At 52.0% G+C, this 262,540-nt stretch overlaps 12 protein-coding genes and 1 long non-coding RNA gene across 35 annotated transcripts; 8 read left to right on the top strand and 5 right to left on the bottom strand.

Moving 5' to 3' along the window:
* The first annotated feature begins 30,251 nt into the window (after positions 1 to 30,251).
* On the top strand, positions 30,252 to 43,516 carry SLC2A1 (solute carrier family 2 member 1). 2 transcript variants are annotated; one of them, XM_055705775.1, is made up of 10 exons: positions 30,252 to 30,396; positions 35,208 to 35,300; positions 39,214 to 39,374; positions 39,569 to 39,809; positions 40,158 to 40,320; positions 40,401 to 40,588; positions 40,695 to 40,799; positions 40,901 to 41,002; positions 41,272 to 41,475; positions 41,738 to 43,516. In XM_055705775.1, the coding sequence occupies exons 1-10, from the start codon at positions 30,379 to 30,381 to the stop codon at positions 41,933 to 41,935; spliced, it is 1,473 nt and encodes a 490-aa protein (XP_055561750.1). In that variant the 5' UTR covers positions 30,252 to 30,378; the 3' UTR covers positions 41,936 to 43,516. The 2 variants fall into 2 exon arrangements, with proteins under 2 accessions (XP_055561750.1, XP_055561752.1); XM_055705777.1 differs by lacking the exon at positions 30,252 to 30,396 and adding an exon at positions 34,466 to 35,029.
* A 2,379-nt stretch (positions 43,517 to 45,895) lies between these two features.
* On the bottom strand, positions 45,896 to 58,943 carry ZMYND12 (zinc finger MYND-type containing 12; the record flags this gene model as incomplete). The annotated part of the gene is made up of 8 exons (XM_055705254.1): positions 45,896 to 46,033; positions 47,708 to 47,853; positions 48,824 to 48,944; positions 49,814 to 49,936; positions 51,292 to 51,461; positions 52,447 to 52,618; positions 57,181 to 57,322; positions 58,852 to 58,943. Coding segments are annotated over 8 exons (1,086 nt in total), but the record flags the coding sequence as incomplete, so codon positions are not given.
* A 50-nt stretch (positions 58,944 to 58,993) lies between these two features.
* PPCS (phosphopantothenoylcysteine synthetase) lies at positions 58,994 to 62,554 on the top strand. Of its 2 annotated transcripts, none has more exons than XM_055705252.1 (3): positions 58,994 to 59,518; positions 60,481 to 60,584; positions 61,900 to 62,554. In XM_055705252.1, exons 1-3 carry the CDS (start codon positions 59,020 to 59,022, stop codon positions 62,221 to 62,223), a joined length of 927 nt encoding a protein of 308 aa, XP_055561227.1. In that variant the 5' UTR covers positions 58,994 to 59,019; the 3' UTR covers positions 62,224 to 62,554. The 2 variants fall into 2 exon arrangements, with proteins under 2 accessions (XP_055561227.1, XP_055561228.1); XM_055705253.1 differs by having other exon boundaries at positions 59,099 to 59,232.
* A 2,088-nt stretch (positions 62,555 to 64,642) lies between these two features.
* Positions 64,643 to 102,014, top strand: CCDC30 (coiled-coil domain containing 30). Of its 9 annotated transcripts, none has more exons than XM_055705251.1 (24): positions 64,643 to 64,662; positions 65,681 to 65,801; positions 70,820 to 71,010; positions 74,551 to 74,637; positions 75,477 to 75,630; positions 77,320 to 77,379; positions 78,345 to 78,460; positions 80,882 to 80,989; positions 81,407 to 81,513; positions 82,306 to 82,498; positions 87,043 to 87,141; positions 87,752 to 87,877; positions 90,641 to 90,798; positions 91,842 to 92,088; positions 93,700 to 93,873; positions 94,187 to 94,396; positions 95,083 to 95,240; positions 95,782 to 95,929; positions 96,498 to 96,619; positions 97,745 to 97,886; positions 98,469 to 98,605; positions 98,906 to 99,020; positions 99,938 to 100,005; positions 100,679 to 101,222. In XM_055705251.1, the coding sequence occupies exons 3-24, from the start codon at positions 70,846 to 70,848 to the stop codon at positions 100,890 to 100,892; spliced, it is 3,108 nt and encodes a 1,035-aa protein (XP_055561226.1). In that variant the 5' UTR covers positions 64,643 to 64,662; positions 65,681 to 65,801; positions 70,820 to 70,845; the 3' UTR covers positions 100,893 to 101,222. The 9 variants fall into 9 exon arrangements, 8 of the variants coding, with proteins under 8 accessions (XP_055561226.1, XP_027659119.2, XP_055561225.1 ...); XR_008731414.1 differs by lacking the exon at positions 64,643 to 64,662 and adding an exon at positions 65,003 to 65,293 and having other exon boundaries at positions 99,919 to 100,005; positions 100,679 to 100,759; XM_027803318.2 differs by lacking the exon at positions 64,643 to 64,662 and adding an exon at positions 65,003 to 65,293 and having other exon boundaries at positions 81,413 to 81,513; positions 100,679 to 102,014.
* Positions 102,015 to 104,430: 2,416 nt separating this feature from the next.
* On the top strand, positions 104,431 to 116,714 carry PPIH (peptidylprolyl isomerase H). Of its 2 annotated transcripts, none has more exons than XM_055705604.1 (10): positions 104,431 to 104,582; positions 105,498 to 105,562; positions 106,163 to 106,186; positions 106,687 to 106,731; positions 107,129 to 107,171; positions 109,185 to 109,277; positions 110,804 to 110,891; positions 111,645 to 111,685; positions 112,923 to 113,011; positions 115,827 to 116,714. In XM_055705604.1, the coding sequence occupies exons 1-9, from the start codon at positions 104,517 to 104,519 to the stop codon at positions 112,989 to 112,991; spliced, it is 534 nt and encodes a 177-aa protein (XP_055561579.1). In that variant the 5' UTR covers positions 104,431 to 104,516; the 3' UTR covers positions 112,992 to 113,011; positions 115,827 to 116,714. The 2 variants fall into 2 exon arrangements, with proteins under 2 accessions (XP_055561579.1, XP_055561578.1); XM_055705603.1 differs by lacking the exon at positions 115,827 to 116,714 and adding an exon at positions 114,580 to 114,754.
* Positions 116,715 to 118,897: 2,183 nt separating this feature from the next.
* YBX1 (Y-box binding protein 1) lies at positions 118,898 to 127,308 on the top strand. Of its 2 annotated transcripts, none has more exons than XM_055704912.1 (7): positions 118,898 to 119,230; positions 119,604 to 119,667; positions 123,500 to 123,533; positions 125,830 to 125,919; positions 126,143 to 126,445; positions 126,847 to 126,929; positions 127,037 to 127,308. In XM_055704912.1, the coding sequence occupies exons 1-7, from the start codon at positions 119,074 to 119,076 to the stop codon at positions 127,269 to 127,271; spliced, it is 966 nt and encodes a 321-aa protein (XP_055560887.1). In that variant the 5' UTR covers positions 118,898 to 119,073; the 3' UTR covers positions 127,272 to 127,308. The 2 variants fall into 2 exon arrangements, with proteins under 2 accessions (XP_055560887.1, XP_055560886.1); XM_055704911.1 differs by having other exon boundaries at positions 127,025 to 127,308.
* Positions 127,309 to 131,449: 4,141 nt separating this feature from the next.
* Positions 131,450 to 138,580, top strand: LOC129735643 (uncharacterized). Its single transcript, XR_008731425.1, has 2 exons — positions 131,450 to 134,752; positions 135,152 to 138,580. It is a non-coding gene; the product is annotated as an uncharacterized LOC129735643 (long non-coding RNA).
* Positions 138,287 to 142,928, bottom strand: CLDN19 (claudin 19). 2 transcript variants are annotated; one of them, XM_055705328.1, is made up of 5 exons: positions 142,676 to 142,928; positions 140,862 to 141,026; positions 140,565 to 140,652; positions 140,015 to 140,161; positions 138,287 to 139,187 (listed from the first exon to the last, which is right to left on the bottom strand). In XM_055705328.1, exons 1-5 carry the CDS (start codon positions 142,896 to 142,898, stop codon positions 139,166 to 139,168), a joined length of 645 nt encoding a protein of 214 aa, XP_055561303.1. In that variant the 5' UTR covers positions 142,899 to 142,928; the 3' UTR covers positions 138,287 to 139,165. The 2 variants fall into 2 exon arrangements, with proteins under 2 accessions (XP_055561303.1, XP_055561302.1); XM_055705327.1 differs by having other exon boundaries at positions 138,287 to 138,679.
* Positions 142,929 to 144,646: 1,718 nt separating this feature from the next.
* P3H1 (prolyl 3-hydroxylase 1) lies at positions 144,647 to 152,187 on the bottom strand. Of its 2 annotated transcripts, XM_055705325.1 has the most exons (15): positions 151,610 to 152,186; positions 151,018 to 151,170; positions 150,623 to 150,812; positions 150,041 to 150,172; positions 148,634 to 148,773; positions 147,815 to 147,904; positions 147,642 to 147,694; positions 147,160 to 147,281; positions 146,838 to 146,965; positions 146,642 to 146,737; positions 146,382 to 146,532; positions 145,784 to 145,901; positions 145,526 to 145,601; positions 145,223 to 145,363; positions 144,647 to 145,143 (listed from the first exon to the last, which is right to left on the bottom strand). In XM_055705325.1, the coding sequence occupies exons 1-15, from the start codon at positions 152,096 to 152,098 to the stop codon at positions 145,018 to 145,020; spliced, it is 2,205 nt and encodes a 734-aa protein (XP_055561300.1). In that variant the 5' UTR covers positions 152,099 to 152,186; the 3' UTR covers positions 144,647 to 145,017. The 2 variants fall into 2 exon arrangements, 1 of the variants encoding a protein (XP_055561300.1); XR_008731424.1 differs by lacking the exon at positions 144,647 to 145,143 and having other exon boundaries at positions 145,300 to 145,363; positions 146,404 to 146,532; positions 151,610 to 152,187.
* Positions 152,188 to 152,252: 65 nt separating this feature from the next.
* On the top strand, positions 152,253 to 156,252 carry C3H1orf50 (chromosome 3 C1orf50 homolog). Its single transcript, XM_055705326.1, has 4 exons — positions 152,253 to 152,412; positions 153,321 to 153,407; positions 154,530 to 154,661; positions 155,357 to 156,252. Exons 1-4 carry the CDS (start codon positions 152,287 to 152,289, stop codon positions 155,537 to 155,539), a joined length of 528 nt encoding a protein of 175 aa, XP_055561301.1. The 5' UTR covers positions 152,253 to 152,286; the 3' UTR covers positions 155,540 to 156,252.
* A 3,706-nt stretch (positions 156,253 to 159,958) lies between these two features.
* On the top strand, positions 159,959 to 188,626 carry CDC42 (cell division cycle 42). 9 transcript variants are annotated; one of them, XM_055704239.1, is made up of 6 exons: positions 159,959 to 160,063; positions 173,351 to 173,492; positions 178,293 to 178,365; positions 180,909 to 181,018; positions 181,127 to 181,324; positions 187,204 to 188,626. In XM_055704239.1, exons 2-6 carry the CDS (start codon positions 173,388 to 173,390, stop codon positions 187,291 to 187,293), a joined length of 576 nt encoding a protein of 191 aa, XP_055560214.1. In that variant the 5' UTR covers positions 159,959 to 160,063; positions 173,351 to 173,387; the 3' UTR covers positions 187,294 to 188,626. The 9 variants fall into 9 exon arrangements, with proteins under 9 accessions (XP_055560214.1, XP_055560213.1, XP_055560215.1 ...); XM_055704238.1 differs by lacking the exon at positions 187,204 to 188,626 and adding an exon at positions 185,696 to 186,570 and having other exon boundaries at positions 160,032 to 160,063; XM_055704240.1 differs by lacking the exon at positions 159,959 to 160,063 and adding an exon at positions 160,200 to 160,222.
* Positions 188,627 to 190,052: 1,426 nt separating this feature from the next.
* On the bottom strand, positions 190,053 to 198,946 carry LOC129735548 (uncharacterized). Its single transcript, XM_055704235.1, has one exon. It carries the CDS (start codon positions 196,450 to 196,452, stop codon positions 195,547 to 195,549), a length of 906 nt encoding a protein of 301 aa, XP_055560210.1. The 5' UTR covers positions 196,453 to 198,946; the 3' UTR covers positions 190,053 to 195,546.
* An 18,840-nt stretch (positions 198,947 to 217,786) lies between these two features.
* On the bottom strand, positions 217,787 to 233,360 carry WNT4 (Wnt family member 4). Its single transcript, XM_055706367.1, has 5 exons — positions 232,947 to 233,360; positions 221,400 to 221,635; positions 219,131 to 219,262; positions 218,656 to 218,798; positions 217,787 to 218,428 (listed from the first exon to the last, which is right to left on the bottom strand). The coding sequence occupies exons 1-5, from the start codon at positions 233,021 to 233,023 to the stop codon at positions 217,961 to 217,963; spliced, it is 1,056 nt and encodes a 351-aa protein (XP_055562342.1). The 5' UTR covers positions 233,024 to 233,360; the 3' UTR covers positions 217,787 to 217,960.
* Positions 233,361 to 262,540: the final 29,180 nt, after the last annotated feature.

Genomic DNA, 262,540 nt, shown 5'->3' with positions numbered 1-262,540 from the left:
GCCGGGGCCGGTACCGGTGGGATGCTGCACACAAGGGATGGTGGCACCGGTCCCCATGGCCCCGCTGCCAGGGGACACTCGGGGTCACCCAGGACCGGTACCGGTATGATGCTGCAGTACAGGGGTGGTGGCACCGGTCCTCGTGTCCCTGCTGCCAGGGGTCACCCGGGGTCACCCGGGGCCGGTACCAGTGGGATGCTGTGGTACAGGGGTGTTGGCACCGGTCCCCATGTCCCCCCTGCCTGGGGACACCTGGAGTCACCCGGGACCGGGACCGGTGGGATGCTGCAGTACGATGGTGGTGGCACCGGGCCCCATGTCCCCACTGCCAGGGGTCACCTGGGGCTGATATCGGTGGGATGCTGCGGTACAGGGGTGGTGGCACCAGTCCCCGTGTCCCCACTGCCAGGGGTCACCCGGGGGTACTCCCAGAGGTGTCCGGCACTGGTACTGGTGGGATGCTGCACCAGAGGGATGGTGGCCCCGGTGCTGCCTGTGGTCCCTGGGGGAGCTGCTGGGGGGGCAGGGGCCGGGCAGGCGCGGGAGGCCATCACACCGGCGGGGGTCCTGCCCCTGTCCCCATGTCCCAAGCAGCCCCGAGGCCCACCCAGAACCACATGGACAGAGCTGCTGGTGGGGACGGGGTTTGCAGAAGGGAGTCTGGGTGCTGAATTTGGGCCATTAGTCACACCTCATTAGCTGCTGCCTAATTAACATCTCTTCATTTGGGGTGCCCCGGAGAAACCCGAAGGCCCCAGGCCAGCAGTTACCCCCCCATTTCTCTGCGGCTGGATGGAGCTGGGTGCTGGGTTCATCCCTGTCTTTCCGAGGCTGTGGCGGGAGCTGGACTTTGGACCCGTTCGGAGATCAATGCTGTGCAGGTGCACAGCGCCCGGCTGGAGATGCTGGCCACGCCTCGAGCCTGGCTGCACCGCCCCGCTGTGGAAAATAAAAATATCTGCTCTGTAAGGGCCAGGGGCTTTGCAACAGGGTCTGGGGGTTTGCAAAAGGGGACTCCTGCATTTGCAACGGGTCGTGGGGCTTTGCAACGAGACGTAGGGGTTTGCAACGGGACGTAGGGGTTTGCAATGGGTCGTGGGGCTTTGCAACGGAACGTAGGGGTTTGAAACGGGCCGTGGGGCTTTGCAACGGGCCGTGGGGCTTTGCAACGGGCCATAGGGCTTTGCAATGGGACGTAGGGGTTTGCAACAGGCTGTGGGGCTTTGCAACAGGACATAGGGGTTTGCAACGGGACATAGGGGTTTGCAACAGGACGTAGGGGTTTGCAACAGGACGTAGGGGTTTGCAGCGGGCCGTAGGGGTTTGCAGCAGGCCGTAGGGGTTTGCAACGGGATGTAGGGGTTTGCAATGGGATGTAGGGGTTTGCAACGGGCCATAGGGCTTTGCAATGGGGATGTAGGGGTTTGCAACGGGCTCTGGGCTTGCAACGAGATGTAGGGCTTTGCAACAGGCAGTGGGGCTTGCAACAAGCCATGGGGCTTTGCAACAGACCGTAGGACTTTGCAATGGGACATAGGGGTTTGCAACGGGACGTAGGGGTTTGCAACAGGATGTAGGGCTTTGCAAGGGGACGTAGGGCTTTGCAACGGACCATAGGGGTTTGCAGAAAGGGAGTCCTGGGTTTGCAAAGGGTGTTTGTGGGTTTGCAAAGGGGACTTGGGGGTTTCCATGTGGCGCTTGGGGGTTTGCAAAGGGGGCCAGTGGGTTTGCAAAGGGGCACCCATGGATTTGTGAAGGGGAACCCGTGGATTTGCAGGGGGCATCCGTGGGTTTGTGCGGGGGCCGTGGACTTGCAGGGGACACCCGTGGGCTGGCAAAGGGGCGCCCGTGGGGTTGCAGGGGGACCCGTGGGGCTGCATCTGGGGGGAGCATCCCCAAGCGGGGCCGAGCACCCCAGGCCTTCCCGCCCCTAGGGAGCAGCAACGGGAGCCCGGGGGGGGAGGGGGGGGCAGGGGCCAGGCCACCAACACCCCGCCCCCACCCTCGGGGGCCCATCCTGCCCCCTCCCCCCCCCCTTGGCTTTGTGAGGGCAGGTGCTGCCCTCTCCTGCCTGCACTGAGGGATGGCAGGGTTCCGGGGGGGACACACTGGGGGGCTGTGGGGGGAACTGGGGGGTACTGGGGGCTGTGAGAGCTATGGGGGGAGGAACTGGGGGAGTACAGGGAGGGCTATGGGGGATACTGAGGGGAACTGGTGGGGGTACCGGCAGGGCTATGAGGGGGTACTGGGGGGGCTGCGGGGGGACCCCAGGGAAGCTTACTGGGGAGGGGGGGGGAGGGGGGGTAAGGGGGGGGCTGTGGGGGAACGTGCCACGGGCTGGGGGCGGCTGGCCCCCCTCTTTGGGCTTCCTGGCTGCTGCCACGAGGGGGCAATGCCTCCCCTCCCACGCTGAGCTTGGAAAAGGCCTGGATGAGGCGGGATTTATCCCTTTTTTCCCCTTCCCTTCCCCCCCTTTTTTCCCTTTCTCCCCTTTTTTTCCTTCTTTTTTTACCCCCCAGCCTCTTTTGTCCCCTCCTTTTTTTTTCCCCAGGACCGCCCAGGATTCAGGATGCTCAGGGCCCACCGAGCATCCCAGCCCCCACCAAAACCACTCAGACCAGTGTGTGGCCAAAATCCTGCCCTTTTCAACCCAAAAAAGGTCACACCAGGTGATGACATCACCAACTGTGGCATCGGGCAGGTGGTCCCCTTCAGGTACCACCCTGGGGGGAAAGACGATGCCCATCAAACAGGTGATGCCCCACCAGCATCCTTTACCCTGGAGATGCAGCTTCATTTTGGGGTACCCCACCCCAGCTCCCACCCCCAGCTCCATGTGTCTGCATTGAACACCCCCCCAAAAAATCCATGCCATGCCGAGATCCAGGAGTCCCGATGCTCCTCGTGCATCCCGCCGGCACCGCACCACGATGATGCTGGTGGGATGCAATTCCTGATCGCTCCAGGGAACCGGGCAGGAAAAGCTTTTAAGCAAAAATTCGTATTGTTTCTACCCAGCAGGGTGACCATTCAACCTCCAAACATGCTCAGGGTTGGGTTTCCAGCCGGAAATTTCCCTCCGAAAGTACAAAAAGCCACATTTGGCCCCAAAAAATAAGGAGGGGGGGGGCGGGGGAGAGAAAAATTTCCTCCACCTCCCTACGTATTTCAGCTCTGCAAATATTTATGCGGTTCAAAAAGGTCCCAAGGGAACAAAGCACGGACACGGTGCGTCCCCCCCCCAAACAATGAAGCCGGATATTTTCTGATGTGAGCGGAGCCGAGGCCGGAGCTGGTTCATATCCGCCTACCTGCGGCCTCCAGCTGCTTTAAATCCCTCCAAAAAAAGGCAAAATTTTATTTTTTGGGGGAATAAAAAATAAAATTTTTGGGACCAAATAAAGGCTTCGTATGAGTGTCAGGCTCCCACCTCCCTGCCAGTACCCTTATCGTGGTGGGGGGCGGGGGTGGGGGGTGGGGGCTACACTGCCATGGTCCCCAGGTTGCTGATGCACGGTGTCACTGCATCCCTTTCTTAACGAAAGCAGGTGGTTTAATGAGGCTGGGAGCTCTTTAGCCCCCCCAGAATGCTGAGGGACCCCCATCCATCCCTGCCTCCCTTGCATGAGCATCCTGGCATGTGAAGGTCACCGTGGTGACCCAAAGCATCACCCCTCCACCCCCAGAGACACCCCCCCCCCAGCTTCCAGCATCCCCCCATTCTGGGGCAGGAAAGCTACGAAAAGGAATGACTGAGGTTACATAAATATTTCGAGTCAGCTTTGGGGGTTTATTTCATTTATTTGCGGTGGATTCGGGTATTTTTCCAAAGGAAATTGCAGGCTGACGTGGTTCCCCCCCTGCTGCCACCGCCGCCCTCCCTGGCTTCTTCTGGGTGCTCCAAATTGTCCTTTTTTTGCACAATTTTGGCTGCTTGCAGGGTGGGAATTTGGATTTTTTTTGCAATCCCCTCCATTTTTTGCCCCAAATCGTCCTTTTTCTGCTCATGGAGAAGAAATTGCAATTTCCATCCACTTGGTGTCAGCTCCAGCCCTGTTGTCCGTCTGTCCATCCATCCCAAACCACCCCAAACCCATCAGCGTTGGCTTGTTTGGAGGGGGCTGCATTCACCTCCCTGCAATTAAAGCCTTAATTTACCAGCATTAACGATTACCTGGTCATGAATATCCTATAGGATCCCTATGTGAGTGATTCAGCTCCTAGTTTTTGGCTGGAATCCCACCAGGTGCCAAATCAGCACCGGGAACCGAGCACCTTTTAGTACTTTAAATCCCCTTGTGTCTCCCATGCATCACCTCCTCTGCATTAATTAAATCACACCAATTAATTTGGAAATGGCTTAAACTCCAGGATGGAGGTGTGTGGGGTGTCTCCCAAAACGAAGCTGCTGTTCTTGCTTGCAACCTGCATTTCCCCGCACCCCCTGCCCTCCCCCCCGTCAAAGCGGGATGAGTCGGGTGCTGCCAGGGCGTTCAGCTCTGGGGTTTTAGCATCAGGGCAGTGTCGGTGCATTAAGCATCGGTGCATCCAGCAGCAGAGCATTCAGCATCAGGGCATTTAGCACCAGGGAATTAAGCACCGTGGCATCTAGCACCGGTGCAAATGTTGGGGCATAGAGCACTGGTGTGTTGAGCACCAGAGCATCAAGCATGGGTGCATTTAGCACTGGGGCATTAAGCAACAGTGAATTTAGCACTGCAGCATTAAGCATCGGTGCATTTAGCACTGCAGCATCGAGCACTGGTGCATTTAGCACTGGTGCATTAAGCAACAGTGAGTTTAGCACTGCAGCATTAAGCACCGGTGCATTTAGCACTGGGACTGTTGGTGCATTTAGTGTTCCTCCCCGGGTGCTGCACACACCCCGGCAGCAGCCCAGGTGCTGCTGAGTTCACAGGCGTGAGGGATTTTTATTTTTCGTACCCAGATCCCAAGAGAAAACTCAGCGCTGCGGTAGAGCCTGGGTTTTCCAACCCCGTGAAACTGCTGGTGGTGCTTCCAGCCCACCTGGAGAGAAGCAGCTCCAGCTGAAATTGCAGCAGGCTCTGGTTTTCTAAAGAGCAAATAAACCTTCCCCAGCAGAGTTAGAGCCGGGACACATGCAGGGCACAATTGCAGCGCTGGGGAGAGGGCTGCAAGACTGGGGGGAAGCCTGCAATGCTGGGGAGATGGTTGCAGTGTTGGGGAGAGGGTTGCAACATTGGGAAGAGGGTTGCAATGTGGGAGGGAGGGTTGCAATGCTGGGCAGAGGGTTGCAACACTGGGGAGAGGGTTGCAATGTTTGGGAGAGGGTTGCAACACTGAAGGGAGGATTGCAACACTAGGGAGAGGGTTGCAGCGCTGGGCAGAGGGTTGCAATGCTCAGGATGGTGTTGCAACACTGAAGGGATGATTGCAGCACGGGGGAGAGGGTTGCGACACTGGGCAGAGGGTTGCAATGTTCAGGAGGGGGTTGCAACACTGAAGGGAGGATTGCAACACTAGGGAGAGGGTTGCAATGCTGAGGAGAGGGTTGCAGCGCTGGGCAGAGGGTTGCAATGTTCAGGAAAGGGTTGCAATGCTCAGGATGGGGTTGCAACACTAAAGGGAGGGTTGCAGCACTGGGGAGAGGGTTGCAATGCTGGGCAGAGGGTTGCAGTGTTCGGGAGAGGGTTGCAATGCTCAGGACGGGGTTGCAACACTAAAGGGAGGATTGCAGCACTGGGGAGAAGGTTGCAATACTGGACACTTCACTGCCTGCAGGGCCATGGGAGCTCCACCACTGCCTCTTCTCTCTAGCTGGGGATGCTCAGGACAGGGTTGCCCCAGCACCATCCCTCTTCCTCTTCCTCCTCCTCCTCCCCTGCCCCAGCCCCGCGGTGTCTGGCTCTGGCTCCAGCTGTGGGAAATGCAGTGGGTCCAGCAGAGAGCAGTGGTAACACGCCAGCATCCCACTGCCTCCCCCTTGTCCATCCCAGCCTTTCCAACAAATTTTAATTTCCCTGGAAAGAGAAAAGTGGAATTTGCCAAAACTTTTGAGCTTAATTAAAAAAAACACCCAGTTTTTCCTGGTGGTGGAAGTGGAATGGGAGCGGACAGAGCTGGCAGCAAAGATTTATGGGCTGAATCGAGACGGGTAATAGCAAAGAAAATAAAAAAAGCTGGTAATAGCAAAAAAAAACCCCCAACAAACCTTGTAAAAATAAATTATAAGCTTCTCTATTAAATTATTCTGCCCTGCTGGAGCTGGACACCCGTCGCCTTTGATCCTCCCGCTCCCGTCCCGTTCCCAGCCCGCGGGATGGGGTGAAGGAGACCCGGATGGTAATGGGCGCTGACAGCTTGGAAAAGCGAGACGGACGCTTCATTAATGAGCCCTAACGAGGCCAAGGGGCCCGACGAGGCTGTCGGCGGGTTCTGCTGAGCCGGCGGGGTTGGGAGCAATGGGGTGATGCCCCGGCGAGGCACTGGGCTTCGCGCGGGGGAGGCTACGAGAAGTGATGCGATTTTTCTCTTTTCGCTTTCGTGTATATCTTATTTTTCCAACAGGAAAGATTTAATTAAACAAAATTTAACTGGAGATACGGATCGGTGCGCTGGGGGCTTGGGTGGCTTCTGCAGTAGGGTGGGATAGAGGGCTGAGAGCAGCCCTGGCTTGCTATGAGCTTACTATGAGCTTGCAATGCGCTTGCAACAGGTTTGCGATGGATTTGCACAAGGAAGTTGCAAAGGGCTTCAAATAGACTTGCAAGGATGTTGCAGAGGGCTTGCAATGGGCTTGCAAGGAGTTTGCAATGGGCTTGCACGAAGTTTGCAATGGGCTTGCAGTGTCTTCTAACCATACAGGTTAAAATACTAACACATTTCAGGAAGCCAAATCCCAGCTCCCAGTTTTTGCACCTCGTCTCCAGAAGCAGTGTGGCTGGGGCCAGCCTGGAGGTTTCCCAACACCCTGGTGATGCTTCCAGCTTTCCCAGGGTTTGCCTCTTGTTTCAGACCATCCAGGGAGAAGTTTTATTTCCAGCCACCCCCCTGCCCTTCGCTTTGCTTTCCGGCTTTAAGGAAAAGCAGCTGCTGAAGGGAGAGATGAAAGAGTCGGCTGGAGCCCGGGGAGGGTGGAAAACCCCCTGGCGCTGCGGAGAAGGACCCCGAAGGTGTGATGGCTGCATGGGGCTGTGACTGGTGACGCGCGGGAAGGCAGGACAGCGAAGATGAAGGAAGCCCTGGAGCCTCTGAGTAACTGGAACCAGAAGGGAGGGGAGCCCAGGCTGGGAAATTCAGCACAGGGAGGCTTGGAGCAGCGGGGTTCCTTTGATCCAGGATCCCAACCTCCTCCTTCCCTTGGTGGTGGGATGTGATGGGATCGTGAGGGGTTTGCAATAGGCTTACAACAAGCTTACAGCAGGCTTGCAATGAGCTTGCAAGGGCCTTACAATGGGCTTGCAAGTGGCTTGCAATAGGTTTACAGTGGGTTTGCAACAGACTTGCGACAGGCATGCAGCAGGCTTGGAATAGGCTTGCAACAAGCTTGCAAGTAGCTTGGAATAGGCTTGCAACGAGCTTGCAAGTAGCTTGCAGCAGACTTGCAACAGGCTTGCAATGGGTTTACAAGGGCCTTACAATGGGCTTGCAATAGATTTACAGTGGATTTGCAACAAGCTTGCGACAGGCATGTACCAGGCTTGAAACAGACTTGCAACGAGCTTGCAAGTAGCTTGGAATAGGCTTGCAATGAGCTTGCAAGTAACTTGCAGCAGGCTTACAATGGGTTTACAAGGGCCTTACAATGGGCTTGCAAGTGTCTTGCAATAGGTTTACAGTGAGTTTGCAACAGGCTTGCAACAGGCATGCAGCTGGCTCAGAATAGGCTTGCAACGAGCTTGCAAGTAGCTTGCAGCAGACTTGCAACAGGCTTGCAATGGGTTTACAAGGGGCTTGCAACAGTCTTACACTGGACTACTCCCCTCGTACCAGAGCACTCTTACTTGTCCCACTGTTCTCCTGCCCTCGCCTCACCCCATCTCACATTTAAGCCAAATATTTGGTGGCCGAAGGAGCAGATCCCAACATTCTCACTTGCACGCTGGACATGGGAGCGGGACAAACGAAAAAACATTGTTCCAGGCCTTTTCCCACCCCAAGGGAGACCATAAATCCCATTTGTGGTGGGAAACGCTTGGATTTCTCCTGGAAAATGCTAGCAGAGAGCCCCCGCGCTGCTGCTGAGCGAGAATGGGGCTCCAACAGGAGAGGGGAAGCCCGAAAAATGGGTTTGCAGATCAACAAGAGCCACCAGCAGGGACCCCCACGCCACCTCCACTTCTCCCACAGCATCATCTGAGGTGGGGATTTTTTGGGAAAAGCTGGAAAATATGCCATTGTCCTGCTTGGGCCACCCTGGGCTTGCTCTCGGCCACCACCAGGCATTGCTCTGCTCTGATTCCCCCTTGGTTTTAACCAGGCAAAGTTAATCATGGAATCTGTAAGAATCTATTTTATTTTTAATATTGACGGAAGACCTAAATACACCCATAAATTGAGGGAATTATTTGCATTTTTACCATTTTTTGAAGGAACTGGACGCTACTTTCCACCTCTGTTATAGATTTGTACTGCAGAGAGGGGAAACCACCCCCGCTAATTACAAAAAATGCTTCACACCCGGCATTTTCTCCAGTGCAAGAGTCAATAAAATGCCACCCCAGTCCTTGTTTGATGAGCAAACCTGCGTTAATTAAACAGATTAACATGGATTTGGGTGGGAGACCTCCAAACCAGCTCCCAGCTCTCCAGCATCCCCTCCTTGGGGCCAGCTCAGCCATTGCCCCGACCCAAACCCAAGCGCGCTTGCTGTCCCCGTGCTCTTCCTGGGGCTTTCCTTTGGGAAAAGACAATCCATTTTTCCTTCAAAAAGGATTTATTGCCTTATCCCTGACCCTAATTTATGGCTTTTCCACCTTTCAATATGGTATTGCATTGGGTACCAACAACCTGCTGGTGATACTGAACCTCCATTCCCCGTCATTTTGCCCCACATCGAGGACAAAATGCATCAAGCAATATATTTTATAGATCCTGCATTTCTCTCTCTCTCTTATATATTTCTGATATTTTTTTTCTCTTAATGGAGCTGCTCTGCTGGTGGGATTTCACTTTCCTTTCAAGCTTTTCCCTATTTCCAGCGGGATCTGAGGATGCTTTCGGTCCCCATTTTGCACCGTGAGGGATGTTCAGCATCACCTCCTGAAAAAATTCCATATATCAGGGTCTGAATTGCAATGGATAGGGGCTGGCAGTACCTTTTGTTAGAAATTTCCCCAGCCATCCTATTTACAATCCCAAGTCCTGATTGCTGGGGCAAGACGCTAAGATGAAAGCACCGAGGAGGGGTCATTTTGGGAAGGAGTTGGAGAAGACATCGCACAACTGGTCTGAGAAGTTTTCAGCCCATCCCAACCACTTGCTTTTCATCCCTGATATCCAAAATAAAGGAAGAGGAGCTCTGGTCGGAGGGTTTTCACCCAAGTTGAAATGCAATGATTCACCCAGCCCCACAACCGGTTGCATGGGTACAGTCACCCATGGGCGCGTGGGAACCTCCCGCATGGATTTTTACCCTTCGAGAAACCTCCTGGAGAACCTGCTTCTGGTATTTTGATTTTTTCCTAGGAGGAGCAAAGATGTTATCGCCAGTAAATCCCGGTGAACTCATCCAGGTTTGCTCCCCTCCAGCCAGAAACACCTGCCAAATCAAGCAAAGGAGGAGATAACACAGGAAAAATAGACCCCCCTGCAGCAAAATACTCCTCGATTTATTTATACTGCTGGGGAAAAACCTGCGCTGATGCCGAACCCATGTTGTGACAGGGATATGGAGCTAAAATCCCCCCGATTGCGTGGTGGAGCTGGGTTTTTTGGTGGAGCAAATGGAGCTGTGGGTTTTTTTCTTGCAGATAGGGGATGTTTATCCCTCCCTGTGTGCAGTGAGCAGCAATACGATGTCTTCCCTGTGCTCCTCACCATGGCTGGGGATGCACGACAATGCTCTGGTGCTGCTGGAGATGCTTCACAGCCCCTTGCCCAGCTCCTGAGCATCTCCCACGGAGATGTTTTGCTGGAGAAACCACCTACATTTGCAAAAAAAGTGCCATTTTTCTAGAGTAGGTATGAAGTGCTGTTAATAGAGGATTGGGGAACATTTTGAAGCATTCCATGACTTTGCTTGGCCATCCCACTATCGGATGGCGCTGGGGAGCTGGAAAACCCTAGTCCCCTGAGTGCCTCCATCCATCATTTGGGTGCAATCACCTCCAAAACCTTTGCATGCCAAGAGCTTGGCTCTAATAAAGATGCTCCAAGCCTGATATAGTCACTTATCCCTGGGAATTTCTCCTCGAACCATGTCCTGAATGGCCCCACCACCCATCGGAAATGATCCGCTTGGATCTTGGGAATGCCAGCAAGGTAAAACAAACAGGGTGAGCTCTTCCCGGGTTATTTAACGTGGCATCGAGCCAGGCTCAGCATCACCTGGGCTGGCAGGGAGCTGTTCCGGATTCTGGCTCTTATCTCCAATGACAGAAGGTAAACAGTGGATTTGGGACGTCAGCCGGGCTTAGGTGGGATGCGGCTGGTCATTAGGATTGATAACAGCATGCTGAGGACATAATTAACTGGAAATAGTTTTTTTGTTTTGTCTACCATATGTAAGTACTGAGTATACAAGTCTATGAGTGGGTAACCATACCCCATAGCTTCATCCAGTCTCATTTCACGTGGCTTTTGGGGCACGTCACGCAGTTTTAGGGCAAAATAAGCCCTAAAGTGACACTGGAGTGTCACCTCCAGTTGCTTTATCCAGATGCATCATCTACATCCAACCCTAAACCACCACAAGGTTTAAGCTCTCGCCTCCAAGACCTTTACGGATGATGAGTTGATGTTCTTCCCATGTCTCTTCCAGCATGGGACGGACCTGGGACACAAATGGAGCTATGTGGCTCCATCCATCCCTGCTCAGCAACTCTCTAGCCAGCTGGTTTTGAGCCACCCTGAGGTTGTTGACACAGTCTTTCACAGGCTCAAGTCATCCTCATTTCTTAACAGATTTGAGGGCCAAAAGGTGCCTTGGTAATCTCTGGGAGCAACAGGAGGGTACTTGGGCATGCAATGCTTCTTCCTCACTTTGCTTGGTGCTAACCTGTTGCTGGTTGAGTTTCTCCTCCAGCTTTGGTTGTTGGCCGATATGAAAAGCATGTGCACCACAAAGCCTTGTTGCACCACTTCAAGGTGCATGCAAATGAGAGCCGGGAGCATGCAAAGTGGTGGAGCTCCCAATGCAAAGTTTCTGTTGGCTTTGCATGCCACTTGGTCCACCCAAAGTAATTGAGATCTCCAACTTGGTCTTATTTCCAATGTTAGCTGCAGATCCTCCTTCTGATGGCTCTGGTTCTCCAGCTCAGCCTCCTTGCATCTCTTGCTTGCACCAAGACCTTAATCTGTTGTTTACACCAAGACGTTCATCTCTTGGTTGCACCAAGTCCTTAATCTGTTGTTTACACCAAGACGTTCATCTCTTGGTTGCACCAAGACCTTATTCTGTTGTTTACACCAAGACGTTCATCTCTTGCTCACACCAAGAGCACCATGGGTTGGATGCATGGTCCCAGGCAAGACTCAGTCCCATTCCCACCACTGCTTGCATGGGGTCACATCCTCCCGCTTTGCTCTCCTGGACTGTGATTATTTGTCTACCACTTGGCTTCTTCCTTTTCCTACCCTTTGAATCCGCGTTTTTGCTTCCTTTTGAGTCAGCCTGGAGTTCCTGCTCCAGGAGAATGCCCTGAATAACGTAGGACTGGTTGAGTCACGCTGCTCTGGGGAGAAGGACAAGTGAGAAGAGGTTGATGTATCAGCCAAGCTTTCTCCTCTGACCAGGAGAAGTCACAACCCCATGACGAGGGAAGGTGACAGGTCTCTTCTTGATGAGCAAGCTGGTATTTCCAACATGCTCTTGATGTTAAGAGCATTGGCCAGTCAAGACATTTGCCCCTTGGGTTGGTGCCACCTTCTCAGAACGATGTGGCCACTTTAGACCCTCCCAGGTCAAGAGGAGAAGAACCAGCATAAGGTCACCAAGATTCCCAGGTCAATGCCCATTGGGAGATACGGGGGAGCTGGGCTGGGGGATGCTGATGAAGAGGAGGGTGAGAGGAGGATGTAAGCACAACCACAGGGACATGGAGGGTGTTCCTGTAAAGGATGGTGCCAAACATGCCTGAAAATCCAAATTAACCTTAACTGGCTCCAACACACATCTCCCTAACGTGGGGCAATGCCAGCCCTGGAGATGCAGACCACCCCCTCATCCCCCCCACCCCCCGGTTCCAGCCCTCCTTCCCTCTGCTTCCCATTTCATAACTCAGTAGCCAGAAACCTGCAACGAGACTGGGGTAACCTCAAACAAAAATCCCTGCAGATTATTCCAGCTCAGCAGGTCGGAAGGAGGCCAAGATGCCAGCGGAGCTGTTGCTTTCTATTTTCCAGCCCTTTGCACCAGCGGGAGAAATTTAACGTAAATAACCAACTCCCCACCCCCCATCCATCCCTGCCAACCCCACTGAACAGCCGCAGTTACCGCACGTCCACCTGCAATATGGGTTGTAGCAAAGCTCAAGCTCCAAATCCGTCCGGCTCTGATGAAGCCCTTGGCATGAAATTTCACAGCAAACGTGTTGGCTCGAAGGGATTTCCCACCCCCCCCATCCCCCCAAATCCTTCCCGGCAGAGTTTTGCAGCGGGCAATACAGCCCGGATTAGCATCTTGGCATCCCACGTCGCAGCAGGTACACGTGGAGGAGGAAGATGCCCAATGGATCAGGTCCACTCCAATATTTAAAATAAAGAAAAAACCAGGGATTTAATTGAATTTATGATTTCTGCAGCCCTGGGGGAAGCTTTTAAATCCCCCAGTCTGAGCTATCCTAGGGGTTATAAATTTAATTTTACACCTCCTCCCCCCAAGTATATGTATTTATATCTAAAATATAAAGTTATAAATTGATAACCCCTTTTCCCTGCAAAGGAGCTGGCTTGGAAAGGGAGAACCCAGCCTCAAGCTTAGCTGCCTCCAGCTTAATCCCCCACCAGTTCCTAACGAAGAATAGACCTGTTATTCATTAAACAGTGAAATAAAACTATAGATGCTTGAAAATATTTCCTGCTGGGGCACATGCCCCTAAATCCCACAGCCAGGTTTGCTGCTTAGCCCAAGTTTTCCTTAATCTCGTCCCGTAATGCTGTCCTCAAACATCCTCCTGCAACTTTTAGGCTCAGTTTTATCATTTTAAAGGTGAAATAAGGGGGGTTGTCCTCCCTCAAATGGGAAAGCACGCCTGGGAATAGAAGTGGATGCTAGAAATTCAGAGAAATTTTAATCTTTCAAGCTAAATAAGAGCCCCTAGAGACAAGCAATGAGAATTCCCAGATTTTTTTAATTTTAAGCAACGCGTTATACTGCACTATATAACTGAACCCTGTTTTTTTGCTTTGAAGATACCCCAAAAAACTCTTTTATGGCCAGGAAGGCGAGGGAGGTGGGAACATCCCTCTCTGGGGTCAGATGTGAGCCTTGTGGGGAAGATACTTGGTGCTGAGGCTGGTGAGACATCCTGTTGAGTGTGGGGATGCGGAGCAATAAGCTTTGCAGCCCTCCTGCCTTTGACAGGAGAAGCAAAAGCGCTTTGCAGAATGATGCTACATCAAAGGGGAAAAGGTGCTGGAGCCTTGGGTAGGCAAAAAGGGGCTCCATGCTTGGAAAAAGGCACCCCAGGCTTGCAAAACAGGACCATAAATTTGCAAAATGGGGTCCCAGATTGGCAAAAAGGCATCCCAGATTTAAGAAAAGGCACCCTAGGTTCACAACATGAGGCTTAAGGTTTGCACGAAGAGGTCTCGGTTTGCAAAAAGGCATCCCAGATTTAAGAAAGAGAGACCCCAGGTTTGCAAAATGGGGGCTTAGGTTTGCAAAAAGGCACCCCAGGTTTGCAAGAAGGGGCCCCAGGTTTAAGAAAAGGGGCCCCAGATTTGCCAGGGAGGGTCCCAGGTTTGCAGAAAGGCACCCCAGATTTGCAAAAGAGGGTCCCAGGTTTGCAGAAAGGGACCCCAGATTTGCAAAAGATGGGTCCCAGGTTTGCAGAAAGGCACCCCAGATTTGCAAAAGAGGGTGCCATGTTTGCAGAAAAGCCCCCCAGTTTTGCAAAAGATGGGTCCCAGGTTTGCAGAAAGGCACCCCAGATTTGCCAAGGAGGGTGCCAGTTTTGCAGAAAAGCCCCCCAGATTTGCAAAAGAGGGTGCCATGTTTGCAGAAAAGCCCCCCAGATTTGCAAAAGATGGGTCCCAGGTTTGCAGAAAGGCACCCCAGATCTGCAAAAGAGGATGCCATGTTTGCAGAAAGGCACCCCAGATTTGCTTAAAGGGGTCCCCAGTTTGCAGAAAGGGTCCCAGCCTTGCCTGGAGCACCGGGTGTCCCGGCAGGATTTCCCACCCCATCCCACGTGGGAAATGCTCTTGAACCCCCAAATAGGTATTAAAAATCAAAAAGCCTGGTTTTGGGAAATGATTTAATCGGCAGCAACCCCTCCTTGAGTGGCTCAAGGGCTGCTTTTATCCCCGTGCGATTTTTTCCCTGGCTAATCCGCTAATTACTTGATCACCGCGCTGTTATTTCAGCAAAAATAGTGTGAAAAAAGCACCAAAAATCCCCTCTTGAGGCAGAAAAGTCTTTGCCAGACTTTTTTGTTGCACCCCAAAACCCACATGATCCCCAAAACTGGGCTGGGGGCTGGAGCATCCTCCCAGCCCCTTGTGGATGTTCTGATGGGATCCGATGGCGGGTGGGGGCACAGGGGGGATGCATGAGGGTTCGGGGCTGCCAGTGGGGACAGGGGACATACGGCATCTCCTGCCTGACACACCCCGCTTGCCCCCTGCAAGGAGTCGATCAGTTCCCTCCCCAAAGTTAAACATGGGAAATTGGGATGAGGGGATTTTGTAGGGGGATCCCCCCCCAGTAAACCTATTTTTCCAGCGTGAGGTCCACAGGAGACCCAGTTTGGTAACACAGGGTCCCCCAAGAGACCCATTTTTGCAGCGTTGGGATCCCCCCCCCCTGAAAAAAGATCCATTTTTTCAGCACATGGTCTCCCAAGAAACACGTTTTTGCAGCATGCCCCCCGCCCCCCCCCCGACTCATTTCTGCAGCACAGGGCTCCCCATAAGACCCAGCTTTGCCATGCTGGTGCCCCCCAGTAACTGCATTTTTGCAGGATGGGGTCCCCCCAGACCCATTTTTTTTTTTTTTCATCATGGACTCCACCAAGACACCTGCTTTGCAGCATTGGGACCCCCCAATAAACTTGTTTTTGAGGGATGGGATCCCCCAAGAGACCCCTTTTCACAGTGCTAGGGTCCCCCAGTATACCCATTTCTGCCCTGGTGGGCTCCGCCAACAGATCCGGTTTCCCACCACAGGGTCCCCCACGAGACCCCTTTTATTTTTGCAGCACAGGGAACCCCCAAACCCCTCATTTTTCCCTCACAGTATCCCCTAAGAAACCTGTATTTGCCATGCTGGGTCCCCCAATAAACTGATTTTTCTAGCATGGGGTCCCCCAGGACACCCATCCTGCAGCAGGGAGTCCGCAGGGAGGTGCATTGCTGCAGAACAGACACCCCCCCCAACTATTTTTTGTCTCGGGGGGCCCCTGGAGAGGGATATTTTTGCATCTAGTGCCAGCCTAAAGCTACTTGACCTAAAGATAAACCCAGCCTAGAGCACGCAGCCCTTTCACGTGACCCCCCACCCTCTTTTCTTTCCATCCCCCGTCACCCAGGACCCCTTCCCCCTCTGCAATAACAACAACAATCGTTTTAATTTTAATTATTGCATTTGGGAAATGAAATGTTTCATTGAAATGGTTTTAAATGGGTTTAGCTCCGTTTTTTTTAATAGATTTGGGAGACAAAAAATAGGAAGCTGGAGGGTGGATGCGCCTGGAGCATCCCCCCAAAGGCTGGATGCCTGGAAAAATGGTTGGAAACGGGCAAAATTTATTGTTTTATGGAAGGATAATGCAAAAAAAAAAAAACCAAAAAAAAAACGGGAAAATGAAAGAATGAGAAAGTACAATGATTCGGAAGTTAAATAGTGCAAAAACAAACTAAGACAAAATGAAAATAATAAAACAACGCAAAAATGAACGAATGAAAAGGCAAAAATGTAAATAACAAGACAACAGAACAATAAACTAATGGAAATACAAAACTAGTGAAATAAGTAACAAAAAACACATGAATGTAAAAATAAACTAATGCAAAAAGAAAGCTAACACAAGAATAAGAATAAAAAAAAGGAATAAAAAATAATGCAAAACCAAACAAATGCAAAAATAATGTGATAATGCACAAATAAAAATAGTGAAATGAATAAAACCTTAGAAGAACACAAACCTAAAAGAACAATAATAAAAACGAGCATGTAAAAATAAAAGCAATACAATAATAAAACTAAAAACAGTCATTATTTTACTGTGCCCCCCCCTGCGTGTGCTCCCGTGACATTGCTCTGCCGGGAACACCGACTCCAGGGAGGGAATGACTTTGCACTGGAGTGGATGAGGAGCGCTCATACCTCTTGTCCTCCTCCTTCTCCTCCTCCTCTGCCTCCTCCTCCTCCTCCTCCTCCTCCTCCAGCCCACCCAGCGGGGGGTTCCCGACCGCTTTGTTCCCCCCCAGCGCCCTTAGCGGGGAACCGGAGCGGGGAACTGACTGGGCACAATGCACATCCCGCCTTCAATAGCACCGGGAGGGCTTGGGTTTGGGTTTCCTGAATTAAATAAACAGGTTTTTTTCCCACCTTCCTGGAATTTTCCTGACCCCGCAAATGCCCCTGTCCGTGGTTTATTTTATTATTTTTTATTTTGTTCTTTGGCTATTCCAGGAAGAGGAAAACAAACCATGCAGGCATCAAAAAAAAAACCCCCGAAACCTCATCGGACATCAGGTGACGGCGGAGAATAATATCTGAAAAATGTTAATGCCTGAAAAAAAATCCGTTGTGGATTAAAGCTCATTAGAAAAGGCCTTTTCTAACGAGCATGGGCGGTGGGATGTGGGAGGATGCTGCAACTCCTGTATTCCTGCCTGCATCACCAGGGGTTGATGCTGGTGTGGCTTCTGGTACCCGCCACAAGCAGGATGCTGAAATGGGGGCCGTCCCAAAAAAACCTTAATCCATGGATTGAGCTCTTCTAGATTTTGGAAAATCCTCCCCCAAAAGTCACCCCCTTGTCGGATTTAAATAACACTCCAAGGGCTCATGGCTGGTGCCATGAGTTTGCATAGTTCCAGCCTTTTCCAGCCCAACTTTCCCTGCTCCGGGACAGATTTTACTCAGTGTCTCATTAGAAAAAAGGTCTAAAAAAAGTGGTTTTCCACAGGAAGGATTTGAAAATTCCTGGTTATTTATTTATTAATATGTTTATTGTAGTATATGTACTCATTCAATTGATTTTAGTCATAGTTATATAATATTGTGTATTATATATAAATATATAATTATTATATTATGTTATACTATAATATAGTATATGATATTATAGTAGTATTGTATAGTAGAGTATATTATTCTATGTTTATTATATAATGCATTGAAAAACATGATGCTATTTTAATATTATATTTATATAATATATTAAATATAATTTTTTTTTGCAGGTTCCTAGCACAAAAAAGGGCCTAACACCCCCACCCCCCATATACATTTATATATATAATTTTGTGGCTGGCATGTCCAAACATCTCTGCCCGGCTCAGCCCCTTACATCCCAGCATCCCAGCTGGGTACCAGCCCTCGACTCATCCCAAACCAGCATCCTCAGGGGTTTCCTCCACAAGGAAAACGCCACCCAAGTACTTATATCCATGACCCAGGAATCCAAGTCTTGCAGATGTTCCCTGGCATCCCAGTTCCAGATATTAAATAGGTTTTGATGGATGCAACACTACAATTTTTCCAAAATTTTGGAAAATTTGATATTTTGGGCAACCTTCTTTGGAAAGTCATTGTAGGGGTTTGGTGGGAATGTAAATGAGTATTTTGTGCCTATAAAAGATCGTAAATATTAGGTTTTTTTGGTGGGACATTGATTTTTCGGTGCGGTGATGCCGGAATTTACAGCATCGTGTCGGATTTGGAGCCTCGATGGAAAATTACCATCGGGCGAACAAAGAAATCCAGGATTTGGGAGTGGGAAAGGGAATAAACAGGCGGGCCAGGAAGCCAGGAGGAAATCTTGGGCAGGGGAAGGGAAGGGAGAGAAAAGCTTGCGCCACGGGGGGTGGGGAAAATAAACCCCCAGGAGGGGCTGGGGCCGTGGGAAAGGGGGTAAGCGGCTTCTGCACCCCGAAATCCCCCCAGAACTGGGATTACCCGGCATCACTGGGATGGCGATGGGGGAGAAGGCTAGTGGGACGCGTGATCGCTCTCTTCACTGTCGTCACCGGGGTTTTTGACACCCGCACTCCCCAGCACCCATATTGAGGGGGTGGGTGGGGGGTGATGTCTCCTTCCCGAGGTTTGTTCAACCGCACACCTCTTTGCAAGCAGCAAGTGTGCAAGGGGAGTGAGCTGGGGAGCAAGCATGCAAGGGGAGCAAGCTTGCAAACGGAGCAAGCATGGAAGTACGGATTATGTGCAAAGGGAGCAAGTATGCAAGGGGAGCAAGTGTGCAAGGGGAGTGAGTTATAAAGGAAGCAAGCTTGCAAAGGAAGCAAGCATAGAAGGGGAACAACCGTAGAAGGGGAACAACCGTAGAAGGGGAACAACCGTAGAAGGGGAACAAGTGTAGGAGGGGAGCAAGCTGCAAAGGGAGTGAGTGTGCAAGAGGAGCACATGCACAAAGGCAGCAAATGTGCAGAGGGAGCGAGTGTTTAAAGGGAGCTAGCTTGCAAAGGAAGCAAGCATAGAAGGGGAACAAGTGTAGAAGGGGAGCAAGCTGCAAAGGCAGCGAGTGTGTGAGGGGAGCGAGTGTTTAAAGGGAGCAAGCTTACAAAGGAAGCAAGCATGCAAGGGGAGCGCGCATAGAAGGGGAGCAGGCATAGAAGGGGAACAAGTGTAGAAGGGAGCAAGCTGCAAAGGGAGCACGTGCGCAAAGGCAGCAAGTGTGCAAGGGGAGCGAGTGTCTAAAGGGAGTAAGCTTGCAAAGGCAGCAAGCATGCAAGGGGAACAAGCATAGAAGGGGAACAGGCATAGAAGGGAAGAAAGCTGCAAAGGGAGTGAGTGTGCAAGGGGAGCCCCTGTGCAAAGGCAACAAATGTGCAAGGGGAGTGAGTGTTTAAAAGGAGCAAGCCTGTAAAGAAACAAGCATGCAAGGGGAACAGGCATAGAAGGGGAACAAGCGTAGGAGGGGAGCAAGCGTGCAAAGGGAGAGAGTGTGCAAGGGGAGCCCGTGTGCAAAGGCATTGAGTGTGAAAGGGGAGCGAGCTGCAAAGGGAGCAAGCATGGAAGGGGACCAAGCAGCCAAGAGAGTGAGGGTGAAAAGGGAGCAAGCCCGCAGTGGAGCGAGCACGCAAGGGGAGCAAGCGTGCAAAGGGGCAGGCGTGCAAGGGCAGCGAGTGTGCCAGGCCAGCAGCCCCTCACCGTGCTGTCGGGCTTTGCTGCGCAGCCGAGCGCGGCGGGACCCGGCTTTGCAAAGCCAACACAGCCTGATCCGCCGCCCCGACCCTGCAGACGCAGCACAAAATGCGCCAGCAGCTCCCACCCGCCTCTGCCCCGGGGGCAAAATATCACCGGGGGTGGGGGGTGGGGGTTAGATTTAAATTTTCTTTATTCTTTCTTTGCCTTTTAGCAGATAAAACTTCAAAAAAGAGGTATTAAAAAAAAAAAAGTCACTTCAAACCAAGAGAGCACCCACGCAGCCCTTGCACCCGGGGCTGAAAATGGTTGTTTTATTGCGTATTTTGGGTGGAAATTGCCTAAATTTGGCTCATCAAGAAGCAGGTGGAATGGGAGCGCGGGAGCCCACCAGCCCCATCGTTTGCTGTGGGCAAGTGCTCTCGGCTGCTGGTGGTGACCGGGAGCCTGGGAAAAAGGCTTGACCACAATATTGACCCCTCATCCCAGGGGATTCTCCATCCAGGAGGCTAAATCCAGCTCTGGACCATCCAAGAAATGGGAACTGGGAGATGCAGGGAGAAGGCAGCTGCCTGCTGCCGGGCAAGACGGTGCCCATCACCCTGGCATCAGGCCGCTACATGCCCAACCCCGCTGCCCTCCGTCCTTACGCAAGAGCTTGGTATGAGGAAGAAACTCATTGTTGTAGTCCTCCTCCTCCTCCTCTTCCTACCCCCCCTCCCCATCCTGGAAGGGGTGCTGGAGCCTGGCCAGGGCATCCCCTCCAAAATCCAGCCCCCACCCGCTAGCAACCTGTCCCTGGGTGTCCCCAGGACCGTCCCTCTCGGTGGGGGTCCCTGCTCAAGCAATGCCTGCTGGCAGTCATCCCACGGGTGTCCTTCACCCCAGGGGTGCCCTTCACCCCCCCATGGATCCCACCAGTCCCACCGGGAAATGGTGCCTATCGACATCCCAAGCATCCCAGGGCTCAGGCTCTGCTCAAATCCCGACGTGCTGGAGCAAATCTCCGCCGCCCTCCCCAGCTGCCAGCCGGCCCCAATTACCACAACAGGAGGCAACAAGCCTTGGCTTGGCCCCCCCCCCCCTAAAATTTTGGGGCTCCCATGGATGGGCAGGAGGGCAAGCCCCTGCAGCTCCGGCATGGATCATTTTTGGGTGGGTGTTGCCAGGATTTGACCTTGGCTTTGGGAAGCGAGCGATTTTTTTGCTCCCCTTGCAAAAGCTGGAGCATTATTTTCGGGGGGTGCTTGGGCAATGGGGCGGGGGTGGGGAAACCCCTAAAATCTTGACCCCCGCAATGAGCTGGGGAATGTGGAAAGGAGGTAAAAATAAATCAGAAACCCAGGGCAGGGTAGCGCAGGGTGTAATGGAAAAGCCGCAAGAATGTCGGAGGCTAAAAATTGAGGGAGGGATGAAAGCGGCTGCGTGGGAACCTCGCAAGCCCTGGCATGATCCGAAGGTGACCTTGCTTTGACATCCCAAAAAATTAGGGTCCATCCAACCAGCATCACTCACCATCCTGGTACGTTTGGCTGATGCCCTGCCCCCAAAATTGGGGCTTTAACCACCTAAAGGACCCCGATGGCGGGGGGGGCGGTATTTTTGGACACCCGGCTTTTTTGGGATGCTCTGAGCATCCTCCAAACCCACTGGTACATTTGTAGCTGGGCCGGTTTTCCAGCATGCCGGGACGTGCTGGGAAGCACTCGCTTTTACAGCATTTTCCTATCTCTCTCTTCTCTTATGCAAAGAATTTGGTGCTAAAAAACCAGTGCCGGGGGCTTTGCTCTGGCCCAATCCCACCCTCCCTGCGGGATGCGGCAGTGATACTGCCCGTGGGGTCTGGCTTTGGGGATTGCATGGGGTGATTGCATGGGATGATTGCATGGGACTGCATGGGACGATTGCATGGGATGATTGCATTGGACGATTGCATGGGACTGCATGGGACAATCACATGGGATTGCATCATCTTGCATGGGGCTGCATGGAATGATTGCACGGGATTGCATGGGAATTGCAAGGGGTGATTCCTGGTATTTAATGGGATTGTATTGGATAATTGCATGGGATTATGTGGGATGATTGCATGGGACTGCATGGGATGATTGCATGGGATTGCATTGGGATTGCATGGCATGATTGCATGGAATTGCATAGGATTGCATGGGATGATTGCAGAGGATTGCTTTGGGATTGCATGGCATGATTGCATGGAATCGCATAGGATTGCATGGGATGATTACATGGGATAGTTGCATGGGAAGCAAAGCCTGGAACGAGGAAAGAGCTGCTTCTGCAGGTGCACAAAGGGTTTGAGGGGATGCAGGCTTAAGGCGAAGGGGGGCTCTTTTGCACTGGTGCATTTCGGGAGGGGCTCAGGCCCTGCCTGCAGCCCTTTGGCAAATATCTGGGGGTTTAAACTGGTCCTGTTGCATTTACAGACCTGGGAATGGGGAAGGAAAGTCCAGTCTGGAAGATACTGGAGCTGGTTTGGCTGTCAGGGACTTTCAGGCTCTGTTGGAGCCTCAAAATTTGATTTAAAAGCCTTAAACCTTGCAAACTGCCCAGGCAAGGTACAAAAAGCCTCTTGGCCTCCCCTCTGTTCCAATCCAGCCAGGAACCCCCCCCAAATTTGAGGATTTAATGGCAAATGGCATCAATTTCCCTTCCCTGTGGCCACAGCAAGACCCTATACGTCACCCCACATTTTTGGGGGGTCTGAGCCCCCCACTCCGCCACCTCCGCTTTCTTCTAATGAGCAGAGAATTTCCCTTTCCTTCTGCTTTTGTATTTAATCAGCCGCTCATTAAAACCTTGGGCTTTAATTACTCCAGACGAGGTGCAGCGGGGGCCGCATTTCCAATTTCCTTTCTTTAATTCTTTTAATTGGGAGAACCAAGGGGACGGTGACCCAGCCCTGCAAGAAAATCAACCGAGGGGGGCTTTTGGGGGGCTGTTTTCCACCGATTTTACCCAACGGCTTTGCATCACCCCCAAAAACAGAGAGAATATTCCCAAATCCAGGAGCAAAGGGGTTGCAAGCTCTGCTTTATCTCGCCCATCTGATGCTCAGGGCATGCATCTGCTGACTCTTCACCTCTCCCAGCCTGACGCAGCTAATAATAATACAGATAATTTCTATCCAACCTTTTTATTCCTCATTATTTATAAAGCCTAAATAAAAATTTGAATAAATCCCAGAGCTGACAGAGACAGTTTTTGGGGAGGGTTTTTTTTGGAGGCGAGCCGGCGGCGTGGCTTTTCTTCTTCTCCGACTTGGAAAGGAACGGGTCAAGTCATGAGTTTTGCAATCCGCCTCCTGAATTTTTGGGAGGTGCTGAGTCATGAATTTGGGGAGCGGGGTTACCGAGAGGGCAGGTTGAGTCTTGGTGAGATGGAGGGGTGCTGGGAGCACCCCCAAAAAAATAAAATTGTGTCATCATGGGAGGATGTGGGCCCCCCAAAAATATGATTGCATCATCCCAGGAGGTGATGGCCCCCCAAAAATCAAATTGCATCATCCCAAGAGGGTGATGGCCCCACAAAAAATCAATTTGCATCATCCTGGGAGGATGCTAGCTCCCCAAAAGATCAAATTGCATCACCCTGGGAGGGTGATGTCCCCCAAAAATCAAATTACATTGGGCTGGAATGACGATAACTCCTCCCAAAAAATCCAATTGCATCACCCTGGGGTGATGGTGACCCTAAAACCCTGAGCCCAGCGCTGCCGGAGCAGGAGGGCACAGGGCAGCAGGGTGACGCTCTCCGCCCCAGGGCAAGGGTGATGAATTTTATTTTTGCTTCTGAGTTTGCAGAAACGCGTTTGATGTACGGGACCAGCTTTAAAACATGCCCCTGCAAAAGAGGTTTTATGACTGAAGAGCAAAGAAATACCTGACTAATTATTATTCAGCAAGTTAATTAGGTAATGGGGATTAATCTGTCTTCCTGCGGGGCGGTAATTGCAGATGCAAGCTTGCTCCGGCCTATTCCCAGTGCAGAAACTGGGCACTTCCCAGTCCAGTAAGGGGATGGGGGGGCAAACCCTATCTTGCCTGTAGCTGGAGGGGTTTTTAATGCAAGAGATGAGGATTTTTGAGCTTTTTCTTTTCCTTTCTGGTGTTTCACAGCTTGGGATGCCAACGCCACCTGCCCCCAGCATCCGATGTGCTCCCCGTTGGCGTGGAGGGAAAGAAGTTGCCTGGCTCCAGCCTTGTGCAGAGCGAGGAAAGTTATTAAGTTAATTAATTAAGAATGAAATGGTGTCCTATGGAGCATCCCAAAAGGTCTTCCTTTAGGTCTTCCTTCTCCATCTGAAGCGGGATGCGGGGAGCATCTCACCTTGCACCCCTCTGGTGCTCAGCAGCATCCAGCCCACCCTTGCATTTAATATTGCAACGACGACACTCCCAGCTTCTAAAACTGCATTTATCCAAGCTCCCCATCCCCCAAAGCCCTGAAATTCAGCCCAGAAATCCTCCTCCAGCCCCCTTCCAGGCTCCCCATAACCAGCCACAGAAAGCCCATTTCAGGGATGCCAAGGGGCAGAAGGATGCTCCCTCTGCACCAGCGGCTTGCAGGCTGGCAGGATGCCTAAAATTAGCAAAACCGGGGCTGGTTTGGGTGAAAAATCAACATTTTGGGTTTTGCCAAGTCTGGCAGGGAACATGGGATGGGCAGACCGAAATCTGCCTGCAAGGAAAGCCATCGCTCTGGGAGCAAATCTGCGATTTCTCTGGGTGCTGCAGGATGCTCAGGATCCAGCTGCTGCACCACTCTCCCCCTCCCCACCCCCCCAAAAAAATAAATTCCTGGAGAATTCCTAAATCCTGAGCGGGTTTGGGTGGATTCCTCCTGGGATGGTGGTGCCGGGGAGGGGAGGATGCTCATTGCAGGGTGATGGGGGTTTTGCTGGAGGCAGTTTTGGGGGCTCCCCCCCCCCCCACGTTGTGACTCTTGCTCGCACATCCCTTATCACAGTGACCTTGAGCCAAGGTTGGTGACCTTAGGAACGTGCCAGCCGCCCGGCCTTGGGGTGGCAAACAGGCAAAAATGTCCTTATTCCGCCCTTTTTCTCCCCAAGCGGAGAAAATCCCAGTAGTTGAACCCACAAAACCCTGCAACACCCCCAAATTCCCCCCTAGTATTGTCCACACCTTGGGAACGGGATAAAAAAATAACTGAATTAATAAAAAATTAAACAAAAAGGAGCATCTCTGCCAATTAAGACATGGGAGTGGCCGTTCTCTGCTTACTATCATTAATGATTAATTATTAGTGTTAACAGCTGCTCTCCTTTGGCTCCAGAAATAGCTCCTGAAGGGAAGAAAACTCCAGAAAATGGGAATTATTTCATCTCAGTGTTATGGGAAATGGGGAAAAAATTTCCCTTTTTCTGCAATTTTGGCTGTGAGGGGCGTTTGTGAGGTCCAAGGAGCTTTTACGGGCAGGGAAAGCATCATCGTATAGATCTATATGTCAATATGTGCACGTGTGTGTCCCTTTTCCTTTCTGCTTGGAGGAGGAACAGGGAGCCACTCGCGTGAGCAGGCGAAGCCGAAGGGAAAATGGATTTTTCCCTCTAAGTCTTCCCATGGATTTCAGCTCCGGCTCTATGACACGTCCCAGTGCTGCGCTGTGACTCACCTGATTATTTTTAGCTCTGGCCTCTTTATTCCCCGTGTTTCCATGAGCATCAATTCGCCCTAAAAATGCAAAATAAGGGCTGAGATGCAAAAGGCACCTTTGCAAGACCTGGAACCGGGGGGATAAATCCCCCCTTTTAATGGAAAAAACAGAAAATCCCTTTCTTTTCCAATCCTTTTTATCTTTAATGGGTGAGAAGTCACCAAACCCAGCGCAGTTTAGGATGGAAAGTCGCTGCTTAGCTGGGAAAACCAAGCAAGGGGCTCAGTGCTGATTAATTGGGATAAATTACACAGGACCAATTGCTTTGATTAGGTTTGGTGTTCCAGCTTCCTCGGATGTGGAGCATCCACCTGACCCAAAGACCACGGGGTTGATCCCAGCCTGACAAGGAGGGATTTAACTAGTCCTGGGTTACAGATAAAATGGGAAAAGCAAGAGGATGCAGCTGCCGGATCTGAGCGCGGCGGCCGTTAAAGTGCTTTGGTGTCGCCGGTGATGGGGCTGACCCAGGAGTGATGGAGCTGACCCAGGAGTGATGGAGCTGACCCAGGAGTGATGGGGATGATCCCAGGCGGTGCTGGGATGCTGCTGGATAATCTCCTGGTCCCTCAAACCTCTCCGGGAACAAAGCACAACGCTGCTGGAGAGGTTGTCCGGTGGTATTTAAGGGCTGCAATCCCCAAGGAAGCTCACGCCGGCGTTGCTCAACCCAATTTGATGACGAATCCCTGTTTCCTTATGGACTTTGTCCCCAATTTCATCACCTAAACTGGTGTTTTCTGGCTCCAGCTGCTTCCTGACCTGACCCAGTCCCAACCTGCACCTTCAAAGGGCAAAACCGCTGCGGTTTGACCCAGTTTTGCCGCGGTGCCAATGGGCTCAGCGGGGCCAGCCAGATGTTGGCAGCTGCTTCCAGCTGTTGTGCAAGAGGAATTATGAGCTTGGGTAGGGAGCTGTGTTTTTAGGGGGGTGGGGAGGAATTGGGGTGGTGGATCTCTGGAAATCCCGTTTTTGCGGATTTTTGCCTGGATTTTGAAAGGGGAAAAAAAGAAATTGTTGGCCCAGGGGCTTGTTTGAAAGGGCTTCAGGCTCCAACGCATCAAAGGACATGGGAAATATTAAAATAAATTCCCTCCTGCAGTGGATCAACTCCATCCCAAGGATGCTCAGAGGTCAAGCGCTAACACTTTCCCAAAATTTGTTAGAATAACCCAGGATTTTTGGCTGCAGAGACATCAGCGGCATCAAGTCCCAGCAGCACCAAATTCCCTCCCTTGCACCATCTGGTGATGCTGGCTTTATTAACGGGAAGCTATCCCGGCAAAGGCTGTCCCAGCCCGGACTTTGCCCAAAAAAATAGGAACCGCTGCCCACAATTCCCCACTGCACCCATGTGTGTCACTGGGACGCCCGTGTCACCCGTGTCCCCGGGGTGGGGACACGGCTGGGGATGGGAGAGGCCGCAAGATAAGGACCGATGACAGTGCGAGGCGGCATGGAGGAGGGATCTAAGTGGCCGGATTTCCTCATCCATCAGGAATTCGTGTTTTTCAGCAGAAATCCCACCGGCCAGGTGGCAAGGGGAGCATGTGCCATGCCGCTGAGTCACAGCTGGAACGCGGGGCAGGGAAGAGGGTGAGGAGGGGAAGGCTGAGCCCATCACTGTGGCCTCTGGCCTTGCCACAACTCGAATCCCATGGAGAGAGGGTGAACCCATCACCGTGGCCTCAGTCTCTGAGCCCATCACTGTGGTCACCATGGCAGTCCCCGAGCCCACTGCCGTACCTTTGGTCCCTGAGCCCATCACCGTAGCCACCACACTGGTCCCTGAGCTCTTCACTGTGGCTTCGGTCCCTGAGCCCATCACCGTGGCCACCATGCCAGTTCCTGAGCCCATTGCCATGGCTTCAGTCCCTGAGCCCATCACTGTGGCCTCGGTCCCTGAGCGCATCACCGTGACCACCATGCCAGTCCCTGAGCCCATCACCATGGCCACCATGCTGGTCCCCAAACCCATCACCATAGCTTCGGTCCCTGAGCGCATCACCGTGGCCACTACTCCAGTCCCTGAGCCCATCACCATGGCTTTAGTCCCACCACTATGCTGATCCCTGAGCCCATCACTGTGGCCACCACGCTGGTCCCTGAGCTCTACCACTGTGGCTTTGGTCCCTGAGCACATCACCATGGCCACCACTCTGGTCCCGAGCACATCACTGTGGCCACCACTCCAGTCCTTGATCCCATCACCGTGGCCACCACGCCAAACCCTGAGCACAACACCATGGCCACCACTCCAGTCCCTGAGCCCATCACTGGGGCTTCGGTCCCACCACCACGCCAATCCCTGAGTCCATCCCTGTGGCCACCACTCCAGTCCCTGAGCCCATCACTGTGGCCACCATGTCAGTCCCTGAGCCCATCACCATGGCTTCAGTCCCACCACCACGCTGGTCCCTGACCCATCACCGTGGCCTCTGGCCTCCACCGTTACCCGCCGGGATATTATTTTAACGATTTTAACCCTTTCCCCCGCCCCTTCCCATTCAAAAGGACGGGACTGACAAAATCTCCCCTAAATCCCCCTCCAGCTCAGCGGCACCGACGGGATTATCCCGCCTCCGGCCCTTTTCCCTTCCATCAGCATTCCCGCCCGACACCCTTGGCCCCCCCGCCCCCCACCAGAAAAATGCCAGCTCAGGAAAAAAAAAAAAAAAATTTTTTTCCCCATTTCCCATTTGGGATCAGCAAAAAAAGGGAGAAAAAGCAAATGGACGGGGTTGGGGTTGCTAAAATTTGTATTTATTGCAGTTTAGAGGCAGGGATTTGCCCAAACCAGCCAGATTTGGGGCAAAATTTTGCAGCTTTAGGAAAATAAAATGAATTCTTGACTTCAAGTTTTTGGAATTTGTGCCCAATTTCTGCTCTTTGCTTCTTTTTTTTTATTTTTGCCTTTTTAAAAAAATTTGTTGCTTTTTTGTGTGTTTTTTCTTTTTCGTGTATTTTTCTTTTTCATGTTTTAATTTTTTTGCCTTTGTTTTGCCTTTTTTTTTTGCATTTTTTGCAATTTTAATTTTTTTTCCCATTATTCCCCCCCTCCCATTTTTTGGATGAGAAATCATGGGGAAATTGAATTTTTGGAATTATTTTTATGGGTTTAATGATTTTTTTTTAAATGCTTTTGAGGGGAAAAGGGGAGGTTTTGGGGTCCGAGGGTGGACAAAGAGCTGCAGCGCGTCCCCGAGCGGGACCCCCGGCGTCCCCTTTGGTGGCCTGGCGGTGGGATGCCGGGATGGGAGGAGCTGGCGGACGTGCAGGACGTGCAGAAACCCCTGCCTGGCTGCTTCTCCCACTGGATTGCCTGCTGTCTGCCCCCCAAAACCCATGGCACCCCCGTGAAAAGCGGGGGGGGGGGGGGGGGGGGAATCGGCTTGCTCTCACCCAGCCCAGCGCCTTGGGGCTGGTTGTATTGGGTGCAGGGTTTTGCACCAGGGTATGGCACCAGGTGCAAGAATTTGCACCAGGGTATTGCACCGGCTGCAGGGTATTGCGTTGGGTGCAGGGTTTTGCACCAGGGTATTGCACCACGTGCGGGGGTTTGCCCTGCACATGGGATTTCACATCGTGTGCAGGGTATCGCACCACTACAGCCTACAGCATGTCTTGCACCGGGTGCAGGGTTTTGCACCAGGCGTGGGGTATTGCACCAGCTGCAGGGTGTTTTACACCAGGTGTGGGGATTTTCTGGGGATGGAGGCGGGGGGGGGGAGCTGGGACCCCAGGGGCTGCACTCAGCAAAGGGGGTTGCTGCAAGGGGGTGGCCCCTTGCAGGCGGCTGTTGCACACACATGTGTACTCACTAGGTCTTTGCAGGGAAGCTCTTGCATGCGTGTGCCCGTGGATTTGCACACGTGTGCACTCACACATGCGGAGGCACGCACACATGCAGATGGGCGAGCACGTGCGAGTGGTTGCATGCACACGTGGAGGCAAGCACATGCACAAACACGCATGCTTACGTGTGCACACTGATTTATGGCCCATTATTCAACACAGAGGCACAATGTATAGAGACACACTTGCTCACGTGTGCACACACACACAGTTGCATGCTCATGTGCATGCAGAGGCACACATGTACAGGCATGCACACACTAGCACACTCATATGTGCACACACACGCATGCACACTCACACATGCACAACCCCACATACACTCCCGCATGTGCACACACACAGCTGTGCTCACTTGCACAAGTGTAAAGGTACACAAACACTCGCATGCTCACCTGTACACACCCTTGCACATTCACATGCATGCAGCCATGTGTACACCCCTGCAAACTTGCACGCTCACCCACCCAGCTGGGCAAGCATGTGTTTGCACGCACACATACGCAAACACATGCAGGCATTCCCTTGCACACTTGCTCGTGTGCAAACATGTGTGTGCACATACTTGCACACAACTGCACATGCACTGGCACACTCGGCCGCACACACTGGCACACTCACATGTGCACACACACGCACAGACGCCCTTGCACACTCACGCGCGACGGGCCCAGCCACACACGCAGTTTACGCGTGTGCAAGCATGCGCGGGGGCGCCCTGGCACACTCGCGCGTGTGCAAACCCGGGCGCACAGGCCCACGCGCGCGCGTGCACACCCGCCCCACGCACACGCACCCTTGCACACCGGCGCACGTGCACACCTAGCCCCCCCCGCCCCCCCCCCGCGCCCTCGGGCCCACGTGCAGAGCCACACGCGCTCCGCCCTTCCCCGCACACCACCGCGCCCCCGCCCCGCCCCCGCCCCGCCCCCCTCCTCGCCCCGCCCCCTCCCGCCGCACGGCCCAATGGGCGCCGCCGCCCCGCGGCGCCGGGCGCTCCCTGCGCTCCCGCTCTCTTAAGCCGCTTCAATGCCCCCGCCGCGGCCGCGCGTCACCGCTCAGCTCCGCTGCGCGCCGCTCCGCCGCCTCCCCCGCGCTGCCCGCCCCGCCCGCCCCGCCGCCCCGCCGCCGCCGCCATGGACACCGGCAGCAAGGTGAGCGCAGCGCCCCGGGGATCCGCCGCCGTCCCGTCCCGCCCGCCGCCCCCTCCCCCGCGTTACACAACTGGCGGGACGACGAGCTGTTCCGCGGGGCCCCGGGTGAAGCAGGCGGTGGGTGGGTTTGGGGTTAACCGGCAGCTTTTGGGGTCCCCGAAGCCGTCGGGCACAGCTCACACTGTGGACACGCTTGGGTGGCCGGCGCCAGGCGAAATAAACATTTTTTTTAAAAAATTTACCTCAGAAACAAGGGGGAACCCCCCCCCCCAAACAGCCGTCGCGCAGCCTCGGTGCCTCACAGCGCGCCGGGATGAGAGTTCGGGGTGAGGCGCTCCTCTGCCCCCTGAGGTGCGGGGGAAAGCGCCAAAACAGGGCGGTTTTGGCCCCGCTTTGGGGGTAAGGAGGAGGCAGGCAGGGCCCCGGGGTGCCGGCTTGGCGACAGGGGGGTGCAGGGCTGGCGTGATACGGAGGGACCCCCCGGCAGTGCGGAGGTTCGGCCGGTTCGACCCCGGTGTCAGCCCTCTGCGCCACCGGGACGCAATCCACAGCAGTTTACCGCCCCCCCCCCCCCCCCCCCCCCCCCAATGAGTTAATTAAGTAATCTAAACTCAGTCGGCCCGTCGGCAGTAGCCGAGTCCTCCCAGCGCCGCAACCCCCCTTTACATAAGTTGATTTATAATAATAGAGGTGGGTTAAAGCGATGCGACATCGGGCCCAGAATGAGGAAGGTGAGTTAATTGCACGGGGGTCGTTAACGTTAGACTCCGGGCTCTGCTTGTCCCGGCCTTGCCTGGGGGATTCTGGCCCCCCTCACCCCCCCAATATTCCCTTCTGGGAGTGTTTTGGGAGATACTCAAGTATGTAGGGATATTTTTTTTCGTGTTTTTTTTTTTTTTTCCAGGGAAGGAAGTAAAAAATTTGCTCCGTGGCTGTACAAAGCGCCAGACAACGTGTAATTAAAAACAAAAATAATAATTTTATTCCAATTAAAGATGTTAGAGGAACAACTAGTCTTATTTTTCTCCCCAGCAAACAACTCCTTATTCCCCCCGTCCCCTGCTTTGGAGCATTGGGAATACTATTTTTTTAATTAAACTTTTATATAGAAATATTATTTTATTTAAAGCTAGTTCTACCCCAGCGCCATTTTTTTCTTTTTTTTTTTTTTTTTTGGGCGAGGTGTGGGTTTAGGGGTGGGAGCTGGGAACGTGACGGCCGGCAGCGCGTCGATGGGGGGAGGAATTGGAAGGAAATTTGCTCTCATAACGAAGAAATCCGATGCGCTGCCGGCCAGGCTTAACTCCCGGCTACCAAAATGGAGCCAGAGATGTGCTCCCTCTGCTTCTCCATCTTAACTACCCCATTCGATAAATTTGGGTTAGAAAGAATTACATTTTTTTTAAGGGTAGTTAACTGCAGGAACAGTTTGCTCCGCTCTGATGGGCGACGCTTATAATCCGGAGCGTGTTTTGCAAGGAAGAAAAGGATTTTTATTCAAGCAGCTGGCGGTAGGGATGCTGGGGGTGCTGGGAGGTGGGGGACGAGCTTACCCCTCCGCCCTTCAATTTAATATTTAATATTATTAAAGTGGGACGTGCTTTTCTGCCCACGGAGCTGGGCAGCTCTGGCCTTTTGCATGCAAAAACATCTCCTGGGCTTGTCGCAGACCTCTTGTGGTTGCAAAACTGAGAGGGATCATGTCGCCGTCCCCAGCTGACCTTTAAGGGGAGAAAAAAAAAAAAAAGAAATAATGCTGCTCTGACTCCACTTCCCCTCACCCTGAGTTTTCTCCCACACCAATAATCCCCCAACAAAATCTTGGTTGATCCCCACGGTGCTGGTGTTACCCCTTGTTTTGGCTGCAAAAAAGCCCTCCTGTCGGTAAATGCTGGTGCTGTGGCCCATACCGTGGCTTTAGGAGCAGGTTTTACCTGGCCCTCGGTGGATGCGTAAGTTTTTCCTGGGCTGGGAGCCAGCAGGCAATGACCGAATCCGGTTGTCTTCACTCCAGCGAGTGTACATAAGTGTGCAAACAAGTGTACAAGATGCTGTAAGGCTGCATCCCCTCCCCACAATTGCCCGCTGTATCCAGCCTGGCCCAGGATGGGACCTCTTGCACTGAGCCTTTGGATGCTCGTTAAGGCTGCGTGGCTAATTTTGATGAGCTCTGTTAAAATGTGGATTTTTTTCTTGAGACTCCCTCCTGGGACGCTTTTGTTAATGTTATTATTTTTAAAGGGATTATTAATTTCCTTGTTCCATGAGGTAGGCAACATCCTGTAATTCTGCAGTGGAGGAAAAAAAAACCAAAACCAAAGGGGTAAAAAAAAATATTACAAAAAATTGTAAAGACAGACACAGCCCGCTGCAGGTTTGAGGGGGCTGCTGTCACCCTGCAGGCTGAACCCTCCTCTGAGCATCCAGACCTCTGTGTTTAGAGTGATGAAGGAAGCAGCAAAAACTAAATACAAATTTATGAAAATTACAAGCGTGGCACTCAACTTCCTATAAGGTATAGGAGTTAGTAGGGGAAAAAACCCGCAAGTGTTAGATATATCCAGGCTGTAAATAAGCTTAGTGCACAAAAGCAAGAAGGGGAAGTATTTTGGTTTTCTTTTCTTTTCCCCTGAACTCTAAATAAAGCTGCTGCTTTCTGCAAGCTGGTTTAAAAAAAAAAAAAAAAAAAAGGCCCAAGACCCTGCATGTGATTTTAGCTGGAGTTTCCCGTGCAAGGCTGCCCTGAAAAATAAACTTTTTTTTTTCTTCCTCCCCCCCCCCCCCCCCCCCCCCATCTCGCCATCTTAAGCCTCTCCTTTAATGGCGAGGTTAAAGCTGAAAGGCTCCCGGATCGGGCCAGGCAGCGTGTTTGGAACTGGGAAGCCAGAAGGGAGGGAGAGGAGCTGAATCACAGTGACCCTGCCTGGGGAGAGCCTCCAGAAACGCCAGCAGCCTTCCGACTGACTCTCTCCCATCGTCTCTTCAGGCTGCTGGAGTTTAATGAAAATAAAAGTGTTTTTTTTTATTTTGCTAAAAGATAAAAATATAAAGATTTTTTGTTGCTAAAGGTTAAAAATAAGTTTGGGGTTTTTTGCTAGAGGTTAAACCCACAAGTTTTGGCTTCTTCTTGTTCTGTTGTTTTTTTTGCTAGAGGTTCAAATTGAAAAAGTAATTTTCTTACTTAATTCTTTGTGGGGCCATGGCTGGTGTTGGAGCAACGAGGTGTTACTGCCTGCCACCTTCCTGGAGTAAAGGTCATGTTGGCGTGATGCATCCCTATCCCTGTGGCATGGTGCTGCCGTGACTCACCTGCACACTTGCAGCCCCAGCTTTCCGGGGTGGGTGACCCAGCCTTTAGTGATGCGAAATAAAAATCACTACCCCAAAAAGCAAAGAACCCCTCCTAAAGCCCCACAGGAACCCTGAAATAAAAAAAAAGTTCCCCAAAACCACCCAAAGACTAAAAAACCCTAATTTTTTTAAACAACGTTTATTTAAGCACGGGTTGCTTTCAGCGTTCCTGATGTTGCCTGTTGCAGTTTTGCAGAGCAGTGAGCAGATGGATGAGGTTGGAGTTAGAATTTTTTGGGGGCTTTTTCCTTGTTTTTCTGGGATGCCAGCAACTTTCCAGCCTGTTTTTGCCCTCCCAAGTGGGACATTTTTGTCTCAGGGTGGGTTTATTCAGAATCACTGAACAAAACCAAGTGCCAAAACCTCCCTGATTAGTTGTGTTGGGGCCAAGCCTAATTAATGAGCTTCATTAACGGGGCTGGCTTTATTCCCTGTTGCTTTTTCCCTGCAAACTTTAACGCCGGGAGGAGGCAGTTTGGCCAGAGAGGGGAGGTCAGTCGCAGCACTTACTTGTATTTATTAAAAAAAAAAAAAGAAAACAGTAAGAAAATACCCCTTTCTTGTGTGTATGTACTTTGCAATCAGCCCTCCTGATTTAGGGGGAGGTGTTTAGGTGGAGCCTGACCAGCACCAGTCCCTTAGGAATATTAATCTGAGATGCCAGGAGAGCATCCCTGGGGTTGGGGTAATGCACTGGTCTCCCTGGATAACCAGGAAGAACCCACCCCCCAAATTAAGGGGCTTATAAATTTCACGTGGACCATCCCAAAGCTGATTAACCGGGAATGTCGGATCCTGGTTCTCGGAGCTGAGCACTGGGAAAATCTCCTGCCTGGGATAATTGGGCCATTAACGAAGGTGGCCCAAGCACTGGCCTGCCCTGACCCTGCTCCTAAACAAGGCTCTGATTGTCACTCTGGCTTAAGCGGGAGGAAGAGGAGGCGGGTGAAGGCTTTGCCAAATAGCCGGGATTTTGCTTAGGGACTGTTAATTAGGCTCTGATGCAAAAACTTTGTTAGTGGTGGCTGTCTGGGGCATCCTCATGCTGATGCTGGGACAACGCTCGGCTGACCGGCAGCGTCACCGTGGCGTCCCCAAAAACATCTTGTGCTGGCATGCTGCCTGGGTGTCACGTGGAGCCCTCGGAGGGGACCCTGCAAATCCAGATAAAAACTCCCGCCCCACGCCAGAGGCAAAATAATCATGGAATACCCAAACAGTATTTTTTTAACCCCAAACTAGTATTTTTTTCCCTTAGCCCATGTGGATGCTATAAAAAAAAGCAAGTTTTCTCTTTTATCTTGTGTATTTGTGCTTGCAACCTTATGAGCATCCCTCCTCCTTTTGCAGCTCTTCAGGGAGAGGCACTGGGGGACCTTTCTGCTGGGGGGGCGGGGGGGGCATAGCTGGGACCTCAAGTTTAACCCCTCTTTTTTGTTTTCTTCCCCCTTTTCCTGCAGATGACTGCTCGCCTGATGCTCGCTGTGGGAGGAGCGGTGCTGGGTTCTTTGCAGTTTGGCTACAACACTGGTGTCATCAACGCCCCACAAAAGGTGAGCGTGCGCCGAGCAGCTGTGCAAAATTCCACTCCCCTGTGCCCGAAAACAAACCTGCATATGCTGCCAACCGGGCTAAAATAGTACATCCCGCTAGGCAGCTTAATGCCTGTAATGGGATTTGCAAGGCCGTTATTTAGCTCCCGCCTTCCCGGGAGAATTAGTTTCCTCCTTACTTAGCGGTTTTGCTGGGAAAAATCCCAGGAACGCATGCAGGATGCTCTCCAAGTGGGACCAGTGTAACTTTTAACCTTGGCTTTTAGCAAAGGTCTGGGAGTTAATTAGGGTTTGAGTCATCTGGAAGCAGGGGAATGGCTGCTGGGGTGGGTGCTTTGCATCCCGGAGCGTTGGAGGCAGGATGTCCCCTTGTCCCGGGGTGGAGATGGTCAGCTGGGACAGGCTGTGTGCGAAGGAGGGTGGAGAGCAGGAGGTGTTTGCTCCTTCCCCTAGTGTAGTGCCTGGACTCTCCAGCGACTGGTAGGTACATGGAAGCCTTGAAAAACTTGACTTTTGCTGAATGATGTGGCTTTTTGAGGAGTTAAAGGTTTGGAAATGTTAGCTCAGAAATCCCGTGCAGGGCTTGTGATGTGCCCCGGGTAAAGCTCGGCTGCTGGGGTAAGGTGTCAAAGGACAAATTGGGGTCTGGCTGCTGCTGCAGGAGCTCAGAGCCTGTCCCTCAGCATCGTTGCAGCCTCTGCTCTGGTTCACCATCCCAAATAATTAAAGCCACCAAGACAGGATTCACGCTGCGAGAGCATTAATCCCATTACCAGGGAGCAGGCTGCAATATCTCACCTCAAGCGCTGAAAAAACTCCTTGTGGGACAGAAGACCCCATGCAAAAACTTCTTGGACCCCACCCATATGGAAAGAACAAAAAAGATGCAAATTGTCTTTATTTGAAGTATTGCATTAAATTGTATTTAATCCCGATGAGTGGCCCATGCAGGATTTCATGCGGGTGGAGGCTGTGACTCCTGTCCAGCACCCTTGCTGCTTGCACCCACGGCCACAGTGCATGCATCAGTCTGCTGAAAGCATCACCCTGCTAAAACAGCCTAACCCATGCTCGCCTTCCCTTGGACTGATGCGCGCTGGTAACGCTCCCACTTGGCTGGCGGTGAGCATCCTCCTCTGGAGACAGGCGATAGGAGCAGCGTTTGAAATGGTGGCGAGCTGGGAAATCCCTGGAAACGTGCTGAGGAGCTGCTTTCTGGCATCTGCCCTCGTTTTCCCCCTGAGCTCCGGCACCGCGGGAAGCAGGAGCTCTGTAATTACTGCCCTGCATCGGAGCCCGGCCCCGCATCCCAAGGATGTGTGTTGTTTCCCTGTGGCTGAAGGACTTTACTCCATCCTCTCCTGACCCAGGAGATGCTGCCCTGGGTGATGTGAGCATTGGGGACTGAGCTCCGGTTCCTGCAGAGCCCCCAGCAAAGCAGGATGCCCCTGCGATGGGTGTTGCCTCAGTTTCCTTTGTGCATTTTAGGATTAAACCCTTGGAGCTTAGGCCAGGGCTGGGCTGTGTGTTTTAGGGACGAGTCACCCAAGCGAGTGATGCTGTGTTTGGGGTGCAGAACTAATGGGGGAACGGATTTGGGGTGCTCTGTGTTGGAGGCGTGAGGGGAGGCAGGGTGAGTGTTGTCCTGGGTAGCAGGATGCTCTGGGCATGGGGGTTCCTCCCACATTTAAGGGTGGAGACACGTTGGGACGTGGGTCTGGGGGTGTGTTGGGGTGCAGGATTGGGGATGCATTGGGATGGGACTGCATCAGTGTGTAGGGATGAGATGGGGATGCATCGGGGTGCAGGATGAGGATGCATCAGGATAATCTGGGGCATAGGATTGGGGTTAGGATGCCGGATGGGGATGAATTGGGGTGCAGGATTGGGATGGGGATGCATCAGGATGCATTGGGGTGCTGAACTGGGATGCATCAGGATGTGTCAGGGTACAGGACTGGGATGGGGATACATTGGGGTGCACTGAGGTGCAGGATGGGGATGTGTCAGGGTGCGCTGGGGTGCAGGATTGGGAGTGGGACGCAGTGTGGCACAGGCGTGGGGATGCATCAGGGTGCAGGATGGGGATGGAGTGGGGTGAAGGGCTGGGATGCATCATTCCCCTGGCCTCAGCAGTGCAAGTGCAGCAGTGTTTGCTGGCAGCCGCTCCCTGCGGCCGGCGGCCTTGCAGAAAGGCTCCTTTCTCAGGTGGAGGGCTGAGCGCCGGTTTTGTGGTCCTCTTAATAGAGTCCTCCCTGCTGCTGAAACAGCGGCTTGGTGTTTGTGGGGTGTTTGCAGATGTGATGTGGGGAGGGAATGGCCCGAAACTGGGCAAGGGCTGGTAGCAAACACTCAGCTGAAGTGAAATGAAGGGGAAGAGAAGGGGAAAAAAACCCCAGCTTTTGGGAAATGGCAATTTTTTTTTTTCATGCTTCTCACTTTAAACTCATTTTTCATCTCCTCCTCTCCCAACAACTGGCTTATGGTGGATTTTTCCATCCATCCTTTTTTGCAGGAGGAACGGGTGCCAGGAGGGGGGTATTTGGGTGTTATTTTTTGATAAGCTGAGGCACAGCCCAGTGTAGCTCAGCTGGCACTGGGGTGTCCGCGGTTGCTTGAATTAATTTTTTTCTGCTTCAAGGCGAGAGAGCTGGCAATTTTGGGAAAGTAGGGAGGAATTTAGAGCGCTGCAAGGTTTGGTGGGGTGTGTGCGGAGACCTGCTTACCCCTGCCGGAGCCTGGGCCAGTCCTGGGTTCTCCAAGTAATAATATCAATAATCTATTTTGGTGATGTTAGGAAAAGGAAGGGAAAAGCCCCCAAAGCGTCAAAACCTCCAGGTGAAGCAGGAAGCGAACGAGATCACTTAAATACTGAAATTCTAATAGTTTAGGAGCTTTGTAGAAGGAACAACTTAAAAATAATAATTACATTATTGAAATGAATAGTGAAGTACAGGGTGTATTTCTTGCGCTGCCTTTGCCAGGGGCTCTTGTTTGTGCTTGAAATGACGGAAAAACTAGAAAACCAAGTGTGATTGTGCAAACACTTAAATCAAGCACGTGCAAAACCCTTGGAGGCAGTGAGGCCTTTGGGCCACTTGATGTCCAGCAGCAGCTTCCCCTGCGCACACGGAATCTCTGCTCCCTCCACCCGGGGTCAGTTGGGTGTGTTACCAAGCCCTTTGCTTTTTGGGTTTGGGGGTGGGTGACCCTTAAATAACTTTACTCGAGGCTTTTCAGCAGTGGGCTGGCTTTAAAAATACATTTTTGTAATATATATATTTTTATATAAATATATATATATAAAAAAGGGTGTTCTGTGTAAAAACGAGTGCCTGTCTTGGATGTTAGTGTTGCGGAAGTGTTGCGGAATTATAGTGTTATAAGTATTGCGTTATGGAAGTATTGCAGAAAAAACCCTAGAAATTAAATTCAGGGGAGTGTCCAAGGGGATGGGAATCGATCAGCTGCCTGGATCACCCTGCTGTCTTCCTCACCTTCCTCCAGCAGCTCCACTGTCTCCCCTTCTGTGTTGTTTCTCTGGGGATGGAGGCGTGTCCCTTCCCACCTCCTGTGCCCTGGGAGGAGCATGACCTCCCGGTGGCCGCCCGGTGAGGCGAAAGAGGTGTTTTGGCAATGCCAAGCCGCTCTCTCGGCAGGGCGAGCCCAGAACCTGTCTGGCTGCATTTCCCCCGTGCATCCCATCAGGTTTCCTCCCTTGGCCTGGAGCTGAGCCACCAGCCTGGCGGCTGGGCGGCTCCTGGCTCTGTGACGCATCGTCTTGTGAGCAGCGCTCGCCAGCCAAGGGTCCGTAGGTGGCCGGGCTGAGGCCAGGCAATTCATGACACCGGTGGCACGGATGAAATGGAGATGGTTTTAACCCACAGCTTCCTTTCTCCTCCCTCTTTTGTAGGTGATTGAGGACTTCTACAACCGTACCTGGCTGTACCGATATGATGAGCCCATCAGCCCTGCCACCCTCACTACACTCTGGTCCCTCTCCGTCGCAATCTTCTCTGTCGGAGGCATGATCGGATCCTTTTCCGTGGGGCTCTTTGTCAATCGCTTTGGACGGTGAGCACAGAGTGTGGTGGACCCATGGTGGACCTCAACGAGGGGGTTGTGCAGCCTCACCCCACCCCGGCATCCCAGGGGGGTGGCTTTGGGCACCTCCCTCCTGCCAAGAGCTGCTCTTTGGGTTCTCCTGATGCCCCTTCAGCCTCTCTGACCCCCCTGGTCCTCACCACGCTCCTCCCTTCCTTCCCCAGGCGCAACTCCATGCTGATGTCCAACATTCTCGCCTTCGTGTCAGCCGTCCTCATGGGCTTCTCCAAGATGGCTTTCTCCTTCGAGATGCTCATCCTTGGCCGCTTCATCATTGGCCTCTACTCTGGCCTCACCACCGGTTTTGTGCCCATGTACGTGGGTGAGGTGTCCCCCACTGCACTGCGCGGCGCGTTGGGAACATTCCACCAGCTTGGCATCGTCTTGGGCATCCTCATCGCACAGGTGAGTGCCGGAGAAATGGCTGCAGGGGGTTCCCCCATCTTTGGTGCTGACATTTGTCAGGGTCCACAGGGGGTGGGGTTTTGTGTGGCAGCGCAGAGTGTTGCCTGTGCTGGGCTGATGGAGCTGGGGCTAGAGGGATGGACCTGGAGCTCAGTGGGAGCAGGGATGCTGTGAGATCTTGAGGTTTGGGGTGGGCAGCAGCACGATATAGCATCTGTTGGCCACCTGGAAGCAGCATATCTGTCTGTGCCCCTCTGATGGGTTTCCAAGCCTGTAGCGAACCTGTGAGCAGCAGAGTTGGGTCTCACTTGAGCTGGGGAAGGGTGACTCAACCCCTCTTGTCCTCAGGTGTTCGGTTTGGACTTGATCATGGGAAACGACTCGCTCTGGCCACTGCTCCTGGGGTTCATCTTCGTCCCTGCCCTGCTGCAGTGCATCATCTTGCCCTTCGCCCCTGAGAGCCCCCGCTTCCTCCTCATCAACCGCAACGAGGAGAACAAAGCTAAGAGCGGTGAGTGACCCCCATCCCCAAGCTTGTCCCACCACGCAGGAGGGTCCTCAGCTGCTCCTGACTCCAGCTCTTCCCCTCAGTCCTCAAGAAGCTGAGGGGCACGACGGACGTCAGCAGCGACCTCCAGGAGATGAAGGAGGAGAGCCGGCAAATGATGAGGGAGAAGAAGGTCACCATAATGGAGCTCTTCCGTTCCCCCATGTATCGCCAGCCCATCCTCATCGCCATCGTCCTGCAGCTGTCCCAGCAGCTCTCGGGAATCAACGCGGTGAGTTCTGGGGGCAGCTAGATGCCATGGGTCAGCTGCTCACCCACAGCTCACGTCGTGCTGGCTCCAAGACCCTTTCCTCATGGCACATCCCTGCTCTTTGTAGGTCTTCTACTACTCCACCAGCATCTTTGAGAAGTCGGGTGTGGAGCAGCCCGTTTACGCCACCATTGGCTCCGGCGTGGTCAATACAGCTTTCACAGTCGTTTCGGTGAGTTGTGGCCCACCAGGCTCTCACCAGGGAAGGTGGAGCGACACGGGCTTTCCTGTGTGCCGGGGATGTGCTGACAGACGCGTGTCTCCATCCAACAGCTCTTCGTGGTGGAACGCGCTGGACGGAGGACGCTCCACCTCATCGGCCTGGCAGGGATGGCAGGGTGCGCGGTGCTCATGACCATCGCCCTGACGCTGCTGGTGAGCGGTGGGTGCTGACAGGCCGGCTGGGCCAGGAGGAGGCCCTGCCCGCTGCCCCTCGCTGGGGGCACCTGGGGGAGGAAGGACTTGTCCTAAGGGTGACGGCTGAGCGGTCCCCGCTGCCCACGTCTCTCTCGAGGTCCCAGAAATCCAGTCTCCAGCATGGAGAAGCCCCACAGCACCATGCGTGCTCGAGTCTCCTCATCTGGGATGGCCGGGTGCTGCGTCCCCCCTCACCGAACCACCCTTCTCTCTCTCCCTTGGACTAGGACCAAATGCCCTGGATGTCCTACCTCAGCATCGTGGCCATCTTCGGCTTCGTGGCCTTCTTCGAGATTGGTCCAGGCCCCATCCCGTGGTTTATCGTGGCCGAACTGTTCAGCCAGGGCCCTCGGCCCGCTGCCTTCGCTGTCGCCGGGCTCTCCAACTGGACCTCGAACTTCATCGTGGGCATGGGCTTCCAGTACATCGCGGTAAACACCCGCTGCCGCTCGCCGCGAGCCAGGGGGACACCGGGGATGGGCACCCCTCGGAGGAGGGGGGAGGGAAGGAGCAGCAGCGGGACGTGGCGATCCTTATGGGTCCCTTCCCACTCGGGGTGCTTGCTGGAAGGGTGCCCCGAGCTGCCGGGGGGGCGGGTGGTCGCTGAATGCTCCTTTAGCCATTGCCCATCGGCTCCCAGCGCCGCCTCCCCCCACGTGCTCACCCCTCCTCCTCCTCTTTCCTCCTTCCCAGCAACTCTGCGGCTCCTACGTCTTCATCATCTTCACGGTGCTGCTAGTCCTCTTCTTCATCTTCACCTACTTCAAGGTGCCGGAGACAAAGGGTCGGACCTTCGACGAAATCGCCTCGGGTTTCCGCCAGGGAGGAGCCAGCCAGAGCGACAAAACCCCGGACGAGTTTCACAGCTTGGGCGCCGACTCGCAGGTCTAACCCGCCGCGGCCTTGCAGCCGCCCACCTTCTCTCCTGAGTTTGGGGGTTATTTTTTAAAACGCTTTGTACAGAAACCGGGAAGGAGGGAGCGGGGGGTCCGGCTCTTGCGCTTACACCCCTTTTCCAGACTCCCCCACTGGTTTAACGTGGACAGACTGACCTATTTTATTTTATTTTATTTTTTTCCTGCTAGGAATGATTTTGGTGGGTTTTGGTTTTATTTTTTTAGCTGGTTTCGCGTCCAGGATTTCAAAGCCAGTCGGCGTTTTAAAAACCAACCATGCGGCCTCTGCCACGGGAGGGCGGTGCCCTTGTTTTTAATGACGCGATAGGTTATTTAACGAGAAATCACGTAGCGGAAGTTTTTAAAGCTGGAAACTTTTTTTTTTATAAGGTTCTAATCTTAGAAAAATCATGTAAATTGACTAAACCTAAACCAACGATTTTTTTTTTTAAAAAGAAAAACAAGAAACGAGTTGTTTTTTAAAGCAGTCTAATTGATTTCAAGCCCCGGTGGGTTCGGGGATGGGGATTTCCTGGACGGAGCGTGCGGACCTGAGCGGGAAGGTCACTGTCCCGCCGCAGAGCGGCTCCGCTGGTGGCTTCTCATCTCCGTCACCTGAATTTCAGCCAGGAGGGGAGAAGAGGAGCGGGACCGTGATTTTTCTTTCTGTTTCGGTTTTTTTGTTGGTTTATTATTTTTTTTTTGTGGTTTAATCTCGGCAATATTTGCCCGACGGTGAAGCGCCGGCAGAGCCAACCGGCAGCCGCACACTACAGCACCCCCCTCCCTTGCTACTGCCCCCGCCCCCGGCTCCCCCAAATCCATCAGCACGCGGATACATCCATGTCCTGCTCTGTGTATAGACTGGAAGATATTTATATTATATATATTTTTGTTCAATGGTTGTTAATAGTAGACGTTTAAGTTATAGTGTTTCTGATTTGATGAGCAAAGTACTGTAAATATTCTCGGAGTATATTCACACTGTATAATGTATACAAAAAGGTACAGATGCAAAGGTATAGTTTCTATAGCGACTAAGACAAAAAAAAAAAGCTTGTACATGGTTAGGATGACTTTTGTATAGTTCATTCCCTGCACTGTAGTTGTATCTATTGCACTGAATTTCAAGCTGGAGTATATTAAAAAAAAAAAAGAAAAAGAGAAATCCTGTCCTTTTCAAACAAAACTGAAGAAAAAGAGGAAAAAAACCCCACCCAAACAACAAAAAAAAAGCATTTCCCTGAGTGCAGCTGGTGTGGGAGCTCCTGGCACATTCCCAAAGCCCCAGGCGGTGTTTTATAGATAGTTTTGGGTTTTTTTAAGATTTTTTATTTATTTGTCTCTTTTGGAAGTGATGACATTTGACCACACTTAACATAAAAGGTAGGTGGGGAAAAAAAAATAAATTACTAAAAATTACAAAAAAAAGACCCTGGGATAAACTTGCGGCGTCTGCGCAGCATGGCACCCGCGCGTGTGTGTGTGTTTTTTAAAGCAAATACAATTTACTAAGTGCCAAGAGGACGGTGTGTGGTGTGCTAACAATAAAGGAGAATGGATGCAGCGACCCCGCCCACTGGCTCCCGTGCCTTTATTTCCCCTGCGCCACTGCGGCCGCCTCGTCCTTTCGCACCCGGGGACCCGACGCCCGGCACGTTCCTGCAACAGGGTGGGGAAGGGGGGAATCCTGTGGGAAGCCGCGATGGGAATCGGGGATGGCGGGTCCCTGGGGGGTTTGTGTCCCTGCGAGGCTTCGCCCCCACGGGCCCGACTCTCCCGGCTGCAGCGGTGGCCTGTGCCGCCCTTGAACCGCTGCCCCGCGCGCCCGGGCGAGGCAGGGCTGGAGGCTGCTGCTTCTTCCCAGATTTTGGGTTTTTTCCCTGGAATTCAGGTGCCAAGAGCTGCAAGTCTGAGCGGTCCCGGGCAGGGAAGCGCTGAGCTTGGTCACTCCGGGCTTTTGGCTGTTGATTGAAACGTCTCCTCACCCCGGAGTGTGCGCGCTGGGGCGGCGTGTCAAGGAACCGGCTCTTCCAAAACCTTCCAAAGCTGCCCAGAAATATTCCTGGTTAGCCCAAGGCTCTCTCGCCCACGCTCACATCTCCAGCCCAGCCCCTGGAGATGCTCGGCCCTACGCAAAGTTAATTTTCACGCTGTCTTCTACAGCATCGAACAGGCAGGAGCAGCGACAGCGAGCGGCCGGCTGGGCACGTCGTGCAGCGCCCCGAGGGATTACGGCACCCGCGCGCCCGCGGCTCCAAATCCCCAGCCGCGATGACCCAATTCCTCTGCGCCCGTAGCACCGTGCCAGCAGCTGCAGCGTCCCCCCAGCATCCCCCACCCTGCGGCGGTGGTCGTGCCAGCTGTGGAGAGACCCGATGAGGCTGGATGTGTCCCCCAGCATCTCCCGTGGCACTGGGAGGTCTCCCACATGTCCCCCAGCATCTCCCGTGGCACTGGGAGGTCTCCCACATGTCCCCCAGCATCTCCTGTGGTACTGAGACATCTCCTACATGTTCCCCAGCATCTCCCGTGGTACTGGGAGGTCTCCCACGCATCCCCCAGCATCTCCTGTGGTACTGGGAGGTCTCCCATGGTACTGAGTGGTCTCTCACCCGTCCCCCAGCATCTCCCGTGGTACTGGGACGTCTCCCATGTGTCCCCCAGCATCTCCCGTGGTACTGAGATGTCTCCCATCCATCCCCAAGCATCTCCCCTGGTACTGGGAGGTCTCCCACCCGTCCCCCCAACCCAGCTGCTGGTGGGGCCCCTTGTGGACCCCAACCAGCGCTACCCTGCCCCGTGTAACAAGACCGGGGCTGGCGTGGAGCCTTTCCCTTTCCCAGCAGCATCAATCCCTTCTAATTGCTCCGGTCCCAGCTTGACGAAGCGTTTAGAAGCGTACTTGACTCCATCCCAATTCAGCGAGGCAATTAAATGCGCTCATAAATCCTCCTGAAGTAAATGAGACTTAATCGTAGGCTTAAAGCTCAGCTGAATCCAGACCTTCGCAGCGGGGCAAGTTTCCCTTGACCTCTTTCCCAGCTGTGCGAGGCTGTCACATGCTTTGGTGGCTGAACCGAGCTCAGCGCACCGTGTCCCACCCCTGGGGTCCCCTCTAGCCCTTCCCCAATGTCCCTTTGCCTTCCTGCACCCCCTGCCCGGCCGGTCTCCCGGCTCTCCAGGGGAAAGCGGTGACACAAGGGACCTCCTCCTCTTGAGGGTGATGTCAGAGTTAATGGGGCACCCTGGCAAGCTCCCAGCTGTGAGGAAACCACGTCTCCTTTGGGCTGGAAGCTGGGATGGGAGCTAGCTGGCCTTTCACTCCTGCCCCTCAGGACGGCTGACAGCCCCTCATGCTGTTCTGGCCCCTCCTGGGCACAAGTTCTGCAGAACAAAGGAGTTCCCCAGTGCCAGAGCCGCCAGACCCCGCTAAAGCTCTGCAAAAAGAGAACGGGGAGATTTGGAAATGGAGGGGCCCCGCAGCGAGGTGCAGCACCTGATGGAGCCCAACCAGGTCCTGAGCCTCGCCCCGCGTTAGGGCGCGGCGAAGACCTTCCCCCCCGTCCCTCCCCGGCGGCTCCTCCCTCATCACACTGAAAGGCAAATGGAGGAAACCAGTAACAAACACACATCGGCTGGTCCCGGCTTCTGGACAGACAATGTGAGGACGTAAGAGGCTGTTTGCTTATTCATAAATCATTAGATAACGATTTACGCGTCACGTGTCGGTTGTGCTTTTGGTTTCTCACCCTCGCACTATTTTCCCGTAACAGGTGACTGAGGTTGAGCAGGGCAGGAAAATTAACTTGTACCAAAGTGTTTCATTTTCAAAGACTCATTGAGGCAGAAAGGGACACATCTGGAAAGCTGGCAGCAGCGGGAAGGACCCACACGGCTTGTCACACCTTTGGTTTTCAGCACTCCAGAGAGAGAACCCAGCCAAACACCTGCCTCTGGTGGAGAGAGCTCTTTATTTTGCGCAGGGAAGCTTGGCGTTAATCAACTTTAACAAATGACCGATAGTTTCTAGAGACTCATGTTGGGGCAGTTGTTTCACCAGGTCAAAGGCTTTCACCCCCACCTCACGAGCCTGGAAGGAAACGGAAAAGACAAAATAATCGTCAGGAATTTGCCTTTTCTCAAGCGGCAGTTGAAATGCCTGCAGAGGCTGACTGGAACCGTGGCGCTGGAGCCGATCAGGATCCGGCCTCTCAGCCACCCGTTCCAGAGGGCAAGCTGCTTTACAGGAGAGAGAAAAGCTGCCAACAGGTATCATATTTAGGATCCAGCGGTGCAGACAGAAGAGATTACGAACCCCAGCCCCCTGTGCTGGAGATCATTACCTCCCATCTAATACAGCAGCTTGTCTGAACGTTCCCAAAGCTATTTCAGGAAAAAAAAAAACCAAACAACCCAGCTGTATTGACTCAGTTTGAACTAAATCCCTCATTTCCCTCGGTAGCTTTTCCAGGGATTAGACATTGTCACAATTACAAAGCTTTGCCTTTTTTTCCTAATTTGAATTTGTTTCTTTGTGTCTTCCAAACACTGACTCACATCATTACGTCTCTCTCCAACACAATGAAGAGACCATTAATAATCTCTATTTTCACCCTCCAAAACACGGGCAGAAGAGACTCAGGATTTTAAGTCCCTTGCCCAGACAAAGAGACCTGATTTCCAGTGCTCAGCATTTCCTCAAAATCAATTATTGTTAAGGCAGAGAACTGGGCGCTCTGAAGTTAGGAGTCGCATCTGAAACTTTTAGCCATCAAAATACAGGGGTGCAAATTCAAAACCGAATTACAGGGTCCAACAGAGTGAACCTGCGTTAACACTGTGGTAATTAGAGGGAGTTTGGCTCAAGGAGAGCCACGTGCAAGGCCAGCGTCTTCTCTCACCCAACCTGATGCCTAAATGCAGCTCGTGACAGGCAGCTGCTCCGCCAGGATGTCCCAGGTAAAGGACGAACCCAGAAAACATGGATGACTATAGGATCCACTGTGGATTGTAGAGGAATTGTAGAGGAATGAAGGCAGGTTAATTAACATTGATAATATACAGCTGTGGGCTGGCTTCAGGGGCGGTGGGTTGGCTGACGTGGGTAAGGTGCCGCTGTGGCTGGTTCCTGCTAAGTAGTTAAATAGCTCTGAGGGGCATGGAGGAGGACCTCTGGATGGAGAGAGGCCTGGGAGAAGCAGCGGGAGGAGAGAGTGCCCTGGATGGAGGAGAGACAAGGCGAAGCCCTAGGAGAGGAAGAGGGTCTGGATGAGGAAAGGCTGGCTGGAAGAGGATCCCAAGGAAAGAAGAATCTGGACTTGCAGCAGAGGCAAGAAGCAGTGTGGACTGGCCTGAAGAGGATGAAGAAACAGCATGGACAGTAGATGAACTTCTGAAACCTTGGGGGAAATCGGTGGCTGTGCCAGGAAAAGGTGTGGGAACTGCTTATTGAAGTTAACCTGGGATGGAGTGGTAAAAGCCTCGCTGCAGCTGGTGAGTTTTGATAGTGCTGTGACAGTGGATGGCCTGGCAGAGACCAAAATGGACGCGGTGAGGTTTGTCAGCCTCGGCAGAGTGCAGATCGCAAACTGCCTTCACACAGAGCTGCTAAGGCAGCTTTATCTGTGGTCATCCAGTGCTGCAAGGCTGTTGTGGGCTCAGGAGAGGTGCTGGGGGAACAGAAGCAACTGGCTTCGTGAGCTGGGGTGAGCACAGAGGCAGAGTTAGGCAGCTCTCCTGGAGCCTTCTGCCAGACAAAACTTACCTTTGACAAATCCAGGGTCAGGTAATAAAGCATGGCGAGGGCATGCAGAACTCTGGCGGTTTCCCCAGGCTGTTGCTTTGGTGCCTGCTCCCTGCTAGCTAACACGGCGCTCAGCACTCGGGTTGCTTCTGCTTGCTGGGCTTCGGCTGCATCGAGAATAAAACAATCTCGTTGGATGCATGCAAGATAATATATTCAAAGCTGTCCAATTATCTCTTCTAGACATCAAAGCATTTCTACTACAAGCATCAACGCGGTATCCCAGCTCCATGCAAATTCCATACCCATTAACAGGTATCTTTTCATCCAGTCGGTAATTGTGTTGATTAGCCTTTCGTAAGGATGTGGAGTCATAACAGCTGCATGAAAAGAGCAACTTTCATACTCCTGTCATAACCGAAGATGGTATCGCGTGGCCCTGTCTTGGTGTGGTTCCTACGGCAGCAACTACCAACGGAGACAACGCTGGGTAATGGGATTTGCTGGAATGTTTCTCTTTGACAATATTTTGATTAGTATAGATGGTGGAAAGAAGACAAGGACCAGAGTCTAGTCTGACTTCAGCGGAGCACAGGGTAGTACCACGTGCAATAGCATGTTTCCTAACCCTTTATGTCCTAGTGAGAGATTCCCCAGCTTCTCCCCTGAGAGTATTCTCCTGATTAATGCATCCAATTATCAGTACGTGCTATCCCACTGTGTCCTACCACTTCAGAAGATTAAGCTGTGAACCTGCCTAAGCAAGATGACATCTCACTTTCACATAATTAAATGGAGACAAAGGAGCTGCAGAGAAATAAGTATGTCGAAGTGGAATTGAATCTTGAAAGGCCAAATCCTGCACTGTTCAAGTAGCTGCCACGGGTGCTGTGAAAAGGAGCACGGAAACAAAAAGGGCAAAGCTGTGCTTCCACTCAAACACCCTTATTCCTAAAGCAGCCTTGTTTCATCCAGCGCAAGCTGCTGAGCATCAACCCCAGGAACACCTGTGATTCCGACTAAATTTGGTCTACAAAAATGCCACGCAAAACCCAACATGGTAAACATGAACCATAGGATATACAGATTCTTTAAAATCCCATCTTCTGAGTGGCTCTGCGCAAGAGTGGTGCTTACTCATCAGGTCTTCGCTGACTTCCTTCTCCTCGGCGAACGGAGACATTTCCAGCCGTGAGCTGAGACTTTGTTCTTGCGCTTGAACTGCCTTCACAAGAAAAGCATGCCAGATGTCAGTTACCTATCAGGAAGCAAATGAATTATTTCACTTGCATGAATCCATGGTATTTAGCAACTAGTTGTTCCATGAACACTGTGTCCTGCAATGCCCGTCCCTCCTGCGATAACTGGAGTGCCTGCTGGTCACTGAGCTGGCTGCTGCTGGCCTGGATGGCTCACGGAGAGATCTGACTGCTCTTCTCCCGCTGGCAGCCTTAGCTGGAAGCTCACTTCTCCAGCCAGCTATTAATTTTTTATCAAACTTGAACAAATCTAACTAAATCGTTAAACAAAAGCAGTTTGCAAGGGGAACAGAGGCAAATTGCGCAGCAGCCAAAGCCTTGTTTCCACAGAAAATCAGGCTAAAGAAAGAAAAGCTCATTTTTTTTTTTGTTAGTTCTTAGAGTGCTTAGATAATTGTTCCTTCCCTTGCTTTATCCTTCCATTCTGACAATCTTTTATCAGTGTGACTTTTCCTTGATTCTCACTGTAAATTTTACATGGCTCGTTTGTATCCCACTGCTGTATGTACCAGCCACTCTTCCCTGGCTACGGAAAATCCTTGGTGATCCTCTCTGCTTGTGGGACTCTTTAACCCCTGGCACGGGGTGTTTGGTAACAAAGCTATTTCTTAACAAGGTTTGGCTGCCCAAATTGAAGACAGCTTGAATAATGATTTTGAACCTAGCACAGGAATAATGTCTCCTGGTTTTAACTCTGAGAAATACATAAGTATGAAAATGGTTTCCCAGATTGATCCAAAAAGGCAACGTCAACACTTTATATGGTTGCCATTATATTAAAGGCAATCAGAAACAGGAAAAACATCAGAAAGGGCACAGGAAAAATAAGTGAGAAATAGATAGGAGGGTGACCTTCGAGTTTACCAACCTTAGCATACAGTAAGTTTGCTATGTCCGTTTTGTTCTGCTGAAAGAAAACATTGGCCATGTGGAAATAACCTCCAGAGGTCTCAATAGATTTTAGTCCAAATGTAGAACTAGCAAGGTAAATCTGAAATCAGTATGAAAAATGAAAAAATGACAAGACTTTAACATTCATGTCAAACCTGGGAAACTTTTCATTATGGATTAATAATGATAACACAAGCATTCAGGTTTTTTCTGTGTAATGAAAAAGTTAGTGATACCTGTTTCTGACTGTCAAATGTGGTACTCAAAAAGCTGTATTTTTATGTGAAGGAATTTACGGGTTTATGCAAAGGAACACAGTGCCCCCAAACTCTCTGCTCCCTGGGGCAGAGGAACCTTATCACCCCACTGAAGCATGGGGCAGATTTCCCACATCTCGTCCTCACTCTGCGAACACCTCCCGCCTCCAAACGCGCAACCTGCTGCTGCTTTCCAGCTCCGCGGTGCCAGTTTCTCCCCCCGAAGCCCCGGCCGGAGCCAGGGAGTGGGAAGGCAGTGGTGCATTCCAGCTATTCTGAGCTGGCGTGTGACTCTCAGCAGATCTGACACGCAGCCAGGGTTCAGGCAGGTCTTGGGCTGCTCTGACGTAGACCAGCGACTCGCTAAGAGCAGAAAATTATTACCTGATGCCCTTTCAGGCACCTGATTGAGGACACCTAAACACACAATGGCACAGCGGGGAACCTCCCTGAAGTTTTACAGACTGAACAAAGCCAGGGTTGTATAGCCTACAACAGAAACCATTGAATTCTTCCCAACCATATGTCATCCTTTACACCCACACAAAGCTACTATCAAATTCAACAGTAGCGGGTATACATCACTCTGCACTAGATAAATTTAGTCCACACGGGACATAAATAGGATGTTGCAGAGTTCATCTGCCTTTGGAGGATCAAATGACAGGCAAAGCATCCTCAGGAAACAGCTGGCAACCACCACTTCCAATGTGACAACCTGCTCTTGGGGCTGAAAAGGCTTGAGTCGGGGAAAAGGCCATTGAACCAGGCGTTTAAATCATTAAATAAGGCATTTGTTAAATAACAGTTGACAGAGAGCTGCCGTCTAACAGAAAAGTAGTGAGGAAAATGATGGCCCAAGTATAAAGTCACTTCCCCACCTGTTGAATAAAAGGCAACTGTACCGGTTTGGGGTTGGCACATCTGTTCATCTCAGTACGAGGCTGACAGGTAAATTTATAAGCAGATGTACTAAAGACAAGGTATGTGGCACTTCATGGGAGTAAGGATCCCTGGTAAAATGCTTTGGCTAACACGTGGATACGCGGGTATCTTAGATCTAGACAGCTCAGGTGTTTGTAACGTGTCGTTCAGTACCTAAACCCAGAATGACCAATCTGCTGGGGTTTTCATATCGATGTGGAAGTGTTAGAGTGGGAAGAAAAATTGAAGCCTTTCTGTATTTGAGTTGGCTTACATCGTTTGCCAGGTGATACAAAGCCTGTTCAAAGTCTCCTTCAGCAGCGCAGAAAAGCCCCAGACTACGATGCAGTTTACACTGAAGAGCAACGCTGCAGTCTGGAGTTCTGAGGACAATCCACTGGGCTTGGGAGAGATACTTAGATGCCTGTGGAAGACGGCCAACACCTGAAATGACACGTAGGATTAAGCAAGATAAAGAGCACTTTTTGGATGGGAGAAATTTAGAGAATACTGCCTGCTAGCCCTCTGCAGTAGTTTGATATAAAGACCTAGTTTGTGGATTCCCCGCTTCTCTCCCGAGCGCTCCGTAGCCGAGCAGGTGTTCAAAATCTGATTTACGGACAGGCTGAGTGTCTACAGCTACAAGAGAAACCAGAAACTGTGTAATGCATTCAGCATCTCTGAAACACGTGCTCAAAACAGGTTAGCTACAGGCAGCCACTAATGACTCATTTATTATCACACTAGAATTACTCATGGGATTTTTCCCCCCCCCCCCCCCTTCTCTCGCCACACCATTTAAGACAATCCTTGAGAGAGCTCAATTCTGCTGGCTGAGCGTTGCATGTACTCCCGTAATGGCAACGATTTACAGTGATTTCTCAGTCCTTTACATCTCCAGCTGAAGGGAGCAGCTCTCCATGCACACCGAGCCCTAATTTGACATTCTTTATAAAGCATACAGTCAATGAGAAAAAGCTCTGCTCCAGGCACAGCGTGCTTTTGTGAATGAACTCGGGCATGCCTCTGATGCAACGGCCTCCGAAATGTTTGCTGGTTCCCTGAGATAAGAGCACAACCAACCACCCTCAGGAATTTAATGCTTTTGAGAGTCAGACGAAGCCACAGAGGTGAAGAACAGCTTTTCATATTGCTGCTCCTGTGGGAATTGGGACCGAGGGAGAAAACATTTCATTGATCTCTCATCACCCACGAGTGATTCTTTTTCCCCAGACTCACACAGTAAAGGGGTGTGTGTGTGACTTCTGAAATCTCTCTGAAATGCCCTTGAGACAGGGCAGGGTAGAGGCATGGCACAATGCTGAAATGCAGAGCTGCTCCTTCCCTGATAAATGGTAAAAGGAAACCAGAAACCTGACCCAGGGGAGGTCTTGCCCTTGCCAACGTTACTTATTTAGACAATACTTACCAGCGGAGGCCTCAGCCAAGAGGAGATAAGCAGGCACTAGTTGCACGGAATTTGAGCCGTACACTTCGGTAGCGAAGCGCAGTGCATGTAAAGCTGCAGGTATCGCTTCTTTATGCTTCCCATCCAAAACAAACTCCTGGGCTGTGCTGGATGCGACATCAATGATGTATTTCTGCAGGGAAACACAGTAATGAGACAGACTGAACAAAGCGTAAGGTGAAATAAAACGCATGGTCTCTTTTTACATTCAAGTTAGAAAACTATAAAACAGTGATTGCAATGTTGTTTGTGTCTGTAATTAACGGGTGGAAATTAGAGCTGTCATGTTAGAGCCTGGCTTTCGCTCCTACTTCTAGCAGGAACAGCTCTGGACATCCTCTTAGGTCATGTGGTGTCTTATGAGACGAAGAATCCTTTATGCCTACGAAAAAGGGCTAATAAGGCTGCAGCAATAAAAGCTGTGAAGCACAGAAAATGATCATCACAAGACCATAGAAAAGATTAGACAAAGGGGCTACGGTAGGGTTTTGCTGACGGTAATAACAGTGACTCATAGCAGGCAGCGGAGCGTATGGTTTGGCAAACTGGTGCCAGCATGGCACAGCTCCAGCTCTGGGAGACGCTGTCTGGAAGTGAGGAGAGAGCTCCTCACATGGTGCTGCAGCTTCCTCCCACCCTCTCCTGGCCAGTTTTGGGCCTCATATTTTTAGGCACGGAGTCTGGAAACCAGGTCAAAATCAGAACACCCGAACGCACGGCGTGACGCTTCTGTACAGCCAGCGCCTGCGCCGGATTCGGTGGCCAGGCAGCTTCTGCAGCATTTCTGTTTGGTGTCAGGATCCCTAATGTTTCCCATGCGAAGCGTTGCTCCCTGCCTTTTCGCTGCTCCTAGCAGGCCACACCACCTTTGGTCTTTTCACCCTTTGCAGCATCTGATTATCCACCAGCTCTGTAAATGTATCGTTTGAATGCCCGTTAGGAGCTCTGAGGCAACTGGAGATGCTGCGTGAGGTGTTGAGGGATGCCAGCGAAAAAAGAGCCAGGATGCTTATTTATCTCTTTGCTTGCAGCCTAATGGTTGCCAACTCCCAACAATTCTGCGTCGGCTTTTCACACAAGGGAAAGCTGTCTGGAAAGAAATCCCGTTGCTGGCGTGCCTAGCAGTGCTGCCATGGGAAGTCAGCGAGGCGCTCGCTCTTTTGCTAGAAGGCACGGGCAGGCCTGTGCAGTGAGCGCCGGCAGAAAATACCGTTTCACCTCTTTATTGCCTGCTGGTTTCCAGCTGTGGCTGAGGAGAGGGCAGAAAAAAACAAATTCCAGTGTTTTTGGTGGCCAGGTGTTGGCATTTTGCTGAGGTTAAGTGCTCAGAGAGAGGTAGGCCATGGGTGAAGGAACAGCTCAGGGATAGGAGCCTCAAGGACTTGCCTTGCGAGTGTTTCCTGGGGATCCTGGCAGAGATAAAGGGACATCCTTTCTGGATCAATGAGAGCTTCAGAGAACACACCTCAGAGTGATAGCTCCCTGCTAGAGCAAGGAGAACTAAGAGCTAGAAAACATAGCGCCCACCCCCCTCTCTACTCCTGAGCTACCACATCTAGAGCGAAAAAGGCATGCATCAAACCCAAACCGTGCTGGGGGAGCAGTGTCCAGGAGAAGGTCAGCACACGCTCAGGGCAAGGAGCAATAAAAGCAGTTATTTATCAGGCAGCTTTTTCTGTCCATGCTGCTCTGTCTCTGTTGCAACCGGCACCAGATTTGGTGCGTGGGTATCAAGCAGATTGTCATCTGGGGAGGTGCTGGAGATCAAGATAATTCATTTTTTACTCCTTGTCAATAGGATCATCGCTACTTCCCCCGATATAAGCTATCTCAAAACATCTGCAGTGAGGACAAGCTAAGGGTTAGGCTCTCGCACAGCTCCCAGGAGGAAAAGCAAGGGCAGGAGACAACAGAAGCCCTGCAGCACCGAATATTTAAGACTGCGCAGTTACAAGCCTCGAGGGGATTGTTAGCTTTGGCCCTGCGCTGTTTTTCATCTTGCCAGTAGCCCCACGCCCCCAGACCTGCACGCTTTGGGCTTTTTCATGTGTGTTGCAATTACAGAGGTTTCTCTGAAGATGCCCCCACGCAGTTTTCCCCCAGTTGGGGCTTGAGGCGGCTGAGGACCCCAGCTCTGCTCCAGGTGGGAGCAGGGGGTTGGGAACATGGTTGGGGTTCGATGCCACGTTCGTTTACTCAGTTGCAGGCACCAAAACTGATGGTGGCCTTGATTAAATGACGATTTAAAGAGGAAGGCAGGCTCCTCGTCAGTTTGAGTTGAAACCTGCAGTCGGACCGATGCTGGAGGACTGCTGTAGCTGGCTGAGGCATGGATCTTTTCCCATACCCAGGGGCTGCGGTAAGCTGACATCACGCAGGCAGGTGAGGCTATTCTACAAACAGAAACTTGGAGTTTTGTCAGCTTGGAGGTGCTGTCTGCAGGCAAGCCCCCGGCTACGTTGACAAAAGCAGATTTCTATCAACAAAGCTTTGGAGTGCAGACGAGGTATGAAACTCATAACCTCCTGGCTCTCAGCTTCACGCACCTTCCCTTAAGCCATGGGGCATTTTGACGTGCACAAGCTTTCCCGTGTCCTGACTGAGGCTCGAGCTGTGTGTTTTCTAAACAAACACCGTGCAGGAGTTTGTGAAGTACAGCAAAAACGTTCAAAAAATAACAAAGCTATGGGCAGACTTCGAGAAGGTGGTTTTTTTCTCAGATCGTCATGAGACTACATAGCTTTCCCCTGAGCTGCAAAGACCTTTTTTTTTACAGCATTTCTGTTGTCTCCACGACTAGAAATGTGATAAAGCCAGCAAGCCAGGGCATTAAATAATCTCAGCCTCTCCATACCGCTCTTCCAATGCTGGTCAGACAGTCCAGGCCCAGCGCTGTCCACCATGTAGCCGGCTGTACAGAAAAGCAGGCTTCATTTGTGGGCTAGCAGCTGCGGTCTCACTGTGAAAGCGAACGGGTAACCAACACGACGTGTCAACTTCTTCTCTCCTTTCTTAGGAAAGAAGGAAGACAAAGTGTCCCAGCACACATTGTTCCCAGAACCTCTATTTAAATAATCAGGAGGCAAAGGTCAAAGAACAAATGTAACAGGGTTGTTAAAGATCCTATAAAAAAATCTCTACTTGGAAAAAAAAAGAATCGGAATCTGCTCTCTGTGACTTAGCCCATGAAGTCATTCCAAGCCTTGGCTCAAGCTGCAGATCTGCAGTTGCCGTCTGCTAACCTAGGTGTGCCCTCCAATCAAGAGGAGTGACTCGCCCGTCTTCCTGCTCTCCTTCCCTGGAACCTAATGAAAGCAAATGATTAGTTTACAGCTAATCAAGGAGTACTTCCTTGGTCTAGGGGTCACGTGGACTTTTGTAATGTATATAGCACAATTTTAGCTGCTATAGATTCAAAGAGGTAATAATAGATGCTTTCACCATCGCTGTTCAATATTAGGTGAAGTTTCTTGGAAAAGCTTTAAGCAGTTAAGGATGCAAAACCCCTGCCATCACCCTCAGTAAAACCAATTTTAACTTTCTTTGGAGACTTTATAAAAGACCAACTCAAATGTAAAGTGGAGCAAAGGAGCTTTTACATTTTTCCTGATGCTTCTGGGACATACTGTTCTAACACTCCTTCTTTGGACTTTGGTCAACAATTTTGTCTGTGATTTTCAAACAGATGAGATTTTCAAAACCAGGTTGCCAGTGCCCAGTTCCTACAGTCTAAAGGAATCTGCTGCCTAAAGCCTCCCACAAGCTTTCACCAAGCAGGACTTTTGCCTACGCCAGTTCCACCCCTTTTAGATTTTCTCTTTCTGGATGCTCCCAAGAAAGACCACAGCAACAAGCCAGTCACCAAAGCACTAGCACCTGGCCCAGAAACAACCTTAAAAATAATGTGTGATGTACAATCCAGAAGATTAATGATGTTCTCAGTGGCACTGCTTGATTGTTACAAGCTCGCTTGCAGCTGTCCTGTTGTTCTATTATTCTGTGATTAGGAGTTACGCAACGTAGAACGATGATTTATTTTTATGGGCAAGATTTTAAGTAGCAGATGCATTTGGGTGGGTTATTTTATTTTATCAACATTGTGGAAAAGCAGATCCTGCCACCCCATAAACAAAAAACCAACAACAACAACAAAAAAAAGCTGAAAACCACTTGGGCTGGAAAGGAGCTGCACATCTGCACCACCCACGAGGCCAAAAAGCAGAGATAAAAAGACTACTTTGTGGGAAAGGGTGTTTAAAGTTGGCCAGGTAAACAAAGGGAGGGGACGTTATTTCTTTGCCCCCCTGCTTTCAGAAAGGGGAATCCCTCTCATCAGTGAAGGATGAGGACAGCCCATAAGAAGCAAATACTCAGATGGATCCCAGACTAACCAGGGAGGTGGACTAATTGCCTGACAAGGCGGGAGATCCAGGATTGTCGCAGCCTGAGGAAGCTCAGGACTTCAAGTAAGGACCGCAAAAAAGGCAAGAGGCTCATAGAATCAGAGAGAGGATGCTCCCACTACTCTTATCACAGAGTTTTTGTTTAAAACGAACCTTAAAGCTCTGCAACTAAATAACAATCAACCAACAAGGTGCCCTCCCAACACTGTGTACATCAAAACATGGGAGGAAGAGATTGAGTTAAATTTCACTGGCAGCACTTTGAAGTGGTCCTTGTTTTTCTTGTACGTACCTGCCTCTTCACCAGCTGTTCCATGCCATGTTTTCTTTCTTTTTCAGAAAGGAGACAAGGGAGGGATGTACGGATTGGAATCAGCAGCTGGCATATTCGCTCATGGATACTAACCCAGTCAGCTTTTTGATGGTCTACATCACTAAGGAAGTAAGGGAAGAACGATATTTTTGTTTACTTGGAAGCAATGTAAGGAAAGATTATTGCCTATTGTGTGATCTGGACTTTCACTGCAGACTAAGTCAGCAGCCTTAGTCTGCTCACAGAGTATTAATACACACACTTGATATTCCCAAGTGGGAACACAGCGCTGGTCCTGCTCGGTCACCATGATTCTGTATGTTAAAACTTTATTTAAATCGCTCAAAGAACTCTTGCTACAGTTAGCTTGGAGCAAATGCCTGGCTTTCAGTACTGCAGTGCACAAAAAAAACCCAAAACAAAGCCAAACAAACCCCACGTCACTGTGAAACCAATGAAACAGACAGCTAACATGTGACCTCAGCGAGGACCCTGTGTAAGTGAAGATATTTTTGCAGACACCTAGAAAGCTCGCTGCACTGCTCTCTCTTTGATGCAGGCACTGTTGGAAGCAAGGAGGAATGCTCCAGCTCCTGCTACCCTGCCTGCTGAGCTTTGTCCTGGGCCTTCCCCCAGGCTCCATCCTGGGCCTCACCTCTGCCTGCTGAGCTTTGCTTCAGGCCCCATCCCTGCTACTTGGGCTTCATCCCTGCATCCTAAGCCTTGTCCTGGGGCTTGTCCCTGTGTCCGGAGCCTCATCCTGGGGCTAGTCCTTGCCTCTTGCCCTGTCCCTTGTGTCCCAGGGTTTGTACCTATCTCTCAGCCCTTGCCCTGTCCCCTAGGTCTGCCACTGGCTCCTGGGTGTCACTCTGAGCCTGTTCCTGCCTCCTGAGCCTTCTCCCCATGCTCTGAACCTTATCCTGGGCCTCCTCTGTGTCCTGAGCTTTGCCATGGGGCTAGTCTGTGCCTCCTGCTCTGCCCCAAGCCTGTTCCTGCCTCCTGGGCCTCACCCTGGGCCTTCTCCCCATGCCCTGAGCCTTGTCCTGTGCCTTATCCCTCTGCCCTGAGCCTCATCCTGGGCCTTCTCTGGGCATCCATCCTGAGCTTTGCTGTGGGGCTAGTCCCTGCCTCTTGCACTGTCCCAGACCTGTTCCTGCCTCCTGGGCCTCACCCTGGGCTTTCTCCCCAAGCTCTGAGCCTGATCCAGGGCCTTCTCTGTGTGCCCTGAGCCTCATCAAGGTCCTTCTCTGTGTGCCTTGAGCCTTGTCCTGGGCTCTCCCTGCCTCTTGCTCTGCCCTGGGCCTGTTCCTGCCTTCTGGGCCTCATCCTGGGCTTTCTCCCTATGCCCTGAGCCTCATTGTGGGCATTCTCTGTGTATGCTGAGCTTTGCCGGGGGGCTAGCCTCTGCCTCTCGCCCTGTCCCAGGCCTATTCCTGTCTCCCGGGCCTTCTCCCTGTGCTCTGAGCCTTATTCTGGGCTTTCTCCCTGCCTCTTTCTCTGTCCCGGGGCTGTTCCTGCCTCCTGGGCTTCACCCTGGGCTTTCTCCCTAAGCTCTGAGCCTCATCCCGGGCCTTCTCTGTGTACCCCGGGCTTTGCCGCGGGGCTAGCCCCTGCCCCGCTCCGCGGGCCCCGCCGCCGGCGGGCTCTCACCAGTAGTGCGTGAGGCGGCAGCGGGGGCAGCGGAGCCGCGCAGCCGCCCCGCACAGCTCGCAACGCCCCGGCCCCTCCAGCGCCGCTCGGCAGCCGCGTTACCAAGGCGACGCTTCCGGCAGGGCGCGGGCCGAGCACTTCCGGCGGAAGGGGCGGGGCGGGGCGGGCATGGCGGCGGCGGCGGCGGCGGGCGCGGAGGAAGCGGCGGCAGCGGCGGCGGAGGGGCGCGTGCGGGCCTGGGCGGCGGGGCAGGCGGCGCGCGGGCGGCGCGTGGCGCTGGTGACGTCGGGCGGCACGCAGGTGCCGCTGGAGGCGCGCGCCGTCCGCTTCCTGGAGAACTTCAGCAGCGGGAGGCGCGGGGCCGCCTCGGCCGAGCGGCTGGTACGGGCCGGTTACGGCGTCTGCTTCCTGCACCGGGCCCGCTCCGCCTTCCCCTGGGCCAGGGCGCTGCCCCCGCCCGGGCCCGCCCTGCTCGACGCCCTCCGCCTCACCCCTGGGCCGCCGCCCGGCGTGGCCGCTGACCCCGCCGCCCTGCCCGCCTTGCTGCCCGCCCTCCGCGATTACCGCCGCGCTACCGAGGCGGGGGCGCTGCTCGCCATCGAGTTCACCGGGCTGGGCGAGTACCTGGCGCTGCTGCGAGCCGCCGCCCGCGCCCTGGCGCCCTTCGGTACGGGCAGGGCCCCGGCGGGAGGGGGCGAGTGGCCCCGGGGCGTGTGTGTGGCCCCGGTGTGAGGGGAGGTGGGGGGGGTGTCGCCGCTGTGAGGGGACAAGGGGCCTCGGGCGGGGATAGGTGTCCCCGGTGTGAGGAGGAACGGGGGTCCCCGGTGGAGGGGGCTGTGTCCCCCCGACGTGAGGGGACGAGGATCCCCGGGGGCGTCTGTGTCCCGTCCGCGGCGTGAGAGGAGGGGCCCGGGGGTAGGTGGGTGGGTGTCCCCAGTGTGAGGGGACGAGGAGGCCAGGCGGGTCTGTGTGTGTGTTCCCCCCGCAGTGTGAGGGGACAAGGGGGCCCGGGGGGTCTCTGTGTGTGTGTGTGTCCCCTCCCCCAGTGTGAGGGGACGAGGAGGCCCGGGGGGGTATGTGTGTGTTCCCCCCTCACACTGTGAGGGGACAAGGGGGCCCGGGGGGTCTCTGTATGTGTGTGTGTTCCCTCCCCCAGTGTGAGGGGATGAGGGGGGCTTGGGGGTCTGTGTGTGTGTGTCCCAGTGTGAGGGGACGAGGGGGCCTGGGGGTGTGTGTGTCGTACCCCACCCCCCACCCCCCCAGTGTGAGGGGATGAGGGGGCCCAAGAGGTGGGTGTCACTGGTGTGAGGGGACAGGGGGGCCCGGGGGTGGTGTCCCTGGGGCGCAGGGGGCCTGTGGGGGCTGCAGCACCCTGCCATGGCAGTCTGCATGAGGCTCAGTGGGTGACAGTGTGTCTGAGGGGACCCTGGTGTGGGGGGTCAGCGCTGCCCTGCTCAGGACAGTGCCAGTAGGCAGTGGGGGGTCTCCCCGGGGGGGGACCTGGGCTCCCCTCCTTGGTGTTGGGGCACACTGGCAGTCCCACTGACTCTGCTCCGTCGCAGGGGTGGGGGGGCCAGGCTGTCGGAAGGCGCCAGTAGCAGTGGGTGACTGTGGTTGTATTTCTCATAGGCTCCAGCGTCATGTTTTACCTGGCTGCTGCCGTGTCGGATTTCTACATCCCGGCCTCGGAGATGCCCGAGCACAAGATCCAGTCCTCCGAGGGGCCCCTGCAGGTGAGGCCTGCCCCCCCCTCCCCCTGCCTTGCCTGTCCCAGCATCCTGCCAGGGGCGCAGCTGCCAGGGGTCTGACTGTGAATAAGACCTGGGAAAGGTTGTAAAGCGATGGCTCGCTGGCCAAAAAAGCAGGAGTTTGCAGTGGGAATGGGAGGGTGAATTTTGACGGAGACAGAATCCTGTGGAAACGGTGGAATTGCATTGTTTTATTCTTCTCTTGCACCAAGGGGCAAGGATGAGAGGATGAGGCAGGATTGGTCCTGCTCTAGTTTGATTGACATTTATTTTTAGAATGGTATGAAGAGGGTAACTGGCAGACTTAAGCACCAAAAGTGAGTGGTGTAGCATCTTATCTGCAGACAGGAGAACGCAGCCGAGTTCATCGCTGCTTTATCTTTGAGAAACAGCAGTATTACAGTTTGGTTTCTGGTATGGCATGTGCTTATAGCCTGCCTGCGAGATTGCCTTCTATTTTCCTAGCCTTTTGCTTTGGAGCTGCTGTGCTTACAGCACGGAGGTGGGCACATGGCGCGTCACAGGTAGCTGAAGCGCTCTTAGGAACGGCTGCTGGAGTATTTGTGTTGCTTTCTCCCGGCTCGCGCCGATGACAGTCCAAAGCTGTAGCACGTGCCTGGTGCCCAGGTGCCTTTCACCTATGGGAGCAGGTGGATTTCTGAGCTCCGTATATAGCAAATACCAAATTTATTTAACTTAATTAGCTTCTAACAAGTCACTGGGCTTAGTTTTTTGTTGTTAGCGTAGGGAAGATAAGGCAAAACCTGATTCCCAGTGACGGACCCAGAGGTTAGGAAGCTGGAGAACAAGGGCATCTACTTTCCCCCCCTCGCCATGCTTTGGCATATTTATGCATCATGTGCCTTAATGAATTGAGAGAAAGAAGGGTTAAAATTTGGTAGGCTGCCTGGATTTTGGAGAACTGAAAACTTGGACCTCTGCAGATATAATTCTATTTTTTTTATGTCTTCCTCTGCTTATGTTTATATTCCCAGAGTGGGTTTTAGCTCTTAAATAACAAAATGTTTATGCAGTTACTGTGGGCCTGCTTCATCACTTAAGAATGCCCTGCTTACTGTTAATACCACACTGATAATTTAATTTAGTTGTGCGCTGCATGCCAGTGAGATTTTAACCTTGTTTGGTGGGATCTAACCAAATACTGCCTTGGAAACATTTCCAGTGTAAATATGACATGAAGCGAAGCTGGAATTTCCTTCCCCCTCTCCCCCCATCTCTTACTAAAACCCATTATAATGTTTTTACTGAAACTTTTCTCTACTGTCTTTCCCAATTGTAGATCACAATGAAGATGGTGCCAAAAATGCTGTCTCCTCTCGTCAAAGAATGGGCCCCAGAGGCATTTGTTATTTCCTTTAAACTGGAGACCGATCCCTTGATCTTAATTGATAAATCACGGCAGGCTCTGGAGAAATACCGTCACCAGGTGGTGGTAGCAAATATCCTGGAGTCGCGGAGAACCTCTGTTATTATTGTAACCAAAGACTCACAGACTCCGTTATCTCTTTCTGATGAGGAAATAGCACAAGGCATGGAAATAGAGGAAAAGATAGTGAGCTATCTTCAGGGCCAACATACTGCATTTATAGAGAAAAAAGTCTGAGGACCAGCTCTGAATGAAACAAGTGAAATTGTGCTAGAGAGGGAGTGGAACTGGAGCAATTCTCTATCCCAGGTAAATAAAACAATCCTCAGTGGAACACTGTGTGAAAGGCTGCCGTCCAAAACAGTGTAACTTTTCTACAACTTGGTAAAGGTTATTGTTGCTTGCTTTGAAAAAAAAATGCACACAGGTGAAAACATTTCAAAAGATGATATTTATTCTAGTGTCTAAAGGAGGAGAGGATATATTGCCTTATTTCTGTCCCGTGGGCTGGGAGAACCAGGAGGTGGAGAAATGGTATATATGTCTGTATATAAAAGATTTTATTGAATCTGCCTCTTCAAAGTTTCTTTTTGATGTGTTGGATGGATGGAATGGTGCTTTGCCGAAAATAAGACATTCTGGTTTTATGATTGGAGTGGAACAACAGAGCTGGCAATCGTCTGGTATTGAAAGTGGATGGTGAAACAAGTGTGGCTAAAGACGAAGGAGAATGAGGTGGTAACAACTTTGGAGAGCGTCCGTTGCTCAGGGAGAGATCCAGTGGACCTACGTGTCAAGAACTTTGCTCAGAAACAGTTCAAGAAATAGGTACTGTGGCAGTGTCCCTAAAGCAGCTGTTCCGCCAAAGTTTTCCTTCCATCTGGAGTGTTGGTAGATGGCTGGGGAGAGTATAAAGGCAAGCAGACATGTGGCACAGAGCACAAGTGCGTGGCTTGAGGACAAGAAGTTGGAAAAAAGGAGTAGGCAGTGGGGGTGGAGGTGAAGGTGGATGGACTAGCGGTGATCAGCCTTGGGAGAACTGTCTCTTGGCTGTTTGGGTGGAGTTAGAGCTGGGACATTCCTGGTTTTCTCTAAATCCTGCTTCTATATGATTACCAACTTCTAAGCATACATTCCTCATGCTTGCAAGAAGCGCAGCATGCAACGTGTAAATGCGTGCCATGTGCAAATGTGTGCAATGTGTAAAACCTTAACTGCAGCTCTACTGCTGTCTGTTGTGTGCCTGTTTACATGTTTTCCTTGAAATAAATTCACTGGAAGTCTGTAAAGAAAGATGGTGATGCACAAGAATGCTATTCTTGTGCTTGATGCCTCTCCAGGGGTGGGACTGTGCTCGTATTTAAAGCCACTGAGCATTCAGGAAGGCCGCAGTGCTTTTGTAATGCCACTGATCACCTGAAAATCAGGTGTGCTCATAAAACTGGGAAAAAGGAAGGCAGAAGAGCAAGAAAAGAGTGTGAGGTTGGGCTCAGTGGATTAGGAGGGAGCACTGAATGCTAAAGGACTGCCGATATGCAGGGAAGGTGCTTAGTGATGGGAGAAACGGTCCGGATTAGTCAGGAGCGCAGAGATCCAGCTAGTAACTGAGCTGGGAGAAGGAACTAACAACTTCTACGTGGCCAGGACTGATATTTGCAGAAGGTGGAGAGAGAACCGCAGCACAGACTGTCTGTAGATGTGGGAAGCACCTGTTGGAGACATGCAGATAGGGAAGGAGATGATGGAACAGCCTGCATGTGTGTTGTATGCGCTCGTGAGCTCCAAGAGCTGCCTGTCTTCATCTCCCAGTATGTGACTGGTGTGAACGTTGAGCCCTGCTGATGTAGGGGCTTCCGTAGTCTTTGGAGTCTGTGGAGTGAGCTGGAGTTTGTGGAGTGGGCTGGCAAAGACGGGAATATAAAAACTTGTGTAAATGGAACAGGAGTGTTGGGACGAGGGGAGGGAGAAGTGCAATGAAGGCTCTCTTTGGAGTATTCTGGACTTTCTCTGTAAGGTGTCTGTGCAGGAGAGAAATAATTTAAACGTTTCATGGGGAAGACTTGGGCATTGCCTGTCTTGGGCCCTGCAGGTGCCTCAAAGGGCTGCAGCGCTCCTCTCGGGAGCATGGCTCTGGGCTTCCCTGTGTAACATCTGCCCCTCCTTCTTCAGGGTGGGTGTGAAGTCCAGGTTGGAGAGACTTCCAAAGCTCAGTCTAAGCCGCAGCTATCCCGATCCGGTGTCAGTGACAGTCCTGTTCCGTGCCGGAGGTTGAACCGAGACCTTGAGAGCTCCCATCCCAACACCTCCAGCGCTGGCCGAGTCAGGGCACCAGCCCTTTTCCTTCAGGGATGCTGTTGTGGTACCATAAGTGGGAAGTAGCTCCTGCAGGCCCAGCACCATCGGTATGCCGCTTTCCAAGGATCCCAACCACCACTCAGCCGAAGGTCCTCGCTGCACACTGCCGTGTCCCTCATCTCTTCCTTTCTGGACCATCCCCTGGCACAGTGCTTTCACCTGTTCGGGCAGCTCTGCAGGACAAAGCCTCCTTTACTTTCTCCGGCTTGGTTGCTTCTGGGGAAGCCCTACATCTCCCACAGCTTCCCATGGCGTTTGGAAGGAAATTGGGAAAACCCGTCAGCCCCTTTTTGCTGGCTCTTGGCACTGGCACAGTGTTCGGTAGGGCCTGGGCTTGTGCCGTGGGCCTGAGGCACTGGCCTGAAGGTTGAGGTGTGGGTGGGGGCAGGGAAGCCCTAAATGCCACCGGTTTCGTGGCCTGGGGGGACACGCATTTATCCCTCCTGCTCCTGTCCCGGTGTGGTGTCCCGGAGGGGCGCTGGCTGCCCCGGCCCGGTGTCCACGTGTCCCGGAGAGGCGCTGGCTGCCCCCCCTCGCCTGGTATCGCTGTGTCCCGGGGGGTGATGGCTGCCCCCCCCCGGCGGTGTCCCCGAGGGGGCGCTGGGTGCTCCCGCCGCGCCGCCAGGGGGCGCGTGTGGCAGCGAGGCGGCGCGCGCCGTTGCCATGGCGCCGGCAGCGGGGCCCGGGCCCGCGCCGCATGGAGCCGTCCGCGGCCCCGCGGGGGGACGGGGGGTGCCCGGGGCCGCCGGGCCGCCGCTCCCCGCTTCTCTGGCTGCCCCCGCAGGCCGAGGGCCCGGTGCCGGCAGAGGCCGTGCGGTGCTGGCTGCGGGCCGAGGGCGCCGACCCTGCCGCCCCGGCCGAGGAGCAGCTGGGCCTGGCCTGGCGGCTGCTGTGGCGGGCCGAAGCGCGGCTGGGCGAGCTGGAGCGGCGGCGGGCCCAGGAGATGAGAGACGTAAGGGGTCACCGTTAGCCCTTGGGTCTGTAGCCCCGGGCTTTTGGGGCCTTTCCCCTCCTTTTGCAGCAGCAGGTTAACGGGTGTTCGCAGCTGCTGGCCACTTTCCTCGATGCCTGGCAGCATGCGGCCCAGCTCCGCACACTGGGGTGCTGGGAGCACCCAGCGAGCCCAGCATCTCCCACCGAGCCAGGCTCAGAGCCCCTGCATTCCTACCACCGCCCCCTCCCACCCCCCTCACCTTTCCATCACTCCTTAACATCCCCAGATGCCATGAAGACATGGTGTCCTGCAAATCCAGGGGGATGGAGAGCTATTTGCGCCAACAACTTGCTGGCGAGGCCTTGCAAACACACTCCGGGATTGTGATGTTTTCTTTATTTCTAGGTGGAAAGCTATGTGGGTCACGTCCGTCACCTGTCGGAGGAACGGGATGCCATCACCACTGAATATGAAAAAGAAAACGAACATCTCAGGCTTGAGCTGACGCGGCTGCAGCTGCAGCAGGGTAATCCTTTCCCTCCGAAACAGAGATGCCTTGACAGGTAGCGGCATCCAGGTCTTTAGCAGAGCTGCTGAAAGCTTTTTTGAAAGCAGAGCGGCGTTTCTCAGTGAGTTCTGTTAGAGCAGCGTGTGTGGTAAGGTTTGGGAGGTTGGCAGAAGCGTTAATGAAATATTACAACTGATTTGTAATTGCCTTGAAGGGTCTTGTCTGCTTTTACTGCATTTGTTCAGTGGATTGGGCGGTTTCTTGCTTCGTGTGGCTCCGTTGTTGCACTAAGCGTCTTCCAGAGGCTGGTTGAAGAACAGAATTGATGGTGCTGTTTGTTTTCCAACTCTAAATTAGAGACTCCTCAGGTAACGGAATGTTGAACTGTGTTCTGGCTGATGCCAGGGAATTTGCCGTTGGCTTTGGTTTAGTCAAAATCCACATTTTTTAAAACAATTCTGAAGGACAGTGGTATGTTTGTGACAGTGATTCAAAATTTGCCATGTGTGGTTATTTTAGTATAGTTTGGGTTTTTTTAAAACAAATTATTTCACTTACATTTCACTTCAAATAATTTGCTTTCCTCTCAAACCCTGAGGTTGCTTCCAGTAAAAGCAAATATATTTTGCTGGGGTTAGTTCTTGATTTTCTTCCTAGTCTTCTGTTGTGTTTTGAGTGCTGCTAATAGCACACTCTTATCATTAAGTCCTCCTCTCATGGTGCATATTATCCTGGGTCTAAGGTAAAACTGGGAGTGCTAGCACACCTTTAACAGTTTTTTTTCTGTTATGCATACTTTATTTGGGGCAGCAGATACAGGAGTTTTGGGTGATTGATTGCAGTTTTGAGTCTCTGCTCAGCTGTGACCAGCCCGTGGGCTTCAGGGTTTCATCTGGTGGGGTTACTTTTCAAAGATGGGTGTGCTTAAGCACTGCCTGAAAGTCTGTTTCCTCAGGGCATGTAAAGCCATCATTTAGTGTTGAAAATGCTGACATGCCAGGGTTTAAACTACTCATGAGCCTTCGGGAGCATCACTGTGGCAGAAAACTTTATTACTGGGTCTTGTATCTTCCCCACAAGGTGGCAGACGAATGACAAAAACATCCCGAAAGCTGGTTTTGCATTTATTTCCTGGCAGCGGCTCTGCTTCTTTGGACTTTTTCCATTTTTTTAGGGACTCTTGTGGCTATTGAGCAATGATTAACGCTTAAATGGCAACAGATCCATGTCCGTGGATCTCAGTGTATCCTGTCCATGGTGGGTGGCTGTATGTAATCAAGTTGTTACTAGGCTGCCACCCCCGAGGGGTTTTTGTGGTTCAGCGGTGCTTTGGTGTCGTACAGTGTTTCTGTGCAGCTTTGTGGAGGAGTTTGTTTTGGGATATTACTGTCAGACTTTGGTTTTGAAGACTTGCAGTTGCCATACCGATGGCATTAGCTGCGGTCCTGCGGTATGCATTGATAATTTAGTGATCTGGGCAGCGGGTGAAGCCCTGCCTTCCACCAGGCTGTCCTCTGCAGGGAGGGATGCCACCCCTGATGTGTTCTGGGATGCTTGTAAGATAGTTTTCTTGAGGGACTGACCTTTTGCTTCACAGGTCAGCCTGTTCACACAAAAAAACAAGCAATGCCACTGCCCATCTCTGGCACAGAGTGTATGGCTATGCTTGTACTTCAGCTGCTGCACTTTCTCAAAGACTTCTGTCGGGCCTTTGCCATCTCTGGGTCTTTAACGTGGCTCTGCTGCAGGGTTCAGTGCTGCGTTGCTGTGTCTGTTCCCTGGGCCTCTGCTTTTCATCAGAGTGTGTACACACCAGCGTAGAGATGCCTCCTGTAGGAGCAGGGCAGGCTGAAGGAGGTCTTAAACCACAAGTTGATTGTCCTCTGGGTCTTGCTGCCCCTCATTTTTGCAGGGCAGCTGGCTGTCTTTAGCAGGGCCACGTTGATACTGCAGATCATGCTGGAAACAGGACTGGAGAAGGGTTTTGTGGAAAGGCATACCCCAGTCTGCTGGGATTGCTGAACAAAAATGTGGGCAGGGCAAGAAGAGAGGATGGTGGTAGGGAGCTTTTGGGGGGCTGAGGACGATAACAAGTTCAGATGGGAAAGGGCAGTTAAAGACAGAGGCTGGTTCAAGGCTGTGGTACAAAGGAGGGGCCTGGCCTGCGGATGGTGAGGTGCGGGTGGATGGGATCTGTCCTGATCTGGCTTGTAGTGACAGTTGGGAATCCTGGCTTTGGGGAGCTGAGAGATTGGGAAGGGAAGGGGCAAAGGCTCGGGGAAATGCGGGAGATCACTCGAGTGGGCTCTCAGGATTGAGCGCACACCCTTTTTCAAAAGCAGCCAAATGGATCAGAAGCTCTGCTTGGTCTGAGGATCGCTGGGAGCAATTTGATCTGTTAAAAGCTGTTTCTGATGATAAAAAGTAAGTTTCTGTTTACATGTTTACTTCTTGCCTGGAAAGAGCTCGAAGGGTTACTGCAGAGAGCAGATGCTGCTGGTTTTATGTTGGGCTATTGATCTGAGCTTTACCTCATTTGGTACCTCTGCCCAGAGTGAAATTTTTCCTTTCCTCGAGGCAGTTCGTAATCTGTTTCCAATGATTCTTGTCAAATATGCCTCAGTGTTTTTGGAGGGCAGATCAATAACTCATGGGCTGCATTACATTTGTTTTTCAGAAAGGCTTTTGGTAATGGCAGTAAACCACAATGCTGTTGGGGGCTTGCCTGGGTTTCTTTAAAAAGTGAGACAAAAAGAACAAATAGTCATGGCCTGAGCTCGGTTATTGTAATGGCTGTACTGCTTAAACGTACCCAGCATGGATGAGAGGATGCAACTTCTGTGGTGGGTGTGAGGATACTGGTGAATTGCTTATTTCTGAGAAACTTCCTGGGGTGAGAACCTTTGCAAATGTAAAACTCGAAGCGAGTGCAGAGGAGGTGCAGGAGATAACTGCAAGCGGGAACACATCAGTGCATTGGTATAACGTTGCTTCTATGAGGTGTTTGCTTTCTCAAGTGGGACATCTTGGATGTGGTAGAGGGAAGGTGTTTGAGATATTTCTAAGGAATTAGTGGGCTTTTACAAGCAGGTAATCGGTGCTGTGTATGGCAGAATCCCTTCATCCTCACAAATATTTTTTCTTCTTCAGCCTGTGGAAAGTTTCTAGGTCCTGTTACCACAAGCTATACTGCTTAATAATGTTTTGCAGGTTGGCTGTGAGGGAAACATTTGCAAGTGAAACTGTCTGTGCAGGAGCCAGCCCTATGAGTTCAGACATGCTTGTCCTGTTTCTGGCTATAAAGCAGAGCAGCTTTCAGCCTATTTTAGATGGGATGTGGCAAAACCATGGGAGGAAACTGCAAGGCTGGTTGAAGGCAAGGGAGAGGGTTCAGTTTAATATGAGCTGTAGGCTCCTCATAATGCATATGGAGCAAGTGACCAGCTATTTTTAAAGTGCAAAATGCAATACTTTGCTCCATTTCATGCGGGAAGGATGCAAACCAGCCACGTTTGACCTCTTCATTGAACGAGCTGTAATTTATAACCACAGGGGAAGGCGAATGGGAAACCGCAGGGTGTTTTCCATCCATAGGGCTGGACAGAGCTGGCTGCAAAATGCAGAGTGGAAACATGTGATTGATTTGAGCCTTAGGATGTGATTGCACTGGGTCCTCTGTTAAATCCAGTGTATGGAAGTGAGGAACAGACTTGTTCAGAGCTGAGTATGTATCCTGTGTAAGAATATAAGGAATATTTGCACTGCTTAACTTCAGACATCTAACTGTATTCCTAAGCAGTGAAAGAGTGTGAATGTCCCTCCTGCTTCTGTACAATACCCACAGCTCCCCACAGTTCCCATGCTACAGCACTTGGAAACCTTTATAATCTGGTTTGGTCTAGAAATTGGCAGCAGGGATTGTTAGTTTTCTTTTTAATATGAATTATGTAGGGAGGTTTTGAAAAATCCTTCCTGAGCTTAATAAGCTATGGTGTCCAGTGCAGGAGTTGCTGCCCCAACCACGCAGGAGACCAAAGTTTCCTCATTTTCTCCTGGCAGATAAATTTCTAACCATGCAAATGAGGGGCTCTTTTTAATAACTGTTTGTTGCACAAACACAATGGTCCTAGCCATAAACCAACTTCTCTTGCAAATGTCATGTATTTGCCTTGGAGGTCATTGAATCTTGAAGTTCTTCCCAGTGCACAGTCTCCCTAGCTATAATTTTGGGATAAATGGTGAAGAATGGGCAGTTAAATTTAAAAGGATTTTTTTTTTTTGTTCCTTTAATCCTACAGGAGACCTTCATACAACAGGTCTGTGTTACCAGAGGCAGTCCTTAGCCTGGGCTTATGGCTGGTTTTGGAGGAATGAGGGAGTGATTTCTAAGGTTGTGTTTTAAGAAGTACTCTGAGTCCCTTTGAACCCTCTGAGTTCTGCACAACGAAAAAGTAAAGATATACAGATCTACCTCCCTACCAAACAGCCCTTAGGAAAATAGTAATGTTCTGCTTATATGAGTGCTATGATATTCTGTGTCTCTTTTTCCAAAGAAAATGTTTATGTGGTTGCACATCCATCTGTTTGGTTTCTCTCAATGCCCATTTAATTTGTTGTTTAGTTGCCACCAGGCTGTATTAAGGGTCAAAAGGATTGAGGATAACCAGGTTGGTGAGACTTAGCTGCCGGGTGGAAGAAAATGGTTGTAATAAATCCCGCGCTGAAGACAAGGCAGGAGAACTCAGTCTAGATGCAGCAGGTCCTCTCACCTGCTCGGCAGGCAGGGTGGTGGCTGTGAGCAGAAATGTTGGGACAGATCAGAAACATCAGGACGGAGGGAATAGGGCTGAGACAACAGGTAAGAACAGGGGGCAGGAGGCAACAAGGGAGATGGGAGAAGAGACTTTAGGAGCTGTTGGGCTCCGGGAGAAATGGGGGCTGTTGCAGTGGGGAGTGTTTGGAGGAGCTGGGACCTCAGATCTGCAGGAAACCATGCTTTTTTTGCTCTTTTGCTCACAGCAAGCCTTGTCTTGCAGAAGCCCAGCTGAAGGAGATCGAGGAGATGCTGGAACAGGAAGGCTTGTCCGAAATAGCTCACAGTAATGCCAGTGAACAGATTGCTTATTTACTGGTAGAAAGAACAACGCTGCTGGAGAAACTGGAGATCACAGATCAGAAGTTGAATTCACACAGCTACGCAGACAGGCTGCATGTGGCACAGCTTCAGGTACCTCCTGCTTTAGCTGCTCAGGCTGGCTGAAAGTGTGCTGGGGAAAAGGATGTCTTGGAGATTTTTAAAGTAAAAATACTTCGCCTGTCTATGAGGACACTGTGGATTCTTAATACTGATGTTGATTTCTTTGTTAGTTTTCACACTTGCATGTTTACACTTGATCTGCTCCCACATCTTGCACAGGGATAGTGAATAGGATTCATTTTAACAGACAAAATGTTGAAGAATTTGTGATATAGTTGGTCTGAGGATCTTCATTGCGTAATAATGACTTTCTACTAATCTAGATTTCCTGGTGATCCAGTATTTAATTTCAGATGACTAAGTTCCCATGAAAATCGTGAATTTAAAAAAAAAACACAACACCTTTCCCTATACTTAAAGTGAGGTTAAAACTCTTCCCTTCCAGCTGCTGAGCTTGAGGATGGAAGTTAAGCAAACCTCTGCTTACACACTGAGTTCAGTAAATAAATGTCACCACGACTTGATGATTGGCAGGTTAGAGAGGACCATCCGTGTCCTGATTTTTTGCTTTCCGAGGTGAGGAATTTTGACAAATGGTGGAGGAACAGCAGCTACTCCATGTTAGAGAGACAGTTTGTGGCCGATCGCCTCAGCTGGGGAGATCTCCCTCCCACCAAGGCCTCCAATGTCCACCTGCTACTGAGTATGGCTGTTTCACAGAATGGCAGCCCAGGAGCTGCTGGCTCTTGTAGCTGTTCACAGGAAAGCCCTCTTGGGGCCAGAGGGGACTGGCTGGGTTGGGTGGCCTCCAAGTTAGAGCTTCTTGGCCTTTTTTGAGTAAGCTTGTTGAGGATGGGACACTTGGAAGCCCTGCTGCAAAGCTCAGCTTGGTTTGGGCTGTGTTGCACCATCTGACCAGAAGCCAAATGCAAAATCTCAAAAGGCAACGTCATAAGAGGGCAAATACGTCACGACAGTGCATCACAAATGCTCTCCTTGCCTCCAGTGGTATGTGGTGTCTGAACCAGAGGTGCTATTATTGTGTCCAGTAGTCCTTGATTAATTTTTATCTTCCATGAATTTGGTTGCTTGTTAAACCTGTGCAGTTTTCTTAATATCCTCAACGATTTGTAGCGAGGACTTTCACAGTTCAGCTACTGTCACAGGAAGCTCCTTTGTTTCAATCTACCATCTCCGGGCTTCGTTCAGTGCTCTCCAGCTCTCGTATGAAAAGGCAGTGAACAATTGCCCTTTTATCTGCCTTTTCTGTGCCACTTGAGATTTTAGTGACCTCAAGAGCATCCCTTTCTGGCTGGAGAGCTACTCCTACTAACTACTCTAGGGTTGGGTGTCATTCAGGATGCATCCGTGGTATATCTTAGATGTAACTATCCATCTTAGAATGAAAGAATCTTGTTTGCAGTGAGGCCGAGGAGCTTCCCTGATGCGCTGCCTCCCACTCTTGGATAGAAAACACCTCTCTGCAAATCAAATAATCTACAGTGGATGCCCGTCACTTGATACTTTTTTTTTTTTTGCTGCAAACACACCGTTTTCCCTATGAAGCACTGTGATAGAAACCTCGCTGTAGTTAAAGAGGAAGCAGAGCTGTAACCTTCCAATGAAATGCCAGTTAACCACATCTGCTACTAAGCATTTCCCAGATGTGATTGGATTTGCTCTTCTTCCAGAGCCAAGTAAGGAAAGCAGGGCCAGGGCAAAGGAAGGTCACAGATGTCTGCAAGTCTGGTGTTGAATCCAACCTTCCTGCACAAAACTCGTCCTTCTGAGGATGCAGCTGATGGGAAGGAACCTCTGCCTCACAGGCTGTCGCTAAAGCACTTGGTCAGGAAGGTTAAAGTGCAAGTTTCTCCCATGGATCACTTCAGATGAATTTAACTTGAATTTTTGTCTCCCAGAGGGAATGACTGGCCACCCTGCGTTGGAGCTGAGCTACCAAGCAGGGAAGAAAGGCAGATTGCTGGAGCCAGGGGAGCAAGCAGGCAGGGAGCAAAACTCCAAATAAGGGTTAGGGCTTCTGCCTTCTTCTGCTCTTGTTGTTTTTTATTTCTTCATGCACCCTGTGGCTGAACGCCCTCTCCACCTGGCTGCAGACTTCATGAAGCTCCAGCGTTTGCACTGGCAGCTTCTCCTAGCAGTCTCCTCTCGGGTCCATTCTTTCTCATGATCTAATGAACATGTTTCTGTAACTGGTCTGGACTACTGGGTGAAGACAGAGAGTGTTGCTCCAGCTGGTCTCAGTGAAGGACAGAACCAAGGCAAAATCTTCTATTTGGAAACAATATAGGCTGTCTATGCATGAAGGGCAGTGTGGATTTTACTTGAATTCCTCCTGGTGCATGGTGCCAGGATCCCCTAGTAGGTAGACAGCCCTGTAAATACCTGACTTTTACCCACTTTTCATGCAGCTGTTTAGAGGAATAAGACTTATTAAAGGAAAATATATTTTTGCATGATCTAAACACATTATAAGTATAATGCTCCTTGTTTCTAATCAAACACAACTTCTCTGCAGTCCTTATATTGGATACCTTGTCTGTGTCTTTAAAGCCAGGTGAAAGAAAGCTATGTTGGACCTCTATTTTTCAGGAAAACATTTTCTCTAAAGCAGACTGTTTATCTTCCCCAGATGATGTCATTGCTATCCATGCTTGTGAACTAGAAACTGTTGATTAAGCACTCCATTGTTTGGGGTAGCATCATACTTGTTTTACACAATCATTAGAGTCACAGCAGTGTTAGAGGTTAATAGGTTAATTGCTCTTGTTACTCTGTTTACTGGAAGATGTAGCCTTTCTTATTCTCAAATGACCTGTTACGTACTTTTTTTTACTCTTAGACTGAAGGTCCAGACACGTTCCTGACTGTTACAGAAATGAATGCAGCTTTTCGCTAGACTGCTCAGGCATAATTGATTTTTTTGATGCATCCCCACTAATGCAAAAAGCCAGGGTACAAACATGTGTCTTTGTGTGGTAGTCACTAATACATATGTGGGGAAATGCTTTCCGAGTGCTGGTGGAAGGCATGGCATGTGCAAACGTGCTCACCTCTCTAGAGCCAAGGTGCAAAATATTAATTGCAACCAACCTCCTGAGTGTTAGCAAATCCTTGATGCTGGTTCAGTTGTGCAGGCTGCAGGGAAGCAGGAATCTGTTAACTCGGCAAGTGGTTCAAAAGAGAGGAACGTGAGGAAGTAACCCAGCATTACTCTGATAAAGTGAGTCAAGCATACTTGGCCCCAACACATTTCTTTGGGCAAAGCTGAGCCCACAGGCTCAAAGAGGAAGATGCCAAGGAGATCACAGGTTGTAAGAGAAAACAGTGAACCCACAGAGTTCCCAGTACTAGCTGAGACAACTTGAGGGGTTTTCACAAGGATTTGGGAAACTGTGCTTTAAACATCCTCTTCAAATATAAGGTGTGATTACAAAACCCCTTCTAATAAAGTTATGTTAAAACTGAAAATCCTACACACTGGTGTTGAGTGATACATGGTAGCATGCTTTCTAGTCATATTAATTTATTAAAATCTCTTTTCTGTGCAAGGATGATTTTGATCACACTCAGCAGACAGAAGATGAACTTCAACAACATCACGAATCCATGCAGCTTACTGGAGAGGCAATGCATAAGGTAACAGTTTTGCACGTTTTCTTGCTGATGAAAAGGCCCATAGTTGAGATTTCAAGCTGTGGGTCTGCTCTTAAGCATGCTGTGAGGGTTTTTTTTAATTGGTTTTAGCTGATGGGATGCAAGTGGGCTCTGAACTTCAGGCTGTGCAACCACATCAGCCTGGTGCTGCACATGGGTTAATCACTTCTGCTGAGAGCCAGGGTTAATGTCTCACCAGCTTTGGTCAGGGCTGGCTTGGAAGCACTCACCTGCCTTTAATGGTATGTCAAAGAAATGGCATTGGAGATGAGCGGACCAAAGTCCAAGGGAGTGAGAAATAGCTCTTTTTATATCAACTAAAGTGACTTTTCTGCAGAATCCCAGGACAGCAGGAGCAGGTCTTTCTCCTTCCCTCTAGGATCGGAGGTGCCAGATTGGCTTGAGGGTAGCTCTCACAACGGCTGGGGGAGGGACATGCAGAATTGACTTGTCCTTGGAGCAGACTCTCACGGGGTGTGGTGGAGCCCTCTGCTTGGAAAACCTTGTGTATTATGTGTTTGAAAATGCATCGTAATTAATGGCATTGTCACAAGGAGGGAAAAACAGAGCCTTGTGTCGGGAAATAGCCACAGCGTGCTGTTCACCACCTGCTCTATGGCATGTGTCTATGGTGAAGAGGGTTATCCACTGCGTGTCTGCCTTCTGCCTCTGCAGTGGCTTCCCTGACCTCACCTGCTTTCTGTTTGTGTTGCCACCTTTGTCCTGGCAGGCCAGGAGTAGTGTGGAGGAGGGACCTGCCTTGGTTACATCACTGGGAGGGTTGTATCTTTTCCATTGGAGCATTAGCTCTTGTGTTTCAGTTCTACAGGGAAGAGCTGGAGAGGGAACAAGCAGCACATGCAAGAGTTGAACGAGATCTGGATGAGGCCACACAGAGGCTGATGACAGCCCAGGAAGAGATCCAAAGGTTGACAGATGAGCTGGATGCACAAAGAAAGGAGCAGAGCAAAACAGGTAAGTGCTTCTCTTGTGGCCAGTCCCAATTACTGGCCTGTGCTTAGCCTGCCCCTGGTTAGTGTAAGCCTTGGACTTCTCACCCAGGGGAGCTGGAGGCAGTCTGCCCAGGGTCCTCTCTGCTTGTAATGTGGAAAAATCAGGGTCAGATGTTAGCCTGGTACCTAGGAGATCTGAATGCAGTTGTTAACAGTCACAAATCAATTAATTCCGAATGGGGAAGGCTGAGACATGGGGTTATCTGATCCATTATTACAGCAGCAGGGTCTTGACTGACTTTCTGGCTTCTGTACAGGGAGAAATTCAGGCTCTTGTAGGGGATGGAGAAGAAATTACTTGGTCCAGAGACAGAGTAGCTATAATGCCACACACACAGTGTTAGCACAGCTTGACCATGAATTTTTAGGTTCCTCAGATGCTGTGTTTGGGATGCTGCCTGGTTAGGAGCTGTTAGCAAGTGCTCATAAGCAAGGCTTATCAGCAGTCTGGAAGTGACTGGTTAGATTCTTATCACTTGTGATATTTGCTTAACCTCTTTGTTGAAATAACTGTTGTTGACCAGCCCTTAAGTATTAATTTTATTTTTTTTTAAATGCTGACTGTAAAAATAAATGGTTTTCTGTAGGGAAATCAAATGACTTGATAAAACTCCTATTGGAGAGGTCTCTAAAGCCAGGTGCTTCGCTGCTACTTCCTACAGGAGATTTCTTCAAGCAAAACACTAGTTTCTGGATGCATTTTTTCGGATTACTTAATTGTCCCAAAATCTGTGATGCAAAATTTCAGTGGAGAACAGCAAAATGTGATGAGAGAACATGTTCTGACCCCATGTCCCTTTGCAGAGAGCGGTACCACCTGGGTAGGGTTTCTGTGTGAATTGCAGGTCCTACTGCAGACCTCGCAGCTCATGCCCAGCACTCAGACCTAACTAAACCTTCTAGCCAGTTTCCAAACCCATCATTTACAGCCTTTTAATCAAAGGCAGGGAAATGAGCACTCTGTGGGCATCTGCTTTGTGTATTGATCGATACACGTGTCCCTGGGGATGGAGCGAGCATCGCGTTGCAGCCTCCCAACAGTACTGCTTCTCCAGATCCCGGACGGGCTGCAGTGTGCAGCTCTGCTCAGCGGATCATAGCCTGCATGGGGGAATCTCTGTTTTAGAATCTTCTTAAGTATCAAATGAATATAAAACTTTCCAAACTGTGAGTCAGGGTTTGAATGCTTGTTATGTCTGTGTGGTTTATTATGTCGCGAGTATTAGTGTGAGGAATTACTGTTATAGCATCTTAGCGGCTTCCCTGATGATGAATATCAGCATGCCTTCTCCCAATGAACTTCAGAGCCAACTGCTCTGTAAGCAAATTGATGTTCTAATACAAACCTAAAATGAAATCTCTGATCTTTAGTAAACCTCCACTGGCACAGCATATTTTTGTTCAATGATAACTTGCAGCTGCTTGCTTGCATTGAAGAGAAAATACAAGATTGCTTCTGGCCACTTTGTAGCCCTGTTATTGGGTCTTTGGTGATTAGAGATTTTGAATTGTGTGCCTAGCTGTGTACTAGTTTATTTTTTAGTTTTCCTTCAACTCTGTATTTAAAGTGCATTAAAAACGTTGCAGAGTTTAGCTTTCAGCAACATATGTATGGGCTGTCTCAGTAAAACTGTCTCTTTTATCCTCATAGAGTCGGCCTCATCGTCAGCCCTGCAAGCACCTGAGAGCCAGGAAGAATGGAGAAAGAGCGGTAAGTTACACTATTTACAAGTGGTGAAGATCCAGAATTTTGTCAAGGCTTTCTGTAGTGCTAAACAGGCTTTTCAGCAGAATAACAACACTTTGGTAGAAGGTGTTCCTTGCCTTTTATTTCAAATCACAAAACTGAAAATTCCATATCAAGATCCTTGTGTGAAACAGGGGTTTGGGGCTGTAGGTTGTGGTTTATTTTGGTTTTGCCAGACTGGGATCTAGAAAGAATGTATGTTTTAATTTTTGCCTGAATAGAAGTCAAACTTAAGCTGAAATTTCCTGTGCCCAGTATTAAGCTGAAAAGGGAAAAATCTGTGTCTTCTCACTGGTTTTACTTAGGATTTGGATACCAGTGCATACTCACAGGTTTCTGTCAGTGTACTCCTAATACATCTTTTCCTGTTTCTTGCACTTCAAATACTAGATAGTCTGTGCTAATTGATGTGATGGTTATATATATCTTTACTGATTCAGACTCGAAGGGTTGGTATGCAACCCTAATTTTTACTGTACTGGCCATTTCCTAAATATTAATGCTAGCACAACACTGATACACTAACTGTGATTGTGTTTCCGCTTGCAGAAAGTTATGAATTCTATGATGAAAGTAAGAAATATGGCTGTTTGGGTTTTTCAAAGCTTACCCTAGCTGTTTGGGAAACCCATACCTAAATATCTGAGGTGAGGCATTTTCCATGATCCAGAGGTGAACTGAATCGCTGAAATAACTGTGGAGAGACTGCTGTGCTCTTACAATAAACATAGCATTGCTATTGAACCTGCATCTCCAGAAACCTCTGCTATTTGAGGAAAAGGACGTGTCACCATATATATGGAAAACTGCTCTGTGCTGTCGCATAAGGGCAAGGCAATTTCAGAAACCTTACTCATGCGATAGCCCCCCTCTGAGCTTGGTCAAGGGCCACACTGGTGTTGGTGACTGTTTTTTTCTGTTCCGTACAGACAGGACTGAGCTACAGAAGGCCATGGAGCACAACAGCAGACTGGACAAGGAAATTCTGGCACTGCGAGCACGGGTCCAAACGCTCGACTTGGAAAGAAAAGCGTTCCTGGATCTGGTGAGTACCTATCTCCCGGTCTGCTGTGGCACCAGCGAGTCCTTCCAGAACTGCCGTTCTGATGTTTCATGGCTCGGGGAGTAATAGAATCTGGGAAACAAACAGGATAAATATCCCAAGAGTGTTTTAAAGCAGCTGCTGTTACTGCAGCCCTGAAAAAATTCAGCTCTTACAGCATCCTTCAGCGCAGGGAGAGTTTGATACTTCACAGAATGGGGGGTGAGCTGTACGCGCTCAGGTTGAGGTGTGCTGTAGGGCTCTGAAATACGTGTTTTCCTGTGCCCAGCGTACAGGCTCAGCTTGAAGCTTTCTTTACTAGCTCATATTTGCACAAAATCAAGGGGGTGAACAGAGTAAGCAATATTTCTACCTTTTATTGGGGGCTGTTACTAAAGACAGTCATTTTAGTCTAAACTCCAGTACTAGCTATTTATAAAAGAATTTTTGATTTAGGCTCATGTTTTGATACTTCTCAGCCTCTTTGGCTTTTTGATGTGGCTGTGTTGATTTGCTCAGTAGAAGAATAAACATCCTTTTCATTTTGTGTGGGCTTTTTTCAGTGAATTACTTACTATTAATTACTCTGAGTTAAATGCTTGACGTAATAGATTGAGGATTCTCTAAATGCATTAATCTTTATCAACAAGAGTTCCTCACTGAGATTGCCAATAGTGAATGAATATAACAGTCTGTTTCCCATTAAAGTGTGTTATTTGGCACGAATTCTGTTTCTGTTCTTAAAATTCTTTATATCAGTCCTTCAACAGCCTATAATTGGTTGCCAGCAGCCATCCCAGCACAGAAAGCCCAGTAGCTATCTTGTTGTTCTCCTGGATTAAAATGAGTATCTTAATAATTTAAGTATTTCTGAGAATATTTCTTTCAAATAATATCCAAGGCTTACTTTCTTGAATATAATTTATTCATGTTTGAGGATTTTAAAAATTTAGTGGGTAGTTCTGTCCCTTGCATTTAAAAAAGTTGCTGGCTCTTCCTTAGCTAAGCATATCTGTCCTCACAAACCTTGTATTTACAGGACAGTCTGTTTCTGGGTCTGCAAAAATATGTAATTTAGTTCACTTTCCTCTGTTTACATATATTTTTTTTTATTCCAAATAACATTTTCTTTGCTTTAGGACATTGCTTCTTTCAGTCACTAAGTATATATACACATGTGTGTGTGTGTGTGTATATTTTTAACCTGTATAAAAAAAGAAATATATATATACAAAAAATAGAGAGCTACACAGAAGGTATTGTTTTCTCTGTACAGAAGAAAAATGTAGCCAGACTGAGAGCACGCCCAACCAACCATGTTGTTAAGCTAAAAGCATGTTATCTTTCTGTTCCTTGGAATGAGGTGTAACTGTTGGCATAGAAGTTAGAAAGCCATAGTTTTTAATTTGTAGAAGCTGAAAGCGTACTTACTATGAGCCACAGAACTTCTGTGTCCTGAAGTTTGTTTTTTTTTCTGCCTGTGAGTTGCGGACAGCAGGGTGAGGAGCAGGCTGGCTATGGCTTTGGTTTGGTGGTCAGTGGAAGACCGATGGCGTTTCTGCCACATGCTCCACCAGTTGGAGTATTGAGCCTTAATGGTGCAGATTTGGTGTCTGTGTGGTGTGAGCGAGTCTGTGTGAGTGGGCTCTGCCTGTGGGTGTGGGTGGAGGCATGGCACAAAGCTGAAGAAAGGAGGAAAAATGCGTGCTGAGAAAGTGGTGCGTGAAGGCTTTGCAAGGGCTGATAGCTCCAGGCTGCTAAATCTGCAAAAAATTATAAACTTGGGACACCAGTGGCCCGCTGAACCTGTGCAAGGCCTGCACTGACTGCGTGAGGCTCAGATGGCATCCGTGTGTGCTGCTGGGCACACTCGAAGGGTGCAGGATTATATCTGCACCTGATGGGGAGCACTTCAGGAACACCCATCCAGGAGCCACTGTGGTACAACTCTGCCTTTCCATGAACAGCTGGGGTTGGCTTCCCAGCTGCTGCTCCAACTGGCAGCCACGAATATGTGCAAGTGACTGTGTGGTGTGAACAGTTACCTGCTAATTAATATTATATTGATCCTATCAATAACAACAAAGACTAAAAGGTGTCCTCAGAAGTAGTGGTTGTAATCTGTCTACCTCTCTGCACTCAGTCCTGTTTGGTAAAAGGGGATGTACAACATGTGCGTGATCAGTAATTAAAATAAATTAAGAAAACCTGCTTACCCTTTAATGCAGCATGCATTCCTCCTTTTACTGCTCTTTACATCCCTCAGTAGTCTGAGACCACCCAGCTGGAGCAACCACACGATCTCAAGCTGTGTGGTTGATATTAATAAATCTGTAGCTTATCTACAGCGAATTTGAGGGGCATCTTAACTCTCTAAGCCAGCAAGATGAACATTCACCAAAACCAAGTGTTTTTCTTTTGAAGATTGAACAGCTCAAAGAGGAGATCTGTGAGTATCAGAAGAGCGAGAAGCAAGGACTTCCATTGCCTGCACCCACCGAGGCTGAAGAAGTCGCAGCGTCCTCGCTGCAGGTATTTTCAAGGGCTCTTTGTTTGCCATTCTAGAAAGCAAATCGAGCAAGCAGCCCCACCTCTGCGTTCCAGCCCCCTGCCATAAATGAAGACACGAGGATTGTCATGCAGGAGTGGTTGTGTTTTCCTTTCCACGCACCCTGTGCAGGTGTGACAGAGGATTTGTGCTGGGCCTGATGGATACACTAATGTGTAGAGCACATCTGTTGGCCTAAGCTAATACTCACTAGTGCCCTCGTATTATTATGGGTCTGGGGGAGCTTTTGCTCCTATGGCCAGCGGATTACCTAATGCAGACAAATGTAGATGATGTAGCTCATGTTTTCTGGTTGTCTTGTTTATTTATGATAATATGATAATCACATTGTGCTAAGATTTCAGTCTTAACTACATGCTGACTTTTCATTTTCTCTTGAGACACAGGGCACAAAGGATGAAGCGGGGGTGGAAGGAGACTGCGCTTCAGGCAAAGCTGGCTCAGATCAAGAAGACAGACGTCAGAGTAGTGAAACACTTCACAGAAGGTGAGCAGTGTAGGAATCCTTCATTGTTGTATTTTCACGGTGGCTTACCTGGTGCTCTGGTTGCTGATATTCTGTCTTGCAGAGTGGATTTAAGTACTGGATTCTTTAGAATACTCTTTGGTGCTAACTTTGTTGCTCTGCTCCCAAAGCAGAGGTAGTGCCTGTCCTGAGTAGGTCTGTAGCCTTTGGTATCAAGAATGCAGGCTGTTTTCTGACACTTTCTCCAGTTTGTTGCTTTCCTAATATAATAGGGTTGGGCTTTTGGGGCTCTCTGCAGACAAAAGTGTTGGTTTTGGAACTGTTTTGTTGCTGGGAAGATTTCTCTGGATTTGGTTGCTGTCCAGTGTTATACCAAAACACTTGGCTTTCAAATGTAAATATGTAAACTGGGATTTTTAAGGGAAGTCAAAGTTTCTTTCTCCTGTGGCCTGCTCGGAAAGCTGCTGCGCCTCTTCTAGCAGGTTCAAAGAGGAAAGGGGGTCTGATCCCAGCCCTCTGACTTTTTCTCTTCAAATGCCCAAGCCTGTTTTCCCCCCCTCAAGGAGCTGAATTTGCCGTTGCCTCTTTGCTGTTAGCATCCTTGTGCCTGACCAGTTTTCTCCCTGGATTTTCATCACTATTTGTGTGGAGCCCACCTAAATAAGAGCAGGCATGGGTCAGGCTGGGTGTGAGACTCAAAATTAGTAGGACAGAAATATTCCATAGTGGAAAACACATTGGCTTTTTCATGATGTGTGTCAATAGGTTTACATAGCAGTTCTAGCCTTGGTGATGGTGGTCTTTGGTGTGTAGGTGCCGAGAGGTGATTGAAAACATCGAGGGCAGGAATTCACAGCTCCTTCACAAGCTGCAAAAACTGGAGCAGGAGCATGAGGATTTGGTTGAGCGCAATGAAGAGCTGGAATCAATTCTGGGAGAGACGCAGATCCAAACCAAGCAGGAGAAGGAACAGTTTGAGACTGAGGTGGAGGGACTTCACCGGAAAGTAAGTAAGGAATGGAGGAAATACAGTTTGGGTCTGCTTAATTCTAGCTGGTTTTCTCTCTGCATAATGATTGGTAAAATAAAATTACGGTTGACCTAAACCTGCAGGCTGCTTTGTTTAGTTTGACAAGAAATACAACTACAAAAATCTGGCAGTTTCAGAAAAGAGGTGAAAAGAAGGAAAAAATTCCAGCCGTTGAGTAAATGACGCTTGCTCTGGAGATGCAGATTCCCCCAGTGTTACAGCAGCATTGTCTTTTCCAGCCCCTGTCCCTGCTCTCCGTGCTTGGGCAAGCAGCGTTAAGTAGCTAACAGAGCTCCTGCATCCACAGGAGTGAGACCAGGCAGTGTTCCCTTCCCGTAAAGCCTTTCTGTACATGTGGGCGCTGTACACCCTTCGCTTTCTTGGCTGAGCTGAAGCAAAGCCTGTTTCAAATTCAAGTTGCATCTTATTTTCTCAGGAGCTATTTCTTCTGAGCCTGTTGTAGCTCAGAAGCTCTTATTTCCCCCCCAGAGGCTGTCCTAGATGGCATCAGTGCTCCTGACAGTCTCCTGCAGGAACTGCTTTTCCATGTTGGATGGCTGTTTCTTCTGCCTGCAGTTCCTGCTGAAGAGCAAGTTCCAGGAAGCCCCAAGTCCTCTTGAGGCTCAGAAGAGAGGCAAGAGGTTTTCCTGAAGCCCATGTCTTTTAACCTGGCACGCATGACAGAACTCCAGGCTTTGACTTGAATCTCTAACCCCTCTCCAGACCTGTCCAACAGGTGAAAATGGTCAGCGCAGGACACTGTTGCTCCTTGATCCCAGGAAAGGTCACCGCTTCAGCATGCTGGTGGCAAAAGGTTGTACTTCTGGCTTTTCCCCAAGCACAGCATCTCGTAAACGTGTCAGCCCATGTGTCAAACACTGAGGCACTTCTGGGTGTGGGGGCCAGGATCTGCACTGCCTGGGGACATCCTAGCTGAACATAAATTTGAGGGGATGGAGAGTTTCCTTCGTTGCCTGCGATCTCTTAGTGCAGGATCTGCTGTTGAATGGGGCAGCCGTGGCTGGAGACTTCTTTTTGAAGTGCTGTGATAAGCTGATCCATCTGGAGCTGCTCTGCTCAATCTTGATCAAGATGTGACCTTGACAGTCTCTTCCTAACTCGCATCCTACTTGATTTTGGGCACCCTCATCCCAGGGCAATCTGAATCTTTTCCTGTTAATAGGACAAGTCCACTCAGATCATCCTTTGACTTTAGGAGGTTGATAGGAAGTCTTGGTTGTTTGCACTCATTTGCATGTGACAGTCAGGGAGCCTCTGGGAAATTGCAGATGTGAAGCATCGTGCTGATTATTTGGTTTACCAGAACCACAGCAACATTAGAGGCCTCCCTGCAACATCTGAAGAGCTATCTCCATCCACGTTTTGAGTGAGGATTAAGTCATTGCTGAAGCTTCTCAGCCTGATGATGCCTTTGTCAGGGTTGTCTTTAGGCTCAGTTTATTGGATGGACTCTCCATCCCTCTGGAGGTAGCTCTGTGAGGAGCATCTGCGCTTGTGGACTGGTTTGTCACTACTTGTCCTCAGGGAAAATACCATTTGCAGCATTCATGCAGCATTCGTGCAGCATCGCTACCAGGGCACGTGATCCCTTACGGACAGGGCAGCTGAAGAATTTATAGCCAGAGAGAACAGAGGAAGCCAGAAGCTGGTCTTGCTAGATGGGAGGTGGGCTTCTCCCCAGAAAAGCTGGTTGAGGAGGTCTTTTCCTTTGGCTGAAGCCCTGCTGCCTGGCCAAAAGCTCTTCCTCCCTTGGGCCATTGCCCTCTCCCCTCTGTCTGTGGCTAAGAGATGCCCTCTGCAGTGACTCTGGTCCTGCATCTCCGGGCGGCAGGACCAGTCCGTAGTGTCTTCTGGATTTCTGAGGTGAGAAGGAAGGCCACACACAGGTTTTCAGTCAGGAGTGAGCAGTGCTCGGGTGTCTCAGGTTAAAAAACGACGTAGGAGGATAATACATGTGTGAAGGCATATCCTATGTGAATGCTGAAGTAACCACACATCTCCAAGATGAATTGTCCAAAGACAGAAAGGCTGAATTGCTTGTCAGTAGCCTCTGGCTGTGAGGGAGAAGTCTCTAACTACAGTGAAACAGACTGAAGGCACGTTCAAATATCTTAAGGAAGGACGCCAGCAGACATCATGTTTCTAAGTGTGTAGCCGTGGAGCCAAGGGCAGGCTCTGTGACGGGAATGCCAAAAGGTCTGTCCACCATGACTATGCTTTTGTTTAAATCGGGGCTTGTTCAGCACAGACTGAAATGTTTCCCACTTTCTCATCGAAGCAGGATAAACACAACCCTCAACAAATCAAACAAGACAGGTTTTCAGTCTGGAGAAATCCCCTCTTTGCTCAGTGCGTTGTTAAACAGATCCCTGGGAACGCCGCTTTGGGGGACACAGGGCGAACGCAGCAGGGGAGCACCGAGTAGCCAAGGAGATGCAAGGCATTTTGGCTGGCAGGAGCTTGGCAGTTGCTGAGGCTGAAAAAAAAGATAGAAATGTGCACAGCAGGGCAGCAGAGGGGAGACTGGCAGATTTCAGGATGGAAGAGGAATTGGGTTAACCCTTGGTTAGATCCAGCATCTGCTCAGATGGAGGGCTGCAGAGCTGCACCCTTCATCTCTAAGGGGCTTTTGCGTGCCTTGGAGGTAAGGAGGGAAGGACTGCACTGGAGGGAGGGCAGGTGCGCTGGAGCCTGGAGAAAGCGGCGCTGCTGGGCGTTTGCCAGCCTGCCCCGTGTGAGCAGGACTTGGAAGTCTTTTCTAGTTTGGGTCGCCTACAAAAATCTTGGCTGATTAGGCCACTGACTCAGAACAAGGACACCAGGATACAACATGAGTATTGTTCTGCTGTTGGCACCAGCACAACTAAAATGCTGGAAAGTTAGTGGCTTGGAGGATGTATAAGCAAAAGGATGGAAATGCATCGCTAGGTATCAACTTCATGACCAAAGGTTGGCTGCGGGGTGAGGAGGGGAGGTATATTTTGCCTTTGAGTTCCCTTCTAGAACTCCAAAGTCTTATTGAACCCCAAACTATCATCTAGTCATGCAAGAGGAGGGCCTTTTATTACCCTCTAGCTGTTCTGTAAGAGGCCTGGAGGTCTCACCTCAGTGATCTGCCTTTAACACCTAGGTTAGGCAACATCATCTGTCTTAAAAACCAGTATCACAGCAGCTTTCCTCTGTGTTGAGATCATTCCCTGCTGGGAGCTCCAACAGAGCCATCTTGTGCCTGAAGCCTGTCAGTGAAGGCAAAAAGCTCCTGGACTTTGATGTGCTGCTTTGTAACCGCTTTAAATGGACTGGGATTGGCAGAGGCTTGGCACTTCCTCAGCTTTGGCTTCCCATTGGAAAGGAATGAAAAATGATCTCTGAATAATTGCAAAGCAAGGAGAGTGGGAAAGGTGTGAGACATCTTATATGCTTCACCATACACTCGTCTGCGTGAGTGGAGTGATGGCTGTTGCTCCTATGAGTACAGGGTATGCTGTGTGAAGCTGGATTTCATCTGCAGCTTTTTTAAGATTTTAAGCTTTTGTAAGAGATTTCATCTCCTTCCAGTGTCCCTGCTTGCTCTGCAGCCTTGTTCAGCGAAAGCCCAGCTTGGGCAGTTGGGGAAGCCAGCTTGGTGGTTTAGAAATCAGAAAACCAGCACAAACTTTCTTCTGAAAGTAGCTGAAAGGAAAAGCTGCTGAATGCCCTGCTGGCTGGCAGCGGAGCGGGGTGGCCGTGAGTGCCAAGACTCTGATTTTACAAAAGGGCCTGCAGGAGCTGTAATGGGGAGGAGAAGCTGGACTGTTCTCGCTCCTTTAAACCCTTTAAAGCAGCAGGATTAATAATCATTCCCACGAGATTCAGCCCCCGCAAAAGTAAATGCCTCTGGGAGGGGGGGAGGTGGTGGTGTAAATGCAGAATGAGCACTTGTCCAGGCAAACTCATGCCTGCCAGGAGAAACAGAGGTCAGTGTTTTGCTGGCTCGAGTCCGGAGTCCTCAGAGCCTTGCAGGAGGGAGTTACCACCTCCTCTGAGCAGCGGAGGGACCAGGACCCTCTGGCTGACGGGGCTGAACACCTGCCTGGATGAGGTCAGCTGCAGGCGAGCAGGCACTGCAACAGCACGGGGTAGGGAGATGGCTGGCGCTATACATCGGGGTCTCGTGGGGTCCTCAGTGTTGGGGGAGCGGCGTGTAGAAGGCCCACAAGCTGTGGAGACCTTCAATTTTCCCCACGTGTCTGGGTTGTTCCTCTCCTTTTGTGGAGCAGGGTTCTTTCGCTTTCTAACTTGGCCTTGGATGGCTCCTTCCCCCTTTGAAGCAGAGGGTGAAAGACGTGAGGTGGAGCGAGCCCCCGCTGGCGGCTGTCCACATCCCCTCCTACTCCATGCTTCCAAATGTGGGGTTTGCTCTGCAACAGCAGCACAAGGAGACATTTCGTAGTGGTTGTGTATTTAGTACTAGTTGTGAGTACTGGTTTGCTTGTAACTTGCACTTTGTCTGTCCTAAGATCACAAGTTTAGAAACGGAGTTACTTGAAGTGCAGAAGAACAAAACTGAGATGAATGGGGAAGAGCAGGCATTGTCTGGAGCACAAGAGATGCAAGAGGTAAGAGGTTTTCCTTGGGAAGTAAATAGTTTTGTTTAGAAACATATGAAATGAGCATCTCCTGTGAATGTTTTTTTGTCACCACCTTCTCAGAACTGGTAGCCCATCAGCTCATACAGGACAGAGGGATGTCTTTAGAGGGTAGCAGTGAGCATGGAGATCGTACTGGCATAACTCATCTCCCTTGTGAGATTGTCCTGCCTTCAGCGCTGCAAGCTGAGGAGCTTGTTGACTCCCTGGTGAAGGGTTTGCATGTGTAAAGGGGCTTGATCTTGTTTAGGGTTTGATGAAACCTAGGTAGTGCATAGGTACATCGACAAGGCTGTTTCCCAGCTGGTCTTAGGCTGGCCTTGCTGTCCATTTGTTACTTGCTAGACAGATCCAGACAATCGGATCTGCCAGGTGTATAAGCTGGACAGAGCTTATTACCTCTGGGAGAGGACCTTGAAGGCTCCAGGCCTTGAGAGATGTCCTGCCAGCCCTGGCAACTTTTGAGAATCGTTTTTTCCTATCCTTGTTTTCCAGAAGACAAGTTTTCTGCAATTTGTTTCTCTTTTGCTAGAATAAATGATGCTGGAGAAGTGACTCTTCTTTTTTTTTTTTGTTCCAGATGTTGGAAAGCTGTCAGGAAACGATAGAAAAGTTGGGAAGTCAGTTGGGAGAGCGGAGAGAACGGAGAAAGCAACTTGCTTCTGAGCTTGAACTGTTACGACAAGATCTGAAGGCTGAGAAGAAGGTACTGGGGAGCCCAGTATGTATCGCCCCTGCAGTGGGGCTCCCTGCAGGAGGCAGTTGCCTTGGGATGACTCCATGAAACATTCCTAGTTGCCCCCCAAGTGTATCGCTTGACTGCTCTTGATGCATTTCTCTAGTCCAGCCAATCTCAAAGCTTCTTGGGCAGGTGATTTTAAATCCATCTGCTTTAATGGAACTGTGTCTCTCTTAATTTATTTTCCCTTTCAATTCAAACTTTGTAGCCAAAGCCCCCTTCTCTAGAAGGTAGAGTGGAAGTTTTCCGACTTACGTAGCTGTTGCAGAGTTATTTGTGATCGTAAGGCTCATGATCATGAGCCTTCATCACTCTGTGTCAAACATGGCAGGGTACTTGGAGATTTGAGCTGAGACCTTCCTGCAGAGCAACATCAGGGTCACCTGTTCGCAGTGACTGCTTTTCTGCAGTTGATCAACTGCCTAGTTCTAAATCTGTTTAACATGGATCCCCTTTAAAATGAATAGTATTCTTTCTGAACCACAATATGGCATGATAAGAAGTCAGAACACCCAAGAGTCACAGAAGTCTACATGAACAGCTTGCTGAGGTCCCGGTGTTGCTTTATGTGCCCATAGGACCTCAGTATGCTTTGCTGGAAGCGATTTAACTGCTAGATAGGCTTCTGGTGAGTTTATCTTTGCTGGGAGAGTTGCTGGTGCTCTTGTCTTCCAGTTGGGCCAGAGGAGAGAGGACAAGTGATGCCAGCAAAATTGTACAAGGGCTGGCACAGGCATAGGTAGGGTAGGGGCTGAAAATTAGGCTGAAATTTAGGAAAACTGTAGACCTGTGGCCTGGATTGGGCAGACAAGGGGGACCTGAGGGAGACTGGCAAAGTGGAGAGGGTTTACATCTATTGTAAACCCCCCTTTTCAGCACTCTGAGAGGCTTTAAACCAGCTGTGAGTCATCTCGCTTCCTTGAACATAACTAAAAACCCAATGAAAGTCCTGAACTGTTGGCAGAACTGCACATATGCAAGAGTCTTACTGGAGGAACAGTGGCATCTAGAGGACAGGACTTCTGTAGTGCTGTTGGGCAATAAATTCACATCGTAACAGCTTGGGCTGCAGACCAAGCCTTGTGGAAGGGCAGTTTAGGGAGGAGCTAGGTCAGTCTGTGAATATGCACATGAAAAGGAATCGTCTGATTTGGGGGATGATAACCTTTGCATCCCAATAGTGCAATCTACTCGTGGTCCAGGGACCTTTTAATCAAAATGATGCATCCCTGTATCCCTGTAAGCTTGGTTGTAATTCAGCCACCAGCTGGCCAGTGGCTTCACCTGAGGAGAGGACTGTTCTTCCATCTCAAGGATGAAGAGGTGGAATCTGGTGGCCTGTATTAGACTGTAACAGTCTTGAAAATAGAGGACTTTGTGTGTGTTTGGTGGGATTTCTGACTTCACAGATGGGTTTATTTCCTTCTGATAGAGCAGCTCTATGGAGGTGAATTGTTTACCAACAGGGTGCTGGAAATGAGCTTGGTGTGAAATCATCGGGTTCTCATGGGTGATACGCACCGGGAGGTCAGGATTTGAGATTGCTCAGTGCTGTGTTTGTCAGGATGCCCAAGACATGGACTGGGCGAGTCAATTGGATAGTATTTTTGTTCTTGTAAATTTTAATAACGTGCTATGAACTGATGCTATGCAGAGAGCTCTCTGCATTTGTTTGGAGCTGTCTTCTGGTTTTTAAGAGGTTTTTGGACATCTGAGAGGAGAAAGCTTTTTCTGAGCTTGTAGTTAGGGGTGCATTACATCCACTAGCTCCTGTTGTTTCCTCACCGGGGTTGCCTGACTCAAAATCTGAGTTTACAAGCCATTGTAATAACTTCCAAATCTCCAAAGAACATCAGCAAGCAGGGATCTCATTAGTGTATCCCATTAGAAGCTACAAAAAAATAATGCTTTGTTAGATACAGAGGTGAGAAAGGTAAAGAAATCCCTGTTGTTCTGGTGTCTGATGTAGACAGAGCTGCTAGTGTGTGTTGCTCCAATATAAGTAAATTCATCTTGGTGTAGATAAGGAAGACCTGAAATTGAAACATTAGTGCTAGCATACGCTCAGGAAGAGTTATGGATTAAGAGGCTTTAGGAATCAAAGTCATTGCTAGTGTTTAGTGGGCTTATAAGCATTTTTCTTTGAAGGATTTGGGTTTACCACCGCTTAGTGGGAGATACTAGACCAGGAAGATTCTGGTTCTGCTCGAGCCTGGGAGTTCCTGTGTCCTTATGCACTCCTCGTGCCTTCCTTTCTTCATCCTTTTATTTTCTTGGCATCTTCTCTTCATGTCTGAGGTTTTGGGCCTGCCAAAAAAAGGTGTTAGGTGAGGTGGAAAGCGGAGAGCAGCCCTCCCTAGGGAGTTGTTTGGGGCTGACATGGATGGAGGATGCGTAGCACCGGGTGAGACAGCTGAATACATATCCTGTACTCTCCCTGTTTTCCCAAGAGTTGCCACTTTTGTAAAGAGATAACGGCACATGCTATAAAGCCCTGAGAACTACAGATGGGCCACAGAAGGATGAAAACAAATAAAGAAGTGTGATTCGATAGTAGTTTACACACAGATACTTCCCATGCAGAAAAAAAGGCCTTACGTGGGTATCTTCAAGGGTGAAGAACTACACTAATTTAGCTACAGAATCACGATGGAGCCCCCAGATTGCCATATACTGCTCAAAAGCTTTCCATGAAGCAAGTCAAAGTCGTGGTGTTTTCTGACCTTACAGGCCTCTGAACTCCTACAAGAAAGAGAACAGATTAACAAACTCGAGCAGCAACATGAAGATCTATGTACAGATGAAAAGATATATGAAGAACAGATGGCTAAAGTAGTATTTTTGGAAGAACAAATCAAAAACTTGAGGGATGAACAAGAACTGCTCTGGTAAACGTTAACAAGGCCTGTGGTACTTTCTGCTTCTTATCTTTGCTGACTAATTTTTTAATGTGTTAAAAATCCCCGTAGTGCTGCTTCTGGCAAAAATGGGCACAGCAGCTTTGTGTCTTCCTTATCAGATGATCATCTCTCTGTAGAGATTTTGGTGAATAAGCATTGCCCTTACCGACATCGTGGTCTGTCAGGAGTAAACCTTTTTTTTCTTTTTTTTTTTTCCTTCCTTTTTTTTTTCTGCAGCTATTCCACATTCTGAATGGCATAAATGAGAGCTGTCCTTAGGGAGGAGGCTTCTCTTGGAGTGAGTTTTGAGCTAACACGGTCCCAAAAAATGCTCCCGTGGGGGGCTTGGGCTCCTTGGGGCTAACTGCTGAGCTACATCCTGCTGTGGATTTCAGTTGTCCTGGGAAGGCAGGTGTCAGCAGCCACCGGGGTTGTAAACAAAGCTCTTACAGGTCCTCTGACTCCTCTTTTTCAGTAGATCAATACAAATTTGAAGCTGAAGCCTCCCTCCTCAGGCTCCCGTTAGTAATAAAAGCTTGGATTAAATCCATTGTAGTTACAATCAGCTCAATGACCTGGTACCTAGGTAGTGAGACAAAGTAAAACCAGGCTAGGACAGGTAGGTTAGCTTATAAGGACATATGGTAGGGATTGAGATAAATCAGACAGCTTGATCGGGAGACCTGAGCTCATATTTCCATACAGCAAGTGCTTCTCCGCCACTTGTGAGCTCAGACCAGCTCACGTGGCTCTGTGTGAGTGTCTCCTTAGCCAGCACTTCACCCACTCATGAATGCCCAAGAGCTGACCCTCTGGACACATGTTTCTTTGTGGGCCAGCTTCCCCTGGACACAGACCCTTGCCCAGAACTGCTAGACCCAGGATTAAATCCCTTCTGGGTCCTCCTGAGACACTTAAGCATTGCCTTGAGCGTTTCACTGGATTCTTGTATCCCAAGTTTTTCCCCTTCAGAGGGTGGTTTCCCTTGGATGTGTATAGTTACCTCTCTCCTTTACTATTTCTCCTTCGAGTTCTGAATTACTAGAGAGCAACAAGAAGAGGGAGGAGCTAGAAAAGCAGCTAAAAGAGAGCAATGAAGAAAAACGGTTGTTACTGGAAGAAATTGCCCAGCTAAAACAAGATATCCAGACTACCCGGGAGCAGGGCGACAGCACGCTTGAAGAGACTTTGTGGATGAATCGAGGCCTGGCACATAGAGAGAACAGGTTTCTCGTGGCGCAGAGCTCTGCAGGCAGTTTAGATGGGAGCGTTAAACAGGTATGGGCAGCTTTGCCAGCTGCACTGTACTTTTTTTCACTAATTTAGTGGCAAAGCCTAATTGAAGTGGACTGGAAGCCAATCCTGGAGTGTTAGCACACGGCAGGGAGATGAGGCTGACTGATTTCCTTGGGGGAAATGTTTGGGAATTGAGTGTCATTGTTTCCTTCTGTTGTATTTTTCGTTGTAGTGGGAACTTGGATAAACTGAAGGGCTCCCTTAGTACACATGCAAGAAGTTATACAGTCCTTAAATGACGTGTTAAACTGTTTGAAGCTCTTTCTCAGCTCCTTTTTGGAGTGTGAGAAGTGGAGCTGGCTTGCTATTCCCACAACAGTCTTGCTCTTGCTGGATGCAGAAGCTGTTCCTCTTCCCTACTTCTCCTTGGGATTTTCTGCTCTTACACTCCAGGGCTTGAACTGACCCCGTGGCTGCTGCCCCGTGGCAGCTCACAAGCAGCTGGGTTTGGCTGCAGCCCCGTGCCTGCATCTCGGTGACTGCTCTAGCAGCTGCCAGGCGAGACCCCTGTTTGTCACTACGTTTAGCTGTCTTTGAAATGCAATTTTTTTTCTCCTTTCTTACCGTGGGATCAGAAAAAGAAAGGGAAGAGCAGCAAGCTCTGCCAAAAGGGGAAGAAATGATGAAGGTACCCGGGGTGGGGAGTCTGAGGAAGAGCAAGGATTATATGCAAGTGTTTGGAAAAGGAGTGGACAGGGTGGCATCTAGGCAGGAGTGGGAGTGGAAAGGAGAGGGTTGGAGCTGTGCTGACACCAAGAAGCAGCAAATCTGTACGGTTAGAGCAGACCAAAGCAAGACAACATGGTGTAGAGGGGATGCTGAAAAGGATCCCGGTAGAAGAAGGTGGGGGAAAAAAACCCCACAAAATCTAACGGACCTCGAGGACAAATGACATTGCCAGATCCCACAGCGCTAGATCAAGACTCCCCAGCTTGGTGATTTGTCTGAGAAGGGAAGCTTGAACTTCAGTGGACTTCATGCAGAGGGTGAAGACGCAAAGCGGGAATGCAGATGGACAGATGGCTGGAAGTGGGTTTTGGTACACCAGACGTGGGAATAGCTTTTAGTCTGCATGCAAGGCACTTGTGAGAAGGTGGATGAACCAAAGAGCTCAATTATCTTCTGAAAGCCATCACAGACCATCAGTGACTGCCTCCTGGTGCCCAGGCTGCTGTCGCCTTGTGCCAGCCTGTCTGTTTCTGTACCACTTCCAGGACTTGCCTTGTTCCTGCCACCGCGGGGAGTCGCGGCTGGATGCGTGACTCCCGCTGAGTTGCCTTAGTGAGTGCCAGTGAAACTGGCACAAGCATTAAGAGTAATGTGGGTGGTTTGGAATTTGTTTTGACAGGTTGGTTTTCACAGGGATTTGTTCCCTCATCCAGGTTATTGCATCTTTTCCCTCGACCTCCAGAGGGGGATGGACAGGGTAGGGAGCATAGTGTGGGGGCAGAAGTGCTTGCCTGGCTTTACCTGTCTTCCTACTAAATGCCCTTAAATCCTATTGGTGTATTTCTACCTGTATTAATTACTAGTCTTTATCTTTCCTTGAAGTTGATGTCCAATGTAACCTTTGTCATTTTGCTGTTCCTGCAGAGTCTGTCTGAGGAGAGATTCCAGCAGCAGGAGGAAAAAATGCAGCAACTGCGGCAGGACTTGCGTCGAGTTCAGAACTTGTGCAGCTCAGCTGAGAGGGAGCTGAGATACGAAAGGGAGAAGAACGTCGACTTACACAAGCAAAATCTCTTGCTCCAACAGGAATGCACCAAGGTAGGAACAGAGCAGGGAGAGCTGCTTGTAGGGAGCGTCACATCCTTTTACAAGGGTCAAACGGGAGGTCTGAGGTGCTGATTTCGCCAGGCTGGACCTCATTTACATCTGACTGTACAGCACCTGGGCTTTTCAGTGTGCTCTGCCTCAGCTCAGTGGAAATTGCACTGCCTCCAAATAAAATGTGCTGTGCTTGCTCCCTGGATTGTTTATTCTTGCTCACTCTCTGGAATCCTGTTGGCCCTTTCCTAATCAAGACGTTTCAGATGACATATGTTGAAGTGCAAACTTCATTTCTTCTTTTGAAACTCAGGTTAAAGCTGAGCTGAAGCAAGCCCAGGCAAAACTCTCGGACACAACTGAAACATGCTCCTCTCTCTCGGCACAGTGGGAAAAAAGCCAGCAGAAGGTCAAAGAACTTGAACAAGAGCTCTTGAAGTGCTCCCAGGCTGATAAACTGCAGAGCGGTCTGCAAGAGAAACTTGCACAAGAGAAATCCAAAGTACGTGAAGCACAAAAAAAGGTAACTCTTCAGCATGAGCTAAGTTAACAGGAGGTATGTTTTTAGCAGTTTCGTGCAACTGTAGTTCAGGAAAAAGAAGCTCTAGCAGCAATTGAATTGGTTCCCTGAAGCCTATTTTGCTAGTCCGTTCTGAGATCACTTGGCTAAATATTTTAGGGAAAATAGGTGTTACTAGTGGGAGCGTAATCAAAACAATAGAAGTGAGATCTGATGGCTCAACTCCTGCCTCTGAAGCTCAATGTCTCTGAAAATACTGGTAGCAGGGCTGGCAGGCACAGGGAGCCCAGACCACATTCCTGACAAGGAGATTTGCTACTGTTTGCTATCTGGTAAATTGCAAAAGTTTGTGTTTTTAAATTGCAAAAGAATTGTGGCATCGATTCTGCCCTATTCCTGCACTAATTGTTGGATTTGTTTTTTGAAGTGTGCAGGACTGAATTAGGTGCAAAAAGGATTGTTGTTAATTCATGACATAGTGTGTGATTCCAAGTCTGGCAGCTGTTTGAAAGGTTTTGCTTTTAACGGACTTTGACACAAAGACATGCAGAAGTACTTTGAGTAGAAGCGAGAAAACCTTGCGTTCCCATGACTTGAATACAGAGGGATCAAAGGCATGTGAATCCCTTGGATTCAGATACTGGCCTGTAAATTCAGAATGTTTAATCTGTATCCAATTTTAATCCCAGATTTCAAAACTCCAGCAAAAGCTAAAAGACTCACAACACCAGCTCCTGCTGGCAGAGGCCCGTGTTTCAGACAAGAAACTCTTGGAGGAGGAATTGAAGGAAACCCGAGAAAATGAAGCCCGTGTGCAGCAAGAACTTCACGAGGAGCAGCTGAAAAGGTACCCAGAGCCGGGTGGTGCCTGAGCTGGGTGCGGAGGGGAGGTGTGTGCCAGCAAATGCTGCTGTGCCAGCCTCCCTCCAGCTACCTCCTGCAGCTCCATGACTGGCCCTAGGTGGCTTCAAGGAGACCCTGCACCCTTGGTTTTACCTTCCTCTCTCTCCTTTTGACCTGCCAGCGTCCCTCCCCAGGATCCCCTCTTTATGAGATTTAAAAGCTTTTTTGGAGACCCTAGCTGCCTCAAAAGGTGTGTGGTCCCTCCTGCCAGCCCAGTGATTTGGTTTACCCTCTAGATGCCAGCAGTCCCCTTTTTTCTGCAACTGGGACTGGAAATCCTAGACACATCGTGCACCCTTTCACATGCCGCTGGGACATGGGGACAACCAGAACGTCCTGATTTCTTTCTATCCTTAGTGTTGCCCAGGGCAGGTCCAGAGCAGCGGGCTGATGGTTTTTAGATCAAGCCAGCCTTGAATTGACGGTGGCACATCACCGGCTGGCCTCCACGTTTGTGTCTCACCGTCACACCAACCCGTTTTTAGGAAGCTCCTGGAGCAGCAGGTGGAGGAGCTGCGGCAGCAGCTCCGGCATTCACAAGAGACAGAGGCGTCACTGGCCAAGATGCACGTGGAGCTGCAGGCCAAGACTCTGCATGTCCTGGAAGATGAGAGGAAAACTGACTCGAACGAGGTGAGCTGCAGCACAGGTGGCTCCTCGTCACCCAAGGGGATGTTGTGCTGGTGGCTGGCTCCAGAGCAGACCGCTGAGCTCTGGGGCGAAACAGGACCATCCCAGTGTGAAATCTGTACCTGGGAACTGCTGAAGTAGGGTCAATTCTGGCCAAGTGCTGAGCCCATGCAGATCACACTGATTTAAATGGGAGCCAGAGGAAAAGCACCGTCCCATCTTGTTAGGTTTCCTGGGAATGCAGCTCCAAGGGCACAGGAGGGAGGACTTGGTGGCTTCTTTCCCTTTTCTTGCAGAGCACAGAGCTTCTTGCAGGGACATCTTGGCAGAGTCCAGGGAGGATGCCCTGTTGAAGCCTAGAGCAGCCCCCTGGCAGCACAGAAATTCACACCCCCCTCCTCCTTTAAGGGGAGCAGGCAGTGGCCTTGGGGGGACAGAATGGAGGGATATTATCTATAGTGGGAATCACTGGGATTTATGACAGAGAAGCTTTGGAGACCAGACTGAAAGGAGGCAGAGGGGCCTCTACAGCTAAGGACGCACACGCGAATAAAAAATAAATGTTTTCCAGCACCTCCAGTGCCAGAAGGAGAACCAGAAGCTTTCAGAGCAACTTTCATTGCTGAAGGGGGAAAACAAAGCCCTTTACGAGGAAGGAGTCCGTCTCCTGAACCAGAAGGATGTGTATGTCAGGTAATGAATGCAGCAGCAGGCAGGGGAGGTGTAGACACAGGAAAAAAACGTACCCAGGAATTGCTGTTTACATGCCTGGCAGTGACACTGGATTTGACTGTTCTGTAGCCTTTCTTGTCTCTCCTGGAAGGCAATTAGCACTGAGAGATCTGCCTTAGCCTGACGCTTCTGCGTGCGGTTGTGTCGTGCCTCGCATGTCTGCTGTCATGTTGTCCTCGGCAGCAGTGCAGAAAATGAGGGGGTGCCTAGGGAGAGCTGCGGGTGCTGCTGTGGAGGGTCTGGCGTTGGCAGAGATGCTCCACGGAGCTGCTCGTTTCTCCCCAGAGCACCTGTGATCTAATGTGAAGCACAGTGGCCTTTTTGTTGTAAGTTGTGAGCAAATATCATGGGCAAATATCCCTTATATGGTAGAGATTTTTTCTCTTTTTTTTTTTTTTTTTTTTTTTTGACATTATTTTCCCTTCTACCCCAGCTGGTTAAAAATAAAGAACACTGCCTGAACGAGACAAGTTTGAGGGGGAAGAGCAATCAGCACAAGTCTCAGTAGAGACAAATGTTTAACCTCGCTGTTGCAGCTCTATGAAGCACCCACCGAAGTAGCCCTTTCTGCAACCTGTTTGCCTGGCCCTTGCTGTTTAGGATTCTTATTTTTTGGCCTTTTTGCCCCCATACACAAATACTTCCCCTTAACCACCCCCAGCCCCAGCCAAATAAAACGACCTACCCTTTCCCTGTTACTTCCAGGTTTTGTGACTTTATATCCCTGTTTGGTATAAAGAGCTGAGAGGGGTGAGCACAAGGATTTGTAAAGCTGGGAGTCAGTTTCGGGAATGCTTTGGATCCTTTTCCCTCAATCAATTGCCATTTGGTTGACACTTAACAATATAACCTTTGCAACAATAACAGAAAACAAACCAACTGACTGATCAGTGAAAGACATAGTCCAGAAAGCCAGTGGGCTCATTCTGCCGTTAGCTGCATAGCCAGAAGGAGCTGGGTAGGTGGCTGAGGCTCCCAGTTCAGGCTTTGAAGAGCCTGAATAAATACAGGACATCTCCTGCCTTGATTTTAACCTAGAACACAAAAGCATTTCAGTGCCTGATGGTTGTGTCTCTGCCTCCTCAGGAAATATAATGAAATGCAGCTCCGCCACAAAGACAAGATCCGCAGAGCCAAGGAGACCTTTATTCACGAGGTGAAACAAAGGGACAGCAGAATTAAGCAGCTTGAAAGTGAGCTCAGCGAGGCAAAGCTCCAGGTGGAAAAGGTGAGAGAACACAGCAAGGGCTTCTCCTGCAAGGAAAGGCAGGGGAGCAGGCTACCGCAGGGCTGTGGGAGCATCCCTTCTTCCAAAAAGAAATGCGGTTTAGAGAAAAAAAAGACAATGAAGTTTAGGAACAGCTGGTTTGCAGGCACTGGGATTGCACTGTTAAATGATCAGTTGGAGCATGGGGAGCTCTGCCTGACATGCTGCTCCTGCTCTGTGCACGGGACTGATGCTGCCCTGGGAGACAGCTGGCAGTGCCGAGGGGCACCAGCCCGTCCTCGTAGGAACAAATAGCCAAACAGAAATTCCTGGCTCAAGTTTTTCTTCAGGGGAGGAACCTGTGTCCTCAAATCCCGTTCAGAAACTGCCTAAGCTCCATCTTCTTTTACTTCAGAAATATTACTGCGGGGAAGTGACTCAAAAGCCTCTTTTTTGGGGTATGTTCCAGCAAGTAGTGCGTCACTTCTAGGAGTTAACGTGCTCAATGGTCACCCCTTTGGTAAAGCGCTCTGAGGTTTACAGAGGACAGAGAAGAGCCAAGCGTAACCGCCGGTTGTTATTTCCTTCTGCAACACTGCTCAGGGAAAGGTGCTGATCGCACAGCTCACTGCCGAGAACGAGAAATTACTCCAGGAAAGAAGACGGCTCCTCCAGAAGATAACCGAGCAAGAAGAGACCCCTTGGAGCAACCGGTCTATGATTGCCACCCTGCAGAGCAGGTAGGTACTTCATGATGTCTGCGCCTCTGGGAGCTTGCCTCTTCCCAGCATTTCTCTGGTTTTATGCCTGTTTCTCCTAAGAAATCCAGAGGAAAATCCAAGCTGTGCCCCAGTCACTAGTGCTGTGGCTTTTAATTGCTGTGGGATGTACTTAGCTCCTTTCCCCCTTGGAGCTGTGGGCATACGGGTGAAGGCTGTGGAGGCCAAAGGGTCCAAGGGTGAAAAAGTAAAATGCCCCTTTGAAAACATAGCGTGGCCAGAAGGAAAATAACTTGTGCCTTGTCTGTGTGACGTGCTCAGAGTGAAGATCCTGGACGAGGAGAACGTGCGGCTGCGCGAGAACAAACTCCAGCTCTCCGGCCACGTGCCCACCTCGCACCGCCCGCCAAGGAGCATCCACGCTCCCACCACAGAGGTGAGACTCGGGGAGGGCTTGGGCTTAGCAGGCGGGTTGCAGGAGCTGTTGTCTCCTGTGGGTGCGGGTTGGTGTTTGTTGCTGCAGCTGAGGGTGCTGGAGAAGAGCTGAATCGGTTCTTCGGCTGGGGTGGAGAGTGGCATCAAACCCCCAGGCGATTGCAAGGGCTTTGTGCGGTGAGGAGGGGTGTTGTGGGGGGCTGAAATACACTCGACACGCTCGTCATACTGCTCTATGCCCCAGCTGCTGCGTGATGAGATCCTTTTCCCCAAGGATGGAACTTTCATTTTGGCTTTTTTGCAGACTTAGAGTTGTTAAAAGGCCTCAGCTTTAAAGTTAGCTCTAAAAATAGGAGAAATAACCCAGAGCAGTGTGGTTGGGAATGTTACTCCTGTAAGCCAAAAAACCCTCAGACCGAGCTGACAGATAATATCGATTAAATTGAACGGAATGAAGGTTTGCCTTACCTGAGAACTTGGGTTTGGATTGGCCAAGTTAATGAAGAACTTTGGGGGAAGAGATGGAGAAAAAGCCAAGAAAGTCAAAGATTGTGTTTCAACAGCTTTCCAGATCCACTGGTTTTTATTTAAAAGTTTATTGGTACATTTTGAGATTTGGAGGAACCCCAGTTTGGTTGGAAACTAGCTGTTAGGGGTGAAAGTGCAGAAGGAATTGTTTGTGTGTGGGTTTTTTCTTTTTATTTCTTTCTGTTAGTTTCACTGGGGCTAGTTAGGTTGGGTTTTTGTAATTTAAGTTCAGCCCCAAAGGACAAATCTATGATTAGTACCTCTGCGGGGCTGGAGTTCGTGGGGAGAACTTTCCGTCGAGCTGGGGGCACTGTGAAGACCAAGACTGTGTTTGAAATTCGGGGTCTGACATGCACCTCCTCCTGTGAAAGTCTCTGTTCCTCCTTCCAGGACTCAAAGAACGTTAACTTCTCCGAAAGCCAGCTCCAGAGCAAGGTGTTGCCCTCTCCCCGTACCAGGTACCGTGGGGTAAAAGGAGGCAGCAGGGAATGCCTCGCTGTATGTAGTGAGGGACAAGTTGAGTGTTTTGGCTGCTCCACCCTCTGCTTTCACCTCCAAGGGGTGGGTTTTGGGTGTGGGGGGTTTTTTGGTCAAATTATAGGGAAAATGATATTAAAAAGATTTGAAACTATAGGGATGAAGAAGTAAAATTTTCAAAAGATGTTGGGAAACACCGTGGGATTTAGGAATCGGTGTGACGCCCAGTGGTTTTGGAGGAGTGTCTTTACATGAGAGGTGGTGAGACTTAAAGGACGCCTGCTGCGCAGAGCTGTATGACCCACGTCCCGGGCAGGAGGGAGCTCGAGCTGTTCTCCACTGGTGGAGCCAGGAGCACCACGATCCGTGCCAAAACGGGCAAGGGGAATGCAGAGAGGCTCTGCACCTCCGGTCTCTGCCCGCTGGAGACCCAGCCCGGCCAGCTTGGTTACAGCCTTCGGTGCTGCTGAGGGTGACAGTCTGAGCAGGTTCTGGGGCAGATGAGGGCCGGCCACTGCTTGGCTGGAGGAAGAGTGTAGGAGCCTTCATTCAAGCGAAAGGCATTGACTGTAGATGTTGGGAGGAAGGAATATTGGGGCTGTGTGGGTGGCTGGGGTTTGCGGAGTGACTTTAAGAGAGGAAATTTCTTTTCAGCTTCCCATCACAAGAACCACCAGACTCTCTCAGCATCCTGAAGGCCACGCCAGACACAAAGCCTGAAGGAGAAGCTGAAAGCCAAGACTCGCCCTTCTGCTTGTCCCCCTCTCAACCTTCTGAGATCGGGTACCTGAATGTAGCTTCACCTGGAGACACCACAGCCTCCCAGCTCCAGGAGGAGAGTCAGAGCATCAGCTCCGAGAACTTCTAAACGGGGAAAGATATTGCTGAAAATATTAGCTGGATGGCAAGGATTTGGGCTGCTGTTGCTGTGGGATGACAAAGACTGCGGAGGAAGAATTGCCAAATGGACTGACCCGGTGATTCCTGCCATATTTCAACTACAGTGTTCAAGAGGCATTTTTTCAACTTACCCAACTCCGTGTGTGTGAGATCCCAGATTCACCTGGAGGCTGGAATTTGTAGATAAACTCTGTAAAATGGAAGAGGGTTGGGGTTGAAGCTCTGAACCCTGATTCCTTGTCCAGTACAAAGCTACAAACTTTGTAAATAAAACTTGGAGAAGTTCCCTTCCACCATGCGCCCACTTCTCTCCAGTCCCCTTGATCTGTGCCCAGATGCCAGCTGCTCCCTTTTGCGTGCTCTTACCCCTTCCATTTTGCTTCGTGTGAGCCTGTGGAGGGGAACAGGGGGTATCTGAGTGCCGAGGGGGTGATGAGAACATGTAACAATGGTGGATGATGGGTAAAGGGACCAGAAGACAGATGGAGATGGAGGGGATGAGGGGAATGGAACAGGAGCAGGAGAAAGGAGGGGATCTGAACACCCAGAGGAGGAAAGGGGCTAGATCTTGAATGCGCACTGACAGTGATGGAGGCTCTGTGAGGATGCTTGGGTGGGAGTGGAAAGGATCAGATCATGCAGAACAGGGGTGTAGAAGGGATCTGTGTATGCAAAGAGGGGAGCAGAAAGGATCAGAGCATGAATTGTGGGGAGGAGAAGGGACCTGGACACGTGAGTGGGAATAGAAGAGTTCTGTGCTTGCTCAGGAGGACATGGGTGTCACGTGAAAAGCGGTGGGGGGCGGATTCTCTCAGCCCTGGGTGTTTGATCTATCAGCTGAGACCCTTGTGCCCCACCAGTCTGGCAGCGCCCCGTTCCCGGGCCCCTTCACTGCCCAGTCCCGCTGGATCGGGGGGCGATTCGACTGACTCGTTCAGGGCAATGCACCGACAGCATCAGGGGAGCATCGTGGGGACCCCTGGGCAGCTCTGCCCGCTTTGGATGTGTCACCTGCTGCTGGTGCCCACAGAGGGCTCACGCTAACACCTTACGGAATAACGCTCTTTATTATAAAATGGTGACAAGTTAAGAGTCGTGAGTGCCAGTGAGAGGGACTGTCTGCAAAAACAAGCTTGAAATTATATACAACCAAACTAGAGACAACCAAAACCTTAATTACTAATGACAGCTAAAATGAGTTAGTTATTTAACGTGCATAAAGTTCTTACCCACCAGGCGTCCTGAGGGGGGAGAAGACAGGTTCAGCCCATCGACTGATCCCAGAAGTTACAATGGAGTCTTCCCTAACTTCCCTTCTCATTCATTCACTTGTTATATTTTTCTTGACTCTCAAGGCAGAGCTGGAGTGACTCCAGTCGTACATTGCTTCATTATTATTGGTATAAAATTCTCTGGCTTTCATTTAAAGACATAGTTGGTAAGAACTGGAAAGCGCGTGCTCGGTGAGGGGTGGTCACACTTTGGAGGTGTGGAGGTGTGGAGGGAGAGGTGGAGGGAGGAGTGGGATGGAGGTGTACATTAGTATTATAACGATATTATAATGAGCGAGGTTCGTCTAAGGAGAATAATTTGGCCACAGTTGTTGGCCCAGCAGTGGGTACCTGCTCGTGTGTTTTCCAGCCAACAGCTGCTATGCAGCTTATTGGCTGTGTGGTACCACCAAGCTCCCAGTCCTGTGGGGAGCACAGCCTGGCTGTGGGGTCTCCACCCCACTCCCCCCTCCGCTGCTCCTCCAGGCTAGCAGGTGGTGCTGCCTAGGGAACCCTGATGGAGTAGATTCCGTACGTGTGAACCGTCCTGGAAGTGGCAACTGTATTTTACCCTAAAAAGGTGGTTATAATCCTATAATTTCTGTTAGGTGCCAGTTTTCTATAATTTCCCACCTTCAAGTGGTTTTCCCATGCGTGGGATGAATAGGAATCACAGTTTGCAAGATGGGAACCGAGGAAATCTGAGTGCTTGGAGGAGGAAAGTCCTCCAAAAAAAAAAAAAAAAGAGCTGCAACCATGGAGGGCTGCCTCAGGGAAGGGGTGCCAGTCAGAGGGGCCTCAACAGGCTTGAGGGGTGGTCCTGAGTGACCCTCATGGAGTTCAACAAGCAGGTGCAAGGTCCTGCACGTGGGTGAGGGTGATCCCAAGCACAAATCCAGGCTGGGAGCAGATGGAGAGGGACTGGGGGGTGTTGGTGGGTGAGAAGCTCCATGTGTCCTGGCAATGCGCGCCCGCAGCCCAGCCAGCCACCCCTACCCTGGGCTGCACCCCCAGCTGCAGGGCCAGGGAGGGGGTTCTCCCCCTCTGCTCTGCTCTGGTGAGACCCCCCTGCAGCGCTGCCTCCGGCTCCGGGACCCCCAGCGTAAGGAGGACACGGACCTGCTGGAGCGAGTCCAGAGGAGGCCACGGAGCTGCTCCGAGGGCTGGAGCCCCTCTCCCGTGAGGACAGGCTGGGAGCTGGGGCTGGTCAGCCTGGAGAAGAGCTGGTTCCGGGGAGACCCCAGAGACCTGCCAGAGCTTGGAGGGGGTTCTGAGAAAGAGGGGGCACATTTTTTGGCAGGGCCTGTAGCGATAGGGCAGGGGGTGATGGTTTTGAAGTAAGGGAGGGTAGATTTAGCCTAGATGTGAGGAAGAAATGTTTCAGAATGATGATGAAAGGCTGGCACAGGTTGCCAGCAGAGATGGTGGACACCCCCAGACCGCACACAAATCTTTGGGAATTTTGGAACAGAAACGATGTGCGGAATTGAACTTTATAATTCAGGATAGGTTATAAAGCAGGTATGTTTAATTCACTGGCAGGCATCAGGGTGCGTAATTCCAAAAACACCTGGTGCCTTGACTTCTTAGTGCATGTGTGATTTAAAGTATACATTCTTACATATTCAAGAGATGCCTGAGAATAGGTGGGGTTAGGATAACTAGTCTACCGAGAAGTCATTAACCTAAGTTTTCTCCCATTTGCGCGCTGTCTCCTGGTGGTGGTCACGGAAGTCGGTGAGGATGAAGGCTCAGGAGTCTCCCTCGCTCCGAACTTGTCACCTTTGCTTTTGCGCAGACTCAGTTGTGTCTTGAGTTTCTTCCAGACCATAAAACAGAACAGATCCAGTTTTCAGATCTCAAGGCGCAGATGGTTGATACCGGTGTCTTACCAGCACAGGAGCACCCCAGGCCCACGTTAGCAGTACAACGGGCCCCAGGACGGGGCCTGATTTGCAAAGTCACGCTGTGAATCTCCTCTTTGTACGTACCGTGAGAGTTTTCATTATTCTAAGTTTTCCATATCCTGTTAATCTAGTGATTTCTAAGCTTTCTATCAGAAACGCGCTCAGGGGGTCGCTGGTGCACCAGGACCGACCCGTTGGCCGTGCTGAGCCCCCCATGGCGGCCCAGGCCCCCCCAGCTGGGCCTGGACATTCCGGGATGCTCATCGGGATAAGGGATAGCCCCGGACAGCCTAGGGACGCGCCGCCCCGCTCCCCGCGTCAGCCACTTCCGGTTCCGGACCGACCCCGGTTCCGGGCCGGACAACTTCCGCTTCAGGGCCCGACAACTTCCGGTTCCGGGGCGAGGCGGCCGCAATGGCGGTGCTGGCTTCCAATCCCAACAACCCCGTCGTCTTCTTCGATGTCAGCATCGGCGGGCAGGTGGGCTGGGTGAGGGGGCTGGGCAGGGCCCCTGCCCCCGGGGAGGTGGCGGGGGGGGGGGGGGCGAAGGGGAGCGCCCGGGGTGGGGGCGGCCCTCGCCGTGTTCCCTGGGGGGCTGCGGCCATGGGGGGTTCAGGGGGTCGCTGTGGGGCTTGCAGCGCTGCAGGTGGAAGCGCCGGCAGTGGTGCAGCGGGAGGGGGGTGCAGGGGGCGGGGGGGGTTGTGGGGTTATGGGGGGGACTGGGAAGGGCCTGCAGGGAGTGGGGGGGTTGCAGGGAGCAGAGGGGGGGCTGTAGGTTTACGGGGGGCACTGGGAAGGGCCTGCAGGGAGTGGGGGAGGGGACTGTAGGGTTATGGGGGGGCACTGGGAAGGGCCTGCAGGGAGCGGTGGGGGGTGTAGGGAGCAGAGGGGGCTCTGTAGGGTTATGGGGGTGCAGTGGGAAGAGCCTGCGGGGGGGGGCGGGCTGTAGGGTTATGGTGTGCACTGGGAAGGGCCTGCAGGGAGCGGTGGGGGGTGTAGGAAGTAGAGGGGGGGGCGGTAGGGTTATGGGGGTGCAGTGGGAAGGGCCTGCAGGGAGCAGGGGGGGGCTGTAGGATTACGGTGGGCGCACTGACAAGGGCCTGCAGGGAGCAGTGGGAGGTGTAGGGAGTGGGGGGGGGGGGGGGCTGTAGTGTTATGGGGGGCACTAGGAAGGGCCTGCAGCAGTACAGTGGGGGGTGCAGGGGGTGGTGGTGGGCTGTAGGGTTATGGGGGGTCACTAGGAAGGGTCTGCAGCAGTGCAGCAGGGGGTGCAGGGTGCGTCAGGAGGGGGCTGGTGGGGTGGGGGTGCAGCAGGGGTTGGGTCTGTTGGAGCTTCCCTGCCTGCGGGGGGGGAGGGTGGTGTGTGCGAAGCTGACCTGGCCACTGTCTCCCCAGGAGGTCGGGCGTATGAAGATCGAGCTCTTTGCTGATGTTGTCCCCAAAACAGCGGAGAACTTCAGGTAAGGAGCAGCCTGTGCTCCTGCAGCGCCACCTGGACCTGGCTGCAAAGGCTTTTCTATTTGGGACTGTCTCTGGTGACAGAGGGGCTACCTGTCCCCCCAAACCACTGCAGCTGCTTTGCTCCTTCCTCCGTTCCTGGAGCGGTGTGACCATGCGGCATCCTGACCGCTCAGGGGAGCCCACCTGGTCGGAAGGTGAAGGACCCCAGCCCCTCTCGGAGCTTCTGATACGCTCACTCCATTTATAAAAGGCAGCATCTCAGTGTCACGGTGGAGGTCTCCTTGGCACCCAGTTCTCTTGCCAGTGCCTGAAGGACGTGCCACTTGGACATCCCACTTCCAGGGGAGAGATGGATGTGCCCTGTTCTCTGTGAAATGTGGTGCTTGCTCCCCATTCACCACCTCTTACCGCCTCGGTGACCTCCTCAGCTGCAGATAGCGCCGAAATCTGTGGTGAAATGGGAGTTGGGAGGAGTTACTGCCGGCTCCAGTCTTGTTGGGGATATCCCAACAGTCAGTACGAGTTTGCTGAACGGAGCCCCCTGTGTCCTCAGGGTTCAGATGTGCCTCACGCTCTGCTCTCTTTTTTTTGTTTTCCAGGCAGTTTTGTACAGGTGAATTCAGGTATGTGGGTTATAGCGTCGTTTTAAGTAGCCTGTTCAAAGAAATGGGACTGAGTGAGTAGGAAGAAGGCTCACTTGGAAGTTTCTCTTACTCTGCCAGTAAAAAAGAGTTATGGAAATAAGCTCTGATGAAATTGTGATGGGCTCAGTCAGTCATGGAGGCGGCAGACTTTCCCTTTTAGACATGAATTTGTTTGTGCTTAGGTTGCTTTACAAAGCCCTGTCTGCAAATCCCACCTGTTCACGCTTCAGGTTGCAGTGGCATCTCGTAGACGTGACGGTATGGAAGTTGTAGGAAATCGTGTGTCATTTAATGTGCAGAGCCCATTTGAGATTTCCCTTTCCCTCTGTTAGCACCAGCTGAAAGCCAGGCTGCAGCGCTCGGTCGTATAGCCTGGCTACTAATGTATAGGGCAACCCTTTGGGACTTGGAATTCTGGGAGGGTTTTGTGTTGGCATATCCGGTAAGTTGCCATGATTTTCCTTTCTATTTCCTTCCAGGAAAGATGGTGTCCCTATAGGTTATAAAGGAAGCACTTTCCACAGGTAATTCATGTGCTTTTGTGTTGGCCGTCAGAGCTAGGTGTGGGTTTGAGACCTGCCTCAAGGCACTGTTGGTCTGGGGGGCATTTGTAGGTCATGATCTCATCCTGCTGTGGGTTTGGGGGTGCTGTTAGGTGTGCACACTGGGGTCACTGGGAGGGATCCCCCATTACTGGTGTACCAGGTCAGAGATTGTTTTCTGGCATCTTGTCACCTAATCACTATCCCTGGTTGAAGAGCAATAGGTCCCAAATTAGCTAGTAGTTAATATTTATTGTAGATTTTAGACTGTAGCATTCATAGACCCTGATAACTTGTGTGTGCTGTGAGGCACAACTCCTTTTTAGCACATATTGAGCCATTTGTCTACTGAGAACTAAGTATTGTTTTACTTTTTTAGGGTAATAAAGGATTTCATGATCCAGGGAGGTGACTTTGTAAACGTATGTACTTCTGTATTCCTCTTGTACTTTTCCGTGTGGTATAACGTGCAGCTGTTCCCATGCTGATTTGCGGGATCTGTTGCCTCTCTTTTGGGGTCCCCAGTAGTAGCTGGAGGTTTCCTCATCGCATTGCTGTCATCTTACTGCAAGAGACTAGAACGTACTTGGAAAACAAATCCAGAGTCTTGGGTGAACATACCTTCTTTCCAAAATATTTCCTCTTAAAAAAAAGCATGGCGGTACAGGTAGAGGCTTTTGAAACTTTCAAAGATTTTTTTTTTTTTTAACCCTGTTGTCCTTCCCTGTTCTCCTGTCCCCCCAAACAAGAAATCCTGTGAATTTCTATTAGCTTTGTGGAGGGAGAGTCTCTAAGTCTAGAACCAAGTATCTAGTGCAAGAGATAGTTTAAATGAAAACTCACTTTTTGTGAAAAGACTTCGTGCCCACAGAGGTGGTCACACTCTGGCTTGGGGATACGCAGAGTGCCGGCGGAAGGCTGGAGGCCCACAGGGTCTCCTCGCTGTCCTAGGACCCAGTAAAATTATTTCACTTCTGGAAATGTTTCAGAATCTCCGGGAGGTGATGAAGCTTTTGTTAATACCAAATTTATAAAAGTTGGTTGCATGAAAGTCACTGAGAGAACTGACCCACACAGCAGGTGGCTCAACCACACCAGACTTCTAGCCAATTTTTCTAATTTTGTCAATTGTGATGCCACTCAAACGTCCCAGTGGGCTTTATTGCTTCCACTGAAGCTCAACAATAATTACGGATTGCACCAGTATTTGTAATTTATATCTTACACTTATTAAAAAGTCACTTGAGGAGCAAGAAGGGTCATGCTGACCACTAAGGTAGGGTTTGTGTTCCCGTCTCAGAGCTGACAGCTGAAGCAAACCACAGAGAACAGGAGGAAGAGAAGCGAAGGCGAGGCGAGCAGAGCAGAAGATGTGGACTTGCATGTGCTGCTGTATTACTGGCGTTTATTTTCCTGTTAAATTTAGCCTAATAAAGAATGCATACATTAAGCAGAAAGGCGATAAAGGGAGACAGGTTGCAGCAAGGCAGAACTGCCACAGACAGGGAAAATCCACACAGAACTGGAAATTACGGTCAGAATAGTAAATCTGACTGTGCCAGAGGTGCCTGTTTGCATTGCTTCTGCGGCTTTCCCCGAAGGGTTCCTCGCTGCAGCGCCTTTAAGGCCACTCTGTCTGTTGAAAGGTCCCTGCTCGGTCCTTTTGGCATCACACAGGAGTGTCTCTGCCGCGCTGCACCCGAGGCAGGGTGGCCTTTCATCAGTCCCACAAGTTCATGCGTCCCATGTGAATCGTGTGTCATCCTTCCCCAAAGTTACAAACTTGTGAGCAGTCAGAGCTTGCAACCTGCGGCCGTTATGGGCCATGCAGCTTGAATTTATAATTGTCTTGAGATCGGAGTGCCGGGGCTTGTAGTTAAGTACCAGATGCCTTGACTTGGTAGAAAGTGCAGCAGAGATTGGAAATTCCGTGGTTTAGAAACTGTCCTTGCTGAACAGAGAGATCATTTCCCCGTTTCCAGTAAAGTCACAGAAAATAAGGTGAAATAAGTCAGCACGCCATCAGCTACCAACTTTTTCCACACAATCACTTCTGCTTTCCTTGTCACACCATACCTTTGTGTCCCCTCCCTTTTCTCTGCGAAGTCCAGGTGGGTCCGTACCAAGCCATCTATAGGCTCCATCTCACTCTGGGAGGCTTGGATTAACCCTCAGCATCTCCGTGGGGTTCTGCCAACGTGGGGATGGCAAATGATGTGCGCTGTGGTTAGAAAGCAGTTGCTGTTCCTCTTCAGCGATGAAGTGTTGAATGTGTTTGCTGCCAGGGTATATAAATGGGCAGTTACAGCATCCATTTGGGGCTCTGCTTCACCCTGTCCCTTTGCCTGGGGATTTTAAATTTAATTTTTAAATTGTTCTGTAGCAGTTGCTCCAGAACAAATGCTGTGGCTTGACTGGGTGCCTCTGTCACGCAGGGAGACGGCACTGGAGTAGCCAGTATATATAGGGGTCCTTTTGCAGATGAAAACTTCAAGCTGAAACACTCTGCTCCAGGGCTGCTTTCTATGGTGAGTAAAAAATACTGACATTGTAAGACTAAAAAAAGCTTTTGGTACTTCCTCTTTGCCCTTTTCCTAAGTGTGTAAATTATTTGCCAGACAACAGAAATCTCCACCCTGGGATACAGGGTCTGCTTTGTAACAACTACTAGTCAGAAGTCTACTCATGGGTTAATGTGTTGAGTAACACAAAAGTCTGGATTCTGCTGCATCCTTTTGGTTTTTACCTGTTGGAGTGCTGGGGCAGGTGGTTTTTTTTATCAGCTTTTGGAACAACGTGATTCTTCCAGCTTTTTTATAGTGGCGAGTGGTGGTGGTTTCTTCTTCCCTGATACTGTTGTCAAACACTGACCTCGGCAAGGATGAAACAGAGAGATTTGGGAGTTTCAAAGCCGTAGCGGTGTTACCATGGTATCTTTTATAACATATTCCAGTTCAGCGTCGTAGGAAAAACTGCAACATTTGCATGTTGCCTGGTAGGAATGACGCTGACTTTTGCAGGGGAAAGCAAGTGGGGCCAGTGTTTCAGCGTTCCTGTCCACAACTGCTGCTTCCCCAGCTCTTTGAGCTGCCCTGCCCTTAGAACCGCTTGCTTAGGGCGTTCACTGTTTGGATTAGTTATTTATCTGGTTCAAAACACGGCCCAAAAAGAGGTGTCACGACACAGCTAAGCAACCAGTGTGTCGTGGTGTGGGAGAAGGGATCCACGCTGGTATTACCAGCTTTGTTTTAAAGTGGCATGGCTCTGGAGTCATTCTGCTGGGCCAAACCATGGTCCATCCCAGCTGGATGCTTCTGGAACTGGCTAGCAATAAGTAAAAATCCAATGTGACCATGTGCAGTCCTGCAGCTGCAAAACTTGCCCAGTTTGCTTGTCGGCACAGAAGCGTGCTTTAGTATTGCCTGGTTGTCAGCAGAGCTTTGAAAAATTGAAATGGATTTAAGTGTTGCCGAGATGTTTTCTCAGGAGAGTGTGAATGCTCTGGGTGTTGTGCTCAGGTGTGAATTAAATTCCACATCTGCATCACTCTATTCCCGTGAGCCCTGCGCCGATACAATCGTTACCTTTCTCATCCTGACATCAGAACAGACACTTTTTTTTCTTTAATTCTGAGGAAACCTTCTGAATAGCAGAAATCGGCCGCTTTTTTTTCCTGCCCTGGTGCCTGGCTTTCCATTTTCCTTTAGGAAATACTGCAGCCAGTAAGTGCGCACCACCAAAAAGTTCAGCCCTTTTTCTGGAGCGTGTTCTAGCACCCAGATTTCAGCACAGCCTTGTGCTGAATGTGCTTTTGTAGAAGTGTAAGAAAAAGTTGGTAATGTGGCTTTTGTGCACACCAGCATGACGAGACGTGGCGTGCTGCGTCCCAGCACAGGGTACTCCCCTCCAGATGTTTATCTTCCTTCCTTCCTTCATGTAGCAATAAATTAAAAATAAGCTAGGGTAGGTCTAGAGCAGCAGCTCTTTTCTGCCTTCAGTTTTGGGAAGTATTGAAATTGTACATTTTTTGTATTTTGCCATTCTTCCCCTGCAGGCAAACAGTGGTCCAAGCACCAACGGCTGTCAGTTCTTCATTACATGCTCCAAATGCGACTGGTTGGATGGAAAACACGTTGTGTTCGGTGAGTACCTGCCACAGGGGCCGCGGGTACCGGCTCACAGACACTAAAATAAACGGCTTGTTCTTCCCCCCGCGCCTGTGCTAGCAGAGGTACCTGTGCTGCCAGGCACTGAGAGGGAACGCTATTGAAATGAAACACTTTTATTTTTTCCCTGGTTAGCTTTAATCCAGATCAGTTCCTTGATCGGTGTATCGTGTTCCTACACAAATCCTTGTGCCAGTGCAGAAGACAGATGAGTGCAGGGATGCCTTTCTTCTCCGCTGTTAGAATTTTCAGCAGAATTTTTAGACAGTATCTCTGCGAAACCACGTCTGCTAGCGTTTCAGGCAGTGCCACTTGAGCTGTAGGGTTTCCAAGCCTTTAAGCTGATTCCTGCTTACTGCTTTCTCCAGTTCTTCAGTAACCCTGATGCCATTCGTCGCTGGTTTTGCATCATTACGAGGGTGGTGTTGATAGGTGGGTGTTTGGGCTGTATTTTTGCGCAGCTGGTGGCTGTAGGTCTCAAAATCTAGACTTTTACAGGTGCCACCCCTGGGATGGGAAAATGCACTTGATCTGTTCTACACGAGGAAAGTATTTTCAGAGGGATTGTTTCCTTTATTTAGAGATGGGCAACAAACCCTGAAGTGCCCAGTAGCTACATACACTGCCCAAGGCTTTCAGGATGGGCAAAAATGCGTGTACCTGTCATGAGTCGGGAGGAGCAACGGTAAAAACTGGCCGTATTGAAACGGATCAATTTTCTCATTCTAGGTAAAATTGTTGATGGGCTGTTGGTCATGAGAAAAATCGAAGTAAGTGGAATTCTCTTCTTTCTCTGTGAATATCCATGTTGGAAAGTCACGTAGAGGATTAGCAAGGGTTGTTGTGTTCTCTCCCACTGCCTGTTTACAGGAACTGGGGAATACCAGTGTTGATAACTGGTATTATCAGTTCTCATCTTTATAAAGTAGCAGGAAATCTGTTGAGGCAAAGGCTGTCATATAGATTGACTTTCGAATTACTGTGCTCTTGTGGTTGCTGGCTGGTCTTTGAGTGGGGATTGGGTCTTGTGGCTTTATTTGCAACGCTTTGCATTTGTTCAGGAAGCTGAATTAAAAAGCTGTTCCATCAGCAACTCAGACAAGAGCAAAAAGCAGATCCCTTCTGTGCCACTGCCTGGGATTATTCAGTGGATGCTGCATCATCAGTTCTGCTGATCCGTGATCAGCATATGCAATAAGAAAAATTAAACTGATCTTCTGATGGGCTTCCAGGAGCTGAAGATAAAGACACTCAGGGTGGTAGCTGCCACCAGCTTTGTGCCGGGGTGTCATGGCAGGATCACGAGTAGGTTTAACAAAGAGCGTTGAGTTCTCCAAGGCAGTGGACACAGCTTCACTGCACACGCAGGGGATAATGTGCACGAGGGTCTCTAATCTCAGTCTAGAAAGTGGGGCAAACACAGAGCTGTGAGGTGTGGAGAAAAGGTCACGTGCAAGGAGCTGTAGAGCATGATACAGCCCGTGTTTTGCCAGAAGCACTGGTGGAAGGGTTGTGGTGTGCCGGCTTTGTGCATCACTGCAGGAAGGGGCAAGTTAAAGGAAATAAATAAGAGACTCATGAAAGAGCAGCCGAGTCCAGCAGAACGAGAGGTTCAGGATGAGGGTTGCGTTGTGACTGCCTCGTGCGTAGATTCCCTTTCTGTACAAATACAAGTTGGCTTTGCTTGTTGCAGCTGTAATTAGTAACTTTTAAAGATTTAAGCCAGAGCAGCCTCAAGTGATCTCGTGAGGAGCTCTCCAGTTTTTGCTTTGTTTCTTCCCTCCTGTTCCGAGGATGGGGGGTCTGTCAGTATCCCAAACTGTGCACGGAATCTGGCTGGGTCCGTTGCCAAAACGTGTAACGGCGCTTCCGTGTTACTCGGAGCTGAGTCTCGATTTCCCTGCTCCTGCTGTACAGGCATCTCTTAGCCAGTCTTCAGGTACCTGTCACTCACTGGTGAGCAGTTTGCCGTGTTTTTATAACGTTTAACTTTATGTTTGTCCTCAGAACGTGCCTACAGGTCCCAATAACAAACCCAAGCTGCCGGTTGTGATCTCTCAGTGTGGGGAAATGTAAAGCAACGGAGCAGAAATGTGGTAAGTCTCATTCATCACAGGCACCCAGTGCAGCTGAACGCCAGGCTGCTCTGCGCCTTGCTTTTCTCTTGACTTATTTCCACGTCCATCTGAGCCTGCAGAGAGCTGACTCAGCTCCGTGAGGCACCAGAAGATGCTTCTCTGACAGCGTCAGGGTTTTTTGCCAGCTCAACCGCCTGAACTGGCTTCCCTCTGGGCTACACCAACACCACAGGCAGTGCTGGAGGGGTGAGATTTTGCAGCTGGGATCGAGGGGAAGATGGGGTTGGGCTGCCTCGAAGCCTCGGCTTTAGACACCAGCGGATGAAAGGGAGCTGTGGCAGGAATCCAGCCGGTATTACCCGGGCAGTCGAGTGGGTGCAGGCTTCGTTTTGACCTGCCGGTGGGTGAACCCTCTGATCGCTATAGAAAGAGGAGCAGCCATGTGTGGGGCAGGCAGTGATCAAGGAAAGAAGAGGAGAAAGAGAGGACTTGAGCCTCCTTGCTCAGTACAACTCAAAAAAATACCACTGTCCTCATCTGAAGGGAGATGTTTCCAGCATTTCCTATTATTCAGGCTTCGTTTTGACTAAACCAATAGGCTCAAGACGGAGCTCAGGCTAATGTACGGTATTGTTTCCATTTGTCCGCCCACTTTGCCGTAAAAAACACAAGCATTTAAACAAATCTGTCTCGATTTCAATGTGTCAGGCTGCAGCTTGTAAAAAATCTGCTGTATTAGCCTTTTGGTTGCGGATTTTTCAAATTTCAGCCAGTGGGCAGGCACTGACAAAAGCAGATCCCCACCATTTTTGACCTTCCATTAAATGATGTCTAAAGACATCTGGAATTGCCCATGAAGATGTGTCCCTGCTTCTGTAAAAAAGGTCTTTCAGATCTGCAGAGCTTCAGACTCTTGGGAGCTCCTCCTGTTTGATGAAGTGCTAACAGGGAATGCAATCATTCTTTCATTTTCCTGGTACTTCTGGTGGTGGTTGTAGGTTTTTGAGGGGACAACCTCGTTAACGGGCTTTCTTGCAGGTGGGAAGACCCGTGCTGATGGGTCAGGTCCCCTTTAGGGTTGTCCTCAAGCCCAGACTTGTTGGTCATTTCAGTTGGGCGTCCACGATCCCTAGGCAACATCCAACTTGAGACTGGCAGGTTTTCATTTCTAGGTACGAGGCTGGTGTCACCACGTGTAGGTCCCAGCCAGGTCTTTGGAAGCGCCTTCCTGTACCCTTCTGCCGCTGTAGACATGGACAGCATTTGTCTTGCCCAGCTTCAGGCAGCTAAAGCGGGTATTTGTCAAGATCCTTTAAAATCAGCCAGGAGAAACGGGCACTGTTGGGTTTTTTTAGGTTCAGAGGTAGCGGGGGATGCCCGGCACAGAGAGCCAGGACCACTCCCAAGTTTTCTAGCTCAGAGTTGGGTTGAAGTGAGTTAGTGCACGCAGTGAGTAGCACTCACTTGCAAATCACTGTAGTGGCACCCAGTGTCACTGTGCAGCCTTGTTGTTGTAGGATAATTGGGAATGGCTTGTTGGGAATGAGTTGGTCCAGCATTTCGGACCTGTTTCTTCTTTGTTTCAGTGTTCCTTCACCTGTGCTGGCTCCATGTAGTTCCAACTCCAACCACTTCCAACTCCAGCCAGTTCCCCCACTGCCCCCGTCCTCTCGATGTTCTCCTGAAATTATTTAACAATTGGCATCACTCTTTTTTTTTTTTAATGTTTTGCAATGTAAATAAAGAATTTTTGTTAAAATATCTGTACAGTGCACATCAGTTAATGTGCTTGGGAACAGATTCTTCAGGGAAGAAGGGCTGTGGCATCCTCAGCAATGTGCAATATCCCTGGCTGGGTCAGTAGGGAACATGTACCGTGCGTGGGGTTGGGCATTTGCAAAATGGGAACAAAGGGGTGCAAGGAGCACAGCAGAGTTGTGCTACACCAGCTCCTTTACTGGGCAGCTGAGTAAGGCTGCCTGGCAGAGAGGTTCTGGGCATCTGGAGGATCTTCAAGAACCAGCACGGAGAGAGTGCGTGGCACTGTTTTGATCTCATGTATTTTTCTTCCCATGTGACATGTCACTTGGTGGAGTTTGGTTTTGGTGGGGTTTTTTTGGTGTTCTGCTGGTTCTGCATTCCTATTACTGAGGCCGAAGGAATCGGTACGGCGCAGACATCCATCACCGTGAGTCTGCTGGGCTCTGGGGTGAGTTATGTTGTAAATGAGCGTTGGTAACGCCTCCCCTGGCACACAGCGGCACCAGTGTTTCAGGGATTCACCTGGGTGCTGCAGGCGCGTTGGAGCAGGGCTTTGGGCTGGGAAGCAGAGGAGGATTGTGCTGCAGGAGTAGAAACTGGGGCTCCTTATCTTGCACGGATACAAAAAGCGCAGCTGAAGCTGCAGGCTGGTGGAAAAACTTCCCCGCAATTGGGTTGCAAACTGGCCTGCCCGCTGGGGGACGAGGAAGCACCCTTCCTGGTGACTGGGCTGCAGATTAAAGGTAAAGGAGTTGGGACAAAGTCTGTTGTGTCACGTGTGGGCACTTCACGCCATCCGTATACGGCCCCTCGCTCGTTGGGCAGCGGGAGCGCGTTGTGTGGGGCTGTCTCGGGGTGGTGCAGGTGGTGTGCTTACTAGCACGTTACACGGCGTTGGAGAGCGAGTGCAGATCCTGCAGGTGTGCTTTGGCGTGTGCTTTTTTATCTGGTGACTTGTTCAAAGTCCTTGGAGCAGGCTCGGGCTCTCGGGTCTCCATTCCTGGGATTGCACGGCTGCTGAGGACGCTTGTTTCTCTCCAGCCTGAAATGTCTCACCTTCTTAGACCTGCAGAACATCAGGCGAGGAAAGAATCACAAACCATGCCATCCCTTTCCAGCCCCAAAAAGACTTTGCAGAGGGCAGGCACTCTCCTATGGGATGGGGCTTGAAGATTCCCAATAGGAAGGAGAAAACTGGAGCCGGGTGACAGCTGTGAGGTGGAGGTAACCAAAACCAGAGGAATTTGGCTGCTGGTCCTGCTCCAGGAACGTGTCCGGATGGCACTTCCCTGTGGGATTTAGGCAGGAGCTCAGCCCCTCAGTGCTGAGCTTTGCAGTTTGAATTTGGTACCCAAATCCACGGTACTTTTTTCACCAGGAAAAAACAGCTTCTTTCTGGGTCTGGGCTCAGCAGCACTTTCTCAGCCTGATGTATTTATGCCACTGTGATCAGCTGGTCTCACTTCCCACATAGCAAGGGTCACAGAGCTTCCCCAAATTAATTAACAGCGGCAAATCCATTACAGCCTCTTTGAAAGTTGTTCCAGCGGGTAATTATATCCCATTATGTTTCTCTTTGATGCTGAATGTGCAGAGCTTTGGCTTTCCAGCGTCTGTATCTTGCCGTCCCTCATCTGCTGGCTGAAAGTGTTCTCAGACCACATTTGTAGGTCTAATCCCGCCACGATGAAGTTCCCCCACCGGTTATGTAGCAAGTTCTGGAATCTCCTGCTGTAGAGCAGCTGGTGGATCTTCTCCCTCTGAGCTCCAGCATCTCCCTCCAGCTGTGGATGCTGCAACTGGAAATGATGTTTCTGGTTGCCTCTGTGGATCTGGGGAGCGGATTGGCCTCTGGGACCCCCAGAAGATGTCGTTAACTGTCGGGTGACCCATGTTTTTTTCTGCTGGTGCATGGCTCTGACATCCTCACCAGCTTCATCGCTGAGGTTTGGAGTTTTCTCCCCATTTTTCTCCCTTTAGGGTTTCCCGTGTGGTGGATTCCCTATTTGCCATGATACTTTAAGATGTATTTTTCAGTTGATTTCCCAAGCATCATCCAGCTTTGATATCATTTTAGTTCCTTTATCAAGGTTGTAATCCTGATACAGATTTCATCATGCAGGCGGGGACTCCGGGTAGGCCGGTGAGAAAAGAGAGCCTGTGGAGTTGTATTCTTTTAAAGTTTTAAAGCTCTTTCCTTTATTAGCTGAGTGGGAGATCTCATGGAAAAGTTACCAAGGCAGCTTGACCTGTGTCCATAAACCCACCATGGTGGTTGGGGGGGTTGACCTTGACCCCACCTGAGCCTCTCACCTGGCCATGGTGTCATGGGGGAGCCAGCATCTATTCTTCACACTGGGATGTGGGAATCGACAGTGATTTGTGTGCGATGCTGGAAAGGCTGATCCCATGGGGATTCCACATCAGTTGCAAAGATGGAGCGATGGGTCAGCTCCCAAAGACCACCTTGGTGGTCGCTGGTGACTTTTTCCCTCCTCTTGTGTGGCAGGAATGACCTAGCTGGGGGCCGGGCTGGGAATCCATGGCCAACAACCGCATTTTTCAGGTGCCCGAGGGAAATAACTTGGTGGACCAGGATGCTGGGTTTACCCTGGCCCTTCCCGGTGGGATCCAGGAGAGGTCTGGGGTCTGTCTGAGCCGCTGTAGGGGGAAGGCATAGGGAAGGGTGGCAAAGAGGGAAGGTGGTGGCTGGAGGGGGCTCCAGCAGGATGAAGAGGGCAGCGGTGATGCTTTCTTGGCAGCCTGGGTGGGGAGAAGGCTCGGGGTAGGGTGAGCTTCCCCCCCACTCTGGGAGAGGCACTGGAAAAGGGGGGATTCTTGGGAAAAGGCTGATGAAAGCCAAAACGTTTTTTCTTAGGAGCCCTCTGAGCTGGGGCTGCAGCCTGGCGCTTGCAGGGCTGGGTTAGGGGGTGTCTGGGGGGGGGTGGGTGTGTGACTGCCTGGTCAGAGGAGCTGGGGGAGCGCGGGTGCAGCCCCCCTTCCCCTTGGCGATGCCAGGGACGCTTCCCCTCCGTGTCGGGGGACTTGGCATGGGCTCAGTGCCTCTGCTGGCACCTGGGGGGCTTAGATCAGGACCCCTGCTCCTGGGGAGGGGGTTAGACCAGGACCCCTGCTTCTGGGGGGGGTGGGTTAGATCGGGACCCCTGCTCCTGCGGGTGGGGTTAGACATAGGCTCCTGTTCCATGGAGGGGGTGGTTAGACCAGGCCCCCGCGCCTGGTGGGTGGTTAGATCAGGGCCCTGTTCTCGTGGGGGTGGGGTGGGGGGTGTTAGACCAGGACCCCACTGCCCTGTGGGGGGTTAGACCCAGCCCCCTGCTCCTGGGGAGGGGGTTAGACCAGGACCCCCTGTTCCTGGGCGGGGGGGGGGGGTTAGACCTGGATCTCTGTTCCCTGGGGGGGAGGGGGCGGGTTAGACCAGGATCCCCTGCTCCTGGGTGGTGGTGATGGTGGGGTAGACCTGGACCCCAGCTCCTGGGGGAGAGGGGTGAGTCCAGCCCCCCCCGTTCAAGCGCCAGCTGTGGCACTCGGGGCATTTCGCCACCGCCGCGCAACCCCCGCAGCCGTTTCTCGGGCGGTTGGTGCCGGCGCTGGAACTGCATGTAACGGCGTATTTGAAGCAGCTCCGCCATGTCTCCAGATCCGTCATTTCCCACCGGTAATTAACGCTTCCGGGCTCCTTCCCATCGTGATTTTTTTTTTTTTAACGGAAGCCTGGGCCTCACCCTGGAACGAGGCCGGGTCCCGGTGGTACCGGGGGAGTGGGGGGGGGGGGGGGGGCTGGCGGTGGCGGCGCCCCCGGGCCGGGAGCGCACGGAGCCGCCGCTGCCACATGGTCGCGCGCGCTTCCCCGGTCGGGCCCGTTGGGGGCGGGAGTGGCGGGAGCAGCCAATCGGAGCGCGGAGGCGGGGACTCCGGGTAGGCCGGTGAGAAAAGAGAGCCTGGCAGCCGCGGGCGGAACAGCCAATGGAAGCGCGCTCCTGAGGAAAGGCAGGTGCGGCTACCAATAGGCTTTCGGCGGGGGGCGGTGACCGGTAGGGGAAGAGCCAACGGGCTGTCTGGGCGCTTGACGGACGGGCCGCGCGGCGAGTAGCGTGCGGCGCGGGCGGGGCGCGCGGGGTGGCTAGCCGGTGCGGGCCGCCATTGTGGCCAGTTCGATCGGTATCGGGAGCGGAGAGCGGAGCTCAGCGAGCCCGGAGCAGGGAGCAGCCCCCCCACGGCCGGCCTCAGTCACCATCACACCGCGGGAGGCGGCGCAAACAGCCAGTCACCACCACCGTCCGCACCGAACAGCCGCCGCCATGAGCAGCGAGGCCGAGACCCAGCCGCCCGCCGCCCCCGTCCCCGCGGCGGCCCCCGCCGCCCCCGCCGACTCTAAGCCTAACGGCGGCACCGGGAACGGGGGCAGCGGCCTGGCCTCGGCGGCGCCTCCCGCCGGCGGGGACAAGAAGGTCATCGGTGAGGGGAGGGGGGGGTTGGGGGTCGGGCGGCCCCGCGTGTCCCCGCGTCCCGCCGCCCGCCATCGCTGAGGGGCGGCGCGCGCCTCCTCCTCCCCCTCCTCCTCCTCCTCCTCCCTCCCACCTCCTCCCGGCGCGCGCGCCCGTGGCGGCCGTTGGGCGCCCTCCTCCTCCTCCTCCTCCTCCCGCGCGCGCCGCCGGGCCCCGCGTGTCGGCGGGTGGGGGCGGGGCGGCTCAAAATGTCCGCCACGCGGGGCCTTTGTGTGCGCCGCCCCGCCACGTGCCGCCCTGACGCCGCCGCCTCCTCTCTGTGTGTGTGTGTGTGTGTGTGTGTGTGTGTGTGTCACCCCCCCGCCCCCGCCCCCCTCCCTCAGCAACGAAGGTTTTGGGAACAGTGAAATGGTTCAACGTGAGGAACGGTTACGGCTTCATCAACAGGTGAGGGGGCCCGGGGGGGTGGGGCCTGCGGGGCGCGGTGACACGGGGGGGGGAGGGGGGGGGGGCGGGCTGGCTGTGCTTATGTCACACCCTGCCACCCTGCCCGGGGGGCCCCGCTTGGGGGTTTTCCTTAGGGGGTGCTGCCACGCTGCTTGGGGGACATTGCCACCCTGCTGGGGGGGGCCTGCTTGGGGGACATGGCCACCCTGCTCGGGGGGCACTGCCGCCCTACTTGGGGGTCACGCTTGGGGGGCACCGCCACGCTGCTTGGGGACATTGCCACCCTGCTTGGGGTGCCCTGCTTAGGGGACATTGCCACCCTGCTCGGGGGGGCACTGCCGCCCTCCTTGGGGGTCACGCTTGGGGGGCTCCACCACCCTGCCTGGGGGACATTGCCACCCTGCCTGGGAGGCCCTGCTTGGGGGGCACCGCCACCCTGTTTGGGGACACTGCTGCCCTGCTTGGGGACAGCAGGCGAGGCAGGCCCTACCCCTATCCCAGTGTCTCCCACTGGGCTGGCTTTTCCCTGCGCTAATCCCAGCAGGAGCCGTGCTCCCTTAGCGACTCCTGCTGATATTTCTTAATATTAAGATATATTTTTAATGGGGGGTTGGGTTTTGGGAGGAGGGGGTCGTTTTCAAGGGTATAAAAGGCTGGTGGCTCTTCGCATGCAGGAGATTCTTGTGTAAACCTCTGCATGAAGCTCGCTCACAGCCATGCCAGCAAAAAAATAAGGTTGGAGGGGTTGGTAGTTAAAAATGTGCTCCCATGAGGGAAACCTGAATGTTTAAGGAAATGAGCAAAATCCAGATCTGTCTTAGGCCGCAGGGCTGGGATACGAAGGGGTCTCGAGAAACAAGTGCCTAGAAGGTTCTTTTTGTGACAGTGCTTGGTTTGAAAGAAAAATTTTAACACTTACTGAGTTGTGTAAGTACTTAAAATAGGTGTGTCAGTGTAGCTATCCAGTAGTAGAGGAGTCCTGGAATTGCTCTGCGAATTGAATCTGGAAAAATGGGAAATTGTGGTACCCACCAGCTCTGGAGGGCCTCCCCGGGGGTTATTTTGCAGAGGCCATATTCCAAAGAACTGTTCCCCTTATCCACCTAGTGCTTCAAACCCCAAGTTTTGGCTGAAAACTTGGGATTCCATCTTTGTTGGAGCTTTTATTGGCCCTTTTGCTTAGGTTCGGTTTAAACTCTGCCTTTTTAAACTGTCTGTTACCTGATGACTTAGCCTGAAGCATCTGCCAAGCTCCTCAATCGGTTCTGCGTCTGCAACTTTAAAAACTTGACTCTGAGTCTGCCCGCTTTGTGTTCCTCAAAAAGTGTTTTAGTGTTACGTGTTCTATATGGTGCTGTAAGCTTTTATGTCTTTGGCTTTTGTAAACGTGTATAAAGTCATAGGCCACAAACTCTACCTCTAGGGAAGGGTTTTTTTCCTGTTTCCCTCAGTAGTGGAAATGCTGAGTGATGTGAGTCAAGCGAGGAAGCAACAGCAGTTAGTTAAGACATCCAAATGGCTTCCCCAGTCATTAATTTGGCAGCTGTTTAATCCCTGAGGTTGCCATTTTTAATGAGAAACCCAGCGTGATCTCGTGTTATCAGGAGATTAGAGCGGCAGCATGGGAACTCAACTGGAGGACATTTCCTCAACTCTGGAATCTCTCTGGTTTGCTGCAAGGGAAACTTCACGGGAGCTCCTGCCCTTGCCTGTCTTTGCTTCAGCTGGGTCTGCTTGCAGCTAACGTGAACTTTGGAAGTAAAATGTTACCTTTGGTGTAGGTGCACGTTGGCTTTGAGTGCTTCCTGCGTTCCTCTTAACCGTCAAAGCGCGCTCCTGTTGTGAAATGCCGGTTTGAATTCTGAGCATCTGTCAATTGTTTCTCACAGTTGTCAAAATAATAAATGGACCTGCAGGCCAGGGGCTTGGTCCTCTTACCATAATTGGAGCTGCACGTTGATATCTGGATTTGTATTCAGTGCTCTGCTGAACTGGTTGTGTTCTCTTAATCTGTCTGCTTGTCCAATTTTTTTTTTTTTCCCCACTTTCATGGATTAAGAATGTTGGAAGCGGAGTCATTTAGGGCAAAGATAAGCTGAATGGCTTGTTGGGCCTTCAGAATGGGAGTTTCTCTGGTACCATTTCAAGTTTTATTTTGAGAAAGCGATCGCTATTACTATGACACTATCTAGATGTGCTCGCTGGAAAACAGCGTTGGGAATCGTGTGCTGTGTGGCACTGGGCTTTAAAATTGGACAGTCTATTTTTTTTAACTGTTTATTCACCTGGAGCTGGGTCTGTGGAACAGTGTCATTTGTTGATCTAAACCTCCAGTGTCTTCTTGAATAGAAACTTTTCAAAAGGACTTCAAATGTCTGGTCTGGTTGCCCAAAACCTAAGCGAGAACGAGAGCATCCGCGCTTGCAGAGCACAGATGATGAGCGCTTCCTACCACCTTTTTTCAGTTGAGAGTGGAGGAAGGTGCTAAGCATTTTTACTGAAAGCCTGTTAGTGGGATCTTCTGAAGGTTTTCAGCTTTTGGAGCATCTGGCAAGAGACCTTGCATGGTAAAGAAGAAAATATTTAGGCTCAGGCTTTGTGAGGGCTGCTGGATGCTGCATCGTGGCACCTCAGAAGTGAGCTGCCTTGTGGTGATTGGGCTGGCTCTGCTTTTTCCAGTAACCTTTGAGGTTTGTAGACATCAGTTCCATGATTAAGCACGGGGACTTTTTTTTTTTCTAGTGCTGTCTGATGGAGTAACTATAGCTGGGCTTGAGTTTTTGGAAGAGTCTTACCTGTCATCCTCACGTTTTCAAGCCAGTGGTGAGGAACACTTGGCTTTATCTTTTTTTAAAAAAAAAAAAATTCTTAATTCTGTTACCCGTACCTGTAAGCTCTCCAGTTCTGAGCACATTTTCATGCAAGCTTGCTTTGTAATGTCTTTAACCAGTCATTCTAGGAAATTAAAGCCACTTTGCTATTGAGTCAAACCAATGAAACTCATCCCGTGGTGAGGTTCAGTTGGTGCAACGCGAGCTGGGATTTACGGCTGTAAGTTTGTCATGAGCGGTAGAAACGGCGCGTGCAGCGCTCAGACCTGCACAGAGGCTGTTTCTGCTGTACCTCTTAATTGCAGAAGAGAAACTTTTCTGACCGAGGTTGGTACTGTAGGGGGGTTGTCTGGCCTCAGCGTGTTAATTGCGTATTGTGATAGCGCTGAAGGATGCTCTTGGATCTTCGTAGGTGCGGGCTTGAGCTGCTCTGTTTCTTGTGAGGTGAGAAACCCAAGCTCTTCCCTCTCTGTGCTCACAAACGCAGCTTGACTAACCCTGTTTGCCTTCAGTGGTCAGCTGGTGGTGTTGGCTTCTTAAACCAAGGAAATGTTGAGGCTGAGAGGATAATAACTCTGGAGAGATCACCCAAGGGTGGTGGTGTCACAGCCTGTTCCAAAGGTTGTGGCGGCCCATGCCCACGCAGAGCACTGCCAGGAGTGACTGTCAGGTTACTGTCGGGTGTTCTCTCCCCTGCGAACATCTCCATCGGTGGGATGTGACAGGTAGAGGGGTGTGCAGGAGGGAGGAAGAATGCCTTCAGCTGCAACTTGCTGCGCTTCAGCCTGCGCTCTGAACCTTGCTCTGAACCTACCTGGCCATCTCCTTACTCCAGGCAGTAAACTAGTAGAGGGACTAGCTGAGAGCAGGTTGAGGAGCAAGGCTGATGCGGAAAGCTAGTTGTCTCGACAGATCTGTGTTTTGTTCCCACCCCAGACAATTGAATTTTTAACTTGACTGTGCATTTCGTGCATGGATTTCAATGTCCTGTTGTCTTGCAGGAATGACACCAAGGAAGACGTGTTTGTCCATCAGGTAAGATTTCCTCCGAACTAAAATGCGTTACCTCGCTGAAACTTGCTATGCATGACCTGTGTAAGTAGGGCTGAGGTGGTGAGGGAGCCTCACCTTTTCCAAAAACCGTTACTTCAACACAAACAACTGTTTCTCACTATTGGATGGCATGTAGAGCCAGCTTGCGGCTGGGGGTTTTGCACATCCATCGTGAGGACACGAGATCTGTGGGGTTGAGCGGGCTGACACACTATAGTGATGAAAATTGCGCTGTCTGCAAGTGTGCTCTGTTGGCTTGGGGATAACTCTTTGAAGTCCAGTTAAATTGCCTTGTGGATCCATATAGTTGTTAAATAAGCATATGGAAATAAAGTTAAATTAAAAGCTTGCAGCAGGGAGAGAAATTAATTGGGCTGTAATAGGGATGAAGTGCCACCAGTGAAGGTGGTTGTTTTTTTTTTTTTTTTTTTTTAGGCAGAACTTTGGTAGATTTTATTGCTCCAGGCTTTCAGCGAAAGCCTGCAAACATTTTAATAGGTATATTTTCTGTTTAACAGATATGTACACTCAGATACAATGTCTGGTGAGCATGTAATCCTCTGGAAACTAGACCAGGGTGAGACTGCACACTGCGCTTGCAGCTTATTTCATGGAGCAGGTTGGCTTTAGTTAGTCTCTTGTCGGACTTACAAGGCTGTGATCAGCAGTGTGATTTTTTTTTTTTTTTTTTTTTTTTTTTCCTTTCTGTCTTAGGATTTCTTGTGCAGCAGCCCACAAAGAGTTCTTAGCAGGGCATGGTTTCCTTCTGGCATTTAGGAGCCTGTGGCTTGTTGGTTTGTTTTGAGTTAGGGGTACACTACTGATGTTGCAAACGCAGAGGGAGGGAGGAGTAACCCCTGGGAAGTATCCTGACTCCGGTTTAATTTGTCAGCTCTCGGCTTCTTGCTTGTGCTGTACCTAAATTACCTGCTATTAAAATGTAGAGGCATTTGTTTAGCAAAGGTTATTCTATAATGGGCAGTGGAGGAAGGCCAAGTGACTCCACCGTGTTCCTGTGTGCTGAGGCAGGAATACATACCCTGAAGGAAAGCTTTCAGGCTTTATTACTTGATTTGCAAGTAGGGTAACCCCTAAGTGACCTTGACCTACAAGTCAGATTTCAGGACTTGTCCTGTAACTACCGTCAGTGGTTGTAAAAGCAAGTTTGGCAGTGATTTGTTTCAAGTAATGATTTTCATAGCAAAACAGTTTCAGGGGTCTCATCTGGAAGAAATGGGCATGTTTTAGGAGTTACAGCTGTATACTTTTTCCCCATCCCCATTATCAAGCTTGGGTCTCATGCAGAGCTGTTGTAATAAAGCTTCCTCTCTTTCCCTAAAATCACTGCTCTATAGGCTGAGGCTTGTGGGCATGTTTTCCCATAGATTTTGCTCCGTTTAGGGGAAAAAAAATCCAGTCAGATTCTGTTGCTGGTATTTTTTTGTAAAGTTGTTACACTTACACTTGTATTACTGTTCAGTTAAAGCCTTTGATAAGCATAACGTGGCAGAGAGCAGTGCATATTGAGTGTTAACTCATCTGTCAAAAATTTAATCCGCTGCTGAACAGCACAGAAAATTCAGTGTTTTCTAGTAATGTCGTTTAACATGCAGATACTGATACAAAGGCTTGTCTGGTGCTGACACCTTGGAAGGGCTAATCCTTGGTGTATAATACGCACGCAGCTAGAGTAGATTTGTGATTGACTGGTAAATGCTGCGGCTGGAGTGATGGTATTGGAAGCCTGAGAGAAAGAAATCTCTTGGTTTCTGGCTGTCGATGTGTTTATGTAGCTTGGGACACGTAGGCTGTTGCGGTGGTGTGGGAAATGGTAGAGGGCTGAAGTCTGTGGATGGGATTGGAAAGGCTTACACGTTGGTGTATGTGCTTCAGAGGGATGAATAAATACTACGGGGGTGTTAAATGCAGAACTCTGGTTAGGAATACTCTGGCCAGCTTGTATTGTGGGGTGCTTCTTGTTTGTTTGTTTTCAGACTGCTTTTTCAGCTCGCAGACAGCGTGTTGACAGATGTTTCCAGTCAGTGGTAAAGCTGTTGTACATTTCAAATAGGCCATAACTATAGTAATACAGGTAGATTTTCTGGCTTCCTGGATTTTCACGGTGGCTTAATTGCTTTTTCAGGAGTACAGGTCTTTCTCCTAAGATATTAAATACTCAAGTTTCTTAATTTTTTTTTTAAAAAAAAGTCTTTAGATGTGCTAAGTAGCATTCTCATGCTGTGCCTGTAAAAGTAATCCTGCAATGTTATGTTCTCAGACTGCCATAAAGAAGAATAACCCCAGGAAGTACCTCCGCAGCGTAGGAGATGGAGAGACCGTGGAGTTTGATGTGGTTGAGGGAGAAAAGGTAAACACATCTCTCGGGGGTTGGAGTGTGCATGGAAAAATCGGTCTGCAGGCTGTGGTGTGGTGCCTGTGGTTTGAGTCGGTGCCTGATGCCATCCAAGGAGACGGAATGTTTTTTCATGGCTTTACAAGGTGGATGTCAGTCGTTGCTCAGTACTAAATTCTGTTATGCTCTAAGTGATAACGATGCTGACCGTTTACCTCACGCTGTCCCCGCTCTTTAGGGTGCGGAGGCAGCTAATGTTACAGGTCCCGGTGGAGTTCCAGTGCAAGGCAGTAAATACGCAGCAGACCGTAACCATTACAGACGATATCCACGTCGTAGGGGTCCTCCACGCAACTACCAGCAAAACTACCAGAACAGTGAGAGTGGGGAAAAGAACGAAGGAGCAGAGAACATACCAGAAGGTCAAGCCCAGCAACGCCGTCCCTATCGCAGGCGGCGGTACCCACCTTACTATATGCGTAGGCCCTACGGGCGTCGACCACAATATTCCAACCCTCCCGTGCAGGGAGAGATCGTGGAGGTAACGTAACGGCCGCTTGAAGCGTGACACTCAAACTGGCTCGATTGCTTTGGAGCAGGGTGGTGGGACGCAGGGTTTTGCCACCTTTCCTGGAGACTGGGGGGTGTTCTTGGCAAGATTTGGCAGGAAGATGAACCCTGTAGCAGGTGTGGATAGGCTGAAGGTGGTGATGTCACAGCTTTTAAAAGCCAGAGTGTTGCAATTTGCATTAACTTCTATAGGATTGCATGGAAGAAACAGAAACTCTGCATGGGGTGTACTCTTCCACCCTAGGATGCTTTGTACGCCTTTGAGCAAACCCGACAGCCCCCTTAGAGCTGTCCCCCTCACCACTTGGCCAGCTGTGGCGTTCCCGTGCTTTTTCCTGCATCTAAAATGGTTTGTTGCCTGATGTCTTCCAGGGTGCTGACAACCAGAGTGCAGGAGACCAAGGCAGACCAGTCAGGCAGAACATGTATCGAGGTTATAGACCCCGATTTCGCAGGTATGCGGCAGATCGACTTTTTTTGGTTTAACCTTGCCTTCTGGCAACAGAGACAGAACATGGCGATGGTCAGTTGCTGCACTGTTAAAGCCTAGCTTGACTTTCAGGGGTCCTCCTCGTCAAAGACAGCCTAGAGAGGATGGGAACGAAGAAGATAAGGAGAACCAAGGGGATGAGACCCAAAGTCAGCAGCCACCTCAACGTCGGTACCGTCGTAACTTCAACTACAGACGCAGACGCCCAGAGAACCCTAAACCACAAGATGGCAAAGAGACGAAGACAGCCGAACCACCAGCTGAGAACACGTCCGCTCCCGAGGCCGAGCAGGGCGGGGCTGAGTAAATACCGGCTTACCATCTCTACCATCATCCGGGTGCGTGTCCATCTGCTGACCCTTCTTTTTATTTTCGATGCTTTCCTTTAATTTCTCCGAAGTGTCCGAGCTTCCATCCCTCGGTCCCCAAGGGGAAGTGAATGGCATTTAGACCTCTAGGCACTAATTTCTGGAAAGTTGACACAAGATTTGCAAGAACGTGTCAGTAGCGGCTTTTTATCTAAAGAAAAAAGTGCTGGAAAAACTAGTGGGAGACAGGCTTTTTTTTAAGGGGCATCCAGGGTGGTGGTGGTTGAAGTTCTGAGGTGCTGGTGTGGCTTGCTGCTTGGGAGGATTGCCTAAATGTTGATGCTAAAACTAGTTCTGTTGCAAGGTGGGCTGGCCCTGATTTGGTGCTGTCTTCCAATGGACAGTGGCTATTTTGAAAGTATTTTCATTTCTAGGACTGTTTGTACTTGTTCTGCTTTTTTTCTGGTGCCTGCCTTTTCTGTCCTTCCCCTCTCTGTATTTCCTCTCGCCAGCGTTCATATCCCATCCCTATTGTCTCGCTGGTCGCTCGTCGCCAGGAGGGCAGGCAAACGGAAAGAGGCGTTGGGTCCTGGTGGGAGCGACGGTGCAGGGTCACATGAAGGGGATGAGCAGGGAATGCAGGGGCTGGACATGGGGAGTAGCTTGGTGCCACTGGCAGCCGCAGACCTCTCCCAGCTCCGAGAGCTCCAGGGCTCGCGGGCTGCTGGATCCAGTGGGATTCCTCAATGGCTCTTCAAGCCTTGCTGCGGTGTTTTCTGTGCACGTGATGGGAACCTTTGTTTTCTCCTGGTGTTCATTGTAATGATTAACACCTGCTGGATGAATTCTTAATATCATGGGCTTTAAAAAACACCAGGATGAAGTTTTGGTTGCTCTTCTGTCTCTTGGGTAGTAGGGGAGAATATAAATTGTGGTTTCTGCGGTCTGGGCAGCAGCTTGCTGAAGCCATGCTGCCTCTGTTAGGCACAGGTAGAAATCTGCTCTTCAGCCACCTTCTGAAGGTCTGGAGTTGCCCTCGTGCCTGCCTTCCCGGGGGTTGTCTGGGGTTCTCCAGCCTGGTTTTCCAGGCCTGGTCCCCTGGCGCTGAGCCGGCTGTGTCAGCAGAGCCCAAACATCAGCAGCTCACCCCAGGAGGCCGGGGAGAGGTGGAAGTGGGATCCCTTTGGGTTTAAACTTCATCATCTCTTCTCTTTCTGGAGTCCTTTGTGTGGAAGTTGGCTGTTCTGGCCACTGAAAGTGGGCTGATGTTAAAGAGCTGCATTTGGTGATGTTAAAGAGCTGCATTTGGTGAGGTTCTGTGTGTGCAGGAAAGGTGGCTTAGCCAGAATTTGTGAATTGCAGGTGAGGCTCGCCAGGCAAAATGTCTGCATAACCCCCTGACACCTGTCTGATCATCCTTTTTTTTTTTTCTTCCTCTTTTTCAGTTTAGTCATCAAAGAAAAGACTTAAGAAATGAAGAAGAAAAGAAAATGAAATTCCAGCAATAAGAAATGAACAAAAGAATTGGAACTGAAGACCTTAAGTGCTTGCTTTTTGCTGTTGACCAGATTACTAGAACTATCTGCATTATCTATGCAGCATGGGGTTTTTATTATTTTTACCTAAAGAAGTCTCCTTTTGGAAACGATAAACACGTTTTTTAAAAGCCTGTTTTTTCTCAATATACCTTTAAAGGTTTTTAAATTGTTTCATATCTGGTCAAGTTGAGATTTTTAAGAACCTCATTTTTAATTTGTATGAAATATACACCTGATTTTTTCAAGTCAAACTGCAAGCATCTGTTAATAAAGGTCTTAAAGAATTGCCTTGTGTGCTTGGTTGTTTTATACCCACTTTTGTGTGAAAGGGTTTAAGTTTTCATAAAAAAGTTTGGGGGAGAAAAAAAACCTGCTTTATTTCTGAAGTGTGCAGGCAGGTTGGAGTAAAAGGAAAAAAAAATCGAAGTTAAAAAAATAATTAAAAATCGATTGAGTCCTTACTGCAACTGGGTGGCACGGCTTGGAGGGGAGGTGCTTGGTGCATGTTTCCAAGAGCTGTTTGCTGGGGTAGTCTCAAAACTGAGGTGGTGTGAAATACTTAAAAAGAAGAAAAAAAACCCAAACGCTGAAACTCATTTTGAGCTGTGCAGAGCCCTGCTGCTCTGGGATCTTGGAGCGTGGATGTAACGAGTTGCTGGTGTGTGGGAAGAGGGATTGAGGGGAAAACTAGGGGAAAAGGTGAGTTCCCGGCTGGGTTTGGCATCCAGAGCCTCCCACAGCTGCCCCCAAGCTGCCCTGTTGTGACACCAAGCCTTTCCAGGGGGTGACACACTCCTTGTACCCCGCAGTGACTGACCACGGGGTCTGCTGTCACGCCGGGGGTGACAGAGCACAGGAGCATTCTTGCTCGGTCTGGGGTCCTGGTGGTGGGAGATGGAGCTTTCTCCTGTTTGCTGCGTGCAAACCAGTTACAAATCAGCAGTAACGCATACGATGGAGAGCACCCAGTGGTTGCGGTGTGGTTGATGGCAGCTTTTGCAAGCTTTTGCATGCACTAAGGTGCTTAGTGCTTGTATGGTGCGAGGGTTTGCTCTTTTGAATCGCTTTCCTGTGCGCTTAAGTGCCAGCTGGTAGCAGCCCTGGGCTTTAGGCTTTGCTCTCTACCTCGTAGCATGCTGCTGGCTGCCCAGCCTTTGGACCGCGGCTGCCTGCTGTTTACCAGCAAGCTGTCGGTCACGCCCTGTTTCTGTCGTGCACCGTTAGTGATCGCATTTCTTCCTTCCTCAGGTCCCCGTGGCGTTGCTTTAACCTCTGCTAATAACGCGACGGACTCGTTCCGGTGCTGCAGGATGCAGCAGCTGGCCGCTGGCGGTTCTGCCTTAGCAGGTGAAGTGAGGAGCTGTAAGAAAGCAACAGCTTTGCTGCTTTTCAGCTTTAGGTGAGATTGGGAATTCTCTCCCTGCCTTCCCTGGGGGCTTGGGAGGACCCTTGCAGCTTTCCTGGTTTGGGGGTGTAGGTGTTTTGCAGCCTGCCTAGGCTACAGAAGCGGTACTGTGTGTCTTTTCTGCGCCTTTCCCTCGTGGGGGCTGTTTGGGGCCCTGCAGCAACATCTGCTTGGGGCAGGGGGGGGCTTGGTTTGCTGCTTTCTGGGGTGCAGAGCCTGTGTTGGGCAGCTCTCTGCCCAGCTCCCTGCGCTGCGATGCTGTCTGTGTGCGAACTGTTGGAGAAATAAGGGAATAAGGACAAAACCAGCAATTGGAGGTGGAGGGAGGGGGGGGTGTTGTTGGTGGGTTTGGATTCTGGTTTGTTTTCATCACGGTTTGCAAGCAAAGGATGGTAAATCGCTTGGAAAACAAGGATTCTCTTTTTGCGTGGACTCAAAAACCCAACGTTGCAAGTAGAGCACGGCGGGTAGGCTTCAAACTGACTCCCCTCCTTGTGCCTGACGTGCGGCGGTAGCGATCCTCCAGCAACCACCCCACGGCGGCATTCGTTAATGCTGCGGGCTGCTCGCTTTACCCGCTTTTTAAAAGCAAACCTTTTGCTGCCAAGTTTTTGAGCGCAGGGGTGGTTTCGTGCACGAGGGATCGGGGCCACCAGCCACGTGGAGTCAGTGTTGCTCCGTGCAGAAAAGGCTTTCCACTCAAGTCCTCCAAAGCCACATCATAAGAGCTCTTTGCTCAACGGCTTCCCCAGGGGATTTGGAGGCGATCTTTTCTTAAAGCAACACTTTTCTGGGGTTTATTTTCATCAAACCTGGCTGAAAGCGGGGTGGGGGGTGGGGGAAAACCTGTTCTCTGGGTGGCTTCTGCAGCATCCTTACTTTTTTGCAGCCCCTGGTGCTGCAGCTGGCATGAACCCTGCAGTCAGAGCCTTAAAGCGATTGCAGAGCTGTCCCAGTATAGGTGATGGTGCTTTAATGGGGTCTGACTGGAGCAGGGGAGCATCCCACAGCAGGACAGGGTGCGGGAGGTGTTGATGCCCATCACACGCGAGAGTCCACAGCATACATCTTGCTGGTGGCCGTGTGGCCCTGGGGCTGGGGAGCTCTCTGCGGTTGCTGGTGCCTGCTGGGGTCTGCCAGGAGAGAATGGGGGGTTGTGTCATGGCCACCAGTGGGGGGGGGCGCGACTCAGGGGGGGTGCTGCAGTGTGGGGACATGGCAGGAGAGATGAAGCTGGACAGCCAGCTCTGGGGGGGCAGCTTCCACCCAGTGGGACCAGGCGTCAGGAGTGGAGATGGTGTCTGGTGAGGCATCGCCTGTCCCACGTCCCTGCTGGTGGGACCAGATTCTCACCAGCACATCCTTGTGGTCACCCGCTCAGGTTTGGGCTGGTCACAGTGACACAGCTGCAGCACGGCCACCACTTTGGGTAGATGCCAACATACCAGGACCTCAAGGTCCCAGAGATGTGGCTGGGATGTTTCTGCACCCCCCCTCCATCCCCTCACGAGGCTTCGGGGATCCTCCCGCAGCCCAATCCTGCCTGGCGTGACCCAGCCCCCCCCAGGGGCCATGGAGATCCCTTTGGACCCTGTGAGAAGTGTCTGCACCCTCTGAGCTGGTCCTTCCCCCCACGTATGTCCCTGCAGGGCAGCAATCGGGCTGCGGTGGGCTGTGGGGGGCCAGGGCGGACTGACCTGTGCAGGAGTAGAGGCAGCAGGTCAGCAGGACAGATGCCACCAAGCAGCCCGTTGAGCCGGCCATCCCCAGCCAGCACGACCACCCAAAGTCATAGTGGACCCCCAGGAATATATTGTGCGACACCAGCGTGGCCCTTTCCACGTAGACGTCCACCGCGTACCACACGGAGCCCACGAGACCCAGGATGCCTAGGAGAAACAGGGCTGGTTAAGAAAGAACTCTGCAACCCCCCAGGACCCCTCTGAGAGGGTGCCCCGAGCTCCTGGCACCCCTCCCAGCTCCCCATGGGACCCCCGAGCGCTCCCAGCCACGCACTGCCAACACCAAGGGTGACACCAGCCCCATAGCGCATCTTCAGCTTGACACGAGGATTTTCCTTGAGGAACTTGACACAATCAAGCCCGAGGAGCAAGGAAGCCAAAGCCAGGCCAGCCAGGAGATCCGCTGCGATCAGCAGGGTCCGCGTCACCACGATCTTCACTGGGCAGGGAAGGAAAGAAAAAAAAAAAAAACCAGAAGAAGGGACTGAGGAATGGTCAGAGGAACTGGTCTCCCCGCTCCGGATTGCTGCCTGTGTCCCTGCTAGAGTCACCCAGCTCACCAGTGGCCGTGTCCATAGGAGATACCGACACTGGGACCCACCACCTGCCCTGGGCAAAGTGCTCCCCAGAAACCTTGCAACAGGACTTAACGAGCTCGTTAATAGCTCAGCTCAAGAAACCAGACATTTAAGGCGCACCAGTCGGCACCCAGGGTGTCATCACCTACTCAAGACCTTCTTGCACAGCTTTGGACAGAAGATGCTGCTGTCCAGACTGCCTGGTTTTCCTCCCAGTTGTGTAACTGGTGTTTTGACCAGCAAATGTCTTTTTTTTTCTAAAAAATAGCGGGGAAAAATGTGGAGCTGGCATGAGGCACGTCACCAGCTGTGATGTCACCAATGCAGTGCAACTTCTTCCTGCAGAGCTTCTCAGCACAGCAGCCCCACTTGGTCCGTGCGGACATCTTGTTCCCTTCTCCACCACCCCAATCTGTGTTGTCCCCTGTCACCATCCGTGGTATGGAGAAGTCTCCACACCATGACACGACTGTCCAGGAGCTGAGGACACAAGTCCCTGGCTGGTGGGGGTGGTCCTCAGCCCTGCGTGCAACGTCAACGGGGCTGCAAATCCCACCGTGCGGTGGGGGATAGGAGCGGCGCCTGGGCTCTACGTGCCACAACACCTTTGTTGGGAGGTGGCACAGCTTCTCTTCCGCTTGGTGACCCCGTGGCAGGTCTGGCTGGACCATGGGTGGCTGTCCAGGCTGTGCTGGTGGGGCAGGAGAGCCAGGGAAGCCCCGGCCCTGCGTTGCTACCTGATGAAGGGCAGCCCCTTGCAAGAGGCGCGTCTTCTTGGAAAGGGAAGAGGGAGAACTCTTCGCTGTGAACTTCAAAAATGCCTTCAGGCCATGCCAGCTTACCTGGATGGTCAGCCAGAATGGAGTCATACTGGTCACAGGTTCTCACCCCGTCCTGCATGTTGGTGACACACTCCCTCCAAAGCCCCCGGCATTTGTGACTTACCTGGAAGCAGGAGAAAGATGCTCAAGCAGAAAGCACCAAAAAGCCCCCCAGCTCCCCCCAGAGATAGCCCACCACCACTGGACGTGTCCTGGTGACTGCCTACCCATACCTTGCTCTCTGTCTCCTCCTCTTGCTCCAGCATTTCTTTCTCTCTCTAATCCTCTAACCCTCCAACTGATGCAGAAAGCAGCAGGTTTGTCCCACCACACCCCCTTTCCAAGCCTGGGGAGACACGGTGGGACCCCCTGGATGGCGAGGCACCCACCTTGCTCCCGGCTGCTAACCTGGGAGCTGGCTGCCCTGCTCACCTCCAGGCTGTCGTCAGCGTTCACCATCCAGCAGTCGGTGCAGGTGGCGAGGAGCAGGAAAAGGCTTGAGAGAAGAACGAGACCGAACGCCGTCAGCTGCAAATCTGCGCTCATGGGGTTACCTGCGAGGGCGTCGAGATGTCCATCACCTCTGCTCTGGCTGCTTCCCAGCTGCCTGAGCCACCAAAGTGCCACCTAGGCTGGGGCGTCGCCTGGATCCCTAAGAGGCATCTGGACCTCATCTCGTGGTCCTCAGCGCTGCCAAAATGCTCCAACGGAGCTGCAGAGCCAGTTTTGCATGTACACAGGGACACATCGCTTCTGCAGTAGAGCTGTACCCCCACGGGGCGGCTCTCCAGATGTTCCCTCATCCCGAGACCCCCTGGTATTGCCCACCGGTACTACTTGTCCTTTGGGAATCGAGCTGCTGGAAACTGCTGTCAAACGACTCTTGTTGTCTAAACTTGTGACTTCAGCATGTGGCTCCTGATACCCCGAGGTTTCCTTGATGCCTCCATCCCTGCAGCCATGTGATTCAGCGGGAAGATCACCTGCCTTTGCATGCTTTTTTTTTTTTTTTTTTTTTTTTTTGTCCCCCCAAGATAAGCAATGAAGTGTTGAAACAGCCAGGTTGGAGCAGAAGCAAGTGTCCCATGGAGGTGTCCCTATCTCAAGTGGCCAGCCCAAGGAGGAAAGCATCTCCCACCACGGAGGTGGGTGAGGGCTGCTGGGTGCCCCCAAGTGCTGCCAAGGCTTCCTGAAGACCAGAAGGGATGGGACCGTCTGTTTTCCATCCTTGCCAGAGATGGAGGGACATTAGGAGAGGAGCTGTGCCCAAGGTGTGGAGCAGAGGACATCGTCTCTCCGAAGCCTGGACACAAATCCTCCTTTGCTCTATTTTGCAACCCAAGATGCTAAATATTTCAGCGCCTGAAGCTGCAGCCCTTTGGGCAAAGGGGTTCCTGTGAGTTAATGGCTTAATTAATGAGACTGGGTAGCTCTCTGAGCTGCATGGGTTAATTATCATATGGTGATGACTCTTCACCATCGCTGGCTTTGACCTCCAGCCAGGTGCTGCCAACCCTGGCGCGGCACAGGCTTCCCCATGGGGCAGGGGTGGGAGGGAGGGTCGTGGTCCCCATACCTGGGGTGCAACATCTCCCACCACATCCCACCTGGCACGTCACTGGGAGCAGAGGGACCACTCACCCCATCTCTGTGAGAATGTCCATCAGTTTCACCCAGAGAGTGTATCTCTGTAATTAACAGGCAGCCTCTCAGACCCCAATTTACAATATTTTTTTTTAATTTCCCAGGCTCTCTTCTGAACTAACTCCCCGTAACCTGATTTTTTTTCCACTAGACTCTGGCTGTTTTGGAGCCTTTGAAGAAAATCTGCTCAGCCATCGGAGTTATACCAGCAAAAGAAATAAAGAAAAGAAAAGAAATTGTGTTAGCAATAAAAAGGGGCTGGTGGGGGTAAGTGTTACCTTCACTGCAGGCTCATCCTTGCCGGGGTGGGACGATGGCTGGGGATGTGGGTCTTGAAGACTTTCAAGTACCGGTGGGGTTCGATCCTGACCCACCTGATGGAATGAGGGAAATGCAACGCCTGCCCAAGCCTGTGCTGGGTTATTTAACGGTTTTCCGAGGTCCAAGGCACGTCAGATGGACTTTGGGCTCCAAGGTGTGATGGGCATCCCTGCGGTTAGAATGGTAATAGGTTGGGAAGGGAGCCTCCCCCAAAAATACCACGTGGGGAACCTGTGGGAGCCTGCTGGGAACACTCCCCAGGTGGGGGACTTTGTGTCCCAGGCAAATATCCCCTGTTCTTTAATTAGACCTTTTAATTACTGCCTAGGGGTGAGTGGCCTGAGACATGTTGGGTCCCTGGGACCGGTGCGAGAGAGTCAGAGGGGTGGCGGCGGCCAGAGAAAGAAGCTAAAATGCAAAGGGGATAATTAAAACCCTTTGGCCAGGCATGCAGCCAATAATTAAGACCCTTCCCTGCCCCCCCTCCCCCCCCGCCCCATTATATGTGGTGGTTATGGCTCAGATAATGTGTCCAGTCAGCTCCCGAGGAGGTTTTTGTGACCGTGGAAAGCTGTGTCCCAGCTGCCTGGCACTTGGAGCTGTCCTGAAAACTTCAGGTTTGTTCCCTGGTCCCCTACTATTTGGGGAAAAAAAAAAAAACCAAACAAAAAAACCCTTTTGCTCTCACTTTTTTGCAAAGCGTGTTGCAGCGTCCTCTGAGCATCCTTGGGATCAGCTGCGCCCCATGGCTCGCAGGCATGGCTGCACCCTCAGCTCCATCCCTATTTCCATTTCGTGGATTAAATTTAAGAGAAGCCCTTGGGGGTTTTAGGTTTGTTTTCGAGTTGGTTGGTGGATTTTTTTTCCTTCTAGATAATCCTTTGCAGCGTTGAACTGCGGGGATTTTGGCAACGCACCAGGGTCTTGGCAAATCCTTGAGCTTCAGCCCTGCAGAGGCACCCAGGTGCTTGACTTTTTTGGGGGGGGTTATCCTGTTTTCCTGGAATTTTGGCACATGACAGCTCCAACGCTTCAGCGTGGAGCAATGAATTAGTGCTGAAAACATCCAGGAGGGTTTGTACCTTCGTTTTCCAAAATTTACATCTCAGGATTTTGTGGTACTTGGACGTCCATGGCATTTGAAATTCTGGTGTGACCCCAAGCAGTACAGAACTGCAGCTGTGCACCCTGGTGGTGCTTCTAAAACAGGTTTATTTTTATTTTCTGCTCATCTAAACGGTCCCTTTATTATATGTCAAACTAATCTGCCTGGTCAATTCTCAACTGAAACGTTTTGGGAGGGGTTGAAAGAATGCAGGCAGAGGGGCAGATCGATCAGTAGTTGAACAATTAAGATTATTTCCCTGGTTAATGAAGGTAAAAATCAGATCTTGTGTCCCACTATGTTTGTAAAACCGGTGTGTTAAAAAAATAGTGCTAACAGGAGACCCAAAGCTTTGTATTTTAGCACATGTTGTGCAGAGGAAACCTCTTACAGCTGGAAAGGGAGAAAAAAAAAAAAAAAAGAAGAAATAAAAGATGTTTTCTTTGATGGGGCCATGCCATAGAGCTGGAGAGGGCTCTGTAGATGCCGTTGGAGCAAGCTAACGTATAAAAATGAATAAAAAAGAATAAAACCAGCATTGAATTAAAACAGGCACAGCTCAGAGGCGTGAGAAAAGCTCCTCTGCGTGTGGACCGGCTGCGGGCCCCCGGCCAAGGGCAGTGCTGCTGCAGAAGCATCTTCGTGCTAAATGTAACGAGGCGTGCCCAGATGGATTTTTAGAATTTTTTTTTTTTTTTTATGAAAAAACCGTGATTTTTTTTCCCCCCCTTCTACTCATTATTTACATGGAATTTCAGTGCTGCGGCAATTTGGTGAGATTGGCTGTGATCTTGGCCTCCAGGGGGTCATTTTCCCTTTTCCCTCTTGTCTACCCATTTAAAAATTAATAATATTCCATGGGGGTTTGGGTGCCAGCAAGCGGTGTGCCCTGCAACCTACATATTGTTCATCTTACTGGTTTTATTCAATACAATATGTGTGTTGGGCCGGGGGGGAGAACTTTTGGCCGGGGTGCGATGGATGGAGGCAGCTCCCATGTACCGCAGCGAGCCCTGTGTCCTGCTACCACATTTTATCCCGCTTTGCCCTGAGTAAAACACACGAGGGATTGTCCCAAGGACAGTGGGGGCCTTTATACCCCCAGCCACATTATCACCACTCTGCTATTTTCCCCCTGCCACCACCCACTTTGATCCAGCCGTAGCGTCCCTCCCCAGGAGCCTTCGGGTGACCCGTGGAGATGTCACGGGAGCCCCCCCGGACCACAAATCCCTGCTTTTTGAGGTGGGATGGGATGTACTTATGGACTAGGTGCTGCAGGTGGGATGAGGATGCCGAGACAAGACGGCAGCCATGCAAAAAGCTGGATGGAAAGCATCATCCCCTGAGGAGAACCAAGTACAGCATTACGGGGCCAGGGGTCCTGCTCCTCCACGAAGAAAGCAAAAATCAAGTTAAATTAGCAAAGTGCCCAATTAGGCACTTTGGATTTGAATTTGGATTCATGGAAAATGGGAGAAAATAAGGCAGAGCCCAGCTGCAAGGGTCCATGGGGGGCAATAAGAGGAGGATGCTGGTCGAGGGTCCATGCGAGGCAATAAGAGGAGGATGCTGGTGGCACTTCAGCCCTGCAGAGGGACCAGGGCGCAAGATGCCGAGTTTCCCAGGGGTTTCGCCTTAAACTAAGCAATTTTTAAGGCCATGTCCCCTCCTTCTAGAGCCACATGTGGCAAAAGACTTGAGCTATTGGGCTAGCACCTGCCCAGGAGGGCAAAAAAACCTTCAGCACGGGGGAGAGCCCCCCGCCTGTAGTGGCTTTGACCCAGCAGAGCTGTCACTCGCAGGGGACTGGGCCAGATTTGGAAGTGCGGAGAACAAAGAGACGATTTGAGCAAGATACCCGTGATTGGAAATATTTTAATACCACTGAGTCACAATTTTTAGTACAAACAATCAGCAAAAGAATGCATTGAAAAATCCCGATCGGTCCCATTCCCACGGCCATGCATCCCCTAGAAAAGTTAATGCAATTTTATAGGAAAAGAATAAAAAATATGTCGTTCTACGCGATGCGGTGCTCTTGCTATAAAACACCTTTTTGGTTATTTGGCTTTAAAAAAAAAAAAAACAACACAAATTTCCTTTTCAATCCTCATTGCAGTAGCTTTCGGTGTGTATTTTTGGAGGGGAACCCCGTAAGAGGGGTTCAGCCAACCAAGCACCTGATGGGTGAAGCCAGGCTATAAGCACTGCTCTCCCCTGATGGGTGAAGAAGACATTTTTACAGGGGGTCTGCAATTTAAAAGAGAAAAAGGGCTGTTAGTCCCACCTGAGAGAAAGAAATCAACCCCCCCAGGGCAAAAAATAGCATTGCTTCCCCTCCAGCATAGACCAGGACCCAAAGCAGTTGGGTATAAAATAAAAGAGAGGGGGAAAAAAAAGAGAATCAAAGGAAATAAGGTCAAATAAACCAGAGAAAAATGAAATAAATTTTTAAAAAATCAGCTACTTTGGCTATATGGATTAAAAAATATTAATAATAATAATAATAATAAAAAATACATAATCAAGCTCTTTGGGTAATTTCCACTGGTTTTTCCTGCAGGTTAGCTGGCATAGCACATCAGTATGGATGGATGGATGGATGGATGGAGGTATGGGGTGGTTTGGGGGAATTACTGATGAAATTGGAGCGGTGGTGTTTGCAGAGCGGTTAGTAGCGGTCCAGACGAGGTACAAGGAGGTGGAGGCAATTAGCACTGTCGGCGTTTGAAGACTTCACCGCCCGCTCCAGGGGATCCTGTTGGGGAAAGGGATTTGGACACAGTGGGGAGGCATCAAAATTCATGGGTCTGTCCATCTGCTACCTGAAATAGCTGCGCTGGGCACCAAAAATAAAAACAAACTGCTGCTTTGTGTTCAAAGTCCCCTTTTTGCCTGCTTTAATTTGCCCAATGCCATTTATTCTGCTTAACAAGGCCACATACTTGTGCCTGGTGAGAAATAAACCCAGGGCAGATTTTAGCTGGCAGAGCTCAGCTGGAGCACCAGCAACCAGGCTCGGTTGAAAAATTAATAATAATTTTTAAAAAAATGTTGCTTTTTTGGGTAGCAGTGAGGCAGGGGAACACTTGCACCCTGGCAGCATCCAAAAGCGGGGTGCAGGGATGCTCCAGCCCCTGATGGAGGTGGACGGCAGCTTCATCCCAGGAAAAGCAAGCACTGGCTGCACTCCCTGCTTGCTCCCAAGAACGGGATGGAGAGGGGGTGGGCGAAAGCACAAAGCCGTTCTGTGCAGCACACCCCCGCGGGACCGGCGCCGTGCCCCGGCATCGTCCCGCTCTGCCCAGCATCCACAGTCCTGCCCACCCCAGGGGGCTGGGGGGCAACCTGCCCGGTGCTGGGGGGCCTGGCAATGATGGATATGGGAGCGATGGCCCCCAGCCCCCCTGTTTTAGGGGACAGTGTAGCAAACGGTGCTGAAACCTGGAAGCTGAGGAGGAGAAAGGTCTCAGGGAGCATCCAGGGACCGTGTGGTGTGGTGTGGGAGCGCCGGGGTCTTGCCTGGTTTGGGGAGGGGAGGGGGGCGCTGGGCAGCAGGAGGGGAGCGTTAGGGGTCAGACGTACTCCCGAGCCGTCGAAGGCTGCGACTGCCGATAGTACTGCTGGCCTCGCTGCTCCTTGGCGGGGCAGGAGCAGCACAGGAGGGACCCCCCCAGCAGGGAGAGGCTGGCGGCCCCCCAGCCGATGAAGAGCGACGAGCCGAACTCGTACCTGCGGCGAGAGAGAGAGAGAGAGAGGGGAGCGTTGGCGGGGGGGGGACACCCCTAGGGCCACCGCGATGCTCGAAGCCCTGTCGAGGCAGATGCTGGTTCTCCCTGGCCACCCCCATCTCTCACGGTGGCCGGACCCCGCTGCTCCGTTTCCCGGCACTTTTGTCTTTCCTTGGGGCTGCAGCTCCTGCTCTATCCCAGTGCAAAACCGGCAGTGGGACCCAGTAAAGCTTTAGCGTCGGGGAGATCTGCCCCAGCGCAGCAGCTGGGGGGGTGGCAGAGGTCCCACCACGTGGCACAGCTGCCTACGACCCACCCCCCACTCCCTCCCCCTCCCGAGGGAAGGTCCTCTGGGAAGCGCGGTGGGATGCAGATAAAGAGCATCCCCCGAGCCAGGCGCTTACCTGGCGTTGGCGGGGAAGGGGTTCTTGTCGAAGAACTCGTGGGCCACCTGCATGGCGTAGTAGGACACGGCGATCAAGGTGCACAGACCTGGACCCAGAACCACAGAATCCCAGGGTGGTTTGGTTGGAAGGGACCCCTAAAGCCCACCCAGTCCCCTGCAGCCACCTCTTCGAGGCGTGGAACATCAGAACATCCCCAACCCCCCAGCAAACCTCTCCCCTGCCCCATCAAACAGTTTTTGGAAGGTGTTTGGGGTCTTCTGTGGGGGAGAGGTGCCAAGGCTGGAGCTGCCTTACCGGAGAGGATGAAGAGGATGCCTCCAGCCACAGCGATGCGGCTCTTGGTGACAGGATCCTCTTCACCAACTTTGGTGCATTTCATGCCCACCACGCTGACAATGATGCCGAAGAAACCCAGGAGGAGAGAAATCACCATGAGAGCCCGGGAGATCTGGATGTGAACTGCAGCGGAGAGGGGCAGAGAAGCCGCTGGTCACCATGTGCCTTCTACCACCATCACCTGGTCCCACCTTGGGGATGAACTTGGCCTTAACCCACCCTTGCTGCATGGCTCCCATGCCACCCCCCTCTCTCTGCTCGGCCGGTGGGGAGACCTCAGCTCAGGGCATTGCTCCCACTGCTTTCCCTGACCTTCCTCGCTGCCACACTCATCCTCGCCATGGGTTCCTGGGGAAGTACCTTGCCCACAGCGGGACCACAGTCCCCCAATGCCACGAGGCTGATGCGCAGCCCCAGGGTTGTGATGTCCCCACGGGACACTGTAGTTCCCCAAATGTGGTGCCCACCCTGGAGCCCAAACCCACAGGGGCCAGGGGTGTCTCAGACATACAGAGGGGCTCAAACCCATGGAGGGGGGGAAAGAGGGGCTCAGGCCCACAGTTGGGGATGGGGGCCAAGAGGGGCTCAGACCTACAGTTGGGGATGGGGGCCAAGAGGGGCTCAGACCCACGGGGTGCAGGGGGGAAGCTTGGACCCACATTGACTCAGTGGAAGGGTGCAGGGAGCTCAGATCCTTTGTGGGGGGCTCAGGTGCAGTACAGGGGCTCAGGCCTGGGGGTGGGGGAAGGGCTAGGAGGGCTCAGACCTGCAGAGGACTCGGACCCCTGGAGGGGTCAGGGGAGCTCAGGCCCAAGGGAGCACTCAGATGTAGAGAGGGTACAGACCTGTTGGGGGGGTGGTGGCATCAAACCCACAGAGGGGCTCAGACCCATATGGGGGGGGACAGACCCATACAGGGGGAGACAGACCCATAGAGGAGCTCAGACCCATATGGGGGGGCTCAGAACTATACAGACCATATGGGGGGGCTCACACCCATATGGGGGGGGTCAAACGCATAGAGAGGCTCAGACTCATATGGAGTGTGTGTGTCTAACCCATACAGGGTGGGACAGACCGTTTAGGCGGGGGGGGGGGGGGGTCAGACCTACACAGAGGCTCAGACCCATACAGGGGTGGTCAAACCCACAGAGGGACTCAGACCCATATAGGGGAGGGGTCAAACTCGTATAGGGGGGTTGCTCAGAGCCGTATAGGGGGGACAGACCCTTACGGGGGGGATCAGACCTATATATAGGCTCAGACCCATATAGAGGGGTCAAACACATATGGGGGTGTGTGTCAAACCCCTGGGGGGGCACAGACCTTTACGGGGGGGGTCAGACCCACACAGGGGGGGTCAAACCCATAGAAGGGCTCAGACCTATATGGGGGAGGGTGTCAAACCATACAGGGGGTTGCTCTGACCCGTATAGGGGGGATCAGACCTGTATATATGCTTGGACCCATATAGGGGGGTCAAACCCATAGAGGGGCTCAGACCCATATGGGGGGGGGGTGGTGTCAAACCCCTGGGGGGGGACAGACCCTTACGGGGGGGGTCAGATCTACACAGAGGCTCAGACCCATATAGGGGGGTCAAACCCATAGAGGGGCTCGGACCCATATGGGTGGGGACGGGACACAGACCCTTACGGGAGGAGGGGTGGGTCAGACCTACACAGAGGCTCAGACCCATAAAGGGGGTCAGCCCCACGGCGGGGCTCAGCCCTGCAGGGCGCAAGGGAGCCCACCCCCCCCTCGGTACCCACCGCTGAGGGAGAACAGCGAGTCGTGCAGGCGGCACTGGACCTGCCCGGTGCTCTGGGCGGCGCAGCTCATCCACAGCCCCTGGTGCAGCCCCACGGCCGTGATGATGGCGTCCCCGGCGTAGGAGCTCTGCCGCCAGTGCGGCAGCACGGCGGCCGCCAGCGCCGCCACCCAGCCGCCCAGCGCCGCCAGGTACCCGGCCACCTGCCGCGCCCCGCCGCCCATCGCCGCCGCCGCGGGGCTGCCCAGCGCCGCGCCGCGCCACGGCCCGCCCGCCCCGCCCCCCGCCCCGCCCGCCCCGCCCCCCGCCCCGCCCGCCGCCCCGCCCCCGCGGCGGTAGGGGGCGCGGTGGGGGGGACCGGGGGGGAGAGATGGGGTGGGAGGGAGGGGGAGGTTTGGGGTGGGGGGAGGGGTTTGGGGTCCCAAGGAGAGATTTGGGGTGGGGGGTGGGATTTCGGGGGGAGGAAGGGGGGAGGTTTGGGGTGGGGGGAGGGGTTTGGGGTCCCAAGGAGAGATTTGGGGTGGGGGGTGGGATTTCGGGGGGAGGAAGGGGGGAGGTTTGGGGTGGGGGGAGGGGTTTGGGGTCCCAAGGAGAGATTTGGGGTGGGGGGGAGGGATTTCGGGGGGAGGAAGGGGGGAGGTTTGGGGTGGGGGGAGAGGTGGGGTGGAAGGGAGGGGGAGGAGAGAGGTTTGGGGTCCCAAGGAGAGATTGGGGGGCGGGGGGGAGGGGGAGGGATTTGGGTCTCTGGGGGAGGAATTTGCGTGGGAGGGAGGGGAAGGTTTGGGGTGGGGGGAGAGGTTTGGGTCTGGGGGGGAGGGATTTAGGACTCTAGGGGAGAGGTGGGTGGGAGGAAGGGGGGAGGTTGGGGGGGGAGGGGTTTGGGTCCGGAGAGGGGTGATTCAGGGTCCTGGGGAGAGATTTGGGTGCTGGGGGGACAGATTTCAGACATGGGGGGCTTTTGGGTTCCAGGGGGGAGATGTGGGTCTTGAGCAAGATGGGAACCCTCCCCCCTCCCAACAGCAGCGGAGAGAGATGGGAAAATGGGGGTCTCCGTGGGAGGTGGGGAGGGGGCACTGGGGGAGGTTCCCCTCCCCCCCTGCTGTGGGACCCCCCCTCAGCCGCAGAGGCCCTGGGGGTGGGTGGCTCCAGCAATTCAGCCGGGAGCAGGGAGGGGGGTCGTGCCCCCCACGCCTGCCCCTCGCCTCCGCCCCGTGGTGGGGGGGCACCGACAACAGCCGCCATTGACGGGGGACACGGGGCGCGGGGGGGACACGGACACACACGTGCCCCCGCCCCGGTGGCAGCCCCAGGCCCTGGCAATCGTTAACCGCCCCGGCCTCATCAGCAGTCTGCTCACGCGCCCGGCCGGGGTCGGACACCGGGGTGGTGGAGGTGGCGGACACAGGGATGGTGGGCCACCACCAACGGGACCATCCAACCAGCCTGGAGAACCCCATCCCCAAGAGCCCCCAGCCCCCACCGGGATGCCACACGGGCCCTGCCCGACGCCGTCCCCCGGTATTATGGGGGAGCGGGTGCCGGTGGCGTGGGGCAGGATTTACGGAGTCGCATTCCCGGGATGGTTATGGAAATGGCTGGGGCTGGACATGAACAATTCCATGCCCTGTTCCGGGGGTGCCGCCACGCTCAATGTCCTTCTTGTTCAAGGACGGTTGCCTCCCCCTTGAAGCTGTGGGTCCCTTCCCACGCTGCAGGGGCCAGGGGATGCTCCGGGGTGCAGCTGGGGGCGGGGGGGCACGGCCCCTGCCAAGAAGTCCCCTGGCACCCACAGGAGATGCTCGCCCCCCGAAAGCATCCCTGTTGTCCCCACAAAACGCCCTCCTGGGGTTGCAGGGCTGTAGAACCCTCGGGAAAATGCTTGGAATGAGGGCAGGATGTGTCCCAAGGCCAGAGGACATAGAGGGCAGGGGTTGGGGGGCATCCTTCAGCCCCCCACTCAGCAAGTGACAGCTTAGAAAAAACCCACCTTTATTCACCCATTTTCTGCAGAAGGCACTTAAATAGCCGCAGGTTCAGCCGAGCGGAAAGGCACGTGTCTGCTACGGTGGCACTGGGTCCTCGCCCTGAAAAGAGCATCCCTCCCCTGTCCCCCATGTCACCTGTCCCCCATGTCACCTCCCCCCCCGCCCCAGAGTCTCTGTGATACTCCCAGGTCAGCTCCGCCTGTGATACCCCCAGGTCAGCTCTGCAGCGGGGTGCAGGGCATCCCCCAAATCCCCTTCCCACGCCGGCGGGGGGCAGAGGGGGGTCCCATCCAGCCTGAGCATCGCTGGTCCCGGCAGGGATGTCCCGGTGCCTGTGGGATGTCACAGCTCTGGGATGTCACAGCTCGTCCTTCCCCAGCGCGAGGGCAGCCGGCGGGTCCTGCTGCGGCTCCGTCTCCTGCAGCAAATCCCCCTCTTCTGCGCCGAAAAGCATCTTCACCAGGTCGTCTGCCTGCACGCGCTCCTGTGGGGCAGACCCATGGTGATAAGCGCGGCCCCTGACACCTCCCCCCCGCAGACCCACTGCCCCGCAGGGAGCTCACCCGCTCGCTGTGCCGGGGGTCCAGGGTGAACCAGAGGGCGATGGCGCAGCGCTGGCCCTTGGTGACGGCTTTCACCCCGTGGGGGTTCTCCAAGCCGGAGGAGAAGCCCACGGCGCGACCGCACTGTGGCTGGACCTCCGCCTGCGATGGGTGGGAGACCCCCCCGTCAGGATGCACAAGAGGGGGGCGAGTGGGTCCCTCCCCAAGCTCATCCCTCACGGTGGGTGGCACAGGGGACCTCCCCAGCAGGCAGGAGGTGGCTTTGGTGCTGCACAGGGATCCTCGAGGAGCTGAGCTACTTACGGTCTCGGTCTTGGCATCCAGCTCGGTGAAGTAGAAGGCTCCTCCTTCGAAGTCCCCGTTGAGGTAGAGGATGGCGCTGAAGGAAGCAGGCGACAAGCGGAGGTGACAACCATCACCATAGCTCCGGCAAGCAGGTGGGTCTGGAGCTCCCCCAACACCATGGCAAGAGCCGGAGGTAGGAGAGCCCAGGCTGGGTTGTCCTCCCAACCCAGGTGCCACCAAGCCACGGTGCCCTCGTGGGGGACACACCACTGATACCTGTAATCCCGGAAGGTGTAGGCTGGAGGTTCCTTCAGGCACACCAGGGCCTCTGCGTTGAGGATGCAGTTGTCCACATGCACCTCGTGGCTGTTGTCACTCCGGCCTTCTTGCTTCTCTAGGGTGGAACAAGACCTGGCACATCAGGACCACTCCATCCTTGCAGGACCAGGGTCTGTCCCCCAGCGTCATGTGCTTGGAGGTGACAAGAAAGTCACCTGTAGCCTACAGCCCTTCCACTCACTGGAGCGTGGACTATGAGAGGCCATTCAGGTGGCACAAGCCTCTGTTGACTTGTCCCATGGCATCTCCATGGCCTTCCAATTCCAGCTTCTCCCAGCACCCGATCCCAACCGCCTCCAAGCGCTGGAACCCTGCGTGGCACGAAGCCACCTGCCCCGCTGGGGGCAACCACTGGAGCTGCTCATCTTCCCAAACCCGGCTTAGGGAGAAGCAGCAGGTTTGGGAGCAGCAAGGAGGTCTCCAAGGCAAGGTCCAAGCCCAGACCACCCCAGCTGTTGGAGGGGACCCAGACAGGACAAGAAGCTGAAGGAGACTTGCTTCTCCTCAGGCTGTGCTCCTCCGAGGCCATGCTCACCATCGATGGCCGTGCGGCATACCAGGTGGCTGTAGGAGAAGTGGAGCGGGACCTCCAGGCGAAAGTAGGACTCCATCATGTGCCGCACCTTCTCCGTCACGTTGTAGTAGAGGTAGGCGCTCTGCAGGGGCACCTTGCCCTCCTGGCCCAGCTGTGGGGACAGATGGGACATGGGCTCAGCCCCAGGTGGCTTGGGCAACCACCACCACCCACCTTGTCTCCACAGCCTGCTCCTCCCCGCTCCCCACAGCCACCTTCACCTTGAGAGCCTTGAGGACGGTCACGCCGTAGAAGGTCTCACTGGGGGTGTGAGGAGATGTCTTCCCACGATAGCCATCCCCGGCCGAGGCAGCTGCCTGCAAAACCCCATCGGTGCCACCGGTCCAACTTGTGAGCTGCAATACGGGGCCCCCCCGCACCCCCTGTCCCACCCCTGCCCGCCGTCCCCCCACTCACATTGGTGAGTCTCTGCAGCTCCCGGCACTCCTCGGCAGAAAGGACTCCGTCCACCACGACACGCTGGGAGCCATTCAGAGCTTTGGAGTTCATGGTGACACTGGCTCCTTCGTACACCAAAGGGCCACCTGTGGCACAAACAGGATCAGGAGGAGGTGGGGATAGGTGCCACCAGTCCTGGGAGAAGCTGTGGTCCTGGGACCTGCTCCTGCCACCACCCATGTGGAAGGACCATGAGTTGGCAGCAGGAAGGACCATGAGCTGGCATGGCAGCAGAGGACATGGAGGTTCCCATCCCACCTCCCCTCCCAGCTCTCCACACCTTCTCGGATGAACTTGCTCATATCGGCGGACTCCTTGGCCTTCTCCTCCACCAGCGTCTCGATCTCCTTCATGAGGTTGCCAATCTCCTCGGAGATGCGCGCTGCTGTCTCCCGCTCCACCCTGGGCACGCGGCAGCCATCAGCTCCACCGCCCCACTTTCCCCACATCAGGAATGAGGGGCACCAGGACAAGTTGCTTCCAGGGGCCGGTGACAAAGCCCAAGGCTGGAGAGAGTCATCTCAACGCATCCCTCACCCCAAGCTGCTTGGGATGACCTACCCATGCCCATCACCACCACCCCATCACATAGGGAACAAAGCTCTGCCCTCCAGCAGCCTCTTCCAGCCCCAACACCAACCCCCCCTCCCTGGCAGCAGCTCCATGGCCATGGCCTTTCACCCAAAGCCCATGGAGAAAGAGGGGTACGTCCCGTCAGCCCCCGTTGCGTTGGCTTGGCCATCAGCTTGGGAGAGCACTCACTTTTGTTTCTCTCGCAGCCTTTTTGGTATCACCTCTTCGGGTGTCCAAGTGTCCTGCAGCCAGAAGAACAACATCAGGAGCTGGACGAGGATCTGGCTGGGATGCAGACCCCTCACGCCCCATCCATCTGGCCACTGCATGCTGGACCACCAGCCTGGTCCAGCACCACCCACCGGGTCCACGAAGGGGATGCCAAAGACATCGTAGCTGAAGAAGAGCAGCTCCTTCTCCATCAGGCTTCGCTGGTGGTATGCCTGGATCTCCTGCGGCGAGGGGCAGAGGGGGCAGGGTGAGGGCATGGCACAAGGGCTCTGGGAAGACCCCGAGCGAGGGCGGGAGGGCGCAGGGTTTACATCATTCCCGCAGTCCTCGCTCCAGACCCACAGCCCTGGTTTCCCGGTCCCTCTGGCAGCCGGGAAGCGAGTGGCTTTCCCCATCTTGCATGAACCTCCCTGTCCCACGTGGACGAGTCCTGGGGAGAGGACGGGGGAGACAGAGGCACATGCACATCCCTCCTGCAGGAAGCTCTTTAGAAGATGCTCCAGCTGACGTGGGGCAGAGACCTCCATCCCTGCCCACCACCTCCCAGGCAGCACGCGAGCGTCCGGATCCAGCTATTTTGAAGCCAAATCCTTTCCTTTTTCAGCAATTTCACCTCCGTTATGGAATGTGTCACAGAGGCGGGCTCAGATCCTCCAAAAAAGCCTGTCCCTCTGCCTCTCACAGCCCTCTCCCACAAGAGCTGGTCCCCTTGGGCAAGCCACCAAGCCTTCACTTGGCCAAAGACATTTTGCCAAGGATGTTTTTTCGGTCTCTCGGCTATTTTCTAGCTTCTTGGGTCGTGCATTTCATCCAGTCCTCTCCACTTTGCCACCAAAAAGGGTGGCTTGCCCAGAGCAGACCCATCCAAAGCAGACCCCAAAACCTCTGCCAAGGTCTCCAAGGAGGGGAAAAGATGTCCCTGCAAGGGCTCACCCCAGCTCCTTGCTCACCTCTCGGGGTCGGATGTGTCCTGCCAGGTTTTCCCCCAGGACGGCGGTGTAATAGGCCAAATTCTGGTTCATCACCTCGTCATTTGGAAAGAAGAGCAAGTATGTTTTGGCACATTCAATGGCTTTTTCATAATTCCCATCTGCAAAGAGAAACGGGGCCGTTAACAGCGCGTCCAAGAGCATCTGAGACGGAGCAAACAGGGATACGGAGGAGAACCAAGAAAGAAAGTCCTTCTTGTTCTCCAAAGGGTCTCCCAAGGAGGGCAGATGCCCAGAAGCAAACACAACTGCTGCCACAACGGCAAAATTAAGAGTCCAAGACACTCTCCTGCCTCCAGAAATCATCTCGCCAGAAATCGGGGAGGCTGCCTGGGTAATTTTCTTGCTTGGAAAACATCCTGAACCTACTTCCAGGCAGCAAGAGCCGACCGTTCCCAATTTTCAGCCACTTAAGCATCCCGACCCATTTTCACGCCAAGAATTCCAGCCTTTCAATCTTCTTGGACTTCATTTTTTTCCCTCCTCCTCCTTTTGGAGAAATTTGTACAGAAACAGCTTATAGTTTTCTAAGGAGGTGAATAAAAAAAAAAAGATAAAATATTTTTTAAAAAAGGGTGGATTTGCCTGGGTTATAACAAAACTGTTCTGGAGGGGGAGGGTGGCTCTGTGGTTTGGAGCAAGAGGTGGATAGCTGGGAGAAAAAAAAAAGGAAAAATATGTTTCTCCAGGCTGTTATTTCACTTGGAAAGCGAAGCTGCCTGGGAACTGAGCATTTAAAGCGATGTGGAGGGTTGGTGCAGCGAGATCCAGATCTCCGTGAAGTTCAACAAGGTCAAGTGGAAGGTTCAACAAGGTCAAGTGGAAGGTTCTCCACCAGTATCAGTAAAGACTGGGGAAATGGGTGTCCAGAGGAGGCCAGAGTAATGATCTGAGGGCTGGAGCACCTCTCCCCTGAGGACAGGCTGGGGTTGTTGAGTCTGGAGGAGGCTCTAAGGAGACCTTCTGGCAGCCTTTCCGTCTATAAAGAGGGTTTACAAGAAAGATGGAGACAACTTTTTACCAAGGCTTGTAGCGACAGGACAAGGGGCAATGGCTTTCACCTGAAAGAGGGTTGGTTTAGGTTGGCCAAGAGGAGGAAAATCTACGCTGAGGGTGGTGGAACACCAGAACAGGACAGTCAGAGAAGCTGTGGATGCCCCATCATTGGAAGCGTTCAAGGTCAGGTTGCATGGGGCTCTGAGCAGCCTGGTTTAGTGCAAGATGTCCTTCCATCTCAGCTTGGACTAGATGATCTTTGAAGGTCCCTTCCCAACCCCAACCCATCTGGTGAACCTCTGATTTCTGCCTCTGCAGAACGCGACGTCCAGCCCCGATGGCCATCGGAGGACACAGCAACCAGCTGCTTACTGTTGTAGTAGGCGAACTGCAGGTAGTTGAAGTGCGAGGGTAGGAAATCCTCCAAAGGCTTGTCCTGACCAGGCGGTGAGGCCAACTCCGTGACGCAGCCCTGCTTGCAGCTTAGCACCTGCATGTAGTGATCTGTTGGAAAAAAACCCTCAGGTCACCACTCGTGGTCACCCAAGGGCTGGAGGACAGCACCCTGAGGGGGCCTCCACTCCAATCTCCGGCTCACAGCGGGGCTGTTGCCAGTTTTTTGGTGATGGAAGCCCTCAAGGATGGTGGTTGCCCACCTCCGCATATCGGTGATGGGGCTGTGCCGTCTTCTGGAGATGGCATGGCCGTCCTCAGCCTCCCATCCTTGCATCCTGGTGACCCTCCGCTAGCCCCTCTCCTGTTTTTCCATATCCCTCTGGAATTTGGGGGCTTCCTGGGCATCACCCCCAGCGCTAAGCGTGGGCAAACACCTCCTGCCACTTACTGGCCACGCTCCTAGAGAAGCCTAAGATGGGGTTTGCCCTCTTTGGGGACCACCACCCTCCAGGATCATCCCAACTCTTGAGACGAGGACACAGCTTGAGTGAATCCCACCTGTGATGGCCTGGAAAAGGTCCGCGTTGTACTCCAGGTAGTTGTAGCCCTCGTAGTCGTAGGGGCCCTCGCAGAGGGCGCGGCATTCGGCGTCTGCCACAAAATACTCCTCCAACGCCTTCTCCAGGTGCAGGATGGCGGCAGCCGGCTGCTCCTCCGTGTAAAACCGGACACCCAGCCGAAACTCGCTCTGCGGAGGGATGAGAAACGAGGGGCTGGGGGGGACAGAAGACTCCACTCCCCCTGACGGAGCCCCCGGGGATGCCTCACCCCCCCAGGATGGACCTCACAGCACCCAGGTGGCATCTCATGAGCTTTGCCAAGCCAACAGCAGTGGCGGGACCTGGCTGGGTCCAGCAGCTGATGGGTGTTTGGGGGGGGTGGGGGTGTCTCACCAGGTGGGGCTTGGCCTCCAGGTCGGTGAAGTCCTCCTGGCGGACACCCGCCATGGCTTGGTAGTACTCCAGGTTCTGCCTCATCTCCTGGTGCGCAGGGTTGGCCATGAAGAAAGTGTGAGCTGCTGCCGCCGCCGCTGCCGGCCGGTTCAGCTGGGTGGCACCAGAAGCGGAGGTGAGACCCCACGGCGTGGGCTACCGAGGGGTACCGGGCGGACTCCCGCCCGCCGGAGCATCCCGGTGGCCCCGGGGGGTCCCGCAGCCGGGATGGAGGGCGGGGACGGGGGGCGGCCCCGGCGAGCTCCGACGTGGCACTGCGGGGGGGGGGCAGGGGAGGGCCGGGCAGGGCCCGGGGCCGCCGTTCGGCGCCCCCCCCCCCTCGGCGCAGACAGCCGGCCCCTCCCGCCTCTCGGGACCCCCCTTCCCTCCCCGGTTCCATCCCACCACCCCCCGCCCGGTTCTGCGATCCCTCCGGGCATCCCGCCCATCCCTCCCCGGGACATCCCGCTGCCCTTCCCGGGGGCTCTGCCGGTCCCGCCGGTCACGGCACCCCCCCCCTCGGCCGTTCCCGTTCCCGGTGCCGGTGCCGTACCTTGAAATAGGCGACCTGCAGGTAGTTGTAGGGACTGCGCTTGCTGAACTCGCGCTCCAGCTCGTCGCCCAGGCGGTACCGGGTGGGCGCAGCGGGCCCGCAGCCCCGCAAGCAGGCGGCGCGGCGCAGCAGCCCCCGGAAGAAAAGCAGGTCCCGGAGCACCGGTTCGAGCTGGGGCCCGGTGCCCTCCGCCGGTCCGGCCGTGCCGTTGGCGCAGAGCAGGCGGCACCGCACCAAGCGGGAGCGCACGGCCGCCCGGGCCCGCAGCGCCCGCTCCATCTGCAGCACCACGGTGGGCCAGTCGCCCCGAGTGTACGCCTCAGCACCGGCGGCGAACAGAGCATCCGGGGACTGGGCCGGCAGCGGGGGGTCGCCCGGTACCGGCCCCGGTACCGACTCCAGTGGCGTCGCGGCACGCGGCAGAAGCAGCAGCAGCGGCGGCAGCAGCAGCAGCTGCAGCGGCAGTGACAGCAGCGCGGGCAGCGCCATGGCCGAGCCCGGGGCCGCGCGCGCGCCCCCGCCGCCGCGCCCCGAACCGGGCACCGGAGCGCGGCTCGCCCCGCCCCTCCGCCGCGCCCCGCCCGCCGACCAATCAGCGCCCGCACCTCCCCTGGCCCCGCCCCACGGCGGAAGTCGCTCCTCGCCGGGCGGAAGAGGGGGGGTTTAGCGGCCCGGTAATGGCGGCGGAGGGTGGCGCGGAGCCCCATGGCGTGGGCCTGGCCCTGGTGGAGGGCAGTGCGGGTCGCGCCGCCCGCCTCGGGGACCCCGGGGACCTGGTGGCCCTGGCCCGGCAGGTGCAGCAGGTGAGGGCCGGGCCCCGGCGGCGGGACGGCGGAGGCAGCGTACCCGGTGTCCCGGTTCCCTCCCGGCCGCCTGTAGGGCTTCCGTAGCCGCCGGCGGCCCTTGTGCCTCCCAGCACATCTCGCCCCTCGCCGCTGTCCCCGACGGCCTCCCGCTGTGCTCCGCGGTGCCTTCCACCGTATCCCGCCGTCCCCTCCTAGTGCGCCCCAGTGTTCCCCAGTGCGCCACATGCTGCCGGTACCGCCCATTGCGCCTCGGTGCCTCCTGCCGCGTCTTGCTGCCCGCCAGTGACTCCCAGAACGTCCCAGTAAGCTCCCAGTGCATCCCAGTATAGCTTGCTGCCTCGCAGCATGCCCCACTGCCTTTAGTCCACCCCAGTGCCTTCAGCGTGGCCTACCGCCTGCTCTCCCACTCCATCCCAGCACCTCCTGATACGTTTTGTTGCCCCTTTAGCGACTCCCAGTCCATCCCAGTGCCTCCCAGTATGTTCTCCTGTCACCCCCAGTGCCTCCCAGTAAATCCTATTGCCTTCCAATAATACCTCTCAGTCCAGTACGCCCCCCAGAGCTTCTCAGTCCAACTAAATGCTTCCCTGAGTCCTGCCTCCTCCCAGTGCATCCCACTACCTCTTGGTCCACCCCAGTGCCTCCCAGTACACCCTACTGCTCCCACTGCTACCCAGCATGTTCAGGCAGCTCCCAGTGCCTGGTCTCTCCTCCGTGGCTGTTGCCCCACCGTGTGGGGTGTCACAGCTGCCCCACAGCCACACGTGGGGCAGCTCCTGCAGCACCCACAGCCCCATTAAAGGCTCGAGCGAGGCCACCACTGCTGCTGCACTGGCATGCACATGGCAGGATCCGAGCGGCCACGGCTCTCCCCTGTCCGGACCAAACCTCGTTCTTCCCCACAGGCAGACGACTTCATCCGAGCGAACGCCTGCAATAAATTGACCGTCATCGCTGAGCAGATCCGGTACTTGCAGGAGCAGGCTCGGAAGGTGAGGGTGCATCTGCTGGGCAGAAGGTTTGTTACCTTGTGCTTGCGAGGGGCTTGCGAGCTCTCCAAGCACTTGAGAGAGCTGCGGCCTGGATGTGAGTCATGGCCTGGATGTGAGTCATGGCTGGGAGACAAGCAGAGACGGTTCGGTGAAGAAACAAGGAGGGTTCATTGTCTGGTATCAGCTGGGGAGGGGGGAAGGTTGGTTGTGGTGTTTTCCCCGAGTCCTCTGCACATCAGAGGAACTTCTGTTATGGTAGAGGAGACGGTGGCTAGTCAGAAGCAGTCCAGGTGTCAGAAGGGACAGAGAGATGACTAGTTTGGGGACAGATGACTCCTGTCACTGTAGTGTGTGTGTTGTGCTCCCAGGAGGACTCGGCACAGTGGGGTGGACAGGTGGTGGCTCTGGCTATATTTTGAGTCCCTAGGGGAGATGAGCTGTTACCTGATGATGGGTTTGGCTTTCCAGTTTGTCCCAGCTCATTTGCTGGAGCAGGTGGCCCTGGCAACAAGCCCAGCAAGGCTCGGCTGTCCTCTTCAATTCAGACTTCATCCTTGGGGGTGAAATCTTGGAGCCTGAGTGGGAAAGGATCTGCCAGTCACTGTGACTGGCCTGCTGCCATCAAGGCCACTACGTCATGTAGTCATTAACTGGTGGAGCCAGAGCTGTGGCGCAGTCAGCTGGTGGAGCTGGAGAGATGAATTCCCCCTTTGTTTGCTGTCCCGTCCCTTGGGGATGGCAGCAGGGAAGCCCCCGGGGTCCAGCAGCTGCATAGGGAGACAAAGAACGAGTCCAGCACATGGTGGGGTCAGGCACGGAGGTGAACTCTGGGGCTGTGGTGAAGAGGTCCTTGATGCTTGGAGCTATCTCCACCTCCGTAGAGGACTGCAGGAGCTCTGAGGTTCAGCTGACAGGGGAAACTTGGAGAAAACTTTCTCTCTTTGGAAAGTATCTCCTTCCTGGGGCAAGTAAAGATGTGCCGCTTGAAGTCAGATGTGCGCGGGGGAGGATGAGGCCTTGCAAGTGGTGTGTCAAGCGATGTATCTTGGGCTCTGGCTGAGAGGCAGTAGCATGTTGTCATTTTATTTCAAGTGGGGAAATTTTAAATTTGGGGTTTTTTAGGTCTTGGATGAAGCTAACAGAGACGCTGACCTGCACCACGTGGCCTGCAACCTTGTGAAGAAGCCAGGAAACATTTACTACATGTACAGGCGGGAGAGTGGTCAGCGATACTTCTCCATCCTGTCTCCGAAGGTGGGTGGTTTACAGCCCCTGGGGAAGCATGGAGGGGAAACCCCCCATTTTTCTGGTGCTTGGGTACTTCTGAGCTCAGACTAAAGCACCGAGGGGGTGTTTGTTGGCCCCTGCTCAGTTGGTGTTTGGTCTGAGTTACTCTGCTGGTGTAAGAACCGTATCATGAAGTTCTCTTAGCGGATGGTGGGCAAGAAGACCTTTGGTGTCTGGTCCTGAATTCTGCCTTTCGGTTCCTGCAGTGCTTTCTCTGGAAATAAAGAACTGCAAACGTGCCCAGGGCCTTCCCTGCCTGGCAGTACTGTCTCCTCTGGTGCTTCAGCCCTGGGAGTGAGTTTGTCTGCAGCTTGGTAGGGGTGATCTCAGAGAGATGATCCTCCTTCCAGGCCACCCATTTTCTTACATGCAGGGTGAAGGCTTCAGAGCAAAGCACAGAGCATGTAGAGAAGCTCTGTGCAGGTCAGGGAGATCTTGTATGCCCAAGCCTCCCTGCGTCAGCAGCGCTTGTAGCTCTACCGAGTCCTAGACTCAGGGTAGTTGAGCCTATTTTTAAGTTAGAAAACTGGATGGTCACATCGCTGGGACTGCTTCAGAGGTGGTAGGGCTATCCAGCACGGGCAGAAGTTGGGCTGAGGGACAGCGCAGCCCAGCTCCAAGGGAAACTGAGCAGTGATGTGAATATCTCCTTTCTCCTTCAGGAATGGGGGACCAGTCCCCATGAATTTCTTGGTGCCTATAAGCTCCAGCACGACATGTCCTGGACTCCATTTGAGGACATTGAGAGACGAGATGCTGAAATAAACATCCTGGACAAGCTGCTGAGCCGGCAGGCAGCCCTGCCTCCGTGTACAGAGCCCAACTTCCAGGGCTTGACCAAGTGACACAAGTGACCATACAGGACCTCCTGAGTAGAGTCCCTGCGTGCTGCCAAAGGCAGGGCAAGGAAGGAGACCAAGAACCAAAAATGCTGATGCCGCCAGTACTTGCTCTGTGCTTTAAGAGACTAATTCTGCATTCAGTCTTACTGGATTTTCTGGTAATTGAGTAATTTATTTCTTCGACTTATGCCAAGCTGTAGCGAGAGAGGGATAATAGGTGGAGTCAATTCCAAGAGGGCTTGGGGCAAAAAGCAAAATTGCTCGGGGCAGGTGTGATAATGCTATAAAATATGTCCTACCTGTTCGGCTCTGGTGTACCTCCCTGTGACTACCTGCAGCAGGTAATGATTTCAAGGCTGGATTTTGCCTCTCGTTAAAATGCACCTATTTAGGAAGCTCTTTGGCCTGGGAAGAGCAGTCAAAATCCTGTGCAGAAGAGTCTGTTGTGACTGGAGTCTGTTGGTCTGCATTGCAGCTTGTCCAGACCCCTGAGTCTGGGACATGAGGTGACCTGGAGCTTGCTTCTCTGGGAAGAGTGTCCTCAAAAGTGCTGTGCAGGCTTCAGGTGCTCCTCAAAATGTGGGTGTTTCACAGTCCTCGTGTGTTGCCCTTAGTTTTAAGCGGATTAGCCAGGGTGAGACAGGAACGTGCAGGAACACTGAACGCCTCTGTGCCAAAGCTGTGGAGGAAATAAACCGATCTTGATTTCACATGTACCTCCAAGACAAGCCCTGTGTCCTCTCTGCACGGCAAGCATCCCTTTGGCTTTACCAGGGAGACTTGGTGGCGCGTGGAGCCGGTAGGACATCTCCAGCCTCTCTTTTTCTACCAAGAACTGGGGAGAAGCAAAGATCAGAGCTGTGGAGGTGTCCTCCCTCAGCTCAGCTGCACAGGGCTCCTCCAGGAGCTCGCCTGCTCCCCTGAAAAGTGCCAAGGTGGGAATGTACTGATGGAGAAGGAGACATCCAGGTTGGATCCTGGCATATAACAGACCCTCCTATGACTTGTTCACCTCCCTGAGATGGCAAGGTAGTGACCTTACGTGCTGCTCAAGGCACTGCATGTGCGCACTGGCTGCAGCCTCCTCCTCCACCGGTGACATTGTAAGGGTTGGGGACCGTTTGTGGAAGGAGAATTGTGACCCTGGTGTCTGGGCACACCAAGGGTGGAGGTGGTGCTTCTTGGTGAAGCCCAACCGAAGTGCAGTTGCAGTTGTGCTTCAGCGAGAAGCTCTACCTCCACCAGCCTTTGTGGTCGGGCTCTCCTGACTTCCGAGGTGGTGGTGGAAGAGTGGTGTTCTCTGTTCCCCGCGGCATGGCCTTGGGTGCAGCAGTTGCTCACCTTCCTGGGGGCTGGCTTGTTCCAGGCAATCACTCAGCTCCAAGTGACCTTCCCAGGCATTGCCCATCTCCCCTTACCCACTGCTGAGGAAGACGCTGCTGCCTTCAGCTCTGCTGGGTGATGCCTGACACAATTCTGTGCATCAATCTTGGATCGGTTCATGCATACGGTCTCAAAATAATCTCTTAACTCCTCCAAACTTCCTTCTTCCCTTTCTAGCATTGATTTGTTCGTCTTATGCCAAGTCCCCAGAGGGTTGTGCTCCTCCTGGCCCTCACCTGCAGCTGGGAGGGGTTTGAGTGCCCCACCAGAGTCCTACAGAGGAGGCTGCTCAGCACCACGTTCTCCCAGGTCACACTCGTCTTGTGCCTCTCCATCTCAATGTCAGAACCTGCTGCTTTGGGCTGGGTGCTGCAGTGACTGCCAAGGTGGGGGAGGGCCTCTTTGCATCCCCAAGAGACCCTTGGGGACCAGCACCATCACTGGGTCTTGCCATTGCTGTGGTTTATTCCCACTTTGGCAGGGTGCAGCCTCTCCTCCTGCCTCTGGTCTCCCTCTTTTTCTCATCCCCACAGCCCTGGCACACCCTGGGATTTGCCTTGATTGATGCTCGAGGCTGCTGGCAGCGCCTGTTCCCCATGGGAAGAGCTGTTCCCTGCTAGGATCACAGAGGGATGGGCGGTTTGGGACAGCTCCCTGTCAGCCCAGGATGTTTTTGTCCTAGATTTTCTTCTCCCAGCTCTGCCAGGTGCGGTAGCTCAGCCCCATCCCAGTGTGGCCAAGCCTCTGGCAGAGCCCTGCTCCTCGGAGTCAATGCGGGACATTTCAGTCACCTTTTCCCAGTGCGCCCTCCCTCACTTGGAGCACAAGGGCAGATTAAAAGCAATGTATGATTGTTATTATTAGCCCAGAGTATAATTAATTCCTTATCGAGTCGCAAGTGTCTAATTTGATGGGGTTTTTCCCTGCTTGTTTCAATGCCCTAGGTCTTATTTTACTGCATGTTATTAAATCTGAAGTTGGAAGGGAGAAAGTTAATTACTGCATGGGCTTTGCCACGGTGCTAATTACAGCAACATCACAGACCTTCATGTGTTGATTTATGCTCCTCTGGGAAGAGGGGATTCCTGCCCCAGTTTTATCTCTGTTTCCTATCATTAAAATCCGTACAATGAAATGCACGAAGGGATCGGGGTGAAGTTCGTAGAGCTCTAGCTTGGGATTTCACACGCTGGCCTTTGGTGGGATTTGGCGTGTGCTTTCCTACACCTCCAACAAGCCCCCCTGACCCTCCGTACCCCGCAACTCGCCGGTGTCCTGCAGTTCCTCTGGGCACTAGCCAGCCTTTTCTTGGATTCTTCCCAGAAGAGCAAAACCTCTGGCTGTAGCTTTGTATTAAATTACACAGGAGGTATCAAGAGGCAGGACATGGAGACGGTGGGCTCATGCTCGGTGCTCCCTGCTCTGTGGGAAGCAGGGATGTGGCTCCCAAATGGTCCTGCTGCGGTGCAGGGAGGTGATGCTGGAAAGGGGGAACTGTTCCCCCCCAAAACAGCTCGCCCAGTGTCGCCATCTCAGCTGGTTTTTGTTCTGATTAAACCCAAAGCGCCGAGGCAGCATCAGAAATACCGGAGGGTGCTGCTGCAGAGCTGAGCAACCCATCCTCTGGAAAGCGGGCAGGGATGGGGCTGGTGGCAGGAAGATGAGCCCGGAGCCTCCTGCAGCGCTCGCAGCGAGGATGGGTGTCCATGAGCCCAGGAGATGGTGCATGGTGGAGGACTCCTCGTTCATGATCTCATCTGCTCGGCTCAGCCTCTACTGAGCCGGTGCCTTGATGGGTTTTTGGCTCAACGGGGCAGGGATTTAATCCAAAAAGCAGCTGGGAAGAGTCAGTGGGACGTGGTGCCGGAGGGCACACGCTGTCTGCAGGTGAGATATGGGCCATGTCTCGCTCCTGCATGTTTTTCAAGCCCTTCATTTAGGCGAGCGTGTGCCCTCTACTTAGAGGAGCAACTGGTAAGGGGTGACGAAGACAGAACTGGGGGCTGCAGGCTCATGCTGCTGTCGCAGCTGCAGTCCGCAACGCATTTCCTGATAAAAAAGGTTAAGAATCAGCAGTCTGCTGCAAGACTTCATTTCCATTCACGATTTTGTCTTGAAAATGCATTTTGAAAATATTCCTCTCCTTTTGCTCTTTCATGAGCACTCAGGGCAGCAGTGAACATGGTCTGAAGGCAGCGCCTGGCTGCGAAATCCCCAGGGATGGACCATTTTTGCAGGAGAAGACGTGGATGTGCTTCTGACACCATTAGCCTTGGGCAGGGTGGGTTTTGCTCCGTTTTTGGATGGGCAGATAAACCAGGGCTCGTTTCGAAGAGCCAGCGGAGAAGGATGCTCCGAACGCCTGAGCCACTTGCCATTGCTCCCCAGAGCCGACGCTCGCTGGCCTTTGGGGCGGGGGGCTTTCCTGGCTTCGAAAAATGGAATTACTCAGCAGTGGTGTGCTTCAGGCCAGCTCCCACGGTCCCCAAGGGGGGCCTGCATGGCGGTGCAGCTGCGGGGTCCCATGGCCCCCAGGGTGCTTGCAGGGTGGGGGTCCCTCAGCCCCCCAGGTGCATGCAGGGTGGTGCAGTTGTGGGGTCCTGCAGCTCCCAGCGTGCATGTAGGGCGGTGCAGGGTGGGGGTCCTGCAGCCCCCAGCATGAATGCAGGGTGGGGGTCCCCCAGCCCCCCGGGTGCATACAAGGCGGTGCAGGGTCCCCCAGCGTGCATGCAGGGTGATGCAGATGTGGGGAGGGGGGGTGTCCTGCAGCCTCCAGGGGTGCACACAGGGCGGTGCGGCTGGGGGATCCCACGGCCTCAGGGGGTGCACGGAGGGCTGTGCACGCCTGGCATGGCCCCCTCCCCCGTGGCCGGGACCCCCCACCCCCAGGGTGCGGGCAAGCCGCAGCCGAGCTCCCTACGCCCCGCCCCGCCCCGCCCCGCCCCGGGCGCGCGCGCGCGCCCGGGGCGGGGCGGGGAGGGGCGGGGCGTGCCGTGCCAAACCAGCAGCGACCCCTACCGGCCACACCGTCGCTACCCCCCCCGCCCGACGTCCGGTGCGTGATGACGTCAGCGGCGGCGTGCCCCTGTGCCTGAGCCGAGGAGACCCCGCAGCGAGCTGCCAACGCCCGGCGGAGACTCTGAGGTGAGCGGCCGCGCCGGGGCGGGCACGGGAGCGCCGCGACCCCCCCCCCCGTTACGACCTCCCCCACCCCCCTTCTTCCCCGTCGTCCCTCCCGGGGACGGAGAGGGAGCCGCTCTCCTGGGCCCGCCGTGTGTGTGGGGCCTCCTCGGGCAGCCGCCGGTGTGTGTGTGTGGGGCCCTTCCCGGTGCTCGGAGGATGGGTGTGTGTGTGGGCTCTGCGGAGCTCCTCCGGTGCGTGCTGGGCGGGGGGGCTCGGCCTTTGTGGGGTCGGGTCTACCGGGGGGCGGCTGTGGCGGGCCGCCGCCTCCTCCCCTCCCCCGCTTCCTGGCGCGGCGGGCGGGGGCCGGACCCCCGGCGCTCGGGAGGCCGCTGCGGCGCTGCGTGCATCGGCCGTCACGGGGGGCTTCCCGCTCCCCACCGGGGTTGTGCTGCTCCTGGGGCTGGGGAGCGTCCCAAGGGCTGCTTGGGCCCATGGGGCTGCAGCTTGAGCTGTCGTGCCGCTTTCAGGCGAGCAACGCCGGCTCCCCTGGTAGGGGGTGAGCCTTGGGGGGGTGCAGGCGCTGTGGAAGGCTTAGCTCAAGCTGGATGCACCGCAAAAACTCAGTTCCCGCACAAAAAGGAGTTGGGAGACGCTTCTTGGCTTTTGCCTCCCTAGGTGCGAGGTGTTTGTCTTGCTCCAAGACCGCCTGGTAGCTGTTGTTGCACGGTGCCAACGATGTCGCTGGTTTTGGCCCGGGTCGGAGCCGGTGTGGCTGGTGTTGACATATGTTTCTCCTGTGAAAAATGTCATCAGGGTGTATACACTGCGGCAGCACATCACCTAGTTGTGTTTTAAAGGTTTGTTTTAGTGATCTGGACTTCAGCCGTGTGTTGTTTCCTGTATGCGGGTAGAACTTGCAGCTGGTGGCAGCGGCAGCGGGAGACGCTTGGCGAGCCAGGTAGCTGCAAACATACCAATCAGCACCGGGAAACCTGTGCTTAATGAAGAATTGTAAAATGCTCAAATTCCTCTTGCCCTGTCTGTGTGGGTACTGCAGCCGGTGGAGCCACAGCAGCTTTGTTACTCTCCTTTGAGAAAGACACGGGGGAGACCAGGCCGTAAGGAGGAGGCCATGTTAACTGACAAGCGGGTAGTCAGAAGTAGTTTGGTGTGGCCATCTGTGATCGTCTTTGTCTCCTGTTCATCTCTGCTCCTTCTCTCCTAGGAAAGGAGGTGCTAGCTGTCTTGATTCAAAGTGTTAAACCGCAGTGCCTCAAATATCTTTTTTTTTTTTTTTTTTGGAAGTGTATTTGAAACCTGGTTCAAGCCCCTCGTTGCTAATTGGAATAACTCAGAAAGCATTTAAAGCTTCTCTCTCTCTCTTTTTTTTTTTTTTTCTTTCCCCCCAATTAGCGAAAAGGTCTCATGCAAAACCAACTTTAGATAGAAAGCCTTTGTATTCGGCTAGCTATATGTGGAAAATCTGTTGTTCTGCTTTGTAAACTGTTCCTTCTTGTTAGTGTGGGATTATGGGGAAGGCAATATAGGCAAAGTATATTTGAAACAGGTCTTACGGATGCACATAAAACTTGAATCAGTGCATCGCTAACTGTAGAAATGATTCTGTGTTTAAACTGTTGATTTGTATGCTTCAGTAACAATGAGGAAAAGGGTTTTTAAGTCTTGGCAAGGAATAAAAACTACTGCAATGCAAGATAAAACATGTTTGCAGTTTGGTAATGTGTTCTAGGCAGAAATTTTAATCGTTAGATTTGCATACTTTGAACTTGGTTATTCATGACCTGGAACTGATGCTCTTAATTCATTATTATGCTGTGCTTTGGGGCTGTTTGTTTGCCTGAACCTGATGGCCAGTTTTGGGAATGATGTTTTCACTGTTTAATGGAAATGCTCTGAAAATCCTAGAATATCTGAAATGGAAACTGGGGATCTTCTACAAAAAGAAAAATAGTGAAGAGAAATGGAGCCCATCTGAAACTCCTAGGGATTTCCCTGATGAGTGTGCAACTGTGCTTTTCTTACTTTTCCTGTAAAGCATGTGAAGGGCCAATGTGAAGTGCAGGATGAAGTTGACCGCCAATCCTGATGTAAAAGTTCCTTCTGGTTAAAATGCAGCTGTGGTGCTACCGTAAATTTCCAAGTCTTACAAGCATATAGACAGCTGGACATCTTTAATTAAAATTTTTTTCAACAGCTATCTGTTACCCTACAAGCTTCTAAGTTAGTACAGCGTGTTGGTATAGCTGGGTTTTGTACAATAAATGAACATGCATCATTGCAGCCAAGGTGTGTGTACTCTGCTTTACGCTAATGTGAGCGCTCACAGCTTTTAAAAGTCATCTGTGGGCTTGTGTATTTTAGCTAGCTCTTTCCTCTCCCTGCCTTTTGTGGTCAGCCAAGCCTTCATGCTGTCATTAGGCTCGATCATAAGAATTTCAATGATCTGAGCTTCTAGAGTAAATAGCCTGTAAGGAGGAATTGCAGGGGGTGTAGTTATCTTTGCTCTTGAGGAAAGAACAGCACCTTTTGTAGAAGATGAAGGTGCTGTCAAATTAAATGGAAGTGAAACTGGTTTCTGGTACTCCAGGTAGCAAGAAGCTCTCTTTAACGACTTAATGTATTGTAGGCTTCTGCCTTGGGTCCTCTCACCCCATTACACTAATAGCAGGTGAAAAAAGCCCTATTTTTAGTATTTAATATATGACAAATAACTTAGTGACTAGATAAGCTTTTAGGCTGAGTTTTTAGAGAAACATGAAGTATCTCTACACTTCTGCAGCTTATTGTCATTTAATTAAGTGGCTTCCTTCATGATCTGTTTAAAATAGCTTACACCAGACTTGCACCATCGGAAAGGATTGTTTTCCCCTAGAAATGGCAGGTAAAAGCCTTTCGCCAGAGTATCGCCCAGGGCTAAAGCCTGGCACAAAGTTAGCCCTCCCCGAGGTTGTCCGGCCTCCCCTGTGTGTGGTCAGCTGCCTTGTGCAGTCCCTGCTGTGTCGTTACAATGCTGTGCAGGTAGGAGATGGCAGAAATGGTGCTGGGACAAGGTATCCCGGCTTTTGGTGTGGAACCTTTAGGCTGTTCTTGGACGGAAGAACTGGATTTGTTTTGCACACCAGCCCTATGTGTGCAGTAAATTTAAAGTGGCGAGTGCAAGAAGCCAAGTTTCAATGTTGTTGTCGTGTAATTAATCTTTGTAATCTTCCCATTGAGTTTCAGATAGCGGGTTCAGTTTTAAAGAGGTTTAAAAAAACTTCAAAATACTGTATTTGGCCTGTTTTCAGTAAAGGAGTTCTTTTCTTGAGATGTATTGACTTTTCTTCTAAAATAATGACATTCTATAAAAAGAAAACAAGGAGTTAGTTTTGCAAAAGCTTTTAAAAACCGTTGTTCTATTTTAAGCTGTTGCACTGCTAATTCACTGCATTACTTTCAAATGTTATGGTGTAATTCCTAGCAGGAGAGTTGGTCCGTGCGCTGTTCTCTGGTCTCATTAAAAATCCAAACCCTTTATTAAAAAAGTAACGCAGGGGCTTTCTTTGAGCCTCTCTGTCTGGAGGCGGTGTGCAGGTACTAGCTGGTCTGTACTAAGACTCCTGTGCCTGTGGTCAGATTGTGTGGGATCAGTGTGTGTTTTCTACGTGTAGATCAAACTATGGCAAGGTGAAGGTTTTTACTCTGCTCATACGGTGCTGGAGCAAACCTTACACTGTGTGGTGGAGTGGGACTCATCAAGGCCCAGAGGCAGACGGCCGGGTACGCCTGGAGAGGATTGCTGTCACTTGTGCCAGCCTCGCAGCAATAGCCAAGGCTGCCAGAATTGTCTTGGTTTGCAACAAGCTGTTTTGAATTGCTCAGCTCTTCTCAAGTTGAAAGATCCTGTGCTATGTTTTTGGCCAATGATGAATGTTCTGTTTTGGGGGAAAAAAATGACAAAAATGCTCCTGCAGCTTTGGATGTAAGGAAAGAAGGCATTTGCCACTTCGTAAACGGTGTAGCTGTTTGCGTTGGGCCAGCTGTGGTTGGTAAACAGCTGAATGCAAAAGCGCTTGTGGGAGGGCTGTGCTGGGCTTGAATTTGACAGCAGGCATGTTCTGGTTACGGTTCACCTTGGTGTGTTTGACCAGTTAGCTCAAGTTTAGTGATTTTTATTTTTTTTTTTTTAGTGCTTGTGAAGTGTTGCTGAGCTAAAGGCTTGGCTGCTTATGAGAATGGATCCTCATTTTCTACATCCTGAAGTGGGGGCTTTTACTTCTTGAGTATTCTGTGTTTACCTGCTGCTGAGAAACTGAGAAACCAGTTGCCCAACATGCTCTTGGTCCTGCAGCCTTGGCTGGAGTCATGGTGCTGCGGGTGGCTTGCCTTCTGCTGTGTGGTGGAGGGTGGTTTCGGCTGCTGTGGTTCCTTTGGTTAGGTGAGTGCAGGGCGACCTCTCCCTCTTCAGTCCTGGAGTCAGCGAGCTTCTTAGCTACTTCCTTACTTTCAACAGAAACACCAAGGTAGCTCAATCTCTGGGGAAAGTTGCTTTTGCAGTGTTTTTTAACAAAGCTTGCTTTCTTCACTCCTCAGGTAGTATATGTTACTTGGCCTGAGCTATCCTCCACCTGAGCACCTTGTACGCCAGGCACCTGTCAGGCCGTGTGCACAGAGCTCCCGCAACTGTCCTGGTCCCTGGGCTTAACCGAAATGGGGGTAATGTCTTGCAACCGCTGTGCATGCAGGGTGCTTCCCATTATGCAAAAATGTGCCTCAAAATAGAGGAACTTCTGTTTTACCACCGCTAAATGTAGCGTGCTGTGGGTATGAGGAGAGAAATGTTGGGGCTAGTGAGCGCTGTGATTTGGTAGTATGTGCAAACAGGAGTATAGGTATAGCTTGTGTTTTTAAATATTAACACTCTGGAAGTAATTATTTTTTTTTAATGTGGTATTAAAATACTGAACAGGATTTTGTTACATGGCTGAGTACAACAGCTTCCTGTAGAGTATGCAAGTGAAGAGTAATAATGTAAGATTAAAATGCCTTTGACAGAAAAGGACTTAATGGAAGCCCACATACTTCCCAGTGTTTAGTCTGGAGCAGGTTTTCCCAGTGCTGATGGCTAGTTTTGACAGTGTAACCTTAATCAGAGCGATAACAGAAAAGTTGACACACTTGCTTCTTTCTGTCAAGTTCCTGATAAAGTTAAGGCAGGTTTTCTGAGCCGTGAAGTGGGATAGATCAGCAGTGCCAGTGCTAAAGCAGGCGGGTAACTGGTGTGGCAGCAAAGAGCCCACCGAGTCACGCGCTCTATCTGATCGGGCTGCACGGGCAGCTTTCTTGTTTTGAATTGAGGACTAAAACCAAAATGACATGGCTTTCACCTTTTTCTGAAGTTGTAGAACTTGAAACGTGTTACTGTACTGCTGGTAGCTTGGGTTCAGGCTTTTAAAATTCATCCACCCAGCTACCTTCGCTTCCTATCTTGTGTACATCTCTGCTTTACTGGTTTGTTATAAGGAGCCTGTATGGAGATGTACAAAGTAGCTGTCAATTCTTGCCTAATCAGAAAAAGAAAATTGAATTAAGTGTAGAAAATACCGTCTGATCTCAGACAGTTGTGTTTTGAGAAGAAACCTCTTAAATCTCTTACTACTTCCTTGGTAATTCATAGTAACTTGTCCAGAAATGGATGCTTCAAAACCAGAGATGTTGGGATAAGCCCTGTCAAGTGGCAGACGTAGGGATGTGCCAAGATCCCAGGCACATACTTCATCTCTAACAGGGATTCCCATAAAGGTAGCAAATTTGTGGGTTTCAAGAACATCAGCCTGAGAGCTAAATCAATTTTGTTGTGGTGCTGGTCCAGCTACCTTGGTGATGGTGATCCCGTCTGTGTCTCTTCATACAGCTCGCTTTCTGGGCCTGCCTAAACATTTCCCACCCAACAGCAGGTTGAGTGTGGGTGTGAGCAGGCACGCAAGGCAGAGCCCACCAGCGTGCTCTGCTGTGATGAGTCTCTCCAGCTGCACATTGAGGCTTGCTGGCTGCAGGTCTGGATCTTTACCCAAATTTTTGTTTGTCTTAACACCAGCCTGTAGCACAACAGAGCTTTTTTTGGCTGTACGTCTCCTAATTAGACACCTGCCATATAAACCAAACAGCAGCACTGGTTTTTGGAGATAGTTCTCCCTGGTGGAGTACAAATTCTGAGATAAGATTTAAAGGATTGTCTGACTACTTAGTGGCAGTTTAAAAACAACCAGCCAGCCAGCCAACCAGTGCTTAAAAAGAAGGGTATCTTTTCCAAGATCCTGAACTGATGTGGTACAAGATTGTTTCTTGAGTCTGGCCCTTCTGCTTTTTGCAGGTTTTGCCTTGGACTTCATGATTTGCCTTATTCTAAGGGAGTGCAGCTCCTGTGGTGCTTTGTAGTTTGACAGCCTTTTTTAAGCTCTGTTTAAGAAACTAAATACTCTGGTCTTAAGCTCAACTTGATGCCCTTGGGAGCAAACACATTTGTGTATAGAGCTTATGTGCCTGTGGCAGCCTGAGGTATGGGCAAGACAAGCAGGTGATCTCGGGCACCAGGTGGTTTAGAGCATACCACATTCTTTTAAATGTCATTTACCACGTTACTAGCATAGAAGTGGCAGAGGTGTTGAAGTCCTGGGGTGAGATCTTCTTGACGAAGATGATTCCTAGCAAGCTGAAAGGTGAGCTTTGGGCTGGAAGATTTCGGTCTCGTCTGTAAAATGACTGCTGTGTACCTGCAGAGGACAATGCTGGCCGTGGTAATACTGCTCTTGAAACCAGTTCTGCCTTCTGTGCCTGTTAGTCTTTCTGGATTTCTGCTCTCAATCAGGGAGTGACTTGTGTTGGTGTTTTGCATCATAGGCTTGCGACAGTAGCGGTGTACCAAGAGGTCCAAGGTCTTTTTAACTCTATGACTGAACTTGTGCTGTCTCTTCATTAGTGGTTTGCAATCTTTGCAGAGAACTGGCGTGTTGTATGCAGTGATCTTTGTGATGAAGTGTTTGCTGCGCCAGGTTTGTCATAGGCGTGTGCAGTTACCTACCAGCATTATATGGAGAAGGTACTATCTCTGGTGGGGAAAACCTGACGCCTTGGATTGTAGTAGCTGATTATCTCTCTTTGGTGCTCTTGATTTGGGAGCCTTGTCACTTTGAAAAGCATAAATATTAGTTTGTAGTAGGGATAGAGGAGGTGGCAAAGGGTAAGGACCTTGAAATGGTGGGGCAGGGGTACCTTGAAATTGGTGTGACTAGGAACAAATTATGAAATTCAAACAAATACTTTATTTAGGAATGTGTGGTTTTTTATAAGATACGAAAGTTGTGTAGAAGTGGTTAATGGAGATCACGAGTAAAATCCTGTGTATATTGCTGCTTTCCTTGTGGTCTCTGGAGTGCTTTGACCCCACAGGCGTTGGTTATAGAACCTGTTCACTATAAAATTGCATTGCTTGTGGGAGGGAGGTCTTATTCTTAGTTTTTTAGAAATGCCTGTGTTTCTTTCCTTGCAATGTGTGAAGCAGGCTCTCAAACAGGATCTGGAAGCCGTGACGGACTGGTTAGGCTTCCATTTGTGAGTTAATGGTGTGTGCTAAAGGGCATCCTGAAATGGTTCTTGGTCATCAGTGGCGGTTGCTTGCAGCAGGCTGAGTTTAGCCGGTACCTGTGATGAAATGGCAGCAGTTTCAGTCCCGCCTGAAAGAGGAAGTCATGGTGCTGCTGAGGCTCCACAGGAAGCTAGTGCAGGATGTGTAGACAGATTTGACAGCTCGGTTTCCTTTGGCTAGGGGAATGTACACATTTTAACCTGAAAACAGACTGCAGTAGCTTAAAAATAAAAGGCATCTTAACAAGCTTGAAAGCTGGTGGTTTCTACTTCATACTGCATGTCTAGTTACGAGTGAGGGCAAGATCGTGCAGATTCTTACCCCTTGGTGTAGTAGGGGTACACTGGTTGTGTACAAAGACCCACAAAATTTCACTTAATTCTTTAGTTGGTAGTTCATACAGCAACTAGAATATATTGCAGCTACTCTGAATTACAGACAGTTTTTAAAACTAAAGAGCTCCCACAATAACAGCACATTTCATGTGCTTGCCGTTAAGGTGGGAAAACTAGGCTTGCACAAGAGGGGCAGTGGCCTGCGGTGTCAGGGTGCATTTGGGGCAGCATTTCTTGCAACTTGTGCTTGGTAAATGGGAACCTGCTACAGGTACCGTGGATTTCTTCAGCCTTTAGCGGCCTGTCAGTGTCTTCTGGTGCATGCACAGGCCTGTGTGAAGAAAGTGTGTAATTCCAAATTTTCCTTTGCACTAGAAAGGGTTGCCTGTCTACACAACACCCCACTGGAGACTTCGGTTAACTGTTCGTTGCACTGCTTGCATGTCTTTACCACTTTTTGGGATTAATCCTAAATGCAGATCAGCTGCCTTTCATAAAAGCGTAACCAAGCTTTGAACCAAAATTCTGTAAAAGGGGCCTATTCAGCCTGGGATAGGGTTATGATGAATTTAACAGAGTTTACAAGGCTTTGTAATCTGCAGTTTCCAGGGTGCTAGATCCTGGCTCTCCGGGATGCTGTTGAGTTCTGTGAAATCCTGCTGGTGTGATCACATGCTGAACAGGTTAAATCCAACCTGAAGTATGGTCTGGTAACGTGTACTTTACTGCAGCACTGAAGTTTTTGATTACAATACAGAGAAGTTTGAGAAATTAATTCAGTTGTTCTGGATTTTGGTTTTTTTTTTTTTTAAATAATCTTTAGAACTTGTTGAACAGAATGAAGTCACACTGACTTGCATTACATTTCCACTCTTTATCAGCTCTCCTCTCTGGGCTTGGCCAGATTGCTCATTATTACATGGCTCAGAATCCACTCACTGCCCTCAAACTGGGATGACTTGTGCACTTTCCAGTCTGTTTCAATTCCCTCAGATATTTAAAACTACTTTTCTTGTCCTGCTGGGTGTTGTTTATGTAGACTTCCTTTTATTAGGTTACTTTGGAGGTGGAACAAACCCAGACCCCTTGTAACTTCTTTGTTTCTACCTCCCTTGGCATTGTACTCTGGGGATGAGTTATTTTCTAGTCATATCTCTTATTGGATTAAATTACTTTTAAACTCTATGCGTCTTTAAAGCCATTCCTATGGAAGAGTAAGTCCCAGGATATTATGTTTAAGCTCCCTAAAAAATGGGCTTGTTTTCAGCTGTGTTTTGTGGACTCCTTAGAAGTAGGAAACATGAAGTAGCTCATCTAGCTAATCTAGAAAGCCTACTAATCCAAGTAAAATAACGTATTCAACAGCTCTGCTTTCCCACTGGTAAGATTCTGGAGGCCCATGCTTAAGACTCCAAATCTGTTTATAACTTAGCCCATCTTATTTCAGTATTTAAAGATATATATGCGTAAAAAAAAAAAAACCAAACAGGTGAGGAGATCCCTGTACCTAAATATGTGCTTGAGTGCATTTTTGGTCCTTTAAGGATGTGATCCTGGAGTGTCTGGTGGGGTAGGGGGGCAATTAAACAACTGTAAGAGAAGTGATTAGTTGCTTGGTAGTTAGAGAAGTTCTGGTGGGCCAGTTCAGTGTTTTTCATGGTAAATATTGTTAATTTCTTCTTTTAGAAAATAATAATAATAATAAAGAACAACAAACCACCCCCACTCCGGCTTTTCCAGGTCCCTTGCTGTGCAGTTCAGGTTCTGCTTTACGCCTCCAGAGTGATGCCTCGGGTTATTTGCACTCTTGTTTTGTTCCTGCTGCCAGAAAGCTTAAAGGGTTGGGGCATCTGGCAGGAAAAGGTGGTGTGTGGCTTCAGTTCAGAGCCTTTGCCTCACACTAATGCCCCAGTGTAGGGTGGTACCTGTTTGAATCGGTGATGTGGACCATACTCGCTCTTTACTTTGCGAATGAATTTGAGGATAAGCAGTCTTCTGCAGGAAATACTCCTAATTTGCCTTGCTGGTGTTCTCTGCTGTGTGAGAGTAATTGTGTAGGTAAAGTCGATGGTTCACTGGAAAAGTCAGAGTTGACTGTTGCAGGGATAGTGCAATCGGCGTGCAAGGCACGTGTGCGCACCTTGTGCTTTGGCTTTGCTGGAGTCTTTGACCTGAGCCCTTAGCAGAGCACAGCAGCTTGTCTCCCGGGGGGGGGGGGGGGGGGGGGGGGGGGGCGGCGGCGGCGGCGGCGGGCTTGGCTGTGTCTGAGGACAGGAGAGAAGCAGAGGGATGTAGCACCCTCGGGTGATCTCCTGTGCTTTCTGATACTGTGGTTTCATTTTGTTGCTTGCTTTATGCTGTCTGGAATAATAAGTTGTCAAAGAGTAACATTAAACACAATTAAACACATTTCCCTGCCCCCCCCCTTTTTTTTTTTCAGAGGCATCTGTGAGCTTTTCTTGTACAAAGTGCATATACAGAATTTTAAGATTTATAGTTGCTCATGGATTGGTGCACTGCAATGTGCATAGGAAGTGCTCTCCTCTGGTGTGCTTTCTGGGTAGGCTGTCTGAAGCAGATGTGTAACCTGCAAATTATGGGTAAACAAGGAAATACAAATAATTAGGCAAGAGGGTAGAAGAGGAGGTAGAGCAGGAAGGGAGGGGAAGAATACACGATGAAGGAGGAGGCGTCTGCTGGGGGGAGGGCAGGGTGGAAAGTGGGGCCGGGTTTCTCCCAAGGGGTGGTTGCACAGTGCTGTTAGCCTGGAGGTGGATGTGCTGATCCTTCTGTGATAGCACTTGGAGTGAGCAAGGACAGCTGGAGCAGGGGCTCCCTGGGGCTGGGGGGCGCTGTAATGAGTGCCAGTTGAAATTGAAAAAGCATATGAGCAGTGGCTGGGAAACCCAGTGCGAAGAGTTGTTCTGCACTTGATTTATTAACTCCGAAAGGAATTAGCAAAGGCTGCTACCTGTGCTGTGCAGTGACACAGCTGAATGGCTGGCTGTGTTTGGGCAAATCCCAAACCAAAAGGCCAATGACGGTGCCGTATTGCATGGATAAGGCTGGCAAGCTTGCGGAGCATGCTGGTAATTCAGGCTGGTTTTAGTTGGAGCATGCTTGAGCTGGTTAGCTAGGCCTGATACCTGTTTTGATGTGTGTTCCTTTTAAAACGTACTCAACAAGTGACTCATCCTTTTCCACCTTTGTTTAGAGCATGAAGCCTTTCTTAATTTGGGACTGAGCTGCTCTGTTCCATTGCCTGCTTTCTGGTGACTTTTAAATTCTAAAATGTGACCTTTTTCTCTGTGATCAGTGCCACCAGTGTGGCGAGGCAGAACTATGTGAGCACCCTCGCAGCTGAGGCAATATTGACTAATATTAAATACAAACGTTTGAGCTGTAGAAAATGTCTTTTGAAATGGAAACAATTGCTTTGTCATTCTGAATAAATGTGTGCGCGCTTCAGGGCCAGATTTCAGACTTTTTTGTAGTATTAATAAAGGGCCTGTTGATACGGCTTTGCTGTGCATATTGCTGGGTTGTCTTGTGTGAAACTGAGGTCTGATGCATAAATCAACAAATTCTATTATTTTGATATTGAAATACAGTATCAAGTAGAGGAGTGGCGATAATGCCTGATGCCTGTGCAAATCCTTAATCATCTGTATGTGTTGAAAGAAGATGTATAGATAGCAATGTGAGTGTGTGATGTACCAGGTACTGGCTGATGTCCTGCTCTGAGAAAGAGTCTGCTGCTATTTCCTAAAATTGACTGTTTGTGGATATCTCTGTGGCTTGTGGGAACGGGGTGTGTGTGTGATTAGTATTCCCCTTCAAGTCCTGTTTTTAGGAACTTTTGAGGATGTTTATTGTGAAGGTAGCTGGCTTTGTCTAAATCTGTGAGCATCCCTGCAGCACCTGAAGAAAAAGCTAGTGGCGTGAGGTTTGTTTTGAGTCACTAGCAATTGTCTTTCCTTGGAAATGTGAATTGCAATATCAAATCATGTTGCTAGCTGTGACCAGAGTGCTCAAAAACTTGGAATTGCACTGGACTTCTTCCAGATCACTCTAAGTTAAATCCCCAGGAAGTGCTGGAATACATAGTTCAGTAGGGATTGACTCAATTTTTTTAATGCAGTTACCCAGAACTGAGAGCCATTGCAACATCCTTGCTAGGCTAAAGGATTGCCACCTTTCTGAGGGTAAATTTGCTGCAGGGGATGTCTCTTCTTTCCTCCCCCCACACCCTGGCAGGGGGTAACTTGGTTTGCAAGTCTTCCTTGCTGTAAATAAAAGTACTTCCAATAATATGGAAACATTGAAAGTCAGTGGGAGCTTTGCCACTAGGCTGTTGGGGTCAGGATTTCACACCTGTATGTGAATGAATGGCCAGAGGCCTGCTGCTTTTCTAATTAAAGTAATACATTAATGAAAGGCAGCTGTGCCTGGAACTGGAGGTAGCTAGCTCATGTTTGGAGGGGCTCTTGGTGGCAAATACTGATTTAGTTCACGTGCTAAAGTGTGTGTTGGGGTGGTGTTGAAGTAGCTGGGTGCATCGTGATTTTGTAATGGCTGGAGAGCAATCCGGTTCCTTGGGAGCCGCGTGCCCTGCTGAGCTGCTCAGTGCTGTTAGCTGCTTCAGAGTGGGGATAGGGGTATGTGTTAGGTAGCAACTTCAACCAAAAGATTGTGGAACTGTATTTAGGCCTTAAAGGTGAGGGGAGGAGTAATCATGTTTACTTCTGTCTGTACGTGCTTATTTTTATCCCATAAACTAGTTTCAAAGCTTATACTGCTGTTTCCTGCTGAGGTTTCTTGGCTGAAGGGCTCTCCAGAGGGAAGATCTCTTGGGAGGCATGTGTGTTACTTAGCAGCTATCAAGACCCAAGCTTAGGCTTTCAGTGCATCTAAGACTGGATGCTTCCATGCATTAAAAACAGTCTGGAAAAGCCTAAAGACCTTTTTTGCCCACCTTTAGATAACTAGTCAAAAATGGCACTGTGTTAGAGAGATTGTGTTTACCTAGTCCTTCTTCCCAGTGCAGAAAAGTGACGGTGCCGTAGTCTTGGGTGGTGTTTGGCAATTGTGTGCAGTGAGAGGGGTCTAACTGTACGGAGGAGGTATTTGCATTTATGCAAATGCACAGCTTCCTGTTGTGTGTGTGTGAGATGGAGGGATGGATCTACCAACTCACTTAGAAATGTCCTGGTTTTAGATCCCAAATGTGCTGTTAGTGGTTTGGGCTCCCATCAGAGCTCATCAGTGAAATGTACTGTTATCTAGTGAGTATGAGAAACATCTAAATATGTGTGTTTTTTTTCCTAGGTTCTCATTGGAGTTGATATTCTAGTTGACTTCAGCAATGCAGACGATCAAGTGCGTAGTCGTGGGTGATGGTGCTGTCGGTAAAACCTGTCTCTTAATTTCTTACACAACAAATAAATTCCCATCGGAATATGTACCAACGGTAAGTGTGAGAATGGCTCCAGTTCTTTGGGCATGATGGGGTCGGGTAGCATGAGTTTCCTTTATAACTAACCTTTATAGCGTGCATGCCCTAATACTTGTCCCTACAGTCTGCTTTCCTCTTGGAGACTAATACGTGATGGAAAAGTAACGATTGGTCTGATACACTGCTGCTACCTATCTTTCATATTATGGGGTAGGGCTGGGATGCCTTTCCTGTGTCTGGTCAGTTCTTGCTGCTTAATTGCTCTGTGGACTCTGAGCTTCTGTTTGTTGATGGCCACTGGCTGGATTCAGTGAACAAAATTATTTGCAGTTAGGACTGCTAAGTGGAGAGCAAGCAGCAGGAACACCTGCTCTTCAGCTTGCTCTCTCGGTTCTTGCTACATCTGCATTTTTAGGGAAAGTAGTATTTTGTTGTTAAAATAGTCAGTGACTACAGTTAATGCTTTCGGATGCAGATTTGTGCTTTGCAACTCTGAAAGATCCTGAGGTCGTGCAGTGAACTGTGGAGCATGGCTAATTCGCTCCAGCTAAGCATGAGAAATATGTTTGGATTTAGACCACGCAGTCTCATTCATTTGAACTTCCAAACATTTGCCAACTTTGTGTGTAGTCCCTCACTATGAATAACATTTCTGAGTTTTACAGGCTCAGTTTTTTGAGATACTGAATCCCTTGGCTTACCTAAAGATCAGATTGGGAGCAGTTTGCTGACTGCCTGTGAGGCATGTGCATTATCTTTCTAATAGAACAGTCCTTTTCTTCTTAATGTTGCATATACAAGATCAGCACACTGACACTGAGGCGGTTCAGTTTTTTAGTGTGGTTGCTGCAAGAGACTTTGACATCTGGATGCTCTTTTTACTAGTTTTCTGTTATGGACCCAAAAAATCTATCTTTACTGATAGGAAAATTGAAGAGTTTACCGAGTTACTTCAAACAAATTCGGATCTGGAAATGCCTTGCAAAGAGGTTGAACACCTGCTGGTGAAAGAGTCAATAATATTTTCTGCTATTATAAAGCAACTTAAAAGAACAGATAGCTCCTCTGAGATGCCAGGTAGCTCTGCCTTACAGCTCTTTTGGAATAGTTACTTCATAAAAATTCATAAAAATGTTTTCTCTTTGTGGAAGATAAGTTGCAGTGAATGTCACTGCCTCTTTTTGAGGTATTGGCTTTGTACGCTATCCAAAGTTGTTTTTGCAGCCTGCCAAATGGAAAGTTTTAAGAATAGGACAGGCTTCCACAGAATGAAAATGTTTGTGTTTAGTTGTAGTGCAGGAACTAAAGATGAAAGGGCTCCTAAACCCGAGGGTATTCAGGTTGGATGCAGTGGTCGCTGCTAGGAATCTGAGGGTTGTGCTGCAGGCTTGGAGACCCACGTTCAGCTTCCCTCACGGAGGTCCTCTCTTAGGGATGGGTAGAGAGAAAGTTACGTTTGAAACTGCCTTTTGCCATTCTCAAGTTGAGGCGTATCAAGTAGCCAGCTGTGATGCTTCTAGGACAACCACATCCTGTGCTGAACCTGTGGGAGACTGCTTGCCCTATTTAAGCTATTCTTTATGGTCAAGACAAAATGAAAGTGGTCGGTGAGTTCAGGCAGCGAGTGTTTCTATACTTGCCCCTAGCGAAATGACCCTTAATTATGTTGAAAAATGTTATAATCTTAAAATGTGTATTTTTGAAAGCTTGCGAGTTTGTCTGCTGTCCTGCAGATTGTAGTACTGTCTGTAAATCTCTGCTAATGAGCAGTGTGGAAAAACAAAGCAAGTTACTTGCCAGTAAAGTGTGACCAAGGTGTGTTAAGGCTTATTTATAGCGCCTTTTAAAACTGTCCCGTGTTTCTGGAATAGTATTTACCTCTGTACTTCACGGCTTGAGGAACTCACTGTTCTGGGGATACCACAGCCTATTCCCAATTCTGTGTATGGCCTAGAGGTGTATTTCAGACTCTGGAAACTGGTAAGTAACCTCTGATATTCCAGCTAATACTTGTAATAAATAGGCGAAGAAATGTAACAGGTAGCATTGTTCCCAAAATGAAAGCAAGCTGTCCAAGAGCCAACAAGCCTTAATGTCCTCAGAATGTTTGTGGCTGAATAAGGACCCTGGAGAAAAGTAGGTAGGACTCAAAACTGCTTAACGAGAACGTTGAAGCAGGAAGAGAACCCAGAGATAAAGTTCTGTTGTTGAGATCCTGGTAAACACTGGTGGTAGCTCAAGGCCAGTGTGCCCACAGACACTGGGAATCCAGCTGCAGCAGCTGCTGCAAGGCCTCCCTTGAGAGGAAGGTTACATTTTTCTTTCTTCAGGGTGTCCAGCAGTACAGGGCACAAAAGTTAGTAAATGTTGGGGTGCTGAGGCAAATCACTAACGGGCTGGCCTCAAACCGAGCTACTCCGTGTGTGCGAGCACTGGAGTGGCTGGTGTAACCTGCCCGTGCTGTCGCCCTGCGTGGCTGTGCTTGTGCAGCTCTGTGGCCAAAATGTTGCTGGAGAGTGCGCCAGTTCAGACTGACAGATGAGTCTTTCACTTGGCTCTGTGTTTTGCAACCCTTTCACTTTTTTGAGGCTATTTCCCAGTGGGAGATGGGTTTCATACTGGTTCTGCACATGGTTTGTCACCTGCATGGTTTTGATGTCATTGCCATTCACAAAAATGGCAGCGAGGGGTATGGCTGTGGAAAGGCACTGGTAACGTTTGGGTAGTGGCAGATCAGGTGTGAGTCCTGTAACAAACTCATCCACTTGCTGTGGTGGGATGTCTGGCACTGGCAGGAATTAAAACTCCTTATTGGGCTAATTTTTGCTCTGGTTTTTAGCCTGTTTGGTGTCACTGAGGGTGGAATCGTCTGTCGATTATGCTGTGAGATTAGTTGCCGGATTGTTCTGAAGGCTAGCCTTGCAATCCTGGCCTCCTTAGGGCTGAATCCCAGACCTTTTCAATAGTGGCTGTACCTTTTAAAAAAAAAATTATTCCCATTTTGGAAATTGAGAGCTTAAACAAAAATAAATAAAATAAAAATGAGGGGGAGTGCATGCTGATCCCCCTAAAGGGCAGCTACAAGTAGTATTATCGACTCCCTGTCCACTGGGTGAAAATGAGGGGATATCTTTGGGGGATGAAGCTGCCAACCATCTGATACCTGAAAGAGTGAATGTGTTCTGACCTTCAGCGCAGAGCATACTAGTTTCTTGTTCTGTACCTGGCAATAGATGAGTTCTCATCCTGAACCTGTCCTTTGGAGTCTTGAAGTAGTAGTTGTGATGTGAAATGCCTTCCGCACTCCTCCAGCCTGAAGGTCTTATTTGTAGCTGGATGCTTTGAGGTGTTCAGTAAGGCAAAATCAGTGCAATGTGTAAAGGATCGGGCTGCAGATGACGGAGGTAAGTGGTGAAATCTCTTGCAGTGCTTTAAAAATCTTGAATGCTAATCGAAAATTGTACGAGGTGGACTTCTGCTTCTAGCTGGTGGTCTTGGGGGTATGCAGCATGCTCTGGCCATAGCTGCTTGCTTGGTCACTGGGAGCTGCGAGAAGTTGAAAAAACTCGGTGTGGTGTCAGGTGGAATGGAAAGGAGACATCTGACCTCTTGGAAGTTCAGCTTTGAAGTGCTGTCTTGCTGGTCCTACCTCCGTTTTTAGTGGGATTTTTTTCAAGGACCTAAGCTCTTACTAAAGCCCTCTAAATACATGCATGTGACTCCTCATTTTTCCATGCTCCTCCCTCCTAGCCTCCATGAAAAGCTTTTGAGGTGACTGCTAGCCTTTTCGATGTTGCAGTTTCCTGCAGGTGTGGGGCTGCTCAGACTTTAGGTCTGTGTTGAAGCAGGGCTTCCTTATCCTTATTCAGAGACCTCGACACTCTCTGGGTAACCTTGCAGCACTGTATGCAGGGACAGGGTTTGGTGTTTTTTTCCAGTGGGAAGGATTTTTTGCTGAGGTTACTTTCTGAAATGCTGTCTTATCGTGGTTCTGAAGATAGAATTGTTTTTGAAATGAAGGATACTGACCTCAGACGGTATACTCCTTAATGCTGAGTATGTGGGTGTTGAAGGAGAAAGCTTTGTGTAGGCCCTTGTGCTCAGTTGTGTTGTAAACAAGTTACTGGGTGAAACATTTTTGGTAGTCGGTCTGCCCTTGAGGACAGGATTGTTGTGCCACATGCTGTACAGCGAGACAATCTGTCTTGGTCTTCTGGAGTGCAAGTCTCAGTTTAGATTGAGAGTGAATTTGACACAGACTGATTGTGGCCAACTATATGGTTTCCTCCAGAGATGGAGGATAAATTCCTGTTGAAAAGATGGACCCTGTATTGAATTCCATCGATGCTCAGAAAGATGAACATCAGAGGACTTGGGTCCTGTTAGAAGAAGCCTCGTACCTCTGTGCCCTGAAGGGCAGGGCTGGAATTTATCAGTTCTGTCTTTGTGGGGATGTGTTCACTGTATACAGACCCAGGCATGCTGGTTGAAATTTCTGTGGCGATGTGGCAGACCTCTTTGCAATTACAGGCAAGAGCTGTTGCAGGTGTTTTGCTTTTAACCTGTTGAATGCAGCAATGTGCCTAGGGTGCCTTTGCTTTAGATACCTCATGGAAATGTCTCTTGCACCCCTATTCACAGTTGAATTGGCCTGTTAACAGCCTTAATGATGATAGTGTTGTAAGCCTGATGGCTTCTGTTATCCTGTGCAGGTGGCTATTGTACAAGGTGGGGGTTGTCTGGCAAGGTGAGTAGGGTGATGGTTTAAAAAATAGCTTATTCACATCCTCTTAAATATTTCTCTTTTCTTACCAGGTTTTCGATAACTATGCTGTAACAGTGATGATTGGAGGAGAGCCTTACACCCTAGGCCTCTTTGATACTGCAGGTGAGAAATCAAGTGCTTGCATCATTGTAACTGCCCAAGATTTAGCTGAGGTGGTGTTGAACATGAAGACATACGGTTTGTTTTGTTTTCCAGAAAGATTTTCCCTTTTCATCATTTTTTTTGTTCCTGACCTTTGGGGTTTTTTTGCTAAATTCAGTTTACTTATTAAAAAAAAAACAAACCACAAAACAAAAAAAAAAAACCAAACCCAACCCGGCCAAACAACAGAAAACCAAACCAAGACAAGAAAACCCTCTACTTCTTTTAGAGCTATTTTGTGACACCAGATGACAACTTACAAACTTGCACCTCTCATCTACAGGATACCTGAAAGATAAAGGGGTTTTATGTTTTTAAACAAAACTTACAGGAAGAAGTTGTGTTGAATAAAATACGTGGATTCTGTGTAGTTTTTATTTAGTAAATAGCCTATTTTTTTGACCAAATGTCAAGACAGAATGACTAACATTACAAAATCCTGGATGTGCATGTGTGTCCGTGTTCTTAACACGGATGAAATCGGGATGTCTGGAGTTCTGTAAGCCCTCGCATTGTGTGCCTTTTTAAAATGAAAAATAAATCTGCAGGCTTCTTTGTTTATGGTTGTTAGACTGTATCTCAGTTTCTGGCTGGAGAGCTGCACAGTGATTAAACAGCTACACACATTGCTTTGCACGTGTGAAGATTTAGCAAGAAAGGGTAGAAACTGGTTCAACTGCTAGTTACCAGTCCTCAACCTGTAATAATATCAAAGTGGTATGGCAGCATCTGGTATTGTGAAGTCTTCTTCAGGAGAGTCCTTCCAGAGAGCTTAGTTGATAAGCTGTTACCTAAAATTGTCTTGATAGAACTTAACCTGACTGTTGCCAGCTGTATTCGTACAGATGCATCATTAGTGTCTTTATTTGATGAATGAAATGGTCTTAGGCTTCCAATTAAACACTGGAGCTTCAATTAGCTCTTCACATTCTTCTCCCAAATGTGATTCGTGTGCTTAGGTGTTGCAAACTCCCTAGTTCATGGATAAAGGAGGTAAGTAGAGAAGAGAGGCTCCTTCCTGGACATTGTGTAGGCTGCTGTAGGGATCAGTACTTAGATGGGTCTCTGTTATAAGCATTCTTCTACCTGTGTGGGTAAAAGCTGCGTTGGGTCCTTTTCTGCCTGGTTTTCTGTGGAGGTCCTCTAGGTTCAGGGCTCTGGAAGCTGCTGCATGCATAGACGGGCAGATCTGTGTACTGTCTAGCAACATGAGTGCAGTAACCATCTAGTAATTCTGAAAACTTAAAGTGGCTTTAGCACATGTGGGTGATGCTACATACTTGTGAATGTAAAGGCTTTCCTTTTGGAGCTGGGCTTCTGAAGTGGCCTTTGTGCTTTAAGGGTCACCTGCTTTTTGCTAAATAGTGGCCAGCACAAATTACAGATCTTAACAATGGATAAACCCTGTATTACTAACTGTCCAATTTAGAAAGAAAATCAAAGTCCTTGTTTTGAACTTGGGCTATGAAGACAAAGCTTTCTCGAGTAGTCTGTTAACTGCAATGAATTTTTTTCATCAGTGCTTAGCTCCTCTGTGTCCAGCTAAGCATGATAGCTGTAACAAGCTGTTAGACCTCCATCTTCAAACTGTAGCTCTTTCTCCATTGAGATGTCCCCAGGGTTCGGTTGGCTCCTTCAGAATCTCAGAGGTTTTTGTCCTGCATTGTAGGCAAGAGAGTGTCAGCTGAAATCCGAGGCATTTTGAGCAAGCGGTCCTGATTTGGTTGCCAGCTGGTGCAGTAGTTTCTCTAGTGCCAGGTGTAGTTTCTAAAAACAGCATACTGCTGAATTGAGCAGGAGGAAGTTTAAGGATGAGCTCAAGCAGAGTCAGGCTGGTGGGTCAGTGCTGATGGTGCCCTGCGAGGACTGCCTGCTGTCTGTCGGACCCAGAGGGGAGAGCCTGGCTTCCCCTGAGGCACAGCCTGCGCCAGGAATTTGGTGCATTTTTGGGGGAGTGCCGCTGGACGAGCTGAACACAGTCTCACCTGTAACAGCAGCATTCTCCTCTTACTGCTTGGAGGACACTTCACTAAGCATTTGCAAGCATGTCAGAACATTCTAGTAAACAAAATTGCTTTTTTTTCCCCTCCAAACTGCAGGGTTTTTGCAGGATAATGAAATTTGATGGCATAATAATTCTAATGAATGGACTAGGTGCGGAAGACCTCATCTATAACTAGATCCATGTTCTGAAACTTCATTATAATAGAGAAAAGCGTTATGCAGTCTAAAGCGTGTTTGATCTAAAAATTTATTAGATCATATTCCTATCAGACTTCCCAACTCTCCTGTGACTTTAGGCAGCTTACTGTGACATAGCAACTGAATAAATTCTGGATTTGAAAACTAGGATCTTAGAATGTTTGGGTTCAGGGCATGTGTATTTGCTTAAGAGTTAGGATTAATCACAGTAATACTGTTGTGCCAGAATATGCACCCTACCACCTGTAAAGGGCAGTACTTCTTGTCTGGGTCTAATACTGTGTTCATTTTCTCCTCTCTAGGTCAGGAAGACTATGATAGATTACGACCCCTCAGCTATCCACAGACAGATGTATTTCTGGTCTGTTTTTCAGTGGTGTCTCCTTCTTCATTTGAAAATGTGAAAGAAAAGGTTGGTTGAACTCTGCCTAAAAATGGGGCTGCTGCAGTGGTTCTGGAAATACATCAGGCGTTATCTTAGGTGGTTAGTAACAAATAATTGTGTCTTCTCTGTCTTTAGTGGGTACCTGAAATTACTCACCACTGTCCAAAGACTCCTTTCCTGCTTGTTGGGACCCAGATTGATCTAAGAGATGATCCCTCAACAATTGAGAAACTTGCCAAGAATAAGCAGAAGCCCATAACTCCAGAGACGGCTGAAAAACTGGCCCGGGACCTGAAGGCTGTCAAATATGTGGAATGCTCTGCACTTACGCAGGTGAGGATTGGTCTTTGACTATTTTTGTTTGCTTGTATGCCATAATTTTTTTTCAGTATTGGGGAAAACCAACTCAATATGGATGTGAGAGGGTATATAAGCTCTGTTTGTGCTGTTGACGGTGTAGCTTTCTCTTCTGTCCTGTTGATCTAAGGAACAAGGAGCTGGCAGTGGTATGAAGAAAACCAGCCTGTGAAGATTAGGCATAGTGTAGAGGGGTGATGGAGGAGGATGTGCTTGCCATGTTTGCTTTTGTGTTGGAGGAAGATAACTATTGAAAACTTAGAGGGTGTCTTATGGACAGTAGGTGGGTTAAGACACAATGCAGGTCACTGTAGAAGAGAGCAGGCAAAGAAAAATAAAAACCCTATTGGAGAAGTCAGTTTTGGTACTTCGTAGGACTAGAAGCCTTCATAGTTGAGAGCTTCTTTCTCATCCTGTGCAGCTGGTGATGAGCTAAGTTTCCTGTGTCCACCTTAAGAGGCAAGTGTTGAAAGAAAATAACAATGAAGTAGTTCTTAAGATGTAAACGTGGTGACGTTGTGTGGACTAACTCGTGAATGTGAGTCTAAAGCAGGCTAAAATAGCTGATTTGAGGCCAGGAAACCTGGTTATCCTTTAAGTTAGGAATACTAGGGTGGAGTGGATGGGAGCTGTTGGCTGGCTAGCTGGCATGTTGCCTTGACTTTGGATGCCCTGGGAATCTTGTGTGCCTACTCTTGCAGAATTGGCTACAACTCTTTAACGATTTCCTTAATGTTACTGTATAAAGAATTTGTCGCTACCTGATGTGCAGGGAACTAGGGGTGCACAGTATCGTCCCTCACTCTTCTTCTCAGTTTTGTTGTGTGTTCATCTCTAGAGTTTCTTGAGTACAAATCTTTATTGCCAAACATCATGGAGCCTGAAGTTCTCCTTGTCTTGCACCTTTTGCCCAGATTGCATGTTGACTCTTCCATCTGGGATCCTGAGACTTTTTTTTTGTAACAAAGCTTTGAGTGTTTGCTGAGAAGGAAGAGGCTTTTGATGGAAAGGTGCAGGACAGTGGTGCTGGAGGTATTGTGCCAAGGCACGCTGCATTTCATCCTGGGAATCCCTGATCAAAAGGTGGCCTTGGCTGTGCTTCCTTACTGCCCACGTGCAAACTGAGGGTTAATCGTGCTTGTGCTGTAATTCTCTTAGATCCGTTCAGTCCCAAAATACCATTTTATAGATGGTGTCTGGCTCATCCTGAGTGCTGCTGCTAACTAGGCTGTAGAACCTGATAATTAGATAAATACATACCAGGACTTTTGTCCTGTATTGCTCACTGAGACCCTTTCCTCTATCTTTAAACTTGCCTTGTTTAGTCTGCTCAAATTGCACGGGAGCACCTAGAATTACCCGAGTAAGAGCTGACATGATTAAAAGTTTCAGTGTTTATCCTTTTTTTTTCCTCTTTTCCCCACTTCCAGATAGACTAAACTGTATCTGTTGCAGAGAACATCGTTACGCACTTGGAAGCTCAGCCTGAATTCTTCCAGCACACTAGTGCTTGCAAACCCATTGATGGTTTTAGGAATCAAGAGTAACCTGGGAGGAGGTTTCAGAAGCCTTCTCACCTGGAAGACTAGTCAGTTCGCATCTGCTCTGTTCATCTTCATTTGTTGTTGACTCCCCTCACAAAACACCTTTTTCCTCAGCTGTCAGTAACAGCTGCCAAACAGAAGTGTAGATTATCTACAAAGGGTTGTTTGAAGTTCCCGGCACTGATCTAGCTGGCAGCTCGTTAAACACAAGTCGGCTGGCTTCCCTAGCCAGGAGGGTTGTTTTCTTACCTGCCAGGCAGTGTTGTAGTAGCTGGTTTCAACTAAAGCTAGACTACCTGCCTAGCTCAATCTCTCTTTACCTTGGCTCCTGTCTGCACAGTTCACCTCGGCAGTCTAGGCTGTTTTTTTCCTTCTCAACTAATTTACAAACGACTTTGACACCACAGTAGCAAGTGATCATAAAATCCTGGAGCCAGAGCATTTTGGTTTTTTTTCTCCTGGGAGGAATTTGCTTGTTTGTGTGGAAGAATCGATGTTCTGCAAGTACGACGTGAGTCCTTACGAGGCTGAGTTTCTGAGTCTTTTCTGTAAAGACAGAGTATCTTCTCCCTGAGTTTGGATGACTGCAGTACTGAGGGGTCAGTTCTCTCTCCTTTCCTCAGGTTGTGGAATCCCTTTTTGTGATGAAGGCACTTTCAATGTCTGTCTTCAACTTTTCTCTAAAAAATAGTACCCAATACCACTGTAAAAAGTAGGTAACACTGCTATTAGGAGAGGGTGACTGACAAATAGATTACAACTAAAATGATAGTTGCTTCTGTTACACTTAAGAGTTAAATGGTCTGAGCAGACTTTCTGAAGCTCAATGCTGGTACCTAACACAAGGGAGAACTTTGAAATTGGTTCCTTCCCCCCGCCCCCCGATGCTGGGTTGACAGATTTTTATAAAGGGTCTTAAACTGTCCATGAATGGAGGGGGTGAAGGGAGCCTGAGCTCTGCCTGTTCCCCAGTGCAGCACAGAGCCATTACTTGAGCCAGAGTATTGAGGTCTGTGTGCCAGTGGCATCCAACACAGTTCCCTTCCTGTGGCTACTCTTGTATCATCCAGGCTCTTAACCCCAGGCCCATTTTTCACAACAATTTTGTCCCTGTGCTGTTTGTTTTTCTCCTCTTCCCTTATCCCACGTTTTTGTTAGGTCCTTCAAAACAAACCCCAGATTCTGTTCTCTTGAACAAATTTTCTCCTGTGCAACAGGAAACCGAAAGAGAAGTCCCTGAGTAGGAGAATTAAGGAAGCAGATTTTCTTGACTCTTGGCCTGCCTGGGTTCTTAATCTATCTAACAGTACATAATTGAGTTTATACTGCGACTTCATTCTTGCAAAGAAAGAAGAATTTTAATTAGTACTTCACATAGGCATTATTTATCTGAGGTCTCTAGCTCTTTTGTCAGCTGGGTTTAAAAAAAAAAAAGTTGCTGGGGAAGATGTACAGGATGATTGTACATGGTAATTTTCTTAACTTCTGTTCTTTCAAGTATAATCTTGCTTGTAACGTGATGGACTTAAATGCTTCCAGATGGAATTGCCTTAGAGATTGCCCGTGTATGTGCTTCAGTAAAATAAGATTAAAGACCTTTTTAAAGGGTTATACCCAGTCGAACCTGTGAGGGAGAAACCAGTTACATTTAAATGATATAAAAAAAAAAAAAAGAAAATTAAAATCTTAATTTTGCAAAGACTGCAATTATTTACAGGAAGTAATTCAAGTTTTTCTGTTTGTTTTTAGCTGGGATAAAGCATTTCTTCTGAATTTATGAAGGTTGTACTCATGACAGTAGATTTAGGCGAGTCCAGTTAGCATAAACTGAGCCAGGTTTCACTCCTGGTGTTCTGTGTAACTTGGCAGAGTTCTGTGGGAGTGGTAACACACTGCAGTGTTCCTGTTGTGCTTACAGCAAACCCAACGCATGCTTCGTGCTCCGGTGTGATCCCTGCAGACTCCTTGCAGCTCTGTGACTGCTTGTCTGGTGTTGGAGCTCCGTTATTCCAATCCTAACACCGTTGCTGTTTTTCCCGTGACTTGAGTGGTTATACTTGCTTTGGTAACTAAACTGAATAACTGAAATGCATCGTTTCCATGCTGGCTCGCAATGTCGAAATAGCAGCGCTGGTAAGGTATTGCATCGCTTCTTAAAAGACCGATAGCCAATGTCTGAAGGTGATGATGGCTTACCAGAGAGGTACTGCTTCGATCCCAGATCCTGTTCTCCCAGCCATCTGGAGATCTTCAGTTATTCAGGGGCTGAATTCACAAAGTAGAAGAGTTGTCTGGAGTCCTTGCTCTGGACTAGCTGCCGCTGGGGAAGTTGGCAGCAGTAAGTCGGTGCATCTGAGGTGCTTGCTTATCCGCAGTGGGTGACTACAAAAGGTTTACCTGACCTTTTGGATCCCCGTGGCGGGGCAAGCTGCTCTCCCCTGTGTTTATTCCCTTGTAAACTCCCAAAGTGTACATTCAGCAGTGAAGTGGAAAGCACCATCTCTTGTGTAGCCCCTCCCACCCCTGTGTTCTTGCCAGTTGCTGCTGTGTTTGTGCCTCTGCCCTTCTGGGTGTTCATTTTGTCCAACTTGGTCTGTCACGTGTCCTGTCTGTCTCTGACATTGACTTCTGGGTCATCTACATGAGATTTCCTCCTGGGATCTACTTTGTTTTTTGCAAAGTAAATCTGTTTACTGCCTCTGTGAATTCAGCCTGGTCTATCCTGAATGCTCTTTGTATCTGCTTGTTTTTCTCTAATCCTCTAACCTGGCTGCTGTTTTTTCTCCTCCCCTCTGTCTTGTAGAGAGGTCTGAAGAATGTGTTTGATGAGGCTATCCTAGCTGCCCTCGAGCCTCCGGAAACTCAGCCCAAAAGGAAGTGCTGTATATTCTAAACTTTCTCCTTCCCCTCTTGCTGCTGCTTCCTCTGTCCCACTACTGTAGAAACCTGGTTAAAAAAAAAAAAAGAATAAAACCACCTTGATTGAAAGCTGTTGTGTCTGCTTACCATCTTAGAGCAACCTCTGTATTAACTCTTGGACTGAAAACAATATATTTAAGCTCTTTAGTAAAACGTGACCGTGGAACATGAACTGGACTCGCTTAACTCTCTGCTGCTTGGGTTGCCAGATGTGGGTAGCTTTATAATTCAGGCTGTTTGGGGGAAAGGATCTGGTTACAACATCATTATTTAAAGAAAGATCAAAAGAATGAGACATGTTGTTTGATCTTCCTGAATCCAGCTGGAAGAAACGATGCGTGTGTTTTTCAATTTCTACTTGTGACTCTTGTTAACTGTATTTGCATGACAAAAGTACATGAAACGGTGATCTGCAAGTTACGCTGTAATGTGAAGGGTTTTCTGGTTCTCCTTTTGTGCAGTGAGATGTTTTTCTGTTGCTATTGCTTTGGCTGTCTGTGCTATAGTGGAGTATTTGTCAGTCCTTGGGGGGAAGGAAATATCAATGTACTTGCTACTGCTTTATGAACTGTTAAAATTCTTGCTTTCCCTAACATGGTAGACCTCTTCGTTTCAATAATAGATCCTTAAGCCTGTTACTGTAAGATGTAAAGCTGCTTCTTAATATCATGCTTCTGATTTTTATTGTTTGAAGGAGAAAACATCAATTGTAGCTTGTCTTTAAATTTTGAAATTAAAAATTGCAGTTGTTTGTATAAATGACTGATGAAGCTTTATTCCGATTTGCATTTCCTGGCTTCAGTTTAACACTTAACGCAGCGTACAGTACCTGCTTCGTCCTCCTCCCATCTTGACTTCTCTGATGCCATGCACAGCTTCTGGGCTCTACCTGGCTGCTTCTAACCATCGGGTGTTTGGGGCCGGAGGTGTGACCAGCGTGTGTACCGGACCGATTTATCTCGTTGCATGCTTGCCTTGTCTCTTCTCTCCCCTGACACCTGGGTGCCTGCGCTGCTGTACCTGACGTGCTCCAAACTGAGCTCTTCCATTTGTATGCGGCACTTTCTGCTTTGTCATTAGCATGTGAAACATGTTAGTAGCCAACTAATGAAAAAAAAAAATTGCCTTAGGGAAATGACTTTGGTACGTGTGTTTTTGCTTCTCGTGAAGTATATTGGTCTGGTCTCGAAGGATTCGCGTTCCTGTTCAGAAAATCAGCTGCTGTGCTAAGGAACTGCGAACCACAGCAACGCAGAGGAGACTCTGGGAGTTGTAGATGGCAAACCTCGATTCGGCATTGGAGGGGTTTGTCTGCCACTTGGCTTTCTGTGGTTTTGTTTGTGTGAAAACTTAAAAATGAGACTGCCCCTTTCTCTCTTTGCCCCTTTTCAGAAAGGCCTAAAGAATGTATTTGACGAAGCGATATTGGCTGCCCTGGAGCCTCCGGAGCCGAAGAAGACTCGCAGGTGTGTGCTGCTATGAACATCCCTCCATGGCCCCTTCTGCAAAGCTGGTGTTTGATGTCATACTAAAAGCAATGTTTAAATCAAACTAAAGATACAAATTTTAAAATTTGTTTTCGCAATAATGACAAATGCCCTGCACTCCCATCTCCCCCACACGATCCTTGTGTGAGATGAGAATGTTAGTGTTTATTCCCCAGTGCCCCCTCAATTCAGTTAAACTAGTTAATTTTGAGTAATTATGTATTATCAGAAAACACTGATCAGTACTAGTTTTTTATTTTGTTTACTGTTTCTAATTTTTGTTTAAAATCCAGGCATGCTTGTGATGACTTTTTCCGTAACAGACTAATTCTAGGCTGTTTTACTGAAGCCTTGTCCCCTATGCAAGTCTGGCAAGACTTGGTTCTGGTTTCAAGAACTTCTGGGGCTTATCTGCAGCCAGCCAGCAGCCTGGGTGTGAGAAGACTTTAGTACTAAGAGAAATACAGGAAAGTAAAATGTCCCAAGCTGGTGCTCCTCTAAGGAGGAGTGTAGAAAATGTATCTGCATCTCCTCTGAAGTTGCCTTGTATCTCTTCCCCTGGCTTTCCACTGTGCAGGTCATGAATTTCTACCCCATCCTCTAAGTTATGAAGCCTTAGGAATAGGAGAATCTTTTTCTCTGGATGCACCATCAGACTTGAAACTAGCTTGCCAGTCTCTTTCTTAATCTTTCACATTCTAAGCTTTTGTCACGTGGTGAAGAAGTAACGGCATCTTTTCAAGCACGCCCAACTGATGCAGTTGGCTTTTAACAAATCCATCTCTTGCCAGTCCTTAATTATTAGAGAAACTTTACTGTGACCAGTGTATGCACTGCTCTTTGGACACTCTGAAGGCAGGTGGTGTATGTTAAAAGACGAGTTCTGGAGCTGGCCCTGGTGGTGCATCTCTTGCTGGATGGTTTGTCATCCTTCAGGGAGGGGTGGAAAGCTAGACCTGTGTCAGTAGGAGGGGACTGCAGGGAAGGGTTTCTAGTGTTTAGCGTGGCACCATATAGGGACCAGTTGAGGGAATCCCCTTTTTCTGCATTGTGCTTCTAAGTAACCTTGAACCTGTAAGATTGGCTCCAGCCCGCTGAAGATTGTGTGCGGGGTCTTTATGTAGACTGACTGCAACGTTGGAGGGATTTTACCAAAAATATATTTCGGCTTGCAAATTCGAAGTTTTTTAAGACTTAAGGAATCTTCTCCATCTTCCAAAATTCCGATTTCTTGTAGACTCATTAGTGTTGAACCAATGCTTTTTCATGTCTAAGTTCTTTGTATATGCATTCTTTTCAGATGTATTAAACATAAAGTATCTTCACAAGCCTGCCTGAGGGTAGTTATTTACCTTGCCTATCTCTTGAGTGTGGAGGACTTGTAAATACAGATTTTATCCCCTTGTGAGCCCTACTCTCCTCCTTGCAAGTTAGTTTGGGTCTCTCCTTAATGCTTAATCCTGTCAGCTCATGTCTTCCCTCATCTCTGCTGCTGGCTTCAGTTCTGTCGAGATTGCTCTAATCTTTGCTGCAATGTCCTTGCTGTCATACCCAGCGCTGAGGAGAGGATACGGTGGTTCTCAGTGGAATGAATGCTCCTTGTTGTGTGTGTTCCCAAATACGAAAAGTTGGCTTTTGGGGGTTATTGGGCTCTTGCACGTCTTTTGTCAAGAAGCTAGTCTTTGGGGAAGTTTCCTGTTCTTCCCCCTTCATGGGCAGATAGCAAAAAAAAAAAAAACCCTAAAGGGACAAATGACACCATACCCATCTCCCTCCCAGAAATGCACATAGGGTTAATTACACCTTTTCATTAATTCCCTAAAGAAAAGGTGAAGTCTCACACTGTTGATGCATAACTTGTATTAATGATAAAAACACATTCTAAAGGGCCTTATTAAAGGTCACTTTTATTTTAAGAAGCTGCCTTGTGAGTGCTGTAATCCAGAAGCTTAGTGTAAAATAAGTGTTTTTTCACTTTCCCTAGCAATTAGTGGTGCTGTTCAACTTTGCAATTCAGTTTTTAATTGCTGTCTCTGGTGGGAGGCTTGGCTGTAGGTCTGTGGCTCCCAGTTCAAAGGACGGCTGGTACTTGTAACGCTTGGTGACAGTTCAGCGTTGGTGGCTGCTCCATGTGCTCGCAGCAGACTGAAATGGGCTTCTGCACCTTCTAATAGCTAAACCAAATTTGTCTGTCTAAAGCCAGCAGCAGGACTGGTGACCAAGGGTTTGCCTGCATGAAATCAAGCAGGAAATTGCCTCTGAAGTAGAGAACGCTTTAGGATTTCTGCTTTTAAGTAGCAGGGTTACCCTGTCAAGCTTTTTCTGTCTTGGATGGATCCTTACATGAGGGTTGCCTATAGCTGTCTGGTCCCTCTGCATAGATTTTTATGGCAGTCATCTGTGCCAGTCCTTTCATGCCGGTCCATTTGGCAAAGAAATAAAGTCTGTTCTGTTAAATTGGTGCCACGAGGTTAAACTTGGCTCTGGAGGGAATCCTGGAGGCACTGGATGATGGAAAAACATCCACTTCAAGGAGTGGTGCTGCTTCCTTCCCCTCGGTGTTGAATTAGCTTTGCAAAAATCTGTCTGATAGCTCCATAAATCTGCTAGGACATGGCTGTCCCAGTCCCAAGAGAGGACAAGGTGGTGGAATCTGTTAAAGAAGCTCAAACCCCTTAGCTCACCAGCTTTTTCACTCCATGCTTTCTTTTTTTTCCACCCCGCTAGAGCTCAGTAGTGAGGTCTGTGTTAAGCTGGGTATGTGAGATGTGCTCTGTGTTGCCAGGTTGTAGGAGCTCCTTGATGACTGTCTCGCGGCGTGAAGGCATGCAAAACTGGCACAAAAGCAGGCAAAACCTCCGCTTTCTTCCAAAGCAAAGGTCTTGGAGGCAGGTGGGAATGCTTGCCACTTCCCTTGATACTAGTTTGGCAAGCTAACACATGGTGTGAGCCGGGCTGTCTGATGTGACTGCTTTTACCGTAGAGGACTTGCCTATCTGAGGATGCACCCACAGCTCAAGGCTGTTTTCTCTCTCATCTCTGAGGATTCTTGAGGTTCCCGTGGCAGCTCGCTAGCACAAACCACTCGCGAGGGCCGGGCTGGCTGCTTAACCAGCTGCTACACGTGTTAATGGTGTCCCTTGTAAAGGGCTAAAAATCTCTGATGGGAAGGCATGATATTAAAATTGCTCCAAGGATGGAAGGCATGGAAGCTGAAGAGCAGCTTCTTGTTTTAGTGGCTGGGACACACAGCGATTCCTTAATGAAATGCTTTGGTTTTTCCTGCACAAGGAATAGGTTAGCGAGTTCTGGGTTTCAGCTGGCTCTCGTGTGAACCTCCAGTTCCTGGTACTAAATCAGTTTTACTGAAAAGCAGGTAGCGAGTGGAGCTCGTGCTTCTGTAGGCTGCTCTGTATCTTTATCAGCTGCTTGATGTCCCTGAAGCAGCGATCATCCCCCTTTCCCTGCCTCGGCTCTGCGTGTTCCCATCCTTCATATTAACTCTATTAAGCTGTATAGGAAGATGTTTACATTCAGCATGGAGAAGTAAAATCTTGCAGGATGCTTTCCTGCTGAACTAGTGGACTCTACTGCCTGTTTTTCATGGTCAAGCTGATGCTAAAATGACTGCAAGAGAGGAGGTAGGGGAGCAGATCTGGCTCAGAGGATTAGGGAGGAGGTGGAAGCACACGCACAGGCTGGCCAGTTCAGCTGTATCAGGTAAACACATGTATGCTGTGGTGACAAATAGCTTCAATCAGTTTGTTTTCCCACTGTGCTGTTGTCAACAGAGTTGTAAGGTGGAAATTGAGGACTGTCAGCTAAATGGGCAAGTACTTAACGTGGAGAAAAGTCCTGCCTCTCTTGTAAGGGACATACTTGCATCAGAAATCCAAAACAAGAGGTTGGACTCCAGGGTTGATTACTGGTGGGAAGAGTGCTCCAGGGCAGCGGTTGCTTCCCTGAGCAGGAGATAACTTTAAGCACACCCTTATGCCCAGTTCCTCCCTTGCTGATTTGGTTAATATGTGGAAATTCCCCACTGTGTGTCAGCTGGTGTAACTTACCCTGCTGTTTCTGTAGCTTCTGGTGCAGGCATGGTCTCTGCACGGCTGCTGTAACTCCGACCGGTGATAGGATTTTGGTAAACCAGAAGCTGTCCCTAAGCTCCCCTGTGCTGTGCCATCAGGAACATGCTGAAAACGTGAGCTTTTACTTGCTCTCCCCTTGCCTGTTTCTTGATGGGGCAATGGGAAGCGATGTTATGTCTTGAAAGAAATGGTGCTGCTGTGAACGGACGCAGCTAGAGTCATCTTTTTTTAAGTGTTTGCGAGATAGGCTGAGCTCTGCAGCTTTCCCAGGAGGGAGTTCATTTGCTCAGCCGTATTTCCTCCTCTCCTCCCTAGTAATGTGCTAGTTCTTGCCATCAGCACTGTGCATTATACTTACCTAGGTGTGGCCCTTATTAAAACGTGGGTAGGGTATCGTGTAAGGAAAGATGAGCACGTTTGATAAGACCTCTGAGAGAGGAGCTTTTGGGAGCAACTGCATCTTTACCAGCACCACTGAGTCACCCAGGCTCCTTAGCTGTTTGTTTCACGGTGTGGCCCAAACTGTGGTACGCCACCGGGCAAATGCTGCCCAGCACCTAAAAGGCTTTCCAAGCAGCGCGGTGTCTCATCTGACCTGGGGATGGTCCTCTGCCTTGTTCACTGTCTCTGCTTGGGTCATGTCTGTCTGCTCTTCCTTTCTTAAAGGACTCCCAGAAAGGAGATCTGACAAGATGCAGCTCAGTGATGGTTAGGTCAGATCGATGTGCAAATCTCCCAAGCTGTCCATACTTTACGTGCTTGATTTCACATCCCAGGGTGCTTTTGGAGTGTGCTAGTTGGATTTGTACTAGGTAAGATTTACGTGGATGTTGTCCTCCAGCAGCAAATGGAGTTTGGGTCTTTGGGACCTGGCTGGAGTTTGTTTGAAGGGCCCCCTGAGAAGCACGCGGTGGTGTTGTGGGGTACGGTTTCACTTGGCAGGTCTGCTCCTACCATCTCTGCTGTTTGCTGCTAAAAACAGACTGATGATTTTGGCATCTTCCCAAGCGGCAGCAGTGTCCTCTCTTACTTGGCCACCATCTAGGTCTCATTTTGCAGCTGGCAGCAGCTGCCTCCTTTTAAAAACAGACTTTTGAGTGGGATTTGCAAGAGCTTTTGTCAGCACTGCCCCTGACCCAGCTTTCCTCTTGCCTTAACTTCTATTAGACCAGCCTCTCTGTCGCTGTGTAACTATTTTATGTGGGGTGCTTTTGGGGTCCTGTGCTGGGGAGATGCGTTGCTTTGCTCTCTGGCTGCCCATTCTTTGCTTCCTCTGAGAAACGCTCCTCCTTGCTGTTCTTCCTCTTCACCCCCTGGTCTCCTGTCTCAGGATTGCAAGTCACCATTTGGGTGCCTGGAGACCTTCCTGCTAGCGAGTGGTAAAACAAGTAGGGAAGGTCAAGCATGAAAGAGGGAAGTACTGCTTCAGAACCTGTAAAGAATAATCCTGAAGGGATTGAACTAAGAATTAAATTAGTTCTTGCTGGTGAAAGAAGCAGACCCCTGCTCCTGGCCATGCATTTCTGGTGTGTGTGTGGTTTTTTTTTTTTTTTTTACCTTAGTCCCGTCCTTTTCATATGCTGAATCAGTTCCTGAAACCCAGCCTGGGAAAAAAGAAACTATGAGCAGGGAGTCAGTGGCTGGGAGCTGTCCTGTGAACTCCTGCCCTAAATGACTTGCTCAGCATTGCGTAAGAAACTGGTAGCAGGGCACAGGCTTGAGCTCAACAACAAGGTTATCTTAACTAGAGATCCTGCTGCCCAGTCATAAACACACTGGCAAGTCCAGGACCTCCTCCCTCCCTGGTAAGCTGCTGCCAGCTAATCAACTCCCCATTATAGCGAGGTGAGATAAAAATATAATTTATCATGGGTTTAGACCAGGATAAAAAGCCTGGATAAAAAAGACATTTATTTTGGCTCAGACAGAGGAGCCTGGATTGTAGGGGGAGCAGAATGAAACTCTTGATGTTACAGCAGGGCTCTTGTCCGATGTTGAGCACTCTCTTGGGTATGGATTCTGGAGGTTTTTTTAGCCCTTGCCTGATGTTGCTGCCCTCTGCCTGCTTCCCAGCCTTGTCAGAGGTTGAGAGTAACAAAGGCAGGGTGTTTGTCTGCTCACCGCCCAATCTAGCGGTCCCTCGAAATTAGTAAAGTCTTTTCCTTACTCCCAGGAGATTTTGGGCCTGAGTTTCAAGGTGAGCCTGCTGCTATATAGACAAATAAATAGACAAATAGACACAGACCCGCTGTGATGCGTGCTGGCAGGCCACTGGGAATACTTTACAGCAGGGAAGAGGGCTTCCCTGAGACATCAACAGCTGCCTCGTCACACCTGAAGCTCATCCAAAGGGTAGAGAGGGTGGGGTGGGGTGGGGTGTCACTTTGAAGTTACTGTTGGGGCAGGTTTCGGTGCTCAGAAATGGAATATTTAATGCCGCCAAGCCTGGAAATGGTTATGTTTCAAGCTGCCCTCTGGTGGTTTTGGACAGAAGGATGAGATGAAAAATCAGCCTCCGTTACGTCAGCCGCTGGTAAGAGCTTCTGCAGCAAATTGGACCGAGCGCTCCCCGCACCACACCCAGGGAGCATCCGGAGCTCGGAGCAGGAGCTGGCAGGGTGGGACATGGTGGGCTCCACTCCAGCAGCCCTCTGGGCCTCCTGGATGGCCTCCAGCCGTGCCTGGGTCATGGGTGCTGCTAATAAAGCCTGATGAGGGACTAAATGAATCAGCTGTAAGGGTCACACGGGTTAGTAGGTGCATGGGAGGTGACTGGAGGTTTCGGGGTGCGGTGGTGGAGTTCTGGAGCAGGAAAATGCGAGCCAGGGGCTGTACAGCAGCTGCCTTACGGGCTTTCTGGTAAGGGGTGGGCTTGAGCTCTGGGGCACAGCTTTGCTATCACCTTACCATCAGTATTAGTGCGCTAAACTACGTAAACAAAAAATTGAACTAGATGTTTACTAAGTTCCTGACTTTTAGACTTCATGCGTGTGTGAAAATACTTCTGTTAGTTCTGAATTTCTGGCTTTTCCTTCGTTTTGAAGAAACTGGGACCCTGCTGAGGGTTATGTAGTGCAGCCTGGGGTTAGCGCCTACACATACAGGGAATGTGTGTTCATCTGCTCACTCCTTCACCTCCACTTGCTGCACCTCTCAAGCTAGAGCAGTGCCCGTGTGAAAGATGTCGCCGTAAGCGTGCAAGCAAAAAGCCTAAACCCCACAGTACAAGCTGTGTACTGGTCCCATCTGTACAGTCACTGGAGGCACTGGTTGGAGTTGGATGAACGCTGGGCAGGTTTGTGTGGCTTATTCCTGCCGAACTGACCCCAGATACATCTGCCTGTTGTCTGATGGGCTGATATTTCCCTGAGCTGTGTAAAAACGTCAGCGCGGTACCTGCAGATATCCCACGCCTCAGGAAATGTTGCTGCTGAAAAGTCTGGCTCCTCTTTCCTGAATAAAAGTATTTTCTGCACAATTCTGGGACACTGCCGACCTGCCAACGCTCAGTGTGTGGGAGGACACCAGCATCTCTTTTTCAGCGGTAATGATGCTCGCCAAAGTGTAGCTGTGACTGCACGGGGAGGGGAGAGGATGCCTCACATCCACGCAGAGGGGGAATGGTTACTTTTATCTGACATGCAGCCCTGGAAAGAGGGACAGGTGGGCAGCAGAGTGCTGCATACGTCTTCCTCAAGTTTAGCATGGGCTCTAGAGTCTAAAGGGTGCTATCCCTCACGTGGATGTGACCTCCCTGTGCTCCTGATAGCATGGTTACAGCTAAAGGAGGCTTACCCAGGAGAAACTCACAGCTCTTGACTCTTCCTGAATGTTTTGAGAGCATCAGATGGGTGGGGAGGTTCCCTTGCCGAGAGCTGTGGTGGCAGTGAAGCAGGTCGGTATCTTGCCCCCTTCTTCATGATGCTGTGCTGGTTTGAAGGCTTTTCTCTTCCTGTCAGGACGGAGCCTTCAAAAAGTCCTGTGCTCCCGCTCAGTGGCTTGCCCTGCTTTGGTTTCTCTGTTTCCCAAATCCTCTCCCTCCCGCCTTTCGCAATTTGGTACCCAAGGAGAACTTGAGATGCCAGCACAGTACAGCCTGCCTCCTAGAGCTCTCAGCAGGGCGGCCCCCTGCTTCTCGATGCGTTAGTTGCTGCCTTTCACCTGCCCGTCCCAGTTCTGGGCTGGGTACCTTCCTTACACCCGAGGCTCGCCGCAGGGCGAGAAGCAATCCCTCTGCAATGCAGCCGTGGGCACAGAGCGGCACAGATGTCGGACGGCGACTGGAAGCCTGCAGTGAGCACCTTTGCGTGTGGGTTGGGAACCGATGTCTTCCGAGCGAGGTAAGCGGCTGCTTTGGCCCTCGAGGAGTGTGTCAGCCTTCTCGTCCGTGGCCCGACGGTGCAGTGGGATCCTTCATGCCCTGTCTGAGCTGAATATGCGCTGTGGAGGTGCGGGGCTCTGCAGGGTGCGGAGGGGATGCTTGGATCTGCGTAGGAGCTAATGGCATGTGAAGGGTTTGCCCCGTAAACGTGCTCCGGCTTCTTCCTTTCGCCTGGGCAATGTCTGACTCGGGCACTGCTTTTAGAAACTGTGGAGGCATCGTCCTGGCAGCCAAGCGGCTGTTGCTTGTTTCCTGCGGGAAGGCACAAGGGGCTGGTCTGCCGGTGTGCTGACGGGGGGATCTGGCCGTGTCCGACCTGCCGGTGTGCTGACAGGGGGATCTGGCCGTGTCCGACCTGCCGGTGTGCTGACGGGGGGATCTGGCCATGTCCAACTTGCCGGTGCGCTGACGGGGGGATCTGGCCGTGTCCGACCTGCCGGTGCGCTGACGGGGGGATCTGGCCGTGTCCGACCTGCCGGTGCGCTGACGGGGGGATCTGGCCGTGTCTGAGCAATGCAGCTCCGGAGGAGAAGCCGCTCCGCTTCCTGAAACGCAGAAGTGGGAAGAAGCGGCGGGGCTGGCGGGCAGAAGGCAGTGGTATTGTTGCATGGTTGCTGCTCTCTGTTTTCATCCTAAGTTCAATTTTCAGGGGTGTTGGCTGGCCCATCCTGGAGCGCGACATCCCTGGCTTCCTCCCGAGTGGTGGCAACACTGGGGTGTGCAGGTGGCTGCTGTGGCCACCACAAGGGGATACTTGGCAACCAAGGTGGTGGTTACGGCAGATCCCTGGAGGTATTTGGCCCTGCTAAGGAGCCTCCTGTGCCAGCGAAGGTTGAGCTAAGGAGCACTGATCTAGCTGTGACCCTGGGTCAGATCCTGGTGGAGGATGGGATCTGCTCTGCTCTCCTGGTCTGTGGGACCGGAGCTGGACACTCAGCGGCTCCTGTAGGGTTAAACGGGAGATACCGTGGTTGTAACTGCTGTGGCGTTGCGCCCTGCTGTCCTGCGCTGTCAGGATACCTGTGGGTCGCTCTGAAGCTTGTCCTGTACCATCGCCTGCCTTCAGTCTCACCGGAGCGTACAGCAGCAATCGCAGCTTTCCAGCACCCACAGATCTGGCTCTGAAGCGCAAGAAAAAACATCTTCCATATCGCCACATTTCTCTGCTCACATTCTGCATCCGCAGTGGGGCTCTGGGGGTAAGCCAGCAGGTACCACTTGCTGTTGGCATGGTTTTTACAGGACTGGGGAGCGCTTGCAGTGATTTTTGGATTTGGGGGGGTGGTGGGGGGCAAAGAAATGAGCCCGCCGGCCTTTCTGAGGCTGGCCAGCTGCCTGTCTGTGTCAGTACACCTGATGCTGTGGGAGACCAGCAGCCATGGAGGCTGGTGTGGGTCTCCCCTCTGCCTGGTGCGGACTGGCATCTCCTGGGAGCTCTGCCCACTGGTGCAGGGTGAGATGAGTCCAGCCCCGTTACTGCTTGGGGATTGAAAAGTGTTTTATTCCGTGTACAGGCAGGGGTTTAGCCTCTGCTGCCTGTCTCGGGCTCGCATGGATGCAATGGGAAGCACCAGCTCTGCATAAGTCATTGCTGTACAGCAGAGCTGGCATTGCTTAGCGCGGGGTTTGTCCTCCGATGGGATAGGCAGCAGGCTTTTTTTTTTATTTCCTTTGAATTAATGAAAAGAAAAAGGGAAGGGGAAAAAAAATAAAAAGTCTCATGGCAAACCAGGACCGACCGTCCCAAGAGGTGCTTATGAACCTGGCACTGACTGATACTGAAAGCCCTGTTAAAATAAACCTTGAAATGTTTTGCGCAATGTATTTTTCTTCCCTTCTTTGACAAATACTGATCACCCTGATTCGGTATGTGCTCGAATAACAAAGATGGTAATTTGTCACCTACGTGCAGAGGGGGAACACGCAGGGACGGAGTCGACTGTGAGAAATAACCTGGAATTTCTCACTGCTGCTGAGCACATGGGTTGCTATTGCCCGTGCAGCTAACCTCGCCGCGACGTGCTGTCCCCTTCCCTGCTTCCTGGCAGCTTTCCCTGGGATGAAATCTACCATCTGGGACAGAGGTTTTCAGTTTTCCTGCCCGCTCAGGTCCCTGTGCGTGCAGGGTGGCTGCGGCACCGCTGCCAGAGCTGTGGGTGAAGCTGGAAGGGAGCTGGGCACCAGGGTCTGCCCCAGTGCTTGGCCTCTGCTGCGGGTGGACCCCGTGGGGACAAACCAGAGGGGTGGTACAGCTGGGTTGGGTACGGGGTTGTGGGGTGGGCAAGGTACCCCCTTTTCTGCAGATGCTTGTTGTCTGCTCCTTGTGGGCTAGTTGGCAAATCCTTGGTGACCTGAGAGGAGCGGTTTAGGAGCAGCCTGGTGTTTCCAAAGGGGATTAACTGGAGCAGTGACACCCTGCGCTGCACTGAACTGTCCCTGCAGGCTGGAGGAGGGGAGGGAAAGCTCCCGCTGAATTTCCCTTGCTTTCCCTTCTCCCACTGGCAGTCTTCTCCCACCTCTTGGCCCCCCACATGCCTTCCCAGTATCCTCTGGCTTTGTTCTGCTTCTCTGTTGTACCTCTAACCCCTTCCACCTGTCTCGTATTCTCCACAAGTGTTCCTTTTCCATCTATCCCTCCCTCTGCAGCATCCTTCTCTCTTTTCCTTCCACCTTCTGTCCTTTTGGGCTGCCTCTCCTTAGGTCCCCCCCTTCCCAAAGGCAGGGAGCGTGGTGAGATGCCGGCAAAGAAGGCCGTGAGATGGGGCCAGGCAGCAGATCCCACGTGCTCAAGCCTTCTTGCAGCCATCTCGGCATGCCGTAGGGTCTGCCAGCAGTTGTGCAGCCGATTCCCGTGGGATGATGTATGGTTGGAGCCTTCTGGAGGGTGAAAACGTGCTGCTGGAGCTGGGCAGGTGTGGGGGGAGCTGGTCACTTGCTCTAGGTTGCAGCAAGACTTTTAAACCCCGTGGAGGTGAAGCAGCACCGGCTCTTCAGAGCTTTCCCAGGGGCTGAGAGTTGTGGTGGTTGGGGTACTTTTGGTGGTTTGGTTGTTTTGTTTGGGTTTTTTTTTTTCCCAAATCTGACACACTTTTCCAAGAGGCAAAGCAAAAGCGATTAGTGTTATGTTTGTTCAACCTTAACTACAGCTGAACAAACTTTGTTTTTCCTCCTTAGGAATTATTATTCGAGAGAAAATTAAAACAGTTTACTTGTTAGTGCTATGGCATAGTATCATGTGTTTTTCTTTCTTCTTATGCCCCTTTTTCTTTATGATCCTAAAGACACTCCAGTGGGCTATGGGGCAGCAGGCCTGTGTGGGTCCTTACAGCCCAAATGATTTTTAATTGAGCTAGCAGCCAAGTTGGCTGGGAGCATGGTGGAAATGTTAAGCCCTTTTCCCTTGAAACCGCTGATTGTAAAAATGAAAATATTATTCCTAAAAATAGTAGTTAGCCTCCTCTATGAACAGGCAAAGCAGATGTCATGCAGGCGGCATCCTTGCATCCATGAGATGCGGCCACCTGAGCTGCCCTGGGGTGGGTTTTGATGCTCATACCCTGCAGGTGCAGACCCCTGGCCCCTGATGGATGTTGTCTTGTCCCGAGATGTGTGACCTCCAGAGCCGGGGTCTCACGAGCAGGATACTTTGCAAGGACCTGCTCTGCCACCCTGCCTTGACTCCGTTGCAAAGCATCAGTGGGCAGAACTGCGACCATCTCGGCCAAACTGCGGTGATTTTCTTTCCAGTCCTGCAACCTGGTGAAACTTTGCACCTCTGTGCAGGCTTTCCCAAGCCCACTAGATGGCAAACATGTAAAAGCTTTGCTCCTCCGCTCCTGGCCAGAGTCAGGCCCTATTTGCAGTGCCAAGGAGTGGGTTGGAGATTTTTATTTTGTTTTTAATTTCTTTTTTATTATTATTTTCCTGAAGGCCGTCTGCACCAGCAGCCACCGGCTGTAGGTCTAGTGCAATCATTTACATTTCCAGCTCCTTTGTATAACATCAATACTGGAAGAGTGTACAAACTGCTGAGCTGTTTACAACTGCGCCGGGGCTTCGCCATCAACAGAGCGTGGCTGAATGAGCAGCGTCCAGCTGGGCTCCGACTGCTGCCGGGAGCAGCCCAGGCGCTGTTGCTTTTGGCTTCCTCCGGCTGAACTGGTTTAGAGAGGATCAGGAGGAAGAGGAGAGAGGCAAGGGGGTTTCGTGCGGGAGTTTGTTCCCTGGATGGGCTGTGCTGAGCAGCCTGGGTTTCCCCGCATCCCCCTGGCTGCTGAGCAAGTTCACCCAAAGCGCCTGTTTGCTCTCAAGCTGTGTCCCTGCGTGGTGGTTTCTGCACGGGCACACAGAGCGGGCTCTCAGGGACCCTGATCCGGGTTTGTAGCAGCCTGTGCCCACCTGTGATGCTGCCCAGGCACCCCATCCCTCTTTGCAGATGTCCCTGCAGGGGTGCTCCCTGTCCCCCAGTGTCCAGCCCCAGTGAGCCTGGCGTGGTTTGGCCTCTTTGGTGAAAGACATCGCTAAGGGGAGTAGGACAAACCTGTCCCAGGGAGGACGTGGCCACCAGACTGATGCCTCTCCCCAGCTTTGGCTTCTGGATGCTTTCACGTTTTGGAAGATGCTGCTCAGTTTTGCAGGCTGGGGCTTTTCTTTTGAGGGTTCAGCGAAACAGTGGCAGCATCTTCTGTCTCCTGAGAGCGAGGCAGCTTGAATCTGCTGGGCTGATGTGTCCCAAGTGAAATGGAAAAGCTGCTGCCAGCTTCAGATGTTGCCCAGAGAACCTGGGGACACCAGTGCCTCTGCAGGAGAGCAGGAGACTCTTTGAGATGCCCCAGAGCAGGAGACTTTGTGATGCCCGAGTAATTCAGGAGCTTCATGGATGCAGGTACTGGTGTGCCCAAAGAGCTGCCTCTGCAAATCCCTCCAGACTTTAATTTGGGTTATGAGGGGCTGAAATCTCTCTGAAAACCTGTCCATGGTGTCTGGCCGGAGCTCAGCTGCTGTGCCTAGAAAGCCATATCGCTTTTGAAGATGGGACTGTGTTGCTCCAGGGGGTCTTGGGAATGTGAGCTTTGACCTCATGCCCTGACAGAGCCTGTCCTGTTCCCCAGCCCTGTCTGGGACATGATGGGGGATGATTCTCCCTGGGGCTGGCTGAGGGGGGTGTTCAGATGTGCTTCTCACCCTGGGAGGAGCAGGAAAGCCTCTGGGCTGCCGTGATGTGTCGGCAGTGCTAATGGGGCATGCGTGGCATGCCCGCAGTGCTTGCCTTGCCCTTCAGTGACGAACTTGGCTGTGAACGCAGGAAAGCCTCAGCGTGGTGCTGGAGGCATCTGCTTTTTGGTCCTTCCTCCGATCCCTGCAGCGTGGTGCAGGCTTTGCCTCTGAGTGAGGAGCCTGGAGTTCGATTCTTGCTTTGATCTCACTCCGCTCCCTTCTAGTCCCTTCTGGCTTGGCTCTAGCCTGGCTCCAGCATGGGTTAATCTGTCAGGCTGTTTTTAACAAACCTACGAAGAAGACAATGAACGATCTTGGATCTACAGCAATTTGGGGTCGAAAACAATAGTCCTGGTCTAACAGCCCTGATTTCATTCTCTGGGGAGATTGCAGGTTTGGTTGCTGAAGATAACTGAGTTTACGTGGCAGGCTCTGGCTCTGCAAAAGGTGCAACTGACTATCGTGGTGTTTAAAAATTAGCACAGCGCGTGGCAAGGTGAGTGTGGTGGTCACTCAACCTGCTGCTCGTGTCCCGTGTGGGGACAGCCTGCAAAAGGGAGCAGGGGATCGGGTGCTGGCCCTCCCTGCCGTGTGGCTGGGGCGCTGGGGGGTTAGCTTAGGCTTTGCCCACCCTCCCTCAAGTGCTGAGCCTTGGGGCACTGCTCAGAGGCTGTGGTGGGATGGGAAGGGGGATGGAGCACTGTCCATCTCTGCCACGGGGAGCTCCAAGTCTCTGAAATGGCTTTGAGTCCCCCAGTGGTGCCATTGCTGTGGCCAGAGGTGATGCCCAGCACCCCTTCCCAGCTCTCCAGCTGCGGAGGGACTTGCGCAGTGCTTGCAGAGGCGTGCTGCCGGGGTGGGGGTGCTCGGGGCAGCAGTTGCTTGTTGGAGGTGCAGGTGAGCCTGGCTCCCTTGTCACCTTGCCTGGCAGGAGCCTCAGCCCAAGCCCAGGACACCCAAGACTTGCTCCGGGCTTGCGTTGCGAGCGAAGCCGGGTTTCCAGTCCCTTCCTTGCCTGTCCCCTGCCTTTGAGGAGGGAGATCTCATTGCGTGCAGATAACGAAGCCGGAGAGCTGCAGCTGTATTATTCCCCATCTGTGCCGGATGCGTTTTTATTACTGTCCTGGGTGGAGTTAGCAGATGTCAGGCTGGAGGGAGCGTGGTGCACCCCGCGGGTCCCGCCGCAGCCGGGGTGGTAGGGGAGGCTCTGTGTGCTGCGTGTGCGTCGCCAGACCCCCTTCTCTCTCCGTGGTTTACCCCCAAGAAACCTGGGACAGGGGGAACAAGGCTTCTTCCTGGGTACCCAAGCAATCCTGCAGCTTTCCAGGGGTGATGCCCGTATCCGAAGAACAACACTGGGACCTGGAGTCTTGGAGAATGAGGACGAGTAAGGGGGGAACATGAAAACAAACCGCACTGGCAGGGCTTCTGCTGGCTCTGATGACCCATGGGAAGGTCTCAGGACAGGGGTGCTAGTTTCGGAAGGTCTGCGTCACTCTATTTTCATTCCTGAGAGCAGCTCAGAGAACCAGGGCTCTGGTATGCAGCTGGGTCTGTCAGTCTTTTGACACTGTCCCATCCAAAAAAATGCCCCTGAACCTGCTGGCGTAGCTTGCCAGCTCTGGCTCCTTGCCTGCTTCCCTCCTGAAGGCTGGGGGAAGGCACAGTCATGGGCAGAACGAGTGCTTACATCTGTTTGATGTCATTGCAGCAACAAGAAGGATCATTTCGGTCACTCTGGGTCCTGTCGGAGCTTGAAGGAGCGGAGACCCACACCACAGCCAACAGCAGAGGCTGGGACCTGGCTGTGTGGTGGCTGGAGAGCTGGATCAGCATCTCACAAGGGCTGGCTGGGAGGGTCTCCTCTGTTTTGGGCGACTTGGGGACCAAGATAAAATGGAAGCATTGGTTTTTCCAAGCTTGCCTGAGCCCGAGCAGTGTTTGCAGCACATCCCTGGTTTCAAGGGACATGGGTGACAATACACATTGTGCATCCTACCTGCAGCGGGGGTGATGCTGGAGTAGAAGTCTGCTTGGTGGCGTGGCTGGTGGCAGAGAGGGCTGGGTCAGACCCAGCCGGCCTGGAGCTTTATGGAGCAGCCTGTTCATTCCTGGCTTTTGGAGGTTCCACCTTAGCTCTGGCTCTTCCCTTGTCCCTGAAGATCTTGCATGAGTAGGGTGGAGATCTCATGGGTAGGTGTCCCAGGAGTTCTCCTGCCTGCAGGATGTTCCTGCAATGAGCTGGCACTGCTGTGGCATCTGTATAGTTCATCTGAGGGCATGTTTCGCATTTTGTGGCTTCTTTCACCCTCCTGCCCACCCTGCTGAGGGTAGGACCCTGGGCACATGGCAGCAGCCACATCTCAGCCACTGGATGCACCAGAGCAGTGGAACACACTGAGGAGACACCGAGCAGTAGGCCAAGCCGCTGCCTGGGGTAAGTGCCCAAGGACAACCTGGTCCTGCCAGGTACGGCTGGTTGGCTCTCCCACCACAGCCAACACATGCATCCACCCACCCCATCCATCCGCCAGTCTCTGCCCTGGCCCCCCCATCTGTTCCTCTCCTATGGCCTTGCAGATGCCTTCAGGGGCTGGAAGCTGCTGGGCTCGTGCAGGCGTGGTGGAAAGGAGCCCAAGGGCTGGGCAGAGGTGGAAAATGGGACGCTTTGTGCCGCGGAGCCTTCCCTGCCCGCTGGCAGCCCCCCAAACCCTGCTTCTGCCACTTCCCCCCCCCCTAAATCCTGGCAGCCCCCAATCCTTGGCTCCTTGGGGTGCTTGCAGCATCGTTTGCTGAATGCCCCTCTCCCTCCCCGCCGTGGGCTCCAGCACGGGGATGCCTGGCCAAGATCACAGGACAGCTTAAGGGTTTAAACAGATAGGAGGCTTAATAGCTTGACCCCGGGACCTCTCCATCGCCTGCTTGGGGCAGCGGCTGGGATTTTGCAGCACGTGTGGGAACGTGTCCCGAGCCAGGCATTGCTCCGCTGGGGTGGATCTGCGGCCGTGCGTTGCAGCAGGGGCAGGACAGACCTCCCCTCGCAGCAGAGGGCTGAGCATCTGTGGGCCAACGGCTCCTGTGTGCACCGCCACTCTGGGAGACGCCAGTCCCTCTGCCTGGGTGGGCTGTATGAGCCTGATGTCTGCGGGGGGACATGGTTACCCCTCTGCTGGGTCATTGGGCCGGCTGGGGGAGTACGGGCAGGGTGGGCAGCCAAGCCCCTGCCTGTCCAAGTGCACCTGAAGGGACCCTGGGGAGGCAGGGGACTGTCCCTGGCCATGCGTGGGACGTGGGTTTGGGGGTGGTGCTTGGTGGCACAGCTCTCCTCTCCCTCTCCCTCTCCTCTCCCTCTCCCTCTCCTCGGTGACCCAGCATGAGCCCAGCTGTGTCCTGGCACAGGTGATGCGTGAGATCAATACGGCCCCAACTCCAGGAGCAGTGAGAAGTGAGGAAGAGCTGGCACACCGGGGTCACAGCCTCGCCGGTGCCACCGGGGATCCCTGGTGCGTGCTGATCCCAGGTGAGACACCGTGCTTGGCGCGGCCGTAACCCTGCCGGCTGCTCTCCCGCACCGCGTCTCCTTTGTGTGCCGGCTCCGATGGGTGCTCAGCTGCTGCCCTGGAGCTGTCCTGGTGTGCTTGCCAAGGTGGGCAGCCCTGAGCTGCTTGGGGCTGTGGGGGTGGCATCCTGGCCTGGCCATAGCAGCGTGGTGCCCTGTGCCAAAGGGCTCTGGGCAGGCTGGCATGCCAAGGCGGGGGGATTTGCTGCTCTCTCCCCTCCTGTCTTCAGCCCTCAGTGGGTTTGTCTCCTGGAGAGCAGCCTGGGTTCCTTGGTTGTCACAAGACCTGTCCTGCATTCTTTTCTTGGAGAGAGAGGACCTGAGTTTAACTCTGCAACCCCCTGGCACCCAAAATCACGATGCACCTCAGGAGAGTCTGGCAACCTGCAGAAAGAAAGTGCTGCAGCATTGTGAGGCTCAAACAGAAGCAGGAGGCTTTGGATGAGTCCCAGACCCCTGCCAGGGGCTGTCACCAAGCCCAGGAACATCCCTGGCTCCAGAAGGGATTGAGCAATCCCTGCGCTGACCCACCAGCCTGCATCCCAGCAGTGCTGGAGCCCAGCAGCAGGGACCAGTGCTGGGGCAAGGGGGCCCAGCAGCGTTTCCCCACCCTTCCCCAGGTTGTTATTTCAGCTGCCGGAGCCTCTGCGGGGCTGACAAACACCCCGCAGGTGCTGTTTGCAAGTACCTTCTCCCCTCCACCCCAAAACCCCCCCGCTCCCCAGCTCGGGGCTCCCTCGCTGCCTGCCCCCAGACCTCACGCTCCCCCCCGGCAGCCCCCCGGGACAAGTGCTGCATACACGGATCCTTGTTGCTTGCCTCTGCCCTGACCCGAGCTGGGAACAGAGGCTGCTTTTCTGCCAGCTTCGGAGCCGGCAGCGGCGTGCATGGCCCCGGCCACCAAGCTTCAGCCCTCCAGGGCTGCCTCTTAACCTGGAGAAGCAGCGGGTTATTTGTGTTGCTTTTGGCAGGGATGCCCTGGCCCTCCGAAACAGAGGTGAATGCACGCGGAGGTGTGGGGCGCGGGCCAGCCTGCGCTGTTTGTGTTGGACCGTGGCGGGGAATTAGTTGAACTCGGCTGCTAATTGCTTCTGAAGTGCGGGGCTCTGTCAAACGGACGTGTGACGGGGACAGCGAGCACAGCTGGGGAGGAGAGCTGGCCCCATGCTCAGGGCTCTCAAGACCTTCGTATCTCGCCTCTCCTGGCTGCATCAACCCCGCTTAATCTGTGGGGAGCGGAGGTTTCTCAGCCGTGAGCCAGTTGCTCGGGAGCCCTGGGACTGAGGAGTGATGCTCTGCTCTCGGTGGGGAAAGAGCCACCCCCTTCCCTGCCCCACATCATCTCTCCTGGGCTGGAGAGAGGGAACTGGCAGGGAAGAGGCTTTCCCTGCCCCACATCCAGGTGCTGAGCCCTGCTGGCTCTCCCTGCCCTCTCTCAGCCCAGGTTTGCTCTCATGCTTGTTTGTAAGTCCCCTGTAAGTGCCGTGGCTGGGAAGAATGAGGGGTGGGAAAGGAAGATTTTGCCCCACGGAAGGGCTTCCCCCTCACACGAGCGTAGGCCGACCCCCTCCATCACTGTCCCTTCCCTGTACCTGGCCCTGCTTTGGGGCTGAGGTGGTGATGCAAAGGGGTTCAGTTCCCTCACCTTGGTATGAGTGCAGCTGAGGACAGGAGGAGAGGCCTTAAAACACCATCCTGAGAGCTCTGCAGGGCTTTTCTGGGACCTCCAGACATGCCAGCACCTGGGTGCATGCCCTAGGGTGCTGAGCGTTTCCCTTGGCAGGCTGGACACAGCATCGTTCAGTGTCACCCCACTTTGAGCAGGCCAAATTCACCGTCATCCCCTGTAGCTTCAGCTGTGTCCATCTGTGGTGGGAGGGGATGTCCTTTCCCAGACCTGGGTGAGATCTAGGGCAGGAGGAGGTGCTGCTAGATGCTGTTCTGGCCTTGGGAAGAGGCCACAAACCCTACCACCATCCTTCATGCAGCCATGGCCATGCCATTGACCCACGGCCCCCCAGGGCGATGTGCAGGGAGAGGGTTCATGGCCAGGTCAAGGACAGAAAGCCCCAGGCAGGCAGAGGTCCCTGGGGTGGACACGTCACCTGGGCCTTATCCCTCTGAGACTTAGCAGTGACTGTTGTGTTGAGCCTCTACGGGCTAAGCCAGGCTGCCTGGGCAGTGCCTGCATCCCTGCTGGATGCTGAGCACCGCCTGCTTTGCTGCCTGCATCCCTGCTGGATGCTGAGCACTGCCTGCACCGCTGCCTGCATCCCTGCTGGATGCTGAGCGCTGCCTGCACCACTGCCTGCAGATGCTGAGCGCTGCCTGCATCCCTGCTGGATGCTGAGCACAGCCTGCATTGCTGCCTGCATCCCTGCTGGATGCTGAGCACCGCCTGCATTGCTGCCTGCATCCCTGCTGGATGCTGAGCACTGCCTGCACCGCTGCCTGCATCCCTGCTGGATGCTGAGCACTGCCTGCATCCCTGCTGGATGCTGAGCACAGCCTGCATTGCTGCCTGCATCCCTGCTGGATGCTGAGCACCGCCTGCACTGCTGCCTGCATCCCTGCTGGATGCTGAGTGCTGCCTGCACCGCTGCCTGCGTCCCTGCTGGATGCTGAGCACCGCCTGCATTGCTGCCTGCATCCCTGCTGGATGCTGAGTGCTGCCTGCACTGCTGCCTCCATCCTGCAGTCCTGCCCGTGCCCTCTCCCACCCCTTGCTGCCTCCCCTCCCTCCCCCTGCTTGCATTTAGTAATTGTCGTTTAAAAGCCCAAACACCCATTGTCCAAACGGGATTAAGCACCATCTGTGCAAACTTTGAGGCCATTTTGGGTGACGGGGAGGAAAGGGATGACTCAGAGAGACATTGCAACAGCGATGGGCTGTGACCCTGGGCTGAATGGGTGGATCTCTGTGGAGCAGCCCTGCTAACCCAGGCGCCTCCCAGCAGCCTGTTGAGGCTTGTGGCAAGAGAGTCAGCAGCAGTTTTTGGGGGGCTGTGGGGTCCCCCCTGATCTGTGAGGCGTTTCCAACCAGCTGTCCCTCGTGGCAGAGATTTCGTCCCACTCCTGAGTTCTGGTTTGGAGCGGTGCTGGTGGGAAGGGGATGCAATGTGTGGGCTCAGTGGTGGAGCACTGGGGCCAGGAGGTCAGTCTGCAGCTTGACTGACCCTTGCCATATGGCCATTTTCCCTTGAAACGGTGTCCAAAGGATGGTGAAGGCACCAGGAGATGCCTTCTCATGGGTGCAAGAAAGTTGTGCTCCAAGTAGCTTCTCCCTGCGCCCCTGTGCATGACATGTTCCTCCCATAGCCCACCTGGACTGGGATGACATCCCACCTGAGGACACTGAGGTGGTACACGGGAGGCAGAGGACCAGGCTGGTGGCCACGGTGGCCCAGCGCTGTGGAGCACATGGCTGAGGTAGGATTCTCAGCAGGACTCAGCGTGGATCCAGCTGTTGTAGGGTCATGAGGGCGATGCTCCATGCTGGTCCCCTCTCGGCACACCTGAATGGCTGCTGTTGGCTCTGACCGGGCAGGGACTCCATGCCGGTGGCTGGTTTCCCTGCCAAACTCCTGCTTTGGTAAACCCAACCAAAAACCGTGTTGGTCCAGCATCCCAAACGAGGAAATCCGGTGAAAGACAACAGGCTTTAAGGTGGTTAAGGTTGGGAAGACAGAGGTATCAGTTGTTTTGAAGGATGGTGATTTAATTGATCCCATGATTACGGGATCTGGGTCCTGAGGAGAGCAGGCACAGCTAAGCCCAAGGAGCTGAACAGGGATCCCTGGGTGATGGATGTGAGAATGGTGAGTGAAATGCTCCTGACTTGTTTATAGGGCAAAAAGGGATTTCTACCTTGCCATTTTTTCCCTTTGCCCCCTATTTCTGTTGTTCCCCAACTCTGTCATGGCTTGTTTCTGGCTTGCCAGGGTGCTGCTGATGTGCCAGAGGTGCTGCTGGAGTAGCTCTGAGCTCAGATCCAACAGCAAGGATGAGACAGGGCTGGACTTTGAGTGATATGGAAGGAGGACCAGGAAGATGCTTCTCATGTGGGAGTGTTTTGTTCAGCTCCTGCTCGTGGTGCTGTCTGTGCTCACTGGGATGGAGTTGGGTGTGAGATGTGTCAGCTCCCTGCTTTGCTGGGGACGTGCCTGTACCTATAGCTGGTGTCCTGTGCACAGCTCAGCATCTCCAGATCCTAAGAGGTGATGGCTGGGGTGGGAGATAAGTAGCCCTCAACAAGGATCTGTGATTAAGAGAGCTTTACACCACAAGTCCAGCCTGGACCAGATACAATAACCTCAGAAGTTGGTGAAATTATTAGGGAGAGCTTAAGTAAAAAGATCTGAAGACAGTGCTAAGGCAGGTGAGATTTTGCTTGGCTTAACGCACAAAATGGAGAAGAAAAGGAAAGGAAAGAATTTCCCCCGCAAAAGTCTCAGCTGGTTCAATTTCTAGTGACAGTCAAAGAGTTAAAGTGATCTGTTGGGAGTTATGAGTGTTTATCTAAAAGAAAAGTGGCAGGTGAAAGGGATAAAATAACACAGTTTGTAAAGCAATGCAATATGTTCGAATTATCCAAGGATCAGAGCTGGAATTTGGAAGGTAATATTGGATAGAAGGAAATGGGAGATGGAGACAGAAATAGGACTGGGAAAAAACAGCTTGAGGTGGCTTCCCCATTGGTTGTCACAAAAGAAAAAAAAAAAAAAGAGGCTTGGCATTATTAGGACCATTGTGAATTTGTTTATTAGAGGGGATTTTTATTGTACTTTCAGAATTAAGCTCAGGGCCTCTGCTATGTCAGGGTGCAGAGCGGACCCTCCCGAGCCGGGTTTGGCCAAAACCCACGTGCAGAGTCTGTTACCGCGCCTGAGAGCATCCCTGGCAATGGTGCGGTGCTCGGGTCACCTGTGAAACACCCGCTGCCACCCTGGACCGAGTCCTGGGATCCTTCCCTTCCTCCTCTGGCTGCGGGTGCTCAGCCCCACGGCAGAATTGGGATCCCCCCAAACCTCTGATGGGCTGAGCACTTTCTCTGGCAGCAACGAAACTGCTGCTCTCCACCTTCCCAGCCGAGCATCCACTTCTGCTCTTGCCTCCGTAGCACCGGGGGGTCTTCTTCACGGGGAAGCGTAAGGGCGGGTGGGTCTCGGCGCCGTGGGAAGATGCAGGGAATGCAGCTGGGAAGCTGCTGTGCTAGGACAGCTTGGACACCTCCCAAGGGCTGCTCTTAAAACGGTGGCAGAGCCACGCAGGAAGATTTGTCCCACTGCCCTCACTTCTAACTGGTTTTTGCGACCTCGGCTGCATCTGCTCTCCACACACCACCCTCCCTAGTCCTGAGCTCAGCTTCTCCCGGGCTCTTTGCCCGGTTCTGGGAGGTTTCCAGCTCATGCTGCCTAAGAAACTCAGGGCTCGGGGAAGTCGCAGCACCTCCACTGCTGCCTCTGCCCTGAGCCTTGCACCTGGGCAGGCTTCCCAGCTCCAAAATCTCCGTTTGCTTCCCCAGCCACATCTTTGTCCTGACCTCTGCCCCTCTAGATGGCACGTTGTGGCCTCCAGCATCTTCACCTGCTGAAGCCTTTAGGTTGGCGGCTCTCTCATGCCCATGGCGCTGGAAGATGCGCTCCCGCTGCGTGCCTGCCCTCTGATCAGGGCTTCTGCCTTTGACACCACGGAGACCAGGATGGTGTTCAGACCTCTGGTTTGCAGGCACAGCAGTATACACCAGCCTTCTCTAACCAGGAGAAGGTAACAGGGAAAAGCCCAAGAGCAGAGGTAACTGCTGCACTGACTCTCCAGGCATCTCCCGAATCTCCAGGCAACCCCGAGCAGGGACTCCGAGGTGTGCCATCATCCCAGCGTGCTTGTCAGCCTGGCTTTCCCCAGCTGTGGCACATTGAAAATTGAGGTGGCAAAGTGACTTTATTGAGAAAAAAAAAAAAAAAGGACACAAAGGACTGATTTCTTTTGCATCTAATTCAGCTCTGAGGCCCTCGCAGATGTTCCGGGTTTCTGGGTGGAAATGAAACGGCTGCAGATCTTCCAGCTGGCCACAGAAAGCAGAGCACTTGCACCAGGCCAAGTCCCAGATGAGCTATCAGCAGGGCTTCCACTGCTGCTGTTTCACTTGGGCTGTTCTGCCTTTCCCCCTGTTCATCTCAAAGTTCGTTTCCCTTCATAACATCCTGGGGGTCCTGTCTGTCCCACTCCCCCCGTCGCGGTCCCAGTCCTCTCGAGACCGTGCATCTTCCTGCTGTGCTGTGGGTTGTGGGGGTTTTTTTCCTTCTCTTGCCCGGTTGGTTGCTCGGTCATCCCATGTTCCATCCAGACCTACTCTCTTTCTTCCCTCGGCTTTGATGAAGCAGCAAAGATGTGGTACCACCACACCAGCTCACGCATACGTGAGAGGCAGCCCCGGAGCTGCAAGATGGCCTCTGCTGTGCTTGTTCCCCACTTTATTACCGTGGATCTAGTGAGGTCTACTGATGACTGGGAACAAGGCTGCTTTTTGCTCCAAAACAAAGCAAACCAGCTGGAAGGACGCGTGGCTCGTTGCTAATGAAGAAAATGATAAAGTGCTCGAGTTGACCTCCGGAGAGAGGACTTTGCTCTAGAATGGAAGGCTGCACCATGAAGCCTTCTGAGATGCATTGCCTATAGCCTCCCCCCCCCTCCAGCCTGCAGAGTGGTGTTAGCATGCAAAATAAGATTGAGATCTTGCTGCAGGTAGGCTCCAGAACATCTTCACAGTGTCCTTGGAAGTGGCCACAAGCTGACCGTCACCCTGTGGTTGGCCTTGGATAGCTTGTCTGTGCAAGGTCTGTTACCACTGGTAATTCAGTGAGGCAATGTGAATACCGATGTTCCTTTTCTTGCAGAATTCCAGATTTTTTCACTCTTTCAACTGAGAGCTGCATCTAAACCACAGTGCCTTGACCCCTGGCACTGCTTTGAACATGTTCTGTGTCTCTGTGGGTCTTTCTTGGACATCTTGTTTTATAGCCAAGTTTCAACTTTGAAGGCATCTATTTTAATTTTCTGCCACATTTAATTTTCTGCACAACTTCCATCCTGGACAGTAGCTCAGCAAGCAACTTTCTGCAGTGCAGCAGGGTGCCTGAACTGTCTTTTTCAGAAGCAGCCTGAAAACTCCCTTTTTAAATTTCTAATTCTTGGGTTCAAGACTTTCCCTCCTTTGGAAAAGGTGAGGTTCTGAGGCTGTGAATTGCGTGCTTTGTCAGGTGCTGAGTCTCTTCTCTTGGGTTTCTTTGTTGGAAACTATAGATAAGAGGGAAGATGCAGGAGCACTTTTGGTGTCCTACATCCTTTCCTGGCCATGGCAATTTTCCTGACGTGTGGTGGGAGCAGATTGTGCATCTCTTGTTTCTGGACCAGCAAAGCGATGCTTGTACAGCGCTTTTTTTTTTTTTTTTTTTTTTTTTTTTTCTCCAAGTTGTACATGCATTGAGCTGAAATCATCTCGCAGGTCAAAGGATGGGAACTCATTATGGTGTGGGGGAGCAGTGACGGTTCTGCTGAGCTCCTGCTTGGTGAGAGTGGCCCTGTTCTGGCAAAGGGGGGCACCCAGGGGTGATGAGGCAGGTGAGAGAGGTGACCAGCCCATCAGGGTTCCTGTTGCTGGTCTGTACACCAGTAGCCACTTGTGAAGGGAGGGTATCTCACTGGTGGTTGCCTGCTTGGCAGCCCTGCTCGATCGCGTTCGTTTGGAAAGGGCTGGAGGCAGCGGTGAGACCTTCTCATGGACTGAATTCAGCTGCCCCTCAGCTGAGGGAGGCTGGGACATCTGGAGACAGGCTCTTGTGTTTTCCAACCCCTTTTTTTATGCCTTGCTCTCACTTTGGCATGCATGTGGAGGAGCTCATGTGGGTATTCCTGGGCTGTCTTGCGTGGTTGCAATTACGGGAGCAAAGCAACAACAGTCCCAGGTTGGAGCTGGGAGGGACAAGTGAGCTCAACAGCCACTGAGGGGGTTTGGGTGGTTATTTTTTGTGCTGCTGAGCAATCAATTCTAATTAAGGCTTGCAGTTTGTGCTTTCTCTTGTGGCTGGTGGGAGGTCTGGAAGGAGAGGACCCCTGAGGTATGATGGTTTATCTGCTTTGGACCAAGTATCTGGTGTCACGGTGCTTCCCAGGGCAGGTTGGGGATCCACAGGGGTACGGGGGCTCTCCCAGCCGGCACGCCTTGCTCATGTGCTCCAGGAAATATTAATAATCAGATTTGGGATGGGGGAAGGAATGGGTCAGGGGACCAGCCTAGAGGAGCTTGTGGCTCCTGAGGTCAGAGCACTGGCACAAGGATGGGGCTTGTCAGTGGGCGCATCTCTGGGAGCCCCGAGGAGGGGCTCTGCGGCTATGGAAGCTTCCCGGGCATGTCTGCGAGGGATGAGGAGGCGAGTGCCTGGTGCTGCTCGAGGGCCAGATGTTAGCACGGTCCAGCCTAACTGCTGGGATGAAGGGCCTGATCCTCAGCCTGCGTCCTGCCCCCTCCTCCCCCTCCCCTGCACTGGGTGTTACAAGCCAGCCTAAGGCAGGTTGCACAATTTATTTTCCTGTACTTAAAGCAGGATTTTGGCAGCCAGGGTCGAGAGGCCTCTCTGAGGAACGCTGGCTGGCCGCCCTCCTGCTGTCACGGGATCACGCTGCTGTCAAAGGCTCCGTTCCACCAGGCGTCCTTCAGCGTGGCCTTCTGCCGCTGCACCAGGGATGGCGGAGGAAGCGCCTGGGTGGCCAAGACACTGTTGACATCTCCAGCAAGTGTTGGTAGGAGAAATAGTCACCCCAGTGTGGGTGCTCTTGTGCCAGACCAAGGTGAGACTCGTCATTTCCAGTCATCACCGTGACGTGGCAGCTATAAGGACTCACCCTCTTCTGCTGCCTGACCATGCAGAGACCCATCCCATCCTTTGAGCATCTTCTCCCCGTGGTCCCAGGCTCTTGTTTCCTGCTGTCTCCATCACTTGGCTGCCCTACCACCAGCTGGTGAACTCACAGATAACAGGAGAGCAGGAGACAGAGGAAAACTATTGTGGTTGTCGCTGCAGGAATATGCAGAAGGATTTGCTACGATGTTCGCTGATGGTGTAAGGGAGGGAAAGGCTGTGGGTGCTAATTTGTGCTCTGCGTGAGCGCTATTAGCATTGCCCATGGTGATTTAATTGCCTTGCGGGAAGAGCGGCGGGTGAGGCTGAGCATGCCCGGGGAGGGAGCATGAGATAGTTGTGAGTGATGGAAGTGTTCGTGGCCCATAAAGGGCATGAGGGTGATGTGGTCAAAACAGCTGGAGAGAAACAGCAGCTCTGCCCGTGCGCCAGGCCGTGTCATGCTCAGGCTGGAGAGCTGGCAAACGTGAAGCCCAGAGCGTGGAGTAGCTGAGGTTGAAGGTATGTGACACGTGGGATGGGTTTTGCAGGAGAAAAGGTGAAGAAAAAAGAAGGAGCGGAAGATGGTGGCAAAGTTGGGAGTTTGGGGAATGGGAAAAAATCATGGAGTTACCCATCCGCTGGAGCAGGGTGGGGAGGACTTGGAGGGGATGTCCTGTTTTTGCCACGATGATCTCGAGTTGGCAGTGGGACATCCAGGAAGGTTTACAAGTGGGAGAGGCTGGGTGGAGACGTCAGCCTGTGAGTGCCTGGAGGAGACATGAGCTCACCAGGGAGAGGGTGTCAGGGGGGTCGAGGATGAGGAACAAGCGCTGAGCCTGTGGGGCTGGGATGGGGGCGAGCATGTGGAGGGATGCAGTGGTGGGGAGAGACCTGATGTCCTCGGATGCGTGCGGGATGCAGGGGACAGGCTGAGCAGGTGGGGGGCACTGGAGGAGGTGAACATCTTGCTCCATCCACAGTCGCGGAGGAGCTGGCATCTCCCTGCACCTTGTTTCAGCACAACGGTGAAGCATGTTTTGTTTCACCGCCAGGCTGGGAGGAGGCGTGGGGGAGTGGGGAGGGGAAGGGATGGAGCTGGGAGGTTGTGGGGTGGGATCCAGCTGGGGAAGAGAGAAGCTGTTTGAAAGAAGGGGTTTTGGGAGGCTCAGGGCTCATTTTCTCCCGTCCTACCATCCTATTTCTGTGACAACGGTTAAACTTAAAAAAAACAGCCCTCAACCTCTGCCACCCATGGAGGCCGAAGTCAGAAGCCACTGGTTTTACCGTGAATCCTCTGGGAAGGTGAGCTTGGAGAGCACAAAAATGGAGAGCTGCAACTAAAGAAAGGAGACACAGCAGCAGCCTGTGCTGATGCCAGCAGCTCGGGACCATAAGGAACAGAGTGAAAAAGATGCAGCTGGGTGCCCTGGGCTTGTGAAGGGACAAGGGACAAGTGAAATGCACTGGCTGGAGGCAGCTTGGAGTGTGCCAGGCGTCTGGCACTGCATCCCCTCCAAATCCGGTACCCAGCAGCACAGGGATGGAGGCCAGAGGCAGCAGGTCCCTGACTGCATCTCTCGCCCCCTCCCAGCCCCAACACTCCTAAGACCACTGGTAAGATGCTTCCAGCAGCACACGTAGTGGCTGCGGGCAAGGGAGGAGAGCAGTGTTTTAAGCAGATAAACATCAGCGCCCTCTCGGCAGGAGGAAGTCACAGACTTAGTGAAATCTAAGATAAGTGGCCTCTTAAGCCAGCGGTGTGTCAAGTGGTTAAGGCAGAAGATTAGGGAGCAAGCTCTCCTTCCACTGCAGGAAAGCAGGGATGCAGCCTGTGGTCCAGCATCTCTGGAGAACAGACAGGAGCGGGGATGAGGACGGCTCTGGTGTCCCCTTTGCGCCAAGAGGCATGACGTGAGCATCTTTCCTCCCAGCTGAGGGCTCTGAGGAAGGGACCAACGATTTGGTGTTTGCAGCACACGCTGGTTTTACACAGCCTGGTGGAGCCCAACTGCTACAAGAAGAAAACCCCATGGCTCATTCAGCACAAACTCATTATTTAATAGATAAAGTAAATATGGGGAAAAAAAAAAAAAAAAAAAAGGCATTTCCCACTCCCCCTGTGGTGCTGAAATTTACAGTTGTGAGAAGAGCCAGAGCGCTGCAGAGCCGGGGTATCTCCGGGTGACATTTACAGGGCTCAGCTTTCATCGCAGCTTGAAAAAATCCCATCGGCAGAGATTATCTCCACACTGATCTGGATTGTCTTGTTCAGCTTTGGCCCTCATCCTAGATGGACAGTGAGCAGAAAACTTGGCCAGTGGCCTGAGGTCCGTGACCTCCTCTGCGTGAGCTGGGAAGAGGAGGAACAGTCTCCAAGGTACTTGAGAACTTGCAGCCTTGGGGGGCTAAAGAGATGGAGCTGGGGTGGGTGGGTGAAGCTTAGATCCCCCCCCGAAGACTTAATGCTCCAAACCACTGAGAGAGGCAGTCCTTGCTCTGGTGAGGAGATCTTTGGTTTACATTGAAGTGGATCAACCCAGGGTTGCTCCACCTGATGGTCTCCCCAGGGTGGCAGCCCCTCTGCCAGGCACCCAGCACCCTTTGCTGAAGGTTTTTTGGAGCTGGGGCTGAGCAGGCAGCAGGAAGGCTGACCCTGGGGGGATGACTCGATGCAAACTTCCCTGGCCCTGCGCTGCTTCAAGTCAGTTGTCAGCAGCCTTCCAGCCGGACGGTGTCTGGAGACCTTCCAGCGACCACAGGCTCTCCCCCAGCCCATCACTGCCACGGCACAGACGGGATCTCACGTACGTCTGCGCCTTCCCCCCCAACCTTTCCCCTCTCAAGATGAAGCAAGAGACAAAACCAAGACTGCAGGTTTGCAAGGACCCCCTCCTCCAGCCCAGCGGGTGATGGGCACAGGTCCGGGCTTTTTTGGACCACACAGGAGCTCTCCGCTTGCGCGGGAGGGCTTGGCCATGCCACCCCAGGGTGGGTCCTCGCCACGCCGCCTGCGGATGCTCCTGCTGGCTCCGCGTGCCACTGGGAGGTTTTTCTCTGCTCCCCTTTTGCCTTTCGATTCACAGACAAGTGGGTGAGGGAGAAAGGAACGGGTTTGCTTTCCACCTCCCCTCGCAGTGCCCCTCTGCTTATTAGTTCTCCAAATATTTCGTCCCACAGCCCAGCAGCAAGGATCCCAGGCGGAGGGGAAGGCGGAGGGGGTAGGACAGCGCGTTATCCTCGTGGCATCGCTCCAGGCCAGCCTGCAGGGAGCCAGACAGGGCAGCTGGGGCCCTGCTGCGCTAAATCCCAGTGGTCGGGGCACACATGGCAGCATCCCTCCGGCTCGGCCCTCCTCTCACGCTTCTTGAGGGCCAGACAGCGGCAGAGCACGAGCGTAGCCCTTCTCCCCAGCAGCATCTTTCCCCCAGCCCCAACAACGACTCCACTTTATGCTTTTGGTTTTCTCAGCAGCCAACGGGACAGGGACCATCCTCAGAGCTCTCAGGCATGTGGAGGAAGAAGGGGAGACCTGGTTGTGGGATGCTGGTGAGCAAGGTGGGGGCAATGATGGGACAGAGGAAAAGAAATCCCCCGGGATTTTGTCCCATCAGCTCCCAGCTCCGTTAAGTTATGGGATTGTAGGTACCATGGCCTCTCTGGACCCTCTTCACAGTCTCCAGCTGAACAAAATGCTGGAGAAGTGATGGGGGAGGGCAGCTTTCAAGGGGAAAGGGAGCACAGTCAGAACATTGCGTCCCGCGACAGCCCTGGGCAGCAGCTGAGGAGCTTCTGGAAATCAGTGGTCACTGGAGCTGCTCCAAAATCCATCCAGTGCCCAGGGAGGCCATTGAGCATCCCACAACAAGGGGACCCAGGAGCATCCCACAGCCCCCTCACGTACCGATCGCTCTGGCTGGGCTCTCCCCACATGGAGCGTAACTCCTGGGGACAGTGCCACCCCGTCACCATCTGCCCATCCTCTGCAAGGCACCTGGCTGCGCAGGCTGGCCGCGCTCCATCCCCTCCGGAGGCTCGGCCAAGGCAAGCAGCGTGCCAGGATGCTCAGTGCATGCCTTAAACAAATAAAAATAACTGTGATAGAAGATACCGAATGCGTAACGCTAACCTTGGCTTAAACACCTCCTGTCTGCAATGCTCCGCAGCCGGCAGGAGCCCATCTGATGAAAGCAGGCATCGCATGGGTCCCCGGCCAGCACCGGGAGCAGACATGTCCCTGCTGGCCCAGGACACCGAGGGGCTCAGGGCTCTGGCTTCAGCAGTAAATAAAGCAAGCAAACAAAAGCAAATAAAAAAAAAAAACCCAACAATGATCGATTTTTTTAAACTTTAAATATTTTTTTTCTTTAAAATCTGTTTTTCTCTGGGGCTGTGTCTCTGTAAAGAGCTGCGCTCTCCCTGCAGCATCTGGGTTACTTCCTCAGTCCTGGCCGTGGGGCAAGGGAGAAGCAGGGTCAGTTAGAGAAGGGGGATGGCTGGCTGCTCCCCTCCGTGCATCACCGGCACGTATGGATTTCCACCACCCGATGGCAGGGTTTGCACTTGACGGAGCAGCACCAGTGGAATTTGCAGCTGCACCTTTCCACAACCTCCACTTCGTCCGTATGAAAGCCTCGGCCGCAGCACATCAGCTCGCAGCCATCGATAGCCTTGGAGGTCTTGTTGCACTGCCGGCCGCTGGTGCCCAGCACCCCGTTCTTGAGGTCGTGGTCACAGAAGTCAGGACTGGAGTCCAGGTAGACGAGGTCCTCGTCCGTGTGTGGCTTGAACTGGGAGTTTTTGGGCACCAACACTTTGGTGGATCCGATCTCGCTCTGCTCGACCTCTGTGGCACCGTCGAATTTCTCCTTCAGGACGTTGCCCACTTTGCGGAAGGGGGGCATGGCTTTCCAGCACGTCTTGAACTCGCACGAGCCCGACACGCCGTGACACTTGCACTCCACCCGCATGTTGTTCAGGATCGCCTGGAGGGACAGAGACAAGAAACCAGACGGGACGGTCAGCGCGGGACGGACACGGCAAGGAGGGTGCGACGTATGGGGGCTGGGAGGGTGGTGCAGGAAGCGCTGCTGCTGCTGTACATCAGCCCACGGGATGCAACGAAGCCCAAACGGCTCAAGCGCCGGCTGCGGAGCCCAGCTGGGATGCTGCACAGCCGCGCCGGCTGCCCAGGTTGCCCCCTCACCATTACCTTCCTCCCTGCCTCGTTGTTGTGGAGGTTCATTAATGCCCTGTTGGAAGAGGCCCCTTTGCTCCTCTCGCGGACGTCGACGAAGGACTGGGAGAAGGCCACGCCGTAGGCGATGTTATCGGAGCAGCCCGACCACTGGAAGCCTAAGGCAGCAAGCACAGATGAGATGGACAAGCCACCCCGCATTGCTTATCCCCTGCAGCCGTGCCCCTCCTAAAATGCAGCTGACCTGCCCCCCCTTCTGTCTTTGGGCTGTCTGGGGCACCGGGGACACACACCGACCTTCCCTCCCCCATGGGTGATGCTCCAAAATTGAGGGCACTCCTGGGGACTAACAGGAGGGTTTTTTGAGTTTGGTTATTTTTTTTATTTTGTTTTTTCCTCCTTTCAGGGTGGCTCCAGAGAATGGGCATTTCCATGCTTGGCTATTTTGCATCCCCGCTCAGTCTCCCCCCCCTGCTCTTTGCATGCTCACCCTGCGGGCTGCCCCCCTGCACCGTGCGGTCGCATCCACACTTGTCCAGCTCGCCGCTGCTGCAGGCTCGGGTCACTGCGAAGGCCACCCCTGCCGAAGAGATGGCATAGACGAATGCTGCCTCCCGTGTCCCTGCAACAGTACAAACGATGGTGGGAAACGTGGCAGCAAGTCCAAGGCATGCAAAGGGGGCTTTCTGGGGGGTGTGTGGGGGTGCAGCCAGGTGGCCAAAGCCCCTTGGTGGGCTGTTGTGTGTGTCTCTGCTCCTCTTCCCTCCTAACGCTGGTGTTGCACCTTGAAAAGCTGGTCTGAAAACTGGCTCTTGGCAAAACACGCTATGCGGAGCTATGGAGTCAAACCCTTTGCTCTATCTCTTCCTCCCAGAATGGGGTACCCCACGTGGGATGCTCCATCCTCCCTGCTCCCAGGGATGCTTTTTGCTTAGTGCCAAGCCTGGACCAGTCTCAGCAGAGACACCTCGGTGCTGGGAGATCATTTGCAGCAGCGAGAGCCCTGTCTTGCAATAGTGAAGGAGCCAGGAACTGCCCCACGAGGTTAAAAACGTGGATGTGATGGGCAGATGATAACCTGGCAACGTGGCGATGGCTGTATTGCCAATGTGGGGAGAGCTCTCCAGAGTTTATGTGGAGAGACTGTCCTGCCTGGTGCTTGCAATGCACCTCTGCCGTGAAATCCCTCCTGCATCCAAACTAGTTGCCTGCTTTCCATGTCCAGGAACATCCCCTGCAGCTGCAGCTCCTTGCCACCCTCTCACACAGGGTCCTGTGGTTTCCAGCACCTCCCAAACCACCCTGCGAAGCCCTATGCCGCTCCCAAAGCGCCTTGCAAAACCTCGCCGGTCCCCAGGGTGCAGCCCCTTCCCAGCTCTTCCATCTACCTCTGTGGTGCCGCACGGTTAGGAAACACTTGGTTGGGAAGTCAGGGAGCATCCCTGGGGATAAACACACAGGGCGGCGTAGCCAGGGATCAGCTCCCACAACACCCTAGTCCTCACCATCCTCCAAGGCTGGTGGAGGACACGGCCCCTCCATCGCCAAGCAAGGAGGGCTGGCGTTTGGGGTAGCCCCATGCTTGGGGTAGAGGAGGGGATGGCTTGTAAGCAGATGTCACCCTGGCTCGCCGGTCGGACAGAGGGCAGCTCCTTTGGTGGTCGCAGCCCAGCCTTTGGTGGCCCAGCTGTAATCTGGGCGGCAGCGGCTGGGGAGGACCCAGCCAGCGCGGGGACTGAACCGCCTCCAAGTTAATCGAGGTTAATAGTAGGATCGTGTTGGTCGGTTTGTGCTGTGGCTGCCTAAAAAGAGACGACTTTTAGTTTCTGGTATTTCTGGTATTTCCAGTCCCTGAACCTTCACAAGGAGAGATCTTCACCCCTGTGTGGAGGGGAGGAAAGTCAAACAAGGAGCCGGGGGGTGGCTTCGGTCTATGGGTCCTGGGATGGGAGGCGAGAGGGTACATCACAGGCGGCACCTAAGGGGAGCCAAGGGCTGCTTTGGTGGTCTCCAGGGCTTGCGGAGGGGCTTTCCCCTTCGTCTCCTCACCCCGCTGCTCTGGGTCCTTGCTTGGTTTCATCACAGCCCCGTGCCTCCAGGACGCCTGCGTGCAGCTGGGATCAGATGGGCTGGGGGCTGCCCTGGCCAGAACTCCCCCCCCGAAGGTGGGCAGCTGGGTGGTGGTGGGCGATGATGATGATGTCCTCGGAGGGTCCATCCATAAAAAAATGTGTTTTACTCCCATCGGGCGGCAGAGGGCTGTCCTCCCAAGGGCTCCTCTGGCAGCGCTCATCGCTTCGGCTGCCCGGAGAAGAGACCAAACAAATGCGAACGCAGCCACGGCTTTGTGGAGAGCGGCTCCTGGGCTTGGTGGGGAAGAGATTAGACCGCAGCGTGACTTTAGGGCCCTCACCCGAGCTTGGAATTGTCCTTGTAAAAGGTCCGGGCTCTCCAGATGCCCTGGGCTGGTGCCTCCATGCAACGGGCACCCTCTGGGTGCAAAAAAGGTTTGGGAGAGGGAGCACCCAGCAGCTGAGGAATTCCAAGGGTCTGGATACGCTGCCCCTTGTACTGTGAAAAGAGCCCTGCTGAACGCCCAGGGAAGGCTGGTCAGCCCCAGGATCCAACACCAGGCCATTCCCTTCTCCCTGCAGCTGCCGGCTCAGGGGCAGGCGAGCCAGACCCCCGTGCAGCCCACCGGGCTGCTGTGGCAGCCAGTCCCCCACGTAGCACCCTAGGCACACATCCTCATGGCTCACCTTGTGTTACCACCTTGCCGAAGACGGGCAGGGTGTCCAGCGTGGAGCAGTTCCAGCGGCGGTTGCGGAACTGGTACTGGCACTCCTCGATGGCCAGCTGGGCTCCGCGCCTCACTGAGTCCATCACCTCCAGGTTCCTCTTGCACATCTGCACCTGGCGCTGGATCAAGCCCTTCAGCTTCTCACAGGTCTCCTCCTCGGAGATGCTCCCCACTGAAGACAGCTTGGCCAGGTACCTGCCACGACAGCCAGCACGACCGGTTAGGAGGCAAGGAGGGCTCGGGGGAGCACAAACCCGTGTTCAGCTGGGACACCCTGCACTGCAGAAGGCAAGGAGACCTACCCTCTCATCTCCTCCACAGCTGAGACCTGGTGCCCATCTGGGGTCACCTTCAATGTGCCACTGCGGTGGCTCCTCAGGATGCATTTTTGGCTGGCAGAGAGCAAACCCAAGCAAAACAACCTTCCCTCTGCAGCCTGGTCCCCCGTCTCTCAGGGAGCCCAGCTGCTGGCTCCCCTTTGCCTCTGTTGCCTGCAAGGAAGATATTTTCGGCGTTGTCTGAATGTGCCCGGTCAGGTCTCCTGAGTACCGGCACATCCAAGTGCTACTAGGAAAAGCCAGAGGCCTCTGAAGTCAGCCAAAACAAGCAGGACAGGGGCTCAGCTGCCAGCTCCAGCTGCCACACTGCTCCCGCAGCGTGGCTGTGCTCATCACCGACAAACATCACCCTCCAAACCACTTCCCTCCTGGAGCCTGCTCTTAGCTCCCCCGGCCCCCAGCAGGCAGGGATGGCCTCCGGGAGCTGCCAGGTTTCCCATCACCTGGGATTCGAGCAGGGCTTGAGGTGGGCAGGACAGAATCAGGAGCCTGCCGTGGGTAAGATCGCACGTGCTGGGCATCTCCTCCACCAGCACAGCTCGTGGACGTGGCCATGAGGTGACCTGGAAAGGACTGGTCCTGTGTGGGGGTGACCAGGTGCTCTGCTTTCCGTGGCCCATCCTCAGCAGAAGGAGTTACAGAGCTGCTCTTGGGCTTTAGAGGCAGGAGGGAGCTTACTCCTTTGGGGCAAGCGCCTTGCAAGCTCCTGGCATCTCCTCACCGAGTGCTGGGGCACAACGGTCCATGCTGCCCACCCCAGTAACCCACCCCACCACCCCCTGCACGTGCCCAAGCTCACCCATCTCCCAGGTCCATCCTCCCGCTCCAGCCTCTGGATCCCAGAGGGGGCTTAAGGCAGCCCCGGTCAGATTGTCCAAGGGCTCATCAGGCCGTTGGATAATCCAAGATCTACAGCTGCCTGTGCCAGCACGCGCGTAGCTGAGCCACCCTCCTTCCCGTGGCTGCTGGCACCTGCTTTAAGTGACACTGCCACCGCTGGAGCCCCATCCTGCCATGCGGAAGGGAGGTCCCCTACGTGGGACAGGCAAAATGCACGTTTGCACGTGCCGAGCTTTAACGTCCTTGGGAATCACCGGCGTCAGCTCACGCTGCTCCCTCAGCTGCACCAAGAGATGTGGGTCCCGAGCGAAGGCTTTTTGGAAACCTCACTCCTTGACTCTGCATTTCCCAGCCCTACAGAGCTTGTGGGTTTTTTGTTTGCTTGTTTTTTTGCCTCCTCCTCCCAAGTTGCGACATCCTGCTAAGGATTTTTCCTTTGAAGCCCTGCTTGCCTCCGAGAAGTGACTGTGCAAAAGTGGCTCCTGCTCCCTGCCTGTTCCCATGTGTCCCAGGAGCCAGATCTGCTGACTCCAGCCACAAAATCAAGTTGTCACAGCCTCTTCCTCTCATTAGCCCTGCCAGTCTGCCCCAGGAGGAGAGAACAGGATTTTCTCTTCTGTGCATCAGCAGAATTATTCACCAGCTTGGTTTCACGCTTACAACTGGGGGCCGTGGGAGACGGTGAGAAAGCCGGCTTGGCTTGCAGCGTCCGTGGGGAGTCTGCATGGCGAGCCGTCAAAAGCATTCAGCTTTCCTTGTGCGCGGAGATCACTTGATGCAATGCCTCTCGGACAGCGGGAAGTGGCAGGCTGCCCTGCTTTCAGAGCCAAGTCCTCTTCTAGCCTTTGTACCAGCTAAACATCTCTGCCCAAGGCTTTCTGCTCCTCTGAGGGCATGGCTGCGCGGCTCCCTGCTGCAGATGGCTGGCTTGGAACCCTCACCGTGGCAAAACCCAGGGTTGCCACCTTCCTGCTGGCCCCCCACACCGTGCAAGAAGCATCCCCGGCCCCATGCTGCGGTCCCAGACATGGGATGCAACAACTGCCCTTCCCACATCTTGCTGCAGTCGGCTGAGCCAGGATAAAGGCAGCAATCCGCCCTTGGGAGCTTCGAGGATGTTTGATGCTGAGCGAGCCTGAAGTGGCTGTGACAGGTCTGTCCCCTTCCAGGTCCAGCCATCGTTTCAGCTTGGGCACGGGGAAACAGACACACAGCAAAGCGGTGAGATTCGCCGCAAGACACCGTGGGTCAGTCGATCAGATTTAAGCCTGGAAGCCAAGAAAACCAGATTATGCCTCTGGAACTCACCTCTTGTGCCCGTTTGGCTTTCACCCCCATCCTGCAACTTCAGCAGCATTTATCATAGCAGGGAAGCAGCTCCTGCGCAGCAGCGGGGCTGGTCGTGCAATGAGTCAGTGCCTGACCCGAGTGCAGGCACCTTGGCAGGAGGGAACCGTGCCATGGGTGTAACAGCCCCATTAATATCAGCTCCACTCAGGATGGGGGCATCATCTCCTTTTCTAATATATTTCCCAGCTCAGTGGGATTCTCCAGGCAATGGGGAGCTATAAATTCAAAGCACACATGAAGAAAAGCGTGACAGGAGCCTTTCAAGCCTTTCCAAGTAGATGCGCCTGATAAGATGCCTCCCCAACAAGCATTTAATGCTGTTTGGAATGATAAAATGAAGGCCAAGGATGCTTCAAAGATAGGTACAGCTCTCCAAAAATGGGTCTGGTAATTTGTTTTGCAGGGCAGGCAAATAAGATGAAGCTATCCAGAACAGTGCTCTGGCCTCAATCCTCCGTGACAGGTCCTCTGTGTGCCATCATCCCTCCTCGACCCATGCCACGTCTGCCCCTCCCTAGGGATGGAGGCAACTGTGCCCAAAATGCCATGGCTCCATCAGGCTACCAGTCTCCTACACCCCATGAGTACTATCGCTGTTTAAAAAAAACAACCGAGACCCCCGGTGGTTTCACAGTAGGAGGAGGCTCCCATCCTGGTCCCTGGTCCAGGAGGGATCCAGGGGTTGAGTCTAGGATGTAAGGAAGGACCTTTGCTGGAGGACCTCATCTCTGAGGCTTTCACATGGCATCTCTCCCCAACACATCCAGCGGCACTGGGCAGGAATGTCTCACCCCCTTCCCCTCTCCGGAGCAGCTGAAGGGTGAGATAAGAGCTGTGAAACCTGCTCTGCCCTCACCAGCACTCAAAGATCTCACCAGCATTCAAATATGCTTCTACCCCACAACTCACAGAGGGCTGTGGAGCCCAAGCAAGGCACCAAATCCATCCGCAGCATCCCACAGTCACCATGGAAACGCGGCTCTAACACTTCGCCTGGTCCATAAGGAGGATCTTGCTTCCAGGCTTCATTTTCCTGGACTGAGGTGGGAGAAACCACAGACAGAGCCTTCACCTACCTGCACATACAGCAAGGCAGGCGCAATGGGGGGAACCCAACCACTGCTGCCCACTCAAGGACTCGGTGCAGATCTCCATCCTGATATGACATCTTGGTGGTTGTGCAGAGCTCCAGATCATGGCTTAAGTCTCACATACAGCCTCAAAACAGTGGGAAAAAACGCCAACCCAAATCACGGCACATTTTCTTCCTTTTCTAAGACTGGGCAAAGAATCTTTCAAGGGGTGAGCTGCTGCCCAAGCCGTTTGTTCAGGTTTTGTTTTCTTGCTTCACCATGGCATTTACATTTCTTTTCTCCCACCTTCACATCCAGCAGAGTCACTCACAGAACAAGCTCCATTTTAATAAAAGTCACTGCTTTAACACCAAACTGACGGACAGCCCTTCCTTTTTTTTTTTCCCCCATCCACAGCATATAGATCAAGACTGAAGCCCCGTAATTTAAGCAGCTGCAATTGATCCACCCTGCAAGATGGCAAATAAGGAAACCTCAAATCCAGGGAGCTTGGAAAAGGCCGGGGGGGACACACAGACAACATGGAGGGGTGGGGTGGGGTGGGGAGGAGGAAGCCCTGCTTAAATTAAAATGATGATAATTGTTTCAGAAGGAAGAATAATTGGTGGAATGACAAGAAAACCATCGGAAGAACCACAGCGGTTGGCAGATAGAGCCAGAAGGAGAGGGGAGGAGATTCCCTGCCATGGGAAGGTGTGGAAATTTGAGTCATTGACAAATTCTCAATAGAGGCGGGCCAGGAAAGACGTAGCAGATGTCTTGGAGAAAGCAGAAATCTCTGGTGTTTCTTCTATTGAAACAAATGAGTTTCAAGTGTGAGAACTCTTTGTATTATTTCATTTTGGGAATATTTTCCTGAAGCAGCTAACAGCCAGCAGCATCACTGATCCATCACTTAGAGATGCTGAGAAGCCAGACAAGCTCAGAAGCTTCACCTCGTTCAGCAGATGCTCAGCCTGCCTGGGATACCTGCCCGGCCAAGGCCACAAGAAGCTTGTTCCAAGTTTTAAATTGCAAAGATGCTTCAGCTCTGCTCCTCTCCGAGAGGCAGCCTCTGCAAACATCCTCCCTGCTTGTGGAGGAGCCAAGCCAGCCTGGATCAGTGGCGCATCTTGTGGCTGGCTGCATAGTCAGCCAGCGACTCCGGGTTGTATTTAGGATTGAGGCTGCCCTGTGCAGACAGGTTTCTTCTGAGGAAGGAGAAAAGGCTTGTTTAGGATGGAAAAAACAGAAGAGCATGAAGATAGATGGATGGATGCATGCAGAGGTACTGACCAGGCACCGCAAGGAGCCGTCCCACAGCTATGGAGAAGGGGATCATCTCTTCCTTGTTTCTTTCCCCTTCCAAGCAGAGAGAGAAGGCACGGAGAGATGTCGCAGGGCTGGCAGGTCAAAGGATACTCTAGGTGGCCACAGATCCCCCTCTGTGCTTTCTTGTGGTGTCCTGCAGTGGGCTTAGTGCCACTCTGCCTGTGCCAGCAGGGCCAGGCTTGCTGGTACCACCCACGTCCTCGGCACGGTTCAGCAGGTCTGCCAACTCCGGCACGTTCCTGTCGGGATCTGCTGGAGAACCTGCACCCTGCAAGGTTGCTCTTCTCCAGCTGATGGCTCTGCAGCAGGTCTTTTCCCTCCCAGAGATCAGGCATCCCCCTCCTAGGATGAGATATCTTGCCTTTCCATCCCTTGAAAGCGTAAAGCATCATTTCCGAAGCCATCATCTGAGAGCCCGTTTCCTTCCCTGGAAGAAAAGCAGCTCTCGGGCTCAGTCCTGCCCATCGCAGTTACTGCAAGTGTCATCTCTTGGCTGAAACGGCTCTTTTCACACCCTCAGCTCCACCTCCGACCAACAAATGCTGAAACAGTCTCGCAGGAGGAGGCACTGCCATGATCAGCACGACCTGCCCGCAGACCTGAGCACGCAGCTCCACTGCCCAAGCTCAAATCCTGTCCCCCCTGCACCTCAGACCCTGCACCTAACACCACATGCGCCTAGAAAACACCCGCCCACCCATGCACCACGCATCGCTGGTGGCCTGCCTCCCCCATCACAGGGCTCGGGGGGGGAAGCGAGGTGGCCTGGCTGCTGGTCCCAAGATGCCCTTTCTGAGCATCCCGGGGCAACATCTCCACTTGGTGATGGGGAAGACCAGGGTAGAAGCTGGGGAGAGGCTGGGAGCAGCATCCACTTTGGAAATCTGCTTTGGATGTGTAGGAAATACCCTTTACCGCATCTTCCTTCAGAAGTCGATAGAAGCTGCTCCCGGGCTCGCATACAACAGCAATGCCTTGTTGCAAGAGGAGGCAAGCGCAGGCCACGGGGCTGAGCTCCGTGGGAATTCCCCTCGTGCAGTGCTTCAGGTTAGATCTGGTTGGAGCAAACCTGAGGAGTTTTTAGTTTCGATTCGAATTTGCAAATCCGTGGTGAGAGCAGCCTTCTGCAGGATTAGTTTGATCTCGCCCAACTTGCAACAGACCCCAGGCTGCTCTCCATCGGCCAAGATACTCAATTAATTCCCCCCCCTCCCCAGTAATTTAGTGAAAGCACAATACTGGCTCCAGTTCTGCTGAGCCAGGCAGATCCTGCACGCCACCTTCCCAGCTGCAAACTGCAACAGCCCATGGCAGCAGCTCCTGGGGAGCCTGGGAGGTGCTGTCAGGGGTCCCCCACAGGCATGGGGGAGCAGACACCCTGGGGCTGCAGCCAAACAAAGGTTACCTGCACTTTGTACCCAGAGCAGAGCCCGCTGTTCAGGCAGCCTTGGATGACTGAGATTTTTGTGGATTTGCAAATCTTTCAAGCTTTAAGGCAAAAAAAGTTACCAAGTATTGTAAGAGTCGGCATCGATGCACTTGTAAGGAAACACGGAAGAACCTCCTGGAAACTGTTAACCTCAGGATTGCTCAGTAATTTCATCATTTTAAGAAAGCCCAAAGAAATGGCTGTAATGCATTTCTCTCCACCTGCAAGGGTGAATTGATGGAGAGGACAGGAGCTCTCAGCAGAGTAACGTGTTTTTGGTTTTTTTTTTGCTTCAATGCAAAAGTCCAATTCTGACTCATGAAGTCACAGCAAACCATGGCAAAAAAGGAATCTGCTTCTTGCTGTTGCTCATGCTTGGAGCTGGTCCAGTTCTGCACAATCTGGGGTGCAGAGTGGTTTTATCTCGCTCACGTCCATCCTCCCTAGAACAAGGCTCTGCTGCTAAAGCCTGGGGTGTCATTTTATTTAAGGTTTCCTTAGGAAAAGATAGAGATGCCCATCACTGCTGGCGAGCCAGAGAGCACAGGTCTCTCCTATACCCTGGCAAACGCAGCCCTGAAGATTTCCCACCAGATAGGGCCAGTGCCCAGAGACAAGCCAAACTGGTCAGAAGTCCAGCACCAAGACCAGCAGAGGTTTCTTGCCTCTGCAGGATGCAACCCTTAAAGCCAGCTCATTTTCATTGCCGAGCTAAAATGAGCTGTTTTTGTCAAGCTAAGACTTAAAAGGAAATAAAAATTCAATTATATTTCTGCTGGAGGCTGCTGGTTTTGTTCTCCCTCCCCACAGCCTGGGGGAATGGGTGTCCCTGGTTGCAGGCACCAACCTGATGGAGCCGGCAGGATGCCCAGAGCGATGCAAAGAGACCTGGGCACCCCAGAAGTGGAGAACTGCTTGTCTAACCCACAGTGACCCTCAAAGTGAGGAAATTATCCATCAAACCCGACCACTGCAAGCCACCATCCCAGCTGCCAGAGGAGACAGGACTGGGGAACCTTCCTGGTGTATCAAAACCAGGAGAGAACCTTGCATCAAAACAGGGAGAGGGCAGGGAGGAGAGCGGGGCTCGGTGGCAGCAGCTCTGCCCTGGAGCTAGTTGCACCTGCTGCATCAGCGTGGCAGCGGCACGGCATCCAGCAGGAAAATGCTGGACCGGTTCCTCACCAGGTGGAAAACGGGAGAGTCACGACGACAAGGCGAAAAATCTTGTGCAAAATTAAACCAAGCCAGGCTCAAGGTGAAGTGAGCTCTCCCTGCTCTTCCCAAGCCGGGGAGATTCACCTTAAAACAAAAATAAATCAAATCCAGTTTAAAACCAGAGGGATGCAAGCGCAGGACCCAGGCACGCTTCTTCCCAAGTCCTCTACATTGCACAATGACCCAAGGCAGCACAAAATGACCGTTCAAGCTGCTCTTGCAACATCCCTGCGGCAAAGCTGGCAGGGACGAGCACGGAGAAGCGGGCCCTGCATTTGCAAAGCACCTTGTGATACTCAGATGAAAGGGGTCCGGAGAAATCCAAACTCCTTTTATCCCTTCCTCTCCAGCCCTCAAAAGTGGTTACTATTAGAGAGCAGCTGCTTAGCCAGGTTTGTTTGGACACTTGCAAGGTCTTCAAGCTTTCCCAGTATGCTCAAATTCAGTTTTTTTTTTTTAAAGGGTTTAAAAGCCCATCTGTGCTCCTAGCCCTTTAAGCCAAGACTCAAGCCCAGAGGGAAGTTTTAAACCCCTGTAAATAGGGGGTAGACTGAGCTGCTGGTGGCACACCCTGCTCGGCAGCAGCATAACCGCATCTCAGACTATCCAGCATCCATATGGAGACCCTCCTCCAAAGCCACTTGTAGCTGCAAGAAAAACGGAGGGAGGCTGTAATGATTCTCAGATAGCTTGATAACCAGGGGTCTCACCCAGAAAGGACCCCTGCCCGGTTGTATCCGATGCTTTCTGGGCAAGGGGTTTGACTCTCATCACTCAAACCACCCAAACAGCTTTGGAGCACGGCAGCCCCAGTGCCACGTGGGGTTAGGGGATGCTTACATCCACACCCCACTTTGCACATTTTCTAGTTCACTTCTTCAGGTGGACTTCCCTCTCTTCAAAACAGATAAAGAAACAAATAAATAACTAAACGGCTGCTGGCCCCTTACCTCCCACTGAAACTGGAGCCTGGTGCTCCCACGCCAGCTTCAGAGAGGTGCTCATAGGGCTAAACCCCCCCCCCAAAACACCTCCCAGCATCGGGGCGGTTTTGGACCACACTGAGATGACACGCTTCCAAACTCCACCACATCACTGCACGTGCAGGTTCAAGAGCCAAATCAAATCTGTGAAACGCGAGTTGCTTTGGGCAGTAACTCAGCCCCTTCCCCTACGTAATGCACATCCCGGGGCTCCTCCAGAGACAAAGCAGAAGCCGGAGGGACATTGCTGGGCACAACCAGCTAGATGTAAAAGGCACTAACGACAGCCCTTTATTTAATTTTACAATTCTGTGCCTGAAGAGGCAGGAGGAAAAGCCTTAAAACTCTTTGAGCCTCCAAAGGCAGGAAGAAAAGCCAGCCTGAAGGTTTTCACAAGAAGCGGGAACAGAGCATCTCTTCAGATTGAAGAACAGAGGTTTTCTGGATAGGCAGTAAGCCAAGCAGCAACTCCCTAAACTCAAGACACTGAGAAAACACACCTGAGGTTTGCTTCCTAACCAGAGGGAAAGTAGCTTGGTCTGTTTAATGAAAAGATTCAGCAAAGTCCCTTCCAGCTCTATGCCTGCTAAGGCAGAGCAATCCCCCTGAGAGATACCTGCACCATCTCCCTTTTATATGGGATGGGGTGGCTCAGAGGACACATCTGCATGGCCAAACCGAGCCCTTCCCCACCAAGCCAGGCTTAACAGGAAACCTTCAGCTCAAGTGTTGCAAGCAGCGTCTTTCCAAAGTGCTGGGGGAATGCGAGTCCGGACAGGTTGAAAGCAGCTTTAAGGGAAGGGAGGAAAAAAAAAAAAAAAAAAAAAAAAGTCACCACTGAGCTTAATCACTAATCCAGCAGGTTTCTGGAAAAGCAAACTTCACCGTGCACATGCCGATGCGTGGAAACACGCGGCGGCGAGGCTGGATCTGGCCCCGCTGCGCTGGGCACAGGCTGGCAGCGCCCGAGCACTATGATAAGGCAGAGCACGCCGGAGCCCACACGCGTGAGGCTTCACGAAGACATACGAGGCACACTCATTCCTCGAATATCTGATAACTCCTGGGATCCTTCTAACTCTGTTTATTGCCTCCGGCAGCCTTTGTTTCTGATGTGAGAAGATAAACAATGGGAATTGTCTTAATCCTAAAGGCAAAGGATAAAAAGCACGGAGCGGCGGACGATCCTTTTATCACAATACATTTACAACATCAAAAAAGTTGACCCCCTTCCTTTCAAAGGCACTGAAATGGATCTGCTTTTCCTCCCCTGTTGGCAGGAATGAGCCCGCTGCTCTCCGGCCGCCGAGCCCCCCGCGCCCACCCCTCGCTTGGCCAGCACGGACGGCTGCACACAGCCCTCCCCGTCTGTTCCCCAGCTTCCCAAATGCGATCCCAGCTGTGCGCGGCGCCGGGGACCTGGGGGGTCCCACCTCTGCACATCCATGTCGACCTCGCTCACAAAACCCCCTTTGCCAGATAGTTCCCCATGCCCGTCCCAGGGCAGCCAAGGCTGCTCCTCTCCAGGGACCTGCCAGGTCCTGCAAAGCTTCCTCAGCAGGATGTTCTCCCTGCAGGAAAAACGCTCCCACAGTTCCCGATATACCTTCGCCAGAAGCATGACAGCTTAAAAGACCACCTTGAGAGCTGCTATGATCCACCCACCACTTGTTGGAGATGCGTGGCGCGCAAGTGGCTCCATCTGGCACAGGAGGAGGGGAAGAGGACTAAGTGCTAACGCATCCCAGGCAGCTACAGATGGGCGAGCACCTTTTCCCATGGGCAGGCCACTTGGAGAATGCTGCTGACCTGGCACTTTCCCCGGGGCGTAGGGAGCATCCTCTCAAACCCACCCACACCCCACAGCCTCCAGCCAGCCAAATCTCAAGGCAGGAGAGACGGGAGCCAGACACGGGATGAGGACACCAGGGATGCGCTCGTGGGACCATGCCCACCTGAGCACAGGTGGCAGGAGAGGCACAAGCCACTTGGGATCTTTCATCCCAACAGCCCCAGGGACCCCCCGCTGGGTCAGGCTGTAGCTAACCCACCGATGGGGAGGTGATGCGGAGGCGGCCCACGTTCCCAGCCCCACAGCGGGGACTAATTTGTTCACGGCAGCCAGCAACGTCGGGAGCAGGGGAAGCACCATCTCCCACCAGAGCAGATTAATTAGGAGGACCCTGTGCCTTCGTTCAAAGTTAGGTGGGAAAGTGCTGTCGTGCTCCATCCCCTCTGCCCTTGGGGGCGGGGGGGGGGGTCTCCCCAGAAGACAGTCCCACCGCCTTGGCAAACACGCAGGAATTTTCCAGAATGATTTCCGCCCCTGTTTACCTTACACATTATTTCAGTGTTTGTTCAGCGGGTTCCCAATGTCACCGGTCTTCCCTGCAGCATCCAACAGCCCCCCCCCCCCCCCCCCCCGCTGTGGCCAGGAGCGGAGGGCCGAGGTGTGGGCAGCCCCCCGGGGCTGGCACCCTTGGCCACCCCCAGCCCTGCTCAACCCTCCCCTGGACCGCTGGCCCCCGCACGGCACCTCGCCAGCCCCCGACCCCTGCGCTGACCCCACGCCCCGACCCCCGGCGTGGTCCAGCTTCCTGGCTGAAGGATAAAAACGGGACGGGGGCTCGGGAAGCAGCCCCAGGCCCACCAGCCTCCGTGACACAGGGGACGCGAGCGGCTGGGGAGGGTCGGCACCCCCGCAGCTCAACTGCCCGGGCTGCGACCCCCGCCCCCAGAGCTGGGGGGGCGCAGGGGGCGCGGCGCGATGGGGACGGAGCCCGGTGTCCCGCCGGGTACCCGGCAGCATCGCTACAGCGCGGGGAGAGGGGGGGTGGGGGGGTGTCGCACCCCGACCCCGGCAGCACCTGCTCCGCCTCCCCGAGGGGGGGATCAACAAGTGGCGAGTCCCCCCCCGCTTCCCCTCGCCCCGCGGCTACTCACAGCCAGTTGCTGGCGTTGGCCGAGAAGGTGGCGAGGATGATGAGCAGCAAGGAGCGCAGGCAGTACTCCGGGCTCATCCTGGAGCGCCGGCGCGGGGCGGGGGGAGGGCGGCCGGCGGCGGCAGCCCCCCGCCCGGCCGGGGCAGCCGCCGCCGCGGGTGGGCACCGGGCAGGAGCGGGGCGGCGGGCGCTGCCCGCTGGATGCGCCCGCGGCGGCCGCCGAGCCCGACTGTCAGCTCGGCCGGCCCATCCCGGGATGGAGCGGCGGGCCGGGGGCGGGCCGGGGGCGGGGGCAGCCCCGGGGGCCGCCCCAGCCCCGCCGCCGCCTGGGCGGGACCCGCCGGGGACACCCCCGGGGGCGGGACGGCGGCGGGGAGGGCACCGGGGGGGGGTCCTGCCGGCGCCCGCTGCCCCGCTGCGCCCCCCCCCCCCCCGCCCCCGACCCCCCCAACCCCCCCCGGGGGTGCGGGGGGCTCGGGGGTCGCTCCTCCTGGAGGTGCGGGGAGGGATGGGGGTGTCTCGAAGTGTGTGTGTGTGTGGGGGTCTCCCCTCGCGGTTGGGGCTTTTAGGAGAATTTCCGCGTGGCTGTGGGAAAGCGGAGCCCTTGGATGGGGTCTGGCGCTGGGGGTGCCCACACTGCGGGGGGTGGGGGGGGTGGGGGCAGCCTTGGCATCTCCGGGACTGCCTTCCCCTTCACCACCACCTTCCATCCGGAGGGGTATCCCAAATCCCGTTTTCTAAGGCTTCACTATAAATGCCTAGTTTTGGCACTTGGAAATTCACTGGTGAGGAGAGGGGTCTGGGGGCTTCCATCAGGAGGGAACAGCAGTGGAGTTGGCAGCAGGGGTAGGATGCGAAGCCCCTCGGGAGTAGCTGGCCGCAGGGATGAGGATGCAAAGCCCTTCGGGAGCAGCCGCAGGGATGAGGATGTGAAGCCCCTTGGTAGCAGCTGGCTGCAGGGATGAGGATGTGAAGCCCCTCGGTAGCAGCCAGCCGCAGGACCCTGGCCATGGGCTCCGGGCTGTGCCTGTCGGTGGTGATGCCTGGTCAAGGATCCAGGATCAAATCCACCTGTGGAGTTCTCCAGGAAGGTCAGCCCTTGGGAATCCCTGAAGCCCTGGAGGTCAGGAGATGTGGTGGGGATCCCGACCTCCTCCCTCCACCCACCATGCCTCCGTCTATCCCCAGCAGTCCGTGCGGGTGCAAATGACTTAATTTAAAGCCGGGAGCAACACGAGATGGCTGCTTGGTGTGAAATCTAAGATCCCAGGCAGCCAACAACCGCGCACCAAATCTCCTCCTGACAATGTTGTTAGTTAGGTCCATTACTAAAACCTCTTGCTACCATCTCTAAAATCTTGCCAAGCTGGTTTGGAGCTATTCAAAATTCCCTTTGTCTTTTCAATTCCATTTTCTTGCTCTCAGTGGAGCTGGGACGCACTTATTCAAAGCACAGCAACTTGCACTGGGCTGCACACATGCCTGTCTAAGTGTATTACACCTACTTTAAAATCGCTGCATTAGTTCCCTGTCAAAGCTAGGATTTAATTTCAAAGTGCTTTGACTTATATTCCAGCTCCTGACAGGCAGCAGCCCACCCTCACCTAGTCATTCATCTGGCTTTCACGTCCCTGCTGATTATCCCGGTTGAAAGTGGGATGCTGGCTGAATCGGAGGTTGTTGCTGTGAGCCCCAACCGGGTAATTCAGTGCAACTGGAGCTGATTAATCTGGCTCATCGTTGGAGACAAAGCCGTGGCCTTCCTCTGGCTTCTAATCGCTCTGGGTGTTGAGTGAAGTCGTCAGGAAGGCAAGAGCTAATTGGAAGACTAAGGGGAATGCGAGGTTAGAAGCAAAGCCACGTGGGTCCCTGGGAATATCATACTTTCGCTCTGCTGTGTTATTCCCCCGCCAGGAGGAACACCGGAAAGTTCAGCCGGAGGGATGGGCACGGACCCAGATTTCTGCAGGGGTCCCCAGGGCACGCTGGCTGGCGCGGGTACCTGCAGCCTGAGGAGCATCCCTGGCTGTGATGCTCCTGGTGCCAGGGCTGGCAGCGCTGCCGGCAGGCTCAGGGCACCCTGCGGCTCTGGTCGGGGGAGCTGTGATGGCAGGGTGGTTTGGCGAGTGTCTGCCGTGAGCTGGAAGACCTCCATGAGATGCCGCAGTTTGATTTCCCAGGGCCTTTCACATGGATCCCTGGGTGATGCGTGATGCTCCTCTGCCCGGTGATATCCCCTCCCAGCGCCTGGCTCCAGGCTCATGTCGCTGGCCCTGTGTTAAGGGCAGGTTGGCTGGGTCAAGGAGATCTTTGGGAATGCAGATCCCCCAGCACTCTGCTCCTCACCCTGCAAGCAGTGGTGGAGGTTTCCAGCCACTTGGCCGCAGCACCCCTCGAGATGTTTCCCTCCAGGTCTGCTCCACCTTCCCTTTCACTTCCCACCTCCTGCCTGCAACCATGACACCTCTCCTGGCCTGGCTGAGGAGCTGTAGAGTATGTCCACCTGCTTCTGCAGCAGGTTCAAGCCACTGTCTCCAGCGTAGCAGGTAGAGCAGAGGGGAACATCCCGACTTACCCAGCAGGAAGGGAGGTACACGCGGAGGACAAGGGTACCTGGCCACTTCCAGCAGTCACAGCATGGGGTCTGGTTTGGGAGGGCGTTCACAGCGTGATGGGTGGGAGCCCCGCGCTGGAGGGAAGGCAGATGCAGGCACATCTGGAGTGAGTCACCCTGGAGGGAGGTGCAGTGGGAGCTGTCTGCAGAGACGATAACGACGCGGCAGGGCAGGAGGGGTGTTTATTTTACAGCCTGGGCGGTGGAGGAGATGATGAGTGTGAGCGGACACAATATGGAAATGGACACTCGCCAGGAGAGGGGGGTCCCTTGGTCTTGTCAAAGGTGCCTATGGAGCACCACTCGGTCATTGCCATCGCCCTAGGCGCTTCCTGAGCGAGGTTCTTTTGGCCCCTCATTCGTAAGATGCCAGGTTGCTTTGAAGACTTCAAAGCCCAGCTGATGTGGAAGAGAGGAAAGGCCAGATCCAGGAGGGTGTTTCAAGGAGGTACCAGATCTCCTGGCCTTGTGCATGCCACCCTCTCGGGACAGCAGCCAGGGGCGAAGAGTCCTCGTCACCCCTGGCTGGGGGCTCAGCGCCTGCTGGTGACCCCAGCTTCGCAGCGCAGCGCTTTTTATTACCGCCCATACGTTGCTTTAATAAACATCAAAACCCCATTAGATAAGAAGGCTCCCTTTGATGTGTAAATATCCCAGCGGATGGGAAGCGGGATAAAATGCACCTGAGGAGTGTTTCATAGGCTTGCCCAGGTGCTCCTCTATTCAAAGGCTGCAGAGAAATCTCCATCACTGTGTCACAGGCGAGGAAAAGGTCCCAGCGGTGGTGGCAGGAAGGGGGTTCCCACCTCTGAGGCCAAGGGGAAAGCACAGAGCTCGCAGAGGATTTAAGCGATGTAAATACAACTACACTGAAGAATAAGCGCAGGCAGGTAGCACTCTGACTCGGTTCCTGGATCTGACCAGTGCTATTTATTAGTCATTGAGGCTGCGGGAGATATTTTACAGGTTCTTTTCGACTTCCTGATGCCCCTGGGGCTTAGCAAATGGGATCAAAAGTGGGGTAGTCTCCAGTGGGGATGGCGATCTCAGCCGTGTGACGGGGAGAAGAGCTGTGAGAAAGAGGGAGGCAAAACTCACGGGTGAATCTGAGGCTGTGGGGGTTGAGGCTGAATAGAAATAAATTCTGTTTTGAACTTAATGGAACATAAATATCAGACACTTAGCAACAGTACATGTATTAATCCTGTCCTGGAGAAAGGAGAAGCTGTTCTGGGAGCCTCCATACCAGAAAACACAGGACAATTGTACTCCTTTATAGAAACCTGTGGTTTTTCTGATGAAATTTATTTCAAACTATCCAAACATTTCAGAGCGGCGCTGATGACTGCTCAGAGAAGGTGCTGTATAGGAGCACAGTCCACAAACAGAAGCAGCTTTGCAAAGATGAAAATTGCTCCGACAAAAGAACTGTGTCCAGTCCATTATAAACGGAAAGCGAGCGGTTGCTCTAACCCATGCTCACCTGGTCGGCTAAACACGGCACGAAGGGCACTAGAGAATCCAGATGGTCCTTTTTCAGCTGCAACAGGATTAGCGCCGCATGGATTGCTGAGCATTTCAGGATGCGTGCGTGGCAATGGGGATGTGCATTTATTCGTGTGAAGCTTTAGAAAGCGCCAGGCACAGCGGTTCTGCCCTAACAAATCTGCCGTGCCATCACCTGAAACCTGGTGCCGAGGCTGGAAAAATTCACGCCTCTCAGTTTATTGTCAAGTTGGGCACTGGAAAAAAAAAAAAGCAGAGTGACTTTAAGTCACAGTGGGATTTAAGGTTTTTGCTTTTGGATGTTGTTTCTGAACACGGGAAAGTTTATCTGGGAAAAAGGAGTGCCTGTGGTGAATTTGTGGGTGCCGTCCATGCGGGAACTGAAGAGCACCCCTGAATACGGTGAACGCTTTCAAACTGTACCATTGCAGAAAGAACCAAGTTTTCCACCAGCCAAATATATCCTCTCGCACAGGGCTGTGAATGAATTGTCCCTTGGCTTGTACTGTCTGCAGAGGAGATTGTATCACGATTCCAGGCTCCAGGGTTTAAAATATATCACAACTGACTTCATGGCTCACCCGGGTGCCGTCCAACCCAAACAGATTGTAGCACTGCTGCAACAAATCTTGATCCAGGTGCTGGACAGGTGGTCATAACCGGCGGGGCACGTGCAGCGAGCCAGCGTTGGAGTGACAGCCAGCGACTGCAACCTTTGCCCTACTCACCCTGCAAACGAGACTGCAGGCTGGTTGGATACATAACACCCCCATCGACTCCTCTTCCATGCTTATTATACCCCCAGGCATTCAGGAGCATGGAGGCTTCATCCCCTGTTGCAGGAGCTGGTGGGGAGCCACGCTCAGCTGAGCGGGCTGGGAGGAGGGATGGTGGCCACCAAGATGGCAAAGGTGGCCACCAGGCTGGTGATGGTCAGGAAAGGACTTGGCATGGATGAACCCTTCTGACCACTCGTGGCTTGCGGTGGCGTTGTCTTCATGCTGCCGATCAGACCTCCTCCTGCACCCGGTGGTGTTACCAAAGCCAAGGTGCTCAGCTCAGCTTGAGGGACGTCCTCATCTCTCTTCCTGCGTGTGACCATTTCCGAAGGAGCTTGTGGGGATGCGCCTTGGTCCAGCTCTCTCGGCACTACCCAACCTGTTAATGCTCTTACTGGTGTGGTTTTGGCCCAGCCAACTTGCAGCCTGCCAGGCAGTGGCTAAGCAAAGTTCAAGGGACGTCTTGTCCCAAGGCATGGGGTTGGGATAGACGAGGCAGCTTTGTTTTAGGCTTAGCTACGTGGTCTGTAGCAGGTCACTACCATTTAACCTTCTATGACACCTTTGCCTGACCTGTTTTGCTCAGTTGTACAGGCAGAGCCCTTTGGGGATAGAAACCCAGGGTCGGAAGGAACAGAAGGAAATTGAGGAAAAGCGAGATGATGATTGGGATATTAAGTCTACTGATGGTGACAAAAACGCTGCTGGACAAAATCCTTTAAATCTCAGGTGGCAAGAAAAACGACACACTAGAGCCTGGAAAGAGCCTGCAGGTTCCTCCTGGGACAAGGGAAGAGATGAATGGAGAAGTCCAGGACCAAAGTCCTCTGCTGCATCTTGCCCAAGGTGCCTGCCTTCTCCATGCATAAATCCACCCCCCACTCCCTTGTCTTCAGCCAAGAGGCTGCAGAGCTGCCTTGGCAAAGCCCTTTGAAGGCCACATGGAGTATTTTTTCAGTCTGGAGTTTTTTCTGTCTTATGGCAGAGCGTGGCTACGTTTGGAGGACATCAACCTGTCTTCCCCTTCCCCGAGTGGGGAATGTTTTCAATAAGGACAGCATTTCCACTCCATGCCCATCTTCAGGAAGTCCCAAAGTTTGTGCTGAACCATCTCTTCTACTGGCCTGATGCCAACCATCTGCATCCACAAAGCGGAGGGAGCAGGAACCTGGGGTGTGAGCAGCATCTTCTGGAGAGCTCCTCTTTTGCTCAGCGGGGCCTCTTGGGTGCACATGGAGCAAAGTGTCGGCTGTGGCTTTACGAATTCATCCTGCTGGTGGCCAATGAAGGCACTTGGATAGGGCATTGTCTCCTGCTTGGGAGGGTGATGTGGGACTGGGCTTTGGGAGATGACTGAGGGATGGGTTCCTGCACTCAGACCAGCTTTGACCGACTTTATCAAAATGCCATCAATAGGTGACTCTGATTCCTTCTCCAAATCCTTGTTTCTCCTGAAATGCACCAGGAATGAAGCTCACACAGCAGCGCTGGGCTGTCTGGGGCTCTTCAATTTAATTTTCTGTTGTAGTGGGAAACTTTGTATTTAAAGTAATGTTCTTTTCAGAAATGAGGAGGAAATGTAAGAGACAGTAAAATCACCTCAGCTGTCCAGCGCATTCCTAGGTAAATATGGTAGAAAAACGATGAAAACAAAACCTTTTGGACGCAAAGGCAAGCAAGAGACCTGGTGACGCAGCAGTGAAAAATTTGTACTCTGTTATAATAAAGTGTGACCACTGTGTTTATCCTGTGCCTTGGAGGATTTTGCCAGTTCTTCTTAGGAAGGGAGGAAAGCCACGCAGAAATCAGAATAGTCCAGATTTTTGCTAAAATATTTGTACAAATCAGGTTATTCAACTACAGTGAGGGACTTCTTTGGGGCTGTTGCTTTTGAAATTATCCTGCAAAACTGGAAGGACCGTAAATGCTTGGCTTTAATAGCTAGCTACATACAATGCAAACCTAATCAGTGAAGCTTGAAACGTCTGAGGCAGGGAAGAAAGGCAGGGTTTTATGGCTTGACGGGAGGAGTACAGAAGACCAGACAAAAAAGCCACCTAACGCACATGGAGGAAGGTAACCGCTGGTCTCCCATCTGCTAAAAGTCACTTGGTGGTCAGGGACAAGGGGGCGAATTGTCCATGCCTTTTGCCTGGCTGGGGTGTGGAGGCTGGGAGGAGCTGTGCCGCGGGACCCCCCTGGCACCCGACCTCCTCCAGGGTGTCCGACCCCCACCCAGGCTGCATGCTGCGGGGCAGGGACCCAGCAGAAACCATCCCAGCAATCTGGGGAAGAATTAGGGTCACACTGTCTAGCTTTTGGTTTTGCCTCCAGCAAAGGCTAAAAATGTTCCACATCACTTAGAGGTGTCAGGTTTTTTAGCCGTAGGCTGGGAACAGCCCTCAGAACATCTCAGTTACACATTACCCTGAATATCTCAGCAAATTACTTGCAGCTAATTGAAATAAAGGAAATGCAGTGGCTTGGTTTACCCCATGGACTGTATATAGCAACGCAACCACTGCATTTTGCATTGATCATAAATCAGGTTTTATTATCCCACCTGGCAAATATTGACTTTTTTTTTTTTTTTCTCCCTGTCGGTACTTCCTTCTCACGTCAATATAGCAGTGTTCATCCCAACTAAAGTCAATAGTTTCTTATTAACATTTCAGCTCCAGAAGTGCAGAGCCTCTGAATCGTCTTCAGACGTTCCCCAGAATCCCAAAGCCTCTGGTCAGTGGTTTGCAACCTGCTTTGGTTTGCTGAGTCCAAAATTTTTTTCCTGTGGCGATGCAGACCCTTCTAAAGCAACTTAACTGTACTGATAAGAGGCTCCAGGTTGATGAGTTACTTTCTGCGGACCCCGCATAAGTAGGGATTTGTGGATCAGAGGTTCAAAAGTGCAGATCGAAGAGAGATACACGGGAGACGGTCAATCGGTTGGACGTGGAGCGTTTCACATAATGAATTTAGAGGGGTTCTGCAGTAATGAGGTGGCTGTGCTCGGGAAAACCTCCTAACAAAAATCAAAAATCACTAAGAATGGGACTATTGAGGCAAGCCATGGCTGCGGGTGCTCGCGTATGTTTGACCTATAAATATGCATCTATATATATATATATAGATATAGATCTGTGACTTCAGCTTCGAGTTAGAAAAATATCGCATGGGTCAGGGGATGGGCAATCATCCTGCACTGGCGGTGCTGCATCCATCGCCTGTCCCTGGCTCATGGAAAAGCTCCTGGGGACAAAGTGGTGGCTGCGGCATGGGGAGTCTGGCCAGCTGAGTCTGCAGCACTGGGATTTCTCCAGAGCGGAACAAAGAGATAGGTTGTAAATACCGCAGAGTCCGGGAAACGGGGGAAAGGCAGAGGGGCTCAGACACAGGAAATTTGGGGAGGAGACGGGATCAGAAAGGCACATGTTCGCAGTCTCACTCAGGTTAGTGAGACGGAATGAAACGGCTGCAGGAAAGAGTGGGGAAACGCCACATGTTTGGAGGACAAGCCAAGGACGGGTGGAAGGAGCCAGGACGTCTTAGAGAAGATAAATAGCAAGTGGAGAGGAGATTACAAACGACAGCATGTGTCGTCTGTGTACCTGTGTTTCTTGTCCTCAATAACCAGGTGGTGATGGGTAGTGGAGCAACATCGTGTCTCCCTGATGAGGGGAGCTGCACCTCCTGGGTAACTGCTGGGGGGTTTCGGGGCGAAGGCCAGTGGAATGGTGGCTGTTGGGCTGTGAGGAGGAGCTCAGCACTGTTTCTAGGGCTGCTAGACCCAATGTCCTCTCTCATCAAAGGGGCAGCACTTGGACTTCGTGGAAGAGATGCTGGGAGCGGGAAGGCACAGCACAGAAACACAGCAGTGGAGATGGAGGATGCAGGGCTTCCCACCACCCCTGGGTGCCTGGGTAGGCAATGCCCCAGAGAAGGGGGGTGGTATGGGTCCAGAAGCTCCCTAACACAGGTATTTTCTGAGGCAGATGCTCAGCATCAAGGGAAGTGATCTGTCTAGGTCAAGACCCTCCAGGCACTAAGCAACCTGGAGACAGAAGTGGAGAGGTCAGCCACGTTCCTCCTCCTAAGGCTTTCTTCGGTCTCCTCTAACATTGGACCCTGGTGGATTTTTTCCTGCCATGGGCACCTATTCCTTCCCTGATGAGGGAGAAACAGCAGAACCCGTGGTGGGAAGGCAGGCCTTAGGGATGCTGAGGTTTCATGTGGGGGTGCCATGCTGAGATGTGTAACACCGTACAGTGGTCTTTGAAACACCCAGAGGGCATCCTTGGCCTGCTGGACCCCTTTGAGACCCTCAGGTGGGTCCTTTGCTGTGATTTATAGGATGCAAAGGACAGATACCCCGCGCACTGTGGGGAGCTCACGCATGGCAGTCCACCACTGAGCATTCAACAGATCTTCCTTAAGTGTAACCACCTGAAAAAATGGGTGTCAACTCTAAGATAATCAGCCAGGGTCCCTTCTTAATCCATGGAGAAATTCTGGCTTGTCCAGTGGGTGTTCAGTGCACCTCTTCCCAGTGGGTCCCTCTTACAGAGCTTGTGACAGCGCTGGGCAAAGCTGTAGAGAAGCCCGTGCATGTTCCCAAGCCTGGCTCTTTTTTTTTGGGTGAGTGGATGAGATGAACTCATCCCTGGCCGCCCATGTGAGGAGGACTCAAAAATCAAATTTGTGAACCGCTTGCTGATTTGAGGCATTTTCCCTGGGTGTCTCTGAAGGGGAAATGACAGCAGTGGGTCGGGCTACCCAGACCCACAGAGCTGCTGTCACAGATGCCAGAATTCCTAAGTGCAGTTGTGGGTGACTCAGGGGTCTCCAAGGACTCCCAATTGTAAATGCTGACATTGATATATGGGTCATCTTCCACTCCAGAAACACTGTACCAAGTGACAAGCTTCATACAGCCCAGAAATGTTGCATGAGTCAGGAAATACCTTGGGGCACATCTGGCATCGAGGGAAAGCCAAAGGGAAGATGTTTAACCATCTCTCTGGCTTTCTACCAAGCTGGGATGAGCAGTACAGAGTGGCCAGTGTGCATGGACGCAGGCCTGCTGAAATCAGTAGAAAAATGCTCAAAAGTGTTCATTTTTATTTTTTTCCTTCCCAAAGTGCATTTTGGGGTCATCGCTTCATTTTTCAGATTACTGATTTCTGTCGCTCGGGGAAATCCTTTGTTTTCAAGAAAATTGGGAGATATTTAGAGTGCTGATTTCCAAGCAGATCCTCTCCAGAGGTGAAGGAGATGAGAAGAGCCTCACGGTGAACGTGAGCAGAGCCTGCAGAACTCACAGCATCCTTTTCAGCAGATACTCTGATGCTAAGTGTAGAGGGGCTCCTAGTCTGGGGACCCCAATTTAGAAAGAAATTGAAACACACTTTGGTGAGATGCATTTATAGGGATCTGGCCCAATCCCAGCGTACTCAGCAGATTCCCAGGATGTCCCAGCATCTCTCAGAGCTCCTATGGTCACCTGCTTTAGCACCATGTCAAAACCAAAAGCGGGTTTGTGCTCCCACCGAAGGAAATGCTGATTCAACACGGTTCTGCTCCCTTGAGCAAAGCAGGGCCATTTGCATTGCTTACTCTACCAGGATATCTGGAAACACGAAGCTGTGAAACAATTAGGGTTCCTTAAGAGAATCAGCCAGCAAAACAAACACCAAATGTTTGGGAAAGCAAGAGCAGCTACGTCCCATGGCACGCACACAGCTAACAGGGAGCCTATCTGCTGTGTTTTTCAGGACTAAACACGACTAAACACCATAAATGCAGCAGGGAAATAAGTTTTGATCCTGCTCTGTGGTGTTATTATGGGTGGAGGAACATGAATCCAGAACTGCTGAAGTCCCAGTTGACAGTGATGCAGAGTGGTACATTGTCGTGGTGGTGAGGAGGCATCTTGCTAGCTTGGCAGCCTGGAGAGCCGTAACTCATCTCTTCATCTGCAGGCAACAGCTGCCAGAAGTGAATTCCACTTAATCCTCCCATCCCTCTCAAAAAAACCCCTTCAAACAAGGCAGGGGAGCCCTTACAAACTCTGGTACCTGTGACTGGCTGTAACATCGTCCCGCTTGGCCAAGCCATCCTCCAGCCCTTCCTAGTCCAGCTGCTGTAGAGCTCTGGGGGACTGGGAACATCCTACTCACCTTGATGGACCAGCCCTTCCTTACGGAACCTTGCCCTGCCACGGCTGATGGAGGCTGGCAGCACTTTTTCTTGGAGGTCCTCGTTGTGCATCGATCTGACCATGCTGCCACCAAGGGATCACGGATGCATGAATCGGTGGGGACCACCCCAAGGGTGACCGCGGCTGGCTGTGGTGGCCAGGAGCGTGCTGGCTGGGACACGCCACTAGAGGGGGACACAGCCACGTGTAACGGGACGTGGCCACCAGCCACGAGCGTGGACGTGTGGGGCATGCCCGGTGGCCCAGTGGCCAGCGTAAGCCTCGGATCTTCTGGACCTCGCTTGCCCATGGTGCTCACAGCCAGCTCAGACCCAGCCACAGGAAGGCAACATGTGTGTAAAAGTCTCTGTCCCTTTGGTGGTTGGTGAAGCTAAAGGCGGTGGCATGGGATGGGGTGGACTTGGCTCTCCACTCTTCCTGCTCACCGTTGATATGACTCCAGAGGTTGGCCAGCATTTCCTAGGTCTGAAAACCCTGGAAAACCTGCGTTAGGTCTGCTCAGTGTGTGGAGTGGGCGTATGGCATGGTGGGATGTGACCTGTGGGGAAGACCCAAAAATGACTCGAATGAGAGGAAGAGTTTCAAGAGTTTTCCTCTTTCTCTTTACCTTTACTGTGGCATCTCTTTAAAAAGAGATCACTAACTGGGGATAAACAGGCTGCGCATGTGCCTGGTGTCGTGACCTGCAGCCTTCTGCTTCTCTTGCCTTACAGACCTTTTCTTGGGGACTCTTAGCTGCAGTGACTTCTGATGGTACAGCTGGTTAGATCTTGGATGTACACCTGCGTTGAGACCCGTAGGTGGGGAAGGGTTTCAGAGGAACCTAAAGGAGGATGTGACATGATTCCTAAACTGTAGTGGAATCAACGCTTAATTCTTCAGCCAACTTTGAAAGCTACAATTTTATGGATCAAATCCCCCTCAAAGGGTTATACCTGGGCATGAATGATGCTGCTGATCTGTTCATCTGGAACGGAGGTAGCTGTTTGCGTGGTGGCGGGGTCTATCTGCCAAATGAAGCCAGAGGTGTGAGGATGCCCAGCTACAGACACGCGGTAGAGAGAGGACCATGTTCAGAGAGGAGTGTAGGGTCCAGCTGTAGTGTTTGATGCCCCAGGTGTGTTTCACACGCTCATTCAGCATGGGTGATGTCTGAGGATGGGATGAGGTGGAGTGTCCTTCCTGGCTGCTTGTGAATGTCAGTGGGGCACATGTAGCTTGGGTGACATCCCATTGCACGCCTGCAGCATGGACAAGGGTGGTCTGAGTGGACGTGGGGCTTGAGGAACATGTGTGTTTTTGTGTGTGTGTGTTTGGATGGGATCAACCTACTCCACGGCACGTCTCCAGCAGAAGTATTTCACGTGACGTATCTAGTCCTGTGCCTCATTTATGTCAACCTCAGCAGACCACACAAAAGGTCTGATGAAGGCACCTGATGCCATCAAATCGAACAATTCTCTGTAAGTGAGGGGCAATGGCAGGGGACCCCAGTACCTGCAGGTGCCTACAAATATGCAGAAATTCAGCAGAGAGGTCTAGGGAAGGCCAAAGTCTCTGCATCAAAATCTCTCCTGGTTACCTTTTTCTCTGGACAAAAGTAGAGGCTGTTACAAGAGGCAGCGGTCCATGTGGTTTGACTGACAGCTCATGATTTTGTCAAAAAACATGCAACCCCCCCATATTTTCCTTCAATGTTTTTCAATCAGCCACAGAAGTTTTGGTTTTCATCTGAAGGCAAAAATGGCTTAAAATTCAAACTAGAGTAAATGAATTTAAACTGGTGGCTTGCAATTCTCAGCAGATCAGAAGAAGTAAAATTACTTTGCATTGTGTTAGCTAATTTGTTGAATCTTACGGTCATTTCTCCTACTCAAATGGTAGGCATTTTATTTATGAGATTTATTACTAACTGAAACCCTCCACAGCAGTGAAATTACTTAGGATTTCTTTAGTATAAATTATTATGAATTTCTGCAATTGATTGCACAATGAATAGCTCTTTTTATCACTCCAGAGAAATGTAGGGATGGGATTTCATGCCATTAATTTTTATGGGAGTTCAATGTCAGGGCTCCTCAGGGAGCTTTGAAAATCACAGCCCTTAATTTTTAATTTTCAGTCCTTATAAACAATGCTATTTATTTGGGTGTGCCTGTGAGCTGAGGGCCAGTCAAACATCGGTTCTTCGTAGGCTCTGCCAAATGCTGGATCTTTCTCAGTTTATTATTTTAATCTGTAGTTACAGGGGAAGAGCTGAGCCCTGATGCACAACCCGATCCTCCGCTGTCCTTCCCCTGGTTCCTCACCCTGCTTGGCTGCGTTGGATGCATTTAGCCAAGGACCCATGCCTGGACCTATATAAGGGCTCAGAGATGTGACATGTGAGAGCCAAAAGGGTACTTTTGGGAAGGGAATTGGCTTTTGTTAGGCCAAATCTGGGCACCTGGGCATCTACAGCAACTGCAGGGGCTTGGAGCAGTCAGAGGGGTTTGGAGGAGTCTTTGGCCACGGTGGTCCCTGGGAGGGTCCAAGTTCACACGCAGACGCTGCACTGGGCTGATCCCCAGGACTTGGGAGCTGCTAAGAAAATCAGTGGGGAAACACCTCTCGGTTGTCCCAGAGAGGAGACAGGAGAGGTTGGGGAAAGTCTCCCTGCAGCATTTGGTCCCATGGAGATCACGTGGGTTTTGTCTTTGTCATCTGCAGCCAAGACCAGAGCTGGCACTCCATGCCTGAAAAATACCTGCAGCTTTGGAAATGGGAACCCACACCATGATCTTCGCTTTTCTCAAGAGAAATGGCATTAAATCCCACATTTCGCCTCAGGGGACAGGCATCCGCCCAGAAGTGTCTCAAGCGGCTCCCACTCCAATGACCTTATTGCCCTGACTCACATCTTCCTGGCCCAGCTTCTCCTCCTCCCTGCTGGCAGGGTGCTGGGGGCACCTCCCTCTGCAGCCCCGGGTGATAGGACCCATTACACAGCCTGGCACCACCTTTGCTGCGCTGCCCTCCATCAGCTGAGGAGCAAATCCACCCCACGCTGATGTTTGGAGCCAACCCAGCAGCTCCCATCCTCAGCAGGGAGCTCGGAGGCTCTGGGCTGACCCAGAGGTGTTTGTACCCAGCTGCGTAGTGGCTGTGGGTGAAATTCACTTGAAAAGATGGGGAAGGTCACAAAAAAAAAAAAAAAAAAAAAAAGCTGGGTAAAACCCAGCATCAGCCCTTGTCCGTCAAAAGCAAAGCCCAGGGATGTGAGTTGTCTCCTCTCCCTTGCTCACCACTCCCTCCGCTGTGCCAAGAGGACGATTCACACCTGGTTTGGGTGGGGAAGGGGTTAACAGGGTTCCTCATCCCACTTGGAGCCAGACCTGGGTGATGGGGGGGAAGCAGAGGGGACTTGCAAGGAGGGGCTGGAAGCTCCCAGCATCTGAGGCAGTGGGATGCGGGGAGAAGGGGACACAGTCCTTGGCCTGCCCTTCTGCCCTCTGGCAAGGGGCATGTTGCTCTGGGGTTTTGGATGATGACAAGGGACCAGGATTTTGGAGGGTTTTTGTGACTTTCTTGCAACAATGGGCAACGGGGGTGGGTGGGTGGGGGGAAGAGCTTGCAAATGAGCGGAGGCACTTGCCCCAACATGGGAAGCTCCCTTGAGTGAGCAGCGTCCTCATTGACCCTGGTGGCCCATCAGTTGATGGTGGTCCATTAGCTCATACCTGGCTGTGGCAGGCAGCTGAGGTCTGCTGGATCAGGCTGAAGACGTCCAGGACCCAAGGGAGGCTTTAAGGACTGGGCAGCCCTGAGCATCTCCCATCACCACACACCCCATGCGTGGTGATCTCAGGTGGGAGCCTCTGCAGTGACCCCTTACTGCCAGGTGAGCCCTTGTTTGCGCAGTTGCCCAGCGGATGAGATGTATTTATAGCTGTTGTTAAATCATAGCCATGCAGCTGAGGGACTGGGCTGCTTCCAAGGACTGCTCACGCCGATGTGGTGGGGGATGGAGGCAGGTTACATATTTACACATTAGTTTAAAATGTGGATTCTTTCCCCTGGGGGCCCAGAATGGCTCATAGGCAGCTGCTCCAGCCATCAGCTCAGCTCATATTTATTTGTGTTTTTCAAACATTTAGTCAGTATTTACACAATAGACGCAATATTAGTAATATCTGCAATAATTTATATGATACCAAATGGGATTTCTCACGGCCAGTGGGCTGTCTGGGGACTTGGCCCCTGCTCCCTGTTAAAAGCTCGAAAAAGTACAAATTAACAAGCCGTAAAATAACGTCTTCATAAAAGAACAGGGGAAAAAAGGCCAGATCCTGGGAGGCGCTGAGTGACCGTGACAGCCCTGAGGGCCACCGGGGACGGAGGGTGCTCAACACCTGTGCAGATCAGGGCTCAGCTGTCCTGCAGGGGGAAGGAAGGGTCCTATGTGGCTCTCCTGGCGTGGACAAGAGCGTTCCTCTGTGCCACGGTGGGAGCTGGAGCAAACCTATGACTGGGTGCTGGTGGCAGCAGGGGAATCCCTTCGCTCTCCAGCCAGTGGCCGGGGACCTCACGCCACCAAGGTAGAAAGCTCCTGGCTTCGCCATCTCCTTCTTCCTTAGGTGCTGATGGTGAGAGGGGGCAGCCAAGCCTTGGGGCAGGATTGGACCAGGGGGCACGTGCCAGCAGCAGTGCCCAGGAGAGAAGCCCATCCATCACCCTGATGGCTGGACCCTGCTTCCACCCTGGTCCTCTTGGCATGGTGCTGCTGCAGGCACCAACCCAGGGACCACCACACCTTGAGGGCACATTTTCCTGTGGGATAGACCAAAAGGAGTGAATGGGAACACCTCAACAGGCCAACGTTTTCCCACCTTCCTCCCGAAAAGCAAGAAACGGCAGTGTTGCAGGGAGGGGGCTGGGGTTGGGGCTCCCTTTCAGTTTATTCCTGAACTTTTGGGTCGTCTGTGAGCAAAAGCTCTTTTGCCAAATCCCAACCTTGTGCCTCAACTTAACACCGGACCCCCTTTTTATTTCCTGGGTATGTTCACCCTGGGAAAAGTGGTTTCCCAGCTTGTATCTTTTCCAGCATGTGCTTCCCTCTGCTCAGGTACCCCTTCACCGACCATCCTTCCCCATGCCACCGGCAGCTGTGTGGCACTGGGACCCAAAGGGCTCTATGCAAGCAGCTCTTGCAGGCTCCCACATCTTTGTGTGATGTTGCAAAGCCCTGGTGAAGCTCTTGCTTCACTGGAGCCCCTGCAAAGCCCGTGACCTTGTGCTAGCTGGAGATCAGGGTGCGAATACAGGGGGAATAAGGGCATCCTCTGCACTCTGGTGTTGCTGGTGCCCCAGCACCTTGCACCCTGCTGCCAGCAACGTTAGATCAAAGGTTACTTCCCTCTGCTGAAATTCTCCTGGCGTGGGCTCCACCTCCCCCTGAGCCAGCCTCAGCACGCTGGGGACAGCTCAGCCCCAGTCCTTTCATGTTCCACTCGCTGCAGCCCCCGCAGTGATCACACGCCACTGCTTGTGGGCCGACGGGGGGGTCTGGGGGGGGGTTGGAGTAATAAGCCTTTGGCATCCACCCTGCTTTCTTTTCCCTTTGCACCTCCCCTCCCACCCTCTCCTGATGCCAGGGAATGTCGCCATTTCATCTGTGTCATCCACAGCCATCCTGCCCATCACAGCCCACCCCATGGACGTCACCCTGTGCTGGTCCAAGGGGTTGTCCCCCTCCATCTCCTGCTCCTGCCTTTTGGCCAGGGGTATGACCCGCTCAGCAGTAGCGGTGGCACAGGTCAGGGTGTCGGTGGCCTGAGACGATGGCATGTGGAGATGGTGGCAGAAGTTTGGGGATGCAGGGTGGGGTCTTGAAGCATAACGTAACTGCAGGGCACATGGTCTGGGGCGGGTGGGAGCGTGAGGAGGCGTGTGTTGTATTTCAAGCAGCTCCACACTGTCTCTGCCTCTGCAGCCACTTGCCATATTCAAACCAGATGCAATATCCGCTTGTCAGCAGCGTAGCGTGCATGGGGGGATTTCATTCATATGTTTTGGACCTTTCCCAAGCCAAATAAATGATGGAAAGGCGCAATTAACCCAATCTCAAATCTAATCCGCTCTGAGTGCCTCTCTGTCCTGGGCTCTGCCTGCTCCACATGGTGGTGACTTGCCTCCAGATACGTGTGTGGAGACGTTGGACACTTGGCCAATAAAGCAAATGACAGGAGTTGGAAAGGGGAGGCTGGTGCTGGTGCTGCTGCTGGAGTAGGCTGAGCCTGAAGTGAAGGTGACACTCTTGTGTGGCAGCTGTTTTGTACCGGCATGTGGATGGGGAAGGTGTGTCACAAGGCTGAGATCATGAGTAGGAAGGGACCAGGTCACACACACCACCATCTCCAAGACCATGATGATGGTTGTGGGACATGGAAGTAAGGATAGAGAGGTGATCTATGGACAGCAGGAGGTTCAAAGTCTTTGGTGAGCTATGGCAGGTCCAAGGTGATCACAAGAAGCTCTGATGGTCTTGCGTGGACTCCTCAGCCCCATTCACCAGGTATGTTGCCACGGCCAAAGCAGAGGAGAAATGTGCTGGTTTCCCCCAACCATTCTGCTGTGTCCAGGGATGGTTCCACAGGGCTGTCAGTTGTCCCCAAGGCTGAGCTGTGCCTTTGAACACTTTCTGGCCTGTTCACACCAATTCCCCTCTCATGAGTGATGCTGGGAGATGCTCAGGGCCCTCTTGGGAGAGCATCATTGTGGAGAGATGCTGCGTGAAGAAGCTGGCTGTGGTGCTGCACAGGGAGCACAGTGGAAACATCCCCGGGGCAACCACTGGCTTCCCCCCAACCTCAGGTTCTTTCTCCATCTTGGGTGGACTCCAGGCCTTGGGGTAATGCTGCCTCTGCTCAGGTCCCATGGAAGGTGCCTGGATTTTGGATTTGCAGGTGGGGAGGAGGATTTGGCATTCTGCTGGGCTGGTCTTACCAGCTCAGAAGTAGCTCCAATCTTGCAGCACAGAGACTCTAAGCTGCTGCCAGAGCTCAAGAAACTCCCTGACCTGGTGTGTGGCTGCCCTGCATGACAGAGACCCTTCAGCCATGCTCTGGGTCATGGGAGGGGCCTTTCCCACCTAGCCCTGCTCATGGTAGGAAAGCACATCGTGGTGGACACTAGATAGGAGGGATGATAGGAAAGCACATCACTGGGAAATGGACCCAGGGAGCTCACTGATCCATCACCCATCCTGACTCCATCTTCACCTACCACTTGCCTCCTGCAGGGTCACCTATCCCACCCCCTCTGCCTGCACCTGCAATGACAAATCTCCACCTTTTCCTACAGGCCACCTTCAGCCAGCTCCACCCCATGTGTCCCTGTTCTCCTGCCTCCCTTACCCAGCACAGGTTGCTCTTGCTCCAATACCCCATATCTCCCGTTGCCGTTGCCCTGCTTGCTCTCTCTCCCATCTGCAAGGGGTGGCCCTGCTCCGTAGCCACGAGCTCTGCTCTGCTTTCCCAGCATCTTGCAATGCCGACAGCTCCAAGGAAGTCCAGGACGGTCTCTTCAGCTCATGTCAGCCTTGCTTTCTGCCAGGGCCTGCCTGTCAACTTAACAAGCTGTTTGGGCTGGGTTTCTCTGTCTGGGTCTCTTTATAGCTTATTTCATCTGTCTGGATGCCTGGTGACTGAGTAGGCATTGTGGCCCAATTGTGGCAGCCAGCAAGGCCACTTGACCCTTGGAATGTCCTACAGCTATTCTCCTGGGTTAATGTCGCTGCTCCAGCACAGAAGCTCTTTGCCTGAGCTGTCCCACACAGGAGTGGCTTGGGCTGGTGCTAGGCACACGTCTGGCCCTCATCACAAGCCCCAACGATGTTAAAGATGTTGCTTTCTTTCTGGGGGCTGGCCAGTCGCCATGCAGATCAGAAATGTGGGGGACTAGCTCCAAGCCCCTCCAGCACCTTGCCCTTCAGAGCCTCTCCCCGGGCAGAGGCTGGACTCTAGTGGGCAACAACCTTCATGGGACCTCCAGCAAGGTCTGGGTTATCAGCTATAGCCATGTAGTAGCCTCTTTTCTCACCCAGGACCCTAATACTCAGGGCTGCTCTCCAGGACCCTCCATGGGTCCTGAACGCCCTGAGGTGAAGCTTCAACATGCAGGAATGAACGCTGAGAAACACATTGCCTGAGCCCTCTCCTGGATCTGGTGTCCACAGTGAGGACCAATGCCAGGACATCTTCCTGGGCTCACTGGGGATTGCTGTGACAGAGACACAGGGTGCTGGGGTTCATCCAGACCAGGCTTACTGGTGTGGGTCATAACCGGTATTTCACCCAAACTGGATGAGGGTTTCTGATTCTCCCTCTGCTGATGCTCTGGGCGATGGGAGCAGGAGGGTAGCTGTGCTCAGGAGTGGGATGTGCAGACAGCAGACAGACAAATGCTCCAGAGGAGGAGGAGGATGGAAAACAGCCCACATCTGGGAGTGGAAAAAGAAGTTGGATGTTTTCAGAAAGTGTTTTCTCTGATATGAAAAGGCTTATTGGCATGCTGGTGTGATCTCGCCCAATGTGGCTCCTCCTAGCATCTCCATAACATACGAATAGAAATGTGTTTCTAAATGTGTGAAGGCACTACTCCACCCTCACAGAAAGGAAAAGAAAAAAAAAAAAAAAAAGAAGTGCCATTGTGTCATTTGCAGCCATGTACATTTTGGATAAAATTATGCTTGTCCCCATCTGTGTTGCTGTATTTGAGGATGCACGCGCACTTCTGCCTGGCCACACCTGGGGAAAAAGTCACATGAAAGCAGAGTGCCAAATTACCTCAATGCCAAAGGTGAGGAAAGCAGGACTGTCTTTGTTGGTCCATCTGCATCCCAGCAGACAAGCCTACGGATGCAGTATCTAGCTAGTGCTGTGCTCCTTGTCCCCCAGTCTGCCTTTGTCCTCATCTCTGCTAGTTGTTCCTGCAGCCTGGTTCCACAAGCTTGCATGGAGGATGCCAGATGAGGTACATCCCAAGTGAGATATAGCTAAGGATCCCTTGTGGTCCTGCCTCCCTGCCACTTGCACTTCATCACACCAGTTCCCAGCCTGGCAGAGTGACTCTTCAACCCGTGTCTGGTGACCCTGTAGGCAGCTCAGCCAGGGGACTGGGCATCACCCCTGGCACCTTCCCTGCCTCCAAACCCAGGCAGCCACAGGGCCCTGCAGAGGGGGTGCCATGCCGTGGCACTCCACACAGATCAGGGGGTCTGCTGGCTTGGGTGAACGGGGCTCTGGCATGGGGGAACCACAGGGCATCTTCCCTCTGCCAGGCGGAGCAGGGTCTATGTGGGGAGGCAGCCGAAGGCAGCGAGGAGTCTGCCGCAAGGGAGGTGGCTGTAACACGTCCTTGCAAAGTGTTCATGGGTCAGGATGTGGCAAGTCGTAAGTCTGGCTTTAAAAAATGAGATGAAAGCACAGCACACACTCTGCATACTCCTTAGGTGCCATCTGCAAGTGGCATGCTAAAGAAGGTCTTTACAGGTGGGGATGAAGAGGAAGAACGCAGCCTTTCTTTGCTAATTCCCTGACTCCAGCAGCTGGGTCTTGAAGGAAACAGCCAATCTTGTCAAATGTGTGCTGGGAGTTGGCCAGACCACGGTGTCCTTGGAAGTCTGGTCTCTTGCTGCACTGCTGGGCATTGCTTGCTCCATCCCAACCAGGGTTCCTGGCATTAGGCCCCTTCACACACACAGGGCAGTGGCTGATGTTGGAGCTTCCTCTTGTGTTGGAGCTGGTGGGAAGACACTGGGTGGGATTTCCATGCTAGGAAAGGTGTTTGGCACCATGGGGCCTGTCTGCCAAGAGCATGTGGTGTGAACACTTGCATGCATGCATGAGGGTGGGATGGCTTCCACCATGGTGGAACTTGGAGTGGTGCTGGACCTCAGTCTTGGCAGGCGGACAGGGACACGGGGCCATCTCACTGTCAAACTCTGTCTAGTGGCACATCTGGGCCTTGGCATGGCCCAACCATCTCCATCCCAGCTGCTCCACATCCTGGACACTTGGAACAACCAGCTGGCCCTATCCTGGGCCACAGGAACCGAAACACCAGCAGATTGTTCCCTACTCCTCTTCCCTGTCCCCAGGCTGTCTTGCCGAGTGCTGGGCAGTTTTGGAAGAGTGTTTTGTAGCAGCGATCTCTTTATGAGCAAGGTGAACAGCTGATGCAGTGGGGGCATTTGCAGCGAAGGCTTTGCTTCATCATCCAGTGGGAAGAGCCAGCGAAAAAGCAAGTTGGGATTTGGCCATTTCGATGGGACAATCCAGCTGGCAAGTTGTGCACATTTGTCCCTTCCAGGGGTTACAGATGTGTGCTGGACACTGTGGGAATGGGATTTTATAACAGTAATTAGTTTATTCCTGAGGTAAGCAGTATAAATAGGAGAAAAATTTGTTTCCTGTTCCAATGCAAATAACCAACTGGCAGCCAGTTGGATAAGGGCCATCGAATATCAAAAGCTGAACAGGGGACTGTGTCAGCTCTATATCCCCTTCTGGCTTATTTGCATGCTGGTTGGTAGAGGAATGTTTCTCTTTAGGTTACTAAATTTACTAGCTTACTGTATTTTTTTAGCTTGGGGCTGGTTATTTGAGTGGCCACTGGCCAACTGGCTGCCTACTGTTTATTTGAATGGCTGGTGGCCAGCATTTGTCACTGGTCCTCTGAGCATCCCAAACCCAGTCGACGTTATTGACCCAGGAGAACGGGCTTCTTCTCAGCTGGGCTGACCCCATGTCAGCAGCAGAGCCCTGCGTCACGTCCCGACAGGCTTCTCCTCCACCAGCCATGAGCCTCTTGCTGCTTTTGCTCTTGGAACAACCCCGTGTTTTCTTTCTGCCTTTCTTGAGAGCTTTTAGTTTTCCCTTCAGTGGAATAAGCCATGGCTAGAAAGAGCTCCTGCTGTTCTCTGCTGGGTGATGCTTTCTAATAACACTTTGGCCTGTCTCTGTGCTGGGGCCGTGAGGTCCTCCTCCTGCTCCAATAAACCTTGCATCTGTGTTTTCCTCAGGCTTCCTTCACGTCCAGTCCCAGACTTGTGGGGGATCCCCACCCTCTGCGCACCGTGGTTTGAGCAGAGCAGGACCCACAGAGCAGGAACTGTGGACTCTCACCGTGATGTCCAGATGGGACAAAGCTTCACTCCTCTTGTGGAGAAGCAGCTGGTTGTTGTCCCATCGACATCCAACCAAGCAGAGATCCCTTGTCTGGCTATTGATGTTGGATTACTGGAATAGTGCTCCACTCCCACCTCCTCAAGACCTGCAACAAAACAGAAGTTTGTTTTCCTGCCTATGCTAGAGCCACATGGCCATTTTTCTGGGACTTTTTGTTTGTTTGGCAAGCCACTGGGTTTTCTCCCTCCCACTGATGCTTTCACATGAGAGATACAGCAAGATTTGGGGGAGCCTTGGCCATGACTGTTTCCTCAGGCTCTTGGCAATATCTCCATCCATTTCCCCCTCCACTGCACTTCCTTGCCTGCCATCCCACTTTCCCTGACTATCCCGACAGCTTGCTTTATCACTGTTGCAAGGACAAGCAACTTTTTGCAGTGGGGAAAAACACCAGCCCACCTTCATCTTCCTCCCTCCATAGTCACAGTCTTGTGCGTTTGGGGCCTCACTCTTCTCCATCCCTATATCTCCCTGCTAAGTGTGTCCAGCTGCTTACACTGGCGTGAGCTCAATAAATTTTTAATGATAAAAAAAGTCATTTAATGGTAGCAACTGGATGAACATCCCTGGCTTTTCATCTCATCCATGTGGGATCACTGCATAGGACCAGCCCCCTGCTTCAGGCAGATCCTTGGCCCGTGAGGGCAGGACCAAAGGTTATGTCTTTCCTGCGGCTAGTGACAAAGACATTTCATGGGAGCTTTCCCCCAGCTTGTGGCCAGGTCCATAAATTCCTCCTGTTTGCCTGGAGAAACTCCACCCATTACACGTAGGTTGCTCAGTGTCTCCCACAATGGAAGATTCAGCGTTGAGTTCTTCACAGCTCTGCCAAGTCTCATAGCTGAGGCTGGAGTTGTCCCCAGGCTGGTGTTTGGAGTTTGTTTTGCTAGGGAAAGTGGGAAGTTTGGTAAAAACGATCTCTCAAAACAAGGCCAGGAGGAATGCACTGCGTGACCTAGATTAGGAACAAGTTGTGAGTGTGGAAAGTTGGTGGAGGAACAGTCTGGTGTTGGGAAGCTGCTCTTCATCCCCCTCTTGAATGTTTCCCATGCCTGGCTGAGGACCATCGTTGCCTTGCCCGGGAGATGGATACGGTGTGTGAGACGTGACCTCAGCCCCCTCTCTGGGCAGAGCTTCCTTGGGGACCTGGCAGCGGGCAGGGTCACTGCGGTTCGGTGCCAGTGGTTCTGCATAGCCCAGAGGCATGGAGGTTGGCGCGGGGCACTGCACTGACACCAACAGCCCTTATTTACCAGGCTGAGCTCCCTGGAAACCGGAGAGGGCTTCACACCAATCCCATCGGCTTGTATGGGGTCCTTCATAAAATGTTCTTCGCTGTCCTGTGGGAGAAGTGTATATTCCTAAGTGGAGCCTCTTTTCCTGCCTTGCACATGCACGTCAATTAAGATAAGAGGCAGATGCTCCCGTGACGGCTGAGGGCACTGCAGATGCACGGGATGACCCCATGTCTCTGAGGTCCCTGCAGACACCGCAGGGAATCGCTCCAGTGACACCAGATGCCAAACCCCGGATTCATGAGGGTATTTGGATCTATCGCGACATCTAAGCCCCCTTGTGAGGCTAAGCCCATCTCTCCAGCCGCTCTGGAGTAAAATGAAAAGATGCCTTCATGCTAAAACACTTCAGAAGAGGCTGTTTGAGTCAGTCTTGGAAGAGCCTTTCCTTGCAGTAATGGTGAATCCAGGACCCGGCAGGGCTGCGGTGTGAAGAGGGAGGAACTGTGGGCTCAAGCCCCGTTCACTTCTCTGGTCAGTGAGGTTGCAGATCCCGGTCAGCACAGCCCATACCAGAGCACTTTATTGTTTTCCTTGCTGCCTTGTTTCTATACCCACTTCTGGTGCTGGGTGGCTCCAGATGGATTCCCGCTCCAGCATCTCCCAGCAGATGCTGGTGAGTCGGCAGGGCTCTGGCTGCCAAGGAGGAGATCAGGGCAGGGCCCCTGTACCCATCCCTTCCCAACCATCACCATACAACTCCCATGAGAGATGAGTCTCCTGCCCTCCCAGCCTTCTCCTAGGACGTGGGCTAGCATCACTCCCCTTTTCTGAGCTCAGCCTGGCTGGGTGCTGCTGGAGAGTCCTCCAGAGACTGGGAGGAAAATTTGTACCAGCCCATCTGGGATGGGAGGTGGAAACCTGACCATGAAGTGCCTGCAGGGGCTGAGAGCATCTCTGCCATTGTGTGTAGAGGAATTGTAGAGGAATTATAGGGGAATGAAGGCAGGTTAATTAACATTGATAATATACAGCTGTGGGCTGGCTTCAGGGGCGGTGGGTTGGCTGACGTGGATAAGGTGCAGCTGTGGCTGGTTCCTGCTAAGTAGTTAAATAGCTCTGAGGGTCATGGAAGAGGATCTCTGGATGGAGAGAGGCCTGGGAGAAGCAGAGGGAGGAGAAAGAGCACCCTGGATGTAGGAGAGACAAGGAGAAGGATGCAGCAGAGGCAAGAAGCAGTGTGGACTGGCCTGAAGAGGATGAGGAAACAGCGTGGACAGCAGAAGAGCTTTTGAAACCTTGTAGGGCATTGGTGGCTGTGCTGGGGCGAGGTGTGGGAACTGCTTATTGAAGTTAACATGGGATGGTAAAAGTCTCATTGCAGCTGGCCAGTTTTGCTAGTGCAGTGACAATTGTGGGCTGAGCTGTAGGTCCCTGGAGAGCCCCAGGCCCACCTTGACCTTCCCAGGACCCTAGCTCTCCATGCCAGTTCAGAGGGAGGATGTTTGGGTCATACTTATACCTTATGGAAGACCTGCTCTGAGGAGCCAGGGGATGGTCATGGTCTCTGGGCCAACACAGGGCTGTGTTTGGTGGGGATGGGCTTGGGGGTCCCTTGGCCCCAGCATCAGAGGTGGTCTGGGCTCAGCATGGGCTTGCGACTCCTCTTTGTGTCCAGCTGCTGCCACTGGCATGAGCTCAATGAAATGCCTCCTTGCCATCCTCTCATTGAGGAGAACCCCCCACCGAGCTGCCTGGTGAATGAGGAGCTGCCATCACCAGCCCAGCGGCTGCAGGAGACGAGATTTCATCTCCTCACCCTTAATTCCTCCAGCCGCTCTGCCAAATCCAGCCTCCATCCCGCCTGCTGCTGGCTGGCTCTCCGGCACATTCACAGCCCGCCATACAAACCCGCTTGGGATTGTTTTGAATTTAAAATCCTATTAGTCTTAAATTAATTGCCTTTTCTTGCAGAGCAGCGGGTTGGAACTGGCGGGCCTGGCTTGTAATTATTAACTGGGGAAAGGCTTGCACGGAGAAAAGCTGCTTCTCTCCTGCTGGGTTGTGCTCTATAGGCGCAGCCCTTCTGTCCTGCTTTCTTCTCTGGCTTTTATTAACCAGCTCATCCCCTTTCGCTGATCACCCTTTTGTCTGGGAAGGGATGGGGAAGCTTTGAACCTTGGAATTAAATTCTCCGCAGAGCCATGACGAAGGGGCAAGTTTTGGTTCATTTCACTCTGGGGGGGGGGGGGGAAGGGGAAAAGCCCTAATGGGAACCAATGTATACTGGTGGGGATGTCAAGGGGTTAATGCAGGGGGGGGCAAGTGCAGCACCTGGGGAGATGATCCCTGTTTGTACCGGCTGTGCTGAGCCTCGGTGCAATGCAGTTGGAGCTGGCACACACTGACCCGGCATCCTTGCTTGCTTCCTGCAGCAGAGCTTTCCCCAGTGCTGAGATCCTCTCCCTTATTCTGGCATAAGGACCCTCAGATCAGAAACGAGCCAGGAGGACCCTCAGGCTGTTCCAGCGAACAGCTTGGGCACAATAGCAGGCGAAGCTTTTTTTTTAAGATAAAGTTTTAGGGAATTTTTGACACTAAGCCCTGGTGTCATCTTGATCCCATGGGTGCACTAAGAGGCTGTGCAGACCTGGGGCAGGGCCATGTAGGGTTGTGGGTCTCCAGACCTGCTGTGCTGGGGTGGTGGGAGGGTGGCTGGTCCCAGGGAAGTGGTCAGGATGCCAAGTCCCTGCTTGTGGCCTCACCTGTATGAGGAGCTGGTCCCAAAGCATCCATGGGTTTTGGGAGGGTGCTGGGTACAGGATGGGGGAGGACACTGGGAGTGGTGCTGGTCCCACTAACTGCTTTGGCTTCTCTTCCTTTTGGGTGGAGCTGAGGGCTGGTTGTGCCAGGTCCCATCCCGGCAGCTCTGCCTGCATGGGGCCGGCTCCTGCCAGCCTCTCTCTGCCCAGGAAGGCTGGTGATGGCCAGCGCTGCTCCTGCTGTGGATGTGTCACTGTAGGTTTTCTTGTGCCAGAGCCATCCCAGGTCACTCCCACTCCTGGGCCAGGACAAAGCAGACTCGGATGGGTTTTTGCCATTTCCCCAAGGACACTGCAGGTATCTTGGAGAACATCCTCATACTTTAAGCCCGAGTGACCAGCTGGAGCAGCATTGGTCAATGGGGACCACAGCAGCCCCAGATGCCCTCCATCCCCAGGCAGAACAGTCTGGTGAGCAGGGTAGCAGCGGTCTGGACTTTTCCAGGATTTTTTTTGATTCCCAGCAACAAATCTCTCTTCAAGTCTGTGCATGACTGAAATTCATCTTGGCTCGTGGGAGCTCAGAAAGCCCAGCCAGGGAGGAAGGGAGGGGAGGCGAGGCTGGGCAGCGGGCAGCAGCTCAGCTCGCCCAGCCTGCTTGCCGGATTAGGCAGAAACAGCTCTTGCGACGACGGCTCATGGGCAGGGTGAAACAGGAACTCCGGCTTCACAGACAAAGTTATTTTGGTAGCTGTGCGCAAACCCCCCATTGGAAAATGTGACACGCTTCTTATCCCCTTGAATTTGCTCACAAAACACTAATTAAGGCATGTAATGAAGACAGCAGCATCCATTAATAAAGAATCATTATGGAGATGGATTAGCGAGCTTATCGGAAACAGGTGGAAGTGGGCTGGGAGTCTGCTCAGGGCAGCATGTGTGAGCTGAGGCTTTCCCAACCCTCCAGGACAGCGTGCTGGGAGCCTCTGAGGGATGCGCCCTGTGGCCCTCTGCCATGGGGTGGATGGGGCAGGCTGGGGGGTGTGCATTCAGGGAGCTCCCCTGCCCCAGGGTTCGTCTTGGGACCCGGCTCTGCACCCTTCCCAAACTGCTCCACCGGCTGGGATGCTGCCAGTGGCACTGGGTCCCTCCCAGTGGGGAGCTGCATCCATCAGATGCAGCAGATAGGAGCTGGAGGGGGACAGCAAGACCCATGCAGCCCCTCGGGAAGGAGGGAGGTGAGGCATGGCTGAAGCATGGGAAATATTACTTCCTTGGAGGAATAATAACTTCTCAGACCAGGGGAGCGTGGTGTCTGCTGCACCCTTGTTAGCCCCTGACACCTGCCTGGCTTCTGCCCTGCTATTAATATGGAGCTGACTCATGGTCTTTGCAGCCCCTCTGGGCAGGATTTAGGCTGCAAAGGCGCTCAGCCCAGTTATTTGAAGGTGTGTTGCGTCTATTTCTGAGTAGCTTGGCTAAGGGCTGTGACAAATAAAGGAAGCTGGGCTCCCCCTGGCCTTGTAACCTTTGTTCAGGAGATATCCCAGTGTCATCCTGCACTGCTGCCTGTGTGGTTGGGGGCCGCCTGCTGTCCTATGAGCTGGGGATGTGGCAGCCCTGCTTCCAGCCACAGACCCCGGTAGGACACCCTCCCACCCCCTCTGCCACCAGTTCCCATCATGTTCACACAGGGAATCCATCAGCCACCTCTGGTCCTTTGCCAGACAGGGACTCCCACACTGCCTCTGACTGCCTCCTCCTTTGAGCTCTGGGGTCCCAGTCCACCCACACCACTCTCCCCTTATTCCCAGTTACCTGACCAGGTTTGCCCAACTCACCATCCCAGTATCTGTCATCCTTCTGCATCCTCTTTCCTTACCAATTGGCATCCATTTCCCACAGGGTTCAAACCCACCTGGGGTGGTCCTGGCTGCGTGGTCCACCCATGGATGGCTACACCTGGGCTGGAGGTCAAGTAAGCCTTCAGGAAAAGGGCAAGGAATCCTCACTTACTGGCATGCTGGGGAAAGCTGCACTTTTTCTGTCTCCCTCAAGGGCAGGCAAAAAGTGGCTCTGCTCTCCCAAGCATCCTCCCCATGCTGCTGCTTGCATTATCCTTTATCCTGGACTGGTGGAACTTCTTAAGCATTGCCTGGGCTGCAAGAGGACCCAGCAGGGCTGTGGCTGTGGTCCCTTGTGGGTGTCTTGGGAGGGAAGTGAAGCAGCAGGTGGTTTTTCTCGCTCAGGGCATGATGCCCCGTGAAGAGCGGAGGAAGGTGTGAGCCAGCAGTTTGGCTTCATGGAAACGGAAACCGGAGAGGGGAGATTTATCCACGGGCATTATGTGTGGTCTCTACAGAAAGCTGGTAATGCAGAGAGGTCATGCGTTTAGCAGGAGGGATGTTTGGCTGATGGCTGGGGAATATTTTGTGTATTCTGCTTTTTTGTATACCTGCTATCACAGCAGAGGGATTGGGTCTGGGGAGCCCTCCTGCAGCCCTGGTGCTGGGTCCCAGAAGAGCATCACTTACTCCCACACAGGCCACCCATTGCCCTGAGACAGGGAATGTCCTGGCTTCATCTGGGGCACCTGGGACGCAGCATTTGGATGGAGGGACAGTCTATACTGGCATGTGGAGGGACAGAACTATGCGCCTTGTGGTGGGACCAGACCCTGCCTGGCTTTCCAGGGTGAGAGGATGCGTTGTCGTCAGCACTGAGCCCCCTGCTCTGGTGACTGGATGGATGGGGGACACCTGGGCAGATGCTTGGCCCTCAAGTGCCAGGAACTTCACATGTTGTTACTTGTCACCTTTTGGTCTCAGCTTAGTCCCTAAAAGTCTAAGATTAACCCTCCAGCTCGCCTGTGTTTTGATAATGTTGCCAGGTACTGGAGAAGGGACAACTGTGACGAGTCTCACTTAGGTGTTGCTGTCGGGGTAATGCAATGTCCTGGCAGCCTGGAGATGTCTTCACTATGGAAAGAGCTAAGGGAACCCAAAGGCAAGGCGATGGCAACAGCACCAGTGGGGTCTTTTGTGCCAGAGGGAGGCTCCTCTTCTTTTGGGAAGGGCTCCTCTCCAGCAAGCAGCCCCCAACATCCACCCTACGAGGACCTGCTGAAGCTCACCCAGGCCTCGGAGGGCTGGGGCAGGAGCACAAAGGGTGAAGATATTCTTTGGATTGCATTTCCTTCCATGTCTCCAAAAGACAAGCAATATCTTCTTTTGTTTTGGTGGATGTTTACCCCTGCC

The sequence above is a fragment of the Falco cherrug genome, chromosome 3 (genome assembly GCF_023634085.1).
Source record: "Falco cherrug isolate bFalChe1 chromosome 3, bFalChe1.pri, whole genome shotgun sequence".
In the NCBI taxonomy this organism is placed as follows: domain Eukaryota; kingdom Metazoa; phylum Chordata; class Aves; order Falconiformes; family Falconidae; genus Falco; species Falco cherrug.
The sequence above is the reverse complement of the archived record's forward strand: the minus strand, read 5'-3'. Positions and strand labels throughout refer to the sequence as shown.

Excerpts from the sequence above, each read along its gene's own strand:
- PPCS (XM_055705252.1), top strand. The coding sequence starts at position 59,020 with ATGGCGGCGGCGGCGGCGGCGGGCGCGGAGGAAGCGGCGGCAGCGGCG. Across the intron at positions 59,519-60,480 it reads CCGCGCCCTGGCGCCCTTCG|GCTCCAGCGTCATGTTTTAC; the intron begins GTACGGGCAGGG and ends TATTTCTCATAG. Across the intron at positions 60,585-61,899 it reads CCTCCGAGGGGCCCCTGCAG|ATCACAATGAAGATGGTGCC; the intron begins GTGAGGCCTGCC and ends TCCCAATTGTAG.
- CLDN19 (XM_055705327.1), bottom strand. The coding sequence starts at position 142,898 with ATGGGCGGCGGGGCGCGGCAGGTGGCCGGGTACCTGGCGGCGCTGGGC. Across the intron at positions 140,162-140,564 it reads CCCTTCCCCGCCAACGCCAG|GTACGAGTTCGGCTCGTCGC; the intron begins GTAAGCGCCTGG and ends CTCTCGCCGCAG. Across the intron at positions 138,680-140,014 it reads CAGCCTTCGACGGCTCGGGA|ACCCCCTGTAAAAATGTCTT; the intron begins GTACGTCTGACC and ends TTTAAATTGCAG.
- WNT4 (XM_055706367.1), bottom strand. The coding sequence starts at position 233,023 with ATGAGCCCGGAGTACTGCCTGCGCTCCTTGCTGCTCATCATCCTCGCC. Across the intron at positions 219,263-221,399 it reads CGGCAAGGTGGTAACACAAG|GGACACGGGAGGCAGCATTC; the intron begins GTGAGCCATGAG and ends GTACTGTTGCAG. Across the intron at positions 218,799-219,130 it reads GCAGGGGGGCAGCCCGCAGG|GCTTCCAGTGGTCGGGCTGC; the intron begins GTGAGCATGCAA and ends TTGCTGCCTTAG.
- PPIH (XM_055705604.1), top strand. The coding sequence starts at position 104,517 with ATGGCGGTGCTGGCTTCCAATCCCAACAACCCCGTCGTCTTCTTCGAT. Across the intron at positions 105,563-106,162 it reads AAAACAGCGGAGAACTTCAG|GCAGTTTTGTACAGGTGAAT; the intron begins GTAAGGAGCAGC and ends TTTGTTTTCCAG. Across the intron at positions 111,686-112,922 it reads TGGTCATGAGAAAAATCGAA|AACGTGCCTACAGGTCCCAA; the intron begins GTAAGTGGAATT and ends GTTTGTCCTCAG.
- C3H1orf50 (XM_055705326.1), top strand. The coding sequence starts at position 152,287 with ATGGCGGCGGAGGGTGGCGCGGAGCCCCATGGCGTGGGCCTGGCCCTG. Across the intron at positions 152,413-153,320 it reads TGGCCCGGCAGGTGCAGCAG|GCAGACGACTTCATCCGAGC; the intron begins GTGAGGGCCGGG and ends TCTTCCCCACAG. Across the intron at positions 154,662-155,356 it reads TCTCCATCCTGTCTCCGAAG|GAATGGGGGACCAGTCCCCA; the intron begins GTGGGTGGTTTA and ends TTTCTCCTTCAG.
- P3H1 (XM_055705325.1), bottom strand. The coding sequence starts at position 152,098 with ATGGCGCTGCCCGCGCTGCTGTCACTGCCGCTGCAGCTGCTGCTGCTG. Across the intron at positions 151,171-151,609 it reads TGCAGGTCGCCTATTTCAAG|CTGAACCGGCCGGCAGCGGC; the intron begins GTACGGCACCGG and ends GGTGCCACCCAG. Across the intron at positions 145,602-145,783 it reads TACACCTTCCGGGATTACAG|CGCCATCCTCTACCTCAACG; the intron begins GTATCAGTGGTG and ends TGCTTCCTTCAG.
- CCDC30 (XM_027803317.2), top strand. The coding sequence starts at position 65,039 with ATGGAGCCGTCCGCGGCCCCGCGGGGGGACGGGGGGTGCCCGGGGCCG. Across the intron at positions 75,631-77,319 it reads AAAGGAGCAGAGCAAAACAG|AGTCGGCCTCATCGTCAGCC; the intron begins GTAAGTGCTTCT and ends TTATCCTCATAG. Across the intron at positions 98,606-98,905 it reads ATTGCCACCCTGCAGAGCAG|AGTGAAGATCCTGGACGAGG; the intron begins GTAGGTACTTCA and ends TGACGTGCTCAG.
- LOC129735548 (XM_055704235.1), bottom strand. The coding sequence starts at position 196,452 with ATGTCGCGCTCCAGGATGGGCCAGCCAACACCCCTGAAAATTGAACTT.
- YBX1 (XM_055704911.1), top strand. The coding sequence starts at position 119,074 with ATGAGCAGCGAGGCCGAGACCCAGCCGCCCGCCGCCCCCGTCCCCGCG. Across the intron at positions 125,920-126,142 it reads ATGTGGTTGAGGGAGAAAAG|GGTGCGGAGGCAGCTAATGT; the intron begins GTAAACACATCT and ends CCCGCTCTTTAG. Across the intron at positions 126,930-127,024 it reads TATAGACCCCGATTTCGCAG|CTTGACTTTCAGGGGTCCTC; the intron begins GTATGCGGCAGA and ends GTTAAAGCCTAG.
- CDC42 (XM_055704239.1), top strand. The coding sequence starts at position 173,388 with ATGCAGACGATCAAGTGCGTAGTCGTGGGTGATGGTGCTGTCGGTAAA. Across the intron at positions 173,493-178,292 it reads CATCGGAATATGTACCAACG|GTTTTCGATAACTATGCTGT; the intron begins GTAAGTGTGAGA and ends TTTTCTTACCAG. Across the intron at positions 181,325-187,203 it reads AATGCTCTGCACTTACGCAG|AAAGGCCTAAAGAATGTATT; the intron begins GTGAGGATTGGT and ends GCCCCTTTTCAG.
- SLC2A1 (XM_055705775.1), top strand. Across the intron at positions 39,375-39,568 it reads TTTGTCAATCGCTTTGGACG|GCGCAACTCCATGCTGATGT; the intron begins GTGAGCACAGAG and ends TTCCTTCCCCAG. Across the intron at positions 40,800-40,900 it reads CAGCTTTCACAGTCGTTTCG|CTCTTCGTGGTGGAACGCGC; the intron begins GTGAGTTGTGGC and ends TCCATCCAACAG.